Here is a 288,358-nt window from a genome sequence, read left to right on the forward strand (position 1 = left end):
GTTGGGGAAATATATCAAGCAACCAAGTGAAGGGCTTGAGGAGATTGAAGAGGAAACCATCGAAGAATTTCTTAATCATATGAAGGATTTAGAACAGCAAGGAGATATGAAGGCTAAAACATCAAGTGGGATTACAAGGTCTTATGTTTTTAAGACTGATAGTTTGTCTGTGGATGGAGAACAAATGAAGGAGAATATTAATGCAGATGGTGAGACAAGGATAGCTCTTGGAGAAGGTAAACAACAAGAGATTAAAGACAAACTTGAAGAAGAGACTATGTTAGCTGAAAACATAGTAAAGGATCATCAATTCACTATGATGATAGGCACAGTGGAAATAACCATGGAAACTATTGAGATAGTCAGTATGAAAGAAGGACATCTACTGAAAGATGTTAAGAAGGAAGAAACCTATGCAAAGGAATTAACCTTGGGAGAAATAGCACTAACAAAGGAGTCTTTTGCAGAAGATGAGCAATCTTTTGAAGCTATCAGAAGTATGGAGAAGTATCTTTCGGAAGGTAAAAACTCTGAAGTAAAGAGGGATGGAGAATGTCTCTTAAATGAGAGAAGCAGTGATTTATTACAACATAAAGAACTTAATAATGCATTGATATTTGAAACTGTGACAACACAGGAACAAGTTCTTGTGAAAGAAGGAGATGAAATTCAATCTGAAGAGCTGATATGTGAAGCAACAGTTCAGATTGTTGAACCTTATGATTTTTGAATTAATGCAGAAATCATAAGTGATGACGAAGTACTTATGAAGTATCACAGAGAAATTACATTGTTGGAATATTTGCTGGAAAATTCAGAGTATGATAGTGTGATTGCAGAAGGAGTTCACTACAGTGGACAAGAGCAAGAAGACATCATTAGAGCAGATGATGTGGGGGAGAGGCTAGTTGACAGTCTCATGAATTCTTTTGAGAATTCAAAATAGCATACTAATGTGCTGACAGAGGAGAAAGAAACAGAAAAACAAAGTGAACTGTTGCCAAAGGAAGATAAGGCATAGAAGCCTTATGTTTTTTATTTTAACAAGTGTTTTGTGAGTGCAGGTTTAGTTGCAGACGCTGGAGAAAATTTGGCACAGATGAGAAGCAAAATAAAAATGAAAGAAGAAGATTCCATGGAAGAATTTAATCCATGGAATAGAGATGTTCAATTGCTGGAGAGAATGTTGGAAAGTCAGAATTCAATGCAGAAATTAGATGTTGCAGAGGAAGATATCCTTATAGATATTCAAGAAGTTTGGGTGGAGGCAATGTCTACCATGGTACCTAAAGCAGTAACTACAACAATGTCTACAGCAATATCTAGGGTAGCAAAAGTTGGAGCAAGAGCAAGAGCAATGTCTACAATGGAAGCAAGAGCAAAAGTAGAAGGAAAAGTAAACCAACAACTACAAAGTGAAAGTAACCAACAACAGTTTGAGGAGATAGTGCACAGTAGCAACAACCTAAAACAAAGAGAAGGAAGAAGAAGTAAGTGGCAGAGTATGGACCAATCCAGGGATGTGCTGGAAACATAGATTAAAGAATTATGGCAGTTGATGATGAAACAATCCATATGGAGGGAAATGATAGCAGCAGGAAGGATGATCAATTAGAACTTGAACCTGATTGATAAAGAGAGGAAGATGAAACAGAATACAGTAGAAAAACAGCAGTAGCAAAGGTGCAAGACATTTGGGCAGCTACAAACTAAAGCTTGGGACCCTGGAGGTTTTTTTTTATCAACACATGAAGACACATGATCAGGAGATCATGAATATTTTCTACCTTGGGAGTCTGATGTAGGAGCATTCAACCCAAGAGAAAATCATTGTATTTTAGTAGACATAGGGGGTCATATGTTATAAGGAAGTTGGATTCCTAAGTCTCAAATTAATGTAATATTTAGGCTTTTAAGTGATTGGAATAGGAATTAATTAGATGTGTGAGGATGTTTGTAAATGCTCTCGAATAAAGGAGAACATGAGTGGTTAATAATGACAAGAGAGTTAGAAGTCAATTATAACTATAAAGGTAGTTTCATGATTCGAGGAACTAGAGAGAGTTCTTAGGAATTAATTGAAGTTAGAAGTGGACATAGAGGACATTTAGGAGTCAATTCAGTAGATCTAGGATTTGAACCAGAATTAGTTCAACAGAACCTTTCTGGTATAAATGTAAGCCTATGGGCAGAGTAAAAGAGAGGAAGGGCCACTGATATTGAAGATCAGGCCTGTGAGAGACATAGGATCTTGATATGTAAACAATTGTTCATAATTATATATACAGAGGTGTATTCCATAACTGTGTAAGTGTGTGGAACATATATTAAATGATTGAATTATATGTGAATTCGTAGGTTCTATAACAAGGGTTGCAGGCAGAATTCTGTAGAACACGTAGAGGAGAGAATCATTTAGAGGAATCAACACCGGTCTTTGAATCCAATTGGAAGATCAGAGTGAAGCTCTGGAGAGGTAGTGAAGTAAGAATTCACAGAGGATTTAAGATCAGAGGAAGTTGAGCAGCGGAAGTGGAAGAATGAAACCGTCAAGAAATAACCCAAAACCATAGAAACCTGAAGAAATGGCATAAAACTTATGTGAAGCGGAAGAGTAAAGAAATGAAGTATCGGCGAACCGTAGCCATTGGATCTTTATGATCAACAACCAAGATTGAATCGCATCGGTGAAACCATTTATCCGATATTGGAACCGACCTTAGAATTAGTGCGATCATGCTTGATGCGATGGAACATGTACCATCAGATTGGAAGCTAGATCGACGATCCAGAAGTGATCGGTGATCACATTTTAGAGGAGGTAAAGGGCTGGCGATAGTGGAATGCGATGGGCTGATATGTGATTAAGCGATATCACTGATCGAAGATCGGAGGTATCGGAGATCAGCATTAGCACTGCGGAAAGGTCTGAAGGAGCGGACCCGACAATAAATATGAATATAGTTTTATAAGATTTGAGATCTGGCTTTCTGTGTATTTGTGTTAATTTGTGTATTTTTAATATATGCGATAAAATATATGTGATAGCACTATTGTGATAAGAAGTGGACCTGAGAAGGTTTATAAGCATAGTTGTATAGTATTTGAAATCCGACAGTATAATCACATATCGGATGCAGATGCATATAGTGTGTAATGTGACCTGTTAGTGTCAGTCTTTCCAGCCTTCCTACAGTGATCAAATATGCTCTTACAAAGTGGTCTTAGAGTTTCCAAGTCAAATTTTGTCATTTCAAAGAGTTTTCAAGCAAAATTTGGTCACTAGGCATTAGGTCTAGGGTTTGCCCAAATGTCAGTCCATTTCGTCATTCAGCTGAGTTTATCATCATTCATAGGGTTGTCATTATCATGTCAGTGTCTAATGGGTCATTTGATACCTTGTTCATGCTTCAGTTGCGCCCAGGCAAGCTCATTTCCCTCTCCTAGGGTTTTGAAAGCTAATTTCTCTTGGGCGGCCAAATCATCGGCAAAACTTGTTTCCTGATGCTCATACACCTTCCCCTATCCTTCATGTACCTTATCAAACACTTCCCAACACTCAGATCCCCCAAATTCCTCATTTTTGCGCAAACCCTAGTTTCTAGCTACAACCTGGCAATTTTCTAGGTTGGGCCTGTGTTTCGCCCTTTTAGACCCCTTCCGCTCACTCAATCTCTGAGATTCCACTTTCCCCTGCTTCCTAACATCCCTCCCCACTCCCAAAAATTTCCCCAAGAATTTAGAAGCCCTCTGTCCCCTTCATTTCGACAAAATTCCTTGTTTCACACATCGGGACAAGTTTCACTCAAATGATGTTTCTGAGCAATCAAAGATGAATTTTGCAAACCTGAGAGAGGTTTTTGTCCAAAACATGTCAAGGAAGAAAAACCTCCTTCACTTTTTACACAGGTGTCATGGTTTGAGAAAAATGTCAAAAATACCGGCGAGAACGAAGGTGCTCCAGGGACGGTTGGCCAAAACACAAAAACGAAGGAAAACGCCCGACCCACTCCAAACTTTGGCCAAATCCTCTTTGACTAAGCATGGTACTTGATTGGGGACTCCCAGCCCAAATTTCAAGAAATTTGGAGAAAATTTTGTCATTTGTGAATTTTTTGTGCAATTTACAGGTTTTGCCCACGGTTTGGTCTCACCCCGGGTGAGACCATTTTGGAGGACTGCTCGGAATTTTGAAAACTTGGCATTTTTGGAAAGGGCATGCAAAGAGAAAAATTACCAATACTTGGGAGAAGCCTGATTTTGAGTTTTGAGCCTCCAAAAGCTCAAAATACATCAAAAAAATGACTTTCTGCCCACTTTTTGAGTTGCAGAAAGTGACCTTGGGAGAAATGGTTTTTGAGGGGTCAAATCAACACCAAATTCAGAAATTCCACTTGGGATGGAAATTAGACAGGCCAAGCTTTCCAATGAGCCATCTTGCACCTGATTTGGACCAGTGGAACCCACTCAAAAACAGCTGTGAAGGGGCGCGACCAGAACTTCCAGGGGCGCGACCAGAACTTCCAGATTTGCCAGAATTCACATTTTTGGTCAAAAAACACTGTTTTGACTATGGTTGACTATTTTTACTTGTAGATGATGGATAAATGTAATATTTTCATGGCACTTTGGTAGATTCTATCTTTCTTTACCATTCTAGAAGCTTCCATGATGTAAAAAGTGAAAAATTAATGCATGGATGAGTTAGCTAAGTAATAGAGGCAAGTTGTTTGGCTGCCTATTTTCTAGTTCTTAGTTTAGAATTTGTTCAAACTGCTCCTAGAAAGTTGAGCTCGACCCCTAGAGGTGGGGAAAGGAGTTAGATGGTCTAGATGGTCTATATTATAATCTCTCCTTCTCATTTTCATGGTTGGACTCTTGTGTAAGGAAGCTTCATTGTATATTGTGCATCTATTTCTGCAATTGAAGGCAAGGAAAGCCAGGGTTTTACAGACATCTTTGAGGATTCTTGTGGATTTATGTGTTGATGATGTGTTCTCTACATGTTCTTGTAAGTTTGTTTATGTGTTTCACATCTCTCTTATGCTTCTAAATTGGACAGATGAAGTGGTAAAGTTTGAACTCATGTTTTGACATGCTCAGCTTTTTAGTTTGTTCAATATTAATGTTTTCTACTGTCTAGAGAGGATTCGAATTGTGTGTTTGCCCTCTTTAGCTTCTCCTCTATCATCTCTGATCATCCATCTCAGATTAAGACATCAGCACTCATTCCTACCTTGCCCCTTAGATCCCCCTGTGAAAACTGTGCTCAATCCCCGCACCTTGAATTGCACTTCCACCAATTGCCACCAAAACCCCCACAAATCATCAAATCAAACCCCCTATCAATTTACTAGCCTAAAATCTTTATTTTTAATTGGTCAGCCTAAACATATTGAAAGATCTATCAAATCTGACCCGAGAGAGCCTTCTCATACCTCGTAGGGCTAGCTACGAGGTGAAATGGTTTGATGTAGCCTTGATGATTTACCTTTTCAGCCTAGGGTGAAATCTCAAGCGCTAACATGACCCGCGGAGGAGACGATACCCGATTGCAATAAAGGTAACCTCAGGATTTGTGCAGAGGCCGTACCGGGGTGAAAAAAGGTGTGTTTTGCGTATAATTCCTTTGTAAATGGGTTATAAAGGATTAAGCATAGATGGAAGGGTTTATGTGTTAAAACATATGTAACCAATGTAAAGAGGGGTTTGTTATATATATGCGGCAACAATGCTTTGAAGGCATAAAGTGCAGGTAAGGCTTAAACTAAGGTTTAAAGGGGTGATTGAGTTCCGATATAAAGGAAAAGGTGAGTTAAGGGTTAGACTTTATTAGTCTATAAAGTTTTGACTCCTTGGAGAGTTAAATTCCTGGGACTAATGTGTTTATGCATTTTACATGCATACTGTGGGTGTAAGCGGGGGTAACCCTGGCATCAAAATGCAACAAGCATATGGACTACAAGCATAGAGAACACATATGCAACCAACATGAATGCATGACCAACACATCACCCATCTAGTTTGAGGTGTGAATCATGCTCTATACCACTCTGTAACGCATTCCTCCCACATCTACCCAAGCAACTGACTAACGTGGGTAAACATGTGACAAGAGGCTAATATGATATGATTCAACCTCCTAGGTGATCTTAAGGAAGTGGAATCGATGGAAACACATCAAACATACCTTCCATATCAGTACCAACACTCCCAGGAGCCATTCCAGCCACTCAGGTTTCATGCCCTTAGTCACATTGAGTTTTTAAGCTACTAAACAGCTGGTCGAGCCGTAGGATCTTCTCTCAACATCTTTGGTGTGAAAATCCTGAAATGAAAGCTCACATAGGTAGCCAAAAATATCATGATCATGCATCATTCACTCTTCCCTTCTCTTGTTTCTCTCTTTAAACATGTCAAGAACTTAAGTCTCTTTGAGTGCATGTATCAATTGTAGGACCAAGATCTCTAGCTGGCCTTTGAATCCCTTAAAAATCTAGTTATTTTATAATTAACGAACCCCGACAAACCGCAAAATTACATTTCAAATCTAGGGTTTGTGAAAAATTGTACTTTTCTAGAGGATGTTGCCTTAACTTCCATACTCAATTTGCAGGATTCAGTTATTGAGGCCTTGACTCAGGTTTGTAAAGGAATTAGCATTATCAATCTCGTGAATTGTAGGAACTTGTCTGATAATTCCTTCGAAATACATAAAAATGGTGACAATATCTAAGAATTTGGTTTAAAGGGTCATTTTGGATTCAATCCATTTGGTTTGATAAAAATAGGTGAGAATGTTCCAATGCTTCTGAGGTTCTCACTCGAACTTCAATCATCCGTCGACATTACCCTTGCCAACCAATCTTTGGCCACTCATTATCCACTCTCCCATCCTTGCATTGTAGCAATTATTGCCCAAAAGGGGCATGACGACATGCTTATCAAGGATATCAACCAACACATGTGGGATTTTATGGAAATTTTTTATTATTTTGAGCTATGGGGTTGGTTTGTAACCCCTTATCTTGATGAACAATCAAAAGTAAACTTTTATTACGGGCTTGTAGGCTCACTTTATTTTTTTTTAAAGTGAGGGATAGAACTCAAATCCCTCACTTGCCTTTATTCATCATCACACTTGATATTTCTTCCCCTCTTCTAGGACATGACTTAGCCTTTGTATATTTTTTTATATGTGGAGATGTGACTTTTATGGAGTATTTGCTAATGGAGATTGGCTTGTGTATTGGAAATGTCTTTTTTGGATTGAAAAAGGTATTTTCATGGAAGAGTTGTAAGTTTATTGCTGATTTTCCATTGTTTTACATGTAATTGAATTAATGCTAGGGTTTTTCTATGATCCATGACTAAATGCATATTATTTATGGGAAATCTTGGTTAATTTTTGCATGTTAAATACTTCTTCCTTGAAATCCATAGGAGAACTCCTAGTGTGCATCTCCTATTTAATTTATCCCCTCATGAAAAAGATACATGGGGTTTTATAAATTGGAAAAAATATTTTTCCCGAATTACTCCAATCATTTGTCATTTACCTCTAATTTTTCCTGAAGACTTTATCACCCAATTAGGATTAGACATCGGTGATTTTTTTGTTGATTAAAAACCTGAAAAATTAAATATTTCTCTTTTGTTTATTTCTCCTAGGCCTTTAAGGCAAGATGCTGGGGAATTTGTTTCTAGAGCCGAATTGGTAGGGAATTATGGATCCATGCTTATGGAATAAAATCCTAAGAATTATCTACATAATCCTTTTGAATGCAGAATCTAGCTTTCTTGATGTTAAATATTTTCCTATGAGGGCGAATGTCATCCATCTCTAGAGAATTTTGTGCCTTGGAAACTATAACCCTAGCCTAACTTCAAATTGAGGCTTAGTTTGAGGGTTTCCTTTATCATTTTGTTGACCTAATATTTTAGCAGGCCCTTTCTTTCACTTTATGTGTCTAGGTACTCCTTTGTTGTTGCATATCATAAAACCCTAGATTATACAAGTCTCCATCTAATCTAGGTGCATGATGCATTACTCCTTTAACAAGAAGAGTTGAGCCTTTGTCCATCATAGAGTGTCTCCACCTAGCCCATATTTTCATTAGCTTAAACCCTAAAACTTATAATATCCTTATATATGAGTATTTAGAAGCCTCTTTTGTGGTGAAATTACTCTAAAGAGTAGGAGGAATATTGTTGAGGTGACAGTGGAAATATGCCTAGTTGTCACTACATGGTTTGGGCATTGTCTTGTGAGTACCCTCACAAGGCTTGTTAGATTTCGTGACATCAGGGGCCTTAAGTAAATGAAATTGATATTCAACCTTGAAAATCAAAACATTATGACCATTTTAGACTTTTGAAGAGGGGATTCCATTGCAATAAAAAAAGACCTTTTAATCGTCTACAAAATTTCAAAAAATTTAAAGAACCAACAAAATATTTCTAATGTTGATTATGTCATAGATGTCTATTGATGCATATGTAGAGTGTGTCTGTAGACTAAATATATTTTTTCCCAATGAAAAGTTAGTGGGATTCCCCCTCTTCCCTGGAATACACAGATGGAGGGTGGCTCAACCACCAGCCACAATAGTGATTAGTTTCCCTGAGGGACTTGACCATATATGAAATTGTGACCTATGGCCTCTACATCGACAACATGCCTGAGTTTGACAGATCATTTGATTGAGCTAACTCTTGTTGGTTTGAGGGGGCTTAGACCCAAGTTCAGAGTTAGCTTCGGTAACCAACAAAACCCTACACTACCGACCCTTTCGATAGCAACCCACTTGGCGCATGCTGCAGTCTCACCCAAGGCAGTATTGGGGGATGATAGAACCAGGTTTCTACATCCAGAAGTCTATGTGATATGGGGGTAATGCGTTTCTTCAATTTAAGGCTCGATCTGACCTTTGCAAACCCTTATCCTCAAAATCCCCAAACTTTAAGAAATTTCCAATTAAACAGAGTTATGAGCTTCACCTAAGGGTCTAATAATGCATCAAATAACATATAACAGTAGATGCGGATATTTGTAGAGTAATTAAGACAATATTATAGATAAATGGCCTTCGACTGAGCATAAATACAGAAAACACAAAAGTATACAACTAGGACAAAAAAATTCTTCAAATACTCTTTATTATTCCAGATCCTCAATACATGTACTTTCCAGACCCTGCACACATAGTTGCAGGGGCTCGTGCACTCAGTTGCAGACTTACCAAGGTCTCCACACTCATAGCAGCATGAGCCTTCCCCTTCACCTAAACACAGAAGATTACAAACTCTAAAGACAAGTATCAATCATAACATCACATATTATGTTTCTTAGACAAGCTAAGATACCCTTTATATATGTTTTCCTATTACAATACAATGGCCCACAAACCATGGGTGAAGCACAAAATAATACAAAAAATAAGGGGCTTTCACCTTCCTAAAACCCCTTGACTCCTAGTGACCTGTGCACTCCGCTCCTTAAAATGCGGAGGTTTTACAAAACTTAGTCAAAATTTGGACCTAGGGGACCCTGTCCCAACAACTCTTGGGGCTTATTATAGACTAAATATATATTAGTTGCCTACTCAAATAGTCTAGACATACATTGTTGAATATGTTGCAACCTACCATAAAAGGGAATTTGTTACCTCTCCATATAGGTTGCAACACTAGCTTGAGAGAAGATTTCATTGTTCTCATCAATTACAGGACATTTCTATCACTTCTTGGTTTCAACAAAATGGCCACTGTAGTAGCTGCAAAGAGAAACATTAAGTGTTCAGTGGTCTTGTTTCACGATTGTTTCATGCCTTTGTGTGGTCTTGTTTCACGATTGTTTCATGCCTTTGTGTGGTCTTGTTTCACATTGTTTTCATGCCTTCTTGTATTGGTTTAATGCCTTCCTATGGTATGTAGTCTGTCAATTATATATTTCGATGGGTTCAAGACTTAAGTCTATGGTCCCTGAGTTTTACCATTTGGCAGGTTCAAGTATGTGGTCACTAGTGGGTTGTGCCCTTGATGGTGTATATTTAGGTTTCCCTTATGAAAATCAAAGCTAAAGTTCACTTTTCTGAAGATAATCATGATTCATATTGTTAAAAAAAATAAAATGTGCCTTTTGTTCAATGTTTTCTGTCTTTGAAGCTCTCTCCCTCTCTCTCTCTGTGGACTCTTGAATCTTCCAAAGTTGGCCACACATGGTTCTTTGATCAATCATGACATGCCTAAGGATTTGTATTACTTTGATGCCATTGTTGGATTTTGGAGGCACAAAACCATAAAAGTGTTTGAGAGAGATATAGAGAATTATTTTTTCATTAATGGAAGAGTGACAAGTCATTGAATACTTCACCACTTCTTTTCATACATCAGTTAAGTTATTTAACTACCTCCTCAACTAACTTATAACTTGTTTGGTTATTAACTTTTATTGTGACCTTCAAACATTAGGACACTTAACAACACTTTATTGAGTATTGCCACTCTAACAACCAACATGAGAGGAAATCTACTGATGAGATGTTGGATCAACCTCTGTTTTTCCGGTTGGTAGGGACCACCCAATTGTTTTAACTACAGTTGATGTTGAATACTTCTAGCATTTTGATTGAAAATCCTCAAGTTCAAAATTGAGTTTCCTTAATCATGTTGGTAATTATCAATGGTCATCTATAAACCTACTTTAAATTATACTCGATCTTTTGTTTTTCCCCTTGAAATATTATGAAAACTGTGAAGCACTTCTCCTCATTCCAAGGATGGTATCGAGGGTAAACTGCTCAATTCCAGTTTTTCTAACCTAACCTGGTGGGGACAATGAGGCTCACAAAGTCTACAGAGGCAACCATCATGGGAACTTGACCCTGAGACCTCCTACTTGTAAATCATAACATTCAACCACTTAAGCTAACCCACTGGGCTACTCCCCTTTATGCATTGCTTAGTTTTTATTTCTTTGCAATAAGTTATTTTTCATCAAAAACATTGAAAATTTAAATTTTCTGAAACATGAATAGTTTCAATTTTCTATTTATTAATTGCTAAGTGTCTAACATTTCTATGTTTTACTAATTTGCTACAATAAATTTTTTATTATTTAAAGTAGTTGATTTGGATTATATTTCATTGTTATTCCTAGTTTTAGACTTTAGTGCCATCAACTAGCTTGAGTTCTCATGTTTTAGAAGGCCATGTACTTCATTGGTTTGAAATGCACTAATAGTTTTTCTATGACCTTCATTATTTTGATGAAGACAAATGTGTGGGAACTATTTTTTGTAAAATGGACCAAAATAGGAACAAATTTTGAGGTTATATAGAAATTTTGGTGGTAATCAAACCTTATAGAGGAAAAGGAGTTGGTGTGTTCTTTACTTTGTTTATTCTTCAATTCCATTATGTTTTTATTATATTTTGTAGTTAATTGTTTTTAGGTATGATGACCAACTTTCTAATCAATAGTGGACTGCATTTTCGTTCTTCATTGAAACCACTTTGAACTGTAAAGTTACTAGCTTAATATTTTGAGGATATTCAATTTTTCCAAATCTTGTATCTTCCCATTTAGATTGCCAAAAAAAATATGGTGAATGTGGATCTTGAATTTCAATGTACATTCATAAGTACAACTTACAATCATGGTAGTCAATGTTGTTCATAAATTTACAATGTGCATTCACAAGTACAACTTACAATCATTGTAGTCAATGGTGTTCATGCATGCCCCTTTCTTGCCAATAATTTACACTGGTTTTTGAGTGAAGTGAAGGAAACACTAACATTTTTGCAAGAATTTGGTAATAGTAGGCAGTTTCTTGACTTGTGAGTTTCATAATATTTTATATCTCTATTTGTTATAACTCAAGTAACTACTATCTCATGTACTTTAAAATCATAAGAAATCATGTTCATGAACATTTCTCAGTTTTTCAGTTAATTTTCTTGAATTTTCAACTTAGAATCATGGTTGTGGTTATTTGTGTCGAGGAACAATAGAAATTGTAACCAAAGCCATTCAAGTGATGCGGGAATCTGGTTGTGAGGAGGTATGATTTACGATTTTGTATGTTCATGTATTTTTCCATGTTATGTGATATCATCATTTTCTCTGATAACCGACTGCAAATTTAATATTAGTCACCAAATTTCTCATAAATAAATAGTATTTTTAATGTTTACCTTAATTCCACTCAAAAATGCTCAAACTGTTTTTATGTCGGTCTAGGGGAGGGCCACCATTACCTGTGTGCCCTCCCCGCCACGTCGCTAAATGCCATGTGAATGCTTGTGAAGGCGGTATGACACCTGTCCACTATGGAGGTCCACGTGTTGGGCATCGTGTCATGTACTTAGAACCAGTTTTTGCACCATTTCCTCCGTTTGTTTGGGGTCATTGTTGCGATGTTCCATTTTCCCTTTGTCTTTTTGCTCGGGGCCGGTTGTTGGGCGAAGCTATTGCACAAAAAATTGTCGCCATGACTTTTTGCAATCCGTGTGAGTCTATCATCATCATACTTACCTCCTTTCCAAGTCTTAAGCCTCAGTTCTTCATATCAAGCCTTGAAAATGAGAGAAAGACCTTAAAAATCTCTAAAACTCTGGTTTCACACTTTCTCTTAGCATTACCTGCGGTACCACACTCATCGTTCATGTCCCCTACACACCTGACAGCTCTGTCTCTATCTTAGAGGGTGCAAACTCCTGTAAAAGTTAAAAAGGCGCAAGTACATTCTTAAAAACTCACTTTGAGTCATTTCTGGAAGCTTCTAGACAGAATCTTGCGGTTACAAGTTCGCTCCTTAAGGGTTTATGCATCCCATTCCCTTAGGAGCTAATCCCTTGATGTGAGGAGCTTATCCCCTTGAAGGAGGAATCTATCCCTTCAATGGTGGACCTGTAACCTCCTTCCTTTGCACTATAAAATGAGGCATTAGGCTGGTTACTAGGGAGGTTGAAAGCTGAATATTTTTTAGGGTAAATGCTGCTGGAACTTAGTCTTCCTAATTGAGCTTTTGAGAGGAAATATCACATACCCTTTGATCTCATTTGGAAGAGAGTGAGGCTTGTCAAAGTAGAGGATATTCCTGTTTGGACCCTTGGGAAGAGCTTGTATAGCATCAAGGCACCAAGGTTGTAAAGTTCTTCTTTTTCAAAGTTAATACAATCAAGTTTATTTTTCTCAATAAGCTGTGTTTAATGGTTTATTTCATATATTCCTTGATCACTATGATGAACATGATTTATTATATTAGCTATGCAGGTGTTCTTTGATGTGTGCTTGTTTGTGATTGCAGGTTCTTAAAAGGAGACTCTTTGGAGCTATTGGAGCGTGGCTGCCACAAACTAGCGTTGGACTTAAGGTAGGGTCTAAAACACCTCTTTAGCTTTTATTAATGAATTGAAATATGTTTAGAGAAAGATAGATTTGCTTGTCCTACTTGTTGCTAGATATTAGTTGATACTAGGGAGATCGATCTTGTCCGCAAGAACGATTTATCCAGCCAGGCTTTTCGAGACCCTAACTGTCAGTTACCATTTATCACAACTTTGGATTTACCTGACTTGTCGCGCCTTACGAACGATCCAATTTACTATCTTCCGTATTGGCCGCCAATGCCTAATAAGTTGCCCAGTGACATTTCGAAGTTTGAGGGTAAGCCAGGAGAGGATCCGTCGAATCATGTGATGACTTATCACCTCTGGTGTGCATCGAATTCCATTATAGATGATTCAATTTGCTTACGGCTAATTCAACTCACTTTAATTGGTCTTGTAGCCAAGTGGTATATTGAGTTGCCACGAAGCTCTTTTTATAATTTTAGTCAGTTAACTACTTCATTCTTAACTCATTTTCAGTTGCCAGTCAGATATGACAATGGCACAAAATTATTAACTTCATTAAAACAGTCGACGTCTACATATATTTGAGACCATATTCATGAATGGCGACGTCGACGACGTCTAGTGAAAGTTTTTGTCCCGGATCAAATCTTAGAAGAATGGTTTGTTAAATCATTATTACCTAAAATCACTGAAGATGTAGCTAAGGCAGGAGTAGTTACTGAAGAGCAAGTAATTTCTCAAGCTTAGTACCTTGACCTAGTTTATACGCAGTCGGGTACTTTACACGAAAAAATCCCTGATCTTCCCAAACAAAATCAAATAATTGCAACTCCTTCAGGGTCTCATGCCGTTGATGGTATGATTGGTTCAGTTAGTACCAAAAGTAGGAAGAAATCTTCAAAAAATTCTTCTCCTATTATAACTTTACTAGATTCCCCGACAGGAGAATCTTCCACTGAAATTCCTGCCGATATTCATGTTGTAGAATCATCTACGACCAAATCAAAATCCGGCGGTAAAAAGAAAGGGAAGAAGAAAAATAAACAAAACAAGAAAGAGAAACCAGATAAAACAGAATGTACTGACGAGAAACGTAAACCTCGCTATCCTTGTCTCATCTGTGATGAGGAGCAGTTTACAAGAGATTGTCCACATCGAGCTGAGGTTGCGAAAATTGTCAAGGGTTCCCAAACTCCTGCTGTCTTGAAGGATCTTTTTCCAAGTCAAGATAGGAAGATGATAGGTTCTTCCTCAAATGCCTCAGAAGAACCAATTATGATGATGTCCCATGTCAGGATTGTGACTCGATCGCAAGATTATGGTCACAAGAATCCTGTTGGTGGTAAGGAAGCATAATCTTCTAATTCAAACCCATCAACTTTAACTCCTTCTGGTTCCGATCCACTACAGATCGAGAAACCTAATCCAGACTTAGTAATCAAACCACCTGCTAAAGGTATACTTTGGAAGTTAGCTTTCAATCCACATGCGAGAGTTGCTTAGAACTATAACATTGTTGAAGATTTAGCTATATCCCCTTCAGCAATGTCGGCTTTGGAGGTGCTGCAATCATGTCCAGCACAGTGTAAATTGCTTTTGTATGCTATAGGAGCTGTTGATATTCAGGATTCCAATCTTATAGTCTTCAATCTAGAAAATATTACACCTCGCTTACCTCATCAAATGGCTTTCTAGATCCTAGTGTTAGTCAAAAACAGACCTTGCTTTCGGACTATGATTGATGAGGGAGCTTCTACGTGTATTATTTCGATTCAGTGTTGGAGATCGCTTGGTTCTTCGACACTTAACCAATCCCCGATGATTCTAAAGGCTTTTGATGGCCGCGGGTTTCATCCTGATGTAATTTTGCAAGATTTACCTATAGGGGTTGAAGGAAAAACTATAAATCTAGATGTGGAAGTGGTTGATGCCCCTCTAGATTACAACCTTCTGTTGGGTCGCAGTTGGTCTTATGCGATGACTGTTGTTGTTTCATCAGTCTTTTGGCTTATTAAGTTTCCTCATAAAGGAAAGATCGTCACAATAGATCAGTTGACTTATTTTTCATCTGACCCAGCCTCTTCTGAGAGTATTCAACATGTCAATAAAACGGCTATCCCTTATAAGGATGTTGGAGTAGGTTTGGTTAAAGATTCCGGTTTACTAGGAACTTTTTCATTTCCTCCTCCTAACGTATCGCCTTCTTTTGCAACCATTCATATGATTTCATCGGACACTATTTTTCTTGATGATCCTTGGATCGTACCTTCCGAATCTGAGGTGGACTCATTTGGTGATGCAATGCCTTTGAGTCCCTTTGAAATTGCTTATCAGGCGGTACAGTCATTTTCCGACTATATTTCAACCGAAATGGATCCAATGAATGTGGTCCATGGGGAGTCACTTTCAATCTTGGCCTTAGAGTCAACTACTTTTTCTGAACCTATTCATACTGATGAGCAGATTCGTGAACTTTTGACTATTGATGATTTACCATGGGAAGATCTCCATCATCGGTCTTCATTTTTACCTGAGTTTGATCATTTTGAGAATGATTTCTCCTCTATTTTTACTACTGATTATGTTAAGGAACCGCAGAATCCACTGCAACATCCTGATTCTGAGTTAAATTTGGGAAATATTTCTCGAACGATTCCTATTGACATTTCAGTGAAACCCAGAATTATTGAAAACATTCATATAGGTGCTTCCTATACGGACGAGGAAATCCAAACTTATAAAGCCCTATTTCAAGAATTCCATGACGTGTTTGCCTGGTCATACGAAGAAATGCCAGGAATCGATCCATCAATTGCTGTCCATGAAATTAAAACTTACTCAGATGCTAAACCCATCCGGCAACGTTTGTGTCAGATACATCCAAGAAAAGCTGCTGTTATTAAAGCTGAAGTTGAGAAATTACTCCGAGCAGGTTTCATTTATCCAATTCCCTTAACAGATTGGGTATCGAATATTGTTCCTGTTGACAAAAAGCAAGCAACGATAAGAATATGTATTGATTATAGGGATATTAATCGAGCTTGTCCTAAAGACAATTATCCAACCCCCTATATCGATCAAAATATTGATGATTGTGTCGGCAATGAAATATTCTCCTTTATGGATGGTTTTTCCGGTTACAATCAAATTAACATACTCCCTGCTGATCAAACTAAAACGGCTTTCATTTGTCCATGGGGGACATTTGCTTATTGCAAATTACCTTTTGGATTGAAGAACGTTGGAGCAACTTTTCAAAGAGCTATGTCTTACGCGTTTCATGACATCAAGCACATTTTGCAGCCTTATCTCGATGATTTACCTGCTCATTCATTACGTAGAGCCGATCATCTCACTCATTTATGAGCGATCTTTATGAGATGTAGGCATTATCGAATTAGGTTGAATCCACACAAATGTGTGTTCTGTATAGAAACAGGTCGTTTACTGGGATTTGTTGTCTAAAAAGCTGGCATTCGTGTCGATCCCTCGAAGGTTGAAGTCATTGTCAAATTACCTCCACCTTCGACTCTTCGCCAACTCCAAATTTTGCAAGGGAAAGCAAATATTTTACGTCGATTCATTCCTAACTACGCCGAGATAACGAAAGGTTTTACCAGGTTGTTGAAACAGAACACTCCATTCTTTTAGGATGAGATGGCTGACAAATCTTTTGATGCACTTAAACACGCGTTGACCCATGCACCGCTATTGCATCCTCCTAACTACAACTAGGATTACTTCTTGTGCCTCGCCGCTTCTCATTCCACCATTGGAATGGTTTTACTTCAGGAAGATGAATTCAACAGTGAACATGTGATTTACTATCTTAGTCAAACTCTAAATCCGACTGAGCTTAAATATTCACATGTAGAGAAATTGGCCTTGGCAGCAGTTCAAGCTATCCAACGTTTTCGTCATTACATCTTATTACGCAAAACCACAGTAATTTCTGACTGTAACCCTATGGTGTATATTTTGACTAAACAATTGCTAGGGGGCAAGTATTCCAAATGGATAGTTGTCCTGTAGGAATTTGACTTGGAATTTGAAAAAGCCAAGGCAAAGAAATCTTTGGTTTTTGCAGAACTGATGTGTGATTTCCCGCGCACTGATACTGAAACTGTGGCGGAAGAACCCATTGCGGATGAATCCTTGTTTCTTATCAGTACTCTCAATCCATGGTATGGAGATATAATTGTCTATCTCCAAACCCAATCTTTTCAGCCTGAAATCTCACAATCTCAGCGAAGGAAAGTACATTTCCAATCCCAACAATACAATATTATTGGAGATACACTTTATCATCATGGGGCGGATTCTATTTTCCGACGTTGTCTAACTCATGAAGAAGCTGAAAAAGTTCTTAATGACTGTCACTCTGGAGCATGTGGCGGTCATATGTCTGGGCATGCCACAGCCCAAAAGATATTGCGTGCTGGTTATTTATGGCCGTCCTTATTTAAAGATTGTATCTATGCAATCCGGAAATGCCACAACTGTCAAATTTTTGATCATAAGATGCGTGCTCCACCTGCTCCTCTCCACCCTATCATTGTCGTCGGTCCATTCGCAAAATGGGGTATCTACTTTATTACATGTAACCCTCACTCGGCCAGGGGCATGCATATATCATTCTTGCGGTAGATTATTTTACTAAGTGGGCCGAGGCGATGCCTACATTTTCGGCAGACGACAAAACTGCTGCAATTTTCATTTTCAATCATATAATTGCTAGGTTCAGTGTTCCTCGAGCGATTATTACTGATCATGGGAATCATTTTCGAAACATCATGATGACTGAACTAACAGATAAACTTGGCCTGTGTCACGATAGTTCTACTCCATATTACCCACAGGCTAATGGTCTGGTTGAGGCAATCAATAAAGTTCTAGTCACCATGATCCAACGAATCATTGGGATTCATCGGTCGAATTGGCATAACATGTTATTTTCAGCGCTTTGGGCATACCGAACCTCAGTCAAAACATCAACTGGTTTCACTCCTTTTCAGCTTGTTTACGGGTTGGAAGCCATGTTACCCATTGAATGTGAAATTCCATCATTGCAAATAGCCATAGAATTACTCCCAGCCACTTCCGAAGAGGAGAAACGTTTGTTGTACTTAGCTCAATTAGATGAGAATCGACGTAATGCTGCATTAGCACTCGAGACTCATGCAAAATGGATAAAAGCTCAGTATGATTGAAATGCTACAGCTCGTAATTTTTCGGAAGGGGATCTAGTTTTATTATACGATCAAGCAAACGATAAGCTAGGGGCTGGGAAATTCGTACCCATGTGGCATGGTCCTTTTGTTGTTAAGCATAAGCTGGCCAAAGGGGCCTATGAATTAGTAGATTTTGACGGTGTCTCTTTAGGTAAACCCAGAAATGGTCTTTATCTGAAGAGATATTATGCTTAAGTTTTGGTGTGGAGATTTTTTGTTAGATTAGTTTCTTTCTAGCTGGTGTGTTTAGATTAGAAAGTGTGCCTAGTTTAGAGAGTGTTTTATCATTATTCCTGCTTATCTTGATTTTACTCTTGATATTGCAGATGTCGACGTCTTCTCAAACATATATTGGTTTTGCTGATGGTGCTTGTCGTAGTACACAGAATATTTCTTCCGCAGCTTGGGTTATCTATTCACCCTCTGACAAGTTAGTATCTATGCATGGGGTAAGCCTTGGTCAAACAACAAATAACATTGCAGAGTATAGTGCAGTGATTGAGTTATTATTTGAATCCATTTCATTTGGGATTCGGAGTTTGATTGTTAGGTTAGATTCTGAACTCATTGTATTACAGCTTAACAGGGTTTATGCCATTAGAAATCCAGTGTTATTAAGATTATTTTTGAGAGTTCATCTCTTGGAACGTGAATTTGACTACATTGAATATCAACATATTCCAAGATATTTAAATACATTAGTAGATGCAGTTGCTTCTCAAATGTTAAATAGACATTTGCAATAATCAAGATAGTAAATTTAAAAACATTCCATAAACATGTTTTACAAGATAACCAGTAATAGTGATATATATCATAGCATAAAAGTGTGTCAAATATACATCGTCTTCGATCATAGGTTGAAAAACACCTTATGATCGGCAAAAATGATAGCACAAAAAGATATAAAATGTCATATGAAGTCTACAAAGGCGATCATCCTATCCCTGATGATGATCACGATAAGAAACCACTGCTCGGGCCACCCTACAAAGGGACCTCCTAAGAGGAATATCATCTATACTAGTCTCTGGTATATCTACTGTCAAACGCTCTAGGTGATGCTCCAATTCGGTCAAGGTCTCTGCTGATTGGTCCTGTGGGGCCGGTGCCACGGCAGTAGGGTGTCTTCGCTCATAGGGCTGGAGAGCGGCTGGTCGCCGTGGACCCACATCTACATTTAAAACTTTTTACTATCAGTTTTGGATGATTTAAAAACAAAAAAATATATATAGTTAAAAAATTTAGAAAATGTTGAAAATGATTTTACCTGAATCATCCCATTGCTCTCCTGGTGGAAGAGCCATGTCTGGATCACCACGATAATCTATCCCAGCATACGTAAACTCCTGAATCATGAACAGTTAGTTCTCCAACCAACGAAAATACTCAAGTGGGAATCAAACAACCTCAGTCCCCTCCTCAGGATGATGAGCCATGACTGCAACCCAACGCATAATCCTAGGTTCTCGGGGAAGTCCATCCTCAACGGAAAGATGCTGTGGGACCAACATAGGGACCCTCTCTAGGCCAAAGCTCATGACTAAGAAACCATATCCAAAGTTCTTTAGTTGTCCGTTATTTTCCCTAGTCAGTTGGCCTTCCACATTCGCCAACACAGCTTCGCACCAGTTGAAGATGGTGCCTCGGAAGCAGTCTACTGCCATGCGCATTTGGGATCCGGTAGCTATATGCAATGTTGCGCTCCTGCATAGTCTGGTGACAGTAAATGCGATCACTTTAAGTTCAGGATGGGAGATAGTCTTAATATCTATCCGTTTGTCCGTAGTTTGGACATTGAAAAACTCTAGTCGCAGACTAGTGATAGACTGGCCACCTGGCCTAGTCCCGAATAGAGATAATCTTTCGCCTCCCTTAGGCAAACCAGTCAGGAAGTAAATGTCCTCTGGCTCGATTTTGATTCAGAGGCCACCAATTATGAAACACTGGTCCTGTGTGCTCCACCTGTTCACAAGCCATTGCAGAAAGTCTACCTGAGCCCTCATGCCAGGTATGGCCCAGAATTTCAATAAACCACATGCTCTAAATGCTTGTATTGAAGGAGGATGAATCACTGCAGCTTGATCCACATCTTCGTGTTCCCGTTCCCGCCAAACAAGCATCTTGTGTATCTGCATTGCAAAAAAGGCGGATTAGAACTTTGTAATTTCAAAACATTTCGGTGAAAATGAGAAAATATAGGGTTTCAAAATGCGTTTCGCAGGGTCCGCACCCACTAAGTTAGGGACAATGCATAGGTTCGCACTTATCCTTAAGAGCAGGTGCGGGACCCCGACTTTTTCTTTTGTGCGAAAAAGTCGGGGTTCGCAGGGCCCATATGGTACACCTGCGCAACCACCGCGAGCGATTTTTTAACCAAAATTTTCCTAAAAAATGAATTTTAAAGCCCTAAAAATGAAAATGAAATGGTTGAAATGCAAGACAGGGATGATGTGGATTACCTGGAGCAGACGGTTCTCGATTCCAACGGTCGGATTTTCTGCAATCTTCACAGGAAGTTTCTTACCAAAAGCTCTTAGTTTTCACTCTAAAGTCAAACGGTAAAAATGAATTTACAAAAGCCCTTTTTATAAGCTTTTTTGAATAAATGAATTTTTAATTTGTTTATTTTTCACTTTAAAAAGGTCACTTTTGATGCATTTTTATTAATTTTAAACAGATATGAGTAATGTTTTGAGTTTTTGTGCAGAATAATGGATTTTCAGGGAGAATTGATCATTTTCGACAAAAAGCAAAAACATAGGAGTCCTCTTTAAGCTCTTTTCTGACTCGTAAAATATGAAAAGATTGCCGAGTTTTTCTTTTTAAACTCGTTAAAATGGAATTAAAAGGACAGTCCACTTACAGCTCTTTTCTGACCGTATAAACATGAAAAGATTGCCGGACTTTTGTCGTTTCAAGTTCGATATTGGTAATAAAATGACATGTATTTGATTGCTTTTTTACTTTTTTAGATCAGGGCCACTAATTATGAAAAGTACTCCTTGATCGTAATGGTCAAGCGGTTCTCTCAAGTATTATTTTATACTTTTTCAGGCTTGGGAGACACAAATTTACAAAAAAGGACAACCATGGAGTTTCCTTAAGTTTTTCTTCTGACTCCCTAAAATTAAAAAACACCGAGTTTCCCCTATACTGGACTCGTTAAAATTTCACAGTAAAGGACCTGTTCAATTTCAAACAGGAACGGACCACTCCTTCTTAGGGTTCGAATTTTAAACTAAGTTGGACTCATCCGAAGGATGAGCTTATAATCAACCAAATGTTATCCTCCTCAAGCTTGTCAAAAATAAAGAGGTACTTGCTAGAAATGGTGGGGGAAAAGAGAGAAAAATGAACCTTTTTTTTATACTTTGTGTCTAGAAAAGCATTCAATCACTCTTGAACACGACACTTTTTGTTCACCTGGGTTGGGAAATCCTTTGCCTAACAGTTAATCAAACCATATTGAAAGTCTTTAGCCGATTTCTGGGTATTAGCTTTGGGTCAATTGTCACCAAACCATCTGCTGTGTCGTTATGTGTTCAAGAGGTCAATTTCAAATAAACCATTCATTTGCAACATATATGTCATCCATCTTGACCATCCCTGAGTTAGTCCTTTCCAAATACCTTTCTTCAAAACTTGATCTATGATTTCGTGTTGTGGGCTTGCCTATGACGGATCGCTTTCTATCGACTCCGACTCATTATCTAGAAAGATGATCTAGAAATTGTCAGTACCTTGGAATCTGCATGCCTCAATGGCGGGTTTCTCGCCTTTGACAACAGGTTGTATCATTGACCTTCGATCAAAGGATTCCGTGATGTGTTCGACATCGACTCATTTATTCACATTTCATGGATTATACTGAGTACTTTGAGGCCCATTGACATTACTGGTGATTCCTCTCACACTTGTTAACAGTTTACATCATTGACTGGTAATCAAATGGTTTCTACCATGTTCGACTTTGACACATTCATTCACATGGATAGAATCGTACTAGTTCGGGAAGCAGAAATCAAGACCCTGGATCTAGTTTCCACCATCCAGGCTGCGATGAGTTTTGTTATTCATTATACAGTGGACTATTGATAAGCAGATGGTTGCGTCCATACTGTGTCTACTTATGTCTATACTTATGATGTATTACAAAATCATTCCTGTATCAGAACAGTTTAGATAGTTTTCTAGTCAGTTTTGATCTGAGTATGGGAATGCCTACCTCAGTGATGATATATTCACATATAGATATATATATATATATATATATATATATATATATATATATATATATATATATATATATATATATATATATATATATTTTGCATTGAATGTTTTTACAGGTTCCGACCAGGGTATCCACAGGAAGATCCTTGAAATGATAAAGTACTTCACTCTTATTAGATGACAAAAAACCATCCTCATCTATTACAGACTTCGCACTTTAGGGGGCAATCTGTTGCACAAAAAATTGTCGCCATGACTTTCTGCAATCCGTGTGAGTCTATCATCACTCATACTTACCTCCTTTGCAAGTCTTAAGCCTCAGTTCTTCATATCAAGCCTTGAAAATGAGAGAAAGACCTTAAAAATATCTAAAACTCTGGTTTCGCACTTTCTCTTAGCATTACCTGCGGTACCGCACTCATTGGTCATGTCCCCTGCGCACCTGACCGCTATGTCTCTATCTTATAGGGTGCGAACCCTTGTAAAAGTTAAAAAGGCGCAAGTACACTCTTAAAAACTCACTTTGAGTCATTTCTGGAAGCTTCTAGAGGGAATCTTGCGGTTAGAAGTTCGCTCCTTAAGGGCTCATGCATCCCATACCCTTAGGAGCTAACCCCTTGATGTGAGGAGCTTATCCCCTTGAAGGAGGACTCTATCCCTTCAATGGTGGACCTGTAACCTCCTTCCTTTGCACTATAAAATGAAGCATTGGGCTGGTTACTGAGGAGGCTGAAAGCTGAATATTTTTTAGGGTAAATGCTGCTAGAACTTAGTCTTCCTAATTGAGCTTTTGAGAGGAAATATCACATACCTTTTGATCTCATTTGGAAGAGAGTGAGGCTTGTCAAAGTAGAGGAGATTCCTGTTTGGACCCCTGGGAAGAGCTTGTACAACATCAAGGCACCAAGGTTGTAAAGTTTGTCTATTTCAAAGTTAATACAATCAAGTTTATTTTTCTCAATAAGCTGTGTTTAATGGTTTATTTCATAGCTTCCTTGATCACTATGATGAACATGATTTATTATATTAGCTATCCAGGTGTTCTTTGATGTGTGCTTGTTTGTGATTGCAGGTTCTTAAAAGGAGACTCTTTGGAGCTATTGGAGCGTGGCTGCCACAAACTAGCATTGGACTTAAGGTAGGGTCTAAAACACCTCTTTAGCTTTTATTAATGAATCGAAATATGTTTAGGGAAAGATAGATTTGCTTGTCCTGCTTGTTGCTAGATATTAGTTGATACTAGGGAGATCGGTCTTGTCCGCAAGAATGGTTTATCTAGCCAACATAAGCCCTCCACTGAAGATGGCGTGGGAGGGCCCTAGAGCCTGCGCGCTTCATCTGGTATGCAGGTGCTGATGTCCATGTTTGTTCGAGGTTTAGGGTTTATGGTTGGAACATTGCTTCTGGCTTTCTTGTGGTTTTCTGCTTGGATTTGTTGGTCGTTCTGGACCGCTGGTTGTTTAGGGTTTCTTCAGTGGTGGTCTTATTTGGAGTTTTTGTTGTTTGGGGAGGAGCCGATTGCAGTTTTACCAAGTTCGAGGTCAAAGGTCTTTTTTAAGAGGTAATTGCTTAATTTGTTGTTCTGTGCTGGTTTTTTTGGTTGTTTTTTGTTGTCTAATGGCTTTTTCTTCTCGTTGCAGGTGTGGAAAAGGTCGTTGCAGGTGTGGAGAAGGTCTGGCGAGCTCCGGAGAAGGTCGGCGACCATCCATGGCCTCTATCTGGTAGGATTTTAATCCTACCAACAATTTCTTTGTGTTTTTCAACACAAACAACTCTATTTGGATTTTTTGTAAACTTTCTATGGCAGGTTTTGAGGGTTTAGGGTTACAGGGATGTCATCCCTTTTTTGTGGATATTTTGATGTTGTTTGTGGCTTTTCATGTTGGTATTTGTGAAATTTTCGCTGTTATCATGCTTATTCGTTGTTGTCTGTGTACATAGCTCTAAAATTCTGCTCCATGGTCAAGTATTTTTCACTTGGATTATGGAACTAGTCAAGTATTTTTCACTGAGCTCTTTTCACTGAGCCACACACACAAGTATTTTTCACAAGAATTTACAGCTCAGTGATCAATTAGTTATTAACGCAATCTCAGTTGTTAATGATAAAATAGTATATCACTATTAAGGTGTAAAGCTCCATGCCACACACACTTGAATCATGATAGTTACAGCTCAGTATTTTTCACTTGGAACATCCAGTTTCTTGGGCGGAGGGCTTCGCCCAACAACTGGCCCCGAGCAAAAAGACAAAGGGAAAATGGAACATCGCAGCAATGACCCCAAACAAACCCTCGAAATCCTACGTCTAGGGTCTGTACCTCAACGATAACCTTTTTACAGGGGCAGTTCCTAAAAAATTCACCAATAGGCTTGTCTCGGCAGATATTCAAGTCCTGTACCTTCAACTAAAATAGCTTACTAACAATACTCTCAAGCCCTCCACCATGTTGCCTGTCACAAGCTCTCTGTGCATTCATTACAACTACATGCTACTTCCCATTCAAACCCCCATGTCCATTCAAAACAGAAAAGCAGAAGAAGAGGCCTACATACCAATGCAACTTGATGGGCTAACTAGCCTTGCATCCAAGGAAAAATCTTATTTCAATGACCTCAACAGGCTCAAAGTCCTGCAGCGAAAGCCACAAACCCATTCATAATAGCCTGCTATTCTTTGTAAGTGCTAAAATTAGTGTATATCCAATTTGTTTTCTTTTATTATATCTTCAAATCAAATTTGTCCTCTTTTATATCTCTTTACATCTGAAATCCTTAGAGTTATAGCAAGAACAAGTCTCTGCAATGTGGGTTTTGCTGAATCTTTGCAGTGTAGAGCTGGAATTTATCCTTTTGGTGCAGAGAAGGGAAATAAAATGAGTTGTAACTGCTTGGGATTATGGATGACTATATTTCCCACTAATTGTTTGGGATAATGGACGATTGTTTTTCCTACAGCCTTAAAATCTTATAAGGGTTGTATATAACTTTTCAGGGGATAGTGAAAAACTGCTGGTTTGTGAATAAATGCAGAGTTTTGGTTTCTTGCATGCCTCTAATTTATTATTTTTATGAAAATGCTTTATTGCAATTAATAATCTAAGGTTTTAGGCCAGTTTAAATAGGATCATGAAGAATGGTTGATTTATACATAAATGCCCAACATTGGTGTCTTTCATGGTGATTGTTTTTAGGTTGTAGGTCAGTCTGAAGAAGATCATGGAGAATGGCTGATTTGTGAATAAATGTGCAACAATGATGTTCAATTTTTAGTCATTTATGCTAATTGTTTTTAGGTTGTAGGTCAAGTTGAAGAAGTTCATGAAGAATGGTTGATTTATGGATAAATGTGCAGTAATTTTTTAGTGTCTTTCATGGCGACTATTTTTAGGTTACAGGGATCATGATGAATGGTTTATTTATGGATAAATGTGTAGCTATGGTGGTTCAATTCTTAGTGTCTTTCATGGTAATGTTTTTTAGGTTGTAGGTTAGGTTGAAGAAGTTCATGAAGAATGGTTGATTTATGGATAAATGTGCAGGTAGGGTGTTCAATTTTTGGAGTCTTTCATGGTGATTGTTTTAGGTTGTACATCACGTTGATGGGGATCATGAAGAATGGTTGCTTTATGGATACATGTGTAGCAATGGTGTTTAGTTTTTAGTGATTACTGTCTCTTATACCCCTTCAATGGCAACCTTTTCTAGATTTCCTTTTTGCATGTTACACGTTCTTGATGACCATCAACTTTATGGGAATTTCCAACCAAATTATTCTCTGAACAACGCCTCCCCTGCTTCTCTGTTGAGGTCCTTAGGGTTAGATGAATGCCTCGATATGCAGGCTTGCTAGTCCTAGGATTGGATGATTACTGTGTATATTTCTAGTTACAACCTTCCTTCACAATCCATTATGTAATCACTGATAAATGGTCCAGGTAATGGGGAGTTCCTTTTAAGGGGAAAATCCCTTTTCACTGTCCCTTATTACTGTAATTTTATAAAAGAACATTCCCAACATTCTGCATTGTATTCTTTGTAGCTAAAGTAGGTTCATTTGTTGATTCTGTTATAAGACCCACCAATGGGTCATTCATATGGATCCATAATTACTTCTATGCTGCTATTATAAGTTTATTCTTGTAAAGAACTGTGTTTAGCTACTTTCTTTTATCGTATTCCTAGTGGAAAAGGTTTAGCATGAAACACTACAATTACAATCTTCCTGGACTTATGGTTGGTCTAGTATTTGAGTACTGAAGTTTAAACATCCAGAGCTAAGGTCCGAGCATACATATTTCAGGGTTACTGGATATCTATTAATGATGAATGGTTGATTTATGGATAAATGTGTAGCTATGGTGGTTCAATTTTTAGTGTCTTTCATGGTAATGTTTTTTAGGTTGTAGGTTAGGTTGAAGAAGTTCATGAAGAATGGTTGATTTATGGACAAATGTGCAGGTAGGGTGCTCAATTTTTGGAGTCTTTCATGGTGATTGTTTTAGGTTGTACATCAGGTTGAAGGGGATCATGAAGAATGGTTGCTTTATGGATACATGTGTAGCAATGGTGTTCAGTTTTTAGTGATTACTGTCTCTTATACCCCTTCAATGGCAACCTTTTCTAGATTTCCTTTTTGCATGTTACACATTCTTGATGACCATCAACTTTATGGGAATTTCCAACCAAATTATTCTCTGAACAACGCCTCCCCTGCTTCTCTGTTGAGGTCCTTAGGGTTAGATGAATGCCTCGATATGCAGGCTTGCTAGTCCTAGGATTGGATGATTACTATGTATATTTCTAGTTACAACCTTCCTTCAGAATCCATTATGTAATCACTGATAAATGGTCCAGGTAATGGGGAGTTCCTTTTAAGGGGAAAATCCCTTTTCACTGTCCCTTATTACTGTTATTTTATAAAACAAGATTCCCAACATTTTGCATTGTATTCTTTGTAGCTAAAGTAGGTTCATTTGTTGATTCTGTTATAAGACCCACCCTTAAAATCCCTCTTCACTGTCCCTTATTACTGTAATTTTATAAAAGAACATTCCTAACATTCTGCATTGTATTCTTTGTAGCTAAAGTAGGTTCATTTATTGATTCTGTTATAAGACCCACCAATGGGTCATTCGTATGGATCCATAATTACTTCTATGCTACTATTATAAGTTTATTCTTGTAAAGAACTGTGTTTAGCTACTTTCTTTTATCGTATTCCTAGTGGAAAAGGTTCAGCATGAAACACTACAATTACAATCTTCCTGGACTTATGGTTGGTCTAGTATTTGAGTACTGAAGTTTAAACATCCAGAGCTAAGGTCCGAGCATACATATTTCAGGGTTACTGGATATCTATTAATTTATGCAAGGAGTGTTGCGCCCTGTCGAACCCGACCCAATTTTTTAAATGTTAGCATTCATTTAATTCTTAAATTGTACTAGTTATTCATGTTATACATGCCTTTTTCCCAAGTCACTAAGGTTCTTCAATGATTACTTCTTCGTCTAACTATAAATATAATTTTGATTTGTAGTTAGAAAAGCCTTTGGCCATTATCTCTTGTCCAGAGTTGGAATGGAATGTTATTATTGAATTCCTTACGATATCAATAGACCAATGATTATTTTGTTATGAATCTTGGTTACTGAGACTGATGGGATTTTACCAAGGTCTATTTCAGTGTAACATGGTCTATTAGTTATCAATAATCTTGAAGTGCTTGACTGAGATTTACCCGGACAATAGTTATCCTCTTGAAGGCTCTATCCTCTTGAATGAGCCTTCAAGGAGACGAGGATCGGTTCTAACCGGTTCTAACCTATTTACCCTATCGACTTGGCTCGGAAACTAACCCCAGTTATCTCACAAAGTTACTCATGGATTCCTCTTTCATTAATTTCATTTTCTCTTTTAGCTACAACCACTGAAATAATAGTTTTCAGTTTGAGTTTAATAGAATCCATAAATAGTTTTGTTAATATGCAGTAGCTTAATTTAGTTCTAGAAACTTTATTTCAACACAACCATGGTTACACAGTTTAACCCAGCCGCTTCGAGTATAACTAATTAACCAGCAATGAAGGAAACTATTTTTCAATACTTATCTGTTTCCTTCCTTTATTCCTCTAAGCTAGCCACACAAAGTTCACAGAATAACTTATAGAAATAGTTTTATCATAATTAATATTTTACAGAAAGACATATTCCATTGAAAATTTCTTTTCAACATACACAGTTAGGTTGCCACAAGAAATCACTACTAGGTTGTAAGCCAAAATGTTTCTGTGACAAGAAAAAGATACAATCCATCCAAAATCCACATCATAATGTGGTTAGAACCAAAAACATATGACACCCCTATTCTTTATGGCCCTGAGAATCTTGAGTGCCAAAACTCCTCGAGTTACCTTCTTGAGCCAGGTAGGTTGGCCTACCAATCAAGGGTTGATTAGGAAATGGTTGATTGCTGCCATATGATTTATTCCAATTTGCAGCTTCCAACCATGGATGTACTGAGTACCCATACCTCACATTTGCATTATTGACCCCTGCATTAAGTGGAGGTGTGTAATGAGCATACAGAGAATTAACACCAACTTTGGTAGGAACAAGGCAAGTGGGTAAACCTCAGTTTGATAGTGAGGCACTTGAATGTTTATGAGATCTTGGAATAATGGTGTATTATCTGCAATGGAGTCCAATGAGTTTGAAATAATCCTGATTTCATCAGCTATTCTTGTATCGTTGATCATCCCTTGTTCCTTTTCAAGCATTTGTTGTGCCTTTCGTTTTTCCTTTTCCTGTCTTGCCATTTGATTTTGTTGGTCCTTAACTTTCCTTGCTTTATCTCTTTCAATCCTTTCATCTGCTCGACGTTGCACTGCAACAATCCTTGCTGCCTTCTTCTCCTTGACTAGATCCTTCTTTTTCTATTTTAATTCTTGCATTTCAAATTTCTTTTTTTCAGACTCAACTAATAGGTTTATATAGTCCTCTGAGGTGAGTAACTATGAGCTTTGGCCCAGATGAAGACTACCCAGTGCACCTTGCTTTTTTTCATGGATACTCTCTCTACTCGTAGTTTTAGGAACCGTCCAAGTGTCTTCTCCACCCCTCCCACCTGCATGTCATTTCTTGGTACTTCCCTTTCAGTATCTGTTGGAACTGATTGAACTATATCATTATCTTCATTTGATGCCTCATTATGTCCTTCATCTTCTTCCATTGATCTATTGTCCACAAAAAAATGAACAATTTCACTGTTCAATTCTGCTGGTTGTGAGGGCATGTTCATGCTTTCCTCATTGGTTGCTGAGACACTATGTGCATTCATATTGATCATTGCTTCTACTAGCCATGAAGGTGGGGTTACTTGGCTTGGAAATGTCAATTGGTCATTGTCAACTGCATCTTCAACAATGTCATTAACAATATCAGCAACAGGAATTTCATGTTCTTGAGTTGGTGGAACGATCTCCATGTTACTGCGAATTCGTTCATGGTTATATTGTGTTTCACATACAGTTTCATCATCTTCAGCATATAAGTGTCCTTGAGATAGGGAAATCATATTACTAGTTGCAACAACATCATCTTGGTCATCTACTTCTTGCACTTCAACACCTGTTTGGGCATTCCCTTCTTCCTGATCATCCACATGAAATGCTTGGCTACAACCAGTATCATGCATAAGAGCATCATAGTTCAGTGGCCAGATTCCTGTCCTCCTAAAGCCAGCCTTGATATTTGATGGTGTCAAAGCCCTTTTAGAAGCTCTACTTGCAAGCTCTGCTAGCTCGAACCTTTTCACCTCAACCCCTGGATTCTTTGCCATCCATGCAGCGCGCTCCGACCTGAAATAGTTCTTGAAAGGTCCAAACACACTAACATCAAGGGGTTACAGTCTGTGAGTGGTATAAGCGGGCAATGTCAACAGGTTGATGCCTAAATTGTTTGCTTCCTCAATTGTTTGTACAGCCATGTGGCTCCCATGGCCATCTAATATCAATAGGTGTCTGTTATTAGGTGAGACGTCGCCTGGTACCAATGCAACAAAGTGAAAAAGCCAACTTAGAAACAGTTCTTTAGTCATCCATGCATGGGGATGTGTAGCCATGCATGCACCTGGTTCATAGTTCTGTATATAGTTTTTCAGTTGATTTTTACCTTTGAATAGATAAAATCATGGGATTGAAGTACCAATTGCATTGACACAACATAAAACAATTATCCACTCCCTGCTCTTAGGCAAAATCTTTGGCACATTTCAGCTCCCTCTCTTGGCAATTACCCACATGCCACAATTCCTCCCTGCCTGTAAACATGTTTCATCATAGTTCCATATATGGTCTGCTCCATAATAATGTTTATCGTAAGCACTAGAAAGTGTGTCATAGAACTTTTGCACAACTGCACGGCACAAATTCAATGCTCTGTCTCTGTCAAGGCCCTCAGCAGTACACAATACAAGTTCTAGATGCCTTTTTTTAAACCCAAACCACCATGATTTACCAGGAAACCCATCTTTGAATGGGTTTGGCCTCCCTTGACAGATTTGAGCAACTGCTGATTTGAGTTGTATCAATTGTAGCCCATGTCCCAATTGGGCCATCTCTTTACACCACTCAACCACCTCGGCCTCCTCCTCCTTAGTCATAACTATAAGAGGCCCTCTATGTTTTGTATGAGTCAGACCATTTATCCAATAATGTATTGATGAGGGAGGAATACCATGTTTTTTTGCAGATGCTCGAACTGAGTATCCATTAAACTCTATGTCGTCAATTGCAACTAACATTTGTTCTTTTGTCCATCCTCTTATAGCACTGATCTTTTTAGTTGAGCTTGCTCCTTGGACTATTGTTGATGGTGGTTCTGTGGCTGGTGGTGTGTTAACATCAGTTGCTGTCACATGGTAATCCTCAACAATGTTCCCTAGTGCATTGTTGGCATCGACATTAGTTGTCCTATCCTCATCATATGATGTGCATCGTAGTTGCGCACCCCTTGTCACTCTCCTGCCACTTCTCCTTGTAGGAGCAGTATAACTTCCTTTTGCCATAGATGCAACAACCTGTAAAATTATTGCATGCATTTAGACATTAGAATATTTGTAAATTATGCTTTCATACAAGGCAAAAATACTTCTCCTTTATTACAGAAAATTATCAACATGTATGTTACAGGAAATCGAATTGCATTACTTCGTAGTCTCTCATTGCAAATTACTTCGTAGTCTCTCAATTGCCTGCCTGTTCATCAGTTTAGCAACTTTTATATGGATTCAAGTAGGATTCTATGATAGAAGTTGCAGTGCAGTTGAAGGCATTATTCAGCAATCAGTTTCCAAGGCTTTTGCTTAGAATTCCCTTATAGCAAGCTGGGCTTATAAGGATGCATTTCCATGACTGCTTCCTTAATGTAAGGATAGGAACTAGCTAAGGCATAAGCAAGTGAAATGTGCACATATATTTTGTTTCAAATATCATTTTCCATTTTTTTTGTTGTTTGGCATTGCCAAAAATGTCTCAGTACTGCAACTTCTCCATTGCAGTCCATGGCCACCATTCCAGGCATAGTAATTAGTTTGGAAACTCAAACAAAATATGGTCATATGCTCTAGAAGAGTGTTATGCCTGTCATAATCACAGTAAGGCTAGGCATAAATTCTATGTTGGGAACAACTTGCAGCTGTGATCAACCTTGGAATGGACTTATCAGTCATAAAAAGTTTTAGAAAATTGAACTGAAAAAATTAAGTATGTTGAAGGCATTTTTTTTTTATATTTTAAGGAATGGTTTCAATGGTTGTTTGTGAAACCATCCATCTATCCTTTTAGCAGTTATGGCTAGACAGATCATGTAAGAACTCTGATAAATGAAAACAATGAAAACAAAACTGTAAGAAGAATGACTTTCAATGGTTGTTTGTGAAACCATCCAAGTATCGCTCTAGCAGTTATGGCTAGACAGATCATGTAAGAAATCTGATAAATGAAAACAAAACTATAGGAAGAATGAGTTGTAATTGATATAACTAACCTGGATATATTGGCAACTATTTTGTGATGTTGTCTTCAAGTTTGCTGAATAGTCTGAAAGCATAAGATGCAACTTCAACAGTGGGTGGACTTCTTTTATAGTTTTTGGCACTTGAATTTAATTGGTGGACATGGATGCACATGGATTGCAATGGCTTCATTTTGAATGTGTGGTCTAGATTTAATTTGATGTGATCTAATGGTTGAGAATTGGTTATTCGTTGATCCATGTGCTTTGATCTATTTTAATGAGAAATAGAGTGAGTTGGGTGTCATTTATTGCAGTTATTGGGTCTGGGTGTCATTTACTGAACAAAGTGGGTTTAAATGTTATTGGGTTGGGTGTCATTTATTGAACATAGGGTGTTTAGTTGTTGAACAACACAACAATTATGGCTGACATACATTCCCTTTTGTTATGTGCAGGTAGGCATATTTATTTGGGATGCAAAGCTGCAGTTCTGATGAGTGGGGGTTGAAGTGACTGCTACTTTGTACTTCTGGAATATACCATTTTGGAAGCCTTTATGGTTTTAGCTGTTTTCTAGTTGGGTCAATATGGTTTGCAGTCTTAAGTAGTAAGATACTATTTATGGACAGTTGTGGGCCCAGTTAATGTATGGGGAAATTTTGGACGAAAATTAATACTTATTTATACTTAATGTTATTTATTTTTGTTTAAATATTGGTTTCAAAAGTCTCAATTTATGGTGGTTTGATGGGACCAGTACTATATCAATTACTGGTCCCTACACAACATTAGGAATCTCTCCCCTAAGTCAATAAAAATTTTCGGTATATGTTGGTCAAGAATGTAGAGAAGAGCACAAGTGGCATATTGAATTAATCTGAAATAAACCTCAAGGCTCAAATAAATGGGAGCATTTTATACAGCTTTCCTAGATTCATATCAAATTATGGCCCACTGTTAATGAGTTGGAATTTTTTCTCACAATTTGATATGCACCCATTAAACCTGGTTGGTTTGCTGCCAACCATATAAAATAATTGATTGATTGTAGATGTACCTATAATTATTATCACAAAGGTAATTACGACAGTGAAATAAAAGAATGGAAGAAAACATGAAACTTTTAACATAAACTTGTAAAAGTATCTATTATGGCCATTGTGGGGTACATAATCATTATGTTTGTCATGAATAGTCGTCATGTGGTGTAACCTGGAATAGTGAAATGGTACGAGTTTCAGAACATTTCTCATTTATGGAATGACATTTTGAAATTTTACGAAGCATGGAAATTTTTATATCTCTTTAATTGTTAGATATTCTTAAAATTGCGTTTCGTGTATGGAAGCAATGTTTTTTATAGGACAGAAACTGTTGATTTTGTTTTTTTAGATTTTCATTTCTTTTAGCTTCTAAATTGTAGGGTACACTACACAACCATGGTCCACTTTCTTTTGGAAAAAAAATACACTATAGAAATGACATTTTTGTATTGCAATTGGTTGGAAAACATCTAAGAAACATTTTCCATGTGTTTCCACACAGTTCCCGTACCAGAATGTTGTGTCTATAAAGAAGGGGTAGGCAAGATACTTTGGTTACATAGATGACATGTGGTAAATAAACTACATATAATGTATGCTAAAGTATTTATTAAAATGAAATTATTGAATAAAACATGATTTTGGCCATTTTCTAGGGCTAGTTTGTTTGCTTTAATTAATCAAGTTTGCTTAATATCCAAGTTAAACTTCTATTCAACCAATTCGGGCTTACCATATTCATGATTATTATTTTTCTAACCACATGGATTCTTTGATTAATACCCAATCTGCTCTAAGACATTCTTTCTTTTGATGTAGTTGTCCAAGAAAGTGTAGTTTATCATTGAGATATAGATATGCAAAAGAGCTAGTTTAAATCTTCTAATCGTTTTGGGTGTGTGGAGGTATTATTATAATTTCCATCCAATATCTTCCAATAAGGGTTTCAAGGTATTTTTCCTGTTATGAGACATTGTTAAGTTTATTGTAGATTTCAATATTATACAAATTTGATAGGTCATTCTAGAATATTCTCAAAAAAATCACCGGGAATATTGCATCCAATAGATTTGCAACCTACACATAGAGAACATAAGAAATGAAATATCCCTAATGTATTCTACTTTGATTGTTCATGATCAAGCTTTGTAGATGAATCATGGAGTTTTGTAGAATTCAACAACCCATCCCATGCCCAGATCTTGGATTTGCATTTCAAAAAAAATAAAAAATAAAACATTTATCTAGCCTACTTTAAAACATACACAGTTTTAATTATAGAATCCATCGAATACTCTTGTATTGGATAAATTGTGATATTATGTTATTTTTGACATTTTGGCTTGCTGATTTTGATGTTTTCTAATCAAGGTACCACATTTGTTTAAAGGGTGCTAGCTCAATGGAAGAGAACCTTCCTTGCAAGAAGGTGGTTGGTGGTTCAATTCCATCGTTCCCTAATATGAATTAACGATTGAAGAAACACCAAGATTCACATTCCATATTTTGTTTCTAAAAATAATGTTTTAGTGTATCTAGAGAGACAATATGTATTTAATTGTAGTTATAGTCTCTTGAGAGACAAAAATGAATTTTCTCTTAAGAGATAATAATATTTGTGTTATATATTTTCTTTATAGGTACAATTTTTGAAGACAATAGTTTGAGACACCAACTTAAAGACAATATTTATGACAATTTACAACTTTCTTTCTGTCTCGAGTTCAGACAATTTACTCAAACAATGCCTTAAATATTGTCTTATAGCCCCCTTATATATAGTCGTGTTTCCAAACAAGAAGAGAAAAGATAAGTACTCATTAAGTTATGGTATTGGAGATTTAACTCCTACTTGTTTGGTGCATATTAATTGGTATTCCTCATCAGAAAATGTAATTTGGTTAGTTGAGTTTGAGAGATTTAGTCCAATTAAAATAACTCCCATTTTAGTGTTTAGTTGAGATATTATATCAACTTGTTGATTATGTGGTTAAGATAATATTTCTATCTTATACCAATACTTGATGTATTTATATGTGATGTTTAATAGTATGCAATATAATTTGTGTGTGTAAATATTTTATTTCAAAACAACATAAGTGGCTCATTAAAGGCATTCCTCTCAAATCAATATGGAAGTAAACTTATGAATGGAATTTTCTTAGATGATTCCTTCTCATGCATTATTGAAGAAAATAATATTTTTTATAACACTTTGTGCTACCTAGAAACTTTTTGTGGGACTTAATTATGAAAGCTACAAATAGTCAAAACTTAGTGCTATAAACAAAAGACTTAGTGTTATATAAAAAGTTTTAAGGATATTGTTGATTTCTTATTGTATCAAGGGTAGGCTTGAACATAGCCTAGCTAGGTGATCAATTACTTTGGTATCTCCTCCTTTTTGAAAGCCTCCCTAAAGGAAATATGTGAAAAGTGTTTTTAGGAGTTCAAAAAGTATTGTTAAATGGATGAGGAGCCCTTATTGTTTGCAAGAAAAAATTTAAATTGTACTAAAGCATTGGTTGATACTTCTATATATCACTCATGATGATGACTTCGATTAGCTTGTGTCTTTGTTAAACTAGAAAATCTTCTCATGATTTTTGTTACTGACTCTAGTGAAGCCAAGTGTTTTCATAGATTGGTATGGATCCTCTATGATAACCCTCAAAGGAAAAGTAATTCTAGTCATTTCCTCCTAAACAAAGGACAAGCTCTTTGTGCCAAATGGATTATTAGAGTAATGGAAGGGAAGGAAGCATGAAAGAGCTTGATAAAAAGATGCATCAATTTAGAACTTTATTGTAAACATGGAGAAACCTAATTTAATATTTAAATACTACTCAAGCTCTTTGTACCAAATGGATCATTAGAGCAATGGAAGGGAAGGAAGCATGAAAGAGCTTGATAAAAAGATGCATCAATTTGAATCAGTGACCGGAGAATCCACAGTATGAACATTTTTATACCAACGTTTCAAATCCCAAATGGGATCCATCATCAGGATTAAAGAATGATGATAAAAAAAGAGCAAATTAGGCAGAATAAATACTAATGAGGATAAGATCTGTGGTTTGTAGATCTGTGGTCACTGATTCAAAAGATACAAACCATAGATCTCATCCTCATTAGTATTTATTCTGCCTAATTTGCTCTTCTTTTATCATCATTCTTTAATCCTGATGATGGATCCCATTTGGGATTTGAAACGTTGGTATAAAAATGTTCATACTGTGGATTCTCCGGTCACTGATTCAAAAGATACAAACCACAGATCTCTTAAATCCAAGATGCATCAACTTAAGACTTTATTGTAAACATGGAGAAACCTAATTTAATATTTAAACACTACTCGCCACTAAATCTCTTGTTTAAGTGAAGAGAACCTTTGTATCCAAAGTAGGAAATCCTTCGACGAAATTAAGTACAAGTTGGCATGGTAATTTGACATAGTTAGAGTTGTTCTTGCTTCCAAAAACCGATATATATGGAGAAGCCTATGCTTCTTGAATACAAAAAAAACAACTTGTTAAAATATCATACTTAAGAAAAACACTACACAAAATAATAACATTTAGGTCCTACACAACTTCTATCACAAGTATGTACCAAAAAAATAGCATTTAGGTCCTAGGCAACTTCCATCACAAGTAATGTAGAAATTGGATGAAATAAGAAGCCTTGAAAGCATAACTTGGGCTTAATCTCGTAAATATAACTATTCTAGAGAAAGGTCGAGTATGATATAAAATATTTACTTTATTAATCTTTTCCTTCTGGATCAACATGAATGTTGAAAGTATTAAAATGGGGTTACTAAAAAGGTTTTGAAATACAAGTTGATTGGTGGTTATAAATTGTTTTTTTCCTATGTAGAGGTTTAAGAGTGTGTTTTAAGAGTGTGTTTAATAAAGTATGGTTGAAACTAAAATTAAGGAGGGAAAACCCAACTCTATTTACTAAAATCCATATCGAAGTGGCACTTAGAGCCCCAAAAGGCCATTTTTTGTTCGTTCCTAAATCACCATGTTTTACGGACAAGACAGTTACTTAAAACCTCTAAGCATTTTAATTTCAATTTAAGATTATTCAAAAGAAATGTAATGTATCATATTTATTTTAATATTTAATTTATATTTCTTTATCCTTTAATATTTATATCATTTATTATTATTATAAAGAAGAACTATATAATATCTTTATTTAATTATGAATAAATGTCGTAAGACATTTTCTAAATAAATGTTTTTATTTTTATTTTTATTTTTTAAATCTGTGATTAGAAATAAATTTAAAATATAATTATATATGAAAACCATATATATTTCATTTTATAGTTTTTTTATTTTTCATCAAATTTTTGTATTTAACCATAAACAAGTTTTATCTTCTAACTTGATATAAACATCTTATAATTTAAAATATTCAATGAAGAAGATATCTTTTATGGCCTAATCTTCTACAGCCTTCGTTAATCTTTTGCATTCTTGAAAGGGAGCACACTATTGATGAATGCTAGTCGTGTTTGATTTCTGATCTTCAGGCACTCGGGAGTAAAGCTGTTCAGGGAAAGAGGGCGGCTCAGGTCCCCAGAGTGCACAAGCGAATGCCAAACCCTACCGGATCCAGATCACATACTGTTCCCTGTTGATGAATGCTAATCGTGTTTGATTTCTGATCTTCGGGCACTCGGGAGCAAAGTTGTTCGGGGAAAGAGGGCGGCTCAGGTCCCCAGAGTGCACAAGCAAATGCCAAACCCTACCGGATCCAGATCGCATACTGCTCCCTGTTGATGAATGCTAATCGTGTTTGATTTCTCATTAATCTTCTGCGGCCTTCTACGGCCTTCGTTTCTTCAGAAACATTTTATACTCAGCAGGAGAGCATTCTCCAGATGGCTCCCAGCTTCATGAAAATAGCTGCTGGCTCAGTTCTGTCTGCCTCTAGGGGGAAAGCTCCTGCCCATATCGTCAATGAAGCCCCAGCTCCCACTGTCCAGGTGGTCCAAGCCTCACTCGATGAGGCTTTGAAGTTTTCTGAAAGTGCCCTAATCTGCCGATTCAATGGCTTTTGGCCGTAGCTAACAACTCTCCATAGTTGGATCTTGGAGGTATGGAAGCCCGTCATTTCTGATGTAATTAATATCTACTTCTGTGCTAGGGGTTTCTTTATAGTAGATTTTGAAAACCCTGAAAATAGACAATGTATTCTAGATTCTGACCCTTGGTTTTGGGAAAACTTAGGCCTATTCATGAAGCCATGGAACCCATCATTCGATCCCTCAACATCAATCATAACCTTAGCACCAGTTTGGGTGAGATTGCCAAACCTACCCTTACATCTTTGGAATTTCTCCTCGCTAAAAGCCATTGGAAATGCAATTGGGAAATTTTACTGCAGGTGCCAAAAAATAGAGGAATATGCTAGAACCACCTATGCATGCATCTGTGTGGAAATGGACTTCAGCGCCGAATTCCCAGCTGAAATAAACCTAACAAGTAAAGACTATGTGTGGAACCAGAAACTTGATTATGAAAGTGTCCTCTTTAGATGTCGATCCTGCTTTGAGATAGGCCATCTAGCCAAAAATTGCCCAAAAGCCTCCCAGAAAAATTTTGCTAGAAAAAATCACCACAGATCTACATGGTGGGAAGGAGCACAAAAAGAACACTACACTGTCATCAAACAAGAATACTCACGAGAAAACTCTGAATCACAAGAAATCGGGCAAGAAAGAAACAAATCTTAAGACAAGCAGGAGGAAAGCCCCGCCCAACAACAAAAAAGTGAACTCGACAACCCCTCAAGCATCAACAGTTATGAGGATTCGAATACCGCACAAAATAAATCTTCATTTAACAGCAAAGCAGATCTCCTAGACCAAACTTCTTCTTCGACTATCTTCAAAAGGACGAACACAATAGATCGCGAAGCTAAGACACGAATGTCCCAAGAACTAGAAGAGATGAAGGAGATACAAGATAAAGGAAGTTAGAAGACCATAGAGAAAAAAAAGAAAGCTACAACACCAATCTCGCCAAGAAAGATGACGAGCAAGACAATTAAAAACTAAATTATAGGTCCAATAGACCAATTTGGTCTCAGTGGACGTTAACCACGACCATCATCATCATCATCATCATGAATTACAAAAATTCATTTTTTTTCCTATAGGTGCTTAAAAATTGTACTTAATTATAATTACAAAATGAAATAATGTCAGTATACATCTATTTTAGTCATGGATTTAGTAAAAGTATGGAGGGATAAGTCTCTTTAGGTGCAAACTCTTTTTATAGTGTAAAACTTAAAAAATTTGCATATATATATTTCTTTTTTTAAATTACATTTTTCAATGCATAAATAGATTCAACCCATTGGATATCCCTTGAATACATGAAATAAAATAGCTTAGACATGCAATTCCAACAAGTATTTTCTCCATTAATAATTAACCCTTAATAAAACATGCAACATGTAAAATAATGATACTTGAGATGCTATAATAATAATAAAATAATTTTTCAATTACTAGTTCAAGCAAGACTAGCATAAGGTCGACCAATCTTGGCTTGAGCATTGGGGGGTAAAGGAGGAGATCATTTTGGGAGGATAAGATACTATTACAAATACTATTACTTCAAAATTTAAGGATAAGTTGTGGGATGTTAAGGAATTATAGTGAAAAACAAGCTAAAGTATCATAAGGAGTTGATCAACACCATTCTTGCTAACTAGAATTATATTTTTGTCTTGATCAATGCTAAGAAGAAAAGGAATATTGTGAAGATAAGAACTAATATCTATGAGCTTTGAAGTGAAATTAGGGGTTGGTCAATTCCTAAAACACCCCGAGATGAAAAAATCTATCAGTTTTGTGATACTAAGAGAGTTGATAATGAAAAATAATTTCTCTTAGATTGTTAGAATTTTACTCACATCCGTTCTCATTCCCAAAACATTTGTCCCTCTACCAACTTTCTTGACTTGTTATGTCAGCAAAACTATAGTGATCTAGAAATGCTTCTTCAACTTCCTTTTTATAATAAAATAACATATTAAAGCGTCACAATTAATATCTTAATTATTTAAGGTATTATAATCACATTTTTCTTAGTCGTTGTCACACGCCACTACCGCCACCACCACCACCACTTTATATAATATATAGAAATTTATTATTATTATTATTATTATTTTAAACTATGTGAATTGTTGACATTGAAATAATTCAGTTAACATGAGCATTAAGATATTTTATCTATTAAGTTTTTTTTGTATTAATTATTTTTAAATACATTTCAATATTACTAAATTATATATATCAAAATATATTGTTTATGGAGCAAATTGATTTTTTAATTACTATTAATATTTTTTAAATATTATATATTAATTTTATATTAATCATTGAATTAAGTACAACTCTCTCTTATTATTGTTATAAAGAAGGAATTGAATCTCCTTACTTTGAATTACTTTTTCTCTTTGCACATTGAAATATTTTAATTTGGTTTGTTTGTTTATATATATATATATATATATATATATATATATATATCAAAAATTGTTATTAAAATAAATTAGTTAACATGGATATCAAAATTATTTATTTAAATATGAAAATGTAAATAATATAAAATTTAATTTTTATTTTTTGTTTTAATTACTTTACACAAATTTTATAAATGTATCTTATTTGATGTGGACATGGAAACATTTCCTTTATAGTAAAGAGTTCGATGAAATATTTTTACCATGTCTCCTTTGTATTTGGTTGTAATATCAGTAAGCACAGTTAGAGCGGGACTACGTTTTATAACACATTTAAGTAAAATTATCCCCATATATATATATATAGATTATAGCCAAAACTTGTCATTTTTGTTTGCCGATTTGGCTAATTCCTCGGGAGATAACTACAAGCTTAACCTTAATTACAGGCTTAGCATTTGGCTTGAGAAATTGCAACCTAGGGGCACCGTCAAAATCACCCAGGGATCACACCCGGCCTCTGCCACACCAATGTTTAACATGGCTGGATTTTTTCCCATAGAACTTTGAATTAGTGACATTCATGTGACACCTCATCATCATCGTCCTCTATTCTATGCCCTATGGGCATAACTAACATTATTTTTTATTTTTTAATTTATTTTTTATTGTATTTAAAAAGGACAAATGTCAACTCTACATTGAGCATGGACAAAATTACACATAGTCATTATAGTGATTTGTAAAATAAGCCTCTTGAATCAATGAGCTCTAACTTAATTATACTAGCTATAGAATGAGCCTCAACATATATATTTAATAATAAAAAAAATTCAACTTTAATTTAAAAATAAAACAAGCAACTCTATAAAAAAAACAAAAATATATATAACAAAATAAATTTTAATTTTTTACATAAATATTAACCAATCTTATGAAAGAAATATTCATCTTTAATTAAAAAATAAAAAAATTATACAAACAACAAAAATATTTATAATGAAATGAAATTTAATTATTTAATTAAATATTAACCAATCTTATCTTATCTTATCTTTTAACTTGGAATAAATATCTTATAATTTAAAATATTCAATAAAAAAATATAGCTTTCATTTTAATTTGAAATTTAAAAAAGAATCGTTTTTAGTTACAAAAGTCAACTTTTATATAGATGTTGAAAACTTGAGCTCAATCATAACCACAAACATAAATACTATAAATATATACCTAGGATAATAGATAATATCAACTTTGATTAAAAAAACAACTATACAAATTACAAAAATATTTATGATGAAATAAAATTGAAGTCTTTTACATTTCACATTAAAAATATTTAAATGAAATAAAAATTATTCTTTCTCATTAGAAATAAAGATTTTATAATTTAAAATATTCAACGAAAAAATACTTTCCATGAGTGGTAACCGTATATTTTTATAGATATTCAAAACTTGTACTCCATGGTAACGACAAATTTAAATAATTTGAATATATACACTTGTTATGAGAATACTTCAACTCTTATTAAAAAATAAAATAATATACACTCACAAAATTATATAATATAAAAATTAATTGATATAAAGGTAAATTAATATTATTTTAAATAAAATTGAAAAAACATAAAAATATTCTTAATGATAATAATAAATACAACGAACGTGAAATGGTCATTTGGCATCCAAATTCCATTGTTGTTCAAGCACGACAAAACTAAATCCATAGGCACGTCTAAATGCGAGATCCAATTTTCGTGGGTTTTTGCTTAGGACGTGTCAAATTGCAAACAATATTAAAATAATCGTACATATCAACTTTCGTCTCTCCCGATCTTGTCTTTTATGCAAGCAAGCTTATCAAGTTGTATTCATCCGGAGAAACTGGAGGGTGCGCGTGGCTGCCGAGCAGTGGAGTGCGGCCAACCAGAAGCGTTTTTCTGATCTCTGATGGCCTATACCCGTTTAACAGGTGCGTCCTCCTAATGATCTTTCCAAAACACGCTGCTTGCCATTGTCATGCCAAGTTTCTGAACAGGAACGCTCTACATGCATGCATTCTCGCTGACAACTGTTCCTCGAGAAAGGCTTTTGCTTGGGTTGTTTCCAATCCACTCTTAGCTGCTGTTTTAAAACAGCCTCGTTGCGAGGAGATGATTTTTTTTCTGCTCTCTCCCTTCCCCGCTGTGCGCTCCTGGCGCAGTGGTGGGTTTTTCATATCACTTCGTCTCCTCCATGAGCTTTCCATCTTATCTGTTTACGCTGCACTCTGCTCTCGGCATGCTCGCGACTCCAGGTCAGTTGAGCTCTCCTTATATTTTGAACTATATAAAATTGCTGTTGTAGAAAGGTTTTTATCTGGAACAATCATAAAATGGAGTTTTGAGCTATGTTCTTGGTTATTAGTTTGAAGCATTTCATCCAGGTTTCTCATATACATGCTTTGTTTAGACTGTTTTTATCATATAAGAAGACCTGTTTGTTTCTGTTTCCTTCTATAATTTTGAATGCAAGCGATGGTTTTAAGCTGGTTAAGGGTTACAACTTTAAAGATTCAGAATTATATAGTCATATCTAAGCCTTGTACAGATGTTCGATTCAAATTAGGTCCATGGTGGTGTATTTGTGTTTTGTTTTGTTGCTGCGTAGTTTGTCTCGAAGAAGCTACGTGAGGTTTCTTCTCCTGGTTATTGTCTGTCTTACTCATTAGTCTGGGATGCTTGTTTGCTTCCTCTTGACCCCTCCTGGGTTTCCTCGGGTCGGTCTTTGCGTGCCACCTCTCGACTATTCCTGGTTTTTTCGGGCTGGTTTTTTCTTTTTCCGACCATCGGATGTTTTCCGACCGTACCCTCTTGGTGATGTCACTTTGAAGTTTCTCCTGAATAATTATTATTCTTGAAATTCAGCCCGTCCGGAGGTATTTAGTTGGAGCCGTCAATTTTTGAAATCCTTTCCCCTTGATAGAGTCATGCTCTGGCTGAGGTCATAGTTATTAAAGACTGGTGGACAGATGGCATTCTCATATCCTTTAGGCCTTACGGGGAAGAGAGTCAAATAGTTTCTTGAAGTTTCTTTTGTCAGAACCCTGCTTTCTTTATTTCTCTCTCCAGGCATCTTATTCAGATGTGGATTGTACCTTTTTGTCCGGACCATATCGAAATTGGATTCTTGGGGTACCTATGAGGTAAGCGTTGGTGGCTCATTCAATTATGGATTTTCCCTCCGACTCATCCGCTACAAAGGCAATGATTCGAGCTGCCACCATTGCAGAATCCGCCCATGTAAAATCTCGGTTGTCATCCGACTGGCAATCCACTCTGGGGGATTTGCTGATTAGGCCATCGGTCCCACAGGTGGACGTGGGTGGTTATGTCGGGCAAAAGGGAGAACCTTCGCGATCTTCCAGACGAAAAGGAAATGATAATTTTCGGAAGGATCCGGATGAAGGTTCATTCCAGAAATTCCAGAAACCGGTCAAGACTGTTCCTCCTCCCGCTGCCATAAGAATAGACAGCTCCCACCTTACAGAACGCATAAACAGTCTCCAAGAAAAAGCCTTGATCGGGCGTTGGCACTTCCCGGAGATGAATGACTCTTTGATGAGAAGCTGGCTCGCGTCTCAGTGGAAACCGATTATAGGTTATGTCCCTATCATAGCTGGTCTTCTAAAGGACTAGTATTGTTTCCATTTTTTAAAGTCAAGTGATTTGGAATCCATTCTAAAGCATCAATGGGTTTTCAACAGGAGTTTCCTGGTTCTGCATAGATGGTATCTGGGGTTTAACCCGCTTAGGAATACTCCCTCTAACAACTTCATTTGGGTTAAGCTCCCAGGGTTGCCTTTGGAATTATGGTCAATAGAAACTTTGTTTGAGATTGGGAATGCCAATGGAAATGTGTATACGTGGATCCATGGTGTCTTGGAGAAAAAGATAAGAGAGTGGCGTGGGTATTGATTGATAAATCTTACAGGGGAGGTTTTCCGGAACATATTGACATTTCCTGGGGGGAGATGAATATCAGGCAGAGGTTGGACTTTTGGGGGATTCCTTTTAGATGTTCAGCATGTCACCACACAGGTCATTTAATAAAGAACTGTTCTCGGCATTTTCATTATAGTCGGAAATTTCAGGGAGCTCATCATATCAAATCTCATTCTGGTAAGGCATCCTCTCCCTACCCGGACTCAGAGTTTTTTCTATCTTCAAAAAGTCGATCCTCCTATGGAACGGAAGAATTACAAGCATCTTCTCCTGCTGTTCCACATTGTCTTCCTCCGCGATCTAAACCTCCCTCTCCTGTGGAGCCTATTTCCCCTTCGATGCCTCCTTTAGAAGATGCCCCTTTTTCGATCATATCCCAGCCCATTCATCCCATTGAACCGATCTCTGATCACGAGGTTCCCAATCCGCCTCCGATTCCTCCTCCCTATATTAACAGCAGCAAGGAAACACTCATCAGTCATTCTTCGCCATCTCCTTATGTGCCTTGCTCTCAGATAGGGAAAGGTAAGGAAACCATGATTTCTCCCACCCCGGTGAACTCTCCGACTTCTTCTCCCACTAATTCGATAGGCAGCGATTTGGATTTCTTGCTTTCAAAGAAGTCGTTGGAGCTTAAAGCACTCACTATCCATAAACCTGGCTCCAAGGAATCTCCCTTCATTAGCCCAAACTCTGCCAGCAATATCACAGTAAGGAGGAAAAATGGCAGGGGCAGTAGACACTTTAGAGGTAGGGGGGAGAATGCGAGCAGGGGGATCCGTACCTTATCGCTTGTTGATGTTCCTATTGTAGATATGACTGATGAGAGGCCTCTTAGAGGAAGCAGGGCCGAGAAGCTATCAAAATGAATTTTATGATTTCAATGAACATTCGGGGGCTGGGGGCGGGGAATTTTTTTTTGGAGTTAAGATATCTTTTTATCTCTGTTAATCCCAAGATTATCTTAATCCAGGAAACAATGCACGCTGCTTCTGTTGCTATATCTTATTTTAGGAAAATGTTCCCTTCATGGTATATATCGGCTGTAGAAGCAAACGGTCTCTCGGGCAGATTAGCAGTCCTATGGGATCTGGTTTGGATCATGGCAAAAACTTACAGTTGCCTGGCAGGAATTTTGATTTCGGCTCAAATTCGGGGTCAAAATTTCCCCATAAATATATTAAATGTTTATGCTCCTTACAGGAATAGAGCGCCTTTCTGGGAGAAACTTTTTGTTTCTGAATTTCTTGACATTGAAAATTTACTGATTGCAAGGGACTTAAACTTCACTCTAAATATGGATGAAATTTGGGGTCTAAACCGGAGAAAGGATCCGTTGGCCGAAAAATTAAAAAATGAGTTGCTGTGTAGAAATTTTGTGGATATCGTTCCAGCTCAGATGCATCCAACGTGGGAAAATGGCAGATTTGATAAGGCTTATGTCGCAAAGAGGCTTGATCGTTTTATTCTACATGTTAGTTTAATTGACAAGATGGGCATGTCTTTTTCATCTATAGAAAAGATGTTTATATCCGATCATAGACTGATAGTGTTGGGATGGAAGGAGAAAGGCTTCAGGAAGGGATATTCCTTCAAATTCAATAGTACTTTTCTGGAAGACCCAGCTTTCAATGATCTCATTAAAAATCTCTGGTGTGAGCGGTTGCCTTCTAATCCACACTTCATTTTTATGTCCTTCAGAGATAAAATGGACTTTTTAAGAAAAGAGGTTAAAGAGTGGCAATTTAAGAAAAGGCAATCAAACAGGTTGGACCTTCGGAAAATTCAAAAGGAGTTAGATTATGCTTCGGATGCCATGGCATCGAACAGCATATCTTTTCAAAAGAGGTGCCACATAATGGAGTTACAAAGGAAGAAATCAAAAATATTAGAACAAGAGGAATTATCTTGGAGGCTGAAGAGTAGGGCTTTGTGGCTAAGAGAAGGGGACAAAAACACAAAGTTCTTCCATAAATTTGCAAGCGCAAGAAGGGAGAAAAATACAATCTGGAAAATAAGTGATGGAAGAGGGGGTTTTTTGTATTCCCAAGAGGAAATCTCAAAGGAGGCAACGAGGTTTTTTGAAAAACAATATAAGAGAACGGAAAACAGGTCCTTTCAGGATATTCTATGGGGTATCGATGTGTTTCCTCAGATGTTCAACGAGGACACCAATAATCAAATCTTTCAACCTATTACTAAGGAGGAACTGCTGAGAACGCTAAAAGCCTTTAAAAAGGACAAATGTCCTGTCCCGGACGGGTGGTCTATAGAGTTCTTTTGTAACTTTTTTGACATCATCAAATCTGATCTGCTAAAAATGGTGGAAGGGTCCAGGATGTCGGGTAGCATTAATCAGAAAACAACGTCCAACTATATTGCGCTCATCCCAAAAAAAGAAAATGCCATCCCTTTCACGGATTTCTGTCAAATTTCTCTGTGTAATATATCTTACAAAATAATATCAAAAATTATCGCAGACAGGATCAAAGGAACTTTGTCTCAATTCTTAACAAAGAACCAACATGCCTTCTTACAGGGGAGGAACATCTTAGACGCGGTTGCTACAACTCATGAAGGTCTATTTGCCATCCGGGAAAAAAAATGCGATGCTGTCATTCTAAAAATTGACCTCTGTAAAGCCTATGATTGCATGGATTGGGCATTGATAAGATGTCTGCTAGCAAAGGTTGGTTTAAGAACAAACATGATCAACTGGATCATGGCTTGCCTTGAACATGTAAATTATGCTGTCATTGTCAATGGGATGGCAGCGGCTTTCTTCCTAGCATCTAGAGGCCTTCGTCAGGGCTGCCCTCTCTCTCCTCTTTTATTCATATTGGCCATGAATTCTCTCAGTCTTCATATAAACAAGGCTGTGGATGATAACAGGTGCTCCCCGATGAAATTGTGTAGAAACATTTCTATCTCTCACAATCTTTTCGTCGATGATGTTATTTTATTTGGCATTTTATGCAGGCTAACTTGGATGTGTTATTATGAAATTCTTCAAAATTTTCAAAAGGCATCCGGCTTGCAGATAAATGGTTCGAAGTCTATTATTTATCACAGTGATATAAACCAGGAAGAGTTGGCCAAGATATCTGAACTGTTTGGTTATGAAGTGAAATCCATCAATATGGGAATCAAGTACTTGGGTTTTATGTTAAAAGCAAATTGTTACTCAAGATCAGACTGGCTGTGGATCCCTGAGAGATACTTGAAGAAGATATCAACGTGGGAGTTCAGAAGCCTTTCTTTGGCAGGGAGAGTTGTATTGGCGCAATCGGTTCTAAATCAGTTGGCAGTTTACTGGGCACATCTGTTTTTTATTCCTGCGAGCATCATCCAATCAATGAACAGACTCACCGCTAATTTTATCTAGGGTGGACAGGTAGGGAAAAGAAATTATCACCTCTCGAAGCTCTCATATATATCCGTTCCAAAAAGCATGGGTGGCTGGGGTCTGTTAGACCTGAGGTCTTTTGGGAAGGCCCTTCTTTTCAAGACTTTATGGAGAGGGATTTATGAGAAAGGTATTTGGAGCAGTATTATTCAGGAAAAGTATCTGGGCAGAAATAACTTATCATATTGGCTCAGAAAAGGAAGCATAGGTCCCTCTCACGGATCTACGATTTGGTTGAGCCTACGTAAAATAGGAAAATTGTTCCTGAAGAATTTAATATGGCGATTTCAATCAGGGAAAAGGATTCTGATAGGTAAAGACATCTTTCTATGTGGCAAAGAGGAGATCTGCGTTCCTGAGCCCTTATTAAAGTTTCTTCACAGGAGAGGTGTCTTCTTCTAGGACAGCCTGATTGCTAGATGGCATGGCTCAATCCCAATCTGGTGTGAGGCTGAAAGTTTGCAAATGCCGGACGATATCGCCATGTCGTGGGAACAAATCAGATCAAGTCTCAGGAATGGTGGCATTTTTCGCTCATCAGAGCAGGACTGTCTCATATGGCAGAACTCAAATGGGATGGGATCCATCAGGGTAAAGGATATATATCGGAATTTGATTAGTGATAGACAGCATCAAAGTGACTCGTCCTTCCCGAGCATCTTCTGGAAATCTGGGTGTCAATTAAAAATGGTCTTCTTTTCATGGCTGTCATTCCATAATAAAAATCTTACGTGGGAGAATTTAAAAAAGCGTGGTTGGCTGGGACCAAGTTTATGTCCCATTTGCAGATCTGCCGAGGAAGACAACTTTCATTTATTTCTTAATTGCAAGGGCTCTCGTCAAATATGGCTACTCCTGGAGAATTTTTGTGGGATACAGCTTATGCCTCATTTTTCGATCATGGAAGCTTTTATATGGTGTAGTAAACAAAATGCCTCATGGAGATCAATTTTTATCATTACTTTCTGGTGTATTTGGAGGTGGCGGAATAATTTCATTTTCAATGACAAAAGAACTCCGATGTTGGAAATTTTCTCCTCCATATGTGCTCTCTATGAGGAAATTCCGCTTTCCTCTCCCAAGCAGAAGGAGCTTCATGATATAAATATCCCACTGGTGTCTACATATCTACCTAGAGCGTTTTTGGACGGTGCTGAATAGAATGGTGTTTGTGGCTGCGGGTTTCTTATATTAGCAGACGAAGACAATTTTTTCTCTATTCATTGGAATGGGGGAAGGGGTACAAATATGATGGCGGAGGCGATGGCTCTCGTAGGCCTCATGAATTTCTGTCTTTTTTTAAATATTCAAGATGTTTCTATTTATGGGGACTCAAAGGTTATGGTGGATTATGTTTCTGGAAAAAATACCATCTCCAAGCCACATCTGGTGGGGTGGCTAGAACAGATTAGGTTCTTTTGGACCTCCTTAAAAGGTGTTTCAGTAAATTTCATCCACAGGGAGCAAAATCAAATGGCTGACTTGTTATCAAAAAAATGTCTTCAAGCTGCTCCGGGTTTGTGGCATCTTCAGGTTTCCTCTGATGGAAAATGCTTTTCCATGCAAGACTTTTTCCCTCCCAATTTCTAGTTTTTTGTTTCATAGTTCTCTCTGTTTTTATTTCTGAGCTATATAAGATGCTAGTTGCTATGAACTATATGCTATGTGTTTTGGTTGAACATGCTACATCTCCACCTCTCAGCTTGCTTTGGATTGCATACAGTTTCTCTTTGTCCATACAGGCGGAGGACCTTTACTCCGATCCTTCTTTTGTATATGGTCTCATTTCGACGATTGTCTTATTTTCTATTTTGCTCAATCGTCATGGTTATGCAGGCCTGATCTAGCTATATCAGGATATGGCTTCATTGATGTTACAGTTTCATTATCTTTGGAACATATGCTTTCTCCTGGCTGAATGTACTTTTCAGACTCTTTTATATTTCTCATATAAATAATATTATGCTTTTTCTGCCCTAAAAAAAAAGCTTATCAAGTTGTGATACAAATACAGTAGAATACAAAGCACAGGGGTAGATTTGGGTGTATTATGGCACAATGATGTATGGCACTAATAATGACGACTAAAGGCCAATGTGTGTATATAGCATTCTACCAATACTTTCATTACACTCATAACTCATCTTCTTCCTTGTAATTTGCACATCGGAACGTTTCCAATTTGTATTTATATTTGCACTCTCCCATTAAATGGCATTCTCATCACTTGCATTTTTATAGCCCAAAAACACTGTGAAATTGAAAGTCAGGCTCCTCCTCCATGTCATGTTCTATTTGCTAATAATTTTGAGGCGTTGACTTTCACCGCTCAATACAGGAATGAGAACAGTAGTAAAGGCTACATGAACGATGTGTTTATAAACAATCGTTGTATTTATGTTGTATTTATGGGAGGAAGACCTTTTCCAGTTATATATGTAGAAATTTTTTATAGATTCAAATTGCAGATATAATATGCTAAAACAATTGATTTTAATCTACTCTACTTATTAGCGAAAACAATAAATGATCGACGAAATCAAGAAGAATATAAGAGAAAGAATTCAATCACACATAACACAATGATTTTCTCTGGAAAGCCACATCTAAAAACTCATGTTATCTATATATTGCATTAATCAGAAAATATGAGAAGATTACATTGCGTTGCTCAAGCCTGAACAACCTCTACACTATTTTTATCTATTCCATTGCTTCCTAGACAAGCTCAAGTCAATACTTAGCAAAATTCTTGCTTGCCCAAATCCTTATTTTATTGCGTCGTTCCCTTGGGAATTATCCCATATTTAATTGAGAAATTCCATAATTATGAATTGCACAATCTTCATAGGTTTTCCTCTCATTGCATCCACCATCTATTTAATTTAGATGATTTTATAACTGATAGTACATTGTCCCTGAACTCCAATCTCAACTAGGTTTTTCTCTAACTTGACAAGCATGAGTTAATTATGAGTTAATCTTCAGTTTATTGGTTGATCACTGCAGGTTACACCCCACTATAGTGATGTACACCCCACTATTGCAGGTTACAACCCACTACAATAAGGTACACCCCACTACTGTGGGTTACACCTCACTACTGGATTTCCCACTAATTCATCCATCACTTGGAACTAGTTTAACTCTCTTTAACTGAGTTCGCTAATTTAAATAATTACAACTCAAAATAGACTCAACTAGTGCTCCTAATTGTTGGAGGCACTCTACATGACTTTAGTTAGACCCTCAACTCATATTAACTGAGCTAACTAAGTCAAATTAACTTAGTTAACTATTACAAGTATTCATGAGATGTCGAATTACAATTTAATTCAAGGACAAACTAAATTAGGATTTTCTTATTGCATTTTAAACACTCCCTCTCAACAAGAAAGGGATTATCTGCTACCCTGATCCCGCCTCTATGAAAATCAAATTTTCATCTTAAATGTCTTTTTCAAAATATGTGCATTTTTCTCCTATGTAGGATTGTACTCCAGCAAACATGATTCTCATTTGCATGCAATATCATAGATGGTGATACCAGATGTCGATATGCTTGGACGGATCATGAAAAAGTGGATTCTCAGAGAGTTTGATACAACTATGATTGTCACAATAAATCACTATAGGATCCATGTGCTAAGCAAACAACCCAACAAGGATCTTCCTCACCCAGATATCCTCACAAGCTGCTTGACTAGTAGCCATGTACTCTTCTTCTTCTGAACTAAGTGTAACTGAACTCTGCTTCTTGCTATACCAAGAAAATGTTATTGACCAAATACTAAAGATTCCCCCTTATGTGCTCTTCCTGTCAAATGGACTCACTACCCAATCTGCATCTGTGAAGCCTTGAAGCTTCACTTCCTGTGTTCGTCTATACCAAATACGAAACTGAGTGGTGCCTCTGAGGTCTATGAACACCTATTTAGCTACCTTCCAATAGAGTTTTCTTGGCCTAACCACGGCTTGACTAAGCTGGTTAACTACATGTCTCGTCATGTGTTCACCAAATACATAAGTGAACCCACAAGTTGTTTATAAATAGTAACCTCCACTACTTCACCTGAGGTAGCATCTTCCTTCCTCCAATTACCTGCTAGAGGAGTCTCCATGGGTTTGCTTCTCTCGATGTAGAACTTCCTTAGTATCTCATTGGCATACTTTCCCTGAGAGACAAACATTTCCGCATCTCCGTACCACATTTCCATACCAAGAAAATAATGCATGAGCCCTAATTCCTTCATCTCGAATTCTCTTGCAAGATCCTCTTTGAAATATTTTATTAGATTCTCATCGCCTATTAGAGGAAAATCATCAACATATAATACTATAATCAACAATTTACCTTCAACCACAATATGGTAAAGGTTCACATCTGCTTCACTTTTGATGAAGCCCAACCCAATGAAATAACTACCGATCTTGGTGTACCAAGCATGGGGTTCTTGTTTTAGTCGATACGTTGTTTGCTTGAGTCTGCACACATGTGACTCTCTGTTGAAGGTCTCAAATCCTTCTATTTGCGCAATATACACCCCTTCCTCAATAATACCATTGATGAATGTTGCCTTCACATCCATCTGATGTATCTTCCATCCCATATGCACTGATAGTGATAGAATAGATCTGATTAAAGAGTACCTTGCTACTGGAGAAAAGGTCTCATCATAATCAATTCCATCCATCTGAGAGAATCCTATGGCCACAAATATGGCCTTCTGTGTCTCCACACTCCCATCTTATGCTTCCTTTACCTTATAAATCCATCTGGAACTCACCACTGAATTGTCTTCTAGTCTTGGGACCACTTCCCAAACACTATTTCTAATAATAGAGTCATACTCCTCAACCATGGAATCAACCCATACCGGTTGCTACACTTTTTCCTCGAATGAGTATGACTCAACCTCTACACTCTTGCTCATCAAATCCATGTAGCTAATGTACCGATCTGGTGACCTCCTCTACCTGTGCAACAAATTTAATGTAATCAACAATAGTGAGAGCGTGGGGAGCTACGATAATTCCTTCTATTAGTCCAGTTGTCAGTGATGTGGGTGCTCCCACATTTTCTCTAGCATAATGCATCAATTTTTCAACCTCTTTCATGCGCTTCATTCCATCTCTTTAAGTCTCTGCATGAGTGGGTTCTTCCACTCTATGCTCCTCTGCATGTGGCTACTCCACATCATCCTAAGGTTCCTCCCTCGAGCTAAAATCTCCTCATCTGCACGAAACTAAAGCTCCCTCTCAAAGGGAACATATCACGGCCTTCTCTTCATCAAACATTACATCTCTACGAACCACTGTCATTCTGTTGGATGACAGGTACACTTGATAGTTGTGAGGTGTATCATTATACCCCACAAATATGCCCAACTCAGTTGTTGGCTCTAGATTTTTCTGGGCATCCTTGGTAATATGATAGTAGACTCATGAACTAAAGATCCTAAAGTGTGCGACATATAGTTTCTTACCTAAAAATACTTCTTCTGATGTACTAATCCTGAGAATTTTATGAGGACTTATGTTCCTTAAATAAACATGTTTTTTGCATGCTTCATCCCACAAGTGCAATGGTAGGCCCTCATCATGTAACATTGCCCATACAACTCCCACAACACTTGTGTTCTTCCTTCCAACCACCCCATTTTGTTGTGAGTTATGAGATGCTATTAACTTCAGTCGAATGTCTTCCGATGCACAAAATTTCTTGAATTCATTCGACACAGATTCTCCATTGTTATCACTTCAAAGATCTTTAACTTTCTTGCCAATATATTTCTCGACAAGGTCTTTAAATTCACAAAATTTAGCGAATGTATGATCTTTCTTCTGCATGAAGAAAATCCAACACTTATCAGAAAAATAATCAACAAATATTACAGAATACCTGTGTTTGGATGTGGAGGCTATGGAGAACGGTCCACACATATGAGTGAGCTCTATCAAGGATCACTTTTCCTCAAATGTCTTTATCATGAAAGTAAGCTTTGGTGTAATTCCCTAATGTATACCCTTTACACATGTCTCTTTGTTCTATTGTACCCTTTGGAACTCTTGTAGAAATTTGTTGCGTGATCTTCAAAGATCCATGGTGCAAGTGACCCAATCTTCTATGCCACAACTCACTGATGTCTCGGCTCTACACCTTCTCTACTTTTGTGCTAAAATAAGTGAAGTCTTTTACATCGAATTGGTAGAGGTTCTTCACCCGAATCGTGATCCACTTCAATTGTCCTGAGGTAATATGACAAAGGATATCCTTTCCCTTACTAAATATCACATCCTAACCATGGTCCTCCAAAATGGCAACTGAAACCAAATTCTTCTTCAAGCCCTGAACATACATGACATTTTTTAATGTGAGAGAAGAAATAGACTTCCTCTAGATGCACTTGGTCATGCTATACCTCCCATCATCTCTCATCTCGATGTGCATCTATAGGTCCTTCTCCTCCAATTCACTAAAGGACTCTTCGTTGCTGGTCATATGGAATGAGGCTCCACTATCCAGGTACCACACACTACCCATTAACGATGTCACCATACAATAGATGAGGGTGAAATCAACCTCGAATTGTGAAGCAAGAGCTTCACTTGCCGCTTCTCCTAAGGAATTAGTACGGACCTTCTTGTGTGGACACTTTGTGGCATAGTGTCCCATCTCGTAAAAATGAAAAAATTTAATCTTTGCCAAGTCCTTCTTCATGCCCACGTTACTAGAATTTGATTTCGAATGGGATAACTTCCCCTTCCCTTTCTTTGCCTCTCCATCTAAGGAACAAGTCTCCTCATAATCATGCTTGGAAGAGGATCCATGTTTGGTGTTCTGCCAAATCTCTTCTTCCACCAAGTCGGACCACAACCACTCGCATGCTGGTACCTTATCCCTCCCATTAACTGAGTCCTAGTAGCTGTGTTAGCTCTTGGGAAGGCCTAGAAATGCTAAGCTCACATATTGTCTTCAACAACTGTAAAACTAACACTTCCAAGCTCATCCTAATCTTGGGTGACCTTGATCAAGTACTTAATTATAGTGTTAGTCTTCTCCATCTTGATCTTTATGAGCTTGTCATTGAGTGCCAACTTCCTGTGGTCACTATTGTTTTGAAACAAGTCTATTAAGGCCTTTCACATTGAAAATAGAGTCTCCTTACCATGGACGTTTGAGACAATATGATATAAAACTCCTTCTAGGATAATCCTTCTCACCTTTTCCACACACTTTTTCCACTTTGCCAAATCTTGAGCATCAGCTGGCTTAGGAATATCATTGTCTATGAATTCCTTAAGCATGTTTCCTTCAAACACTGCCTCCATTTTGTCCTTCCAAGAAATATAGTTTGAACTACCCTAAAGGGAATATTTGAGTCTCAATCCGTAAAACGACATCTTGTCGGCTCTGAAGTGTGATACTGCAAATTTGATTTCTCCTACAAAAGACAAACTCGTATTCTCCTCTTCTATAGTGATTTCAGCTCCGATTCCATGTAGAAATTTCTTGTAGATTCAAACTGCATATTGTAATATGATAAAACAACTGAATTGAATCTACGCTACTCATCAGCTGAAATAATAAACTATCGATGAAATCACCAAGAATATAAAAGAAATAATTCAATCACACATAATAGAATTATTTTCTAGGGAAAGCCACAGCTAAAAACCCCTGCAATCTGTATATTACATTAATAAGAAAATATGAGAAGATTACAGTGCTTTGCTCAATGATGGAGTGTATGCTGACGCCTTACAGAATTTTGAAAAGCGGACAACATATGACACTGAAACTCACGAAGATAATCCACGGTACAGCTACAATACCATCAGAAATTGGAGAAAGGCTCTTGCTCGTGTTTTAGACATAGGCGGTTTTCAGTTGGACACTTGTAATGGATGAGAACTCAATACTCTTGGTATTCTATTACTTTATGTCACTACCTAAAAAATAAATATAAGGTCGCGTGAATTGTAGGGTTAGGTGGAATAGGAAAGGAAACACTAGTGAAGAAATTTTTACTCGAAAGAGTTGCTACTAAAGTTTTTTATTTCTTTTATCCTTTTTCCCCACGAGATGATGGCTTCCTTTTAAATCTTCATTTTTCTTAGAATTTTAAAGGAGAAGACTCCCTCAAATTTGGGTTGAAGGGACACTAGACACTAGACCCATTTGATGTCTTCAAGAAGGGATGAGTCCTCCAGTTGTGGGGATTCGTTTTAAAAGATCTAGGAGGATTTTGGGAAGCCGTCTCAATATCCAAGATGATTTTCCAATGTTTTAAGTTGCCCCTACAAACACCCATTGTATTAACTTGATCCTTTGATCCAAGAAACCATTTGATATGTGAAACTAATCCAATCTCTTTGCAATATGGGCCTCTCCATACTTTTTACTATTCTAAGTTGGATCCAATGTAAAGTGTAGAATATTTGATAACCCATTTATCTCCATATTTTCAATCAAGAATTTTTATAGAGGATAAGGATGTGTAGAGGGATCCAAAGTCTCATAAACCCCAAGAGTGAAATTTAAATCCCATCTAATATGAATTTGCTAGAAGCAAAATTTGGATGGCATAGAATTGATAACCAAAACTCTTCCTGTTGGAATAAGGTCCATTTATGTTTAAACAAGTGACAATTATATTTAAATCACAAGAAATAAGTTCCAAGGAAAGTTGAGACGATATTTCCCAATGAGATAAAAACCGAAAATAATTACACTAGTACAAAATGGCTAAACAATTACTAAAAAAATGACTAAAATTTGCATATAAATGATCATTTCTCAATCGGTGACTAGTAGTAGCTAATTTAGAGTATCTTATAACGCAACCAACTTTTAGTCATTTTTAGCATAGTCATTAAATTGTTTCTCGATTTCATCATTTAGTAGTATATTTAGTCATAAATGTGGTCATTAATTTAGTCATTAATTGCCACAATTAATGACCAAATATATAACAAAATATATTATTATATGATCACCCAAGAAAACCAATTAATGACCAAAGAAATATGACCAAAAATGTTAGTCGTGTTCTAAGACATTGTAAATTAGTTACTAATAATCATATATATGCAAATTTTAGTCATTGTGTGAAACCAATTAGTGACCAAAGAAATATAACTAAATTTTGGTCATGTTATAAGATATTGTAAATTAGCTACTAATAACTATATATATACAAAATTTAGTCGTCATTTTGTAATCATAAATTTATCATTTGTAGTAATCATTTATCCTTTTTTGGTAGTTTCATATTCATTATATAAATGACAAATTTAATAGTTTATATTTATCTCATTTATTTTTATTAATAATTATTATAAACAACTAATTTAGCCATATAATCATTTTCTTTGTGCTCATCATTAGTCAATATAAACTACTAATTTAGTTTTTTTAGATTGATTTTATGTGTTCATTAATAATCAACATAAACTAATTAGTATGATTTTGCGACTAAATTAAAAATAAAATAAAATCATACAATGTGCATGTTTATGTAATATAAAAACATAAAGTTACATATGTTAATTATGATAATAAACAATATCAAGTGCAGCTAAAAATAATTTCAACCACATAAATTATATTATATGAAATGTTGAGTATTACAATATGAGTTTCCAATATAATATTGGTTAGACTGAAATTTACACATGAAATGCTGTTTCATTACTTCAAAACATTATTATTATGTTTCCAACAAATTGCAAGTGAATTCACCAACTCTGAAGACTTGACTATCAGTCTCTATGTGTGTTTTATGCGGGATATTGGCTTTAATGGTATCACTAAACCGATTCTCTTCTCACTCTCTCTTTGTGGTTGTCACTGCAGTGTTATTGTTCTTGTCTTTCTTCAATTCTTGCTTCTTACCATCAATATTGAGTTCATTTTCTGAAAATAAAAGAAGTTACAGTGCAGAGTGTAAGCCATGAAAGACGACAAACACTAGAATATAAACTAAAGTAGACTATAAAGGATTTATACAACATATACCTCAACATCAATAATGTGAAAGCCATTTTTCCCCTTAAAAGAAAGAAACTTGAACAGTTTTCTTCAGTTGGGTGATAGTGGCGACCATGTGGTGAGATGACCTATTTAAACAAAGCAAATAAAATTTCACCATAGGAAATAACACCTTAGTAACTTAGTATTCAATCTTCAGAGAAATCTATGGCACAATCATGCCAACTAAGTTATATGCTAAAAAGCTCAAGTTGTAGATAACTTGTGAAAACTAATAATCTGAGATGTCACATAGAATCCTTGTCATTTTATTCGAAACAACATTTAATTCTCTAATGCATGAGCTTGGTCAAGTATATAAACAACATGAAAGTAAACTTTTCTAATAGTCATGAAAACATTTTAACAAAAAACAACTAAAAGGATTTCAATCAATATCGTGCAATACTAATTTCATCTTCAAGATTTGGTTGTTGTTTAAATGGAAATGATACCAAGTATTTTCAATTTCATAGTTAAAAGACAAAAAAAAAAAAAAAATGTTCAACATACAATCGAACAATAAAGAGAATATATCATCGAATGGACATTGCAATTCTAAAAAAAATGTTCACGTGTCCACTGATGTCTTGTCTGGCATTCCTAAAACATTTCCTTTCCCAAAATAAAAAATGAGGTGAAATAATAATAGCATTAAAAACCATAGGAATCCCTAATAGAAACATTTTCAAAGTCGATGGCTCAGGTGCCTAAAGGATCTCCAACAACAAATGAATCATATCCAAGTCATGCTCTTCATTGTCTCCCATCCTTTTTCGAATCACATTTCCCGTAACCTAGCCACACCAGAGTTAAGTAACAATCAAATGAAGGCATTGACATTTGTTTTTATCTTTTATATCTATAAACTTTAAATCTAAAAATATTTTAACACAAAACAACACTAATATTATCTTCATGTTTTGGATGCTACTTAGAAAAGGATATGATACCAAGTATGTTAAATTTTATAGTTAAAAGACAAAACAAAAACAAAGTAAAATTTAAAAATATAATCAAACAATAAAGATAAGATATCATGGAATGGGTGTTTCAATTATAATGATATTTTTTACCTATCCACTAGTGTATGCCATTCCTAAAATTGCTTTCCAAAAATAACCACGAGGTGAAATAATCACAAAATCAAAAAACAAAGGAATCCTTCCTAGAAACATTTCCAAAGTGGGTGGATCAAGTGCATGAAGCATCGTAAACAACGAATGAATCGTATCCAAGACATTCTCTGCATTGTCCCCCCATCCTTTTTCTAATCCCATTTCGTGTAATATGCTCACACCTGAGTATCGTAACATTCAAAAAAAATCTTTTATATTTTTGTTGAAAAAATGGAGATTTGTCAATCATGCTAACTGCATGGTACATATACTCATAAATATTTGCAGAAAATAATATTTAAATATTTTATATTTTTTGTAAAAAAAATTTGGATATTTTTCAAGTAAGCTAATTTCATGGTACAAAAATAATTTCCACAAATGTATCCATAAATACAGTGGATCTTACTCATAAACATTTGTAGAATATTTGTCAAGCAAGGAACATGTACGCCTTTGGAGTCCTAATTGTGTGAAAGTTTGACATATTTGATGTCGATTCGGTTTTGTTGTTCTTTATTTGAGCTTTGAAGGCCCTTCATCTCATGGGCCTATAATAAGAGTACATCTACTACCATAACCCTTACAGGAAGTTGGTCCTTGACTGCTTCTAGTCCTTCATGTTCCTATGGATGCAAAACAAGAGAGGTCATATCTGTGGAGTATAAAATTACAGACTTTGAATGCTAACCCAACCATTGTGAGTGTGAAAGGGACTTTCACTACTTGGAGCATTTAGAGGGCCTAGAAGGTTTCTTAGAAGATCACTTATCTACTCTCTAGAGTTGACTTTCTAGGTTTTTAGATTTGATTGTGATTTTACTTCTGGTCTCTTTATTTTATATAGGAGTCACTTTGGAAGTCCCACTTTGTATGGACATCATTGTACCTAAAATAGTATCATTGACCTACTTTAGTAGTCATTTGTTGGACATTAATACATTTATCTTATATTTTCTTAGTTTATCTTATCTATCGATCTAACATATCTAGAAATTGTTTTAGTACCAAACACAGATGCTCAATAGTTACACTAATACAATCATCAATCATCCAGGTGAAGCTTAAGATGTCAATTTAGGCATAGGTAGTAAAAGAAAACAACTTTTTATTTAACAACCAGCCTTGAATAATACTTTTGAAATCTGGTATCATAAACAACTGGGAATAAGGTCAACACATCACTCTTTAAGCCCCTCGACAACTTGCATTAGCCCGATATAATAGTACAATATTATGCCCAACTAAAAAGGAATAAATTTGAAATGAAACGATGATGACCTTGGGTGAAAATAAACCCTAAATTTTTTTTCAAAATCAAGCTTCAAACTTGCAATTTTATCTTCAACCCCAAATACAAATGTCTACACAATTTATCCATAATGAATTATTTCCAATGGATAGGAGGCCTCCTTTTATAGGATTTCTTTACACTTTATATGGAATAAAATATAAATGAATAATCTAGAATTTCCTAGATGTGGGATGCTCTAGTAAACAAGCCTTCATTATGACATTGAGATAATCAAACCATCCAAGTGTCACCCTGCTATACCAAATGATCCACCAAAATATTGTTTGTCCTTAACATATGTGCCTTTATAGAGGATTCTCCATGCAACAACCCCTTAAAATAGGGTTGATTTATCATAAATAACATTATAATAATGCCAAACATATGAATACAATTTTGTAAGAAACAAAAAAATATTAAACAACAAATGTATGTGAAAAACAATTCCATCTGTACAATAAAGATTAATTAAATTAAGGACGACTTTAACTTTCTAAAAGAAAACAAAAAGTGGATATTAAAGGCTCAGATGCATTTAAATAGTAATTAGAAAATGTTATAAAGTGTTGCATGTTCTAGCCCTTACCATCCACCATGTTCAATAACATCCTCTGCAGAAGCATCCAACACGTCAACTATTGAAGAGTGCACGAAGATTGTCTTCAGGAATACACGTTTTGTATATTTTGCCTAAGATCCAAAAAAAAGAGGTGCACTATTTAGATTATTGTCTGATGATACTCTAGCTTCCTCACTAATATCTTTAAAGTAGCCAACAATTGCACTAATTGAATAAAACATATAATAAATAATTCTTACATGTCAGTATTGTTTAGGCCATGGAATTGCAAGTTTGTTGAGAACATCATAACCAATGAATGAGTTGTGCATGATAATATTAGCATGTATGAAATCTATATAAAGATGGAAGCTAAAACACACCCATGCAAAAACAGGAAAAACATAAAACAACTATGAGAAGTGGCCCTAAATATAAGAGAACCAAAAAATACCAAAATAGGAATATAGACAAAAAAATCAAGATCTTTCAAAGTTATGCGTCAGCTATAATTTCATATTTCCCAGGAAGAAACAAAACCCAAGTAATAAGATCCATCCATGTTATGATGGTTACAAGCAAATCCAACTGCAAATTCCTTCCACTAATATAGGTAGGAAAACATTGTAAGACATGGATCATAGTGGGTTACATAGCTTCTCATTATCAAGAGGGCGTAATAATATATTCTTTATATTTCCATTGTGATCAGATAGGAAACTACTTCTATTTGATTCATTTCCTGTGCTTCACCTTTGTCAGAGAAATCCAACTAGGAAGAAAGATGTGTTATGATAATAACCCTATTGCTTGTCATCCAAGCAAGGAGCTTTGACATACCAAAGTATAGTCTTGTGCACTTTTCTGTAAAGTGAAAAGGTGGAATGATATGGGAGCCAACGAGAAAGGCTTTGTCTTATGGTATTTTTGGGATATGATTGACTATATAGTGCTAACCATTAGAGGAGGGCCCAAAAGGGAGGAGGATTTGCTAGTAATACAATATTTCCTAGAAGTAGGACTACCCAATGCGTGCATAATATTGGATTCAATTATCACTTAACTTAGGTGCTTGTGTAAACTTACATCCATGCAAACTCGGGTGATCTCAATTGTACTTGTGTGATAAATGTTGGGAACTTCTCATTAACAAGAATTGTCAAGCCAGACATGGCTGAACTAAAGGAAATGATAAGATAACATAAGATAAGATAATTATGTTAATCTCAAATAAATGACCACACATGTATGTCAATGGGAATGCTAAGTATAATGAACTAAATATAAAGGAGGATTACTAAAAGGTCTCCTATATAAAGAAAAAGAAGTAATGTAGAAACATGAAATCTATAAGTGAAAACACGAGAACACACTCAGATTCAAGTGCAGGCAGCCACAAGAGGAGGGAGATGTGTAAATGGAAAGGATCTAGGGACTAGGTCAAGATACACTAGATCTAACTCTCCAAACATTAAAGGCATAATGAAGGAAACTCAAGATAGGATGATGCCCTGAAGAAGAGCTAGGGGAAGATTTGAAGCCTCTTCTATGCGGTTGTGTGAAAGCTATAACCTACTAATGATGTATATGTGATATGATTTGCATGTTGGTAAGGGATCTAGTATGATGAAATATTTTACATATCTGGGGAGGGGGAGTGGTCCCTATAGTCTGTGATGATATGGATCTAGAAGCAATGTTGTCATCATCCTATCTCTTAGTGCCCCTAACTGATGGGAGAACTGTAAGGAAGAGGTAATCCACTAAACAAGGTTTGGCTTAGGAGGAGACTGAAGAGTGTGGGTACAAAGTTTGAGGGCCTCCAGATAGTAGTGATAATGGATTAAGAAGCTTTTTCTAAAAGAAAAATGTTGGAAAATAATTGTTAAATATCAAAACACACTAATGCCCATATCCACTGATGTTGATAACCTTAAAGCTCGATTCAACCATGCAATCACAACATAAAATACTATTACAAAGCATAAAGGGATATATCATTTTTTTCAACCATTTCTGCTAAGGAGTAATGTCCAAGGAAATCGTGGGTTCCATTTCCTAAGTGTCCTGCAGGGTTTAGTAGTTTCCATTGCAGTTGGTAGTTAATACCAGCTTCCATCATGGAAACTGGAGTGGGGGGAATCTAAGGGGCATTGAAAACATACCAGCATCCTCACTCTAACTAGGCTAGGTCACTTCTACAATCACACACACACACACACATATATATATATTCTTGAGAAATAATTCCACTCTCTCAGAGCAAGGATGCTGGTATGTTTTCAATGCCCCTCAGATTCCCCCCCACTCTAGTTTCCATGATGGGAGATGGTATTAACTACCAACTGCAATGGAAACTACTAAACCATATATATATATATATATATATATATATATATATATATATATATATATGATTGTAGAAGTGACTTGACCTAGTCATTTCAGAATCAAAAAATTGAATAAAAATAATTGAACTAGAGATGAAACAAGCATAAATTTTAAAGGGGGTTGTTGATCAAAAGAAAATGGAGATACAAGAATTAAAATTTGAGAGAACAAAATCTGAGCAATTGAAACAAGGTAAAAAATCCTCACTTTTGTCTATAATAAGTCATCAAGACAACTTCAAAAAACTATTAAAAATAAACAATAGCTCAATTTTTTTGGTGAGGATTTGTGGGGCTTTCCTGAGCTCCTAAACTAAATTATCTAAAATATTGAAAGGTAGGAATATGAACCATGCAATTTTAGGAAAATTAGGGCAATCCTCGGGTTTATTTACCTAAGTTCAAGGAATCAAAACAAAAATATATATAGTATATTTTCAATGATTGTAAATAATCCGCATCAACATGACCCTAATCAACAACAATACCAATGTAGGTATCAACGTAGGAGAAATTCACTAAAGTATCAACAATAAATATTTCATGTTTCTTCTTTATTGTATCATTCCTTTTTTGCTAAATTTTTACCATCTAATAGTGCTACAGACACTCCCATAATCTATAGATAACTGGCTGAATTTTCTAGTACCATTGAACTATTTCTTATTCCTTTTTTGGATATTAAAAATATTATTTTATCTTATTTCCCATTGTTATGCAATGAGTTCCAGCCATTTATGTTTAGAATATATATGTTTGTCAAAGTCTTAGATTAAAGTTTTTTCAATGTGGTTTGTAATATGTTAGCTATCTTGTTTGCTTCGACAAGAAAGAATGTTGGAGTACAAGGAAGACAATTCGAAGATTTAGACATTCACATAGAAGTTATAAGTCAAAATTGATCAAAGTCAAAAAAAGTAGGTTATGAATAAAGGTTTATTGTTAGGAAATTTAAGGCACATCCTACAACTTCTCTTGTATAAAAGCATAAGTTGATCATAAGCAACGAGTGTCTATTTTTACCCATTATTCTATTAAATAGGCTGAGTATTCTTATTTCTCTTGTACATCTCCAGTAAGCACATTGGGATACAATTTAGTATATGTTAATATATCCTCCTCTAAGCAAAGCTTGGTGTCTTTTTCAGGCATGTTGATTGAATGGTTAAAGTAAGAAGACAAATAGAAACTAGAGGCTAGGTGGAAAATAAGAACGAAGAAGTTTGTATGGAACGAATTAGAAACCAACATTGAGCATGGAAAATTAGAATTCAATGCATCACATTTAAGATTCTCATAAAATCCAACATGACACTCCATTGATAAACAACTCATCAAAGAAAAAACCTTTCATAAAAGCATACACTCCAAAAATACAAACATGAGAAATGAAATACTCCACAATTTCACGTTGTGCAAGAGAAAATACCTGTCACATTCAAAAACTAAAAGTGCTATAGCTAAAAAGGTGAAAGACTAGGATATAAGCTAGACTGAAGTATTCCACATAGCAAGCTAGAAATATGCTCTTAGAATAAGGCTCATAATTCAATGAACTAGCCATTTTTTTATCATGCATAAATATAACTACAATGAAAAAAATACTATTTGTGTTCAAGATATTCGTGATCGAGGTGAACCAAGAACTTCCCCCTCTTTAATGAGGCTATTTAGTAAGGCCTTGAAAAAGTTTCCTTTTGTAGAACCACGAGTTGATCCATCCATTTCTTGAAGCAATTGATGTAAGGAGCTCCAAAATGAAGATAAGTTGGTCGAGAACATAATTCCTTGTGTTCCTCCACATACAATGGCCCTAATAAAAGAAACATATGAAGGAGTATAAATTTGGTCGCCTTCCAATTTCCCCTATGCCTAAATACACACATAAATTAGAAAACAAAATCACCAAAGGAATGCCCACAACACTTCCAAGATAAATTTAAAGCAGAATGAGAAAAAGTTGTAAAATCTAAATGGAAACAGTGACACCCTCTCATCTAAACACTCACACGAGGAAAAGAAATACAAAAATTGTCTAATTCTTATTTGATTACAAAGAATACAGGTAAAAAATTATTTCCCATGCAAAAATAGGGTGTGGACTTGCTGTGTTCCACACAGTGATGCTACAGTCCTTGCTTCCCATTGCTAATACATTATATGATGACGAATCCTTTGAAACTAAATTCACCACACCATTGGTACATACATCATTTGGAAAGGTAAAAAACAACATACAATATAACATCAATAAAGAATGCTTAAATACTACAATCTGAACCTACATATCACATCAGAAGTAAAATGTAGTAAACAAAAAGCACATGGAAGGGAACCCAAGTTCAAAACCATATGGAAGTTGAGTGAATTCGAATTATTGTCAAAGTCATCACAGCAAAGGTATGTGTGCCACTAGGGTTATATTCTAAATGGTCATTCTAACAAGTTTTCCACACATTTATGCAAATGCACACATTTGCAACGAGATGGTGTAGACTTGCCTATGACAACAAGCATGATTTATGTGATTTTTACCACCAAGAACTTTGGAACATTCAATAAAAGTGTGTATATTGTAGCCCTAGCCACTACTGTTAAGTTCAATTGCATTGAATCTCCTCTTAGCATGACATTGAGAAATATGAACTGAATGTTGTCTTTAGTTATCCCAGGAACTATGAAGCCACCCTCTTCCTGTATGTAGTAATATCCAACATTATAGAGCCCCTCACCTTCACATTTCCACTAGATTGCTATCTCATCAAGCCAATGTATCATGAGCCAAACATAAATGTAGTGTTTTGGAAGATTAGATCACCATAATAATGTGTGCATGTCTAGAGCACTCAACATGAATAACGAATTATCCTGCTAGATAGTCAAAAGATTAAGATAGTACACATCTTCTAACAAGAGTACATAAATAATAATCCACTGCATATAATCTCCAAAGGAACTTGCTCTAAAAGGGGTATTATACACAAACATATGCTAACAAACACTTCCACTCAAGGCACCTTGTCACCCACCCGAGCAGGTGGTTGACAGAGGAATAGGATAAGTGTTGAGTAAAGTGTGGGAACAAGTTAAATCCCCCCTCAATATATCATGATAGGCCATCAATAATATTGTTTTGTACTGGCTCATGTGAGGAAAATTACAAACTGATAGTCACTGATATCCATGCATCTGGTATCAAGATATGGCTTAAAATCATAATACTAGAAACATATCATAACTAGCAGAGTCTTCAACTGGACCGAACGTCTTGTGCTATATGAGGGGTAGTAATGATCATTCTAAAGACACAACAAGCTTATTTCTAAATTTAACAAACTTACAGGACCAAATGGCTTGATCAATATGTTGACAGTCTGTGGCTGTGTTGTTTGATATTGCAGCTCGATGTCTTGATTCTGTACAAGCTTTCATTTATAGTGACAATGTAGCTCCACATGCTTTGTACTTTCATGAAACACTAGATTTATTGCCATAATAAATCATAGTTGTGTCAACATGTTCTACTTGAAAATCTTGCACATCTTGTTCTCTTCATTATTTCCCAATGTTCGAAGTTCAAAATTTGGGATTGTTTAAGCTTTAGAGATATAACTGACTACAAAGCTCAAATCTAGCTTTCTGCTTGCAAACCATATTGGGCTCCCTGGGCTTAATTAACACTTAAGCCTCTTTCCCGACTCAAGTACTAAAAATGATACATAATATTTCCATTACTGCCATTAAATATGCATGGTTCAACTGTTATTAATGAATTGTACAAGTTCTCTTGAGTGTATGATACTGTTGCTATTTGATATATAGTTCAACAGTTAATGTGTTCTAGTCATAGTCGCATTGTTGGTGAATTTGAAGCTTGAAATTCAAAATTTGCTGAACTTCAACCCTAGCTAAACTTCAATCTGTATTTCAAGCCCAACTTTGGATATCTTACATGTTTTTAAATTTTGAACAAGATATTGTCTTTCTAAATATATATGTTTAATGTTGGCATGTAATTTTCGTTTTTTATCTTACATTTTTAATGAGCACCTAGAGTTTTATTATATGTAATTATAAAATTTCAAAATTTCGATTTATATTCATGATCTTAATGTCAATTTTTATTGCATTCTTTTTCATTCTCGAACTTAACTATTGCCAAACTTAAACATGAACTCAAACCAGGTGACTTAGGTTCTAGTAAGGTTGTCATCTAAGAAACAAGACAAATTCCAAGGCACTGCATGCCTGTATCTTGTGTGTAGGCCACATGACATGGCAGCCAAAAGTGATTTACCTCTTTTTTTCACTTTTGGCAACATGAAAGGTCTCTAACATTGAGCAGGTGCAGGAGAAAAACCATATTAGAAGGGATTCTCACTGATTTGAAGACATTCTAACTTTTTAGACACGTCATTTCTCCAACTGCAACATTTTTATTTATACCACAGAAGTGATGGCTCAATCATCGAAGGAAATGGAATAATAATTCAGTGTTGGAGTTTTCCCCCTTGTCCAAGTCCATCTATTGTTGTTACTGCACCATCTGCTGCATATAACTCTTCTATAGCAAGATGGAAACATCGATTGGTGTTCACACTTATACATTATGATTTTGATGACATAAATTACTCAATTGGAAAACAACAGTTTATGGTTCTAATTGTTGAACCTCTATTTAATGTGCATTGATTTTTGAGTACTTTAATATCTTGCATTTGATGTAGTAACTAGTTGTATTAATATTTTGTAAATGTTCGAAACTTTGGATGTGTCAATATTTTATTTTGTATTTGTCAATTTTTCTTGTTAGGGTTTTAGGGCCCCATAGTTTTGGATGATCTATGTGAGTGGCATATCCAGCATGTTGGATACATATCCTGAGTAAATCCTTGGGTGTTTCCAAACAGGAAATGCATCCTTGTTGGATTTGGATCCAGATTGATCTGAACTAGATTTGATCCATGGAAATATGAATCTTGGAATCTGGATAAGACAATAAAGAATATGATATTGGTTAAGCCTAGTTTCAATATACTGCTCACAAGTTTCAACTAACCTGCAGATGTAATGAATGGCCTCTAGGGTATCACGAGATCTAACCAAAACTTATTCTTTTTCTTGGAGGAATAAATGAGAAAACTCCTATGGGCACAAATGTTAGAGGAATATCTATAATCTTAGAAATGATGAATTTATCATGTATAGACTATTGTTGCAAGAAAATTATACTATAAATCATGGTTATCAGGACCAACTTTTTAGGATTGGAACTAGGTGGTGTGGACCCATCCATACCATCTACATTGATCATATTTAGAGAGAAAATTGAAATAGGCCCTATTTTTTGACTCTTAGACTTGGAAATTGGATATCTTAGCCATTCAACTCAGAGGATAACACTTGACAGGGGAAAAAATTTCACTATGATCATCTTGAGGGTGTATTATTTTGTTGGACAGATGAGGGTGTCCATGATAGGTTTTATGTAGTTGCTCAAAATGTGTCTTCATACAGGATATCCAGCTCTGGGCTAAGAGAGGGCCATCAAGATTTACTGTTTTCAAATTTTGTCTAAGGCGTCTGGAAGGGCAGCATGTATTGACAACATATCAAGTAAGTTAACATTTGATTTATCACACTACTTTTGCCTATATTGTTAATGGTTAGAGACATAAATGTGCATTGCATTCTAGCTGTTTTCTTATTTTTCTTCTCACGTACATTTAAATGGTTCTTTTGTATGAAAAAATTTGTTTCAGTTGAGCTCAGCTTCCAGAAGGAATATTTGGTTTTTGGAAAAACAATCGGGTGAAAGGAATTAATCTAGAACATATATTTTAATGTAGCAGAAAGGCACATGATCCTTTTGAAATACCCTCCCTTTGGATATATCTAAATATGTAAATCAACTCCATCCCATGAATGAGAAAACAATAAATATATGGAGGGACTCCATTATGGTAAATATTCCCTTAGCTCAAAGGCCTTTGCAGAAATTAACAGTTTTTAAATTATTGTTGATATCTCCATTTGAAGTGAATCTAATAAAACAATTTGGAAAGGATGGAAGTAGCCTTCAAATCTTCCCCTTTGTTTGATAAAGCACTGGAAAGAAATGACCCTAGCCCTAAAAGACTTAACTCCAATTTCTTTCAAAAAAGAGAAATACCGCTCACAAGGAAACACAAGGACAACATACTACAAAGCAAATGTACATTCCTACTTTGAAGCAATCTACTTTTGGATTCTATGTGTTTCCATCATCTGGAATAAGATCTTGCTCAAAACATAGATTTCTTATGCCTCATAGTGCATATGAAGTTGCTAAATGTTGACAACTAGTTCAAAAATTGTATACTTTGTCCACCCTAGTGGGTTTGTTGCAAATATCGTGAGGTATCCATGAGCCATAATTTCCATGACTACCCTTTAATGATCTCATCATGGAACTTTATTATCTCTAAGATAAATATCACTTTGTCTTCTATATCATCCAAATAGGATCAACCTTTTTTGTCTAGTATAAGAATCACCCTAGAGTCATGACAGGAAAGACCATAAACAAATCCCTCTTACCCCTCATCCGTAGGTTTGCTTTGTGGAAAGCCTAGTTGGGAAGAAAAAAACCCATTTAGTTGAGCACGTAAAAAGTTCCATGTGTTGGCATAATCAGAGACTCGATTATGACATATTACACAAGAATAAAGGACATAGAGAGGCTCAATGATCCGAATGGAAAATGGCATCAACCCATGGTACTCATCCACTCATATTATTCACCGATCCATGGAATTTACCCATGGTATTGTAAATGGCATCCACCCATGGTATTGTAAAACCCACCCATGGTACTCATCCACCCATATTATTCATCGACCCATGGAATTTACCCATGGTATTGTAAATGGCATCCGCCCGTCGTATTGTAAAATCCACCCATGGTATTCATTCACCCATGGAATTGGTCCGTGGTATTGTAACTGAAAAATACTATAAGTAACAAGTCACATTTTGTAAAAGGACAGATTGTCTGCCACAATGTAGCCTTTATAGTTCAGAGGCATGTAGCCACCACATCTCTTCTCAGAGATAAGCTACCATCGCCCTAGCAGTTTATTTCCATTACTGTTTATCAGTCGGTTTTAATAAAAAGTTTCTTTGTGGTTTTTGTTTATTGGGCATTCTCCTTATTTTTCTTCTGGCAATTCAAGTTTTCAGATCTTGGGGTCCTTTCCCCCAAGATCCATTGCAAGTTTTCAGATCTTGGGGGTCTCTCCTCCCAAGATCCGGATCAGTGGTATCAGAGCAGGTTATGATTCCATGGGAATGAGGGTTTGATGCATGTTTCAGTTTCAAATTTTGCAGCAATATTCAAAAAACTTAAGGCATGTGCTACAACCTCCACAGAGCACTTTCTTGGGTCAAGCAGGAAGAATTTTTCTTTTTTAATTTTTTGCAAGAATTTTTTTTGGGCGGCGACTTTGCAGATCAGATCTGAAACATTTGGTACAAAATTTACAAAAACAAATACCAGATCTGGATTCCTCTCGAAAAATCACCCAATTTCAAAAAAAAAATGGGTCGAATCGGAGTTCGGATGTGGGAGATATCACTGATTTAAAATCAGCTATTTTATCAGAATTTTTGTGACGGCGGATCTGTTGCAGCGCGAATCTGAGATCTCAGAATGTCCAGATAAGGATTTCCAACTCATGGGAAGATGCAAAAGGATCCTTCTGCTTCTAAAAACAGGTTATAATAAATATTCTGAGTTATATTGGCCGAGTTATGTCCATTTTAACTTTGGAGCAGCGTTCGGAGTGGGTTTCCATTGGAGACGTGCCCTCCCACCCCACTTTAGTAGGCACCTGCTTCACATTCATTAGTTTCAACATAGCAGCATTCGGCTTGGGTTATTTGGAGACGTGCCCTCCCACCCCAGGCTATGTAGGCACCTGTTACTTCATCAACAACCAACATCATGGTTATGGGTCATCCACAAACCCACACTTCATTGAAGTCCATTTGCTAGGCCGCACACTGTCATCATCACAGTTGGTCACAAGCATTACAGGGTATCTCTATCCTCGGATCTTCGTTTATCATGGTTATGGGTTAACCACATAAAACCCTTATCTTCAGTGGTTCTTCATATTCAACAAAGGCTTCACAGGAGGGAACTTTACGCAATGGGGACCATTGCTTCTTAAGGAGGGAGGAATGATCCGAATGGAAAATGGCATCAACCCATGGTACTCATCCACTCATATTATTCATCGACCCATGGAATTTACCCATGGTATTGTAAATGGCATCCGCCCATGGTATTGTAAAACCCACCCATGGTACTCATCCACGCATATTATTCATCGACCCATGGAATTTACCCATGGTATTGTAAATGGCATCCGCCCGTGGTATTGTAAAATCCACCCATGGTATTCATTCACCCATGGAATTGGCTCGTGGTATTGTAACTGAAAAATACTATAAGTAACAAGTCACATTTTGTAAAAGGACAGATTGTCTGCCACAGTGTAGCCTTTATAGTTTAGAGGCAAGTAGCCACCACATCTCTTCTCAGAGATAAGCTACCATCGCCCTAGCCGGTTTATTTCCATTACTGTTTATCAGTCGGTTTTAATAAAAAGTTTCTTTGTGGTTTTTGTTTATTGGGCATTCTCCTTATTTTTCTTCTGGCAATTCAAGTTTTCAGACCTTGGGGTCCTTTCCCCCAATATCCATTGCAAGTTTTCAAATCTTGGGGGTCTCTCCTCCCAAGATCCGGATCACTCAATCCCAAAGTGAAATAGTGGATCAATGATTGGCAACTTGCAGAATGGATAGTGGAAGATGTGAAGCAAGAAATAGTCAGAAAAACCTTCATTTCATCTAAATATCTTTGGCAAACACATAAGAGACACAACTAAAATCTTAGATTGAGGAACAAACACAACTAAAATCTTACATTGAGGAACAAACACAACTACAATCTTACATTGAGGAACAAACACAACTACAATCTTACATTGAGGAATGGACACAATACTAAAAGCATAAAATTAAGTAATCAACCTTCATACCTTAGACTGGCAATTATCCAAATGAAGCAAAAGAAAATGGATGGAATTCCTTACCTTCCATAATATTATTTTCAAACCAAAACTTTTAAATGTTTCACCTTCAAATAAAGAACTTTTTCAAGGCCTATACAAATAAGGGTATGATTTTTCTAGGGATCAATCAATGTAAATTCATCCCCTGCACCCTCCTGTAACATAGAACCATCATAAAACAATGTCTATAAGTTAGTTTCTAATTAGGTTAGAAGATCTAACACTATCTATATCTATTATCGTACAATTTTCATCTTCAATTCCTAAATATAGGTTAGAATATCTAGCACTATCTATATCCACTATCATACAATTTTCATCTTCAGTCCAAATGCAATGAAGGAGTTCAAACTTTGTATCTAATTCTTATGATGTATAATTCTTGAAACCAATCTCAAGAGAGTAATTCTCTAGAATTTCCTATGTGAACTCTATGGGTTCATTTTATCCCTCAAGTTCAATAAACATGTCTTTCATGTAGGCTTCCTAATCAATTCTTATTTGATTTGACCATTCCTTCCATGGTAACTGCAAATGGGAGTGATTGGTGGGGAAGTATCCCTATAGATTTTGAGAGAAATCCATTCTTAACAATGAATCATAAGCTGCATTAATGTCAACAACAATATCTATAAGCTGAAAAAAAATCATATTAGAAATCATTCTCATCAAAGCATCCTTAAATCCACCCATTAATTTTACATCTAACTTGTCTAATTTAAGAATGTGGGTATAGGATTTGGTAGGAGTAGCATTAATCATTTTACAAACAATATTGGGAATTACATTAAAATATGCTCCTTGGTCCACTGAATAGTTCCACACAATATAATTAGATATTCTTCGTGTTAGAAAAAGTAGGTATTTGTGACTTTGATTGCTTGCTTACAACAACAACATTCACAGTAGCTTTCTACTTTGCTTCAAACACTTGTTTTCTATCAAATTTCTCCTAGATTTCTGCATGTTTCTATTTTACTTTAAATTAGCAATTGTTTTCTGATGTGAGCAAGGCAATGTTTTGAAGGTCTTCTCTTTAACAAGGAATGCTAAAAATATAATGAATGGAGATCTTTTCTTTTTCTTTCATGTCCTCAATACCACTAAATTCCATGGCCACTCTATTCCACTAGATTCAATATCATGGTGACATTTTTAGCTATTGTAATTGATTCAAAGATAATAGAAATTGAATGAACATGTGTTTTTCCATAAGCCCCATTAAAAAGGTAAACAAAATATTTGTTTCAAGATTTTTTCACAGAAGTGAAGTGAATCTGAGGGGAGACACTAAGTAGTGGAGGCTGAAGAATGGGAGATGAAGGGGAGGGTAGAATACTAGAATGATTAAAGTGGGAAATAAAGCATTTGGTATATTATGAAGACAACCATTTTCACTGACAGAGGCATCACATGTAGACTCAAATGATGAAAGGGACAAACATTTTACAATTTTCTGCTATAGTTTGCATGATTCAGTGTGGTAAGGATAGACTTGAATGGTTATGTATATCCTTTTATGTGCATCAAGATACTATTGGATGTTATAGATAGAGAGTTGGAGGAAATGAGATAGAGTAGCTGATTAAATTTAATTCATGCATAAGACCTCTAATGACTTACAGTTCATGCAATGGAACATGAAGGGCAAGAGCTCTCACCACTAGCCCTCTTCCATGATGGAGGCCACAAGCTCAACAACGTTGTTGCAAAGCTTTGTTTAAATTATGGAAATCAACATAGTTTGACTTCCCTTGTTTTATTCTTCATTAACACTAAACTGGAAATTTGCGAAGAATGAAAAACTTTAAGATGATATTCACATCCAAAGTTTTTTCAATTCTTCCTAAATCAATGGTTCTGATGTTCGATGTACCTTTTTTAATTTTTGTTAGATAAGTTTGAAATATTCTTGGAGGGGAATGATATGCCAAATTTTCCTTGTACCATATGCTCTTAGAGCCTCATGGATTCAAGTGAAGACATCACTATTCTTTCTGAACAATTGCATCTAAGCTTGTGGTTTTTCTTCTTAACAACAAGTTCCAAGGTTTATGTTCTAAATATATTTTTTCTGTCCCCAAATTAATAGGCTCATAACTCATAGTAAATTTTTTTTTTTTACATTTACAAATTTTCTAGGTCTACTCCTTTGGGAATTGAATTCCACCTTAAATTTACCATACCATCTTGAATAATCTCCATAGCTTTTGAATGCTTTTCATCGTCTATTACTACATGCTTAAACATGCCCTCACTAATCAAAGAATTGGATAATCTATTGATCTCCATTGAACACCCATAATTTAGTGACATTGTTTGGGATTAAAGGCTTAAAAAGGATTTCAATAGAAATTTGTTGGTAGAATATCATCTAATGGATCTATCCTAAAAGAAAATTTACCTATAGTATTAACAACTAAAATCTTACATTAAGGAATGAACACAATAATAAAAGCATAAAATTCAGTAATCAAGCTTCGTACCTTAGATTGGGAATTCTCCAAATGAAGCAAAACAAAATGGATGGAATTCTTTACCCTCCATAATATTATTTTAAAACAATTTTTTTTAAATGTTTCGCCTTAAAATCAAGAACTTTTTCAAGGCCTATAGGAAATAAGGGTATGATTTTTCTGGGGATCAATTAATGTACAATCTTCTGCTACACCCTCCTGTAACATAGAACCATCATAAAACAATGTCTAGAAGTTAGTATCTAATTAGGTTAAAAGATATATCACTATCTATGTCCACTATCATAGAATTTTCATCTTCAATTTCTAAATATAGGTTAGAATATCTAGCACTATCTATATCCACTATCATACAATTTTCATCTTCATTCAAAATGTAATGAAGGAGTTCAAACTGTGTATCTGATTCTTCTGATGTATCATTCTTGAAACCAATCTCAAGAAAGTAATTCTCTAGAATTGCCTACGTGAACTCTTTGGGTTCATTTTATCCCTCAATTTCAATAAACATGTCTTTCATGGAGGCTTCCTAATCAATTCTTATTTGATTTGACTATTCTTTCCATGGTAACCTCAAATGAGAGTGATTGGTGGGGAAGTATCCCTGTAGCTTTTGAGAACAATCCATTCTGAGCAATAAATCATAAGACCCATGAATGTCAACAAAAATATCTATAATTTTACAAATTTTCATATTAGAAATCATTACCATCAAAACATCTTTAAATACACCAATGAATTTTACGTCTAACTTGTCTAATTGAATAATGTCGGTATAGTTTTTGGTAGGAGTAGCATTAATATTTTTGCAAATAGTATTGGGAATTACATTAGAGGATGCTCATCAGTCCACTGAATAGTTCCAAAAAATATAATTAAATATTTTCAATGCTATAAAAGGTAGGTATTTGTGACTTTGATTGTTTTCTTACAACAACAACATTCACAGTGGCTTTCTACTTTGTTTCAAACACCTGTTTTCTATAAGATTTCTCCTTGTTTTCTGCATGTTTCTATTTTACTTCAAATTAGCTACTGTTTTCTGAAGTGAGCAAGGTAATGTTTTAAATTATTCTCTCTAACAAGGAATGCTACAGATATCATTCATGGAGATGTTTTCTCTTTTTTCATGTCCTTAATACCACTAAATTCCATGTCCACTCTATTCCAATAGATTCAATATCACGATAAAATTTTTAGCTATTGTAATGGATTCAAAGATAATATAAATTGAATCAACACATGTTTTTCGATAAGCCCCATTAAAAATGAAAAAAAAAATTTGTTTCAAGATTGCAATTTGGGAGTAATTAATAAAGTGGAGCACCATAACTGTTTAATTAAGTCATGTATTTTTATGGTTACATAAAGGTGGTTGTGTAACTTATGTCTCTCTTATGAGGCATAACATTTGTAAAATATTGAGTATGATGAAATTTTTATTTTATATCAAATATGTGCTCTGTCTCTACTATTGTTCTGCAAAAGTTATCAACAAAAGCATATTGTTGAAACTAGAGTTGTTTGTATTTTACAATTACTGATTTTATCCCTTGGATTTTACATATTAATTTCAGTGGCTTTTGTATAAATGCATCATATTTTGCACCTCATAGTGTGCCATTATAGTAATGTAAAACTTAAAAAATAAAAGGTTTTAAAAAGGGAAAGAAAATGGGAGTGTCAATAGATCTAATATGGTATACCATTACAAAATTAATGTATTCAATAGGCTCCAGATTTAATGACCAATTAAAGATTAAAAAAAAAAAAAAATCAACATTAGCCTATTCAACATTATACTTACTAGAAATTAAATCCCAACCATGTAATTGTTATAAACACTCTGGAAGTCAACATAAAGAAGAACATTTCAAATTAGAGGAGAACATGCAGAACTGGAGAGCGTTACCATAACATTCTATGTCTGGTACACGGCAAAAAAATTCCCTTAAATCATTTGCAATAAACATATGTTGATTATCTTGGCCTCCTACCTCTGAATGCAAATGAGGAAGTGGGCCTTGATGACGACTGTGTAGGCAGTGCCAATCGTGGCCATAAAAATGTCTCGTCCTATGTGATCTGCTTCCTCAAGATATTCACAGCCATGGCTCGAATGTCCTCCTGCACATGTGACTGTAGGATGTCTTTAGAGCTGGAGCATTTAGGTGCTTCTCCTTGCAACAACACCTCTGCTAGGTCTCTCTACTCATTTTCGATACTCATGAGGTGTGTTATCATAGCTAAACATCAAAGGAGACAAACATTAAAAAAATGGGTTTTTATAAACCCCTCCTACAGGCTTAAATCTCTCTTAAGTGCCACCAAAATCTTGTTAACATTTTAGCGCAAACACTATTTTTTTTTTATTTGTTTTGGGTTGGGTTTGTTTAAAAGTTTCTTAGGGCTTATACGGAATTTAATTTTAATTTTTGTTTTAGAAAATTTGTATTTTCAAGAGTTAATCCATTTTTTATATTAAAAATTTTAAAATATTTAATCAATTAAAAATCATTTTAGATTATGTTTTCAAATTAAAAGTATTTTTAGTATTTATCAACAAAATCAAAGTGGCCCTTCGATGGATTATATTGCCAATATTGTTTAATGTTCATGAAATTGAAGAATATTTCCAATTGTGTTTAGTGTTCAAGTTAACATAATAGAATGAAGAATGATTAAAATCCTAGGAGCACAAGAGGCCATGATTATGTGACATAAATGATGAGTGATGTTATTATAATATGCCAAAAGAGATCAAATAATATGCAAACAAATCAAAACGTTAGTCCTCCTTACTCACCTACAATGTCATGATCCTCCTATAAAATATAATAAAGGTATCCACATCTCCACACATACATATAACAAAAGGAAATGAGAAAAATGAGGGAAAATATAAATCTAACTAAGATATAAAAGATATCTTTGGTATTCGGTAGAAGGATATAAATCTCACACCTCACAGAAATAATTGAAGACTTCATTTGAGGTGATAATTTAAGGAGAGGATTAAACAAAGTGTGAGGAAAGTATGATTCTCAACACTCAGATAAGCATGTGAGTGCAACATGTCATAGTAGGCTTGAATATAATCCTTTCATTGCTTACAGGCTTTGGAAATAGAATGCAACTCATTGTTATAAGTTGGGCATCTATGAAAACCATCATAGAGTGTCTGGCTATGATGGCATCCTTATTTCGTTTTGTCACCTTTGTTGAGGTGTTCTTGTTAGGATTGAGATGATTGAGGCCTGCAACTAGAGCTAGAAAACTTACGGCAATGTTGTTGGTGTATAATATCAATTCCTTTGAAAATGAAGCCTGCTTGCATGCCATGTTGGCGAACTAGTGATAAGAACTGGTGCGATAAAATATGAATAGACACATGACACAATCTTAAATGTAGTTTAGGCATATATTTTTCTTGGTGGAAAAGTAAATTACTATATCTTCAAAGTAGGGCATTTCTCTTTGGTTTTGTGCTTGAATAGATAAAGAATAATTTTCAAAATTTCCACACAATTAAGGAATGTAGTACTCTTGAATTGATAGTTAATTAACAACTTTGCCAGTTCACTTTTAGGGGTAGTTGAGGTAAAGGGCACTTTGGTTTGTTGCAGAAGAAGATAAAGAGTATTTTTTAAATTTTCCACACAACTAAGGTATTACTCTTGAATTGATATTTGATTAGCAACTTTACTGGTTCACTTTTAAGGTTAGTTGGGGTAAAGGCCTTTTTAGAAGACTTTTTTAATGGGCTTTTAGGAGTCAACAATGGTTATTGCAAATAATCTAGGGAATAAATTATAGATATATAAAGAAGGTATAAATATATTTGTAGGTGGTGTTGTTGTTGCTTTTTTTTTTCTTTTTCATAATTATTAAAGAGTAAAGAAGGTATAAATATATTTGTAGGTGGTGTTGTTGTTGCTTTTTTTTTTTGCAATGTTAAATTAGGTGTTAATCTAACATTGATGATGAAGGTTTGTTTTACTATTATCCATAATGTATTATGCTCTTTGTATGTATTATTCATAATGTATTTGAATTAGTTGTAAGCCTTTGAATTTAATTCCTTGTGAATGTGATCAAAGGATATAAACTTGAAGGTTCTAATCAACTCCATAACTCTAATCATCTATTGATCCAATAAAGAAATGTTCAAGGAAGTATAACCTTTCAGCCAATTTATAATAGGCTTTGAATACCCTATCACTTGTAAGTTTAGATTGTTGAAGTGACACAATTAAAATGACTAATGTAAACAACTAATTTGTATTATTGTAATACCTTTTAAGTAGTCGTATTTTTGTTCCTAAAATAAATTAGTCATGCACGTTAGTCATTATTAGTTACAATATTTATTATCTAGTTGTATATTTTAACCTGAGACTAAATTAGTAATTTATGTTAGCCATCTTTAGTTGGGTCACTTAAGATTGCTCATTTTTGGTAGTATTTCACTTGGAAAAGTTGTGGTGACTAACCCTTTTAGTCACCTGGTCACTAATTTCATCATTTTCTACTAGTGTTCCTTTCAAACACAAAGGAATCCATTTGATATAGTTTTAGCATTTGTGGACATGAACTACCAATTTAGGAGGAGTTTTTTGTAAAAAAGAATCAACATTATCTCCATCAAACATTGTTTCTTGAAGGAATATTATTTCAGCTGAGTGGTTTCAACTAACGTTCCAATGGTCAATTTTTTTAAGGATTAGAAAAATCCCTATAGTTTAATGAAAATATTTTTATTTGGGCGTCCTCTGAGGCACATTTTCTGTAAGATCCCCTATGATTGATTTTTGTCTCCCTAATCAAATTTAAAGTTTTATCTTTTCCGCACTATAGAGAGAATGGATTTTCTACCACAAACTAAGGATTTTATTAGTTTCATCATCAAGTGAACCTAGAGTCTTGGGATTATGACGTATGTGTTGTGCTTGATGGCAACTCAATTGTAACAGAACAAGTATATGGTAACTAGATGAATCCAAAACTCAGTTCAGAGGTGACATAATGATGGAACAGAATACTAGAATGCTGGGTGAAAGGTTTAGAGATCAGAATCAAAAGTTTGATACAGGTGAATGTTTCAAAATCTATACGCATGTTCATCAAGGCCAAGTCACGTATACACACAAGTTTGGTGAAGCAAAGTAGCATATGGTTTTTGCACATGGTATTCTAAATAACAGGGGCCTTGACCATGGTATTGGCCCATAGTAATGAGCACAACAATGAATATTGATCCCGTCAAAGATTACCACCAACACTAGTGTAGTTTTGACCCATGGAATTGGATAAGGGCTAAACTATATAAGGAGGTGAATATCAAAGTGCTAAGTTTACATGTGAAGGGTTTTTTTATGAATGCTTCAATTTGAAGTATATTTTCATTGTAAGGGTCGTAGTTCACACATAGATCTGAAATATTTATCCACCGATGAAGAAAATGATATATGAGGATCATGAGACCTGAAATGACTTTCCATTGTATGATCTTGGATTGACTAGGTCTAAGTAGTGACACATGTTTTATCTCTAGATCTTATGATCTGGGTCTTTCTGAAGTTCTGAAGAGCTGCATAATTTTAGGTCCAAATTTGTAGATCTATATTGTTATATAAATTTTTGGGCACTGCAACCCCAATCATAAATGTCCATAAATTGAGGGCTCCTAAGTCCCTAAAAGTGTTGCTTCACACCCTGGAGGAACAAGGTCAGCTGATTACATCATCTTCCAAAAGTTCTCCACAGAAATCTGCTTAAAACTAGTCAAAACTGGACCATACAGACTGCCCAGTGCAGAGGATGCAATGCATCTCACCTACTCAGTGTAGAAAGTGCGATGGATACTGGAAAGCCCTTCTGTAGGGTGCAATGAGCGAGAATGGAAAAATGGCAGAGACAATTTGCGAGGTGGAGGATCATGGAATCTTCCAGAAACTTCTCCTATGGCACTTGCCTCTCTGAATTCGCCCAGGGATGAGTAAGAGATCATCAATCTCCAAGTGCATTCAAGAACTATCAGAGAGAGGACACTAATCAAAATCCCAGAAGCTGACTCACCCCCCTACAATCATCTATATATGGATCCCTCATCACAGAGATCCAGAGGCTGGAATCTTGTATCTTGTAAGGAAGTGCTATTGGTTTCTTGGTGTAACATCATAGTGTTGGGTGATCTAAGCTTTTCATGAGGTGAAGAAGGGCTTTTATGCTGGGAGGATGATGTTGGGTTAGAACAATTGGTTGTAATCCTCTTTGCTATTCTTGATATTAATAAATCTATTCAAGTTTTCCTCCACATTCTTGTATGTTTGATGATATATGCATTTGTGTGGTCAATATATATCTGGTCCTATATTGTTTATGATTGTAGATCTCTGTTCTTCGATAGTATTATGCTGCTTTGATTCCATAGATGCTCTTTGAAGCTGGGTAGACGAAGGAAAAGTGGCAAGGATCTGTTAGAAGGGAGAGGAACCAAGCAAGGAACCAAGTGCAAGACTGAGGTTGGTGTCCTTCATTCCCCTCTTATCTACTGCTCATAAAGGAAAGCGAAAGTAGTTTTAGTTTGTTTGTTTCTAAGATAGCTACTAGTCTTAGTGGGACTAGCAGCTCTGAGTGGACACTAGATTTCCCGATAACAAAATGGTGACTCCGCTGGGGAGCAAATAGATTGTTTGCTTGTATATATTTGTTTTTTTTATAAACTCACAGACGAAGCTTAAAGTCAAGCCAGCTAGCCTTCGAACTACATTTGTTATGCAAGTGCAAAGTAGATCAACGTTGCTTCAGTATATCTTTGGGTTTTGTTTATAAACTGAACAATCGATTTGAAAACCTTCTGATTGCCCTAGTGGTGGCTCTAGTAACCTCATTAGATCAACCCCTGTGATTTATAATTACTGAACATCACTTGCTCGGCCTAAATCCCTGAACTGAGCTGCAAACTGTGATCAAGAACCAAGTTAAAGTCTTGTTCCTGTACCATCGCACCCTCTCTTCAAGGAAGTCTGTATGCATCACACCTCCCGTGTGTAGTAGGTGAGATGCATACTGAATTCCCTGTGTAATAGGTGCGATGGTCAGAAAAGGCTAATTTTTCCTTCAGACTTTGGTTTTTCTTCACTCTCTTCAGCTCTATTCAGGAGTTTTGCTATCTGTGATTAGTATACCACTGTGGAAACCCCCTTCCTTTCCATCATTCCACCTCCATTGTGCAAAGAACTGTGAATGTTTTTATGTATTGTGCGCCATTTTTAGTTCTCTTTTACAAAGAAGTAGCGTAATCAAATTGTCGTTTCTTGATTTGGAAGTGTCGCAAGTGTCATTTTCAGTCATAGAAAAGAATCCTATTATTCTTGATAGTCGATTATACTGTTACTCTTGTATTTGATTTGAATTAGTGGTTTTTCAAGTGTCGAAAGCAGTTTTAAATTCAAAATCGCAAAGTGTCGTCGTTATCTTCCTTTCATATTTTGAAGAAAAATTGTTAGTACTGTCGCTTTGAAAAGATAATTCAGATTTGTGCTTAGCATTCTTCTTGTCATTCGCACATTAAGAAGGCTGAAAACAAATACATGCATGTGCATTTGCATTTATACTGCTTGTTGATTTGATTTAGGATAGTGCATCTAGTGAGTGCTCTGTGCTCTATGTTGAAAGAATCTTATTTCTCTTTCCTTAGTAGCTAGGATTTTCATTGCAAAAAGAAGATTAAATGATTTTTTATTATCTTAGATTGCATTTTAGGAATTGTATATCTACATTACGTGGTGAACCTGAAAGGAAAATTTCTTAAGCAAGATCAACTGTAAAATAAATTTAATGAACCTAAAAATTCTTTGGAACCTAACACACAACATTTAGAAGTCTAGGCTAGAGACATATTCCGACGTCGTAAAGCCTGGTAACTGTCGCTTTCATTGTTGGTTGGGTGATTCCTCCTCTTTGAGACGACAAGTGCCAGTACGGACTTGTGCTCCCACATACTGTCGAGTATTTATTGGGAGACCACAATAGGCTATATCCTTTATCCTTAGGAAGCCATGTCTGCCGCCCTATCGATCGCAATGCACTGAACACAGCATTCGGGAAGATTAACTGTCGTACTGTAAAAAGTATTTTGCAGTTTTGTGATTGGTTTGGTAATCCCTTTGTCTAGATTTCCAGAGTAGTCTCTTTCATTCCTTTTCAGACTCCTTAAAGGAAAAGGTCCATTTGAGCACTTGTCACTTCAAGCTCATTAAAAATCGAAGGCAACTAGAGTCATCTTTTGTTTTTTCTCGACTCTTAAAAATTGAAAAAACAAGCTGTGTCAAAGCATCTAAAATTCATTTAATTCAGAATCATTTTCCCCATTTTATTTTGAGTTGATCAAGTAATCCACAATCATTGAAGAAAGTCAATCAAAACCTCGTCGTTCGCATAGGCTTACGAGTCAACCGTCGTTGACTCCAGAGACGAAACTATTCGGGACAAAGCGAACTCATTTGACTATATCGAAGTTCCCTAGTTTGGTTGGAACAAGTACTCCGACATCCTCGGAGACTCCGGTTACTCCAAACATTTCTGGTATCCCTGCCTCTACAGAAGAAATTCCGTAGCCACAAAAGGACATTACAACTAATCCTAGTCTGATGGTAAACGCTTCTATTCCTGAACCGGCTCCATCTATAGATGATTCGGAAGGTGTTATTCGCCAAACATCTGTCGCTGCAGAACCTATACCTTCTCCGGCACCAAAAATATTTTACAGACCTGCCAGTCTGCCTCTTCTGCCTGGATTTATTGCCATAGAAGAGATAGTGGAAGATCCTCCATCTTGCGCCGCATTGCAATTTGGAGTTGGGATCACCTTATATCCTTCTTCATCAGAAGTTAGTCTCCCACCATCGGAAGTTCCTGAAGATTCGCTAAGGAATCTTTTGGATAGACTAAATATGTCTGAATAGCTGTCGACATCTAGGACTGTGTCCTCAAACACAGCAACATCAGAACTTCCTGTTGCTACTCCGAAAATGTTCACCGGTTTACCATCTATCCCAACTAGCTCTCAATCACTGGATGGAGTCCATCCAGGGGTTGTTTTGACAGTATGGACTGTTCCCATTTGTTCGTCCAAAATAGTATCTGGAATCTCTTATGTTGAGTCTCAGCAAATTAATCCTTCACAGTGTCAATTTGGGCAATCCGGTCCCCAAAGGCAAGTCATTCCTTTGAACACTGGAGTACCACTGTATGGAGGGCCATATACCCTTTCATTGTCTTCTTCAGGAGAACAGCCATGCGGGAGTTCACAACAAAGATTCGGTTATGCTGGAATTACATCTAGCGGTTGGGTGCCAATCCTTCCTCAACAACCAAAAGTTTTATACTTAATGCAACAAAGTTTACCTATGTCAAACATCCCCACTACGCTGGCTATTGTGGCAGTGTCGTAAGTACAAGCGTTGCCTATTGTATGCCAACCTCAAGTTTCTCAGGTCGTAATGCAACAACCTCTTGTCCCTACGACGCAACCGCAATCACCGACTAGTGGAATGACCTAGGTTCAAACGGGGACCATTACCCCCCATCTTGGTCAAACAGTCAGTACTGGGCAACAGCTCATGGCTTCACAACCATGGCTGGTGCAATACCAACAACCGCAATTCCAATAGGCTTACCAAGGATCTGAGCAACAAGTCTTTGCAAGTAATGGGCAGCCGTACATTCAAAACGGTCAACATCAACCATATCATAATGGTCATGCCCATCAACCTTACCAAAGTTACCAACATCAAATGCATTATGCTGGTATGCAAAGACCAACTGCTCAGGCAATCCCATCTTATCCTGGGTATGCTTCGCCGAACCTGAATCAACAGTTGCCTTTCATGGAAACTTTAGAGTTACCGGATCTAAATCGACTAACGAACGATCCAATTTCTTATTCCCCTTGGTGGTCGGCGATTCCACATAAACTTCCATCAGATATTCCTAAATTTAATGGAAATCCGGGTGAAGACCCGTCGAATCATGTGATGACTTTTCATCTGTGGTGTTCGTCCAACACTCTCAACGATGATTCGATCAGGCTTTGCCTTTTTCAGTGAACGTTAACTGGTCCGGCAACAAAATGGTATATCGAATTGGCTAGAGCTTTCTTTGATAACTTTAGTACCCTAGCCACAACCTTTTTAACCCATTTTTAGTTACCTATAAGGTACGAAACGGGAACAGAACTGCTTACCAATTTCAAGCAAACGACGGCCACTCACATATCCGATCATATTCATGAGTGGCGGCGTCATCGTAGAATGGTAAAAACATAAGTTCCTGATCAGCTGTTGGCTGAATGGTTTATTAAGTCATTGTTACCTTCTATTACGGAAGATGTGGCAAAGGGAGGAGTCATCACTGAAGAGAAAGTTATTGCTTGTGCACAATATCTAGACTTGATCTATACTCAGTCTGGAACTCTACGATAAAATCCCTGATGCTCCTAGACCGGAATTTTCTGTTCCTCCCCCTCCTAAATCAAATAAAGACTCTCATGCTGGTAATGGCATGATAGGTACGACTAGCACGAAAACGTAAAGGCTACGTCAAAAAAGGCCCGTACAGTTTCAAGTCAAAATGCAAATGAAGAACTTCTCGCCTCAGAAGTAAATGTCGTGTCAACTAACAAAGGCAAAGAAACCAAGCAACCAGGAGGCAAGAAGAAAAAGAGAGGGAAGAAGAAGAAACAGGAGGAATCATCTCCTGAAAAATATTCTGCAAACCCTTCTAGAGTTAGGAAACCAAATCATCCATGCTTTATATGTGATGAGGATCATGGGACAAGAGAGTGTCCATATAAAGCTGAGCTTAGAAAATTCTTCAAGAGTTCAAAAACCTCGACAGTATTGACTGATCTGTTTCCGAACCCAGGAACAAATCTGGTTGCTAGCGACAATGCTTCCCCATCCCAAGTGCTAATGTTGTCTGTTTTGAAGCAGCTAAATGATTCTTTGATATCAACAAGGAATAAAGATTACGGGAATCCACAGATGTCGAACAACAAGGATAATGATCAACCTAGTAATTCGACAACAACTTCAACCAAAGTTGTGCCACCCATCACTCCTGAATTAACGATAAAACCGCCAAAGGGAGTAGTACACAAATCGATGTTTAATCCTCGTGCCAGAGTAGCACAACATTATAATATAGTGGAGGATCTAGCCCAATCGTCGTCTGCGATGTCGACACTTGAGGTACTGCAAAATTGCCCCTCCCAAAAGCAGGCTTTATTATCAGCGATAGGTGGGATTGACCCAACGGATTCCAATCTTGTGACCTTTAATCACAAAGGATATGACCCTCGGTTACTAGCTTAACTAGCTTTCCTTATTCAAGTGAAGGCCCTCAACAAAACTGTTCATCGAACAATTATTGATGAGGGGGCATCTACATGTATTATGTCGATGAGTTTCTGGAAAACTTTAGGATCTCCACCCTTGTCATGATCGTCGATGACATTAAAAGCATTTGATGGACGAACATACACCCCATATGGGATATTGAGTAACTTACAAGTCGAACTGGGGGGAAAAACAGTAGAAATTGATGTTGAAGTTATTGATGGAAACCTCGATTACAACATCCTACTGGGAAGGCCCTGGATATATGCCATGGCTGCCGTTGTGTCGACCTACTTTAGAAAGATTGCATTTCCTTTCCAAGGAGGAATTACAATCGTCGACCAACAAACATTTCTCCCCAACAATTCACAAGTTACGGGAAGCATTCTGATGATCCACGGAAGCCCTCATTTGCTTCAAAATATCGGAGTAGGCCTACTAAAAGACCCTACATTAATGGGGACTTTTTCCCTACCGCCTCCAATCAATTTGGCGGAAGTGGCCAAGGTGGGAACCTGCAATATGATATCTTCTATTCAAAAGATGTCAGAAAACGATATTAACATGGATCATCTGCAGGTATTGCCTCTAAGCCCAATGGAAATATTATAGCAATCAATGTTTTCAGCATGGGAGGAAAACCCGCATCAACGCTCATCAAGTGTTTGGATATATAGGTCTAAGGAATATGGCACGCCTTCAGATCCTTGGTTCCAAGTACACTCTACGGACGAAGGAATTGTTCAGTCAATGATGATTGACGGGGCACCATGGGAAGATTACCACCATCGTTCCCATCTTCCGAATTGTAAGGAGGATAATTCCAGTGACCTTGATCATCCCTCAGTTTTTGACTTTCTGTCAAATACTGTAAATATGGTGGATTCCGAGTGAAACCTGTCCAATATTGAAGAGACTATCGCCATAAATATCTCAACCAAAATAGACGTTTTAGAGAATATTCATGTCGGCAAATCATGTTCTCCTTCAGAACTGGAAATATATTATGCTCTTTTTCGCGAGTTTAGAGATGTCTTTGCTTGGTCATATGACAAAATGCCAGGCATTGACTCTAGCATAGTTGAACATGAAATTAAGATGTATCCAGATGTCAAACCGGTAAGACAACAGCTTTGGTAGGTGCACCCCAAGAAAGCCACTGCCATCAAGGCGGAAGTTGAAAAACTCCTCCATGCTGGTTTTATTTACCCGGTTCCTCTAACCGATTGGGTATCAAATATTGTTCCTGTAATGAAGAAACAAGGAACAATTAGAGTGTGCGTCGATTATAGGGATGTAAATCAATCTTGTCCGAAAGACAACTACCCTACACCCTTCATTGACCAGATAATTGATGAATGCGCCGGATGTGAAATCTTTTCATTTATGGATGGATTTTCCGGGTATAATCAAATAAATATCCGTGCACAGGACCAGTCAAAGACTGCATTTATTTGTCCGTGGGGCGCATTTGCATATCGCAAGCTACCCTTTGGTTTAAAGAATGCAGGGGCAACATTTCAGAGGGCGATGAATTATGCCTTCCATGGCATCAAGAACATCGTTCAACCATATCTTGACGATCTTCCAGCTCATTCGCCAAAGCAGACCGATCATCCACAACATTTCAGAGCGATATTTCTACGTTGCTAACACTACAAGATACGACTCAATCCGCACAAATGCGTGTTTTGTGTCAGTTCTGGTCGTTTACTTGGCTTTGTGGTCTCAAAGGACGGGATTCGTCTCGACCAATGTAAGGTTCAGGAAATCATCGATTTGCCTCCACCTTCAAATTTGCTTCAGATTCAGAAACTCCAAGGGAAAGCAAATTTTCTGAGAAGGTTCATTCCAAATTATGGTGAACTTGCTAAAGGTTATACTCGTCTATTGAGAAAGGAAGTACCCTTCGTCTGGGATCAGGTCGCGCAAGCTTCCTTTGATGCTTTAAAGGAATCCCTAATAAAAGCATCATTAATGTATGCTCTTGATTATCAAAAAGACTTTAACCTGTATCTGGCTGCAGCGGATACAAACATAGCGATGGTTTTAGTTCAAGAAGACAATGGAATTGAACATCCTATATATTATTTAAGCCTAAACTTAAATGATACAGAAATCAAGTACTCCTACGTTGAAAAGCTGGCTCTTGCAGCTGTTCAAGCGATACAGAGATTCCAACACTACGTCCTCTTCAGAAAAACTACCATTTTATCAGATTGCAACCCCATGACTTATATATTGTCGCGACAGTTGCTGGGGGGAAAATATTCAAAATGGATAGCGATCTTACAAGAGTTTGATCTGGAATTCAAAAAATCCAAATCAAAGAAAGCCCTGGTTTTCGCGGAGTTACTATGCGATCTCCCATCGTCATCCAACGATGCAAATTCCGAAGAAGAAATCATGGACGAATCTTTGTTTCTGATATCTTCAGGTGATCCGTGGTATGGAGATATAATAATCTATCTCCAAACCCAAACATATAGTTCTAATACCTCACGCTCCAAACAACGACGGATTCGATACCAAGTAAAAGACTACGTGATTGTCGGTGATACACTTTACCGACGTGGTATCGATATGGTTCTGCGGAGGTGCCTCACCCATGAGGAGGCCGAAAAAGTCCTAAATGATTGTCATTCAGGCGCGTGTGGGGGGCATCAATCTGGTTATGCTACGACGCAAAATATTTTACGAGCAGGATACTTCTGGCCAACAATGTTCAAAGATTGCATAACCGCAGTTAGAAGTTGCCATGCTTGTCAAATCTTCGATAGCAAAACCAGGAGACCACCCACACCTCTGCAACTAGTAGTTGCTGTTGGGCCATTCACTAAATGGGGCATAGATTTCATGACATGTAACCCCACCTCAGCCGGGGGCATGGGTATATCATAGTCGCGGTAGACTATTTTACCAAATGGGCCGAGGCGATGCCTACATTAAACAACAGCGGCGAAACAACTGCCCTCTTCTTTTTCAATCACGTAGTCTCCAGATTCGGCGTTCCATAGGCCATAGTCACAGATCATGGATCGCATTTTTGCAATCACATGATGGTTGAGTTGGCTGCCAAATTATCACTATCCCACGATGGCCCTACTCTGTATTATCCACAAGCTAACGGACAAGTTGAGGCAATCAACAAGGTCCTGAAGCGCATGCTACAAAGGATGATTGGAGTCCATAAACGGAGTTGGAACCTGATCCTATACTCATCCTTCTGGGCATACCGGACATCGGTGAGGAATGCAACTGGGTTTACACCTTTTCAACTAGTGTATGGCCTGGAAGAAATCTTTCCAGTTCAGTGTGAAATCTTGTCCCTCAAGCTTGCAATCGACCTTCTCCCCGGAACTTCAGAAGAAGAGGCTCATTTCTTGGAATTAATCCAATTGGATGAAACCCATCGTAATGCCACTTTGGCTAACGAATCCCATAAGAAATGAGTCAAAGCGCAGTTCGAAAAAAATGTCAAACCTCGTGTCTTCTCAGAAGGTGACCTGGTCTTGCTTTACGACCAAGAGTCCGATAAATTGGGAGCGGGTAAGTTTAAGTCTTTATGGATGGGTCCCTATATTGTTAAGCATGTATTAGCAAAAGGAGCCTACGAGTTGGTGGATTATGATGGGATTCCACTGGCGCAACCCCACAACGGGTTGTACCTCAAGCGTTACTATGCTTAATTCGGCGTAGTAATCCCTATGCTTTTGTTACATTTTTGTTTTCGCTAAGGGTAATTGTTTTGGTTAGGTAATCCACTTTTTGCATTTGTTGCAGATGTCAAACCTATTGGAATCATTTGTTGGATATGCCGACGGAGCGAGTCGTAGTTCGCAGAACCTATCTTCTGCGGCCTGGGCCATCTTCGATCCCAGCAGCGAGTTAGTGAGTTTTAGAGGGGTATGTATTGGTTGGTTGATGAACAATATCGCTGAATATAGTGCGTTGATAGAACTCCTCTCTGATGCCATCGCACATGGCATATGCTGACTTGTCGTCAGGCTAGACTCACAACTCGTCATTCTACAACTCACTGGTATCTACTCTGTACGGAATCCAGCTATCTATCGCATGTTCCTAAGGGTCAGGATTTTGGAAAGACAGTTCGATTTCATTCAATATCAACATATTTCCATAAATTTAAACACATTAACAGACTCATTGGCAAACTATGTGTTAGATAGACATTTGCGACATTTATAAAAGGAAGCATTTCATAATATTTGCAACAAGATCATGTAACTTAACCAAAATAAAACTCCGAAAATCAAATATATATATATATATATATATATATATATATATATATATATATATATATATATATATATATAACTGTTTATGGTTTACACGTAATGTTCTATAACCAAGACAAAATTGGTCAAATGAACCAAAACTCAAAATGCTAGGGGTCACCCTAGTCTAATGATGCTGGTGATAACAAGTCACCGCCTGTGCAATCATGCGTAAAAGTCTAGTCCATCGGCTCGGCACGCCAGTGGTATGTCGCTGCAACCGCAGAGGCAGCTCGTCGGTCCTCATGTCCGGAATACCAAGAGTGAGACCCTCAACTTGATCCTACAATGCTGAAAGAGTCTCGGCCACATCAAGGTTGCAGAGGATAGCCCTCCCCACAGCCTCTCCTGCTGGAACGGCAGCTGGTGCTCTCGGGCGTACTGCTGGTTGAACTAGTCCAATGTCTGCATGAGAACGTGAGTTTGATTAGTCGTGATCAAAGAAAGCATAAGAACATTATAAAAACAATAAACAGAGATATGGTCAGAGAATTTACCCATAGCACCCCACTACTCACCAGCCGGCAGCACCAAATCCGGGTCACCCCGGAAATCCATGCCAGCATATGGAAACTCGGCATAAACCATCTCCTGACGGTCGAACCACTCGAAGAAGGTATCAGAGAAAGAAATCTGGGGCTGGCCAGCATGTCGGGCCATGAGGTCAACCCATCTCTGCATCCGTGGTTCAGTCGGTGGAGGTAAACCAAGTGAAACGTACTGCGGCTGCATCAGTGGGATCTTTTCCAAGGCGAAAGCGGTCAAAATAGAACCATAGCCAAAATTCTTGGATCTTCCGCCTTTCACCTTGGTCAGTTTTTCTTTCATCACAGAGAGTACTACATCACACCAGTTGAACACCTTCGGTTCAAGGCATTCCAAGGCGTACTGCATATAAGACCTGTTAGCTATGTGAAGAGCCGCACTACCAGCCAGTCTAGCAAAAGTGAATAGAATGGTCCTCAAGGGCCAGTCAGTGACATCTCGGATATTGATCTTGCCATCCGTACTCGGCTGAGATCCCTCTCTGCAGTACCAGCGAATGTACTCTCTCACGGATTCGCCCCCACGGGCGGAACCTGATAATGAGAGAGGGGCGCCATGCCTCGATAAACCGGTCAAAAAATAGATGTCCATGACAGTCAAGGGGATAGATTTGCCCCTGATCTGGAACACCTGGTTGGTAGGATCCCAGGCGTCGAGGAAATATTGCAACAAGTTGATTTGTTGCCTCATGCTAGAGATGCGGAAAAACTTCAGCAGGCCACAGTTCCGCAGTGCAGTTACCATACCCAGATCATGTAAAGAAACCATGTCCTCTTCTTCATGCTCACGTTCTCACCATGTAACAACCATTTTGCTTCGATGAATCTCTGAAAAACAAACAAGAGAAGAGTCAGGGTCCTGATTTGGCAAAAAACAGGCAAAAATTCCATGAGAAAACAGTGCAAAAGTTTCCCTCCTTGCGCCCATCGCACCCCAGCAGTGTACTGGGAGCGATGCATACTGACTGGCCAGTGACAAGTCCAGTATGCATCGCACCTTTCGATATAGGAAGGGTGCGATGGGGCCAGGGCGAATTGTTCAAACCCCAGAGGCTCAGCAAAGCAGGGAAACATGCTTAGAATTCAAAAAGGAAAGAATGCAACTGAAGAGCACAGGTTTAGCTCCTACCTGGTCCAGACGGCGCCGAGAATCATCCACAGAATCTCCCGGAATTAGCTAGTGAAAATCAGGGGGGAAAGCACCTCCAGAGCTCCAACAAACCAAGTTCAAATGAAATGGTAAAATGAGAGGTAAAAGTCACTTTTAAATTACTATTCATGTAATTCGAGTAAGGTATTAGTGTTTTTAAGTCATTTTTTCAAGCATATGTTTTCATTTCTAATCGGTTTGATGAAGCAATTGAACAGGTAGTACGACCTTTGAAAGAACAAAATGCTAACGGTGAATCAAATAATCAATGACCATTATCACGAGCAGCTTTTATGTGAAGTTCAAGCTCGTTAAAAATTAAACCTAAGCAATGAGCAAATGTTTAGTTTAAGCTCATTAAAAAATAAACCAATCTCCGGTAAATAACCATTGCGAATGCATTATCATCAGCTTTTGAGCCTTGGTCGTGTTCTCAGCATCACCTCCACTCTGTTTTAGCCGATCATACGCCTCCATTTGATTTTTTACCCTTTTTGAGGAACATCTGCGATGAGTGATCTTGTTAGCCATCCTTGTGACACCGCCGTGATTGGAAAATTCCAAACCTTACCTGGAATCGGCTGCTACCTGAAATCATCACTCGTTCCTCAAAAAACGAGTCTCCTTTAAGCTCTTTTCATCTGACTCGTAAAATGTGAAAAGATTGCTGAGCGATTGGCCTCTCCGGCTCGTTAAAGTCATCGGAAGTGCTATCCCTCCTCTATATTTTAATCTTTTTGAACCTGAGGGATTATTACACAAAAAGATCAAGCGCTTGTCTAGTTTGGCTCGTTAAAACTATCGAAGATTCATCTATTTCGTATTATTTTATACTTTTTCAGACTTAAGGGATTATATGACGAAAAAGGATTACTGGATTCTCCTTTCCATCCCCTTTTAGACTCTCTAAAATTGAAAAAGGACCAAGTTATCTTTGTCATTAAACTCATTAAAATCAATAGCGACAAACTTGTCCAAATGGACGAGAACGAGTTTCACTGTCGCTAGGCTCGTTAAAACATAGCGACGGGTTCACCCGAAGGGCGGATTATAGAACAAGCATATGTTATCCTCCTCAAGCTTGATAAAAATAAAGAGGTACTGGTCAGCAATGACTGGGGAAAATTGGGAAGAAAACTTGAAGAAACTTTATTGGTAGCAAGTCGCTCTTGAACATGACACTTTCACTCCGTCCGAGTCGGGTTGGGTTATTCCGTTCACTGGTCATATCACCATTGGTCCATCACACCATCCATATTTGGGGTTAACGCTACCAATCCATGTCAGTGTTGCCGGTATGTTCAAGAGAAGTCGCTCAGAGAATTCACCTGTGTCTCATCCGCTGCAATACATTCACACTCCATTCTTTCATGACCGCCACCCTGAACCTTGTATCATCAGATCGTTTTCGCCTCCAAAATCATTTGCTCCATTCCGTGTCATAGATGTGGGATTCATTAAGGCCCTCCTACGACGGGTCACTTCTTGTCGACATCAGATCATTACCCAAGAAGTCGACCTAGGAACAACCCTTTCAGTACTTTGAAGCTTGCATGCCTCAATGGCAAGTTTCTCACTTCCGGCGATAGGTTTACATCAATGACCTTCGATCGAAAGATTTTGTGTGGTGTTTGACGCCAAGTCCCTTTTTCACACCACGTGAATTGTACTGTAGTACCTTGACGGTCATTGTCATTATTGGTGATTCCTCTTGCACCTGTTAACAGCTTACATCACTGGCTGGTAATCAGGCGATTTCTTTCCATGTTCGACTCCAGAACATCCTTCACATGGATCGACTTGTACTCCGAGTGAAGATTGAACGAGTTTGAAGACCCCGGATCTAGTTTCATCCATTCGGGCTGCGATATATTCAGGAATATAAAGACATCAGATGTACATCATTGCTGAACAGGTGATCATCCGAATCAAAGGATGATGACTACGTCCGAATCATCAGTCTGCTACACAGACGGTTGTCTGTCCTATGTACATGAAAATGAATTTATAAAGCTGAGCATGGGAATGCCCACCTTAGATAGATCATGAAAATATTATGAAGATAATGTATTGTATTATATCTTATTATAGGTCGCCTTCCAACTCGAAAGAACTTCGGATCCTCATGATAAAGCATTTCACCTGACATCAAAAGATTAACGACCTCATGCTTTAGGGGGCAACAGTTATAGACATTTTTGGGCACTGCAACCCCAATCATAAATGTCCATAAACCAATGGCTCCTAAGTCCCTAAAATTTTTGCTTCACACCCTAGACGAACAAGGTCAGCTGATTACATCATCTCCCAGAAGTTCTCCACAGAAAACTGCTCAGAACTGGTCAAAACTGGACCATACAGACTGCCCAGTGTAGAGGGTGCGATGCATCTCACCTACTCAGTGTAGAAAGTGTGATGCATACTGGAAAGCCCTTCTGTAGGGTGCGATGAGCGAGAATGGACAAATGGCAGAGACAGTTTGCGAGGTGGAGGATCATGGAATCTTCCAGAAACTTCTCCTATGACACTTGCCTCTCTGAAATCGCCCAGGGATGAGTAAGAGATCATCAATCTCCAAGTGGAATCAAGAACTATCAGAGAGAGGATACTAATCAAAATCCCAGAAGCTAACTCACCCCCTACAATCATCTATATATGGATCCCTCATCACAGAGATCCAGAGGCTGGAATCTTGTATCTTGTAAGGAAGTGTTGTTGGTTTCTTAGTGTAACATCATAATGTTGTGTGATCTAACCTTTTCATGAGGTGAAGAAGGGCTTTTATGCTGGGAGGATGACGCTGGGTCAGAACAACTGGTTGTAATCCTCTTTGCTATTTTTGATATTAATAAAGTTATTCAAGTTTTCATCCACATTCTTGTATGTTTGATGATATATTCATTTGTGTGGTCAATATATATCGGGTCCTATATTTTTTCTGATTGTAAATCTCTGTTCTTCGATAGTATTATTCTACTTTGGTTCCACAGGAGCTCTTTGAAGCTGGGTAGACGAAGGAAAAGTGGCAAGGATCTGTCAGAATGGAGAGGAACCAAGCAAGGAACCAAGAGCAAGACTGAGGTTGGTGTCCTTTGTTCCCCTCTTATCTACTGCTCATAAAGGAAAGTGAAAGTAGTTTTAGTTTGTTTGTTTCTAAGATAGCTACCAGTCTTAGTGGGACTAGTAGCTCCGAGTGGACACTAGATTTCCCGATAACATATACATAGGTTGGTCTTGGTAAAGTCATGTATACACGTGGGTTCTCTTCTTCAAAGTCGCGTATATAAAGTAAGGGTTTCTATTCATAGATGACTCATCAACCTGATCCGTGTTGTTGCTTCTCTATTGTCTGTCAATGATGTCCTCATGTTGATCTGGGTTGAGGGATAATGTCTGAAGTAGAACTGATTGAATGATGAAGTTGAATTTGTTTACATGTTGATTGATTGGAAATATTATTGATGTTGCTGATTGTATGAGGGTTCTGTAAGCTAACAAAAATTTCAAAATATGTCCAGTCAACTCTGTGTCTGATTCAGAATTAAATTTTTTTAGTGTTTAGTATTTTAAGATCTGTACGTGGTTTTTTCTACAGAAAAGCATGTATACATGTGGGTTTCCTTAAGTGAAGTATGTTATACATTTTGGCATTTGAATGATCAGGGTTGCAGCTGATTCTGTGTTGATGCAGTATTCTAAATTCAGTTTTGTGTACTAGTTACAGTGATTTGATTGTTCTAGTTGATTGGTTGAGTTTTGATTAAGTGTTAGTTGATTGGGTTTCAATGATTGGTTGATTTAGTTGTGTCAAAGATTGATGGTTATATTACAGTGATGAGTTACATTTTGATTATTGATATTGAGCTTAAGTGTTGATATTGGATCCAGTGTGAAAATTTATGAAATGTGGTCCATGGATTGTTGGCATTATGGCTAAAGTGTTGTCCTTGATGGCAACCCATTCAGGTGGTAGTTCACTATTCTTCAAGTCAGCAGCAGAAGTTGATGATCAGCTCTCATTTTATTGAAAAATTATGAAGGACGCAGGAAGCCAGTTCAGAAAGTGCGTCCCCGCAGGTATACCATGCAGAACCCGCGTCCAAAGACGCAGGCTAGCCGTTTAGGGGGTGTGTCCACCCAGTGCACACATTTCAAGGCAGAGAAAAGCACGTGGGGGTTTCTTGTGTGGTATCTAGCCGACGGTTTTATATTTCTATGGTGTCGGCTCATGGTATTGTTCCATGTTTTGAGGAGGAGCTTGCCTATATAAAGCAAAGGAGATCATTTGGATTTGGCAAGTCTTGGGTTGAATATCTTATGAGGGCTAGATCTGGTCTAGATCTAAACAAGGCGAATCTACTGATGGACTGAGATCTCTTCGGCGCATGTTCAGATCTGTGGATTTGATTGTCTGGGTTACTTCTAAAGTCTTGAAATCATCTATGCCCGGAGGGACGCAGGTGCAGTAAGGGTTCAAGTGCGTCCGGGACGCAGGAGCAAAGAGTTTCAGGTGCGCCGGACGCAGGCGCAGAAGGGTTCAGGTGCGCCGGGACGCAGGCAGTTCAGTAGACTCAGTGCGAGGGACGCAGGCTAGCAGTTGAGCAGAGTGCGTCCGGGACGCAGGCCAGCAGTTGAGCAGGGTGCGTCCAGGGACTCAGGCCAGCAGTTGAGCAGGGTGAGTCCGGGACTCAGGCTAGCAGTTGAGCAGGGTGAGTCCGGACTCAGGCTAGCAGTTGAGCAGGGTGCTTCCTTCTCTTAAAATCTTTGTTTATCATTGTTGTGTTCTGGGTTTGGTCCTATTATTGTTGATCTGGTTACTTCAGTTGATTGGGTGTTTCAGAAGGTTGTTTGAGCTTCAATGTTGTTGTTGGGTCCAGTATGAAAATTGGATGAAATGTGGCCTTTCAGTTTATGGGTTGTGCTTCAGTGTATCCAGTATGAAAATTGATGAAACGTGGTACTTGAAGGAGAGAAGATTGTAGGCCGGCGCCTACTTACTAGTATCTAAGCTAGTACAAGAGCTAAAGGAAATCTTTGGAGCATTGTAGCAGGTAGTAGCCTGCGTACTAGTAAATGGATCGGCTAGTACAAGAGCAAAGGGGGTTGTAGCTCCCGTACTGGTATAAGGCTGCACCAGTACAAATATTGTAAAAGAATTTTCTTATTAAGAAGAAGATTGAGATGACTTGCAGCAGGTGGTTTTTCTCCCGCATTGGGTTTCCACCTTACATCATTGTGTTCATGTGTGTGCCTTATGTGTGATGATCTACTTTATGTTACTGCATCTGTTAACTGATAATATGGTTGATAATGTTCTAATGCACTCATTAAAGATCGATTAACTTAATCATAAGAAGTTGTGGAAGTAGCATATATGAATCTGATTATGGAAATGAAAAAGTTTTATTAATATGATAATACTGATTCACCCCCCCCTCTCAGTATTATTTCCAACAATTGGTATCAGAGCAGGTCCTTTGATAGAAGCTTGATCGCTTGAAGGAGATCCGTGGAACAATGGGAAAGAAGCTTAAGAAGAAAGCTAATAAGAAAAAGAAGTCATCTCAGAAGAACTATGACAGTGGAAGAATCGATTGGGGATTAGGCATAAGAAGCTCTTCAGATTCAGAATCAGATTCAGAGTCATTATCAGGTATGAATGTGTTATCCTCTGATGTTCCAGCTATATTTCCTTGTGAAAGAGATGAAAGTGATAGCGAAACTACTGAATTTGCTCTTATGGGTGAACAAGAAAGATATCAAATAGAGGCCGAATTTAAAAGGCTGACAGACAAAATTAGAGATCAACAAGATCTATTAAACAAAAAGGAATGTGATTTCAAAGAAGAAGCTACCAAACTAAGGGCACAACTAGAAGAAGGAAACAAGGTAAGAAAGCTACTCAAGGACAAGGAAGACCAATGTCAAAAATTGCAGCATGAAGTGACATCATTAAGAAAAGAAGTCAACGAAAGAAGCACAACCATCAAGAAACTCAAAGATAGATCCAGCTACTATGAAAATCTTGAAGCTACAATCCTCTCACTAAAAGGAGATCTTGAAGAATCAAAGAGGCAGAATACAGATCTACTCCAAACTATTGCAAAACATGAAAACGAAGTCACCAGCTTAAAATCTCAACTGGAATGTGCCTTCCGAGTTCGTCAAATGCAGCAGGATCTGTATGAAGAACAAGAAAAAGAAATTCTTAAACTAAGGGAACAAATGGAAGAAGGAAGGAACGCTGAAGAAGTTTTGAAAGAGAAATCTCTTGAAAAGGAAGAACAACTTCAGGTTGAGGTAAATATCTTGAAAAGTAAACTAGAAGAAAAGGATAAGCTTTTACGATTTCAAGATAGCTCTAAAGTATTGGATGATATTCTTAGTAGTCAAAGGTCCCCTGCTATAAAGACTGGTCTTGGTTTCCATGAATCTGTTGAAGGTGAATCTAGTTCACAAGGTGAGGCAAGAAACTCTAAAAGGAAATCTAAAGTGATCAACGAAGAAGTGAAAGATCAATCTCATCATCAACCAAGGAAAGAGATTCCTCAAAGAAAATCCTTTACTCCTCCTATGAATAATGTTGAATGTTATGTATGTCATAATCTTGGACGTGTTGCAGCTAGATGTAGAAGAAGAAGAGTTCAAGACCATTATGCAGAAAGGTCATCTCAATCAAGGTACTTTTATGGATATTGCTTTGCTTGCAATATGTTTGGTCACAAAGCTACTGATTGTTACAGGAGGAATATGAAACATGTAAGATGTTATGCATGTAACAAGCTTGGACATATAGCCAAGGAATGCAGGAACAAAGTTTGGGCACCATATCAAAAGGAGAAAATGTCATCATCACGCTTGAAGATATGGAGGAAAAAGGAAGTACAGTCAGAAAAGGATGGCACAGTACAATGTACAGACATACCAGAATATGAGGAAGCTGAAAGTACAGGACGCAGTGCAGTAACAGGAGACCTGCGTGCGGACGCAGGCCCGAACAGGTCCAGGTGCGTCTAGGACGCACTTCAGTAACTGAAGATCTGCATGGGGATGCAGAGCGACTGAGGATCAGGTGCGTCCCTGAAGCAAAAGGACGCGGCGCAATAGTAATTTTGGGTGCGTCCCTGAGTAAAAGTATGCGGCGTGATAGTGTTTTTGGGTGCGTCCATGCAGCAACAGCACGCAGCGCAGCAGAAGATGAAGTGCGTACCTGTCTCAAAGCATTTATTGGCTGATTCTTCTTGATATGCATGATCAGATTTAACAGATGGCACTGGTTCAGGGGGAGCATATGTCCTAAATTCATTGTTGGCATTATGGTCCTTGGTGACATTGCTTATGATTCATCTTGATATTATGAGTTGGTCACATGATCAGATGTATGGTTGATTCTCTAATGATGCTTGCATGAAGTCTTTATTATCCTTGGCACATATATGGATGAGGTTGGCTGATTTCGTGGATGATTATTCAAAGTCGCATTGTTGGAGACATGATGATGATGAGTTACTCATATGCATTTCATGATGATGTTGACATGAGCAAGATGCATAATTTCTTTCTTGGCACAAATGGATGAGGATTGTTGGCTGGATACAGGGATGATTATTCATACATATGTTGATTGATTCTGATGCTTTCATTTGATGGCTCTTGATTCATGTAGATCTGGATGGTTATGAGTTGATGTTGACAGATACTATGGAGCAGATTATACAGTGCTGTTGTTTGTCATGATCTTTAGATGTTTGGAAGGTAGTAGCAAGACTCATGTTGTAATAGTCTATCTATTATCGTCATCTCTTCAGGTCATGTAACGGCCTATGTCCCCCCACTATGCATAGGATGAAGATGTAATGTATTTGGTTTTCATATTTCTAATGTATTCCCACTTGGTTGGATGGATGATCCTTATTGTGATGGGTGATGGATGTATGTATTTTATAGAGTCATGTTCTTCTTGTAGAACATCTTTTTGCAGACCTTGCTTACAGTCAGAGGGAGCTTGAGCATGAACAACACTATATAGCAGAGAAGACATCTCAGCTTGTTCTCAGAAAGACCATTATCAGATTGGAGCACCATGTTATATTCAAAGGGGGAGCTCATTCAGAGACTTCAGCAAATCTGGTTTATAGTCAAAGGGAGCATGTTCTTAGGGGGAGCATACCCCTTTGCCCTTGATGTCAAAGGGGGAGAGTGATCTGGTGTTGTTGCCATCAAGTCCAAAGGGGGAGATTGTTGGCATTATGATGCATGTGTTGTACTTGATGGCAACCCCCCTCATAGAAGACCATCTCACTTATATACATTCAGCAGAGATATCAGATGTAACATAATACATAGATGCAGGACAGCTCAAAGGAATCAAATGGCAAGTTCTTAGTAAGCTTTGCCATCAAGTCCAAAGGGGGAGATTGTTGGCATTATGGCTAAAGTGTTGTCCTTGATGGCAACCCATTCAGGTGGTAGTTCACTATTCTTCAAGTCAGCAGCAGAAGTTGATGATCAGCTCTCATTTTATTGAAAAATTATGAAGGACGCAGGAAGCCAGTTCAGAAAGTGCGTCCTCGCAGGTATACCATGCAGAACCCGCGTCCAAAGACGCAGGCCAGCCGTTCAGGGGGTGCGTCCACCCAGTGCACACATTTCAAGGCAGAGAAAAGCACGTGGGGGTTTCTTGTGTGGTATCTAGCCGACGGTTTTATATTTCTATGGTGTCGGCTCATGGTATTGTTCCATGTTTTGAGGAGGAGCTTGCCTATATAAAGCAAAGGAGATCATTTGGATTTGGCAAGTCTTGGGTTGAATATCTTATGAGGGCTAGATCTGGTCTAGATCTAAACAAGGCGAATCTACTGATGGACCGAGATCTCTTTGGCGCATGTTCAGATCTGTGGATCTGATTGTCTGGGTTACTTCTAAAGTCTTGAAATCATCTATGCCCGGAGGGACGCAGGTGCAGTAAGGGTTCAAGTGCGTCTGGGACGCAGGAGCGAAGAGTTTCAGGTGCGCCGGACGCAGGCGCAGAAGGGTTCAGGTGCGCCGGGACGCAGGTAGTTCAGTAGACTCAGTGCGAGGGACGCAGGCTAGCAGTTGAGCAGAATGCGTCCGGGACGCAGCCCAGCAGTTGAGCAGGGTGCGTCCAGGGACTCAGGCCAGCAGTTGAGCAGGGTGAGTCCGGGACTCAGGCTAGCAGTTGAGCAGGGTGAGTCCGGACTCAGGCTAGCAGTTGAGCAGGGTGCTTCCTTCTCTTAAAATCTTTGTTTATCATTGTTGTGTTCTGGGTTTGGTCCTATTATTGTTGATCTGGTTACTTCAGTTGATTGGGTGTTTCAGAAGGTTGTTTGAGCTTCAATGTTGTTGTTGGGTCCAGTATGAAAATTGGATGAAATGTGGCCTTTCAGTTTATGGGTTGTGCTTCAGTGTATCCAGTATGAAAATTGATGAAACGTGGTACTTGAAGGAGAGAAGATTGTAGGCCGGCGCCTACGTACTAGTATCTAAGCTAGTACAAGAGCTAAAGGAAATCTTTGGAGCATTGTAGCAGGTAGTAGCCTGCGTACTAGTAAATGGATCGGCTAGTACAAGAGCAAAGGGGGTTGTAGCTCCCGTACTGGTATAAGGTTGCACCAGTACAAATATTGTAAAATAATTTTCTTATTAAGAAGAAGATTGAGATGACTTGCAGCAGATGGTTTTTCTCCCGCATTGGGTTTCCACCTTACATCATTGTGTTCATGTGTGTGCCTTATGTGTGATGATCTACTTTATGTTACTGCATCTGTTAACTGATAATATGGTTGATAATGTTCTAATGCACTCATTAAAGATCGATTAACTTAATCATAAGAAGTTGTGGAAGTAGCATATATGAATCTGATTATGGAAATGAAAAAGTTTTATTAATATGATAATACTGATTCACCCCCCCCTCTCAGTATTATTTCCAACAATGGATGTTGCTAAGGGTTGATATTGGATGAGTTACATTTTGATTATTGATATTGAGCTTAAGTGTTGATATTGGATCCAGTGTGAAAATTTATGAAATGTGGTCCATGGATGTTGCTAAGGGTTGGAGCCTTCAGTGAGGAAGTCAAAGCTTCCTACCAGTAGTAGTTGGTGATCAGTTCATGGGGTTAGAGCTCCCTTCTAGTAGGATCTAGAGAAAGAGTGAAGGTTGTAGCCTTCACTAGTTCATTGCCTGCGTCCTGGTATAAGAAGTTTTTCATATTAATAAGTTTTGAAGACTGAGACGATAACAATGATGGTTTTATCCCACATTGGGTTTTCACCTTAAATCCTAGTGTTCATGTGTGTTACTTATGTATGATACTTTATTTCATTCATACTGCACTTGTTTATTGCTTATCAAATGCTTGATAAATCTCTTATATTTGGGTTCACGTTTAACAGATAAAGAATTTGTTGTTTTACAATTTTAATGAGCATACACCAGTTTCTTTTACAACAGTCGCGTATATATTCTAGTTGGGTTTATTCAAGTCACGTATACATTTCAGAAAAGAAAATTATTATTCTGAGTTTTTAAAATATTGATTAACCCCCCCCCCCCCTTGAGTATTTTTCCCAACAATTGAAATCAGAGCAAGTCCTTCAAAGTAAGCTTGATCGCTTGAAGGAAGATCTCCCAAGATGAGAAATCAAGACAGAATGACATCTATCATACCACTACTCTTCAACGGAAATAATTTTATATATTGGAAGACATGAACCAGATCATATGTTCAATCTCTTGGAGCAAATGCTTGGGAAATTTTGGAAGGAGGTTACCAATATCCAACCACAGTTCCCACTGATGCAGCAGAAAAGAAGACGTATGAAACCAATTCCAAAGTTGTCAATTCATTATTGGGAAGTGTGACAGAATCGGAATTTGTCAAACTTATGGAGTTAAACACAACGAAAGAAATATGGGACAAAATTATTCAAATCTATGAAGGTGATACCAAGGTAAAAAGTGATAAACTCCAAACTCTTAGAATTCAATATGAAACTCTCAAAATGCATAATGATGAAAGTATTGATAGTTTCTTTCTATGTATATATGAGATTGTAAATCACATGAAAAATCTGGGTGAAGAAATAAAGGACACTACTTTAGTAGAGAAAATCTTAAGATCTCTAACTCCTAAATTCGAGTCAAAAGTGTCTTTCATTGAAGAGAAGCAGGATCTACAGACTCTTACTGTTGTTCAACTTCATGGTATTTTGAATGATTTTTAAATGAGGAAAGGAGGCCCCTCAGAAGTCATAGAAGCCACATTTAAAGCATCCGCAAAAGGAAAAGAAAAAGAAGAACATAAGGAATCAGGATACATACCAGAAGAAGATGAGATGAAATTTGTAAAGAAACTTCATGATCCGGATTTAAACAAGAATGCAACAAATTACAGAGATAACCATATACACAAAGATGCAGCGGAAATAATACTTCATTTCATTAATGGTAAATACTGAAATATGCTTACAACCAGAAATGGAAATAAACCAGCTAGGGCGATGGTAGCTTATCTCTGAGAAGAGATGTGATGGCTACATGCCTCTGAACTGTGTTACAATGAGGCTCGAAGGCCTATTTATTGTTGAGAAACAATGAAAAACCCTTAACATTCCAAAACCTAACCCTAGGAGATGAAACGCCAAACTGTGGGCCCCGTTTGGGGTAAATTGGTACATCAACTTCCCGGGGTCGTAACTTTGGCATATGATCTCCGTTTGACGCATACAATAGCTTGTTAGAAAGATCTATCCGAGTACTACCATTGTTGGAACGGGCAACATTGTGTCCATTCCATGGACCCATGTTGCCCCCGGATTCCCCAAAAAACGTCGTTTAGGGCCTCAGAACGGCTCCGGAAGTTCAGGACCCGAAAAACTGCTAAAAATAGTAAGTTGTGCTACAATTAAGGAAACTGAAAATGCTGAGAAAGACAATGGTGGGGGTCCAGGTGGACTTGGCAGGTGGCCACCAAAATCCACCTGGATCATTCCTCCCCCCTTAGGAAGCAATGGTCCCCATTGCGTTGAGCTCCTCCATGAGATGAGGAAACTTTTGCTGAACCTGTTCCCTGGTAAGCCACTTGCCTTGCTGAAGGAGTTGGCCTGCTTTGACAACTCGATACAGTTGGATATTTTGTTGGCGAGTGTTCTTGATCTGTGTGTCCATGATCCGATCAGTTGCAGCTTGTTCCATGCAATCTGGATTTAATTCTGTGGGTTTGAGCTGTTCTGCAATGTCGGATGTGTCTAGCAATGGTGGGAAGTATGGCCGAAGGCGGTCCACATTGAACACTAGGTGCAGGCCAAGGAATGGGGGAATGCTGAGCTCAAATGCATTGTCTCCCATAGCCTTAGTAATGGTGTAAGGACCATATCGGAGTGGTCTCAATTTCTGATACGCTCCAGTAAGGCGTTCCTTTTGCAAATGCAACTAGACTTTGTCGCCCACCTGAAACTTGTGTGGCACCCGATGTTGATCATGTCGCTGCTTGTACTTGGCATTTGATTTCTCAAGAATATCATGGACCTGCTGGCGAATATGTTGGATGTGCTCAATGAAGCTGGTGGCCTTATCTGTTTCGGACTCGACATGAGCTGAATTCATGTGAGTAGCTGCAAGTGGCATGGCCACATCAATGGGGCATAGTGGCTGGAATCCCAAACCCACCTGAAAAGGGCTATGGTCAGTGGAGCTGTGAAGAGCTCGGTTGTAGCTGTGCTGAACATAGGGGAGGCTCTCGTCCCATGTGCGTGGATGCTTTGAGTTATACATGCGCAGAATGTGCACAATCATCCTGTTGACAACCTCTGTCTGGCCATCGGTTTGAGGATGGAAGGCTGTGGACTTCGTGAGTTTGGTGTCCAGCATTGACCAGAGACTTGACCAAAATGTGCTGAGAAACCGACTGTCCCGATCTGAGATGATAGACTGTGGGATCCCAAAGTGCACCCACACTCGTTCAAATAAGATTTTAGCAGTGGCTTCTACTGTGATATTCTTCTTGCAGGCCACCATAATGGCCATCTTCGAGAACCTGTCGACGACCACAAAAACACAGTCATTTCCATGCTTAGTGGAAGGAAGGCCTGACATGTAATCCATGGAGATGGATTCCCAAGGTCGACTAGGGGTAGGCAATGGGGTATAGAGGCCTTGCTTCTTAATGGTCGGTTTGGCAATGGCACAGGCAGTACATGATCTGATGTACTTCCCAACATCCTGCCGAAGATTCGGCCAATAGAAATAATTTTGCAGTACTGCCACTGTTTTCTCGACCCCGAAATGCCTAGCAGCCCGACTGTAGTGTGCTTCCCAAATCATCTTGGCACGCTCGCTTGAAGGAACACAAAGGTGACCGAGGTGGCATAATAGGGCATCCTGGAGGTGAAAATCTGCAACAGGCCGACCCTCCAAGAGTGTCTGGTATGTGTGGCCGAATTCTGGGTCGCTTTTGTAGAGAAGTGGCCAATCAGAAGTCTCGTTCCCACAAGAGTTGAGCACGGTGGTTAACGCCATGATCGGTGGTAGACTGAGGCAATGTGCAACATTATTGGTGCTGCCCTTCTTATACTTGATATTCAAGTGGAACTGTTGCAGGTATGTAGACCACTTCTGATGGCGATCATTCTACAATTTCCCATGGGTCTGTATGAACTACAGGGGTCGGTGGTCTGTGTGGATGACCGTTTCCTTCCCCAAAATGTAATGCTTCCATTGTCGGCAGGCCTGTACAATGGAATACATCTCTTTATCATAAGTGGGGTACTTCCGGACTGTGTCTGAAAGTGTTTCACTGTGATATGTCATTGGATGTCCATGTTGAGTAAGGACTGCCCCAATAGCATAGTTAGAGGCATCTGTCTCGACCTCAAATGCTTGTTGTAAATCTGGTAACGCGAGCACTGGTGCCGTGCAGAGGCGATTCTTCAACTCCATGAATGCCTTCTGTTGAGATTCAGAGCAAAAGAATTTTGCTTTCGCCCCTCCCTTGGTGACCCGACTCAAGGGCCAAGAGATATGAGAAAACCCCAACACAAACCTGCGGTAGAAGTTGGCAAGACCTAGAAAGCTGCGGAGCTCTGTTAGAGTGGTTGGAGAGGGCCAATCCCGAATGACTTGGATCTTGGCTAGATCGAAATGCACCCCCTGTTCATCAATGATGTATCCCAGATACTGAACCTGGGTCATGCCAAAAGTGCATTTCTCCAAATTGGCACATAGCTTGTGTTGCCGCAGTGTTTGGAGAACCTGTCGGATGTGGTGGAGGTGCTCTTCCCAAATCTGGCTGAAGATCAGAATGTCATCCAAGTATACTACTACAAAGGAGTTGGTGAATGGTCGCAAGATGTCATCCATTAGCCTCATAAAGGTTGCAGGAGCATTCGTCAATCCGAAAGGCATGACCAACGATTCGAAGAGGCCCTCCTTGGATTTGAAGGCAGTCTTCCACACATCAGAGGGTTCGATTGGTACCTGGTGATATCTTGACTTCAGATCGATCTTGCTGAAATATTTCGCCCCCTTTAGCTAGTCTAGGAGGTCATCAATCCGCGGGATCGGGTACCTATTACGGACAGTGATCTTGTTCAGCACCCGATAGTCAATACAGAGTCTCCACGTCCCATCCTTCTTCTGTACCAACATGATCGGGCTCCCACAGGGCAATGAACTCGGACGGATGTGACCTTTCTGCAGGAGCTCCTAAATCTGCCTCTTGATTTCAACGTTCTCCAGAATGGAGCGCCGATAAATTGGTCCATTGGGTAGCGGCGCACCTTGGGTCAGATCGATGGAGTGCTTGACTTGACAGTGCAGAGGAACCCCTGCCGGGGAGGTGAAGATGTCCTCGTATTCCTCCACAATCTTGTCCATCTGTAGTTGTCGTGCAGAGGGACCCTGTTTGGAGGTCGCGGCCACTGTCTTCTTCTTTCCTTAAGGGCGTATCATCAGGAAAACAAATTTCCTGGTTTTGGAAATGATCTTGCTGCATTGTTTTGCAGTAATCAAAGAGATGGCGGCAGGTGGTGCTACCTCTGGTATCCTGAACAACTTATTTCCCAATGTAATAATAATAGCACGGGGCCTTGGTTCATACACAGCATGTCACTTCCACAAGTATGGTTGTCCTAGTAATACATCACAAACTTCAAGGGGAGCAATGTCACACAATACCTCATCCGTGAAGGGCTTGATGTTGTATGGAAGGCGACACTGCTGGCTCACGCGAAGATCTCGTCCTCGGTGAAGCCACCCAATGGTGTATGGTTGTGGATGTGTTGTAGTCGGTAAGCCCAACCGCTTCACGACCTCTGCCGAAATGAGGTTCTTTTGACTCCCGCTATCAACAATGAACTGTATCGGGGAGCCCTTTACCCACATCTGAGAGTGGAAGAGACGCTCCTCCTCCTCTAGATCTTCGGGTTAATTTTTCTGGATCTTTGCGGTAGAAACAGTGGCGCTGGGATCCGCATCAATGATCTGCTTCCCTTTTTCATACCCCTTATCGGGTTCTGACTCAGAGTCGGAACATGCATCTGATTCTGAAACCTTTAGCTCAGCCACCAGTGACTGCTTGGCCTGACACTCACTTGTGTTTTGAGTGGAGCTCTTATGGAACTTGCACCATTTTTCCAGTGTCCTTTCTCGGCTTCGCGGCGCTGTTCTTTGCTTGCAGCTTCGGCTGGTTGTCTTGGGCTGTCCCGCCTTGGCTTTGTCCTTTGTTCTGTGGTTTCGGGGCACCTTTCCCCTGCTTTGGATTCGCAGATCCAAAGTCTCGCTTCTTTTGTTTAAACTTCTGCTCGACCTTGACGGCATATCGGTATGCTGCGCCGAGTGAGGGGATGTTTAGGAATTGTATTTCTTCCTGGATGTACTTGTGCAGGCAGCCACTGTATTTGAGTATCAAATGTTGCTCCGAATCCTTGATACCCAACTTTGTGCGAAGGGTATGGAAAAGATTGGTGAACTCCGGCATGTCTTGGTCCCTTCCCTACCGCAGCGTGGTCCACTTTATGTATTCATCCTCATAGCTTCCAACAGGGTAGTACTGCTCCTTGACGGCCTCCCGGAACGAATCCCAGGTCGGTGCGGCTGAAAATAGTGAGCCAGTACTTTCATCCTTCTGCTCGCAATAGGTTTCCCACCAGTCCTTGACGTGGGGGGCTGCTTTGAGGAGAGCAAAAACAATCTTTTCCCGACTCGAAAATTCATGAACAGAAAAATAACCCTCTATCAGATTTAACCATTTATCTACGGCATCTGCATCTATCTGACCCTCGAATATGGGGATTTCAAAATTAACTTGTACCTTAAAAGGTGTGGCGTTTCCAGAGTAGCTGCTAGAAGCCGATGCGTCGCTTCTAGGTAGCCGCTGAAGGATCTGGGCAAAGCTGTCCATCATCGCGTTCCGTTGTTGCTCGAGGGCTTCTTCGAGCAAGATTTTGATGGGATCTCCTGCCCCCTCGTCTTTCTTCTCGTCCGCCATGGGAGGCCGTCAGGATTTGCGAGGTTGGTCTTGCAAAGGTTCAACCAGTTCGAGCCCTAACTCCTTATATCCCAACCTTGTTGGGGACATGCAAAGAAAAACAGAGAAAAAGCAGACCGCTCTGATACCACTGATCCGGATTTAAACAGGAACGCAACAAATTACAGAGATAACCATATACACAAAGATGCAGCGGAAATAATACTTCATTTCATTAATGGTAAATACTGAAATATGCTTACAACCAGAAATGGAAATAAACCAGCTAGGGCGATGGTAGCTTATCTCTGAGAAGAGATGTGATGGCTACATGCCTCTGAACTGTGTTACAATGAGGCTCGAAGGCCTATTTATTGTTGAGAAACAATGAAAAACCATTAACATTCCAAAACCTAACCCTAGGAGATGAAACGCCAAACTGTGGGCCCCATTTGGGGTAAATTGGTACATCAACTTCCCGGGGTCGTAACTTTGGCATATGATCTCCGTTTGACGCATACAATAGCTCGTTAGAAAGATCTATCCGAGTACTACCGTTGTTGGAACGAGCAACATTGGGTCCATTCCATGGACCCATGTTGCCCTCGGATTCCCCAAAAAACGTCGTTTAGGGCCTCAGAACGGCTCCAGAAGTTCAGGACCCGAAAAACTGCTAAAAATAGTAAGTTGTGCTACAATTAAGGAAATTGAAAATGCTGAGAAAGACAATGGTGGGGGTCCAGGTGGACTTGGCAGGGTGGCCACCAAAATCCACCTGGATCACTTCAATTGGGCACTGGAAGGTTCATATGTAAGCTTTCCTTTGAATGTTTTTCTTGTGGTAGAGTTGGTCATTATGCTACCAAATGTCCTCATAAATACAAACATGACAAAGGGAAGGATACTGCTAAATGTAATAGGAGACGGTTTGGCAATAGAATAAGTTATTACTCATGAAGATAGTGATGGCTTGTCAAATAGTGAAGAAGGATAATCTAATCAAGATCTTAAATTACTCATGGATTTTGAGAAAATACTAATGAGTCTAATGATAAATTTGTGGGTGCTTTAGAGGAAAAATATCTCTTTGAAGTAATTACTCAACTCAAAATTTGATTGGAAGAAAACAAAGTAGCCATAGATACATTGAAGCACCAACTCATAGGAAAAGAAAAACATAATGAGAAGTTAGAATGTGAAGTATTAAGTCTAAGAAAGGAACTTGAGAAAATAAAAACTATGAATCTTAGATTTTCTAAAGTATATGAAACCTTAGATGAAATTATCAAGGTGCAACACTCTCCTTTTATGAAGACAGGTCTTGGATACACTCGAGAAACATCTCAAACAGAAAATTCTTTAGCCACCACTGGAAGCTATCTAAATGCATAAAAAACTAATCATCTAAGCTTCAATACTGCAGCAAAACACGATCAACAAAGCTTTAGTCCTCAACCAAAGAATAAAGGAATTACACAGGTAAATCATGTTCACTCCAATCCAAGGATGAACAACAATAGAAGGACCAGTCAAAAGGTAAACAACACCAAAAGATCATATGATCACACAAATTTCTTCTTTAATGGATAATGTTTCTCATGTCATAATTTTGGTCATAACGCTGCTCAATGTGTTGCATACAAAATCATCATGACTAGAGAAGAAAGAAAACAAAGGAATGAGATAGGATTCGAGAAGAACACTTATAATAACTTATCACCTCTTATAGATGAAATCAAATGCTCATTTTGCAATAAATTTGGACATGAAGAATCTCAAAGTAGGAGAAAATTACAACCAACATCTCAAAAGGAGCAAATATCAACAAATTCTAAGGTATGGAAAAGGAAGGAGTTATAGTCGGAAAGTTGTGGCAAAGAATTATTTCTAGAAGGACAAGAAAATCCATGGTACATTGATAACGGATGCTCAAAACACATGACAGGTGATAAAGATAAACTTAATTCATACAATTCTTTAGAGAAGGAAAATAATGTCACTTTTGGAAATGACTCATTGTCATTAAGGGTAAAGGTTTTGTTTTTCTAAAAAAAAAAGTTAAAGCTAGTAATCTTATAAATGTTGATGGATTAAAACATAACTTTTTGAGTGTTAGCCAAATGTGTGACCAAGGAAATGAGGTGGTATTCTGATCACAAGAATGTGTGGTTCGTGAACTTGACACAGGAAATACAATAAAAAAAGGGATAAGAGCCCCGAGAAATCTGTATATATTGAAATGTGGCCAACACCAATGTTACCTAGGCAAGGCAGACGAAAATTGGTTATGGCACAAAAGGTTGGGACATCTCAGCTTCTCTCAAATTAGAAAATCAAGCAAGCTCAAAGTTGTTCTTGATATAACCTACATCGCCATACCAGAAAGCATGATATGTAAGTCATGTCAATTCAGTAAGCAACCCAAAGTTAAATTCAATGCCAAAGAAGGATCAACAAGTAAGCCTCTTGAACTTATACACACTGATTTGGGTGGACCAATAAGGAAAAAGTCACCTTGTGGAGAACAATATTATATCTTATTCATTGATGACTTTTCTAGAATTAGCTGGATCGGTTTATTAAAACACAATGATGAATCATTTGATAAATATAAAGTTTTCAAGGCTAGTTGAAAATGAATTAGATCTAAAAATCGAATGTCTCAGATCTGACCAAGGAGGAGAATACATATCAGATGAATTATTTGATTTCTATGAACAACATGGCATAAAGAGACAATTTTCTGTAGCTAAAACTCCTCAACAAAAGGGCATGACAGAAAAAACGAATAGAACTGTTTAAGAAATGGATCATGCTATACTTTATGAGTCTCAAACTTCTGACTCTTTCTGCGGGTGAAGTTTCACATACCGCAGTAAATATTCTCAACAAGGCTCATGTTCATGTGAATAGTGATAAAACTTTGTATCAACTTTTATATGGTAAGTCTCCCACTGTAAAGCATTTTAGAGTTTTTGGAAGCAAATGTTTCATAAAAAATAATGATGAAAAACTTGGTAAGTTTGAAGCTAGAGAAGATGAAGGAATACTTCTTGGTTACTCATATAAAAGTAAAGGATACAAAAGCTACAATAAGAGACTTCGGGAAATTTTTGAATACATTGATGTTATGATTGATGAAGCATGCACGGGTCCCAAAAAGGTAACATCAGCAAAAGAGGATGATGATGATGAATGTTTTCCCACATCAAATCACAATGATATAGAAGAAGAAACTAATGAAGCAACATAATAAGACACATCCGACAAAGAAAAGGCTCCACCCAAGTATGTTCAAAAGAATCATCCATAAACTCAAATTCTAGGAGAAAAGGAATCTGGGGTACAAACAAGAAGAATCCTTGTAGGATATTCTAGTTATCTAGCTTTATTATCCACCACTGAACCACAAAATGTAAATCAAGATAGTAAAGATGAATGTTGGGTTAAGGCCATGAATGAAGAACTTGATCAAATTGAAAAGAATGATACTTGGGAATTGGCTCCAAGGCCTCATGATAAAAATGTTATTGGGACAAAATGTATATTAAAAAATAAGTTGAATGAAAATGGAGAGGTCATTATGAACAAAGAGAGACTTGTTTCTAAAGTTTATGCTCAACAGGAACGTACAGAATTTGAAGAAAAATTTGCACCTGTAGACAGATTTGAAGCCATAAGAATGTTTATTGCATTTTCAAGTTTTCGAAATTTCAAAGTTTATCAAATGGATGTAAAATATGCTTTCCTTAATGGAGATCTAGAAGAAGAAGTATATATTGAACAACCAGAAGGATTCATTTTTGGGAATGATATTATCGTCTTGACAAATATCTTCAACAACAAGGTCTCACAAAAGGATCCACACACATCAACTTGTACACAAAAATTGAGGGTGATAAATTGCTAATTATTGTTCTTTATGTTGATGATATCATCTTTGGTGGTAATGAAGAATCTATGAGACAAGACGTTTCTTCTATTATGTAACAAGAATATGAAATTTATTTACTTGGGGAACTAACCTGTTTTCTTCCTCAACAAGTGCAACAAGCAAAAGATGGCATCTTTCTCTCACAAAAAAAATATCTCAAGCAAATTCTGAAGAAGTATGGGATGGAAGATTGCAAACATGTATGTACTGCCATGATGACAGGATGTAGCCTCAGTTCTAATGATGATTCTTCCATAGTAAACCAACCAGAGTATAGGTCTATGATTGGAAGTTTTCTTTATCTAATAGGTACTAGACTAGATATCATGCATGCAGTTGGGATTGTTGGACGTTTCCAACTCAATCTAAAGGAATCACATCTTCATGCAGTAAAGATAATATTCAAATATCTCCAAGGAACCCAATACCTTGGTCTATGGTATCCTAAAGATGCAAATCTTTCCCTTCGTTCATACACAGATGAGGATTGGGATGGAAATGTTGGTGACCGAAAAAGCACTAGTGGAGGTGCATTTTATATGGGGCCCTGATTGGTATCTTGGTTCAGCATGAAACAAAGTTCCATTGCCTTATCTACAACGGAAGAAGATAATGTAGTTGTTGCATCTTATTTCACACTTCTCTGGATGATGCAAACATTACAAGATATGCAAATCAAATGTTCTCCACCCATCTCCATCCTATGTGATAATACAAGTGATATTAATATTTCAAAAAATCCTGTTATGCACTCCAAGACCAATCATATTCCTATTAAGCATCACTTTATACGAGAACAAGTGCTTGAGAAAAACATTAAATTGGAGCATGTTCCCTCCAAAGAACAAGTTGCTGATATATTTACTAAAACCCTTCCATGAGAAGTATTTGAATATCTCATATAGAAACTGGGAGTTGTCTCTGCCTCATTTTATTGTTAATCCAGTCTGCTCAGTCTACAAGTGAAAATTCAAAAGGGTGTTGTCTATATGAGGGTTTCATGAAGTATAGTCGTGCATATACGTGAGTTTATTTGTAGGCAGTGATGTATGTTTTTATTTGATAGAAGAATAGTGGGGCAGAATCAATATCAGCCTCTGACATGCTTCTGAGAGCTATGATTTGATTTTTCTTGGTCTGGTGTTGATGGGTACAGTCTGCCGATATGGTATTGAGTTATATTTTTCTCATTGATATTTATCTGATTGATGAATATGCTCTGATGAATGATTTGTTGAAAATGAACATGTAGCACAAGTTCAGGGGGAGCATTAGCCTTACAGAATATAATACATTGTTGGCATTTTGGTTGCTGAAATAGGCTACTATTAAGATCTTTTCGTCTCAGTTATTAATGTCATATTTGTCATTTGATGTAAAGTATTGTGGAGACCTATGATGTAATAATTGTCATATTTAGTCATGTATGGAATTTTGAGGTCATGTCAAATATGTAATCCCACTTGGTTGGGTGGTAGTGTCAAAAATCTAATCCCACTTGGTTGGGTAGTTGAGTCAAATCTGCATCCCCACTTGGTTGGGTGATTGATGTAAGTATGGGTCCTTGGTGATAAAAAGGTCATACTCAGGTGAGTTATAGGGTCATGTTCTTCATTTGAAAATCTTTCTGAAGATTAATCATTTGCTCAAGGGGAGCATGGATAGTATTTGATCTGCCCTTTTCCCTTGATGTCAAAGGGGGAGAATATCTTGGTGTTTCGATAACAATTATTTGATGTATCTAACAGGTTTATACAGGTTGAGGTGATCAACACCAACATGGTTTCCATTAGTTCTAAAGGGGCGATTGTTGGAATTATGATGCATGTGTTTTCCTTGATGGAAACTCACTTGTAACAGAACAATTATATGGTAATTAGATGAATCCACAAGTCAGTTCAAAGGTGATAGAATGATGGAAAAGAATACCAAAATGATGGGTCAAAGGTTTACGGATTAGAATCAAAATTTTGATACAGGTGAATATTTGAAAATCTATACAACAATTCGTCAAGGCCAAGACGTGTATACACATTATTTTGGTGAAGAAAAGTAGCATATGGTTTTTGCACCATGGTATTCTAAATACGACAGATCTTTACCATGGTAATGTCCCATAGTAATGAGCATGACAACAGATATTGATCTCGTCAAAGATTACCACTGGCACTAGTGTAGTTTTGACTCGTGGCATTGGATAAGGGATAAACTATATAAGGAGGTGAAGATCAAAGTGCTAAGTGTGAATGTGAGAGGGTTTTTGAGGAATACTTCAATATGAAGTATATTTGCATTGTACGGGCCATAGTTGACACATAGATTTGAAATATTTATGCAACGATGAATACAATGATGGATCAGGATCATGAGACCTGAAATGAATTTCCATTGTATGATCTGCTCATGGATTGACTAGATCTAAGTACTGACAAATCTTTAATCTATAAATATTATGACCTGGGTCTTTCTGAAGTTCTGAAGAGTTGTGCAATTTAAAGTCAAAATTTGTAGATATACACGTAGGTTGGTCTTTCTAAAGTCACATATACACACAGGTTTGCTTCTTCAAAGTCGCGTATATAAAGGTAGGGTTTATGTTCATAAATCACTGATCAACCTGATCTGTGTTGCTACTTTTCTATTGTATGTCAATGATGTCCTCATGCTGATCTAGGTTGAGTGATAATGTTTGAAGTAACACTAATTGAATGATGAAGTTGAATTTGTTTACATTTGATTGCTTGGAAAGATTATTGATGTTGTTGATTGTATGAGGGTTTTGTAAGCTAACAGAATATTTCAAAATATCTCTGGTCAACTCTGTGTCTAATTCAGAATTACAAGTTTTCAGTTTTCAGTATATTAAGATCTGTACATGAGTTTCTCTACAGAAAAGCGCGTATACATGCGGGTTGCCTTAAGTGAAGTAGCGTATACATTTTGGCATTTGAATGATTAGGGTTGCAGTTGATTTTGTGTGTTGATGCAATATTTTGAATTCAGTTCTATGTACTAGTTATAGTGATCTGGTTGTTCTATTTGATTGGTTGAGTTTTGATTAAGTGTCAGTTGATTGGGTTTCAGTGATTGGTTGATTAAGTTGTGTCAAAGATTGATGATTGTATTACAGTGATGAGTTATAGTTTGATTATTGAGATTAAGTGTTGATATTGGATCCAGTGTGAAAATTTATGAAACTTGGTGCATAGATGTTGCTGAGGGTTGGAGCCTTCAATGAGGAAGTCAAAGCTTCCTGACAGTAGTAACTGGTGATCAGATCAAGGGGTTGGATCTCCCTTACAGTAGGAGATGGAGAATGAGTGAATGTTTTAGCCTTCAGTAGATTGGTGACTGCGTACTGGTATGAGTCTGCACCAGTACAAGAATGTAATAAGTTTTTCATATTAATAAGTTTTGAAGACTGAAACAACAACAACGGTGGTTTTCTCCCACATTGGGTTTCCAACTTAAATCCTGGTGTTTGTGTGTGCTACTTGTGTGTGATACTTTATTATGTTCTTACTGAACCTCTTTAATGCTTATCAAATGCCTGATAAATCTCTAAATTCTAGCTCAAGTTTAACAGATAAAGAATTAGTTGTTTTATAAGTTTATTGAACATACGTTAGTTTCTTTTACAACAGTTGTGTATATATGATAGTTGGGTTCAGTCAAGTCATGTATACATTTTAGAAATGAAAATTATTATTGTGATTTTACTGATTCACCCAATCTCTTAGTATTTTTCCCAACATAGACCACCCCCTTCGTCAAGTATGAGATTTTTTTAGGCTTCCAAAACAATGTGTTCAAGAAGGGAAGTGATTGGGCAAAGGTTGTAGTGAGCTGGGGGTAGAGGGGTGTGGGAGGTGGGAGGAGGGGAAGTGAAGAATTTCAAAAGTTTTCAAACTACATACCTTTGAGAAAAATGTGAGGGTGTCTAAGGGGAAAGTGGAGGGAAAGGAAAGGGATGTGTCTTTAAAAGCTAGGAACAGTGAGGAGATAGAAAGGAAGAGCCTTGTAAGAGTGTCCAAAGGATTTTTGGTGGTTAGAGGGTGGGATAGGGAGAAGTGATTAATCAAAATATTATAAAATCTAGTGACATGGGGAGAGGGGAGGGAAATTGACCATACCTCTTGAGGAAGGATCAACCAAGAAAAAAATGTAGCCTCTAGAGTTCAAGCTAGCTTTGAGACAAGCCTTGGGGCTGGGGTCGGTGTATGATCAATGATTGGCACTGACTTAGAAATATTTTGTACAAAATGGGGGGGGGGGGGGGGACCACCCATTCCTATATATCGAGCTCCTTTGTTGTATAAGGGACCACCAAATATTGAACTCTTCTAACCCATTTTTGCTTGGGCTTTCATATGAGACAATCCTTCAGAAGGTTTCCATATGCATGGTAGTGCCCATATTTAAAAGGGATACCTTCACAGTCCAAATCTTGTCAATGTGTCAACTGACATGCTCTAATAGAGATAATGTTGGAGGTCATATGGAAAATTTTTGCCCCACAAGTATTTTAGCCATACCCATGTAACTTAGTTGCTAGAAGGTCAGGTCCATCTTGTAGAAAAAAACCCATAATATTTCCCATCTCCCTAAAAAAATCCACCGACCAGAATATAAGGAGAAGACTAGGAAAATGGTATCCAATTTTTTAGCCTAGGCATCAAAATCAAGTAACGACTTTTTTCCAAAGAGGGCTTGTGAACCCAAATTTCATATTTCCTCTAGAAGTTTGTGAGAATCATTTCAAGAGTTCATTGTCCACTTTGTCCAACACTTTGCTATTGTTAAACAATAAGCGGAGTAGCTTAGGAGTTTGGAAATGTTTTTCATTTTCAAGGCATGCTGGACTACCATGGATATCATGTTGCTTGCAAACCTTCCAACTATGGTTGACTTTTCCATCTAGGCAATGTCATTTAGCCACATGTTCTTTCCGAACACTAGAATAGGCTCCTCCACCTTACTCTTTTTTCCTTTTTTATTTTGGTTGGAGGGTTCCTTGGCAAGTAGAAATGGTGAGCTACTATGTGAGTGCACAACCACTAGATTTCTTAAGACTAAGAAACTTGCTTAGAAAATTGCACTACATAGGGAGAGACAACAAATCGATGAAAACACTAGGGTTTGAGACATGAGCCCATTCGGGATAGTGATCTCCAATAGAGAATAAGGGGAGTGAGGGTTATTAGAAATAGAGACACTAGAGTAAAAAAAGGAGATCAAGGGGAAGATTTAGAAATTAAGGGATTGGACTTAGCGATTGTACCTACCTTAGTGGATTTAACAACTACACTTGACTACAAAATTTTGGTGACTGCATGTGTTGAAGGAGTTGCGATGGAGAGGTGTACTCTCAAATGAGATGAATGCAGGTCCATGTGTATCAAGGGGGTCATTTTTGTGGGGAGTGTTATCACTCAGGTTGTTCCCTTTGACTCCTAAGGGAATACGGCCGAGGTAACCACAAACCAATCTTTGGACTGTAGGTCCTAGCATACCTGCAGTCAGAGAGGGCTCTCTATTTATGCTTTAGCTTTGTTTAGGGGTGATTTTAGGCTAGATATGAGTGCATGAGTTTGATTTAAGTTTGGTGGGATGGTTGATGCTTCAGACAGAGTTGGCATGCAAAGGATGAGAAATTCAGACCATTGGGCATGGAGTCAATGAATGTGAACTGAAGGGTGTGTTCTCTTTGGCAGAAGAGGGGAATACATAGCAGGATAGCTACACATGGCACAATTTTAAACGCTGGAACAAGGATGAAATGGAGGTTAGGGGATGAGAGGCAACTAAGGATCTCTCATCCAGCCAAAGAGGGAAGGTGGATGAAGGCTAAATAGGAGCAATGAAGAATTCCTAGACAACATTCAGAAATGAGAGAAATAGCTTAAACATGATCAATTAAGTATGCATATTCATCACTAATTCAGAGGAAAACATAAATAAATGACATGAATTGAGCATAGAGTGCTGCTAAGCAAATTCTAAGATATTCTTCTTTCCTGCTATTTAGATCATGATACATAGATGATATAGACACATAGAAACTAAAAACAGAGGTAAGAAAGACTTATTGAACCATGAGGAAGCACGAGAATTCCATATTAAGCTCTTCAGCCATTAAAACCACAACCAGCCAGTTCAGAAGCAAATATTCCAGCAATCTTTGATTATAGAAACTCTCAGGCTTACAGCGCAAGTCTCGAATGAGAAAAACAACCAACCAACCAACCCTTAATACATTGCTCAGGGTGGTATTTATAGGAAAAATATCTACAAAACAGATCTGAGGGAAGATCTAAGGAAATAACTATGATTAACCTAACTTATCCTGAAATAAATGCAAAAATATCTATCTAATGCTGCGCTGGAGGCAACTACATCAAAAATGAGGCTTGACGGTGTCCTTTAGCTGTGTGCTGGCCATTTTACAATAACTGCACTTTTAATCTCTTATCTACACTTCTTAGTCGGTTCTGCTGCTCTTGGTGGGTTTTAATGTGCATTAAACTGATCTGATGTAGCTTTAAAGTATTCATTGATCTGAGGGAGCAATGCGACACAATGTGGACCGTTGATCTGAGGGCCCGAATGGGTAGCTGCGATTAACTCGGCATTTTGCTATCGGTGGGGACATGGGGGCAGGACTTTATATATGTGCGATCACCGAAATGATCTGAGCCGTTGATGGGGGGGGGGGGGGGGTAGATCGGATGGCAGCGAAATAGCAATGCGATAAGGCTTGCGATAAAAGATAGGTTTTGCGAAAAACCTAAGCTTTGCGTTAAAACTGAAATATGCGGAGATATATGAAAAAGGGAGCTTGCGATAAGGAAGCTTTTGCGATGCGATATGCTTTCGGGTGTGATAGCGATATCGCATCGGAGGAATGGGCCTGTGACATGAATGGGGGCATATAAACCATTGCGACTGCTGATTGCGAAATCGCATCGGCGAAATGATATCGGGGAGTTATAAAAGGGGGCCGATGAATGAACGCTGTGACCTCCGACAGCAATATTGCGTCGGAGGGGAGGAAAGCTCATCGCAGGAGGAACACTCAATCGGAAGAGGGTTAATGTGATCGGAGGAGGATTCCTTTGATCAGAGGAAGGCTTTATAGATTAGAGGATGATTTTTGTGCACTAAGAAGGGTTATTAATGCATCGGAAGGGGTCTGATAGCATTGAAATATGGCTTGATGAGGAAAATGAGGGTTCTTACTAAGTTTCAAGTAAACTTAGTAATTCCCAAGGGAATATTTATGGTTATATTTCAACCAGGGGAGGTGATATGTATATAAGGGGGATTTACAACATATTCTAATAGGGGAAGGGGAAATAACAAGGGATTTATATAATAAGTTAGGAATTAATATGAAATTGGTGAAGAAAGCACTAAGTATAGAAATCTTAGGCTTTTAAAAGGAAGAAAGGAGCTTAATGGAGAAATCTAGGAGTATTGAGCATATCTCAATATCCTTTGGCGAAATCAGTGAATGATTTAGGGAAAAGGAAGAAGGGGAAGTTAGACATGCCTCGCTTGAGCTGCTCCAAAGGAAAACTGCCTTGCAATTGTGATTTGAGTAGATATAACACTTGAAAACATAAAATGGATCACAATTCATCATTCTGCCACCACAAAACTATCTGCCCAGCCTACTTACCTAACCTTTTCACTTGTTTTTGTTTGGGTGCACTTGAAATAGCAAACCTAGCTTTCCTTCTTTTCTTTTAACTATTTTCCTATCTAAATCTAGCCTTATATCTTCCAGGGGCTCAGATTAAACAGTTGAGCGCCCTTGCTTCTCTACCTATCTACAAATCTGCCAAGATTAAACAGTTTGGTCAGATCTTTATTCTCTATCTCTAAAAACAAGAAATTTAAACCTAGGGAAGCCAAGATTAAGCTGTTTGGCCTTCCCTTAACTGAGAAATCTTTCAAAAATGGAACTTTTGCAGCATGGAAAAGATGAACATTTTTGGCACTTCCACTGTCAATCATGAAATATGAAACCTATTGCAATAGGAGGCTAACAGTGGCTCCACTTGGGGATGGCTTTTCCTTGTGAAAAGTCAAGAACAGTAGGTTAGATTGCCTTGATCTTCAATTGTTTCTGTAATCTGAAAACTTCCCTTTGCTGGCTGCTTTATTTATATATATGACAGCAGAATTGAAGAGCTTAGGGCCTTCACTTCGGGCTTCAACTGCAATAAGCTGCTATCCAAACAGAAAACTGAAATCCTACCTACCTACTCTAATCAGCACTTACTTTGCTGGTTAGGTGAAATGAAACAACCAATGCAGCCACTTAAGTATTAAAAACATCAATGAGCTTTGCTGCTTGTGCTTAAAATGGAGATCTTGCCATCAGATATAGCTTTGTTAATCTTTGAGAAGATCAAGAAACTACTGACCTCCTTTGCTGAATCTAAACACTGTACAAAAGGGTTCTGCAACATATATACATTATTGCTGAGCTGAAATAAACAACTGTACAAAAGTTTAGGATCGCTATCATGCCTTGGAATCTGGAAACCATCAACATTTTGATACTGAGGTACACAGCCCACTAATGGAGAAGAGCACTGATTTATTTCATCACTCAGCCTGCCATCTAATGGATTGCACAAAACTTGGAGCGATACTTACAACTCTTTATAAACAGGCTCGAATGGGACTTGACTGATCTGCGCTTGCTGTTCCTCTTTTTCTTTAAATAACTCAGAAGACTGAAAACAAAGAGGCAGGAGGTCCACTTGGACCATTTGATCATAAGCAGCTGCTTCCGAGTCTTTTTCTTCAATCTGACATTCAATGGATCCTTGGGGCTGCAAATCTAGAGGTAATGCATTAGGAGCAAGGATTTGACTCTCCTCTAGACGATCAGTATCAAAGCATGCTGACACTTGATTATTAACTGCATGATAATTCTCCCTAATAAACTGAAAAGATTCAAAACAAAATGGCGAAGTTCCTGCGCTGGTTTCAAAATTTTCTATGCTTTCCTCCTCCTCTTCATAGCTGAAATGAGCAAGCTGATCACTGGGTTCAGGCTGCTGAACTTGAACTCTGCCTTCTCCCAAAATAGCTTCTGATTCCTGTGCAAGGTTAATTTGGATTTGAGGCGCAAAATATTCATCATATTGATGATATTTGGGCAAACAACTGAAAGAAGAAAAGCAATTATATTCATACAATAGATTGGGAGATTCATCCATATATTGCTCAGAAACTGAAGTTTCATCTTTGAAAGTAGTTCTTCTCTCAGCTCTTGCTCTGTTTCGTTTGGCAATCAGGTTTGCCTCCACACTAACAGCTATATTCTGCATGTCTGCTAAGGTTTGAGGGGCTCTTTCCCTCAATTGATATGCCATGTCAGAATCAAATCCATCAGGGAATTTGTATAAAGCTAGATCAGGTGGAGGTCTAAGGTTTTGTGGAATAGCATTGTAAACATTGTTGAATCTAGCACAATAGTCTAAGACAGCTTCTTGTGGGCCTCTTTTGATAGTGTCATACTCAGATAGAATGTGCAGCGGATCTTTCTTCTTCTCCCATCTATTAAGAAATGTTTGGTAAAGGGCCTCTAGGTCCGCTATGGAACTTGCAGGAAGAGCTCTAAACCACGGCCTTACATCTCCATTTAAACTTTGGAAAAAAATCTTCATTCTTATAGCATCATCATCTATTTCATAAATCTCAAAATAGTCCTGCATTTTTTTGGTATGTTGCAGGGCTGTGCAAGAACCAGTACCATCAAAATATGTGATTTTGGTTTGATAATCCTGAGGCATAGCCCCTAGATTTGCAGGTAACTGTAAAGGTGCATAATGATTCGGCATATTTGCCGGGATAAATGGAACAGCAGGAAGAAATAGAACAGCTGGAACAGCTGGGATGGAAGAGGAAATAATAGAAGGAGTTGGAATATAGCTTTGCTGAACTGTTTCAGAGGAAACTTAAAGATTTTCTCTTTCAGGTCCGTTCCTCCAGTGGAGTCTTGATTTTAAAAAAATGTGGAGTCGCCAGGTGGATGATTTAACCTTGGTGTTTCTGATCCCTATCCACCATCACAGATCAGATCTAAACGTGAAAATGACTCAGAAGAAAGGGGCACTTTCTCCAGGAAACGAGATTTTTGAGATTTTTCTAATTATTTTGATTTTTTTGGGATTTTTTCAAAAACGATTGTATTTGAGTCAAGGAACTGATCAAGTATTTGGATTTGAAGTAATAAAAAAATGATTCAGGTCCCCAGTGGAGTCGCCAATGATGTTATCGCTCAGGTTGTTCCCTTTGATTCCTAAGGGAATACGGTCGAGGTAACCACAAACCAATCTTTGGACTGCAGGTCCTAGCCTACCTGCAGCCAGAGAGGGCTCTCTCTTTATGATTTAGCTTTGTTTAGGGGTGATTTTAGGCTAGATATGAGTGCATGAGTTTGATTTAAGTTTGGTGGGATAGTTGATGCTTCAGACAGAGTTGGCATGCAAAGGATGAGAAATTCAGACCATTGGGCATGGAGTAAATGAATGTGAACTGAAGGGTGTGTTCTCTTTGGCAGAAGAGGGGAATACAGAGCAGGATAGCTACACATGGCACAATGTGAAACGCTGGAACAAGGATGAAATGGAGGTTAGGGGATGAGAGGAAATTAAGGATCTATCATCCAGCCAAAGAGGGAAGGTGGATGAAGGCTAAATAGGAGCAATGAAGAATTCCTAGACAACATTCAGAAATGAGAGAAATAGCTTAAACATGATCAATTAAGTATGCATATTCATCACTAATTCAGAGGAAAACATAAAGAAATGATAGGAATTGAGCATAGAGTGTTGCTAAGCAAATTCTAAGATACTCTTCTTTCCTGCTATTTAGATCATGATACATAGATGATATAGACACATAGAAACTGAAAACAGAGGTAAGAAAGACTTATTGAACCATGAGGAAGCACGAGAATTCCATATTAAGCTCTTCAGCCATTAAAACCACAACCAGCCAGTTCAGAAGCAAATATTCCAGCAATCTTTGATTATAGAAACTCTCAGGCTTACAGCGCAAGTATCAAATGAGAAAAACAACCAACCAACCAACCCTTAATACATTGCTCAGGGTGATATTTATAGGGAAAATATCTACAAAACAGATCTGAGGGAAGATCTGAGGAAATAACTGTGATTAACCTATCTTATCCTGAAATAAATGCAATAATATCTATCTAATGTTGCGCTGGAGGCAGCTGCATCAAAATTGAGGCTTGAAGGTGTCCTTTAGCTGTGTGCTGGCCATTTTACAATAACTGCACTTTTAATCTCTTATCTGCACTTCTTAGTCGGTTCTGCTGCTCTTGGTGGGTTTTAATGTGCATTAAACTGATCTGATGTAGCTTTAAAGTATTCACTGATACTCTTTGACCTGCGGGGATCCTCTTTAATGCTCTGCTTTGGCTTTTACGCTCACTGATACACTTTTCACTTAATCGGGACTCTTTTGCCCTGCTGATACTCTTTGACGCTACTCTGATACTGTTTAACTGCAAAATCGCCCTTGCCTACCACTTTATGGCGAGATTTGACTGCTGTTGTGCTTTCCGTGGCCTTTAGAACTGTATCGGCGCTTGGCCGATCAAAAATCATCAAAAAGGAGAAGAAACTGCATAATGGTGGAGGATCTGCTTCGTGCTGGGGCCGTGCTCGCTGTCCGGAGCAAATCTGGGATTTGGATTGATAAAAAATGGCTGCAGAATTCATGTTTTCCCTTGACTCGAGCGCGCATAGGCGCAGGCATGAAATAATGAAGAAATGGGCCTTTTTACCTTTTAAAAGGCAAAAAACTTCTTTACACAAGAAATTGGATGAAAAACAGGGCAAGAGCGATCACTGTAGTAGAGAATTAACTTGGGCCGTTGGATCGCGCGAAGGTAGATCCAACAGTTGGTGCGCAATCGGCGATCGGCGATCGGCGGACCACCAAACCACAATGCCTCCGAAAAGCGATGAATCCGCGGACCCGATATACTATAGGCTCATTCTTTTATGGATTTCGAGTCCGGCCCATAGGCGGTCCCTTATCGGCGGATTTTAATGAAACGGGTCTGCGGACCCGAAATGCCCTTTGAACTGCTGTTTATAACTTTTCGGCTCCGGAATATCGGAGCGAACGGTGCCAATCCCTGCGGACCCGACACACAATTAAGCTCCATTCTATAACATTTCGGCTCCGGCCAGTCGGAGCTTTATATGGGAGCGATGCGACACAATGTGGCCCGTTGATCTGAGGGCCCGAATGGGCGGCCGCGATTAACTCGGCATTTTGCTATCGGCGAGGACATGGGGGCAGGACTTTATATATGTGTGATCTCCGAAATGGGGTGATCACCAAAACGATCTGAGCCGTTGATGAGGGGGGGTAGATCGGATGGCAGCGAAATAGCGATGCCATAAGGCTTGCGATAAAACATAGGTTTTGCGAAAAACCTAAGCTTTGCGTTAAAATTGAAATATGCGGAGATATATGAAAAAGGGAGCTTGCGATAAGGAAGCTTTTGCGATGCGATATGCTTTTGGGTGCGATAGCGATATCACATCGGAGGAATGGGCCTGTGACATGAATGGGGGCATATAAACCATTGCGACTGCCGATTGCAAAATCGCATTGGCGAAATGATATCGGGGAGTTATAAAAGGGGGCCGATGAATGAACGCTGCAACCTCCGACAACGATATCGCGTCGGAGGGGAGGAAAGCTCATCGCAGGAGGAAACACTTAATCAGAAGAGGGTTAATGCGATCGGAGGAGGATTCCTTTGATCGGAGGAATGCTTTATAGATTGGAGGATGATTTTTGTGCACTAAGAAGGGTTATTAATGCATCGGAAGGGATCCAATAGCATTGAAAGATGGCTTGATGAGGAAAATGAGGGTTCTTACTAAGTTTCAAGTAAACTTAGTAATTCCCAAGGGAATATTTATGGTTATATTTCAACCAGGGAGGGGATATGTATATAAGGGGGATTTACAACATATTCTAATAGGGGAAGGGGAAATAACAAGGGATTTATATAATAAGTTAGAAATTAATATGAAATTGGTGAAGAAAGCGCTAAGTATAGAAATCTTAGGCTTTTAAAAGGAAGAAAGGAGCTTAATGGAGAAATCTAGGAGTATTGAGAAGATCTCAATATCCTTTGGGGAAATTAGTGAATGATTTAGGGAAAAGGAAGAATGGGAAGTTAGACATGCCTCGCTTGAGCTGCTCCAAAGGAAAACTGCCTTGCAATTGTGATTTGAGTAGATATAACACTTGAAAACATAAAATGGATCACAATTCATCATTCTGCCACCACAAAACTATCTGCCCAGCCTACTTACCTAACATTTTCACTTCTTTTTGTTTGGGTGCACTTGAACTAGCAAACCCAGCTTTTTTTCTTTTCTTTTAACTATTTTCCTATCTAAATCTAGCCTTATATCTTCCAGGGGCTCATATTAAACAGTTGAGCACCCTTGCTTCTCTACCTATCTACAAATCTGCCAAGATTAAACAGTTTGGTCAGATCTTTATTCTCTATCTCTAAAAACAAGAAATTTAAACCTAGGGAAGCCAAGATTAAGCTATTTTTCCTTCCCTTAACTGAGAAATCTTTCAAAAATGGATTTTTTGCAGCATGGAAAAGATGAACATTTTTGGCACTTCCACTATCAATCATGAAATATGAAACCTATTGCAATAGGAGGCTAACAGGGAGTACCGAATTGGAATGCCTTCAAGTGGGTCCTTGTTTTGGGTAATTTGGTATCTACGGATAAATACTAATTCCCTATATAGGTAGTTGTATCTAGAACAATAGTTTAAAGTGTTTTAGTCTTCTCCTATAAGCAATAGATAAGATGAGAATATGAGAAGACATACTTGTAGTTCTTCTTTCCTCTCGTCTCCCTTGTATCGATCATGTCGCTCCTTCCCATACTTAATACACTTGAGAAGTACCTGTAAACACAACAGAAAACAAAGAATCGATCAAAGCACACGATCAAAGCACACGATCTATTGAATATAAGTGAAAGGAATCAGATACAATTCACACATATAAGCATTATGAAACAATACAAACATATGGGAGAAAGGTTCAAACACTTTATTAAATAGAAGAAGGAATTACAACCATTGGTGTCTAATTCAAAGCCATTCCTCCAGCTTGGATCCTATCCACATCACATCAAAAGCATGACAAACTTGTAGCATTACAATACTTGCTTCAAAGCCAAATCTCATAGCAACATTATCTCCTTACAATTCAACATAATCCAACCCCTGATCACTTAGATGAGTGGTCAATTTATAGGAAGATGAAGGAGGTTTTGTCATAAATGGTGGCATTGAATGGCCTTCCATTCTTAGAATTAGTTCCATGGAGGAAGGGATGAGAGGATAGGATGCATCTTTATCCATTTTCGAGCTCATAGGAGTTGATAAGTGAGGGAACCTTCTAGATGACTCCAAAAGATAAGAATATTCCACAAACCATATGTGAATTTCGCTCAATATTGCCTAGTGCAGGTGAAAGGAAGCCTAAGTTCTCTGTAGAGCACCCTTGCAGTGGACTCAACTGCTCTGCAGCGCACCCTTACAAGGGCTTACCTGCACTGATCCCTCTAGAGGCTATTTCGGGATGTCTTCAAGTCATGACACTGTCTTGGAAGGAGGTACTCAAAGGGGTGACTTGTTTAGGATATGAAGTAACAGAAATTAGGGTTTGATGAGCCCTAAAACACTAATCTAGATGATGGGATTGATGTGCCCAAATGGATCTGTAACAGCTGCCCCCTAAAGCATGAATTCAAAAAAAATCCAATGTCAAATGAAATGCTTTATGATGTGATGTCGAGGTATCGAAGTGGAAGGTGACCTGCATCAATTACAATACATATATCATGATATTTGATTTTACATGAATTTCTGAGGGAAGGCATACCCATGCTCAGCTTATAAACTTTCATTACATGTACATAAATAGTTGTCTATAGATATAGACCCATGACCAGAATGACTATCAATGTAAAGCCATTGTACATATGATTTAGTACTCCTAAAATCGCAACCCGTATGGATGAAACTAGATCCGAGGTCTTCTATATCGTTCAATCATTCGCCCAAGTATGAGTCTAACAATGTGAATATGTGATATGATGTCGAACATGGGAAGACACCATCTGATTACCAGCCAATGATGTGAGTTGTTAATAGATGCGAGAGAAATCACTGATAATGATAATGATCCTCAAGGTACTACAGTACATCCTGCATGGTGTGAATGGATGATTTGATGTCGAACACCATACAAAGTCTTTCGGTCGAAGGCCATTGATGTTAACCTATCGTTGGAAGCGAGAAACATGTCATTGATGCATGCAAGCTTCAAGGTACTGGAAGGGTGTTTTTAAGTCAACTTGTTGGACAATGTGTTGATGTCGACAAGAAGTGACTCGTCACAAGAGGGCCTTGATGTATCCCACATCAAAGACACGAAATGAGTGTAATTACTTTAGAGATGGAATTTGATTAACGACACAAGGTTCAGGAATGGAGGTCATGAAACTGAAGGTTTATAGTATTGCAAAGGATGAATTTTGATTGAATGACTTCTCTTGAACATGTCGCTGACACTGAAATGAATTGGTAGCATTGACCCAAACAAAGTGATGGATGGTATGATAGACCAACGGTGTGATAACCATCAAGCTAATAACCCAACCCAGATAGTCACGGTGATGGAGTGAAAGTGTCATGTTCAAGAGCGACCTGCTACCATAAAGTGGTTTTCCCCTTTTTCCCATTTTCCCCAGTCATTGCTGACCAGTACCTCTTTATTTTTATCAAGCTTGAGGAGGATAACATATGCTTGTTGCATAATTTCACCCTTCGGGAAAATCCATCACTATTTGATGTTTTAACAAGTCTAGCGAAGGTGAAACTCGGTCTTGTCTAGATGGACAAGTTTGTCGCTATTTGATGTTTTAATGAGTTTAACGACAAAGATAACTCAGCCATTTTCATGTTTAGAGAGTTTGAAAAGGGACAAAAAGAAAACTCTACAATTTTTTTTTCGTAAATTAATCTCTCAAGCCTGAAAAAGAGTAAAATAATACAAGAGAGATATCGTTTCCAATCCGTTAATGAGCTGGAAAGGACAAGCACTCGGCAATCTTTTCATGTTTAGAGAGTCTGAACAGAGCTTAAAGAGGACTCCACTTTGAGGAATGAGTGGTGTCTAGGATAGCAACTAGTTCTGGTGATGTTGGAACTGCTCAAAACATGCTGATTTATGTGAAGAGGCTGGCTAATAAGACCACTCATTACAACTGTTCCTCAAAAAGGGTAAAACAACCAAGTGAAAGCGTATGATTTGCCAAAGAGATGGTGGCGATGGGATGAAAATAGCCAAGGCTCATATGATGAAAGAGGCTAATAGAATGGCAATCATGAGGGTTAAAATAGAAATGGGTTCATTTTTACACAAGCTTGAACCATATGGCACTATGCTTGGATTCCGTTTCATGTTTACACAAGCTTGAAATGAACAACTATGCTTGGATTCAATTTCATTTTTACACAAGCTTAAAATGAAAAAAAAAAAAAAAAAAACTATGCTTGAGATTGGTTTACATGCCCCCAGCATGATGAAAGGGAGAGTCTCCTGTAACTAGATGGAAGTTGCTGCAGTGAAGAAGGATAGTTATCCAACACCATTTTGGCTTCGTCCAAATAGGGACAAAGGTGAATAGGGTGATTCCCTTCACATAACCTACAAGGAAACTTATCTTTACCATTAGGTGCACACCCCCCAAGCTTCATTACATTCACCTAAGTATACTACTCATGGTTATCTGGTGGATGGAATGAAGGTTCGTTTACGAGATCAAGTGAATGACTCGATTGGGATTTTACGAGATCTAGTCAAAGACTCAACTTGGAACTTGGGACCTTGTCTCATTTTTTAATGAGCTTGACATAAGACAAGGAACGCTGCTCAGATTCCTTGTTTAATTTTTTAACGAGCTTGACACAAGACAAGGAACTATGCTCATACTCCTTTGTTTCATTTTTTAATGAGCTTGACACAACACAAGGAACTATGCTCTAGGGGACCTTGTTTCATTTTTTAACGAGGTTGACACAGTAAAAGAACTATCCTCATATTCCCTGTTTCATTTTTTAACAAGGTTGACACAAGACAAGGAACTGTCCTCATGCCCTTTGTTTCATTTTTTAACGAGGTTGACACAAGACCGGGAACTATCCTCATATTCCTTGTTTCAATTTTGAATGAGGTTGACACAAGACAAGGAACTATCCTCATGGGAGTTGTTTCATTTTTTAATGAGGTTGACACACTAAAAGAACTATCCTCAAAATTCCTAGTTAACAACTCATAAGAGGTCATGAAGGAGAGATTTGGTTCCAATGCCCCTAGTACATGATGTACAACATCACTGAATTGATCGTCAGTTGATCTAGGTATGGAACAGGTTGCCACATAATTAACCCATGGCGGGGATGATACCATTGGTACAAAAGGACCACTTAGGGAAGATGGTTGACTGGAAGCCATATTTGGATCGGGAAATGAAAGCTGGTCAACGATGACAATTTTTCCTTCATGCAAGAAACAAATCACTTGAAATAGTTTTGAAACAATAGCTCCCATGTCATAAACATAGTCGCGCCCTAGAAGTAAATTGTAATCTAAAGGGCCTCGGACTACCGTCACATTCAGATAAATAATTTTTCCTCCCAAAGTAATAGGCAACTGAGGAAGGATACCTAATGGTTGATTGGTTCCTCTGTTAAAAGCCAATAGATTCTGGGTAACTGGAACAAATGGCAGCGAACCGAGTGCTTGCTAAGCAGTAGAGGAAAGGATACTCACTCATGTACCTTCATCTATAATAGTGCCAGATACAATCATATTACAAACTTGTACTGTGATCTGGAAAGGCACATAAGAAGGAAATCGGAATCCTGCCAGTCGATTCCAATCAAAGGAAGTGTCTAGACTACTTGGAGGGGGTAACATAAAAACAAGAAAATTAAACCCTTGAGTTACCAAAGCAGGAGGATTTTCCTCATGTCTTCATGGAACAGGAGGGTTTCCCCAATCTCATTGGAATCTGAAGAAACAAAAAGAACCTGAGTGGTATCATATTCACTCTCTACAGGAAAGGTACGATTAGTAGAAGGTGAAACTGGGTCAATTGTTTCCTCGACCTATTGATTTGGGTTGGGTATAGGCTCATAGGATTCACTTTCAGAGAGAGTGGGTTTGACCAACGGTTGATTTTGGTCAGTCAATTTATCAACTAGTGAAGGATTAAGGGAGAGTCTCCTGTAACCAGATGGATGTTGCTGTGGAGAAGTAGGAGTTATTCAACACTTTTTTGGCTTCATCCAGATAGGGACAAAGGTGAATGGGGTGATTCCCTTCACATAACCTACAGGGAAACTTAAATTTACCCTTCTTTCCATGAACTTTAGTACCACTAGTTGATGGTGTGTCACAAGCATGATCTCCAAATGTTGATGACATAGGATGATGTGAACGAGAAGACCATTCTTTTAAGATCTAAGGAATATCAGGACAATTTCGAAGGAGATGGTCTCCCACACAAAGTTTGCATGGATATCAAACTTTGTGAGGCTTGACAGATGGTTTCTCATTAGATGTTGCATTCAAAGCAATGGTTGCTTGGTTGCCCCTCTGCTGAATTTGCTTCTTCTTCTTCTTATTCCATTTCCTATTCTTCTTAGCCACCTCGTTACCAGTAGCAATACTTTCACCAAACAAAAATGAAGAATGGGAGGAAGAAACAACCGAGGAAGAAGGCAAAGGGTCAACTTTAGGATCAACTGGAGGTTGATTTTGTCTAGTTGGAGGAGTACTCAATTGCGGAGAAATCATGACATTTTGAACCAAGGAGGTTGAAAACAACCATACTGGCAAGCCAATGGTAAATCCCGGAAGGGACAATGTAGCCATATAAGGAGCACCAATATTTCCGAAAGGAGGAAAAGGACTAGGATTCCCATATAAAGGAATTCCTTGATCGATGGACTCCAGATTTGTCGCAAAATGTCTCAACCTAAGATCAACTAAGGAGTGAGTGTGGAGGATGTTATCCACGGTCAATTAATTTTACCTTAATCAAGGTAACATAACAAAATAAAAGAGGGATAATCTAGGAAAAAGGTTTACTAAGCAACTTTGAACTACAGAATACCTCCTTGCGAACCAAGAAGTACAGGTAGGCAATCTCTCCGAATGCTGTGTTCTGTGTATCACAGTGTACAAGGCAGTTTAATCGGTTACCTAAGGATGGATAGCAACCTAGTTTTGTCCTCCCATATATACCCGAAAGTACATGGAGGCCCAATCCCTATAAGTGTTGTCTAATGCAAAACTGCATAGTGAGAGCATTCCCATATACTTTACGTACTGTAACACCGCCCTATATACCGAAAGGTATGTGGACAAGCTATGATATACTCACGTATGCAGAATGAGGTATCACACTCCAGATGTATTACAGACAAGTTAGCGATAGCTGCTTTGTTTTATAACGCCGAAACACGTCTCTAGCCTAGAACCACTAAATGTTTTCGTTAATGACAATGCTCCATTAGGTAAATTGATGTTAATTTTAAGTTGATCTTATCTAGAATTTGCCTTTCAAGATTCACCACATCATGTATGTTTGTAATTCCTAAAATGCAACTAATATGTTAAACATTATTTCCATTCAATTTAACGATGAAAATCCTAGCTACTTAGGGATAGAGCAATCAAATTTCTTTTAATCAAAGAGCAAAGAGCACAATCTAATGCAATTTCCCTACACTCTTCCTATGAGCACACACAAACATTTTCAATGCAAAAATGCATGTATTTCTTTTCGATTTCCTTAATGTGGATATGAAAAAAAGGAAATATGCACATACAATCAATCAATCTTTCATAGGAACGAAAACTTTTATGATAGTTCTATATGGAAGGAAAAGAAAACTTGACAACACTTTCTTTCGAACAAAGATTAATCAACTATATTCTAACCTTGACTATAGATCGATAATGACAAAGAAAACATTAAAGAAACATTAATCAATCAAATCAAAGTAGGGCTAGACAAGGAGATAAAAACTTTTTCTCTGAGACAAACATTCATTGATCAATCAGCTAACAAACAAACAGTGAAAAGTTGGCAAAAACACTTTCCAAATGTGGGAAACTGGCCCTAGGAGGATCAGCGCAGCCCTGAATGGGAGATAGTGTGCTTCAGAGAACCGTCCCTAAGCCAGGGGTGCTCTGCAGTGCATTGTGTCCCTCACAAGCCTGTGATGGTGACAGTGAGCCATTTCAAAAGGCAATTTGACATAGTTTTAACCAAATTTTCAATGCAAAAGAGCTGAATTACAATCTATGAACACAAGTAAGGCCTGCAAGGATGTCCTAAGAGGTGGATAAGCTACTAGAAAAGAGGATCATTCCCCAGCGGAGTCGCCAATTTGTTTTGGAGAATTTGGTATCTACAGATAAATACTAATTCCCTAGATAAGTAGCTGTATCTAGAACAACAATTTAAAGTGTTTTAGTCTTTTTCTATAAGAAATAGATAAGATGAGAAGACCTACTTGTAGTTCCACTTTCCTCTCAGCTCCCTTGTATCGATCTTGTCGCTCCTTCCCGTACTTAATACGCTTGAGAAGTACCTGTAAACACCACAAAAAAGAAAGAATCGATCAAAGCACACGATCTATTGAATATAAGTGAAAGGAATCAAATACAATTCACACATATAAGCATTATGAAAAAATACAAACATATGGGAGAAAGGTTCAAACACTTTATTAAATAGAAGAAGGAATTACAACCATTGGTGTTTGATTCAAAGCCATTCCTCTAGCTTGGATCCCATCCACATCACATCAAAAGCATGACAAACTTGTAGCATTACAATACTTGCTTCAAAGCCCAAATCTCATAGCAACATTATCTCCCTACAATTCAACATAATCTAGCCCCTGATCACTTAGATGAGTGGTCAATTTATAGGAAGATGAAAGAGGTTTTGTCATAAATGGTGGCATTGGATGGCCTTCTATACTTAGAATTGGTTCCATGGAGGAAGGGATGAGAGGATAGGATGCATGTTTATCCATTTTTGAGCTCATAGGAGTTGATAAGTGAGGGAACCTTCAAGATGACTCGAAAAGATAAGAATATTCCCCAAACCCTATGTGAATTTCCTTCAATCTCGCCCAGTGCGGGTGAAAGGAAGCCTAAGTGCTCCATAGAGCACCTTGGCAGTGGACTCAACTCCTCTGTAGCGCACCCTTAGAAGGGCTTACCTGCGCTGGTCCCTCTAGAGGCTATTTCTAGATGTCTTCAAGTCATGAAACTGTCTGGGAAGGAGGCATTCAAAGGGGTGACTTGTTTAGGGCATGAAGCAACTAAAATTAGGGTTTGATGAGCCCTAAAACATTGATATGGATGATGGGATTGATGTGCCCAAATGGATCTGTAATAGTCCTCCAAGTAATCTAGAGTATCAATAATCATAAGGTGAAGAAGGGTGATAGAGAGAAGTTGTGAGTTCGCCAAACAAATAAGGATTTGAGATTTCTTGTGGTCACAAGAGTTGATCTGTAGCCGAAATATGTGAATATATGGAAACCCAAATCGAGACCTAGACCCCATCCCTTATTAATATATAAACATCAATTAAAAACATTTTTATGTAATTTTATTTATAAATTTATAATTTCTATATAATTTATCAATTCATAATTCTTTTTTAATTAAATGGTTTCACTTAATATTAACAAACTTTACTAAATTAAAATAAAATATTCACTTGTAATCATAATAATTACAAACATAAATAACATTAATAAATAATATAATTAGGAATACTTATTTTAGAGACACTTAAACTTTGATACAAGCTAAACAACACTACACTTCAATGTTTAAAATTTTTAAAACAAAATAGAAGTAAATAATGTTTTATCTTTTTATATTATTTAATTAATGTTAAAAATATGTACTTGTTTCAATTTGTAGATGTGGTTTTCTAGAATTTTTATTTTATGAGTCGAATATTCGTATAACCTGGTCGATTGTTGATGGTTGTCATTTCGTGGGGAGTTGTCGAAAGGTTGTGTCTTGCATGTTACAATGTCTGAAAATTAATTTTAATTTGTAAAACAGTGTTTCAAGCATCCATACATAACTAAAGCATGTTCGGAGGTAGGCAAATTGTTTGGGTTTCATCGTCATATGGTTCACCTAAATCTATTTCAATACATCAGATGTGTGATGCCTATAAATGGTGTTGGAAAAATTTATCCCAACCACCGCATTAAATACACTGATGTCAACTATACTTGCCAAAGATATTTTTGCAGGTTGCAGATTTTGTTTTCAGGCTGAAGGATTGAAGTTCTGAGCAAAAGTACATCAGACCATCCTGCAACACACATCAAAGTACTTAAGAAGGAATCTGTATTTAATGAAGGGTTGGTAAATATGTAATTTTAAATGTTTACTGTGCAACTCTTACTTACAGTTCACAACCTCTGCAAGTTCACAAAATCATTTTGTAAACCGCCCATACTATCCTAATGTTTTTCTATGTCATGTATAAATAGTCAAAGTTGTATGTTTTGATAAATATGAATGTAAAACTCATTTTCATAGTCAAGAGAGTTGAGAGGGTCTAAGTTTGAGAGGTAGAGAGGAGAAAATTGTGAAGAAAATATTGGTGGGCACGTGAAAACAATTACTCCGCAACACCTGGTGAAGCGTAAATCACAGTAAGAATTTTTTTTTACTTGGAGTTGCAGCCTCCCTTTATCATGTGAATGTATTTTCCTATGTTTTGATAGCATAATCTAAAGTTTGGTTTGTTGCGATATGGCTATATGATTTCACTTCTAGTTTTACTGCAGCCACTCTGTTTTACTCTGTTCTACCGTGAGTCATTTTATGTGTTTTTCAAGCTCCTGTCTAGTTGTGATTTGCTTGTTGCAACTAAAATTGTTGGGTGAAAGACTTCTCTACTCTACCCTGTAAAATATTTCACGTGGTATTGAAGCTTCTGCAAACATGGTATCAATGCTAGTTAAACTCTATTAGTGTAAAAACAAGTGCTTTTTACTAGAAGCTAAAAATTGTTTTAAATCACAATTTTTTGGAGCGTATTTACAAGCAGGGAGAAAGTTTTCTTAATAGCTAGAAATAGCAACATCAAGAAAAATCTTGACTAATCCTCAAATACTTCAATTTAGTGGCGAAAAATATGACTACTGGGCTATAACAATGAAGTCTCTGTATTCTTCTCAAGACATTTGGGATTTGGTGGAGAATGGTTTTCAAGAACCAACAAATGTGGTAGCATACAATATCTTGTCTCACGGATAAAGGGATTTGTTGAGGGAAAACATGAATAAGGATTCAAAATCCCTCTTCTACATTTTTCAAACAGTTCATGAAAGTATTTTCCCAAGGATTACAGCAGCGGCAAATTCCAAGAAAGCATGGAACACCCTCCAAACAACCTACCAAGGCATGGAAAAAGTGACAACAACAAAGCTACAAATGCTAAGGAGAGACTTTGAGACAATTTGTATGAAAGCTTCTGAGAGCGTAGACTTATTTTTTACACATGTAATTGGATTGGCTACTCAAATCAGGTCTCATGGTAAGACACTTGAGGAAAGGATAATATTTGACAAAGTATTGAGAAGTCTGCCAACAAGGTTTGATGCCATTGTTGTGGCCATATAATAGACAAAGGATCTCTCACAATTTTCAATGGATGAACTTCATGCATCATTGGTTTCTCATGAACATAGACTGAATAGAGCAACAAGATTCTCATTGGAGCATGCCTTCAAGACACAAGTTTCATTTGGTCAAGGTAAAGGAAGAGGAAGATCAAATACTAGAGGAAGAGGAAGAAGCCCACATAGAGGTGGAAGAAGCAGCCCTTCAAACTCAAGTGGAAGGGGCAGTAATAAAAATACAAGTAAAGGCCTAAGAAAAATTCAAGCACAAGGTTAGAGCTATTATAAATCTCAAGTCCAATGTCACTAATGTAAGAAGTACGATCATTATGCAAATGAATGTAGAAAGAAACAACATGATATAGGTAACAAACCAAGTGTAAATTTCAGAAAGGGAAATCATAACCATGATACCATGTTTTTAGCTTGTAATATAGCACAAGAAAAAAAAAGTAATGTATGGTTTCTAGATTTAGGATGTAGCAACCACATGATAGGTAACATAGAAATGTTTTCCAATCTAGATTAAAGTGTGAAGTCTAAGGTGACATTAGGGACTGATAAAAAAGCCTTTGTCATGGGAAAAGGAAGAATCAATATTCTAACAAAGAAGGGGGAGAATAATTATATTTCAAATGTTTATTTTGTCTCTCCTTTGAATCATAACCTCATAAGCATTGGAAAACTCATGCAAAAGGGCTACAATGTATTTTTCAAAAATGATGAGTGCACAATTTTGGATAAGTCACCAAGTAGACAACTGATTGCAAAATTTCAGATGACAAATGTTTCCTCTAAAGATAAAATTAGACTTGAAGGAAGAAGGTGCACAAGCACAACTATCAATGAACTCACAAGAGGATGGAAGAAAAGATGGAGTTGTCACACAAGTAAACTTTCAAGCAGAGGTCAAAGATGAATATTGGTTATGACATTTGAGATTTGGTCATCTCAAGTTTGGAGGTTTGAATTTGTTGCATGGGAAACACATGGTGAAGGGGTTGCCACTCATAGAAAAATCGGACAGCCTATGTGAAGGATGCATCTTGGGAAAACAACATAGAGAGACATTTCCAGCAGGAAAGTCAATAAGGGAAAAAGCACCTTTGGAGATGGTCCATTCAGATTTATGTGGACCAATGCAAACACCTTCAATTGCTGGAAACTACTATGTATTGACGTTCATAGATGACTACACAAGAAAGACATGGGTCTACTTCCTAAAACATAAAATTGAAGTGTTTGAGTGCTTTCATCAATGCAAAGCTCTTGTTGAGAAGAAAAGTGGACACTACATCAAAGTATTGAAGACTGATAGAGGTGGCGAATATATCTCAAATGACTTCTTTCTTTTTTATAGGGAGCATGGAATTCACAAGAAATTTATGACAAGGTATACACCTCAGCAAAATGGTGTCGTGGGAAGGAAGAATAGGACCATTATGGAAATGGAAAGGAGTATGTTGAAAGCAAAGCATTTGCCAAATGATTATTGGGTTGAATTTGTTGCTTGTGCAACATATATCATGAATAGGTGTCCAACCAAAAGTGTCAAGAACATCGTTCCTGAAGAGGCATGGAGTGGAAGAAAGCATGGTGTCACTCACATGAGAGTGTTTGGATGTGTGGCATATGCATAGGTCTTGGATGAGTTGAGGAAGAAGTTGGACAATAAGGGGAAGAAATGCATATTTGTTGGTTATAGTGATGAATCCAAGGCATACAATCTCTAGAATCCATCAACCAGGGAGGTCATAATCAACAGAGTATGCATTTCATAGAAGAGGAAGCATGGGATGGAAGTTTAGATAAGACAACCAATGTGAAAACATGTGTACCAAATGTGGACAAAGAGGAATTGACAACAACAAGTAATTCCTCAACAGTGACTCCCTCTACTCCTATTCAAGCGCAACAAAGTAGGCAAGAAGTAACACCATCAACAAATAATAGGACAACATCACGCAGTTAAGAAAGTGCTTCTCCAAGAACGCCACAAAGCACAACACCAAGTGACATGTCAAGCCCATCTTCCACAAGCATAAGAAGACAAAAATCCAGAAATTTAAATGAAATTTATGAGCAAGATGAAGTTGATAGTAGCGTTGGTTTGAATTCCTTTATTTGCATTCTTTTGTCCTGTAGATGGCCGAATCCATTTTAAGGATGCAGTCAAAGAAGAAAAATGGGTTGCGGCAATGGAGTAAGAAATAGAAGCAATAGAAAAGAATGACATATGGGAGTTAGTGGAACTTCCACAAGGAAAATAAGTCATTGGAGTGAAGTGGGTTTATAATACCAAGAGAAATGTTGAGGGGAAGATTGAAAGGCATAAAGCATGGCTAGTTGTCAAAGGATGCAAGCAAGAACATGGAAGAGATCATGCAGAGACATTTGTGCCAGTAGTGAGGATGGAGATAGCGCGTACAATGGTGGCAATTACCGTGCAACATAAATGGAAAGTGTATCAAATGGACGTAAAATTGATGTTCTTGAATGGAGTGCTGAAAGATGAAGTATATGTTGCGCAACAACCTGGTTATGAGGTATAAGGTTAAGAAGGATAGGCGTATATGTTGAGGAAAGCTCTTTAAGGGCTAAAGCAAGCACCGCGTGCATGGTATAGAGGGGTAGATACTTACTTGTTGGAAAATGGCTTCGACAAATGTGATAGTGAGCCAACTCTCTACATCAAAGAGAGTGATGGTAAGATTCTTATTTTTGTCTTATATTTAGATGATTGTATTTTTACAAGAAGTGATGATTTCCTCATCGTTGATTTCAAAGAAGTCATGAAAAGTGAGTTTGAAATGACTAACTTAAGGTTGTTAAAGTATTTTTTGGGCATAGAAATGAAGCAAACAGAAAATGGTATTTTTATTTTCGAGCCAAAGTATGTAGCATACAATTTGGATAGGTTTAATATGCAGAACAACAAGCCCACACCAAATGCAACTGTAATGGGGTTGAAGTTGAGAAAAGAAGATTGCAACAGCAATGTCAATCTGACATTATACAGAAGTATAGTGGGCATCTTGATGTATTTGATGGAAACTAGGCTAGACATAATGTCTGTAGTAAGCTTGGTGTCGATGTTCATTAGAAAGCAGCCAAAAGAATTCTAAGGTATGTCAATGGGAGAAAGGAGTATGGTAATCTATATATTGCAACAAATAATTTTAGGTTGGTTGGTTACACTAACAGGGACTGGGCAGGAAGTGTCGATGATAGAAAGAGCATGTCAGGATATGTTTTTCATTTGGTTTGTGGAGCCATTTCATGGGCCTCCAACAAGCAACCAATAGTGTCATTGTCAACAATAGAAGTTTAATATGTCGTCGCAACAACAACAGCCTATCAAGAAGTGTGGATGAGAAGGATGTTGAGGGATCTATGCCACGAATAAGAGGGAACAACAACTATTTTCTGCGACAACACTTCCACAATTGCATTGACAAAGATTTTTTTTTCATAAGAGGACCAAGCATATCAATGCTAAATATCATTTTATTAGAGAGTTTATTAATAATGGTGAATTTGTGTTGCAGCGCTGCAGGTCATAGGAATAGTTTTTTGATATTTTCATAAATCTGTTGGCACATGAAAATTTTGTTTATCTTAGAGATTGTTTGGGAATTGTCAATGGTGACAGTTGTGATTAAGGGGGAGAGTTGGAAAAATTAATCCCAACCATCGCTTTAAATACACTGAAATCAACCATACTTTCCAAATAGATTCTTTCAAGTTGGAGATTTTGTTTGCAGGCTGAAGGACTGAAGTTCTAAGCAGAGCTACTTCAGACCATTCCGCAACACACATCAAGCACTTAAGAAGGAATGTGTATTTAATGAAGGGTTGGTAAATATGTAAGGTCAAAAAGTTACTACACAAATCTTACTTGTAGTCCGCAATCTCTGCAAGTTCACAAAATCATTTTGTAAAATTTCCCATATTGTCTTAATGTTTTCCTCTTTCATGTATTAATGAATCAAAGTTGTATGTTTTGATAAATATGCATGTAAAATTCATTTTCATAGTCGAGGAAATTGAGAGGGTGTAAGTCTGAGAGGTAGAGAGGAGAAAATCATGGAGCAAATATTGGTGGGTTTGTGAAAACAACAATTACTGGTTTTTACTGTGTGTTACTCCGCAACCCCTGGTGAAGCGTAAATCACAGTAAGGATTTTGTTTTACTGCTACAACCTCCATTTATCATGCAAATGTATTTTCCTATGTTTTGATATCATAATCTAAAGTTTGGTTTCTTGTGATATGGCTTTAAACTTTCACTTCTAGTTTTACTACAACCACTCTGTTTTACTCTCTTCTACCGTGAGTCATTTTATGTGTTTTTCAAGCTCAAGCTCCTGTCTAGTTGCGATTTTCTTTCCACAATTGAATTGTTGAGGGATAGACTCCTCTCCTCTGCCCTATAAAATATTTCATGTGGTTTCATAGTTCCTACAAATTTTTAAACAAATGGATCTTTTTATTCATGGGTGATAGATCATTTTTATACCCAAGACACATTCATTTTGAGTTACAATTTGATGGCGATCAGAACATTAATCGATTTTGATTTATTGGCATGCAGTGGGAGCGTTGGCTAGCGAGCGAAATGGAGGTCGCTTAATTTGAGCTCATGTGTCCATTTGAGTAGTGAGGGTGTGCCAACTATCCCTCCATATATAAGCGATGCCCTTGAAAGGTAATATTGTAGTAATTAAGCAGGCTACATTTAGACCTAGGTTTTTACTTCTAATTCAATGTTTTTCTTTTTTGATTTTGACCTAGGTTTTTACTTCTGAAACAACATTTTTCTTTTCTAATTTTCGTTTTGATCTGGTTTTATTTTGGTGGAATCAGCTACATACTCTTGTCACTATTTGTGTGCGTCAGTGTATATCTGAAATTTGTGGAGGTAGTTGTATTAGGGAAAAAGAATTGACAATAGAACCGAAGGAATGGAGTGAGAAAATGTTAAAAGATTTACCTTTTGCAAATATTGTTGTAACGTTGTGATTCAATCGAAAGTTGGAAAAATGTTCTTCGAATGCTTCTGGGACAATAACTACTTGCTGCAGTGGATGGTGTTGGCTTGTGAATGTGAATGTTCACCATAATTAAGCTATTTTCAATTTATTAATGTTTATGACTGAAATTTTCAAGCATCTTATATAGTCATTGCACATTTATGTTTATGAATTGAATGAGCCCTTGAAGATTTAGGCAAGGATGTTTTCTATTCAACTTCAGTGGCAACAAATGATATTGCTACCAATATATTCACATTTGAATTTATGTAGTGTCGAATCCTTCGAATTAGACATGGTTAAATTTCTTACATGTTACACATACCTTGCTCCATCTTTACTTCATGAAATAGATACTATTTAGAAATGGAATAGAGATATAGCACCTTGAAATGGAGTAGATATTACCAGCAATGATTCCACCTTTACTCATTGTTTTCACTATAGATATATTCCCCAAGACAGGAGGGTGGTTGTAGATCCAGTCGATCTTTCTCCTAGTAAAGCTTAGATGAATACTATTTAGTATATAAACAACACATTAAAGTGCATTCATTAGAGTGTGATTGACACATTTCAAGGATGAAGTAGGCCAAAGATAGTTAGGTGGGGAGCATCTACATTTACTACATAACTTATCTATTTTTAAACATTAAGTAACATTAACCGAGTTTTCAAATAAAATTAATGATTTAGGTGACAATATCAACTATATCTACAAGTAGATGTATAATTTTCATTATATTTCACAATATCTGTCATCATATCATTTAAAAATGGTCTCCCAATATGAATGAACCATTGTACATTAACCCATAATAAATTTTAACCAATCTACATCAGACAATTGTACTTTGAACCATTCGACATTTAATCACAAAGTATTGTATTAAACCATTGATTAAAACCACAAATGTGTTGTATTAAAATGATTTTGCACCTCAATCGGCTTAGCACTGTCACCATAAAATAAATCAAACTTCTCACCAATACAACAATTTGATGATCAATATAATACAACAGGTCAACAACGTATCAACTCGGCAATGCACCAATACTTTTAATGTAAAACATAGTTTTTTACCGAAACCATAAACATTATTAATAATTATATTTTAAAATATAATTACGCTGTAAGGTGTTCCTTTCGAGAAAGACTCCCCTAAGTGCCACCTTGGACAATTCTTCACCTTCATATTTAATGTTAGATGATTGAAAAATAAACAACCGTGAGATTAATAATCAGTTAATAGTTTTAGGTTAATAATGAGTTAATAGCTAATAATAATTAAAAACAAAAAATTAGAAATTGAAAACTGGAGGTTGGATTGAACCAGAAGGGAAACAGGGCATCAATTCATGTTGAAGCAGTGCCGCGAAGAGAGAAGCAGACTAAATTGATAAGAAACGTCGCGAAGAGAGAAGCAAACCATAGCAAACCATAGATATGAAGGTATGCTAATATGAGATAGCTTTGGCAATTCATTTATTTTATTTTATTGTATTTAAAACCACATTATGAGCCTTGCAATGTTGAAAAAATGATCTCTACAATATAAACCAAAGCAATACATCATAGGACTTTGTATGGGCCAATTTAGCAGATTCTACTTCAACCCAATTTCTGGAGGACGACCATTCTCATTGCTACTCTAGAAAAAAATATCTCATGAGGCTTAAATGGGTCAAGTACTTAGGATTTGATCATATAATCGAGAGGGATGTTGATTTGAAGGTTGTTTGCATGCTCAAAGACATTGTCAAAAACACCCACACAAGTCATTGCCAACAACTACGGTTTCTAGGAGGTAGAAGGAGTTGGGTCTGACCTTCTAGGTGTGGAGGTTTATGGGAAGATACTGTAGGATTTTTAGGGAATTTTTTCGCCCTAAATATGATGTCCCAATGGTTTGGAATGACCAAAGAGGCCCTTGAATTTGATGAAGAAGAGAAGAGAATCCATGAACAGAATGAAAGAGACTATGTGAAGAGATTGTGAAAGCTGCTTATGATGACCCGTAGCAAGAAACTTCCCTTGAAGAGGAGAGAGCCATTGAAGTGGGACTTGGGTCTACCATAGGATTATGTAAATACCTTGATCACAAAGCATAGTGATTATTTCAGCATTGTAGAGATGTAAGATGGGGACCCAGGGTTAAAGAATTTGAGATTGAGTGATAAGCCTGTTATATCTGCCCTGCAAAAGTAGGTTGATGATGATGTCATAGGTGGAAAACAATTGACTTACAAGAACCTCAGATCCCATGCGCACTTGACTTATGCTACGAGTATATGTCAATTTTCCAAAGGGGTATATATGCCTAAACAAGATGATTTCATGGATGGAGGAATGGTAGAGGCTCCCATGTGTCTCTACTTATGAGGATCCTTCCAATATTGATCCTGAGGGTCTTGTAATGGAGAAGCATGTTCTAGGTGTCTATCACAAACTGTTGAGCCTTACTATTCATAAGAAACTTAAGAGAAACAACCTAAATTTATTTTTTGAGGAGATGAGTTTCCCTGAGAGGTTTACGAAGATTTTCACGCTGTATATGGGAATCTTTTATTATTCTCTAAAATGTTCTACCTCAACACTGTTACTCAAAGAGGGATACCAAAAGAATCAAGTAGTGGAGCAACATCCTCTTCTGAGGTTGAGAAAGAGGTATCCCGCTTGATGAGGAAGGGGATATTACCCAATAAGAAGGACTCAGACAAGAGAGCAGTGGATGTTTTGGAGCCCAAGCCTGACAAACTCCCATACAGGGATGGTGGAGTCAGTGGTCATCGATATGAGGAAGAAGGATTTTCTGATAGGAGTTTCTGAGTAGGCTATGATAATTTTGATGACTGTGAGTGTAATGACAGAGGTTACTGAGAGTGTAGAGGATGATATATTGGCCATTTTGCAAGTAGATGCCAATGGGAACATAGTTGTTAAGAGATGGATTAAGGAATATTAATTCAAGCCCATAGAAAATGTTTTAGAGACATGGCTTATGCATGTGTTTCAAGCACAATATGTCGATATGTTTGCTTCTTCTAGACTATATGAGCCATGTTCTTGACTTAGCCAAAATGCCTCTGTTGATTTTGGATGATTGCTAGTTTAGTTAGAATCTAGCAGAGCTATATTTACTGATCTGCTATTTTCCACAGATAGAAAAATACAAGCGTCAATTTTGTCCTAGCATCGCCCCATATGTTCTTGTGACTAGTTCAGGGTGTCTGCATTTTTCTTTTCATTCATGGTATGGTGACAATATTAATTTATAATGGGAATGTATCAAGTATAGTGGCCTTGTGGTAAAAACATAGAAAATGTGTCAATAAAGGATAAATTTTTTCAATGTAGAGAATACAAAATAATACTGAAAATTTCTTTGAGAACTATATTAGAAGCTTCAAATATTGATGAATTTGTCATGGAATCATTTCTCATGCTTATAAGATGTGGTTCAGAGGGAAATCACTAGTTAATGTGGCTAACATGCATTAGTTGTGTTGTTTGAGAAGAACAAGAGTACTAAGCATTGGGCTATATTACCGATCATGCACCAAAAATAAAGGAGCACCTGCAATTCTACATGGAGCTCAATGGTCTCAACATGTAGGTTATAAAGTACCTAGATGATATTAAGAAGGATGTGGAATACAAAGCCTAGGTGGCCATTGATGTAAGGAAGGTTTTAAATACGATCCTGACTCGAGAGCTTGACCTTAGGGGGATCAAAGAGAGAACTTGGTTAACGAGGTGGCATTTTTTCCGCGGAAAATGCACCATCGAGGTTGTAGAAATGATCTAGTTGGATATTGGTGGTCACCTGCCAGGTCCACTAGGACCCCCACCAGTATTTCTTTCAACTTTTCATTTGCCTTAATTGTAGCATAGTTTACTATTTTTAACAATTTTTCGGATCCTGAACTTCCTGATCCGTTTTGAGGCCCCAAACAACGTTTTTTGGGAAAACTGGGAGCAACATGGGCCCATGGTGTTGTGGGGAAAAATGCCTATGCAGGACGATCCTATCCACCTAAGGTGTGACAGTGCCTTAGCAACAAACAAAGACAGCTATTCTAGTATTCTTCCTTTATGAAATGAGAATGAAGAGAAATAGATGGACTAACCGGTGTCTTCCGTTTGTCCCTCGATCCGGTTTCTCTTCTCTTTGGGAGTTCCCAGCTACTTGCCTTCTCGCTCGCCCAGCTTCAACAGGTTCCTGCAAGATCACAAGAGAAGAACACTACACAAAGACATAGATTCATATTCATAACTAGTTCAGGATTAGAAATAAACCAAATACACTAATGCAATCATACATCAAAGACACATCAGCATATAGGAGAAACCAAGATAGCTTTATTGATGAATAACAAGGTTCAGGAGGAGATACAACCAAGAGAGGTCCAATCCAGCATCTCCTTCCCAGCAAATGAAATTCCTATCTTCACCTCCCTTCAAAGCATTAAGCACCCAATGATTCCAATCTCAAACCAACAGCAATTCTTTGCAATAACAAAATTCCAGCCTCTAGATCTCATGGAGAAGATATCTATATATAGATGTTTGGAGTGAAGATGAGTCAGCTTGTGATCTGACTAGTGTCCTCTCTCTCTGTCAGTTCTTACTTCCACTTGGAGGCTAAGAGCCTCTTACTCATCACTTAGTCGAACTCATCAAGGCAAGTGTCATGGAGGAAGATTCTGGAAGCTTCCACAGTCTTGACACCTCTCACAAGAGACCCTGACATTTGTCACTTCCCGCTTAGCGCACCCTGGTAGTGCTTCTACCTGCGTTGCAATGCAACTAGCCAGTGTAACCTCTGCATTTCAACGCAGGCAGCTAGTGGAACTTCTGAATTGATCCTGAATTGACTTGTTTTTGAGCAGTTTCTGGTGGAGAACTTCTGTGAATTGTTGTGGTTTGTTGGCCTTGTTCCTCTAGGGGTAGGAACAACATGTTTAGGGACTTTGGATCCCTTGGATTATGGAAATTTCATGCTTAGGCACAAAAATTTCTATAACAGTTGCCCCCTAAAGTATGAGGCCGTTTATCGGGTGAAATGCGTTATTAGGAGGATCCGAAGTTCTTTCAATGCTGGGAGGAGACCTGTAATACAATACAATACAATACATTATTTTCATACTTTTTCCATGATCTAGTTGAGGCGGGCATTCCCATGCTCAGCTTTATAAATTTATTTTCATGTACATATAACAGACAATCGTCTGATGATAGACTGATGATTCTGAAAGAGCCATCATCCTTTTGGTAGGATGATTATCTGTGCTGCAAAGCTGTACATTTCCATGTCTTTATTTCCTAAATATATATCGCAGCCCGGATGGATGAAACTAGATCCGGGGTCTTCAATCTCATTCGATCTTCACTCTAAGTACAAGTCGATCCATGTGAGAATTGCTCTGAAGTCGAACATGGAAAGACATCGCTTGATTACGAGTCAATGATGTAAACTGTTAACAAGCGCGAGAGGAATCACCGATAATGATGATGACCCTCAAGGTACTGCAATACAATTCACATGGTGTGAATAGAGGACTTGGCGTCGAACACCACGCAAAATCTTTCGGTCGAAGGTCATTGATGTATACCTGTCGCCGGAAGTGAGAAACTTGCCATTAAGGCATGCAAGCTTCAAAGTACTGAAGGGGGTGTTCTTAGATCAACTTCTTGGATAATGAGCTGATGTCGACAAGAAGCGATCTGTCAAAGGAGGGCCTTAATGAATCCCACATCAATGACACGGAACGGAGCTAATGATTTTGATGGAGGTGAAAACGATCTGATGACATATGATTCAGGGTGGCGGTCATGAAAGAGTATAATGTATGGTAGTGGATGGGACACAGGTGACTTCTCTGAACAACTTCTCTTGAACATATGGCGACACTGATGCGATGGATCAGTAGCATTACCCCAAATATGGATGGTATGGCGAGACCTTGGTGATGTGACCGGTGAATGAAACAACCCAACCCGATTGTGGTACGGAGGAAAAGTGTCATGTTCAAGAGCGACTTGCTACCATCAAAGTTTTCTTGAGTTTCTCCCAATTTTTCCCCAGTCATTGCTGACCAGTACCTCTTTATTTTTGTCAAGCTTGAGGAGGATAACATATGCTTGTTCTATAACCTGCCCTTCGGGCAAGCCCATCGCTATGTTTTAACGAGCCTAGCGATAGGGAAACTCGTTCTCATCTAAAGACAAGTTTGTCGCTATTTAATGCATTTAACGAGTCTAACGACAAGGATAACTCGGTCCTTTTCATTTTTAGAGAGTCTAAAAAGGTACATAAAGTTAACTCCAAAGGTCCTTTTTCGTCATCTAATCCCTTGAGTCCAAAAAAGTATAAAACAATACAGAAGGGATGAATTTTCGATCTTTTTAACGAGCCAAATAAAACAAGCGCTCGATCTTTTTGTGCAATAATCCCTCAGGTCCAAAAAGATTAAAATCTCGAGGAGGGATAGCTCTTCTGGTCACTTTAACGAGCTGGAAGGCCAAAACTCGGCAATCTTTTCATATTTTACGAGTCAAATGAAAAGATCTTAAAGAAGACTCGTCTTTTGAGGAACGAGTGATAAAAAAGGTAGCAGCTGATTCCAGGGAAGGATTGGAATTTCCAAATCACGGCAGTGTCACAAGGATGGCTAGTGAAATCACTCTTCGCAGCTGTTCCTCAAAATGGGTAAACAATCATATGGAGGTGAATGATCGGCCAATGGAAAAGTGGAGGTGGTGGGCAAACACGACGAAGGCTTTAATGGCTAATGTCGCTACATTCACGGTGGTTATTTACCAGAATAGTTCATTTTTTAACGAGCTTAAACGCGGGTGGAAACATTTGCTCGATCTTATGTTTATTTTTTAACGAGCATGAACTATGTGCTAAAACTACTCGATGATAAGTTTGCATGCCCCCAGCATAATAACGCAAATCGAGGTGCATGCCCCCCAAGCTTCATTACATTCAACTCGGTGGTTGGAATGAAGGTTTACCTTTGAGCTTTGAAAAGGGGATTTGTTTCATTTTTTAATGAGGTTGACACAGTAAAAGAACTATCCTCATGACTCCTTGTTTCATTTTTTAACGAGGTTGACACGAGATAAGAACCGTCCTCGGTGTCCAAATCCATTAGATATAGAAGGTTTCATATTCCACTGTGGCCACTTCTGCCGGATTACTCGGAGGCGGTAGGGCAAAAGTACCCATTAAGGCAGGGTCTTTTAGGAGACCTACTCCGATATTTTGGAGTGAATGATTGCTTCCATGGATCATTGGAATGCTTCCACAGTCTTGACACCTCTCACAAGAGACCCTGAAATTTGTCACTTCCCACTCAGCGCACCCTGGTAGTGCTTCTACCTGCGTTGCAATGCAACTAGCCAATGTAACCTCTGCATTTCAACGCAGGCAGCTAGTGGAGCTTCTGAATTGATCCTGAATTGACTTGTTTTTGAGCAGTTTCTGGTGGAGAACTTCTGTGAATTGCTGTGGTTTGTTGGCCTTGTTCCTCTAGGGGTAGGAACAACATGTTTAGGGACTTTGGATCCCTTGGATTATGGACATTTCATGCTTAGGCACAGGTGACCTAAGGTGTGACAGTGCCTTAGCAACAAACAAAGACAGCTATTCTAGTATTCTTCCTTTATGACATAAGAATGAAGAGAGATAGATGGACTAACTGGTGTCTTCCGTTTGTCCCTCGATCCGGTTTCTCTTCTCTTTGGGAGTTCCCAGCTACTTGCCTTCTCGCTCGCCCAGCTTCAACAGGTTCCAACAAGATCACAAGAGAAGAACACTACACAAAGACATAGATTCATATTCATAACTAGTTCAGGATTAGAAATAAACCAAATACACTAATGCAATCATACATCAAAGACACATCAGCATATAGGAGAAACCAAGATAGATTTATTGATGAATAACAAGGTTCAGGAGGAGATACAACCAAGAGAGGTCCAATCCAGCATCCCCTTCCCAACAAATGAAATTCCTATCTTCACCTCCCTTCAAAGAATTAAGCACCCAATGATTCCAATCTCAAACCAACAGCAATTCTTTGCAATAACAAAATTCCAGCCTCTAGATCTCATGGAGAAGAGATCTATATATAGATGTTTGGAGTGAAGATGAGTCAGCTTGTGATCTGACTAGTGTCCTCTCTCTCTGTCAGTTCTTACTTCCACTTGGAGGCTAAGAGCCTCTTACTCATCACTTAGTCGAACTCATCAAGGCAAGTGTCATGGAGGAAGATTCTGGAAGCTTCCACAGTCTTGACACCTCTCACAAGAGACCCTGACATTTGTCACTTCCCGCTCAGCGCACCCTGGTAGTGCTTCTACCTACGTTGCAATGCAACTAGCCAGTGTAACCTCTGCATTTCAACGCAGGCAGCTAGTGGAGCTTCTGAATTGATCCTAAATTGACTTGTTTTTGAGCAGTTTCTGGTGGAGAACTTCTGTGAATTGTTGTGGTTTGTTGGCCTTGTTCCTCTAGGGGTAGGAACAACATGTTTAGGGACTTTGGATCCCTTGGATTATGGACATTTAATGCTTAGGCACAAAAATGTCTATAACACATGGGCTAATGTTTCTCTTCCCAAAGTTGTAGTTCTCGAATAGATCTTTCTAACAAGATATTGTGCGCATCAAACAGAGATCGTATGCCAAAGCTACGACCCCGGGAAGTTGATGTACCAATTTACCCAAACGGGGCCCACAGTTTGGGGTTTCATCTTCTAGGGTTATGTTTTCGGATGTTTAGGGTTTTCCATTATTTCTAAACGATAAATAGGCCTTCAAGCCTCATTTTAACATAGTTTAGAGGCATGTAGCCACCACATCTCTTCTCAGAGATAAGCTACCATCGCCCTAGCTGGTTTATTTATGTTTATGTTTGTAAGCATATTTCATTATTTTACATTAATGAAATGAAGTATTATTTCCGTTGCATCTTTGTGTATATGGCTATCTTTTTATTTTGCTGCAGTCTTGTTTAAATTGAATCAGTGGTATTAGAGCAGTCTACGTTTTCTCTGTTTTTCTTTGCATGTCCCCAATGAGGTCGGATATAAGGAGTTAAGGCTTGAACTAGTCGAACCTTTGCAAGACCAGCGTCGCAAATCCTGAGCACCTCCCATGGCGGATGAAAAGAAAGATGAGGGGGCAGGATTTCCTATCAAAATCTTGCTTGAAGAAGCCCCCGAGCGACAAAGGAACGCGATGATGGACAAGTTTGCCCAGATCCTTCAGCGGCTACCCAGGGGCAACACATTAGCTTCCAACAACTACTCTTGAAATGCCACACAGTTTAAGGTACAAGTTAATTATTAAATCCCCATATTCGAGGGTCAGATAGATGTAGATGCTGTCGACAAATGGTTAAATCTGCTAGAGGGTTATTTTTCTATTCATGATTTTTCGAGTCTGGAAAAGATTATTTTTGGTCTTCTCAAAGCAGCCCCCCACGCCAAGGACTGGTGGAAAACCTAGTGTGAGAAGAAGGATGAAAGTACAGGCTCACTATTTTCAGCCGCACCCACTTGGAACTCATTCTGGGATGCCATCAAGAAGCAGTACTACCCTGTCGGAAGCTATGAGGATCAATACATAAAGTGGACCACACTGCGGCAGGGAAGGGACCAAGACATGCCAGAGTTTACCAATATTTTCCATACCCTTCGTACAAAGTTGGGTATCAAGGATTTAGAGCAGCATTTCATACTCAAATACCACGGCTGCCTGCACAAGTACATCCAGGAAGAAATAGAATTCCTGGACATCTCCTCGCTCAGCGTGGCATACCGATATGCCGTCAAGGTCGAGAAAAAGTTTAAACAAAAGAAGCAAGACTTTGGATCTGTGAATCCGAAGCAAGGGAAAGATGCCCCCAAACCGTAGAACAAAGGACAAAGCCAAGGTGGGGCGGCCCAAGACAACCCGCCAAAGCTGCAAGCAAAGAACAGTGCCGTGAAGCCGAAAAAGGACACGGGAAAGTGGTGTGAGTTCAATAAGAGCTCCACTCACAACACAAGTGAGCGTTGGGCCAAGCAGTCACTAGTGGCTGAGTTAAAGGTTTCAGAATCAAATGCATGTTCCGACTCCAAGTCAGAACCCAACAAGGGGAATGACAAAGGGAGGCAGATTATCGATGTAGAGCCTAATGTCACTGTTTCCAACATGAAGATCCAGAAGGAGGAACCCAAAGATCTAGAGGAGGAGGAGTGTCTCTTCCACTCCCCGATGTGGGTAAAGGGCTCCCCACTACAATTCATTGTCGACAGCGGGAGCCAAAAGAACCTCATTTCGGCAGAGGTCATGAAGCGGTTGGGCTTACTGACCACAACACATCCACAACCATACACCATAGGGTGGCTACACCAAGGACAGGATCTTCGTGTGACCTAGCAGTGTCACCTTCCATACAACATCAAGCCCTTCATGGATGAGGTATTGTGTGACATTGCTTCCCTTGAAGTTTGTGATGTATTATTAGGATAACCGTACTTGTGGAAGCGACATATTGTATATGAATCAAGGCCCTGTGCTATTTTTGGGAAATAAGTTGTACAGGATACTGGAGGTAGCACCGCCTACCGCCATCTCTTTGGTTACTACAAAACAATGTAGTAAGTTCATTTCCAAAACCGGGAAATTTGTTTTCCTGATGATACGCCCTCAAGGAAAGAAGAAGACAGTGGCCATGACCTCCAGACAGGGTCCCTCCGCATGAGAACTACAGATGACAAGGTCATGAAGGAGTACGAGGACATCTTCACCTCCCTCGGAAGGGTTCATATGCACTCTCAGGTCAAGCACTCCATCGATTTGACCCCAGGGGCGCCACTGCCCAACGGACCAATCTATCGGTGCTCCGTTCTGGAGAAGGATGAAATCAAGAGGCAGATTCAGGAGTTACTGCACAAAGGTCACATCCATCCAAGTTCATCGCCCCGTGGGAGCCTGATCGTGTTGGTACAGAAGAAGGATGGGACTTGGAGACTCTGTATTGACTATCGGGTGCTGAACAAGATCACTATCCATAACAGGTACCTGATCCCACGGATTGATGACCTCCTGGACCAACTGAAGGGGACAAAATATTTCAGCAAGATCGATTTGAAGTCAAGATATCACCAAGTACCAATCGAACCCTCCGATGTGTGGAAGTTCTCCTTCAAAGCCAAGGAGGGCCTTTTCATATGGTTGGTTATGCCTTTCGGATTGACAAATGCTCCTGCAACCTTCATGAGGCTAATGGATGATGTCTTGTGGCCATTCACCACCTCATTTGTAGTGGTATACTTGGATGACAACCTAATCTTCAGCCAGAGTTGGGAAGAGCACCTCCACCACATCCGAAAGGTTCTCCAAACACTGCATCCACACAAGTTATGTGCCAATTTGGAGAAATGCACTTTTGGCATGACCCAGGTTCAGTATTTGGGATACATTATTGATGAACAGGGGGTGCATGTGGATCCATCCAAGATCCAAGTCATTCGGGATTGGCCATCTCCAACCACTCTGATAGAGCTCCGCAGCTTTCTAGGTCTTGCCAACTTCTACCACAGGTTCGTGTTGGGATTTTCTAATATCACTTGGCCATTGAGTCAAGTCACCAAGGGAGGAGCGAAAGAAAATTTCTTTTGGTATGAATCTCAACAGAAGGCATTCACAGAGTTGAAAGATTGCCTCTGCTTGGCACCAGTGCTCGCATTACCAGACTTGCAACAACCATTTGAGGTCGAGACAGATGCCTCTGACTATGCTATTGGGGCAGTCCTTACTCAACACGGGCATCCAGTGGCATATCATAGTGAGACACTTTCAGACATAGTCTGAAAGTATCCCTCTTTTGACAAAGAGATGTACTCCATTGTGCAAGCCTGCCGACAATGGAAGCATTACATTTTGGGGAAGGAAACGGTCAACCACAAAGACCACTGACCCCTACAGTTCATACAGACCCAAGGGAAATTGCAGAATGATTGCCATCAGAAGTGGTCCACATACTTACAACAATTTCATTTGAATATCAAGTATAAGAAGGGCAATGCCAATAATGTTGCAGATTGCCTCAGTCGACCACCGATCATGGAATTAACCACTGCGCTCAATTCCTGTAGGCATGAGACTTTTGATTGGCCACTTCTCTACAAAAGCGACCCAGAATTCGATGACACATATGAGACACTCTTGGAGGGTCAACATGTTCTGGATTTTCACCTCCAGGATGCTTTGTTATGCCACCTGGTTCACCTTTGTGTTCCTTCAAGTGAGCGTGCCAAGATGATTTGGGAAGTACACTACAGTCGAGATGCTGGGCAATTCGGGGTCGAGAAAATGGTGGTAGTATTGAAGAATTATTTCTATTGGCCGAATCTTCGACAGGATGTCGGGAAGTACATCAGATCATGCACTGCCTACGCCATTGCCAAACTGACCATTAAGAAGCAAGGACTATATGCCCCGCTACCTAACCCGAGTCAACATTGGGAATCCATCTCCATGGATTACATGTCAGACCTTCCTTTCACTAAGCATGGAAATGACTGTGTTTTTGTGGTCTTCGACATGTTCTCGAAGATGGCCATTATGGCGGCCTGCAAGAAGAATATCACAGCAGAAGCCATTGCTAAACTCGTATTTGAATGAGTGTGGGTACACTTTGGGATCCCACAATCTATTATCTCAGGTTGGGAGAGCAGGTTCCTCAGTGCATTTTGGTCCAGTCTTTGGTCAATGCTAGACACCAAACTCACTAAGTCCACAAACTTCCACGCACATGTGATGAGGTTGTCAATAGGATGATCGTACACATTCTGCGCCTGTACAACTCAAAGCATCCACGCACATGGGATGAGAGCCTCCCCTATGTTTAGCACAGCTGCAACTGGGCTCTCCACAGCTCGATTGGACACAACCCTTTTAAGGTGGGCTTGGGATTCCAGCCACTATGTCCCATTGATGTGGCCATGCCATTTGCAGCTACTCACGCAGATTCGACTCATGTCCGGTCTGAAACAGATAAGGAAAACAACTTCATTGAGCACATCCAACATATTCGCCAGCAGGTCCATGACATTCTGGAGAAATGAAATGCCTAGTACAAACAGTGACATGATCAACATCGGGTGCCACACAAGTTTCAGGTGGGCAGCAAAGTCTAGTTGCATTTGCAAAAGGAGCACCTTACCGGAGCCTATCGAAAACTAAGACCACTCCGATATGGTTCTTACACCATTACCAAGGCTATGGGAGACTGAATTTGAGCTCAGGATTCCCCCATTCCTTGGCCTGCACCTAGTGTTCAATGTGGACCTCTTTCGGCCATACTTTCCACCATTATTAGACACATCCGACATTGCAGAATAGCACACACCCACAGAGTTAAATCTAGATTGCATGGAACAAGCAGCAACTGATCGGATCATGGACACACAGATCCAACACACTTGCCAGCATAATATCCAATTGTATTAAGTTTTCAAAGTTAGCCAACTCCTTCACCAGGGCATGTGGCTCACCAGGGACCAAGTCCAATGGAAGTTTCCTCATCTCATGGAGGAACTCAATGCAATGGGGACTACTACTTCCTAAGGGGAGAGGAATGATCCTGGTGGATATTGGTGGCCACCGGACAAGTCCACTTGGACCCCCACCATTGTTTCTTTCAACTTTTCAGCTTCCTTAATTGTAGCACAGTTTACTTTTTTTAGCAGTTTTTTGGGTCCTAAACTTCTGGAGCCGTTTTGAGGTCCTAAATGATGTTTTTTGGGAAGTCTAGGAGCAACATGGGTCCATGGACCAATTTTGTTCTTCCCAAAGTTGTAGTTCTCGGATAGATCTTTCTAACGAGATATTGTGCGCATCAAATGGAGATCGTATGCCAAAGTTACGACCTTGGGAAGTTGATGTACCAATTTACCCAAGTGGGGCCCACAGTTTGGCGTTTCATCTTCTAGGGTTAGGTTTTTGGATGTCTAGGGTTTTCCATTGTTTCTCAACAATAAATAGGCCTTCGAGCCTCATTGTAACACAGTTCAAAGGCATGTAGTCGCCACATCTCTTCTGAGAGATAAGCTACCATCACCCTAGTTGGTTTATTTCCATTTCTATTTGTAACCTTATTTCAGTATTTTACATTAATGAAATGAAGTATTATTTCCGCTGCATCTTTGTGTATATGGTTATCTTTGTATTTTGTTGCGTTCTTGTTTAAATCCGGATCAAGAAATATATAGATAACGTGAAATTCAATGACAAATCAATTAGTTAACGGTGTGACAAAATAATTGAAGTCACTCAAGAGGAAGTCTGGTTCCCTCGACATATCATCAACCATTATAAGAAGTAGCTCCAATTCGAGGTGACAAGATATAGTTGCTATATCCGGCCTATCATGGAAGGCCGAAACCAGATAGAGGTTAGCCCTCTGCCCTTCATACTAAATGAGAAGGTAGTGAAGGAAGAAGTCAAAAGATGGATTCGTATTAAAACCATGGCTATAGCATAAGGACTCATGTTCTTGTTCCCAAAGAAGACATTGCAACTGACATATGAGGATGAGGTTTATGAGGTACTCATAGCAAGAGCCCAACTCTTCGCCATAGCAGACAAAGGGGGCATACCATCATCTACAGATACTATAAACCAACTCCAACCACATTTTGAATATTGTTGCAGGGGCTTATGCTTGTGCGCAGGATGCTAGATAATAAAGAATTATACACAAGTGAATTCTTATTTGTCGTCATCAAGTTGTAAAAATAAGGTGGTATCTATTTCCTTCCAATATAAACCTGAAATTTAAATTTTTTTCTATATGCATGATTGAGGCCTCTAACTATTGAGAAAATCTTGTAGGTGCTTAGTTAAGAATATTTTGCAAAGGAATACATCTTCAATACCTCCATCTCTCTCAGTCCCACTAATTAGTTTGAAACCTGTAATCAAAAGCGATAGGGTTGAAGCATCCTCTTTCTCTATATAAAGTTGATTCCCTTATAGGATGAACTGTTTTGTCAAAAGGAGAATTCAATCTTGGTAGCCTGAATGTCTGTCTCACATTTAGAATTATGTTAATTTCAACCCAAATTGCTGAAAAACCACAATAAATAGCTTTGTTGGCACCTAAAGGCACAGATGGAGACTTTGGACTCTTTATTGAGAAGAGTTATATTTCATCTTTGTAATGACTAGACGTGTTTCAAAAGAACAAATATATCAAGTGTCTAGCTTTTGATTTATGTCTAAATGTCTCTCCTGAGGCTTAAATGGGTCAAGCACTCAAACTTTAATCATATAATCGAGAAGGATGTTGATTTGAAGGTGGTTTTCATGCTCAAAGACATTGTCAAAAAACACCCACACAAGTCATTGCCAACAACTGTGGTTTCCAAGAGGTAGAAGGAGTTGGCTCTGACCTTCCAAGTGCTAAGGCTTATGGGAAGATACCATAGGATTTTTAGGGAATTTTCTGGCCCTAAATATGATGTTCCAATGGTTTTCATTAACCAAAGAGGCCCTTGAATTTGAGGAAGAAGAGAGAGAATCCATGAACAAAATGCAGGAGACTCTGTGAAGAGATTATGCAAGATGCTTATGATGACCCACAGCAAGAAACTTCTGTTGAAGAGCATAGAGCCATTGAAGTGGGATTTGGGTCTACCACAAGATTATGGAAAGACCTTGATCCAAAAGTATAGTGATTATTTCAGCATTTTAAAGATTCAAGATGGGGATCTAGGGTTGAAGCATTTGAGATGGAATGATGAGCTTCTTATATCTGCCCTCGAGAACGAGGTTGATGATGATGCCATAGGTGGAAACCAATTGGCTTATAGGAACTTCAAAGCCAATGTGCACTTTACTTATGAGATGAATATAAGTCAATTTTCCAAAGGGGTATAGATGTCTAAACAAGGTGATTTCATGGATGGAGGAATGGAAGAGGCTCCCATATGTGTCTCCTTGCGAGGATCATTCCAATCTTGATCCTAAGGGTCCTGTAATGGAGAAGCATGTTTTCGGTGTCTATCACGAGCTGTTGAGCCTTAATATTCATAAAAAACTTTAAAGAAACAATCTAAATTACTTTTTTGAGGAGATGAGTTTCCCTGAGTGGTTTACGAAGCTTTTCACGTGGTATTCGAGAATCTTTTATTATTCTTGAAAGTGTTCTACCTCAACAGTGGTGCTCAAAGAGGGATACCAAAATGGTCAAGCAGTGGATCAACAACCTCTTTTGAGGTTGAGAAAGAAGACATATCACTTGATGAGGAAGGGGATATTTCTCAATAAGAAGAACTTAGAGAAGAGAGTAGTGGGTTTTTTGAATACTAATCCTAACAAAATTCCATATTGGGATGGTGGAGTAAGCGGTCATCGACATGAGGAAGAAGGACTTTCTGACAGGAGTCTATGAGTAGGCTATGATAATTTTGATGACTGTGTGTGTAATGGCAGAGATTACTGAGAGCCTAGAGGATGATATATTGGCCATTTTTCAAGTAGATGCTAATGGAAACTTAGATGTTGAGAGATGGATCAAGGAATCTAAATTCAAGCCCATAGAAAATGTTTTAGAGACATGTATTATGCATGTGTTTAAAGCATGATATGTCGATACATTTCTTTCTTCCAGAATATATGAGCCATGTTATTGACTCGGCAAAAATGTCTCTGCCAATTTTGGATGATTGCTTGTTTAACTAGAATCTACCATGGCTATATTTACTGGTCTGCTATTTTCCATACACAGAAAAATAGAGGCACCATTTATGTCCCAACATTGCCCCATATGTTCTTGTCACTGGCCCAAGGTGTCTTCATTTTTCTTTGCATTCATTGTATGGTGACAATATAGCTTTATAATGAGAATGTATTAAGTATTGTGGCCTTGTTTTAAAAACAGGGAAAATGGGTCAATAAAGGATAATTTTTTTCAATGTAGAAAATACAAAATAATACTGAAAATTTCTTTGAGAACTGTATTATAAGCTTCAAATTTTGATGAATTTGTCATGGAATCATTTCTCATGCTTATAAGATGTGGTTCGCAGGGAAATCACTAGCTAATGTGGTTAACATGCGTTAGTTGTGTTGTTTGAGAAGCACAAGAGTACTAAACATGGGGATATATTACCGATGATGCACAAAAAATCAGGGAGTACTTGCAATTCTACATGGAGCTCAATGGTCTCCACGAGTAGGTTATAATGTATCTATATGTTATTAAGAAGGATGTGGAGTACAAAGCCCAAGTGGCCATTGAGGTAAGGAGGGTTTTAAATAAGATCCTGACTCGAGAGGTTGACCTTATGGGGATCAAAGAGAGAACCTGGTTAACGAGGTGGCGTTGTTTCCGCGGCATATGCACCTTGAAGGTTGCAATAAAATAGAGATAACATGGAATTCAATGACAAATGAGTTAGTTATTTGTATGACAGAATAAACGAAGTCACTCAAGTGCAAGTTCAGGTCCCCCGACATATCATAAACCATTATAAGTAGTGGCTCCATTTTGAGGTGATAAGAGATAGCTACTATATCCGACCTATCATGGAAGGCGAAAACCAGATAGAAGTTAGCCCTCTACCCTTCGTACTAAATGACAAGGCCTTGAAGGAAGAAGTCAAAAGATGGATTGGTATTAAAACCATGGCCGCAGCACAAGAACCCGTGTTCTTGTCCCCAAAGAAGACGGTGTAGCCGACATGTGAGGATGAGTTTTATGAGGTAAGCATAGCAAGAGTCGAGCTCTTCGCCATAGCAGAAAAACATGGAATACCCTCATCTATAGATACTGTAAAGCAACTCCAGCCACATTTTGAATATTTCTACAAGGCTTATGCTTCTGCTCAGGATGATAGCTAATAAAGAATTATACACAAGTGAATTATTTTTTGTTAATCAAATTGTACAAAAAAATGTGGTATCTGTCTCTTTCTAATTTCTAACCTGAAATTTAATTTTTTTGTTATATCCATGATTGAGGCCTCTAACTATGGAGAAAATTTGATATATCCATGATTGAGGCCTCTAACTATGGAGAAAATTTGATATATCCATGATTGAGGCCTCTAACTATTGAGAAAATCTTGCAGGTGGTTAGTTAAAAAATTTCTGCAAAGGAATACACCTTCAATACCTCCAGCTCTCTGAGTGCCATTAAGTAGTTTGAAACCTGTAATTAAAAGCTATAGGGTTGAAGCATACCCTTTTGCTATATAAAGTTGATGCCCTTAATAGGAAAAATTGTTCTGTCAAAAGGAGAAATCAATCCTGGTAGCCTGAATGTTTGTCTCACATTTAGAATTCTGGTTATTTTCAACCCAAATTGCTGAAATACCATAGTAAGTGGCTTTGTTGGCACCTAAAGACATGGATGGAGACTTTGGACTCTTTGTTGAGAAGAGTTATATTTCATCTTTGTAATGACTAGACATGTTTCAAAAGAACAAATATATCAAGTGTCTCGCTTTTGATTTATGTTACATTTAGACATATGGTTATATTTTTTCAACTTTTGTAGGTTATTATTTGGTTTCTTCTTCACCATAAAATGGTTTATTATATGTTAATATTTGAATCAAAAGCTAATCAAATGTATATCTGAATTTGTAAACGAATATGCAACTTTTCAGAATTCTTATGTAACACACCAAAACAAGAAAGGACATGTATGGAAACATAATTGTTTGAATGCTTTTTCATGTTTCTAAGGACATGTATAAGCCAGATTTGATTGAATGTTTTTAATAACATGTAAATACATATTTGTTTCATCACAAGGATTTTTAGTGAATCATTCAATGTACAAGGCCTGACCCTTTACCAGGTGAAGACTCTCTTGTAATCATTGTTACAAGATTCACTGAATCTTTAGAGTACTCAGCAAAGTTTACTTGCCTATATTCTTAGTGAGAAAATTTTACATGGGTACCAAATACTTGATCAATCTTGGTCAAGGTCATTAGAGAATATGGTATGGTATGGGCCTAAGAAGTATGGTATGGTATGGGCCTAAGAAGTATGTAATCTTTCTAACGGTGAATATAAGGTAAAAACATTGTTATTATATAAGATATAGCCTAACACTAGCTTCAGGCTTGGTCACGACTTCGTTATCATTATACTTGGCTGGATAACGGTAGACCTCAATCATGCTTGGTAGTGGGAGCATTCACTTAACGGGTTTGAATGAATGCGGAAATGTAATGATTTTCCCATTATATACACCCAATCTATAGAGAATTGATTGATCGGCTTAGCTCAAATATTTCCTTCAGCATAGGCTTGCAAAGATAAGATCTTGCTAGCATTTTCTGTCAGTCAGTTTAATGTGCATAGCAAAGCAAGAATTCATTACTATATGAGTTTAATATGCATACTTGAGCAAGAATTCAGCGCTAGATTGGTAAGTAGCTAATTTTTCTCCATTCATTGTATTTGTATTCACATTGTTTAACTACTATACATTTTGGAATTACATTCTTTCTGCCCTGCAATGTTCACATCTTACTACCATTTTCTGTCAGTCAGTTTAATGTGTAGACCTGAGCAAGAATTTATTGCTATATCATTTTAATGTGCAGACTTGAGCAAGAATTCAGTGTTATACTGGTAACTAAGTAGCTATTTTTTCCGTTCATTGTATTGTTATTGGAGTTGTCTGACTATTATATGTTTTGGAATGACATTCTTTCATTGCAAGTGTATAGGGTTGTGGACACCAAGACATCTTTAATTCTTGTTTCTTGCCAAATTTATTCCCAATAGAGTATATGCATTTCAATTATTTGAAATTTAATAGGGCACTGTTGGCGATGGACTAACCCAATGTATAAGAGGCTAAATTATCTTGTAAGACTCTGCAGGGCGGAACATGTCACCTAACTAGTGCATAGATTTTATGAATTTACTACAAATGTCATTGAGATCCAAGATGCTCACAACAATACATATTTATCTATATTGGAAATCCAAGAAGTTGACTTCCATTGTACCAAAATTCACATGGACAGTGGCCTTGCCAAGGCTATCCTTAGATTGTGTACTGTCTGACTTTCATATGTTTGAAAATTGCACACCAAATGCTTCCATGCATTTTATTTTGGGTTGGATTCTGTAAATGGATCAGAGACATCTAGAGATTTGGTTTTACATAATAGGATTCGTTAATGAGACTTAAATTTGCCTACATCGACTTCGGAGAAGTTAATTAGCCCGTGGAACACTGCAACAAGTAGATAAATATCCAACATCAAATCAATTCTTACTAAATTAATAGATGCTATTCAACATCAAAACAATTCTTACTAAATTTTTAGATGTTATTCAACATCATGGAACCCTTTGATATTACAGCATTAAAGATTTTAATTAGATACACAGAAGCATAGGGTTTAGGCTATGAAACTTACGGAAGCTTTGGAACAATGTATTTACATCTTCAACTTCAGGAGTTTATTTTAGAACAACAATTCGTTTGTGACTCGTCTCTTTCAACAATCACAAGAGCTTATAACAACCCTTTTCCAACTTAGCTTGTTTCCAACCAGTCTCCATTCTCTTGTCTCTATGAGAGCCTTCCCTTGGTGTCTCAATCATTTCCTTTGTGCCTCCCTATGAAGGTCGTCATGGAAATTTTTCTTGACATAAATAACTGATTACAGAAGATGAAACTGGTTACTAATGTTTCAAATTGCCTCTTTTGCAGAGTTATAGGTCATCACCCTACCAGTTATCCCTTGCTGCATCTCACAATTTGTGCTCTCTTCTTCGCCTTCTTCCCAATCCCATAGAAAGTGGACATAAGAGCCAAGAACAAAGCTGCCAAATAAGCAACCCCAACTGGTTACCCAAATTATCAAATTCCAGATTATTATGCGTAATCATCCCCTAATATAATTAAAATCCATATGTGGCATAACAAAGGACAAGCAAGGGAGAGAACTTGCTCACCAGTCTGGTTTATATTTTTTCTGGCCGTCGAGAATTCCCCTAGGCTTTTTTTAAGATAGAACCCAGTTTTAGTATGTTGCCATTGGTTTGTACATATAATCCAGAGTGGAACATTATAACATGAATTTTGAATTTTGTATGTTTCTACACTTCATATTCCATGTGCAATGCAAGCTTTGGAGAAGGAACAGACTTCCATCTAATTATTTTAATTCCAGTATCTGATAGATCTTGATGACATTTTTTTCTGCATGCAATTGTATCTACTAAGAAACAATTAAAGCATGGCATGGTGACTAGTTACTGTGAAATGGGGAATATATGAATTAAGTAGATGAATATGCAACTTTTCAGAATTATTCATGTAACACAACAAAACAAGAAAGGACATGGATGGAAACAGAATTGTTTGAATTCTTTTTCATCTTTCTAAGGAAATGTATAAGACATATTTGATTTAATGTTTTTAATAACATGTAAATACATATTTGTTTCATCACAACGATTTCTGACCAGTCATTACAAGGCCCGACACTTCACCAGTTGAAGATGCTCTTGTCATCATTGTTACAAGATTTAGTGAGCGAAGTTTACTTCGGTACGAAATACTTGATCAATGTTGGTCAAGGTCATTAGAGAATATGGTATGGTATGGCTCTAAGAAGTACGTAATGTTGTTAACGGTGAATAGAGGGGAATACGTTGCTATTATGTAAGATATAGCCTAACACTAGCTTCAGGCTTTGTCACGACTTCGTTATCGTTATACTTGGTTGGAGAACAGTAGATCTCAATCATGCTTCGTAGTGGGAGCATTCACTTAACGAGTTTCAATTAATGGGGAAATGCAAAGGTTTTCCCATTCTATATACCCAATCTATAGAATATTGATGGATAATCTTAGTTCAAATATAGCGTTGCAATGATCACATCTTGCTACCATTTTTTGTCATTCACTTTAATGTGCAGACCTGAACAAGAATTCATTGATATATTAGTTTAATGTGCAAACTTGAGCAAGAATTCAGTGCTATATTGGTAAGTAAGTAGCTAATTTTTTCCATTCATTGTATTGGTATTGATGTTTTCTAACTATTATATGTTTTGGAATTACATTACTTCCTCCCACAATAATCACATCTTACTACCATTTCCTGCCTCAATTTAATGTACAAACCTGAGCAAGAATTCATTGCTATATCAATTTAATGTGCAGACTTGAGCAAGAATTCATTGCTATATTAGTTTAATGTGAGGACTTGAGCAAGAATTCAGTGCTATATCAATTTGATGTGCAGACTTGAGCAAGAATTCATTGCTATATTAGTTTAATGTGAGGACTTGAGCAAGAATTCAGTGCTATATTTGTAAGCAAGTAACTAATTTTTTCAATTCATTGTTTTGGTATTGACATTGTCTAACTATTATAAGTTTTAGAATTACATTATTTCATTGCAAGTGTCTTGGGTTGTGGACACCAAGACACCTTTAATTCTTGTTGCTTGCCAAGTTTATTCCCAAGAGAGTATATGCATTTGAATGATTTGAAACTTAATAGAGCAGGTAGGACAATCCCAATGTCCAATAGGCTAAATTATCTTGTGAGACTCCATAGGGCCACTAGCTATTAAACTATCAACTTCTTGTAAAGTTAAATTTATATATTACATATTGTTAGATACAATAATTTATATAAATGGCACAACATATCACATTTTTCTCATCTATATTATTTTTCTCTATACTACTACCTTACTGCTTTTCTTTTGCATCATATAACGAAATTATATATCTAATAATATAATCAATCACATTAACCATATTTACAATCTATAATTTAACCTATATTTCACACTATACAGGATCATATTGTACATTAAATAGCAATATTCACAAATTAATTGAATTCACCATGTTCATAGAATTTGTTTTCCCTGTTCTGTGCAGAAAATGTTGGACGAATAGAATGAGTTGTGCTACTCATAAAATTTAAAAAATGACTAAACGATATGAATGTTAGGCTTCTACCATAAAGTCACTGGAGTTTGTGCAGTAACCACATTTCTTTAGTATGAATGAGAAAGCCAAAGGAAATATATTATCCCATACGAAAATTCATTTATCTATATTAATAACACAATTTTTAGAGAAATATTATTGTCATTGAAAATATTATTTTCAATATTAATAATAAAACACAAATTTCAAATCCATCAATAAAGTCCAGGATGTCTGGAAAAGGGTCATGAAAATTAAGTTTATTCGTATTATAAAAATATAGCCCTGGGTAAATAGATAGTTTAAATATTTTTGAGGGATTATTAATAAAGCTAATAAAAGAAAGTTGAAACCATATCGATGAGATAATTAGGTTTCAAATCAAAAATAGGAAGAGCGAAAAGAGACTCGGCTTTCAATTAAATTATGGAAATTTGCTCTTAAAAAACAAATGGAGATGATGGCTATCGATTCGTGTACCAGTTACAACCTTACAATAAATAAATTGTACAGGTTCGTTCAAAATAACATGTTGTGTTTCCCTTTGAACGGACTTGAGGAGCTCCACATACATTTTAGATTTGCATATTTGAGTGATTATTAAAATATAGTTGATATTTAGAATTTTTTTTTTCAATTTTGTTAGTAAATATTCATTTATAATTTTTATGCCTTCACGGATAGTTGTAAAATATAATTTAAGGTTTTGCTTTGAACATTGTATACATCATTGACATGGTTATTTTTAGTGTTTTTTTAAGTGAAGAGCTTGATTAGTCAGGTAAGATTTTAAATATGGTTATTAATATCTAGCTTAGCTTACGGTTTGTGTTACTAATTTTTTTTAATAGGAATTGGTGAATTATATAAAATTTTGATGATGAAGAGAGGTTTTTTAGTTTTTGTTTTGTAAGTTAAGAGTAGTTTTTTTTATTCATTCATTTCAAAAAAATCAAGTAGCTTATAATTATAAGAATTTTTTTGTGGCTTCTATCTATCTAGTGGGATTTTAGGTTTGTTGGCTACCGAAATCACATTGTAAGTCATCCAAAACATAAATAGTCTCATTATTTCTATCTAATTCTGATAAGACTTATAGTGTGTAAACCATCTAGTAGACATAAAACTATAAACATAAATACTACCCTAGATATACATCAAAATATAAACCAAAAATAATCACACATGAAGTTCGAGAAATTAGTCATCTCACGATTCACCTTAGCTTGGAAGTTCATATTGAGGCAAACATGAAATATGGCACCCAGTGCGGCCAAGCCATGTATTCTAGTGCTATAGCTGGAGTTTGGAGTTCTTTCTGCAACCAAGGCGGGCATTCTAGTGCTATAGCTTGAGTTCAATTAGCTGGAGTTCTTTATGTATGTCGTTGAAACTCACATTACGATGTGCCTTTTCATTCATGTTAATAGAGGAAGTCATTTCTTTAAGCACAATACCTTTCATTAGATAAAAAATATGAACAAACTGCTTATACAAAATGAGGCTGTGGTGTGTGTGAACCAGGATCAGGGATAAAATCACTCCAATCTTTTGGTAGTCTAGTCTCAAGTGTGGTTAGGTGTGAGAAAGCCGACCAAGGGTGGTCTAGTTTAGTTCATTATGGTGAAGACTCCTCTGGTGGTGGTGGCTCTTGACGCACAAGGTTAGGTGTGAGAAAGCCGACGAAGGGTGGTATAGTTTAGTTCATTATGAAGACTCCTCCTAGTGGTGGTGGCTCTGGATGCACAAGTTGTGATAGCAAGATTCAAGGTGGTAAGGGAAAGGAAACATGCTTGACCTCTGATAAGCCTCCATGCGAGAGATTTTGCAAAACATTGTCGAGGCTTATTGTTTTGGGACCCCAAGATAGGTGAAGAATTAGATTTCAACCTCGCTAGGTGGAAATTAGATTCTTCACCTCACTTGGAGTCCCAACACAATAAGCCTCAACAATGTTTTGCAAAATCTCATCCGTTTTAGCACGGAGGCTTGTAGAACGTCAAGCATGTTCCCTTTCCCTTTGCCACCTTGAATCTTGCGACCACGTTCCCTTTCCCTTTGCCACCTTGAATCTTGCGACCACGACCTGTGCGTCAAGAGGCACCACCAAAGGGAGGAGTCTTTGCCATAATGAACTAAACTAGACCACCCTTCATAAGCTTTCTCACACCTAACCACACTTAAGACCCAACCCACTATGTAGAGGTCGGAGGGAGAAGCGACTTAAGTGGACCTCGAATAACAACAATACATAAAACCACCTAGAAATTAAACTTAAACTTAATGGGAGTGAAAATGAAGAGAGGTAGCATCGAACCACACTGCACTACATCATGAAATGCACCCTATGAATGAGAACTACAACCCCCTTGCATCCCTGAGACCATCTCTTAGACCAGAGCCCATAGGCTCAGCCCCATCTAGATATCCAAAACCTTTGCTGGCCACAGGGTTTTCTAATGTAGTTCTAACTTGGAATGGTAAGACTCTGACTTGGAATGGCAAGACCCACATTCAGCATAGTAAACATACAAGATAGAAAATTACCAAAAAAAGACGAATATCCACATAACATAGTCTAGAAATCTAGAGCTTGTAATCACATAAACTTTCCAATTAACCATAGCTTCTTTTCCCCTCCAAAAGCAAAGCGAATCACAAATTCCAGCCCCAACCCGTGGAATATGACAAGCATAGAAGCATACCAGATAGCCAACGGCGAGCAGAGACAGACCGATATCGAGTTTTCTCCCTGTGTTCCACGTGCCAGGAACAAGAAAACAATTGTTACAGGCCCCCTCTACCAGTTTGATGATCAGACAAATGTTTGCAAATAATCTTCCGCTCCCACCACCTCTAATTTTAATAGACTGCCCAACTGCATGTAGTGGATCAGATGTGATCTACCACCCTTCATATCATAAAGGAAGAGGAGCGTGTGAGGTTGTGGGAAACGCCGACCCGAACCATTAAATGATCATTCATGACGATGATCTCTAGGCGGATCTCTAGCTAGGTCGCACCGGGATCGGAGGAAAATGGAGAGAGTTAAAATATACAGTGAAATGTATTAATATAAAGGACAACCGAGGATACAATTAAATGGTTCTATTCCTCCTAGCTTTTGGTTTTTATATTTGTGTTGTCATTTTCATTCTGCAGCTATTGAGTGATACATAGCATTTGGCTAGTCAATATTTGATCTTATGATCAAATCTTTTTTGTGTTAGTTTTATCTTTTAATTTAAAAAACTATTTTAGGGATTCATTAAGTAAAAAAATATAATGGTTTATTTATGGATAATTTAAATGAAGGGTAAACTGCTCATCACAATCAAATTAACTTTTTAATACGGTCACCACTGTTAGATACTCGTCATAGTTCACACACTCAATACTTCTGAAAATATGTTTTTAGCCATCAAATTTGACGTGTAGGTCTGATTTCAAATTCCAACATTGCCTACAATATTTCCAAATTCAAAGCTTGCCAGCGATCAAAACTTTCAAATTCCAAAGCCTACCAATGATCAAAACTATAGGATAGGATTGGAAAATTTATAATGAAATACTCGTGGGATTGCTTCTAACTACAAAGATTTTGTGCCGTTGGTTTACAAAATACTTTCTTTAAGGAAAATATCATATTCCAATACTTTCTTTCATAAGGGAAATGTCATATTCTAATAAAATTAGGGGCAGAATTTCTTAAGGAAAAAATTATAGCCCAACGAAATTAGGGACACACTATCTCGCTTTTACGAAAAGATATCACAACCATATCTCAATTAAAGCTATGTTTTTCTCATTGCACCACAAATCGAGTGATTTAATATTGCATGTACAATGCTTTTCCATGACAACAAAATATCAAAGTTCCAATGGCACTTAGTTAAGAATATATATGCATGCACATGTACTTGTCCACTCGCGGATGAATGAAAAAGATATTTATGTCAGATGAATGAAAAAGATATTTATGTTAGATGATTAAAAATAAATATTATCTTTAGAATAAAATAATTATTAATTTAAGATATTAAATTAATAATTATTAATCTAGAATATTTAATGGAGATATTTAGAATTAGTATATTGTTGTAAAAGATATGACTTTACAAATGTGTCGTATTTTATGTTTTATTTTAGGAGAATTATTAGTAAGATTGTTTGAATAGTTTTTATTGTAAGTGGACACTTGTTATTGCATAAATGATCCATAATTAGAGGTAGTTAGGACATTGAGCTTATAAATAGCTCATTGCAAGAGTGTTTGGTTGTTCAGGGGTAAACTCTTGAAAAATTCCAGATGTAATTGTTTTTTTCTCTGATTAATAAAATTACATGTCTGAGGACACTTCTATTATTATTGTGGTATTAGAGCTCCAGTAATGTTGTAGCTGATGTGAGGAGGAGATTCCAACTCTACAAGTTCCTGGAAAACTCCATTGAATTGATCAACAAATGATTGGTATGGAAATTGTCTAGTTTTTTTGAAGGAAAAGAAATTTTATTATTGATTTTAGATTTTTAAATCTGAAAATCTTTTTTGTTATTATTAAAAAAATCTGCCTCTGTTGATGCCTTCGAAGTAGCGTTCTAAACTATCAGAACCCAACACATTAGAAGCAATGTATCCTGACCCAACAGGCGAAATGAAGTTGATAGCGAATAAATCTAGCTAACTGAGAAATTATCTCAGCACTAGTGTCGATATGCCAATCTGGTTCCAGCTGCGGAACAAAGGATGATCTCCCAGTCTCTGTACTGCAAAAGAGAACCTTGTTTCTATTCATGCCACCAACTGTAAATACTCCAACAACATCCAACGTTGAAATAACCTTTTCCTCACTATCATCATCAAGAACCCTTGCAATTAGATAGAGATCACAACCTTTTGCAATCTCCAACAGAACATCCACAACCATGGGCCTCACAACAGCATGCTTCAACAACTCTTCTGGAGTAGACTCCTCAAGTACCACGCCAAGCAACTGGCATGTAATCTTTCGACCACCATTCAGTTGCTACTTCACAACTTGTGCCAAACTTAGCTGCATCGTACTAAATTCCTGGGGTGAAACGGCTGTTTCATTCAAACTTGAACTGGGCTGGCAAACAATAGAAGACAAGACTGTTTCTCTAGTTGATTGGGAGTTGTCATCAGAGTTTGTTGTTGGTGAATTTCTTTGTTTTTCTAGTCTTCTATGCTGTCCTCCAGGAGATTTCAGGTACTTCCATGTAAAAACTATTGCAAGAGCAAATCCTGCAAGGGCGCCAATCGAGCCAGCATTCTTGTGATTAATCAAGAGGGCGATGATATTCGACATCTTGGCTTCTGAATCAACATAGAAACCTGCACTCAGTTTGGTTTCTCGCTTCTATCTGACGAGATCTCACCCTTGTCCCTGTACTCTTTGATATATTTCTTAGCCCTCTTGAATATGAGTTTACGGTTTTGAGTTTTCTTTTTAATTTGGCAGCATCTCACTGCAGAAAAGAAGGACAAATCTACAGAGTCACCACCCCCATGGAATAATGGTAATTTTTTAATGGAGAGATAAGTATTATTGACGTTGATTTTGTTGTAATGGAGTAATAAGGTGGGTGGAGTATTTTTTCCTTGGAGTGATTATTTTTTTTGTATTTGGGGAATTATTATTTGTAAATGCTTAGGGCAGTAAATTTTTTGGAGTAATAAGGTGATTTTATTTGTAATTATTTTTATATATGGAGAGATAAGTGTGACATTGTAACTCAAAGCAATTTTACTTTGAGGGGGGTAACAATTTTTTACTAGGTTTGGCAAGGGCATCATTGTAAAAGTCAAATTTTGAAAGTTACCTTGTAAATTTTTTAGAATTGACTAGAGCCAAGTGCAAAGCTCAGTCATTTTTCTTCTGTTTCAACGACTATATGAGGGTCAAGGCCAAGCCCTAATAGATCATTTTTGTGTAGTGTGTTGCGTGTTGTGTTGCCCATCTTGATATTTTTTTCTGAGCTTGATTCTTGGTGCGAAGCTTCAACACTACAATGTCAAAGTTGATTAATTTGTTTTCTAATTCCAACAAACTTGAAGGTACAAAATCTTATAAAACATGGAAACGCCTCATCGAAAGCACTCTCATTTATAATGAATTGTGGCAGGGTATGTGTGATGGTGATATTAAGTCAAATAAAACCCACAAATGCAGCTGCACTAGAAAAATGGGAAGTTAAGAATGCCAAAGCATTAGCTCTCATTAAATCTTCTGTCAATGATGAAATGCATTTCCATATAGAAAATGCTATAGATGCATGGTCTGCTTTGAGAAATTTTAAAGAATTATTTGATACTCAGTCTGAATCAAAGAAAGTTGATCTACAATTAAAATTGTTGCAACAAAAATTCACTGAAGGAGGTGATGTTCTTGCATATATCTCAAGACTTAAGAATATTAGGTAGGAAATCATTAATGTTGGGTTTCTAGCTGTAGATGATAGTTTTATTGTCACGATTTTAATTGTTGGACTTCCTTCTTCTTACACACATTTTTTGGAGACTTTACAATTAACTGGAAAGTTAGAGAAGCTAAAGTTTGAGGAGCTCTACAAAATGTTGACCCAACATGATAAAACCTTTGGGAAGAAAAAGAAAGTTGGTGAAGATGTTTTTTTCACAGAGGCTAACACTAGTAAATCATCAACTGACAGTTCTTGAAGCAGAGGCAGAGGGAATTTCAATCAGAATCAAGCAGTACATGATGTACAAAGTAGAGGTAGAAGCCAAAGTCGAGGAAAAACTTTAATAGTGGAAACAGTTCAAGCGGGAGTAATTTTCAAGGCAGAGGAAACAATCGAGGAAGAGGCTATAATAATCAAGGTAGAGGACAACCTCAAAACAGAAGTCAAAGCAGAGGCAGAGGACAATATCCAGGAAGAGGAAGAGACTTAAGTCAAATTGTATGGTGAAGATATAACAAAGTTGGACATTATGCTGAAGATTGTTGAACTTCTCTTAATAAAATTCCCAAGTTTCATCAGCACTCAACACAATCTACAAATGATCAAGATGATGATAACTCAAAATATGCTTTTACTTCTTCATTGGCATTACAAATTTCATCCCATCTTAGAAGTGATTATGAAGATGCTTGGATCTTGGATTCACGAGCAACTCAGCACATGACTTGCCGACTTGAATTTTTTTGGAATTTTCAAGATTTCCAACTTAATTCCATTTTTCTTGCAAATGATACAAAACATGCTCCTTATGGAAAAGGAACAGTTAAAGTTTTTTTCCCTGGAATTGGAGAAAAAATGATTTCAAATGTATGGTATGTGCTAACCTTTAAGAAAAAATTATTATCTTTAGTCACGATTCGACAAGAAGGACAACAGGTAATTATGGAAGATGGCCTAGTTAAGATTAATTCAGTCAAATAGAGCTTGAAAACTGTGATGACAGGTTATGAAGATAGAAAATTGTTAAGGATGAAAGGGACAATTATTCCAAGGCATTCTGATTTTGCAAGGGTAGTGACTACATAAATTTCACCTATAATATTATGGCATGTAAGATATGGCCATTTAAACTTTGATAGTCTTTCTCAATTGCAGAAACAAGGGATGGTTAAAGGACTTCCCACTTTCAAAAAGGAAAATGCAAAATGTGAAGCTTGCATTTATGGAAAATAATGTCGAGAAAGCTTTCCAACAAGTTCATGGTGCGCAAACAGGCTGCTGCAACTAGTTCACAATGATGTTTGTGGACCACTATAGACTTCATTTGGTGGTTGCAAATATTTCTTACTATTCATTAATGATTTCAGTAGAATGACTTGGGTTTATTTCTTACAGCAAAAGTCAGAAGCATTTGAAAAGTTCAAAACTTTTTGCCAACTTGTTGAAAATGAAGTCAAAGCAAATATAGGTACTCTCAGGATAGATAATGGGGGAGAATTCACTTCAAATGAATTCAAAACTTATTGCAATGATAATGGCATAAAAAGACATATTACAAATGTCTACACTCCATAACAAAATGGGGTAGTAGAAAGAATGAATCGCACCTTGTTAGGAATGGCAAGATCTATGTTAAATTTTAAAAGGTTAAGTCCAAGATATTGGGCAGAAGCAATTCATAGAGTTGTCTACTTAAAAAATAGATCTACAACTGCTTATTTAGACAGAATCACACCATGTGAGGCTTGGTTTGGTTTCAAACCTCGAGTTAAACATCTTAGGGTTTTTGGATCAGTATGTTATGCCTTAGTTCCGAAATAAAAACGAACTAAGCTTGACTCAAGAAGTTTGAAATGCACAATGATTGGCTATTCTGATGAGAAGAAAGGGTACCGTATTTTGACCAATGGAAAATTTATTGTGAGCAGAGATGTAATTTTTGATGAAACAGGGATGTAAGTAGGTGGACAACACTACTTACAGACAGTTGATTGATAGCTTGAGTTATTTAACAAACAGTCGTCTTGATCTATCTTATGCAGTTAGTATTCTTTCACGTTTATGCAGGAACCACGAGACAACCATTGGAATGCAGCCAAAAGATTTTTTCGATATATCCAAGGAACAAAAGATTTTGGTCTTCTTTACACAAAGACTGAAAACTTTGTACTAGGTGGATATTTAGATGTCGACTTTGCTGGAAGTATTGATGATCAAGCATCAACATCAGGTTATTTAATGAACATGGGGTCAACAGCAGTGTCTTGGAGTTGTAAGAAACAAGCTATAGTGGCCACTTCTTCAGCAGAAGTAGAGTACATTTCAGCATGGGAAGCAACATGTGAAATTGTTTGGTTGCATAGAATTTTGCAGGACTTGGGCATTTCTCAGGCAAAAGCTACATCATTATTCATTGACAGCCAATCAGCCATCAAACTTGCCAAGAACCCAGTTTTTCATTCAAAGAAAAAGCATGTGGACACCAAGTATCATCATATCAGATCTCTCATTGCCAAAGATGTCCTCAAGCCAATTTATTGTCCTTCAGAAGATTAGATCTCCGACATTTTCATGAAACTGCTTGAGAGAATAAAATTTACTAAGTTCAGGGATGAACTTGGTATCTGTTGTAATGTATCTTTGGATCATAGGGGGGGATGTTAGATGATCCAAAAATAGATATTATCATAGGTTATTAAGTTAGAATAAAATAATTATTAATTTAAGATATTAAATTAATAATTATTAATGTAGAATATTTAATTATTTAATGGAGACATTTAGAATTAGTATATTGTTGTAAAAGATATCTCTACAGATGTGTCATATCTTAGGCTCTATTTTAGGAAAATTGTTAGTAAGATTGTTTGAATAGCTTTTATTGTAAGTGGACACTTGTTATTGCATAAGTGATCCATAATTAGAGGTAGTTAGGACATTGAGCTTATAAATAGCTCATTGCAAGAGTGTTTGGTTTTTCGGGTGTAAACTCTTGCAAAATTCTAAATGTAATTGTTTTTTTCTGATTAATAAAATTACGTGTCTAAGGACACTTCTACAATTAATTTAACCATTGATTCGTCATTCAAAGTATAGTCAAATTTTAATTTTGTAAAGCAAAGACAATTGAGTTATATTTTAACATTCCACGATGAAACATATATTTATATTTTTTTCATTGCAAAAATATTTAAAATTTTAATCATGATAACTTTAAGAATTAGTTAATAAAAATTTAATAAAGTTAAAAGTAATTTTGGGTTTTAATTAATAAAAAAAGATAAAGCAGTTCATAAGGTTAAAAAGATTTGAAAGATGAATTTTAAAATAATATTTTTAATTAAAATTAAAATGTAATTTTAAATGAAATGTTTAATTAGATATATGTATTACTATAACTTAATAATATATTAACAACTATAGGTTAATAAATTAATCTATAAACTAGTATTACGACATCTTAATATGTTTTATTATTATGTTACCTTTATATTATTACGGTTTATAATATTACGTAGTAATACAATATTTACTTAATAGATCATTAATATTAAATATGTTATTAATATTTAATTTTGATATTAATATAATATTAAGATATACTCATAAAAGTAATAAAATTATTAAAAAATTTAAATAAGATTGATAAAAGTGTACTATGATATTAATGATATATTAGTGATATATTAAAATCTACATGTTTGTAATGTCTTAACTATAAATAATATATACATTAAGACATGTTGACAATTATTGACATGGTCAACTATAGTAAACATGAGAATCATAGTCAATTGTAGTCAACATCATTACCATTCTCAATCACATAGTCAAACATAGCCAACCATACTAGATAAATAGAGCTAAACCCCTATAGTTAGCATCATATTGAAAGTTTAAATAGTTTACTATGATCAAACTCAGTTAACTCTATGTTTACCATATATCAAGTATATAATAGTAATCTCATGGTTGACTTCTGTTATATCAACTATATATCAACAGTATAATATCAATCCTTTGGGTTTATATTATTCTCATGGTTGACTTCTGTTATATCAACTATATATCAACCGTATAATATCAATCCTTTGGGTTTATATTATTAACAATACCTTGAGATTATAATAGTGAAAATCCTTTATGTGTGTAATAATAATCCTTTTGATTTATTGATCCCTTGGGTTTGTAAACCCTTGGGTTTATGTTATTAATCCTTGGGTTTAATATTAATCCTCAGGTTTATAATATAATTTTGTTGCGTTTAGTATTAATATTTGTGTTTTTAATATTGATCCCTTGGGTTTATAATTCTTAGGATTTTTAAATAGCTATTTGTGGGCACCATGGTCAACCCTTGTCCACCATAGTTGACACTATTTAGCATGGTTGACTTTTGTCAACCATTGACAGTCATGTTCAACCACAAGTAACCTAGGTCAACCATGGTCAACAATTATTAAGTTTAATATTATGGTTTATAATATTAGGTTTAATATTATAGATTATAATATAGGGTGTTTAATATATAGTGTTTAGTATAAGGGTTTTTGTGTAGGAGATAATGATTATCCTTGTTGGAATGTTACATTGCATTCCAATATATTCAGAGGCACATTGTCACACTACAAAATTAGGATTTAATATTAGGGTTTGTAATCTTGGGTTTAATATTAGGGTTATAATATTGAGTTTTAATGTTAGGGTTCATATCTTTTGTTTTATAATGTTATGATTATAATATTTGGTTTAACATTAGGGTTTAATGTTGTGATGTTTGAGATAAAGAATTTTAGTGTAGATGGTAAAGACAATCATTGTTAGAACATTACATTGAATTAAAATTTATTCAAAGTCACATTACCACATTACAAAATTAGGGTTATAATATTTTCTTTGATGTTAGGGTTGATATTTTTGGTTTTATAATGTTATGGTTTATAATATTTGATTTAACATTAGGGTTTACTATTGTGACGTTTGAATGGTGCAGAAATCTATCCAATGTCGCATTTTGACATCCAAATCTAACATTCATTATCACAATGTTTTACATTACATTGCAATTTTTTCAATGTCACATTATAACACTATATTATGGTTTGAGTTTGTGAAGTTGGGTTGATACAAAAAACAATCCAAAGACCCGTTATGACAAACATTATTGCAATGTGATACTAAAATTGCTAATCATTGTCACAATGTTATATTTCATTGCAATTTATTCAATGTCACACCACAACATTACAAAATTATGTTTTAAAATTACGCATTATACTATTGGGCTTCATATTAGGTTTAATATATTAAAGTTTTAGATTACAGTTTGTTATATTATCTATAATATTATGATTTCTAATATTGGGATTAATTTTAGGGTTTAATGTTGAAAACTTGGGTTTATATCCCTTGTGTTTATAATATTAGTCCATAATATGTATAATACTATATTAGGGTTTCTCATCTTAGGGTTTATATTATTATTCTTAGATTTGTTATATTAATTTTAGGATTTATCATAATAATTTTAGGGTTTAATATTAATCATAAGCTTACAAATATTAATTCCTTGGGTTTATAATATTAATCTCTTGGGTTTCTTAATGTCTTTTGCTTAAAATATAAATAATCGTATGGGTTTATTAATCCCAACAACTTATAATACGAATCCTTAGGCTTTTTATATTTATCCTTTGGGTTTATTAGTCCTTAGGGTTTGTAGTATTAATTACTAATGTGTATAATAATATATTATGGTTTATAATCTTAGGGTTTATAGATTAATATTTGCTTTGATTTATAAATATTAGGGTTTTAATATTGATTTTATAGTTTAATAATAATCCCTTTCATTTAATATTGATCACTTAGGTTTAAAATTTATCTTTTGAGTTTAGTATTAATCCCTTTGGTTTATAATATTAATAATCCCTTGGGTTTATAATATTGAAAATCCATTTTGGTCAAGGGTGATACATCAATTTGAAATTATTTAGTGAGGTTAAGTTATAGTAAGGCCAAGCGCTTCCGATGTGTGATGCTTCCCCTGCTAGGGTTACTGAATAATCCCGATGTCCCTCTCCTTTGTGCCCTTGGCTTCTCTGGCCTTCGACGCCGCTGATCTCCTCTCCATGGCCCTGTCGTCCAGAGGGGTGGGCTCCGCCCCCCCTCCCTCATCAGATCCCTCTCCTGACAAGCGAGTAAATGTAGAAGTTCCAGTCGATCAAGGCCCTGACCCAACTGATGGCCCTCATTCAGGTCCTGTTACAGACAACAATGGAAGTGTTGTTGTAGGTCAGACGGCAACCATAGAAAAAGGAATAGACCAGAACAACTCAACGTCATGGCCAAAAGCGTTCTCTGCAACATGCATTCCCAAGCCTGCAGAGAGAATAAAAATAGATCTTCCCAGTGATCGAATCAACGCCCAAATCCAATACATGTGTGATCATGCACTCATAGGTAAGTTCCTCGGATTCTGGCCAACTGAAAAGGCCTTGTATGGATGGATAACCTCCAAATGGAAGCCTAAGGGTCAAGTCACCCTGCAACTAGGCCCCAAAGGTTTTTTCACTGCTATCTTCAACTGCCTAGAAGACAAAACCTACATTTTCGAAGGAGGTCCATATTTCATCAACTTTGCAGGCCTATATCTCCGAGAATGGAAAGCGAGGTTTGATCCAGACAAAGAGGAATTCACCTGGGCTCTGGTATGGATACGCTTGTATTCTCTTCCCTTGCAATATTGGAACGAGGAGACTTTAAAGGACATTGGCAATAGCCTAGGAGTCTTCATCAAAGTCACTGAGGAAACCAAATACCGAAGATACACCTCCTATGCCAGGATCTGTGTACACATGCATCTAACCAAAGAACTCACGGATTCGGTAAGTTTATTTCATGATGATTATGAATGGGTACAAACAATAGACTACGAGCACATTCCTTTTCGCTGCAGAAAGTGCCATGAGCATGGCCATCTTTTCAGGGATTGCCCTCTGAATCTTCAGTCGAAAGCATCCGCATTAGAGACAAGTAAAGACGTTGAAGGATTCACGAGAGTTCCTAGCCATAGAAAGCAAACCAAGAAACCTCCAGTTGCTCCAGAAGATCCCAAGAAACCTAAAACTCAGAATAGCTTTGGAATCTTGTCCTCTCCAATCTTCATGGAGGATCAAACAATCATCCCGCCTTTAGATCCTTCCTCTTCCACCCCTGTGCCTCCCCCAAATCCCTCAGCTCCGCCCTCTAAGTCTGCTCCAATCAGCACTCCCGCCTCAACCTCTACTGACAAAAATCTCGCTTCAGAAACAGCCATACCATCTTTCGCCATGGAGATTGACGCTTCTCTAGCCCACAATATTAATCAAAGGTCAGATGAGGAGGAACAGGACAAACCATCACTCATGGAGGAGGGACCAGAAAGTGAAGATCTAGGAGGTCTGGACCTACTCAAACTGGAAGCAGCGTGTCGACAGAAAGATTTCAGTGATATTCCCCCAAGGGAGATCGACAGACTTGAAGGAGTTCTGATCAGAGCACAGCAAAACAAATATCTTGGCATTCAGGTAGGTAGTCCTTGGGATGGTAAATTTTTTTTGAAAGACACGAAAAAAATAGGGTGCAAAATAGATTTGTAAAGGACTATCATTATTGGAGAAACGCTGGTTGATTTTGGAGAATTCCCCAAGCTGACCAAGTTCTTTAAAGCTCTTCCCCACGGTTCCTCATGAAGCTAATCTCATGGAATGTGCGAGGGCTTAACAACCCTGCAAAACATAGAATGTAAAAAACATGACTCAACAAGAAAGGCCTACATTAGTCTTTCTACAAGAAACCAAAGGCAATATCACTGTATTGGAGAAAATTCTAAACAAAGTTTGGACAGGTTGTCACTCAGTCTTTGTGGATGCATCGGGCGCTTTTGGAGGGCTTGCAATCTTATGGAACCCTCAAATTCTCTCCCTTCAAGATTTCCATGCCTCTCACTTCTTCATTCAAACCACTTTCCACCTCATTGGTACCAATATCCATGGTCTTCTCACTAATGTTTATTTTCCTCAAGATCTTCAAAAAAAGCTAGATTTGCTTAACACTCTCACAGCTCTCAGCTTTGGCAGAAGCCATCCCTTATGGATAAGTGGTGGTGACTTCCACATCATTATAGCACTGGACGAAAAATATGGAGGTCGAGCAAGACTGGAAGGGGACATCATTGGCTTTAAAGACTTCATATCTAGAAATCAGCTCATGGATATTCAGACCTTGAACAGTATGTTTACATGGACCAACAAACGAAGAGGATCTCAGCACATAGCTTCAAGTCTTGATCGTTTCGTCCTGTCGGATAACGCCATTCATCTGGGCAGAGATTTCCATGCTTCCATTTTGCCTCAAGCAGGCTCAGATCACTGGCCTATAATGCTTCAGTGGTCGCATCCAGAGTCAAAGAGCAATTGCTTCGAATCCTTCTGGTTCTCTCATCCCAATTTCAAAGATGTGGTAATAGCTGCCTAGAAATCCTTCACTCCCCCAGCAGGAGCCAAGATGTTTCAATTTCAACAAAAGCTAAAATACCTTAAGCAAGTGCTGAAAACTTGGAATCACACTCAGTTTGGCAACATAGTCGATCAAAGGAAAGCGTTGGAGCAGAAAATGAACACGCTGCAACAATGTACCATGTCAGAGGGTCGAACGGAGGATTATGCACTACAAGGGTAGGTACTCCTAAATCAGATTGAAATGTGCAGGCAGCAAGAGGAGACTCTCTGGCGACAAAAATCTAGGATCAGATGGCACAAGGATGGGGAAAAAATACTAAGTTCTTTCATAGGTCAACCATTCAAAGGAGAATACACAACAACATTGCATTCATCAACAATCAACAAGGGGAGCACCTGGAGGTGCATGAAGACATAGTACAGGAATTCCAAGAATACTTTCAGGACACTCTTAGAGAACCGCCGGGTAGGAGAAATCAAGCCATACAAAATATAGTGCAGCACATCCCTAAAATCATTAATGAGGATCACAACAATAGGCTTCTCCAGCCTATCTCCATGCAGGAAGTGGAGGAAGCAATGGCCCAGCTAAGGATGGTAAGGCGCCTCACCCTGACGGATTCACTGCCAACTTCTTTCATGCTTTCTGGGAGCATATCAAAGTATAGGTCTAGGAGCTCGTGGATGAATCATGATCGATGCACTCTGTTCTACCTTCCCTAAATACGAACTTCATAGTGCTCGTTCCTAAAGTGGAAGATTCCAAGACTCCTGATAAATTTAGGTCGATCGCATTATGCAATGTCATCTACAAGCTTATATCTAAAGTAGTGGCGAATAGACTCAAACCTCTTCTCCCTCTCCTTATCTCGCCAGAGCAGACAGGATATGTAGAAGGGCGCCAGATTCTGGATGGTATCATTCTCTCCCACGAAGTGATCCACTCACTCAAGATATTGAAAAAACCAAGTATGATTCTCAAACTAGATCTCTCCAAAGCTTTCGACAAACTCAACTGGACCTATATTAAACACATCTTATTAGCATTCGGCTTCAATGCCACCTGGACACGATGGATCATGAATCTCATTTCCTCCCCCTGCTTCTCCATCCTTCTCAATGGATCCCCCTCCCCTCCTTTTCATCCTTCTCGGGGTATTCGTCAAGGAGATCCTCTTTCCCCATTCATTTTTGTTCTCATGGCTGAAGGGTTAAGCCGCCTTCTTCACTCTGCTACTACTTCACACTCTTTAAAGGGCATTTCACTGCATGGCCAATCCCCCATTACTCACCAACAGTTTGTTGACGATAATATGCTTTTTGGCTATCCTTCAGTACAAGAAGCCTCTGCCTTCAAACACCTGCTCAATCTTTTCTCAGATGCCTCTGGCACATCCATCAATGCCTCCAAATCTCAACTCTTTTTCTTCCATACTCCCATTCTCACTCAAAGGAATATAGCCCGGATTTTGGGCTTTTCGATAGCCAAGCTTCCTTCGAAATATTTGGGGGCTCCCCTGTTTGACTCTGCCATCAAACATGCCGCCTGGAGGACCCTCCTTGACAACTTAGAAACCAGGCTTTCCTCTTGGACCTACCGCTTTCTCAACATTACAAGCAGAATCATCCTCATCAAATTTGTCCTCCAAGCCATGCCTCTGTACCTGTTCTCAATCTTGGCTGCTCCGAAATGGGTTCTCAAGAACATTTGCAATCTTAAAAGAAGTTTTCTTTGGGGCTCCTTAGGCCACAATAGAAAATGGGCCCTGGTTAAATGGTCGGAGGTTTGTGTCCCGAAATCAGCTGGGAGATTAGGCCTGAGGGACCCCCTCCACAGCAACAATATCATGGGGGCATGTATATGGTGGAATTGGCTCTCCAAACAGCTTACTCCCTGGGGTCGTCTATGGCAAGCCAAATACGCTCCAGGAAGTCCTGTGGAGGAGCTAATCCGATTCTCCTCTACCACTCCTGGCTCACTAATCTGGAACGTTGCCAAAATTCATAGCGCCTTCATTCAAGTGCACAGCTTTTGGGAAATCCACTCAGGCAACACTGCAAGATTCTGGGAAGATTCCTGGCAACAACTTCCCAAACTTGCCTCTCTTTTTCACAAACCCAAGTGGCAAATAACCATGCAGCAAAATGAGCAAATCTATGTACATCAATTTTGGCAACAACATTCTTCCCACGAATTTTAGTTTTGGAGATCGGCGAATACATGGCAAGCCAACTGGCAGGAGGAAACCTACGATGAGATTGACAACGAGCTCAAACTCAAGAAAATCAAACTATCAGATGAGAAAGATCAATTGAGATGGGGATACACTACCAAGGTCCTGTTCACTACCAACGAGGCTTATCAAATCCTTTATCAACCTCTGCAGATTATAAAAGACCCACTTTGGGACCAAGTCTGGCAACCAAGCATTTGGCCTAAGGTTTCTAGCTTCCCTTGGCTTCTAAGTAAACAAAGGATCCTCACTTGGGATAACCTGCAAAAGCATGGATTTATCGGGCCATCCAGATGCTCCAACTAAAATCTACATTCAGAGAACATTAATCATCTCTTGGACACTTTCCCATTAGTAGCTCAAATGTGGGAAAGAGCAGCTCAGTGCAATAGAAGATCAGGTAGAAAAGAGGGAGACACAGTAAACACCATCAGAAATTGGCCTCGGAACCCTTTCCAAAGTCCTCTTCTTAATGCCCTCTGGCACCTCCTTCCAGGCTTCATCTATTGGATCATCTGGAAGGAAAGAAACAACAGGATCTTCAAAAATCATAATTCGCCTCTTGATACTGTTTGGTCTCTTCTCAAGTAGAATCTTCAAGAAACTTTGGCTCTTAAATGATGGCAAGATTCAGATATGCCAGTCCTACCCCAGGAGCATCTCATTCTTGCCAATTGGAACCTTGATCTCACCTCTATAGATCATATCAAACCCAGCACCTCCATTCACTCTGAGTCAGCTCATTTTTGGTCACCTCTTGCCATCCACCCTTACAATCTAAACTTTTATGGTGTGGCTAAGGGAAATCCTGGGCCGGCTGGCTATGGAGGCATCTTTAGAAACACGGCAGGCTCAGTTTTACATATCGATCATGGAACATTAGGCAAAGACACCAACAATGCTGCCGAGCTGGAAAGCTTAAGGCAGGGTCTATGCATAGCAGAAACCAAAAATTTGCTCCCTCTAGAGGTTGAAGGCGATTCTCAAATCCTTATAGAGGCTGCAATCAGGCTACGGTCAGGATCCTTAGCTGCAAAAATAGCTTCGAGTTGGAGGCTTCTAAGCAGATTGGAACAAATTGAAGAATGGCTCAAAATTCCTCGCAGCATATCCTTCAAGCACATCCGACGTACAACAAGTAAGGCAACAGATAGACTGGCTAATCAAGGGGCCGATCAACAGCTCCCATTTTTCTCTGGCCCGTTTAACAATTCCAATGATTCACAACTCAAGTGTGACTGCACTCTTCTGGCGCAACAAGATCTATCCCACTTGGATGTGGGTGTATAATATGGCGTACAGCTCGACAACGACGTGGAAGGGAGGCGCATGGCCCATCACTAGCACCAGCCGGCCTCACATGAGGATTGAATTAATGAATCAGGACTACAAATTAATTGCTGGATTAATGCAGCACCCCACCACCCTTCAGTTCAATAGTATAATTGTAATGGCGCTTTGTTTGTTCTTCATTCTGGCTCCTCCCTTGTGCTTAAGCTGTTCCAGTGAGAATGTCACTCCTGGCTCTCGAGAAAGATTAGTCCACTGTCTAGCTCAGGATCATAACGCTGCCATTCATCAGTGCATCCATCTTCCTTTTAATCAGTCCTGCCCCTTCCTCTGCAGCCCTCGTTCTGTCTCCTCCGTTGTTGTTTGTTCCGCTCCTCCTGCCATCCTCAAAATGCCCAGAACTCGCTCTAGGATGAGCTACAGGAGAGGCAACTCCCGTGGTCATGTCTCCCGCCAGCCATCCTCCACGACCTCTAAACCTTCATCTGATGCTTTGGAATTCAAATTTAATAGATCCCCTACAACCAGAAGTGGTCGTGGCAGAGGAAGAGGGAAAATTATCACCGAAGCTTGCTCTTACCACTCCCAATCCCACACGGCTCGCTTCCGCTTCCCCTGCTCCCTAGGCAACTCTTCCTTCATTGCGTCAGTCACCATTGAGCTGTGTGAAGACACTGTTGGTTTAGGAGCTATTGGTTCGGGGGCTGTTGGTCCAGGCGCTCCCTTGGAGCCGACGACAGCAGACAAGAACGATTCCACGCAGACTGAGACTACTCAGCGAAAGGATCCAGGCAGCCCAGCAAATCAGGAAACTACCATTCACGCCGGTCCTAGCGCTCCTGCAGAGGGTGGTTCTTCAGGTAAAAAAGGCCAACCCTCTGAGTCTGAAGATTCTGACCAATTCGGCTGCCGCATTATTGAGGAATCGCCTCCTACCTCGCTTAATGATTGAACAGGTCCGCACCTTCTGTTTTTGCTCCGCAGTGGTAAGAAGACGTCTTATCCTCTCAGAATCCAAAGTCATTTCTTGTCTCACAATTATCAGTATCAGGTCTTTTGCTAATATTGACTCGTCAATTTCCCCTGCGTGGGCGGCCCTCTCCAGTTTTTTGGTTACTGTCATAACCACTGTCTTACGGTCTCTGTCCTCTTGGATTTTGTATTGGGTCAATAGGTTTATAGGTCCTCATTCGGTCATGGAAAGGCCGCGCAGTTTTGAGCTTTTGTCTGGTTCCAAACACTCTGTCCCAGTTTTCAGTTACAGTTTCAAGACACATCAAGTCTCAAAGCAAGTCACTATGAAGGATTTCTGGTCAGGTTTTCAAGTGATTTTTTGTAAGCATGCCTTCTTTGAGGCTAGAACTCTCGAGGCCTCTGCCTCTCTGTAATTATATTATGTATCAATATAGGAGTAGCCAAATTCAAATAGATATATATATATATATATATATATATTGAAAATCCATTTTGTGTATGATATTAATCCCTTGGGTTTATTAATCCCTAGGGTTTATAACATTAATCCCTTGAGTTTATAATATTAATTCCTTGATTTTATAATATTAATAGTTCCTTAGGTTTATTTATCCCTTGAGTTTGTAATATTTATGCTTTTGGGTTATTAATCCCCTAGGTTTTTAATCCATTGGATTTACAAAAGTAAAAAACCTTCATTTTATTAATCCCTTACGTACATAATATTGATACCTTGAGTTTATTATAAATATATAGTATCCAACATCGCAAAAATCTATCTTGAAACCTATCCAACATCACATTGTGGAAAACATTGTCGTAATGTGACAACCACAATATCAAAATCATTATTGTAATGTTACATTACATTGCAATTTTTCAACATCACATTGCAACATTATATTAGGGTTTGATATTATGACGTTGGATTGGTACAAAAAACAATCCTACGTCGCATTATGACAAACATTGTCACAATCTTATAATAAATATGCTAATCACTGTCACAATGTTACATTTCATTGCAATTCTTCAACGTAACATCACAACATTGCAAAATTTTGGTTTAAAATTACAAGCTATATTATTGAGTCTTTGATCCGAATAAATAGTGGCATCCACCCATGGTATTCATTCACCCATAATATTTATTCACCCATAGTTTTTATCCATGGTATTGTGGCATCTACCCATGGTATTCATTCACCTATGGTATTTATCCACCAATGGTATTCATCAACCCATGGAATTTACCCATGGTATTGTAAGAGGCATCCACCCATGGTACTTGTCCACCCATGGTATTTATCCACCTATGGTACTTGTCCACCCATGGTATTTATCCATGCATGGTATTGTAAGTGGAACCTATCCATTATATTCATTCACCCATGGTATTTACCCATCCATGGAATTTACTTATGGTATTGTAATTAAAAAAGGTTACAAGTAGCAAGTCACATTTTGTAAAAGGAAAAATTGTCCACCACAATGTAGCTTTTACAATTATTCTCTCTTTTAATAAAAAAAAGTTTCTTTGTGGTTTTTTTCACTATGTATTCTCCTCTTTTCATTTGGAATTTCAAGTTTCTTTAGATAATGGGGGCCACGGAAAATTTTAAGAACCCCCACTAAATTTATAAATATAATAAATGGGCGAATCTCCATGGTATATAGGAAAAATGGAAGGCGATTTTATCAATAATATAATATGTATATATAATTTTTTGGCGAATCTCTCACCAGGCATGGCGAATATCTTACTCAATTATAAAATCTTGTAAGATCTTGGCGAGTCTTTCACTAAATAATAAAACTTTGTAAAGTCCTAGTGAATCTTAGCATAGGCTACATGCTGGTTTAATTCCCCCATTTAAATAGGCTACATTTAGGTGAATACCATGGGTCAATACCATGTGCCATTTTTATTTTTATTAATTCTAATATTAGAGTTAATAATGGTTTTTTGCATGGTATTAATAACAATCTAGTCCATGGTATTTGTCCCATAGTATTTTGGCCATAGGTTTCACCTAAATATAATCCATTTTTTGAGTGTTGGTAAATATAAGGTGACTTATGGAGTAAATATAAAAAAATGTTTTATTTGTTTACCATACCTCTCATTTATTTATATTTTTATTGATTTACCATACCTCTTTTACAAATATGGTATTTGGCCCATAGGATTCACTTAAATAAAACCTCTTTCTTCAGCTTTTATAAATAGAACGAAGGTTATGGACTAACTATAAAAATAGGTTTTATTTATTTACGATACGTCTAGTTTATTTATATTTTTATTTATTTACCATACCTTTTGAGTAAGTATAAAAAGACGTTTTATTTATTTACCATACCTCCACTTTACTTATATTTTTATTTTTTTACACCCTTGCATGTATATAAGGTGACTTATGGAGTAAATATAAAAAATGTTTTATTTATTTACCATACCTCTCATTTATTTATATTTTTATTATTTTACCATACATCTTTTATAAATATGGTATTTGGCCCATAAGATTCACTTAAATAAAACCTATTCTTGAAAATGGGCGAATGGATTCACTTAAATAAAACCTATTCTTTAGAATGGGCGAATGGAAGGTTGTAAGTCCTAATTTCAAGGGCTAAATTTACCTCTTTTACCCTCTCCCTTAAAATAAGGTGGGCTATTTGAGGTGATTTGTAAAAATGTATTATGATACAAAATATTCGCCCACTAAAAATTTAAAACCCCTTAATTTCGCCAAAGGGCGAACATTCGCCCCTAAAATTATCCTTGATGGGGGCCTCCCCCGAATATCCAAATCAGTGGTATCAGATTCAGGTTACGACAACATGGGAATGAGGGTTAAAGCATATTTCAGTTTCAAATATTTACATCAATTTTCAACAAACTTCATGCAAGTTCTACAACCTCCAAAAATAATTTTATAAGGTGCAAAATAGCTCATTTGAAATTATTTTTTGTGAGCTCAAATGAGTTTTTTATGGAATTCGATTTTGTAACCCAGTTTGAGAAATATGAGCAATTGAAGTTACATATGTCTGGACCGTTGTGCAACTATGCATACCATGAATTTAAAGTGAAATAATATTCCAAAGCCTTCGTATGTTCCCATTACTTGTATGCACAAGACCTATATTATATAGTATATAACTTCGATCATAAGGATCAGTTTTTGATATCAATATAAATATCTCTTCAATATCTCAAAAGGGTCTTTGAGGAACTTGATTCCATCACTTGTAGAGGAATTTATCAACAAAGTTGCAGTAAGAGGTTTATAATGTGAAAGAAGCCCTTAGAACATCTCATTAGATAGCAGAATTCATACTTCTACCAAGTAGAATAACAAGCATCATGGCTATGGGTCACCCACAAACCAAGGTTATGGGTCCACCACACAAAACCCTTGTCATTGAAGTCCATTTGTTAGGCTACACATTATTGGTATCATACTGGGTCACAACCATTACAGGGTACTCTATCCTCGGATCTTCATTTTTCATGGTTATGGGTCATCTACAAACTCACACTTTATCAAATTCCATTTGCTAGGTTGTAGATTGTGAGTGTCATAGTTGGTCACAAGCATTACAAGGTATCTTTATCCTCAGATCTTTGTTCATCACAATTATGGGTTAATCGCAAAAGACCCTTCTCTTCAACTGCTCTTCATATTAAACAAAGGCTTCTCAAGAGGGAACTTCACACAATGGGGACCACTTATTCTTAACAGGGGGAATGGTTCAAAAGGAAAGCGACATCCACCCATGGTATTCATCCACTCATGGTATTCATCCACTCATGGTGTTTATCCACCCATGTTATTGTAAGTGGAATCTACCCATGGTATTTATCCACCGATGGTATTTACCCACCCATGTTATTTACTCATGGTATTTTAATTAAAAAATGTTATAAGTAACAAGTCGCATTTTGTAAAAGAATAAATCGTCCAACACAATCTAGCTTTTAACTTTATTCTATGTTTCAATTAAAAAATGTTTCTTTGTGGTTTTGTTTACGGTGTATTCTCCTCTTTTCTTCTTGCATTTCATTTTTTTTAGATCTTGGGGGCCTCCCTAGATCAGTCTCATGTTGGGATTAAAATATAAATATTTTATATTAGGATTTCTTATATTAGTTTTAATATTAGGATATCTAATATTTGGATTAATATTGATGCCTTGGGTTTAATATTAATCCTATGGTTTATATTCTAAATATGTTGGATTTAATATTGATCCCTATGTTTTAATATTAATCATTTGAGTTTAATGTGTTTGGGTTTAATATTGATCCATTGGGTTTATAATTCATTGGATTTATTAGTCCCTTTGGTTTATATTATTAATCCATTGAGCCTACGAATCCCTTCATTTATAATAATAATAATCCCTTCGATTAATAATATTAATCCCTAACATGTATAATAATATATTAGAGTTTATAATATTAACCTTAGGGTTTGATATTAATATTGGGGTTTAAATATATCCTTTGCTTTTAATATAAATCCCTTGTGTTTTCAATATTAATATATCGTGTTTAATCTCTTGGGTTTGTAAGAGTATAATATTAATCTGTGGGTTTATATTATTGATATTTATCATATTGTTTAATATTAATCCTTTGGTTTATAATATTAATCCCTTGGGTTTATAGTATTGAAAACCCATTTCGTGCATGATATTAATCTTAGGGCCTATAACATTAATAACTTTGGTTTCTATTAGATCTAAGACGTTTGTGATCCATAATTTAGAAAAAGAGTCTTTCAGATTAATCACATTGTAAGTATTGGGTCAACATTTCGAACCAACTAATGTGGTTCATCCTCACGACAAGGTGAGAAATAAACCAATCTGCGAGAATAAATAGCATGGATGCATCATTGTTTAGTGTTAGCCATTTGGAGTTAGTTGTTGGTCAAATAAAATTATTTAGGAGCAATTAACTAATATTCAGTTAGAAACTAGCCGTTATGTAATAATTAATTATTTAATATTGAAATTGTCAAAATTTATTAATTTAAATAATAATATAATCTAAGAAAAAATATTTACATAATATTATAAGTTAGGGTTGACCCAGTCCATGTGAATTAGGAGGAAAACTAGCCATTATCATGATATAATAAATAATAATAATAGTTTATTTATACAATATAATTGGTAAGGGTTGACATATTAATGTGAATTAGGTAGAAAACATGCAGTTATGATATAATAAATGGTTGCTAAAATTATTGAAAGTAAATAATTTATAATATTAATAATTCGTTGGGTGTATAATATTAGTCCATTGGGTTTATATATTAATAATCTTTTGCTTTATAATATTAATCCCTTAGGTTTATAATATTAATAATTCTTTGGGCTTATTAATCCCTTGGGTTTGTAATAACTATCCCTTGGGGTTATTAATTTCTTGGGTTTGTAATATTAATCCCTGTCACTCGTTCAATTCTCTGTCTTGATCCAATGATATATTGGACATGATAAAGATATAATCCTACCAAGCTTACAAAAAAAAAATATTAATCCCGTAGTTTTTTTATCCCTCTGGTTTATAATATTAATAATCCTTTGGGTTTATTAATCCCTTAGGTTTACAATATTTATCCCTTGAGTTTATTTTAAGCCTATAATATCCAACATCACATAAATCTATATAACGTTGCATTGTAGAAAACATTGTCACAATTTGAGAACCACATTCTCACAATCATTGTCACATTGTTACATTACATTGCAAATTTTTCAACATCATACTTGGGTTTATCAATCCTATGATATTGTAAGAGTATAATATTAATCCTTGCATTTATAATATAGCTCCCCTCGAATTAATATTGATCCCTTGGGTTTATAATATTCATAAACCCTTGGGTTTATAATATTAATAAACCCTTGGGTTTATTAATCCCTACGCTTTATAACATTAATCCCTTCAGTTTATAATATTGAAAATCTATTGGTTGTATAATCTTAATCCCTTTGGTTTATAATATTAATCCCTTAAATTTATAATATTAGTAATTCATTGGGTTTATTAATCCCTTGGTTTTGCAATATTTATCCTTTGGGGTTATTAATTCCATTGGTTTGTAATATTAATCCCTCGAGTTTTTAATCCCTTAGGTTTAAAATATTAATAATCCCTTGGGTTTATTAATGCCTTATGATTATAATATTGATCCCTTGGGTTTATTATAAACCTATTATATCCAACGTAAAAAAAATTATCCATAAATTTATCCAACATTTCATTGTGACAAACTTTGTTGCAATGTGACAATAACTGTCGCAATGTTAGATTAAATTGCAGTTTTTTCAACATTACATTGCAACACTATATTACGGTTTGATATTGTGACATTAGGTTGGTGCAAAAATCAAACCAACATTGCATTGTAACAAATATTTTCACAATGTGATAATCAATCTCCTAATCATTTTTGCGATTCTACATTTCATTGCAGTTTATTCAATTTCGCATCACAACATTACAAAATTAAGGTTTTAGGTTACAGGTTATACTATTGGGTTTCATATTGGACTTAATATATTAAGGTTCTATAATAGGGTTTATTATATTGGTTTTAATATTAAGATTTCTAATATTGAGATTAATATTAGGTTTTAATATTGATGCCTTGGGTTTATAATCACTTGGGTTTAATATTAATCCTAAGGCTTATAATATAAATCATTTGGGTTTAATATTGATCCCTATGTTTTTAATATTAATTCTTTGGGTTTATTGATCCCTTGGGTTTAATTTGTGTTAAACTTTAATATTGATCCATTGTGTTTATAATTCCTTGGATTTATGGTATAAATTCATTAGGTTTATAATGCTAACTTGTTGGGTTTATTAATCACCTCGTTTATAATATTGATAATCCCTTGTGTTTATAATATTAATCCCTAATATGTATACTAATATATTAGGGTTTATAAAATTAATCATAGGGTTTAAAATATTAATCCCTTGGGTTTAATATAAATCTTTGGGTTTTTAATATTAATCCTTTGCATTTAATCCCTTGGGTTTATTAAACCTTCAAGTTTATAATAATAATTCCTAATATGTATAATAATATATTGTGGTTTATAATCTTAGGTTTTGTAATATTAATCTTTGGTTCGATACGTTAATCTTAGAATTTATAATATTGATCTTAGGGTTTAATATTAATCATTGTGTTTTTAATGTTAATTCCTTGGGTTTATTAATCATTTGGTTTCTAATATTAATGCCTAATATGTATAATAATATATGATGGTTTATAATAATAGGATTTATAATATTAATTTTTGGGTTGATATATTAATCCTAGGGTTTACAATATTGATCCTATGGTTTAATATTAATCCCAAGGTTTAGAATATTAACCCCCTGGGTATAAAATTGATCCCTTGAGTTTAATATTAATCCCTTAGGTTTATAATATTAATAATCCCTTGGGTTTATTAATCCATAGGGTTTATAACATTAATCCCTTCGATTTATAATATTAGAAATATGTTGGGTGTGTAATATTAATCCCTTGGGTTTGTAATTTTAATAATAACTTGGGTTTATTAATCCCTTGGGTTTAAAATATTAATAATTCATTGGTTTTGTAATATTTATCCCTGATTTTAATAATCCATTCGGTTTTTAACATTAATCCCTTGGGTTTACAATATTAATAATATCGCAGGTTTATTAATCCCTTAGGTTTATTAATTTATCACGTTTATTTATCCCTCACATTTATAATATTTTTTTTTGTAAATCGAAGATTTTCTATTAATACAAGAAGAGAGTGCATCAAGAGTAGAGTAGCTGGTAGTAAATTAAGGCCTCGCTCCTACCGCATTTGTTGGCCAAAAAATACAGACAATAGAAACTGATAATAACTGAACAAAACTAGATGACTTCATGTCAAGGGCCTGACACGCATAGACTTGAGAAAAATAATAAAATGTATCCAACTCATTTCATTACACATTATCATCATTGGGTCCCTGAGAAGCATTACCTCCTTTGCTGGACGATGAAAGGTATCATGAACATGTGAATCCATATGGGCCATCCGCACTTCAAAAGTGTCCATCTGATCTTGCAATTGCTTATGGCTATGACACAATATTGTTTTGAATCCAAAACGTGTCCTTGTTTGTGCAAAATGTCATTAAGAAAAATAGTAACTTCATTGCGATCATTTTGGTGGTCTTGAGCTTTTTGGTCCATCAAAGCTTGGACAAGGCATAATTGGCATTCTATGGAGTTGAAAGAGGGTGGAAATTCAACTCTCCCAAGATAGCCACCAAGAGGCATATATAACTCACCTTCTTCTTCCAGAGGATTCTATCTCCTACGATCCACTTGCCTCCCCCACGATGAGGATGACTACGTTGTCGCAACATATGTGGCTCACTAATTAACCTACACATGCATGTAACAAATGACCTCTCTAAATGTGAAAAGGCAGTGTCTCTCACCTGAACCACTTAGGCCTGACAATTGAAGAGGGAACCACCACCATAGGCCGCATATAACTGGGAAGTTGTAGCTACCCTAGGGAACACACATCAACCACTGAGTAATCACTACAAATTGAATACAATTAACACCCATCGAGGATCATGTTCACCTAGATAAAAAAGAAAGAATTTAAAGGGGTGTTCCTAACCTCTATGTTCCAAGAACTACAATGGCCCAACTCCTAAGAAAAACGTTTTCTCCAAAAAATCATCCCTAATGAGTGAAGGATTAGAAGTTCTAAGCACGACTCTAGATCACACATTTCATAACCAATAAGGATAAAACTATGCTCTTAGAATAACCATAGAGAAGGGAAAGCTACCCGTTGGAACCTTTTACACCATGAACATAATACCAATTCAAGAAACCTTGTGAGAAAAATGGGCCCAAAGAATAATTGGAGACAAATTACTTGAGAGAATCCTTTGAAGTCAAAACCGACCTTGCTAATGTTACACATTGTAAGATCCTGTTGTGGTAAAAATACAACACCCCCCATTATTGATGCGTCCGCTTCGAATAATGGGGACCCTTTCTATAAAATTTTTGGCTAAGCACCTTTTTGATTTTTATTTTAATTGATTGCCCTACGCTTTCGTTAATTTTTAGTTTTCTTTGGATTCTTGTTTTGATTGCTTTGTTAGAATAGATTTTTTATAAGCTTCACATTGACACTTGTTTCACCTCATTTGGTCAACTGGTTTGAAAATGGCACTCCTTTGACATCTCATCATTTATCTAGCCTGGGTTAAAAATGCATAAAATGTACAATATCGCATTTAGTTTAAATATTAACTCGTAGAGGGTTTTACTAACATTTTTCATTATGCAGCCAAATAATTAAGCATCGGGACTTAAGAAATTCACTCCAATTTCCAAATTAAATCTTAATCTCGAAAAACCAAACATTCAAGTGGCTGTAGTTTTATTTTTAACTGTAGTTTAAAAACTTAAATTCATAAAAATAAAACCAAAATAAAAATTGATTTTTAATATTAAATATTAAATATTAAATTAATTATTATAATTAATTAAATTAAATTAATATTTAATATATAAAAATTATATCGCATCGGAGCTTTTTCATTATACATATTTTAAAAGCCCCCGAAATACCCATTAAGTCATCCCCCGATGCGATATCGGGTCGGGAGTTCATTTCGCAACAAATTATAAAGAAACCCGATGCGCCCATTAGCCATATCGCATCGGGATTTCGCATGGTATTAAAAAGCCCAACACCGAACTCTAAGTTTTGCCGATGCGATAGCAAATGATGGTTTATCCTAAGTCTAATGGAAAGGCTCGATATTTGTTTTTAACATACGTTTTCATATTTGTTTTAATATCACTCACGTATGAGTGAAGTGAGGAAGGGTAATATAATTAGTTTTAATGTTTTATATATTAGATATGGTAATATTAATTAGTTTATATATTAATATATAATATGTAATATATTATATTATTTAAATTAACATGTAATGTATTATTTAATTAATAAATTTTAAATTAATTATATTAATTAATTTATAACAGTTAATTAATTGGATTAATTTAAATTTAATTATCATTTAGATTAATATTGATTAAAATAGATTTGTTTATAAATAGTTAATTAGATATTAGTTAGTTAGATTAATGATTAACAATTAAATTAGAAACTAATTTAGGATTAGATTTTTAATTCAAATTTTGATTTTTAGCCCAGCAACAGAATTTCCAGATTCATGCCAGATTTGACTCCTCAACTTTGGAAGCCCATAGATTGAGTTATACTTGGCCAAATAAGGCCCAAGACGGCTCATTGGAAAGATAAAATCAAGGAGAACATTTTGGAGGAGGTTTCACCAACAGATTTACTCATTTATTGGGTCAAAAATCAGGCAGAAGATCAGGCTCCGAATTTTGAAAAACAAAATCAATTTTCTGAGTTATTTTCTTCAATTTCATTTATCCAAAGCCTCTTCTAATTGCAGATCCATTAGCCAATGATATCCTTTGCCAATCAAATCATTCCAAGCATCAATACAGAGCTTATATTTTATTTTCAATTATTTATTTAAATAGAATTTGATTGGGTTTGATTTAATTGCCAGAAATGATATTTTGATTGCATTTTAATTTATTTTGATTTCTTTTGCAGGAAAACAGTGGAAAAGATATGGAGAAAAGGATTTCAAGCAATGAGAATGCTCCAGCAATTGAAGATCAGAATTAGGAGCAATTAAAATTATATTTGGCAGATTTCTCTTCAACAAACTCTCCTCTCCAAAATTCCTTCACAAATATTATAAATAACAGATTGCAGAATGTAAAAGGGGCTGCTCTCCTCTGCAATTTTAGAGCTTCTAAAAGCACTATTGTAATTGGAATTTAGAGTTGTAGGAGGGAGGAGTGAAAAATCTCAGATCTGGGGATTATTGAGGATTTTCCCTTTGTATATTGAATTATGCATGAGGAATAAAGCTTGCACTATTGTGGCTCTAGTTTTGAAGGCAGAAGTTCAAGCAATGTAAAGGGCGGTTGGAGACCAAGAACTGAGAAATGGATGCAATAAATTGGTATTTCTAATACTACTGTTTCAAATATCAGTTTTAATTTTATGGTGATATGAATGTGTCATTTTATTCATGTTTGTGCATTATTGTCAATATGGGTAATTTGTCTCAATCTTGTTATTATGTATCTCTGTTTTTATGGATTAATTTCTCATTTTGGAGTAACTACTTACTCTGAAATCTGTCTTATGAAACTTAATTATTGAATAATAATGTGTGTGAACTATTTCTACATATCATTATTCAATTATTGGATTTATTGATTTGATAATCAATATCATTTTGAGAACTACTTCCTGAATGTTGTTGATTTATTATTTCGGTTTTAAAGTCTCAATAGAATGTGTTTTGGTAACCATAATATCAGTTAATTGAACTACTTCATTAACTTGATATTCATTATAAACAAGACATATTTAAATCCCAATATTTTAATTATCTTGCTCTTAGTTGGGTTAGATCTATATCTACCTAATTAAGATAGGATTTAGATTAGTTTCTTTTGCTTGCATCATAGAATAGTATTGCATTTAGAGTAAATTATACACTCTGTTAAGTCCTCTCTTCAAAGAGACAAAACTTTAGTTGTGGCTTGGCTGAGCCCAAATCAGCTTAAGGGTCATTCTCTTACCTGATCAGCAAGAAGAAGTGATCTGATGTCCCTGTCTATTGGTAGTTAAAGATACATTATAAACCAATAGTAATAGGGAGAAGGTAACTGGACCTAGATGAACAGTCGGAGCCACCACACCAAACGGAAAAGGAGCTGCTTTTAAGGTCCGGACCGGGTGGTTATCCCACAATGTTGTTGCAACGATTTTCGAGGCATCAACATTTTTGGCGCTAGAAGGAGGGCATGAGATTTTGTCTATTGGAGTCTGTTCAAATTTTAATATTTTATTTATTGTGATGACTCCTCTTAAACTTCCAATTTGGAGTTGTATCCATGGACGTGCATCTTCCAATACTCCACCCGAAGTGGTAAGACTCTTGTCTCAGGAAAAGTTTAATGGTAAGAGAAATTCTTCTGCTTTTAACCATGTCTTTCAATTTATTCAAAATGTGTCAAATTACGATTTTCAAGGAATTGAAGAAGGCATTTTATGCAGAATTTTTACTCTCACATTTGCGGCAAAAGCCAGAAACTGGTGCAAAACTCTTCCAGTTGCCTCAATCCATAGCTGGGATCAATTTGTTACAATTTTCATTGGTAAATTTGACGGCTACGATTATGAACAGGTATGTCAAGAAATTGAATATCTACGAAGGTTTAAAAATGAATATGTTAATGATTTTCATATTCGATTTCACTTGAATTGTTTAAGATTTAGCGACGAAGATAAACCTACGGAAGAAGAATCATTAGATTGGTTTAAATATATTAGTTCTCTTCCAACCATTCCCAATCCATATGAAATTGATTCAAGCTTTGTTCCATCCCCTTCCAATACAAATGAGAATCCCAATTCGGATGTGCAAATAAATGGTGACGAAGTGGTTTTACAAAGCTTGGAAAATATTTCCATTCAAATGCAAGAAGACAACAACAGCAATTTTGAAAAAAAAGCCGCCTTGAAATCTGAAAGCTACTTTGAAGTAAATTCGGAAAATCAAATCGCAAATCAGCAAGTACAAGCAGCAATCAAAGCAAATAAAATGCAAACTGCTGTACAAATTTCTGAATTTCTCCATGATGAACAAATGCCGAAATCAGAGCAGCAAAGCAGCGTTCTTCAAGAAAGCATATGCATGCAAAGGAATGATCTGCAGTCTGAAATTTACAATGAGCATAATGCACAAGAGCTCTCAAACAGAGACAGTTTTAAATGCATTGTTTCAGGTTCACACTTTTCCCTTTATCCTGATATTTTCAATAATGGTAATATTTTTCCTCTTGATGTTAATGATATTCCAGAAATTAAAGAGGCTGATCTAAATGAATTACCATTAAGTTTTTATCAAGATAAAGAAACAATAATTGATCATTCTTTTGCCACTGATGAACATGAAATTCTTGTCCCTCCTTGTTTTGATATATTGGATGAGATTGAAGGAAATTCTAGAGAATCTTGTGAAGTCATTTATGATAATTACTCTGACATTGAGGATGTTGATTTCTATTCCTCTCAAGAGAATCCTCATGAGAAAATTCAAATAACATCTGAAAATGAGGAACGCTTCAATTTAGGAATCACCCCAACTAATCCTCATTTTAGAGTAGCTAGTTATCTTCATGATTTCACCATTCAAGAAAACATTCCAATTTATGATTCATATGAGGATCAAACTCCCATTCCTACTCATAATCATAATTCGTTTTCTAATTCACAAGTTGGAATTCAAAATTATTCAAATTCCATAATTCTGGCCATTCCTTGTGAAAATGAAATCATTTCAAAACGATCCCAAATGTGCTGTAACATTAGTTGTACAAATAGTGACTTTATTTTAGTTTTTCTTTCACAGCTATTTTGTTTAAACTTAGATTTATTTTCTGATTTTATTTTGCAAAATTTTCACACTCTTCGCTGGCATATTGAGCGCCTTACTATCAAACACTCAATTGATGCATTGCCCAATTGGGAAATTCAAGTTTCATATTATAATCATCAGCATCAAAAGATATTAATATTCCAATTTAAATCAATGCTAATGTTTCATCAGAAGCTTCTATTTTTTCAAAGGCAATATCAACAAGAGAGTGTATTTTTGCAATCTGGCCAGCTATTCAATTTAATTAATAATTTTCCATGTCATTTGACAAACTTCCATTCATTTTTCATTGACTCATTTGAAGATTATTTGGAAGTTTTTCCTTCAAGGAAAATTGTCAATGGTTTAACATTTGTACATAATACTAACAATTCTTTCTAGGCCTTTGAATTTCAAAACTCATATCCACAATTCGGCCTGTTATCTCTTTCCTTGAACATTTCCTCATCCTTAATGGAAATCCATCCAGATTTTTGCGATCCAATTGGTATCGAATTGGAAAGGAAATTTCATGAGAAAGAGATTTTAATTAAGTTGCTAACAATAACTGTACATTCTTATTTCAGATTTATTTTCCTTAGTTTAGTTAGATTTTTATTCTTATTACTAACATTTGAACTGTACATAAACGCGGGAATAAAAATGAGAGAATGGTTACACTGGAAATATGACTATACCTAGTCATTTTCATGTATATGGTTAGAATAGGAGTAGAATTAATTTAGTTAGCTTGTTTTATGAAGTTAATTTATTTGCATTAGTTCTGTAGATTAAAAAATAAAACAAAGCAATCAGCATTCTCATACATGTTCAGTGGAAACATTTTTCCTTATCAGAAAATTTTAATTCTTGCTTTCCTTTTTGAAATTTCTTATAGCGATATTTCTACTCTGCCTATTTTGAATAATGTCTTGATTAAATTCAATTAAAGTTGCACTTGGTATCAATTGCCTCAAAGCCACTTTTCTTCATTTCGGGATTTCCTTCTAAGATTTTCTCTTGAAATTTATATGGTAAGGATTTGAGGATAAAAAAGCTTCATGACCCCATTATCCCATGAGATGTGTGATTGACTATGATAAGCCTAATTCTAATTCAATCATTATTAGTCAGTCTAACCTGTCACGGTAATCATATGAAGTTCTTATTATCTTCCTCGGAATTGGCCAAAAGCTGATCTTAAGAATGCCCATTTTGCCAAGTGCACACATTCAAATCTGTTTTGATATTTTTCTACAATTAGTGGCTTAATCTCATTCTAATCTTTAGTTTATTATGTGATGCTGTAAAATGCATCATCTTTATTTTACTAAAGGCATTATTGAACAGTCACTATAAAAATACAGATTTTTTTTTCTCAAAATTAATTCGGAATGAGCAGAGGTAATAAATTGTTGTTTCACTTCAAAAGGGAAGCATAGCTTAATATTTGTTTCTGGTAAATTTTACATTTCCTGAACATGAATAAAAAGATTTTATTCAGGCTGATTGCACACTTAGATTTAGAATAAATAATGAGATGATTTTGAACAAAGTCAAAATTTTAATAAATCAAAGGAAGAATTTGAAGATTCATAAGCTAAAATTTACAGACAAGTTCCTTCCAGGTATGCATTTGCAAGTTCGTTCTCATCTCTTATTAGTTTCTCTTTTCCTTAGTTTATTTTTGATTTGTGTTATGTTTTATTTGTAGGTTTTTATTTCTTTTCAAAACATAAAATAAGCAGTAAACCCACTTCAAATCTGCAATAGGCTCAGGGAAATTTTATTTGTGATGCATTAGAATTTAAGCATTTTTTTTTTTAGCTTTGCTTTCATTCATTAGAAAACCCAATTGAAATTTCAAGAAATATCATAAGACCATTCGCATCACAAGATTTCATCGGAAGTAGTTCTTAGCATTTCTTTTGATCACAAATTGTTCATCAAAGACCTCCGATGTATTATCTTACTCATATGTCATATTGCATTTCGCATATCGGAGCTTTCCAAGTGAAGTATTCTTCCATGAACATGAATCGCCTATCTCCGATAATCGACTTTACCGATATTGCGATAAACACATAATTCCGGACCCGATATGAAATTCAAATCAAATTCATAAAATATCGCGTCCGTTCAATCGCAATAATGGTAGGAGTATAACTTTAAAGGAGGCCGATGTTTCGGATCCGATATGTTATCAAATTTTCAACATAAAATTATCGGGTTCACTCTTTATCACATATCGGCATATTGAGAATTGTTAAATCGTGCGCATAACATTGCCGATCGCGATCGCCGATTAGCCACGTCATTCATCGCATATCGGCATCGCAACAATCATATTGTGTTACATCGGGTGCTTAAGATTGCCGATCACCGATTTACGTCATCCATCGCATCGCCGATATCGCAATCGCTTCCTTGCAGTGTTATTTATGGCCGATATCTCGGATCCGATATGTTATTAAAATCCCATCATAAAAAGTTATCGGGTCCGCTCTTCATCGCATATCGGCATCGCAAAAAATATATTGTGTTACATCGGGTACCCAAAGTTTGCCGATTTCCGATTAGCTACGACTTCCATCGCATCGCCGATATTGCAATCATTTCATCACATTCTTATGCTCATGTCACTTCTCTGAATCTACGATGTGCATTTTGCGATACGGGAAGCACAATGTAAATATTTTCTGATCTCCGATATAATGTTTCTTTAATGATGCGATCGCTTCATTTCATTGCACATGTTCTTATCAGCAATTTGCCATTGCAATCTCTGATGCGATAGCTTCCAATGCATGCCTCTGAGCCATTAACATTTAATCGATATATGGCATAGCAATAAAGGTGAAGTTCTGCAGATTAAATTTGAAGCATGGTGAAGAAACATGTTATGTGAATCATCCGATACGGTAATGTGTTATTTTAAAAGCGAGCTTGGGTAACCACTATGGTAAGAAAGCAGTTAATGACCAATTTGCAGCATATTCAAATTATTTCAATTTCTCATACATTTTAGTTTAAATATATAATTCCATAATTAAAAATGGAATTCAAGACCTCTCTATCTTCATATTTAAATTTTATTATCGTAGATTTGGCCTTGATTCCAAACTATTTATAAAATCATGGAATTTATATGAAACTTATGATATTTTGAGAAACAGTCATTGCTGCAAATTCTCATTCTCATTTTTGATGCATTTGCTTTAATTTCAACTCCCTTGAACACTAGGCATTTCATTTTTTTTTACGTTTTACTGCTTGCTTTAGTGTAAATAAAATAAATAATGATTTTGGGTTATATGATTTTGGTTAGTTTGACTTCTTCATGTTTTTAATATTAATTAAAATAAGAAGTCAGCCCCTTTGGAGAAATTGACACCTTTCAGGTAAGATCAAAAACAATTATCCAATGGTAAGATTCATGTGCCCACTTTCATTAATTCCCATTTCATCACTCTAGTTTCAATTTTTGTTTTTAAATTATGCTGATATAAAACTCTGTTTTGTAGCTCTTCACAAAATTTTTCAATCTTCTGCCGAATCACATTTTCAAAGTCCATACTCTTCTCCTGGCTTTATTTCAATAAGCAGTGATAATCTTCATCGAAACAGCTACACCAGGAAGTTTCTGAACCTTTAATCTGTTTCTTTAAGCATTCCTTTTCTTTTAGAAAATGATTATGATGCTTGGGAAACAAGAAAATTAATATCAGACAGAAAGTTTTCATGATCGCTGAATTTTATCATCACTGCTATCCAAAAAAGCCTAAAGCATTCACAACTCTGCAAGGTATGTTTTTCTAAATCTCAACATAAGAAGGAATGATTACATGCTTATTTTCTTTTTCTTCATATTGTTGGAGACATTGGTATAAACATTCTTGTTTGAGTTTATCTTGCGAAACATGGATTTTCCTTTCCATTTTTAGAAATTTTTTTGTTTTTATTTGTTGATTTCTTTTCTCATTTTAGTATAAGAATTCTTTTCCTTTGGTTTTCAGTTTTGATTTTGGTGACTTTGTCGTGATTTATATGGAAAGCCTTCTTGTTACCTAACTATGGTCAGCATTCATGGAGAAAAAATTGTTAATAGTTACCTATTGGCGTTTTCTTAAATCTCTTTGTAAAGTTTGATTTTCTTATTATAAAAGTAGACATACTTAAGGAAGAGATTACCAATCAAGAGAAGTTGGCAAAGTATCATAAAATCTGAAAATTTCTTTTTCATCAAATTGTAATCATTTTGAGATTTCAAAATTTTATTAAGATCCTTCAAAATTTTATTATCAGTCAAGAAAAGTTATTTTTAACCAAGTAAAGACACTTTACAGCAAAGCACCTTCAACTTTGAAATTGTCATTCTTAACTCTTAAGGAGTCAATGATTCTCCCTGTCCCAAAGAGTTTTATTTTTCTATAGTGTAATCCAGAAATATATTTAAACTTAAAAGATAAGAGGTCTCATCGTGAGCCTGCTTACCATGATCATAGGGGAAAAATAGGCTGACATTACCAACACTGCTAAACAAACCAGGGTAATGGCTTATGATTGCAAACAATTATAAGACAAGGGGTCTCATCACGAGCCAGCTTGTTCAGTCCAATTTTAACTAGTGAATGGCATTGTCAACTATCTGGCTACCATACTAGGACAATGGCTTTTAAGATTTAATAAAAAAAAATAAAAATAATAATAATAAAAAGTAATACATATATAAATGGATTTATCTCTAGGTCAATAATTCTTCTAAAGATGGGATTCTGAATCATTGATGATTGAAAAAGTAACCCTGCCGAGACTATAGATGTTTGCTGGCAGCAGTGGCTCTACTTGTGACAAATGAGTATATTCTAAAAGCTAAGCTGTAAAGTGACCCCTGCTTTATCCCTTCAAGCTAATTAATGACTGATATAGAGTTTCGAAATATTTTAATTTATGAGGAATTTTAAGAAAAATTACAGTTAGATGATTTTGGTTTTTATTCAGACTAATGAACTAAGTCAAGCATTTCAAGCATAATCTTCTCTTCTTTAATTATTTTTGCTTTAATTTTAGGAAAATCTCATTCATAACAGAGATAACTGGTTCTTCTCCCGTGTGTCGCCAATTGTTGTGGTAAAAATACAACACCCCCCATTATTGATGCGTCCGCTTCGAATAATGGGGACCCTTTCTATAAAAATTTTGGCTAAGCACCTTTTTTATTTTTATTTTAATTGATTTCCCTACGCTTTCGTTAATTTTTAGTTTTCTTTGGATTCTTGTTTTGATTGCTTTGTTAGAATCGATTTTTTATAAGCTTCACATTGACGCTTGTTTCACCTCATTTGGTCAACTGGTTTGAAAATGGCACTCCTTTGACATCTCATCATTTATCTAGCCTGGGTTAAAAATGCATAAAATGTACAATATCGCATTTAGTTTAAATATTAACTCGTAGAGGGTTTTACTAACATTTTTCATTATGCAGTCAAATAATTAAGCATCGGGACTTAAGAAATTCACTCCAATTTCCAAATTAAATCTTAATCTCGAAAAACCAAACATTCAAGTGGCTGTAGTTTTATTTTTAACTGTAGTTTAAAAACTTAAATTCATAAAAATAAAACCAAAATAAAAATTGATTTTTAATATTAAATATTAAATATTAAATTAATTATTATAATTAATTAAATTAAATTAATATTTAATATATAAAAATTATATCGCATCGGAGCTTTTTCATTATACATATTTTAAAAGCCCCCGAAATACCCATTAAGTCATCCCCCGATGCGATATCGGGTCGGGAGTTCATTTCGCAACAAATTATAAAGAAACCCGATGCGCCCATTAGCCATATCGCATCGGGATTTCGCATGGTATTAAAAAGCCCAACATCGAACTCTAAGTTTTGCCGATGCGATAGCAAATGATGGTTTATCCTAAGTCTAATGGAAAGGCTCGATATTTGTTTTTAACATACGTTTTCATATTTGTTTTAATATCACTCACGTATGAGTGAAGTGAGGAAGGGTAATATAATTAGTTTTAATGTTTTATATATTAGATATGGTAATATTAATTAGTTTATATATTAATATATAATATGTAATATATTATATTATTTAAATTAACATGTAATGTATTATTTAATTAATAAATTTTAAATTAATTATATTAATTAATTTATAACAGTTAATTAATTGGATTAATTTAAATTTAATTATCATTTAGATTAATATTGATTAAAATAGATTTGTTTATAAATAGTTAATTAGATATTAGTTAGTTAGATTAATGATTAACAATTAAATTAGAAACTAATTTAGGATTAGATTTTTAATTCAAATTCTGATTTTTAGCCCAGCAACAGAATTTCCAGATTCATGCCAGATTTGACTCCTCAACTTTGGAAGCCCATAGATTGAGTTATACTTGGCCAAATAAGGCCCATGACGGCTCATTGGAAAGATAAAATCAAGGAGAACATTTTGGAGGAGGTTTCACCAACAGATTTACTCATTTATTGGGTCAAAAATCAGGCAGAAGATCAGGCTCCGAATTTTGAAAAACAAAATCAATTTTCTGAGTTATTTTCTTCAATTTCATTTATCCAAAGCCTCTTCTAATTGCAGATCCATTAGCCAATGATATCCTTTGCCAATCAAATCATTCCAAGCATCAATACAGAGCTTATATTTTATTTTCAATTATTTATTTAAATAGAATTTGATTGGGTTTGATTTAATTGCCAGAAATGATATTTTGATTGCATTTTAATTTATTTTGATTTCTTTTGCAGGAAAATAGTGGAAAAGATATGGAGAAAAGGATTTCAAGCAATGAGAATGCTCCAGCAATTGAAGATCAGAATTAGGAGCAATTAAAATTATATTTGGCAGATTTCTCTTCAACAAACTCTCCTCTCCAAAATTCCTTCACAAATATTATAAATAACAGATTGCAGAATGTAAAAGGGGCTGATCTCCTCTGCAATTTTAGAGCTTCTAAAAGCACTATTGTAATTGGAATTTAGAGTTGTAGGAGGGAGGAGTGAAAAATCTCAGATCTGGGGATTATTGAGGATTTTCCCTTTGTATATTGAATTATGCATGAGGAACAAAGCTTGCACTATTGTGGCTCTAGTTTTGAAGGCAGAAGTTCAAGCAATGTAAAGGGCTGTTGGAGACCAAAAACAGAGAAATGGATGCAATAAATTGGTATTTCTAATACTACTATTTCAAATATCAGTTTTAATTTTATGGTGATATGAATGTGTCATTTTATTCATGTTTGTGCATTATTGTCAATATGGGTAATTTGTCTCAATCTTGTTATTATGTATCTCTGTTTTTATGGATTAATTTCTCATTTTGGAGTAACTACTTACTCTGAAATCTGTCTTATGAAACTGATTTATTGAATAATAATGTGTGTGAACTATTTCTACATATCATTATTCAATTATTGGATTTATTGATTTGATAATCAATATCATTTTGAGAACTACTTCCTGAATGTTGTTGATTTATTATTTCAGTTTTAAGGTCTCAATAGAATGTGTTTTGGTAACCATAATATCAGTTAATTGAACTACTTCATTAACTTGATATTCATTATAAACAAGACATATTTAAATCCCAATATTTTAATTATCTTGCTCTTAGTTGGGTTAGATCTATATCTACCTAATTAAGATAGGATTTAGATTAGTTTCTTTTGCTTGCATCATAGAATAATCTTGCATTTAGAGTAAATTATACACTCTGTTAAGTCCTCTCCTCAAAGAGGCAAAACTTTAGTTGTGGCTTGGCTGAGCCCAAATCAGCTTAAGGGTCATTCTCTTGCCTGATCAGCAAGAAGAAGTGATCTGATGTCCCTGTCTATTGGTAGTTAAAGATACATTATAAACCAATAGTAATAGGGAGAAGGTAACTGGACCTAGATGAACAGTCGGAGCCACCACACCAAACGGAAAAGGAGCTGCTTTTAAGGTCCGGACCGGGTGGTTATCCCCCAATGTTGTTGCAACGATTTTCGAGGCATCAACATTTTTGGCGCTAGAAGGAGGGCATGAGATTTTGTCTATTGGAGTCTGTTCAAATTTTAATATTTTATTTATTGTGATGACTCCTCTTAAACTTCCAATTTGGAGTTGTATCCATGGACGTGCATCTTCCAATACTCCACCCGAAGTGGTAAGACTCTTGTCTCAGGAAAAGTTTAATGGTAAGAGAAATTCTTCTGCTTTTAACCATGTCTTTCAATTTATTCAAAATGTGTCAAATTACGATTTTCAAGGAATTGAAGAAGGCATTTTATGCAGAATTTTTACTCTCACATTTGCGGCAAAAGCTAGAAACTGGTGCAAAACTCTTCCAGTTGCCTCAATCCATAGCTGGGATCAATTTGTTACAATTTTCATTGGTAAATTTGACGGCTACGATTATGGACAGGTATGTCAAGAAATTGAATATCTACGAAGGTTTAAAAATGAATCTGTTAATGATTTTCATATTCGATTTCACTTGAATTGTTTAAGATTTAGCGACGAAGATAAACCTACGAAAGAAGAATCATTAGATTGGTTTAAATATATTAGTTCTCTTCCAACCATTCCCAATCCATATGAAATTGATTCAAGCTTTGTTCCATCCCCTTCCAATACAAATGAGAATCCCAATTCGGATGTGCAAATAAATGGTGACGAAGTGGTTTTACAAAGCTTGGAAAATATTTCCATTCAAATGCAAGAAGACAACAGCAGCAATTTTGAAAAAAAAGCTGCCTTGAAATCTGAAAGCTACTTTGAAGTAAATTCGGAAAATCAAATCGCAAATCAGCAAGTACAAGCAGCAATCAAAGCAAATAAAATGCAAACTGCTGTACAAATTTCTAAATTTCTCCATGATGAACAAATGCCGAAATCAGAGCAGGTTTATAATACTAATCCATTATGTTTTTAATATTAATAATTTATTGTGATTATTAATGTCTTGGGTTTATAATAGTGATCACTTGGGTTTATTATTTCCATTTTTCTTAATATTAATCTATTGGGTTAATTACTAACTTGGTTTATAATGATTATTTCTTGGGTTTATAGTATTCATCCCTTTTGTTTATAATATGAATAATTCCTTGGGGCTATTAATGCCTTGGGTTTATCATATTAATGCATCGTTTATCATATTAATACTATATTATAATAACATGATAGGATTATATATATATATATATATATATATATATATATTTCCTCGATGGGGTGGTAATTCCTTCGATAACGGGGCCTTGTGGCCACCTCCCCTCTCCATGTGTCAAATATGAATGATGCTATAAATAACACATATTTGTAGCTAGTTTGGATGAAGAAGCCTCTATCGGTTTTGTGACTTGGGAGATGAGTAAGGGAAGCAGGGAGGGGAGCCACTATTTTGGTTGCTAAGAAGGCTAGCCAAGAAAGTCGAACAAACAAGGGAATTCTGGGAAAGGAAAACAAGCTACCTTTTCAACCTTCGGCTCTGGAGGTGTCCCTTAGCATGGTTGGTCTCTAACCTGTGAAAAGAGCTACAAATTCTAGTTTGGGTTTTCGAGAAATTTCTTGTGAGTGAGGTATCCCTCAGTGAGGCAAATGCTCGGGTGAATTGTATAGAACAAGAGTTTTCTATAATTCTTTGTGGTTCTCGAGTCTTCAGTAAGTTGTGCTTCAGTGGAGAAATGGGTTTTGTGACCCCCTGTAGCTTCTAGACTCTTCGAGTGTCTAGGGCCTCCTTATTCCTTGCAGGGTTGGCCCCTCATGATCTAGTCTAGTCTTTGTTGGTGTTGTGTTGTAGGAGTCTAGTGGAAATAGTTTAGTGTACATTTGATAATGTTCTTATTCAATCATGGGTTATTTTATTGCATGCAGGGATGCCTCACTAGTGCGGAAAACCTCAAAGATAGGGTGGGAAACAAAGGCATCCAAAGGCACAAGCAAGCAGGGAGACCACCTCTAGTGAGGAAGATTCAAAAAACATGGATAGAAAAGGAAAAATTTCCCAAGACACGGCTCGCTCACTTGACCGTATCGACCATCCGCCCACCTTGGACACATTGGACTCGATAGTTGCTCAATTGAGTGGAATACAGTAAACTCTAGATATCCTCCATGAGCACAAATATGAGGACAAGAGTGAGCTAGTGGATTATATGAATGATATTCAATATAGCCAGTGAGAGATCCTGGAACAACTAGCTAATGTGGGTAGAATTGGATGATGGACTAATGTTCACCTGCATGAGCTTGAGGCTAGAATGGAGGAAATTGATTTTCATATGCATGAACGACAGGGTCCACTTGTAGTTCAGCCCATTCATCCTCCCCACCTGCCACCTTGATATGTAGTCTTTTGATTGTTTACTCATTTTTCTTCTTTTTTGGTATGTATGGTTGTTTAACCCACCACAAATAAAAGTTCAATAGCAAGATCTTATATATTACATTTCGGTTCTCTTAACTAACCAATTCAAAGTTAAATAAGAAAATTTGTTGAAAATCATCGTGTATTTTGTATTTTCATAATAATATAATAGAAACTTCCTTATATATATAAATATTAAATAATATAATATATTATAACATTGATAAATATATTATATCATTATAATATTAAATATAAAAATATTAATTATATAATAATTATAATATATATATATATATATATATATATATATATATATATATATATATATATATTTTGTAGGCTGGGGTGGGACTCTCCGATTTACATGTCCATTATGTACCCCTCTACGGGGGAAGGGTAGCCCAAGATTTCAACCCAAGATCTTCAGTTCGGTGAGACTTCATTTCCACGGCCCTTGCCGCTTGAGCTACCCCATGTGGACAATTATAATAATTATATTAATCTAAATACTAATATTAATATTAATAATAAATATCAATATCAATTTTATTTTTATTTTTAATATTAATATTAAATTTAATATTATAAATTTTTTGGTGTTTCAATCACATTTACTATTATACTTGTGCATGTGATTGATATTTTAGACATTTAAATCACAATTATAATTATGATTGTACTTACTTTATAAAGGAATTGAAAGAGTTGAAAGCTTATTATGAAATAGACCTGATAAATAGACATAAAAATTGTGAATTTTAAATATTTAGATTCAGTGTCGTAAAACATTTGAATTTTATAAATTATAGAGGGGAAATTTGAAATTCCTACCAAAAAATTCAGTCAAAAACATAAAAACAACATTTATGCGACACTAGAGGAACATGATGTACTTTGAAGAACAATTCACCAGCGTTGGACGATTAAAAACACGGAAGCCCCGATCATCACAGATTGTCTTTTCTTGTTTTCAACTACTAGGAGCATGGTATTGGTAGGAAATTACCTATCCTTTTGAGGACTGGCATTTAAATGCCTAAGCTTCGGTCACTCAATTTGACTTTATTTATCACTTACTATTACGAGGATAAGGTGTTGTCACCGATCAATCAAAATTTATTGGCCACACAAATCCAACATCCAATAATGGTTGCTAAATCACCCGCTAAAATGATTTTTTACGATGCCACGACGTTAGTAAGTATATCAAATCCATAAGAACTCTGCAGGGATGTATGAAAATCAATTTCAGTATATTATTGCAAAATTGAAACACCATAAAGAGGTTTGATAAGCTATTTTTAAATTCACAATGTGGTATGAAAATCACTCATGAGTGATCTTAGTTAAATAATTAATGAATGAAGGTATTACAGACTCATGTGTTGGTGTGTGTCTATGTTATTTTAGGCAAAGGATCGATCAAATTGAAAAATACACAGACATTGGAAAATGGAAAACAGTAAGAGAAACACAGTAAACAATTACAAGAACACAACAAATTAATAAGGAGTTCACCCTATCCTCCAGGGCTACGTCTCCAGTCCAGCTTTCAGTGGTGGCCTTATTTTATTGTGTCTTTAAAGTAGAGTTTTTATAGTGAGGAGCTCAATTTGAGTCTTCTGAAACAGATAATGCTTAGTAGGGTGGTTCTTGGATTCTCCAAGCCACTAGAGTGCACAGACTCTTTCTTTACCAAGCCCTAACCTCTCTAGTCTTTAAGGGGATGAGTCCAATATGGTACTCAGTTCCTGATAGATATCTTCACAGGGATCACTTGAACCTCTCAAACCTTCTGTCTGCTCGATGCTGCCTTATGATGCAAGTCAGCTCGGCCCTCTGTTTTTCTACCTCTTGCTTCACTGTTTCTTTCATCTTTTTTTATTGTTCCCTTCTCTGTTTTTTCCTCTTCTATTCTTTGTCTATTCATGGCTTAAAGCCAATCTGTCCTTGAATGTTCGCTTCCTCTTCCGCCACTTCGGATCGTCTGCTACTATTCGCTTGGAGTTCCCTACCTCTGCATCATTGCTAACGTCTCATAGGGAAGTGGCCGCTTGTCCTCTCGCGAACTGCGCCAGCTCTTCCTCAACGGTTCGGTATTTTAGTTACATTGTGGAATGACTCATTCACCAACTCAGCAGTTAAATTGGACTTCAGACTTTTATATGCCATGACTTAATTCCCCTGTCAAATCCGGTTTCCCATCGGGCGTAATCTCCACCATTAGATCTAGAGCCCCCAGATCCTACGGTGTTCTCTCTTTTCACGCGATTGACTTGCTTAACTGTTAGCCCATGATGAGAGGCAGTTTTATCTCTCATCTGCTGGACACACGTCATGCATTCTATGGAATTGCCTGTCCTCCTGCCAAATCCGCTTACTACCCAATATGCCTCCATATTCCGTCGATTTTGGAGCGTGGGACCTGCCTTTTGCCTTAGTGCTTTCCCTACGGTTTCCCGGCTTCCCATGCGACCAGCGCTTCGGGATTTTCCTTCTCGAGGGGTTTTTCCTAGCAATGCGCAATTAGAAATAGCCTCAGAAATGGCCTCTGTTTCCCGATCCGAGCTTCCCAACTGCCAGTTTTCCTCCTACGCAGTCTCCATGGGCCTCGGTCAGCACGCTTTGACCGAGGTCCTCCTCGTTCCTTGCTAGCTACAAAATGCCACTATCCGGAGGTCTTCCTGATAGCTCTTTTTTCATAAATTCAAACTCTCTCCTGATTTTATACAGTCATAGCACTTTGCTAATTTTCATGGATCCAATTCGGATCATGGCCTTCCCACTGAAAAAGCTTTTCGACCACCAAAAGTTGGTTTTCAGGCATCGACTAAGTGAGGGTACAATTGTCTCACTTATCCAATCTCTATCCACTTTTCACTGCTCGGTTTTGAACCCTTGAGCCCAATTCTGAGGTACTCAACATCTCCCCTACACGTCGTCCGCACCTTCCTGTCTAGAATTGTATCTTCCTACAATTCATTAAGATATTCAGGTAGCAGGTCATCAATAGAAGATAATTGACTCTGCTCTTCGGGATCCTCAATTAGTGAAGGTTCAAATAATCTCAAGCAATTTGCATTTACGACTGAGTAGATGTGCAAGTAAGCTGATAGATCAAGGCGAAAAACATTCTCACCAATCTTCTCAAGTATCTTGAAGGGTCCATACCTGATAGGCTTTAGCTTTTTACCTTCACCTTGCATCCTATCCTTGTTGATATACAGCTAGACTTGGTCACCAACTTGGAAACTATGCTCCATCTTATGCTTATCATGCCTTGCCTTATATTTGACTTGGCTCTTTTCCAGCTGTTCTTGTACTGCATGGTGGATCTCTTGGATTTGTTCAATGAACCTAGTTTCCCTGTCTACATCACTGTGTCCCTCAACTGTGGTGTCTTTACCAAAGACAAAATCCAAAGGAGACCTTGGTGTGAAACCAAAACAAGTCTCGAAAGGAGATATCTGTGTAGAAGAATGTTTTTCTCTATTGTAAGCATGCTGCACATAACATAAATGTTCATCCCAAAGCTTTGGATGCTTGCTGCAATACCCCCTGAGAAACTGGATCACTGTCATGTTGACTACTTTTGTCTGGCCATCATTTTGTGGATGAAAAACTGTGCTTCTCTTCGGTTTGGTTTCCATCAGTTCCCAAAGACTTGACCAAAACTTCCCCACAAATCGGGTGTCTTGATCAAATACAATGGAAGTGGGTAATCCAAAATGAACCCATACATGTTCAAAAAATAGTTTTTCAGTTTGTTCAGTTGTAATCTGTTTATTACAAGGTATCAAAATACACATTTTGTTGAACCTATCCACAACAACATATAGATAATCATGACCTTTCCTAGATTTAGGTAGTCGTCCAACAAAATCCATGGAAACACTTTCCCAAGGGTGAGAAGGAACTGGTAATGGAGTGTACAAGCCTAGTTTTCTATTGTTGGGCTTGCTTTTAGCACCCATAGTACACCCTCTCACATGTCTAGAAACAGTCTCGTTCATTTTTGGCCAATAACAAAATCTTTGTAGTTGTGCAACTGTTTTACTTACCCCAAAGTGACCTGATATTAGAGAAGTGTGTGCTTCTCGAATTATCTTTACTCTTTCAGTTTGTGGAATGCATAAATTCCCAAAATGGTATAAGAGTTGGTCCTTTACATGATAATCCAATTCTTCTACTCGTTTTCCTTGACTTAAAGTTGCATATACATCTTTATAGTCTATATCTTGAGCATTTTGTTCAATGTAGCTCTCATGTAACACAGAATTATGCTTAAGTATAGTAGATGCATTTATAATGGGTCTAGATAACATATCTGCAACTGTATTGTGTATGCCCTTTTTATATCTGACGACTAAATGAAATTTTTGTAGAAAACCCATCCATCTATAGTGCCTTGATTGCTGAAACTTAGCATGGGATTGTAGATATTGAAGTGGTTGATGATTAGTATGTATTACTGTCTCTTTGCCCATTAAGTAATGTTTCCACTTTTTCACACTCTGTATTAATGCATACAATTCTTTATCATATGTAGGATAGTTAACTACTGCAGAATTAAATGTCTTAGAATGATAACATATGGTTTTACCATGCTGTGTCAACACTGCTCCCATGGCATAGTTATTGGAATATGTTTGGATCTCAAATAGTCTTTGAAGATTAGACAATGCTAGTACAGGTGTTGTACTAATATTTTCTTTCAAGGTGTCGAAGGCTTTCTGCTGTTTGCATCCCCACTGAAACACCTTGTTCAATCCTGTTAAAGCATGTAAGGGAGCTGCAATTAAGGAAAAGTTACAAATGAACTTTCTCCAATATTGTGCTGCTCCTAAGAATCTTCTAACTTCTGTAGCAGATTTGGGTTTAGGCCAGTTTACAATGACTACCACCTTAGAGGGATCTATCTTCAATTCACCACCCCCTACTATATGACCCAAATAATTCAGAAATGTTTTGCCAAATTCACATTTTAAGAGTTTAACATAAAGTTTATCCCTTTTCAAAACATCTATTATCTGATTAACATGCTTTAAGTGTTCTTCCCGTGTTTTGCTAAATATCAGAATGTCATCCAGATAAACAATAACAAAATCATGAATAAAAGGTCTGAGTACATCATTCATTAATCTCATGAAAGTAGCAGGAGTATTAGTTAAACCAAAAGGCATAAACAACCACCCATACAATCCCTGCTTTGTTTTAAAAGTAGTTTTCCATGCATCTTGTTCTACAACTCTAACCTAATGGTATCCACTATGCAAGTCTAGCTTGGAGAAATAAACAACGTCTTTCAATTGATCTAAAACATCATCTATGTGAGGAAGGGCATAACGATTTCTTATTGTTATCTTATTCAGTGCTCGGTAACCAATGCACATTCTCCACCAGCCATCTTTCTTTCTCACCAAAATGATTAGTGACCCACATGGTGATGTGCTAGGTTTGATGAGCCCCTTCTCGAGCAACTCTTGCACCTGCTTCCTGATTTCAGCATTCTCTAAAGCAGACAACCTGTACATTCCAATGTTAGGCAATGGAGCATCTTGTTGCAAAATAATATCATGCACAATTTCTTTTTTGGGTGGTAGACCTTTAGGTTCTTGAAACAAAATATCATACTCTGAAACAACCTTTTCTAAATCAGCTTGTCGTTTAGCATCACAGCCTTCAAATACATTGGTTTTATCATGTTTCTTTTCCTTTACAACCATCAGTAAGAATTGTTTGCATGAATTTATTATTCTTTTCATCTGCCCTGATTTTATGAGAGTATAATTATTCTTGAGCTTATGAGCTCTTACAAAGTATTCTATTCCATATTTAACAAATAGATACTTGTTCTCATCTCTCTAGAAAATAGCTTTTCTGTCATACAAGTAAGGACTTCCTAAAACAATTCCACATATATCCAAAGGAATTATGTCTAGTTCAACCTTATTTACAAATGTTGACCCAAAAGAAAACTTGAGTTTGCATTGTCTAGTCTAACTATCCTAATGCGTATGGTTTCTTGTGAGGTGTAGTTACTAATCCCAACTTCTTTATAATTGCTTCCGAAATTAAATTTACTTGTGAGCTACTATCGAACAAAGTATCAATCTTTTGATGTTTGGAAATAACTCGAATATGGAAAATCTCATGTCTTTTTCTCTCATTTTCTTCATCAATAGTAGATTGTGCAGAATTACTAGCAGATGCTTCAGAATTCTTACCTTTTATACCTGTGGCTGTAATGGTTGTTTCATATCTTGAGTCTGACCCCAAATGTTTCTAAATAGCTGCAGCAGTCTTCTTCTTCTTGCCCTCAAACTTCTTAGGTCTTAGCTCTAGATGCAAAATCCAAGAATGCTTATCATCATACCCATCCTTTTTACAATGAGTGCATGAAGCCTTGCTTTTCTGTGTAGTGTTAACCTTCCTTTCTTTCCATTTCTGCTTTCTTTTCTCCTTATTCTGGCTTGCAGTGGGTTGGGATGATCGCCCAACTTCTGGACTTCCATTTTTTCCTCTGGCTTCTAGATGAGTAGCTTGTACAGATACTTCATCAATACTAGTGGGATTAAACATGAGGATAGTGTGCCTCATGTAGTTGTGTAGAACACCAATGTACTTCAACAGAGTCTCATGTGAGTCTAATGAGATTCCTAGAATCATTGCTCTCTTTCTAAATTCTTGAGTGTACCATTGCACACTTTGCTCTTTCAACTGTCAGAGAGTTTGCCAGCTCATCATGGCTTGCTGCATGTAGGCCAATGGATAGAACTGTTTTTTTATTGCACAAACAAATTCACTCTAGATATAGTCTTACCATGTCTTTTCATGTCAGCTTGGGTCCTACCTTCCCACCAAACCAAGGTAGTGCCTCCAAGACGTAGGCTTGCTAGCTGAATCTTGCTCTTGTCTGAATTGATATTCTGCACTCTGCAATAAACATTAATTTTTCTAATCCAATTATTCAGCTTTTCTGCATTCAACTCTTCACATATATAGGTAAATCAAATTTAACATCTAGTTTGATCAAAGATGCTTTCTTTTTGTGTTTAGGGCTAACAAGAGTTGTGAGAAAGATTTCCTCTTTCCCTTTTCTTTTTGAGTGGTCATGGAAATATGACTCATCTTCTCCTTTGTCTTGTTTAGAGCCTCATGAATCTTCGTCCTTATGTTTTCTAAAGTCCCTATACATTTCTTCTACCATGGACTTTATGGCTAGGAAACTATCTACGAATTGAGGGTCTGGCCCCATAGAACCTTCTTCTGACATTGTCTTCCGAGGATAGACTCTCCCAATTTCAGGATTAGATTCGACCAACTCTCCTCCTCCTAATTTGAGCTTTGATCTAGTTAGCATTCAACAGCTAAACCAACACAAGCTTGTCTAACCTTAACAGCCTAGAGCTCTGATACCACTTGATCTGAAAATCACTTGTGAGTGATCTTAGTTAAATAATTAATGAATGAAGGTATTACAGACTCATGTGCTGGTGTGTATCTATGTAATTTTAGGCAACAGATCAATCAGATTGCAAAATACACAGACACTAGAAAATGGAAAAAAGTAAGAGAAACACAGTAAGCAATGACAAGAACACAACAAATTAATAAGGAGTTCACCCTATCCTCCAGGGCTACATTTCCGATCCAACTTTTAGTGGTGGCCTTATTTATTATGTCTTTAAAGTAGAGTTTTTACAATGAGGAGCTCAATTTGAGTCTCCTGAAATAGATAGTGCTTAGTAGGGTGGTTCCTGGATTCCCCAAGCCACTAGAGTGCACAGACTCTTTCCTTACCAAGTCCTGACTTCTCTGGCTTTTAAGGGGATAAGTCTAATCTAGTACTCAATTCCCGACAAATATCCTCACAAAGATCGCTTGAACCTCTCAAGCCTCTTGTCTGCTCGATGATGCCTTACGCTGTAGGTCAGCTCAACCCTCTATTTTTCTGCCTATTACTTCATTGTCTCTTTCGTTTTTTTTCACTGTTTCCTTCTCTGGTTTTTCCTCTCCTATTCTCTGCCTGTTCATGGCTTAAAGCCAATCTGTCCTTGACTGTTCGCTTCTTCTTCCGCCCCTTCGAATCACATGCTGTTGTTCGCTTGGAGTTCCTTGCCTCTACGTCATCGCTAATGTCTCACAGGGAAGTGGCCACTTGTCCTCTTACGAACTGCGCCAGCTCTTCCTCAATGGTTCGGTATTTCAATTACACTGTGGAATGACTCATCTGCCAACTCAACGCTCAAATGGGACTTTAGACTTTATATGCCACGACGTAATTCCCCCGTCAAATCCGGTTTCCCATCGGGTGCAATCTCCGCCATCAGATCTGGAGCCCCCAGATCCTACGATGTTCGCTCTTTTCACGCAGTTGACTTGCTCGACCGTTAGCCCGATATGAGAGGCGGGTTTCTCTCTCATCCACTGGACACGCGTCGTGCAGCATATGGAATCACTTGCCGTCCTGCCAGATCTGCTTACTGCCCAATATGCCTCAGATATTCCGCCGGTTTTGGAGCGTGGGACCCGCCTTTAGCCTTAGCTCTTTCCCTACGGTTTCTCAGCTTTCCATGCGACCGAGCGCTTTGGCTTTTCCTTCTCGAAGGGTTTTGCCTAGCGAATCGCGCATCAGAAATGGTCTTTGTTTCCTTATCCGGGATTCCTAACTGCCAATTTGACTCCTGCGCGGTCTCCATGGGCCTCAGTCAGCGTGCTTTGACTGAGGTCTTCGTCATTCCTTGCTGGCTATAAACTGCCACTGTCTAGAGGTCTTCCTGATAGCTCTTTGTTCATAAATTCAAAGTGTGTTCTGATTTGATAGCACTTTGCTAATTTTCATGGATCCAATTCAGATCACAATGCCCTACCATGTATTAAAGGGAATGAAGTGGAATATACTAGAACGAATTTCAGAATTTAAAGTGCAACGAATTTCCTTTGGGATTTATATAAGTTGGCTTTGCTGGAATTCAACAACTTATTCATTGATTTTGATTTCAATTATACATATGGATTCTGTAGTGTCAAATATTAGAAAAAGAAAAATGTACAAGAATGAAATCAAATATTATTTATTAAATTGTTTGGAGAACACGTACGTTATATAGGCACATAGACAGTTTCTAGGATAATCTAGATCCAAATAATTTGAAACATCAAATTATAACACATATTAAGAAGACACAACTCATGACAGAGAGACTCAAACACTAATTATTAAAATACAACTCATCAACTCTATGTAGACATATCATTTCTACATTATTCCCACATCAAACTCTTACCATTACAAGACTGGACACTTAGTTGCAATTCCATTAATAAAAATATTATTTTGATGTGTATCAAACTCTTACCATTACAAGACTGGACACTTAGTTGCAATTCCATTAATAAAAATATTATTTTGATGTGTTCCCGTGAAAAACTTTAGATTTGGTCGCCAGTAAAGAGTTCTAAATCGTTCTTTACTGCGTTGTGCCTTAACTGGTACTCACAAAGGCTAATTTCGTAGAGTTTGAATTTTAACAGTAATATAAAAACATAAAAATAAAACTCCAATTTTCAGAACAATGGCGGAGAGTGACATTAGATCTGAATGTAAAAACCCGTTGTTCGTGGATGGTCTAGTGATCATGGATGGATACAATTAAAAAAGTTTCTTTGTTCCTCAACGTTTCTTTTAATATCAAAATAGACCTTACAGGGGCAGACATCATCAAATGTAATGAGTGTTTTAAATTTGAAATTCGTACCTCAGCAGTGATGACCTGTCATGTGCTTTTTATGTCAGGCGTGGCATAGACCTATGGTGCCGCAGGGAATACAAACTTTGGTTTGGATTACATTCTCTCCATTTTTTTAATGTCCTTTCCTTTGTTGGTGATTGGTAATTTTTTTTTATTGGTGAGTGATAATTTTTTTTGAAAAGAGAACTAGTAACTTTTTTTTATATAATTTATAGTCTGGTTTATGATCAAGACTTATAGAGATCATTGAAAAACTTGAGCCTGGATTATAGATTCTAATAGGACATCTATTCTTCCAACTTTACTAAAGCTATATTACCGGAAACAACTACTCAATCTACAAGCATTGACTGGTGATATATAACCAAAAACAAATCAATCAAAACCAGGGATGGATAGTTCCACCAAGTGTTTCAGAGAATATAATATGTAAGGTTAAAGGTTAATGACAGTATATATTAAGGAGATAGTGGAATTTTCTTTCTTAGATTTAGTTTCATATCCGAATATATACATTTTATGGTTTATAATAATGGAGAATTTTAAGAAAAAAAGAGTTCATTAATCAAATAATTCGTTATCATCTTAAACTTGTATTAAATCCATTTTCAAAACTCGTTAAAATTGCATACACCCATCAGACATATCATCAATCTTGAACAAATATAACAAAAGCCTGTTTAATAATAATTTCCACAAAACACATTATCCAACATAAATACAATAAGCTTTAGTGGTATATGAAATAACTTAATGCTCTGAAATTAAAGTAAGCCAGTGGAGTTCTATGTAGAGTTTGTTTTGTTTGTTTGTTTAATGCTTGGGCTGTGTAGCAAAGATCTTTAGAATGAAATAAAATTGTGAAAAGTTAAATTCATCACCATTTAACTAAAATCATGCATTAAAACTCGTTCATGTTTTATAACATACTAAAATTAAAAATATTTAATTCTTTTATAAAAGAATATAAAAAATTAGAATTTAAAAAAGGAAGAGGAAGATACATATTAATTTTTAATTTTAATAAATATTTATATCACATATATATGTATAATTGGAAAAATAGTATAGTCATTTATCAGAAATTTCATTTTAGATTAGGTTTGATTATTAATAAAAATCAGTTTTAAAATAAAAAAATGGAGTAGGTTAGGATTGATAAGTGTGTTATGCATTGTACTAATATAGTTTAGAAGAATAAAGAATATATTTTTACTTATATTATTTAATTTCTCTTGAAGTATTTTTTGGTTCACAATTATGTAAGTTAACATGTGTTGGTTTGAGAGCTCTTCAATAGTCATGATCCCGTAAAGCGTCATCAAGGACCTAAGGCTCTTAGTTTCATTCCTTAATATCATGAAGGCATCAACCCCTCTTCGTGGCGTACAATAGCTCTTAATGACGCTCATTATTTTCATTCAAAATCAAAATACATCCTACAAATGTTATGCATTGTGATTTGAGACCTTATTCATGATCTTTCAACCAGATAGGCCTAAGTTAGGTACTAAGTCAATTTTTTTCATACCATTCCTATAGTTAAGGCCCAAAGATTGGTCCTTCACATACAGTAACTCATAAGGATGCCCATATTCTCAATGGGAGGCTAAGGATGTCCTGCAAAGGTTATATGTAGTGGTTTAAGACCACATACATGGCCCTTAACCAATGTCAAGGCCCTAAAATTGATTTATGGTTGGATTTTCCTTTAAACAATGCTTATGATTTGAGGAAACCAAACACCCCTTGTTTAGGTCAACTATGGTGGTTTGGAGCCTTATTCAGGGCCCTTGATTTCATCCCTAAACCAATATCAAGGTCTTGAGATCAATCTTTGCTCGGAAATTCCTTTTAATAACTATCTCATTCCTAGGAAAAGTATAAACATACCCTACATATGTAATGTGTGATGGTTTCAAATCAATTCCACAACCATCAAGTTTTATAACTATCATTTAAGGGACAATGCCAATGATTTCATTTCCCAACATTATGAAGACCAAAACTTATCTATTGTGAACAATACATCTTAATGATGCTCATTTACTTTCATTCAAATGTTAAATATTTCCTATGGATTTCAATTGTGGTTGTCTAAGGTCTTGTTCATTTCCATATAGCTAGAGAAACCTTATTTAGGTACTTTTTCACTTGTTTTAATCCCCCATCATTATCAAGAACAAAATATTTTTTCATGGTGCATAATATCTCCTAACAACGATCATTTTCGTAGTGGGAGATTTGAGGTTGTTTTCATGTACATCAAGCTCGGGAAGCTACATTGAAGGCCTAAGGCATTTGATTTCATCCCTAAAAATGCTTCCATCACCCTAATATGTGTTTGTACCATCCACAATACCTCTTAAAGGTGCTAAGATTATCACATATAGATGAGCGAACCCATACAAAGGTTATGAGTGGTGGTTGGATGCCTTGTTCATATGTCTTAAACACAAGAGACCCATCTACATCTTGAGTTAATTTTTTCCATCTACTCACAATTATGAATACTTTGAGGTTAATGTGTTGCACAATACTTCTTAACTAAGCTCAAAGTCTTAGTCTAAGTCCAACTATCCACTTTATGGGTTTTAGTATTTAGAGATCTCTTCTGTATACATATATTTTAAGAAGCATCAATTAGGGCCTAAGGCCCTTGATTTCATCCCCAACCATTATGAAATCCTTTATAATTTTTTTTGGTGTATAATAACTCCTAATTATGATCATGTATTTTTAGTTGGAGGTGAAATATCCCCTATGTATTTCATGTTTGGTGATTTAATGCCTTATTCGTGGCCATGAAGGGCTTGAGACACGTATATGATGCACATTAGAACCTATAAATGGTCATATTCCTCATGGGATGCTAAATATCATCTATCATGGTCAGTTTTGGTCGTTTGAGGCTTGATACATAACTGTTTAACACGAGTCACATCATTCAAGACCTAAGGCCATTAATTTTACTCCATCCCTTCACCTTCTTCCTCACAACATTGGAAAGGCCCTAATTCCCATTCATGGTGTTGCCTAAAGACAACACTCAAATTCATATGTAATCTTTTAAGGTATTGTTTATGGCCTTTGAGCACGAGAAGCTTAAAGAGGTCATGTATCATAGTTCAAGGCAAATGTCATGTTGCATGTGAATCAAATACTTCATTTATCACTATTTAATTATAGGATTATAGCATCACATTTGACAATTCTTTATAGTGTAATTCTCTAAAAAGAGATATGAATTTACATGAAAGAAAACATGATGCAATAGATTGCATCATATTTTGCATCAAATTTGTGTTATATTTGCATCATTGTTATGAATGTGCATGTTGGACATAATATTATGGGAATTTTTGGTTGTAAATAAAATTATAAAGAAATAAAATTAGGAGAATGTGATGATCAAGCAACCCTTAGAAAATGAAACAAAGAATCATCTCTTTGTATAAATTTAGTTACATGTTAATGAACATTATAGTATGGAGTTGGTCATTCCTAGCTTAACATGGTATTAGAGACCAATTTAGGTGTTATTTCCCCCAATTAGTGTAAATCCTTTCTTCCATCCTTTTAGGTGTACAAATTTGTTATCCCTATCCCTTTACCTACTTCTACTATGTATAAATGCTAGAAATAGTCTTTTCATCCATGTTTTCTAAGTAGAAAGTTGTATGATTATGTTCTAAGTGTGGGTGACTATTGTGAGTGTATTTGCAGTGTATAATGTGACTTTGATTTCAAGCACACACTCTACCTATAATTTTTCTTCTATTGTTTCCTTCAATATGTTTGGATCTATCTCACTTAACGTTTCTCTCAATCCACCTCACATGTCTTTTGTCCATTCGAGACCCAGAAATTTGCCTTTTCATCTTTGAATTCATCAAGTTGTTCATGCTTTGTTTTTTCCAAGATTCATTGTTTCTCTAAAGGAAGGTATACCATCCACACGTAAAATAAATATTACATCATCTAACTAGGTAGTTTTCGTTGCTGAAAATATGCTTTCTCATGGGATAATAAAAAGATCTCTCATCTTGGAGGGAAAAATATTACAGGGTTTTGGTTAAATAATATTCTTTATGATTTATTTAAATTGTATCACATTTCCTCATTAATCATGATTGGTCAAATATTGGTGGATATGTGCTTTAAGTATTCAATATGACGAATTGTAGGGAGTTACACCCAATTTCTCTCGTGGTATGATTGGCTAGCAATGGGGCAAGTCATATAAGTTTGTCTATATAGTACCAATAGCTTTTTATGACTTTCCTATGAACTTGTGCATCTAGAGCTAATATGGAGTTAATAGTTTCAAGGTAATTTGCTCAAAGTCCGATTTCAATTCTTGTAATAATGTGTTAAACTAGCACTACTATGGTGAACTACTAGAGACTCTTTCATTCATACATAAATTATAGAGTTACCTTTTATGTCACCTAATTAAATTTATCCTCGGGATTTCTTAACATCTCTACTAACCCACGAAATCAATGTCTTATTCTTGAGCTTATCCAAACCTAGCTCAATACTTTGTTAGAGTTGCATTCTCTTATCTCCATTTTCGATGTAGTGCTAACTACAAGGAGAAATATAGAGAGTGATCTAGAAAAATCAAGAACTCCCTCCATTCTCATGACTTGCAGAAAGGAATTTATGGAGGAGAGGAGGAAAGCCGCACCTAGCCTACTTACAACAGGCAAGGAGTTAGCCATTTTGGATAATACAAAGAATGAATCATATGCCCTAATTGCTGCATATGCAAGTGAGGAGGTGAGTTATCATATAGTTTCCATTACAGAATCTTATGGTGCAATCAATGTAAACTTTGAAACGGGAACTGATACTATTACCCGTTTCATAGAGATAGCAAAAAAATGACCTGATTTTGAAAAGGGGTAATGCAGAACACACATGTTTTTATTAGAGGATAGTTTTTGTCACTTTAATTTTTTTATGTACATTATGTTTTAGAATGGTAGTGATTTTCATGTTGATTTAAAAAAGTGGGTATTCTGCATCAGACCCTTTTTTTAAAAGACCTATTTTTTGGCTTTAAATTTTCTAATGTATGAAATGTAACTAATTGTTTTGTAAATTTGATAATTTTTGAAGTGGTCGTTTTCTTCATATTTTCTTGCTTTTTATTTTAATTTTAATTTTTTTCTAGTGAGGTTTTTATTGTTTTGCATTTTTAAATTAGAAGGTCGATATTGTGAATTTTCGATATTCTACATATTTATACATCCTTAATTAATTTTTCAATCCACATGAAATAATTGTTTCTAAAAAACAATATTTTTTAACAATGGACATAAAAATAACCATTTTTAACATAAATATAACTAAAAAACTACACATTTTGATCATTTTTTGCTAGAATTGACATGTCAAAATCACAATTTTTATACGAAAATTTTAACTAAAAATGGTTAAATAATAGTTTGTTTAATGAATTTCATGTCAAAAAAATAATAATAATCATTTTTTTTTTTCAAAAAATAATGATTAACTTAAAAACCAATGTGAAAATCACATATTACGAATATTGAACCCATACCAACCTTAATTGAGTGTTTATTCTTCTCATAAAATGTCAAAGTCAAAACATTGCAAAGCTTGATTTCCAAGCATAACTTAAATTTAATCAACAATGTCATGTAATTCAAGCTCTTCATCATCTAGAGTTTCATCATTGTCTCCTTCTACAATATTTTTTCTTCCTTTTGCTCATTTTCCTCTTCTAATGGATCTTTGAATCGGGCGTGAGTGGGTGGGCACGTGGGTAGGTGGGCTGGGAAGGCTAGCCCTGGATGCTCCACCCTGGTGGCCTGCCCGCCTGCCCGACTGGTGGCTGGGCGGGCCGCAAGGGTGGCTCGGCATAGCCCGCCTACCCGGCTGGTCGCTGGACGACTCCCGGAATCGCCCAGCCACCAGGCGGGTGGGCGTGCGAGCCGCAGGGGTGGCGCGGCACAGGCCGGCGCCACCCCAGCGACCCGCCCGCTCGCCCTGCTGGTGGCCCGCTCGCCTGCCTTGCTAGTGGTTGGGCGATTCCCGGAATCGCCCAGCCACTAGCAAGGTGGGCAGGGGGGTCGCCTGGGTGGCACCGGCCTAGGCTGCGCCACCCCTGCGGTACGCATGCCCGCCCGCCTGGTGGCTGGGCGATTGCGGGACATCGGGGTGGCGCCAACCCTAGCCGTGCCACCCCGACGGCACGTCCGCCTGCCCAGATGGTGGCTGTATGATTCCCGGAATCACCCAACGACCAGCCGGGCAGGTGGGCAGGCCTCCGGGGTGGCGCCAACACAGGCCGCGCCACCCAGGTTACCCGCCTTCCCGCCAGCTGGTGGCTGGGCGATTTCGGGAATCGCCGAGCCACCAGCTGGGCGGGCAGGTGGGCACTGGGGTGGCGCGGCCCGTCCAACCAGTGGCTGGGTGATTTCAGCCGCTCGGGTGGCGCCAACCCAGGCTGTGGCACCTCGGTGACCAGCGCGCCCGCCCGGTGGGTGACTGGGTGATTCCCGAAATATCCCAGCCACCAGTCAGGCGGGCGAGCGGGCCATCGGGCTGGCGTCAACCCAGGCTGCACCACCTCGGTGCCCCACCCACCCGCCCGGCTGGTGGCTAGGCAATTCTGGGAATCGCCCAGCCATCAGCCGGGGGGGCGGGCGAGCTGCTGGGGTGGCACCAGCCCAGGCCACGCCACCCTGACGGCCTATTAGGCCGCGTGGCTGGTGCCTCGGTGATTCCGGGAATTGCCCAGCAACCAGCCGGGCGGGCAAGCGGGCCACCGGGGTGGTGCGGTATAGGTTGCCGCCACCCCGGCAGCAAAAATCACCCAACTTGGCTGGAGGAATCACCCAGCCACCAGTCGCGCGGGTGGGCGGGCTGCCGGGTTGGCGCGACCTAGGCTGGTGCCACCCCGACGACCTGCCCACTTGCCCAGTTGGTGGCTGGCAGCACCCCAGCAGCTTGCCCGCCCGGCTGGTGGCTGGGTAATTCCCGGAATCGCCCAGCCACTGGTAGGGTGGGCAAGCGGGCCACCGTAGTGCCGCGGCCTGGGCTAGCGCCACCTCGGCGGCGTGCCTGCACGCCCAGCTCGTGGCTGGGCAATTCCCGGAATCGCCCATCCACAAGGAGCACTGGGAAAGTAAAAGGCAAGGGAGAGAAGGCTGGTCTTCTCGAGAAGGAGGCAGCAGCTGCGTTGGCCGCCCTCAGCACACCTGCAAAGCAAAAAGGAAAGAGGGAGAGGGAGATGCCTCTACCTTCCGAAGCCAGGAGAAGTCAGAGAATGAAAACGGACAAGTCGCAGCCTCCTCCCAGCAGCCAAACGACTCTAGGGAATGTTCCTACTTCACCCAGTGAGAAATCTCCCTCTAAAACACCGGCCACCCATGAGAAGGGAAGCCCGAAAGTCACCTCCTAGACACGAAAGATAGGCCAATCGCCTTCTGAAGCACGGCTCAAAGAAACAGGAAAAAGGGAAGAAGCTCCACCCTCGTCACCACCAGGGGCAGAAAAGGCAGGGCCATCAAAAGCGGGAAAGAAAGAGCCTATTCCGATCCCTAGTCCTCGGCCAAGGACAAGGAGCAGGAGCAAGGTTGCTCAAGGATGAGCAAATGGTTTAGCTGGGGGGTGATGATGAGCCCCAATTTTTGGTACAATTTGGGCTCATTTTGGCCTATTCTACTTGCTCAAACCATTCATCTTTTATTGCTTATGCATGCATTTCTTAGTTTATTCGTGTTGTTTGTAGGAAGAAGGGTAGACATATTATCTACGTGACTAATGCATGATGCTTTCAGGTTTTTGGCATTAAAAGGGAGAAAAGACCACGAGAAAGGAGACAAGGAGACAATGAGGTGGCACTGCTGGTTTTTAGGAGAGGATGTCCACAGTCTTGGGGACCTTCCTCGTGATTCCCACCGTAGCTCCGAGCTCCAACCAATCTCCCCACCGAGCATAGAGGCAGCCAACTGTTCTACAGGAACAGCAGTTATAACTGTTCTACAGGATCACCAGTTTAACCTTCAGTTGGACAGCCGAGTTCCTAAAATCAAGGAAACCTGTTGGATTATCATTTTGCATAAATACTGAGGCCGTAGCCTTGAATAGGAGCTTTTTGAACTTTTGCATTACTCTTGTAATTTTGAAGTACGAGCTACAGATCGGTGCTAGTTCTTGTTGTAAGCCAGTTTTGGCATGACATCAGATTTTTGGTTATGAATAAAGAAGGCAGATTTTGATCTCATTCTGAATTTCTAAGGGAGCTATAGCTCTCAGGTTAAGGGCCCAACCTGAGAGCAATAGATCCCCTCTGTTGTAGCGTTATTTACTTTTCGTTTTAGCACTTTAGTTCATTGCTTTACCATGCAATTCGAAATTACAGGTTCGCTGAGTTAGTTTTATGAGATTGAATGAGTTTAGCTTATGGTGGAATTGCTTTCGGTTGTTTAGTTAGACTAGCAGGTTGATAATACATCGGAGCTCCAAGGAAAACGGTTGAGAAAGCCTCCACTGCCATCTCTGTTTGGAGATTGGAGTGCAACCTATACCAACCACAAAAATACGCATTTCTTTCCTTTATGCTTGCTGCAACACAGTCACGGTTATGTTAGATTCTTTCATGTACTTCACACCTGCACCACACACCTTCATCACAGCTTCATGCACATTTCTCTTCACGCTTTGGATTGTTGTTCATTGAATTCATAGCACAGATAGCCTAGATTAATGAATCTTTGTCTTGGTGACAGTCATAAGCCATTTGTTTCATTTACACTGCTCTCCCACGTTCCATTACCTTCTCCTTCGTCTTGATCATGCATGCAACCACATCTTTGACCTCTGCTCCGCTCTGTTATCTCCCAAATTCCTCCACTCCTCACGTAACTTCATTCTCTAGACCTTTCGTTGATATAGCCCTCTATCTTCCAACCTACTCCCTACACTCGTTCCCCATCCTACTCCTCCACTCCTGAGCCAACACCAGCCTTATCCCTACCTTACATATCTCCCCCTACCCTTCCATCACTCCACCATCACTTCAAACACCCACGGTAGGTCATCCTGTAGCAATTTGTAGACTTCCTGTAGAAACCCCTGAGTTTCCTGTAGGATCCCCTGCAGACATCCTGTAGGAGGCCACTCACTCGGTTGCATAGCCTCTGAGCGTGAGGAACCTCTGTGGACAGATGCTAAGGATCCCTGGGGACCTCTCCTAGCCTCCCCAACCTTTCCCACGCTTTCCTTCCTTCTACATCACATCTGCACAACCAAACCCTAATAAGCACAAAATCACAATCACTCCATCCACTTAAAGAAAAAATACAAAAACATGTCTTTTAAGATGCAAGCAGCTTAGATTTATGCATTTTCACTTATTAGAGGTAATGGCAGCATTGGTAGAAGTTTCATTCACATTCTTTGCATTATAGAGGTTAGACTAGTCAAATTAGGGTTTCCTAGGTTTCTATGCTTTGATTTGCTTTCAGTTCATTTTTGTCAAGTAAATTAGCTTTCCTTTGAGAATAGCTTTCGTCCATCATTTAGCAAGCTTCTTCTGAGAGCCTATAGAAGTTGGCTTGAGCCCTAGCGGACTTGTGCCAGCTGACCAAGTGACAGCTGCGACAAGAGCTAGTACTTGTGCATATAGCACCGTCGCTTCCAAGTTTGTACGAACTACCGGGTTGATAAAATTAAGAGACGGGAAGCCCCAGGAGTTGTAGCATTATTGCTACAATACTGGAGCTCACCATCTTTTTGGCGCCGTTGCCGGGGAAGCGTCAGAGTATTAGTAATTGTTGCTTTTCTTCTACTTTCGTACTCTTACTTCTGCTCAGTAGATTATTTCATTTCCATTCTGCAAAAGTAGCATAGACATTTCCTGCTTTCATAGATTAGCATTTCTTGCTTTCATAGATTAGCATTTCCTGCTTTCATAGATTAGTATTTCTTGCTTTCCTAGATTAGCTTTACAATTCCGCAACTTCATTTGAGCAAGATAGTTAGTTGTAGATCACTCTGTTTTAGTTTTGCAGGTACCAAAGAAAAAGCAAAAGCAATCAAAAAGAAAAGTCCTTTCCATTTCATGCCTCGTAGGAACCGAGATAAATCAGGCAAATTCCTACCCAACACCCCCACCACATCACTAAGTCACCCTTCTCTCTTCTTTGGTGACAGTGACCCAGAGGAACCTATAGGTGAACATCCTGAGATATACCAAGACCCTATAGAAGAAGAAGAGTTAGAGACCACTCCATCTGAAGCCATGGCTGATAATAGAAGAGAAGATGAGAGAATAGAAGGTGCCTTCCCCATCCGAGAGACCAATGGAGAGATGAAAATGAAGAACATTAGCCCCTCCGCTTTGCCTCACTTCCATGGACTGACCACTGAGGATCCTGATACCTTCTTGTTTGAGTTTGTTGTCCTTTGTAGAACCTATGACTATACTGAAGATGAGCAAAAGCTGAAGCTTTTCCCTTCAACTCTTAAGGATGCAGCATTACGCTGGTTCATGGGATTACCTAGGAATAGTATCACTACTTGGACTCAGATGCAGCAAGCCTTCAATACCAAGTATAGGGATTACTGTAGGTCTAAGGAAACCAAGGGAGAAATCTTTCGGATGACCATGGGAAATGATGAGTCCTTAGAGGATTATGAGGAGAGGTTCCAACTTAGCTATAAGTGGGCCAGGTGCACACTTGACCCTGAATCCCTCAAGTTGGTTCTACTCCGAGGAGTCCCTGAAGATCTCTTAGACACCCTTCACATGTTAGCTGGGGGGGACATTTACCAACTGCCTTATGAGGACATCAAGACTGTGTTTAGAAATCATTCCAGGGCAGCTAGGAAACGAGGTAGAGGAAATCTCCTCTCCACTGGTGTCCCTTTCTCCAAACATGAGTTTACAAACCAATTAGAAGATCTTAAGAGTGAGGTGAGATAGACCATTTCCATGCAGCTGGACACATTCAGGATCCAGCAAAAGAAAGAAGAAGCTGAGAGAGCCTTGGCTGTCTTCTGCCCTAGGTGCACCAGAAGACACCCTAAGAACGAATGCCCATTGCATTCGGTTGAAGTGTGTTTCGTTTGTGAGGAGGACCATCCAACAAATCAGTGTCCAACCTTACCTGGGTTTAAAGCCATGTACCAAGGAACCGAAGCCCCCACTGAACCTCTCTACTTCATCAACCAAAGGAGGCCACAAGGATCTAGACCTTATCAGCAGGGAATGCAAGGGGCACCACAAGCTTATTATAACCCCAACCAATCGACTCCCATGCCTTCTTGGGGTCCCTCTGCTCATCCTTCTTGGTCCATGCCTCCTCCATGGTCTTATCCACCTCAGTACCCTACTCAACCTACTTCTCATTCATATCATCCACATGCCTAGTCACAGCCTCAGTGGAGTGCACCTCAGTCGGGGTGGAGGCCCCAATACAACACTCCTCCTGCCATTTTGCCTCCACCGCCAGTTCAACCTCAGCCTTTACCTCCTGCTCCTCCAAGGCAACCTCAAATGCCTGCTCAACCGAACCCGAACCCCAACAATAGACAGGCTCAGCAGGTATACACTGGGGAAACATCATGTCCTACCTATGCTGTGGAGATCCAGGAGATCAACCTTCGATCTGGGAAGATCCTTCCAGATCGCCAACCTCTTCCCCCAGAGGAGGAGGAAGATCAACAGGAAAGTGAACCAAAAGCTATTCCCCCCTTTCCTGAGAGACTAACAGCCACCACACAACCCAACCCAGAGGAAGATGAGCTTCTGGGTGAGCTCAAACAGTTGTGTGTAAAAATACCACTTCTCCAAGCCATCAAGGATGTGCCCATATACAACAAACTGGTTAAGGAAAAGTGCTTTAAACACCCAGGCATGAGAAAGAAAGATGCCTCAACCATCAATGTCATAGGACAACTGTCTAACCTTATGTTAGGACAAGTCATCTGCCACAAGTATCTAGATCCTGGAAGTCCTGTAGTAGATGTTCACATCAATGGCACCATCATACCTCACACCTTGATTGATCTGGGGGCTGCCATTAATGTGATGACCAGGGATACCATGCTCAAACTCAATCTTCAGGATTCCTTGACGAAGACCTCGACAGTACTGCAACTAGCAGATCGCTCCACCGTGACTCCCGAAGGGATTGTGGAGGATGTCTTAGTCTCTGTTGACTCTTGGGAATACCCTGCAGACTTCCTGGTTCTGCAACCAAAGGCAAAGCTTACTGGATACCCTCTCATTTTGGGAAGGCCTTGGTTAGCTACTGCAGATGCTTACATAAGTTGTCATGCAGGAAATATGACTATCAAAAATGGTCCCATGTCCAAGCAGCTAGTCCTATACCCTCCTGCCCAACCCTCCTTAGAGCATGACTTACCACTTTGGCTAGAAGAAGGAGAGGAAGACGAGGTGTACTCAGCACCTCTGTGCACCCTAGATACCACTAGAAGAGACCCTCCAACCGAGGATGACTTGATTGAGACTCTGATCCAGAATCCACCTTCCAGTGCACTATCCTTAGAGAAGTTGGTGGAGGATGCCCAAGCTAGCACCTTAGTGGACCTTTGTACAACCAACCCTGTCACTCCCAGAGTCAAAAACGTGGAGTTCGGCCCTGAGAGAGCATTAAAGATCAGCTCCTCCCTATCTCCTTCCCAGGAGAAGGAGTTGTGTAGCCTGTTGGCCAGCCACCTAGATGCTTTTGCTTGGAGCTATAAGGAGATGAAAGGAGTCCATCCCTCGGTCTGTACCCATCATATATACATCAAAGAGGATTGTAAACCGGTTAGGCAACCCCAGAGGAGAATGAATCCAGCCCTTAAGGATATTGTCAAGGAAGAATTGCAGAAACTGTTGGATGCCGGATTCATCTACCCCATCTCAGATAGTGAATGGGTGTCCCCTCTGGTCTTGGTTCCCAAGAAAAATGGGAAATGGAGAATCTGTGTGGACTACCGAGAGCTGAACAAAGCTACCAAGAAAGACCATTTCCCTCTGCCTTTCATAGATCAAGTGTTGGATGGACTGGCAGGAAATAAGTTCTTCTCTTTCCTGGATGGGTTTAGCGGGTACAACCAGATTCAAATCAGCCCGGAAGACCAAGATAAGACCACCTTCACTTGTCCTTGGGGTACCTTTGCCTACCGTGTCCTTCCCTTTGGGCTATGCAATGCTCCTGCTACCTTCCAGAGAGCTGTCTTGAGCATCTTCTCAGAGTTGGTCCATGATGCAGTAGAAATCTATATGGATGACTTTACTCCTTACGGGGCTAACTTCCAGGAAGCATTGTCCAACTTGGGAAAAGTCCTAACCAAGTGCATCGAGATGAACTTGTCCCTTAGCCCTGAAAAATGTGAATTCCTAATGACTGAAGGGACCGTGCTAGGCCATACCATCTCTCGCCAAGGGTTACAGGTGGATCCTAACAAAATCGCTCTAATCAAGAAGGTTCCACCTCCACAAAAGGTAAGGGATGTTAGGAGTTTCTTGGGATTAGCAGGATATTACCGAAGATTCATTAAAGATTTCAGCAAGCTAGCCTCGCCATTGTTCGGCCTATTGGCAAAAGATGTGGAGTTTAATTGGACTGACGATTGTCAGAAGAGTTTGAATGAATTAAAAGACAAGTTAGTGTGAGCCCCAATCCTGAGAGGTCCAAACTGGGCCCTACCTTTCCACATCCACACTGATGCCTCGAACAAAGCCATAGGTGCAGCCTTAGGACAAGTTGAGCAAAAGCTTCCATATGCCATTTACTTCGTTAGCAAAAACTTGTCCAAAGCTGAGCTAAATTACACTGTAACCAAGAAAGAATTCTTAGCTGTGGTCCATGCGCTGAACAAGTTCCGACATTACATCACTGGCTATCAAACATTTGTACATACTGACCATGTTGCAATCCGATATTTGATGAATAAACCAGATGTGAATGCTCGTATTATTAGATGGTTACTTTTATTGCAGCAGTTTGATTTAACCATTGTTGACAAACCAGGTAGAGAAAATGTTGTTGCTGACCTTTTATCTAGATTGGATTTATCTGCAGGTGAGGATGGAACAGTGGATGACCAGATGCCCGATGAACATCTGTTTGCTATCTCAGTACTCTCTCCATGGTTTGCTGATATAGCAAACTACCTTGTTTCAGCACAGTTCCCTCTGCATCTCTCTTCGAGAGAAAAGAGCAGAATCATCAGAAAAAGTGCCTCATTTACCTGGATCGGGGGCAATCTGTTCAAGCTTGGCCCCGATCAGATCTTAAGGCGTTGTGTAAGGGAGGAGGAAGTCTTTGACATCCTCCTCACCTGTCATGATGGGCCTTGTGGAGGACATTTTGCAGCAAAGAGAACTGCCTTCAAAATCCTGCAGGCAGGCTACTATTGGCCCACACTTCATCAAGATGTCAGAAGATATGTCAGCCAGTGTGACCAATGCCAAAGAATGGGGAAACCGACCCAAAGGGATGAGATGCCTCTCCAACCTCAAGTGACTCTTGAGCCATTTGAGAAGTGGGGTATGGACTTTGTGGGCCCAATCAACCCTCCTTCAAGGCAAAGGTCTTACATCATTGTGTGCACTGACTACCTGACGAAGTGGGCAGAGACCAAAGCCATCAAAGCAGCAACAGAAGAAAAAGTGGCCGAGTTCCTAAGAGAAAACATCTTCTATAAGTTTGGCTATCCAAGAGAGCTGGTCACCGATCAAGGGAGCCAGTTCACCTCCAACATGGTCGAAGATCTACTAGCTCATCACAAGATCAAGCATAGGACTTCCACCCCCTATCATCCTCAAGCAAATGGGCAGGTGGAAGTCACCAATAGAGCATTAGAAGGGATCTTGACCAAGGTGGTGAGCAACAGCAGAAAGGACTGGCCAGATCGCCTAGTTGAAGCCACATGGGCTTACAACACCACTTGGAAGACCACCACCGGCTTCACACCTTATGAGCTGGTCTATGGGAAGAAGGCTTTGCTGTCCATTGAGTTCGAATACAACACTTTGAGGATGGCAGCTCAGCTGGATCTAGATCTCAGCCATGCACAACAAGAAGGGCTATTACAGCTGAATGGACTGGATGAGCACCGCATGCAGGCCCTCCTTCACTCAGAAGTGGTTCAACTTCAGAGAAAGGTATGGCATGACAAGCAATTTCAGCTAGGAGATTGGGCTTTGTTGTATGATTCCAGATACAAAGATTTCAAGGGGAAGCTGAGAACCAGATGGCTAGGGCCATATTCAGTGGAAAAATGTCATGACAATGGATCAGTTCTTATTCGGACCATTGATGAGGAAGCCATCCCCATGCTTGTCAATGGGCATCGATTGAAGATCTACAGGAAGCCTCCCTCAAGACAAGAGTTCATAAAAAATATGGAGAAGGCAGTATTGGTCATAGAGAAGGGTTCTGCCCTTGCTTTGGGCACACCCTGAAGAATCTAAAAAAAAATAATAAATAAATAATAAAGATCCTTGGGTGAAAACCTTTCTGAGGCGCCCAAGGCAGGTGGTAGGGGTGAAAACCTCATTGAGGCGCCCCTGCTATCTTTCAAAAAAAAAGAAAAAAAAGAAAAAAGAGATAAAGATCCTTAAGTGAAAACCTCTCTGAGGCGCTTAAGGCAGGTGGTAGGGGTGAAAACCTCATTGAGGCGCCCCTGCTATCTTTCAAAAAAAAAAAAAAAAAAAGGAAAAAATACAAGATCAACAAGTTTATTATGTGAAAGTTGCATGCAGATTGCAGATGTTCTATGGAGGAGAGGAAGCCTCTCAACTCAAGGCCAAAGGTCCTTATCATGCAGCCAAGACACCTCACCAGCACCTCCAAGAATGCTTATTTTCTTCAAGGTATGTGCACTTTCATTATAGATTGAGTCTCCTACAGGAAGACGCAGATTTTCTACAGGAAGGTGCGAATTTCTACAGGAAGGTGCAAATTTCTACAGGAAGAGCTGCCTGTCTACAGGAAGCTCTGTATTTCTACAGGAAACTTCCTGTAGAAGCTCCGAACGGCCCAGAATGCATTTCATGAACAGATCTGATGACTACGGGTTGGTTTGGACGCATGCAAGCCTCTTTTGGCACCCATGCACGACGCTGTTACCTTGCTCCACCATCCTCGTCGACATGCACCCCAGTCCCCTGCACCAACAAAGCAGATCAATGAGCTCTCGTGGGAAAAGCCATTTTCAAAGATAAACATATGCTGAGATCTTATACCACAGGCATCAGAAGCTCCGGAAGCGTGATTGAAAGGCCAGATCCTCCGTCGTGCAGCATGCACCCAAGGAGGAAGAACTGTTACGAGACACCCGCGGGAATCCTGTAACAGTTCAACCTGCTGGAGTGGACACCGTTCACAACACCGCCATCTCCAATGTAACGCGGGCGCATGCGACCACAACATCCCCTCCATCGTCAGCAGCCTGTAACCATGAGCCTCCGGGTCTGTGTAAGTTCGCATGCAGCATGTAGATCCACTCACCATCGTCCAAACTGGAAAAATCGTGTGCAGCCACGCAGGTAAGCATCTCAACCCTTCCTTCCATCAAATCGCATGAATTTTACTTTGATTTGTTTGCACAGCGTAAAAGTGAATGGTTGAGCAGCCGTATGGCCAGTAGACTGGCCACGTCGGCTAGTTATGGTATAGTTGGATGTTTGGGTGGCAGCCACGATGAAAAGAATAAGCAGCACGCACGTGGGAACACTCCCGTCGGAAGCAATGAGTTTAACAGAAAAAGGCGGCGGCAGATCTGTGGGAATGCATGCGGCAGCAAGTGAATACGCAGGCGAATGATTGATGACGTCGCCCAACGGTCCGGCGGGGGACAGCTCATCCCCCACGCCACGGATCGCGCCGATTCAAAATCTAATCGGCTAGATTTTGCACATGCATTTATCAACCACCACTTCAAACTCGAGTGGTTATTCTGATCTCCTCTGCACCTTGATATGCCAAGCTTTTGGCTACCAGAACACCGGTGAAGCACACCTCAACCGCAGTCCAATTACAGTCCTCCCGGAAATTTGTGCACTGCTCCTAAAGGAACACAGTTCTACAGGAACGCAGTTCTACAGGAACGCAGTTCTATAGGAACGCAGTTCTACAGGAACGCAGTCTTCTACAGGAACGCGGGTGCTCACGAAAAAAAAGTGGCCGAGTAACGAGGTAACCCTGGACTTCTCATGCAACTGGTCACTAAAGGTGGTAGGACTGTCAGTCACTGTCTGGGTATAGAGAAAGTGGTGAAATTGCTGTCTGTGTGCCTATATTGTCATTCTACAGGATTGTTGAGTAATTAGATTGTGTCGTAAAATTTTGTGGGTTATGCGCATTGTTCTACACTCTGTCACCGAAACTAAACTCTCTTCCACCATCACCACCTCCGTTTAAGAAAATTGTGCCATCATGCCGGGTGGGTTTATCAGGCGAGAACCCACTGATTCAGATAAATTGAGGAGAAATCAGGAAGTGGTAGAGCTCTTTACACGAGCACAGTGGATGTCTTTTTGTGATAAGTTGCAGGGGTACGATGATGAAGTGGCCGAGGAATTCTTGCAGGCCCTGAGGCCAAAATCCAAGGTGCTGGCCACAGTAAATTTCAAAGGCCTAAGCCTCAAGCTCACCCCGCAGTCTATCAGTAGAATCACTGAACTGCCTATGGGTCTGCCGTGGGATAAAGAAGAACGAAAGCTAAGCCAGCAAGCTAAGAAAGAGTTCTTCCCACCGGAAGAAGCATTCACGGAGGACAAAAATGGGGTGAGAAGGACAAGCTTGTCGCCACCATGGAACGAAGTCAGCTTGCAAATCATGAAATATATCACCTGTGAGGGTCGTTATAGCATCGTGTATGCATATCACTTTCGGCTGCTCAATGAACTAAGACACCGGATTGATCTTCCTGCAGAGCAGAGACTGAGCATTCCTTACTTTTTGCTACAGTCCTTGATGGAGTGCGCTACAAAGCTCAAGGACGGCATACCGGATCAGGTAGCCCACCATGGGTTAATCAAGCTTCTTGTGGAGGATGCTCTCCACTCATATAAGGTTCCCCTCTCATGGGAATCATTTAGAAATTTAACGAGAGAGGGGGACATAAAGATGTTGATTGAAGAAACGGGTTCCTCTAGCAGTGAGGAAGAAGAGCCAGTAGCCGAGAATAAGAAAGGAAAAGGCCAAAAGATCCCGACTCCAACACAGAAGAAAGAACGAAAGGAGAAGGAGGAGGGAAAGGATGACAGAGCAAAAGAGGACACCCCCATCCTGCCAGCAAGAGAAAAGAGGTTGAAGAGTAGGACGGTCAAAGCTGAGGTGGTTCCCGTCAGCCCAAGCACCTCGTCAGCTCCTGCAGCCAAAGCCAAAAGCAAAATCCATGCAGCAAAGCAAGAAAAGGTGGTGACATTTGCATCTACAGGAACACAGAAACAGGCTTCTACAGGAAGCCCGGAAGCAGTCCCTACAGAAAAACAAAAGCAGGCTTCTACAGGAAGCCCAAGAACAACGCCTACAGGAAAGCAGACAAAGGCTTCTACAGGAAGCCCAAAAGCAGAGAAGGGGTCTTCCACAGGAAGCCCGACAATGGTCAAAACCGGGTCTTCTACAGGGAGCCCACAGCTCGTAAAGAAAGGGTCTTCTACAGGAGGGCCGAAAATGGATAAAGCAGGGTCTTCTACAGGAAGCCCGAAAATAGAAAGGGAAGGGCCCTCCACAAGGAGCACTGGGAAAGTAAAAAGCAAGGGAGAGAAGGCTGGTCTTCTCGAGAAGGAGGCGGCAGCTGCGTTGGCCGCCCTCAGCACACCTGCAAAGCAAAAAGGAAAGAGGGAGAGGGAGATCCCTCTACCTTCCGAAGCCAGGAGAAGTCAGAGAATGAAAATGGACAAGTCGTAGCCTCCTCCCAGCAGCCAAACCACTCTAGGGAATGTTCCTACTTCACCCAGTGAGAAACCTCCCTCTAAAACACTGGCCACCCCCGAGAAGGGAAGCCCGAAAGTCACCTCCTGGACACGAAAGATAGGCCAATCGCCTTCTGAAGCCCGGCTCAAAGAAACAGGAAAAAGGGAAGAAGCTCCACCCTCATCACCACCAGGGGCAGAAAAGGCAGGGCCATCAAAAGCGGGAAAGAAAGAGCCTGTTCCGATCCCTAGTCCTCGGCCAAGGACAAGGAGCAGGAGCAAGGTTGCTCAAGGATGAGCAAATGGTTTAGCTGGGGGGTGATGATGAGCCCCAATTTTTGGTACAATTTGGGCTCATTTTGGCCTATTCTACTTGCTCAAACCATTCATCTTTTATTGCTTATGCATGCATTTCTTAGTTTATTCGTGTTGTTTGTAGGAAGAAGGGTAGACATATTATCTACGTGACTAATGCATGATGCTTTCAGGTTTTTGGCATTAAAAGGGAGAAAAGACCACGAGAAAGGAGACAAGGAGACAATGAGGTGGCACTGCTGGTTTTTAGGAGAGGATGTCCACAGTCTTGGGGACCTTCCTCGTGATTCCCACCGTAGCTCCGAGCTCCAACCAATCTCCCCACCGAGCATAGAGGCAGCCAACTGTTCTAGAGGAACAGCAGTTATAACTGTTCTACAGGATCACCAATTTAACCTTCAGTTGGACAGTCGAGTTCTTAAAATCAAGGAAACCTGTTGGATTATCATTTTGCGTAAATACTGAGGCCGTAGCCTTGAATAGGAGCTTTTTGAACTTTTGCATTACTCTTGTAATTTTGAAGTACGAGCTACAACTCGGTGCTAGTTCTTGTTGTAAGCCAGTTTTGGCATGACATCAGATTTTTGGTTATGAATAAAGAAGGCAGATTTTGATCTCATTCTGAATTTCTAAGGGAGCTATAGCTCTCAGGTTAAGGGCCCAACCTGAGAGCAATAGATCCCCTCTGTTGTAGCGTTATTTACTTTTCGTTTCAGCACTTTAGTTCATTGCTTTACCATGCAATTCGAAATTACAGGTTCGTTGAGTTAGTTTTATGAGATTGAATGAGTTTAGCTTATGGTGGAATTGCTTTCGGTTGTTTAGTTAGACTAGCAGGTTGATAATACATCGGAGCTCCAAGGAAAACGGTTGAGAAAGCCTCCAATGCCATCTCTGTTTGGAGATTGGAGTGCAGCCTATACCAACCACAAAAATACGCATTTCTTTCCTTTATGCTTGCTGCAACACAGTCACGGTTATGTTAGATTCTTTCATGTACTTCACACCTGCACCACACACCTTCATCACAGCTTCATGCACATTTCTCTTCACGCTTTGGATTGCTGTTCATTGAATTCATAGCACAGATAGCCTAGGTTAATGAATCTTTGTCTTGGTGACAATCATAAGCCATTTGTTTCATTTACACTGCTCTCCCACGCTCCATTACCTTCTCCTTCATCTTGATCACGCATGCAACCACATCTTTGACCTCTGCTCCGCTCTGTTATCTCCCAAATTCCTCCACTCCTCACGTAACTTCATTCTCTAGACCTTTCGTTGATATAGCCCTCTATCTTCCAACCTACTCCCTACACTCGTTCCCCATCCTACTCCTCCAGTCCTGAGCCAGCACCAGCCTTATCCCTACCTTACATATCTCCCCCTACCCTTCCATCACTCCACCATCACTTCAAACACCCACGGTAGGTCATCCTGTAGCAATTTGTAGACTTCCTGTAGAAACCTCTGAGTTTCCTATAGGATCCCCTGCAGACATCCTATAGGAGGCCACTCACTTGGTTGTTGAGCCTCTGAGCATGAGGAACCTCTGTGGATGGATGCTAAGGATCCCTGGGGACCTCTCCTAGCCTCCCCAACCTTTCCCACACTTTCCTTCCTTCTACATCACATCTGCACAACCAAACCCTAATAAGCACAAAATCACAATCACTCCATCCACTTAAAGAAAAAAATACAAAAACATGTCTTTTAAGATGCAAGCAGCTTAGATTTATGCATTTTCACTTATTAGAGGTAATGGCAGCATTGGTAGAAGTTTCATTCACATTCTTTGCATTATAGAGGTTAGACTAGTCAAATTAGGGTTTCCTAGGTTTCTATGCTTTGATTTGCTTTCAGTTCATTTTTGTCAAAGTAAACTAGCTTTCCTTTGAGAATAGCTTTCGTCCATCATTTAGCAAGCTTCTTCTGAGAGCATATAGAAGTTGGCTTGAGCCCTAGCGGACTTGTGCCAGTTGACCAAGTGACAGCTGCGACAAGAGCTAGTACTTGTGCATATAGCACCGTCGCTTCCAAGTTTGTACGAACTACCGGGTTGATAAAATTAAGAGACAGGAAGCCCCAGGAGTTGTAGCATTATTGCTACAATACTGGAGCTCACCACATATGTTGTAGAGATGGTTGCAGTATGTGGAGGAGTTGACATCATGGATGATCTTGGTGGATGGCTACCAGGATGATATGTTGTCGAGGACGACAACAATTTCAGGTGGAGGAGGATGTAAGGTCCTCGAATATGCGGTGTGGTTGGGTGCCGGGTGACCATGTGCGCGGGCGCGGCGGGCATGCGATGGTGCGACGGGCAGGTGTGACCAACCGGGCGTGCGGAAGAAATGCGACGTTCCTGCGAGCTATGTGCGATGAACATATGCGACATAATGAACCTGAGATGGAGTGTTTATATGCGTGGGAGCCTTGGTTAAACATATGAAGGCCTACGTGGTGAATGTAGGGGCTTATGCGATGAAGTGTGGGTGTAGGAAGGTCAGATGGGCAAGCCACCACCGCACCCTATGATTGGTATAAGTGTTGTTGCGTTGGCTCATTCAAACATCGTCCAACTTCGCACTTCTATCTTCGCTCTTGGAAGAGTATCTTTTGTGCAGTTTTGAGCGAGATGAGCACATAGCTCATGCGCTCCCTTTGGTAGTCCGCACTTGGTGAGAGCACTCTTGGTGAGAGGTGGATGCATTGGGCAAGGCATGCCCGAGGTGATCGTTCGGAGGTGTTTGTGTGACGACTTGCCGTGGGTGTCTTGGTGACTCGGGTGAGTGCCTACCCACCCTGCAAGTGTGCACAAAGTTGAAACGGAGGTTGGAACCGGAGGTCGTAGAGTTGGGCAGGTGGTACTACGTGTTGTGCACACGATTTGGGCGTTTGTCGAGAGTTGGCAAGCGGGACTGTGTGTGGACGAGGATACACGGTTTGGGTGTTTGCGAGCAAACGAAGAGCGAACCAACGAAGACGTGCGACGAGGTGAACAACGGGTTGGAGAGTCGTGCGGTGACCATGCGGAGGTGCCGACGAGCTGGGCAACCGAGTTTATCGAAGTTGTCAAAATTTGCCTGTGTAAATTTGGGGTTTCCCAAGGACTTAGTTTGTACATTGTAAAAGTAAATATTGTATAATATATTGATTCGGGTAGACTCATATTATAGGGAGTTGCCCCTCCCTTTATACTGTTGCAATTGTTGTCTTTTATAATTGCTATGGGTAATGAATGAGTATGGGCTTCATTGGTATAAAGGATAAATGCATTTTTACTTGGTTGCAAAACACAAACTAAGTAATGTTAAAGTGAAGTAGGCGTAGTCCATGAATGTTAGTATTGGTAAAAAGAAAACATTCGGTGGTGTCGTACCTTGCTACAAGTGGTTGGAAGACTACTTCAGGTGTAGGGGCGTGACAGGTGGTATCAGAGCTCGGTTGGAGCTGGTGAGCAGGGTTGCTCGTGACGAATGACAAGGCATGGCAAGTTTGGAAGAATGTGAAGGGAAGCTCTTGCTTACCTTATACAGGTTGAATAGGTTGAAAGAAGAGAATCCTCGAATTCGAAAGGAACTTGAAGTCTTGGAAAAGAATGTTGAAGACAAACTTCTTCAACTTGGTTGGACAATGGAGCAAGGTGAAGTTGCAGATTGTGCTATCGAGGAAGAGGAAGCCGTAATATTTTAAGATGTTGCAGACATGACAACGATGGAGGACGAACTTGAGGTTGATCAAGTTGGACCAGGATCATGCAATTTGCATACATGGATGGATGAGGGTACTCATTTGGAAGAACCTCATGATGATGATGATGAAGAGCAAGGATTGTTGATTGTTGCAGGACTTGTTGGGGTTGTTTGTGACCTTATGGTAGAAGGTTCAAAAGCCCTTGACAAGGGAGGAACATGATGATCGTTGTGGAGGAATGGGTCATGCTTTAGCCATATGGAAGATTGGCTAAGTGCCCGGCATGAATCATGGACATATTGAGGAGGGCACACACTTGAGGTATGATGATGATGCTTGGGTGGACTTCTCATGGCCGATACCAAGAGATAGTCTTGGTGGAACCTTTGGTGGAGGAGCCATGATGGAAGGGACTTGTGATGATGATGATATGGTTGAGTGACCGAGTTCACTAGACTGAAGATTGTAGACTTGGATGGGATGATCGATTGTTGTGATGGGTCTACTTGGTTGGACTAGATGGACAACATAGTCATGGACATCAGGTTGGAGACATGGAGCATGGCAGTCTTATGCAGGGACATTATGTGGGAGAACTTATAGAGGTGACACTTATGGGCATCCAATGAGGAGTGCTAAAGCAGGGATGTTGTGCAGGTGGATTTGCTAGTGTGACAAGGAGACTTATTACTTATGAGCCGATGGAGAGGTTGTGCACTCTTGTACAACAAGGCCATGGACTTGGATGGAGTTGTGAGCAGACTATGGAACATTCCTACTACATGGAGAGCTGAGGCATCTTGCAGAGACCTTTGGGCCAAGACTTGTATACTTGCTGAGATGTTGGTTGGGGATGAATTATGGAGCTCATGATGACATGAGATTGTTGTGACTTTTAGGGACTTCATATATGGTGGACTTAGAGGATCTGATGCATTGAGGAGCTGAGGTCAAAGACTTTGATGTAGTATGGGATGCATACTTTCAAAATACATGTATGGGCATGGCTTGGAAGAGTGACTTGATGTAGAGGATCGATATGAGACACATTCGAGTGATGGAGTTACAACGATGATGATGCCTTGGTGGCAACGCTTGGGCATGGGTTGAGCCGAGACTCAACTACTTTGACAACATGTTGCAGATGAGATGGAGACTACTTCATGGACCTGAGCATGGCTAACTTATATGGAGATGGATTCTTGATCGAGTTGAGGATGTGATAGGATTTTTAGAGAAACAACTGATTGTGGCATGAGGATGTTCACTCTCATGGTTTGAGCGTGACAGTTGGACTGGCCATCCGACTAGTTCAGACATGGGGACTAGTAGTGTACAGAGATGTGCTAGCACTATATTGGAGTACCATGGCAGCAGTTCACATGATGACACATGATGAGGTCGACATGAGATGTTGCAGTGGACATGTAGCTTGGATGGAGGGACCAGCCTTCCATGATGGAGAGCAGCATGTGGAGATTGTGACAAGGTGGTCGATGATCATGGATTGAGATGATCTGTGATGTATGACATACCGATGAGGTGTATACCTTGGTATGGTTATCTTGGTGACAGATGGTTTCCGGGGCGACACATGGTGGAGATGGTGGTTCTACATATGTTGTAGAGATGGTTGCAGTATGTGGAGGAGTTGACATCATGGATGATCTTGGTGGATGGCTACCAGGATGATATGTTGTTGAGGACAAAAACGATTTCAGGTGGAGGAGGATGTACGGTCCTCGAATGTGCGGTGCGGTTGGGTGCCGGGTGACAGTGCGCACGGGCGCGGCGGGCGTGCGATGGTGCGACGGGCGGGTGCGACCAACCGGGCGTGCGGAAGAAATGCGACGTTCCTGCGAGCTATGTGCGATGAACATATGCGACATAATGAACCTGCGATGGAGTGTTTATATGCGTGGGAGCCTTGGTTAAACATATGGAGGCCGACGTGGTGAATGTAGGGGCTTATGCGATGAAGTGTGGGCGTAGGAAGGTCGGTTGGGCAAGCCACCACCACGCCCTACGATTGGTATAAGTGTTGTTGCGTTGGCTCATTCAAACATCATCCAACTTCGCACTTCTATCTTCGCTCTTGGAAGAGTCTCTTGTGCGCAGTTTTGAGGGAGATGAGCGCATAGCTCATGCGCTCCCTTTGGTAGTTCGCACTTGGTGAGAGCGCTCTTGGTGAGAGGTGGATGCATTAGGCAAGGCATGCCCGAGGTGATTGTGCGGAGGTGTTTGTGCGACGACTTGGCATGGGTGTCTTGGTGACTTGGGTGAGCGCCCGCCCACCGTGCAAGTGTGCACGAAGGTGAAATGGAGGTTGGAACCAGAGGTCGTAGAGTTGGGCAGGCGGTACTACATGCTGTGCACACGATTTGGGCGTTTGTCGAGAGTTGGCAAGCGGGACTGCGTGTGGACGGGGATACACGGTTTGGGCATTTGCGACCAAACGAAGAGCGAACCACCGAAGATGTGTGACGAGGTGAATGACGGGTTGGAGAGTCGTGCGGTGACCGTGCGGAGGTGCCGACGAGCTGGGCAACCGAGTTTGTCGAAGTTGTGAAAATTTGGCTAGGTGTAAATTTGGGGTTTCCCAAGGACTTAGTCTGTACATTGTAAAAGTAAAGATTGTATAATATATTGATTCGGGCAGACTCATATTACAGGGAGTTGCCCCTCCCTTTATACTGTTGCAATTGTTGTCTCTTTTATAATTGCAATGGGTAATGAATGAGTATGGGCTTCATTGGTATAAAGGATAAATGCATTTTTACTTCGTTGCGAAACACAAACTAAGTAATGTTAAAGTGAAGTAGGCGTAGTCCATGAATGTTAGTATTGGTAAAAAGAAAACATTCGGTGGTGCCGCACCTTGCTATGAGGGGTTGTAAGACTACTACAGGTGTAGGGGCGTGACAGTGGGTGACGGGGTGGGTGGTTGTGTGAGGGGGTGGGCGAGAGGGTGAGTGGGTGTGTGAGGCGGCGGGCGAGAAGGGGGGGGAGGGTCTGTGTGAGGGGGTGGGAGGGCGGGTGCTTATGAGGGGGGGAAGGGCGAGGGCGGGTGAGGGGCTGGGTGGGTGTGTGAGGGGGTGGGTGAGAGGGGAGGGTGGATGTGTGAGGGGGTGGGCGAGAGGGGAGGGTGCTTGTGAGGTGGGGGGGGAGGATAGTTGTGAGGGGGGCTACGTGTGAGGGGGGTGGGCGAGAGGGGGGGGAAGGTGCGTGTGAGGGGTGGGGTGGGGGAGGGTAGGGGTTACGGGTGGGCCAAGTGAGGGGTGGGGTGGGGTGTGAGGCGGGGGCGGGTCAGGGGGTGGGGGGGGAGGTTGGGTGTGAGGGGGGGCCGAGTGGGAGGGGGAGCGAGTTGGTGGCGTGGGGGCGGGAGCGAGTGGGTGGGCTAGAGTGGGGGGGGTGGGGGAGGGTGGGCATGCGGGGGGGGTAGGGTGCATGTGGGGTGGGGGTCGGAGATGGGTGTGAGGGGGGTGCATGTGAGGGGGGAGATGGGTGTGAAGGGGGAGGGGGTTGGGGTCAGGGTGTGGGGGTGGGGCCGGTGGCCCCCCGCGCTCGCCGCGGGGGTTGGGCGATTTTGAGAATCGCCCAAGCCCACTCGCCCACCCGGAAAACATGTTGAGTTTATACTTAGGAAAGAAAAGTGATATTCTACCAAAAACATTAATGTGTTTTTTCCTCATAATCAACTTTGCTTGGAACATAAAAATTTGGTTTACTAGAATTTTTTAAAAAGTTTGAAAATTGACCCTAAAAAGAAAATCATTGCTCCAGTATCATCACTTTCGTTTTGAAGCTATATTTTGCACGAAAATTTCGTAATAAATTTCATAGTCACTGCCATTTTTAAAACATGTTCAAAATTAACCCCTAAAAAATAAAATCATCGTTCCAGTATACACACTTTTCGTTTTTAGCACTGTTTTTGATTTTTTTTTAGGTTTTTTTGTGAGAGTTCCTGTCTTGAGTTTATAGTTCCCATTTCAAATTTTACATTGTTTGCATTAGAGGTGTCAAATGATCTATATGAATCACATTAAGAATAGGATCTTATTCAATTGATGGTCAAACTCTTCAACCTTGAATTGAAAGATAACGGTCCCTTGGATCTATCCTCTTAATGTACAACCATCATGCATGATATATGTTTGTCATTTTAATTTTATTAAATTGTTACATAAATTATCGACTTGGGTTGGTAAACTTGTGAAGTGCAAGTGCATTATCTATGCTAGAAGTCCTTTTTATTAAATCAGATTATTAATGTGCATGATTGAGTTATTGAAAATTACTTCTAAGCATGTTTTTCATTCCTATATTACTCTTCAAAGGAAATGGATTTAACACATTAAATATTCCTAAAATTTCCTCACTCCTTTCTAATGAAATAAAAAATGCTCTTCACACTTGAAAAATGAAACTTAAAGAAAACTCACACTATCTCATTAAGAAAACTTAACTGATCTATTGCAACACAAATTTAATCTTTAAAAGTAGAATTATTCATCTAACATTCTAGCAATCCTTTGCATAAAAAACAAAATGAAATTGACTTCTATTCAAAATGAAAACCACACATTTACTCATTATCAATCACTCATGTTTTTGAAATGAAAACCATAAAGAAATCACTCATGCTTTGAAATGAAATACTATAAAATGAAACTATAATGAAATCACTCAAGCTCTGAAATGAAACTCTGAAATTATAATTAAGTCTATGAAAATCGATTACACTACCATTAGAATCATTATAAATCAACTTGAAAAAGGAATGATTAGTGAAATATTTCTATCGCTATCTGATTGAAATCAAGATTGTGGAATGATTCTAAACATATGAGAAACTAGAAAAATAATAAAGAAAAGATATAAAAAATGTAAAACCTTCATTGTTTGCAGGGGCCCTCCACAAACAGGCATTCACAGAACTTTAATCGAACAATCAAATACACATTAAAGCTTCATTCTTCATTAACAGGTAAAACAGAGTTTGGAACAATATTGTTGCATATATAAAAATTAACCTCCTGTTCATGTTTGGTGCATGGTATTTATAAAATCCCATGTCAATAACTGTTTGAGGCTTTTATGCCTACCCTAGCTAATAGAGTTCTAAATTAATATTCTAAAAAATATCAATATATCCTTGCTCACAATTTTCTATTTGGTGAAGCAAATCGTGAATCACGGGAATTTCAAACTCCCGATCGCTTATTCAACAACAAGTTGACTTTACCCTTTGAACACGCAATTGAATAATCCATTGACAATCTAGTTTAGATAAATGGGAGGAAATCGTTAAAGGGATCAATGTCCACCTATCCATATCTTTCTCCTCTTTGCTAGCACCTTCAATCCTGGTAAACCTTGGAATCGGCTACAAAAATATAGATTAGTTGCAGAATAGTGTGAATTCGGTAGCTAATAGAAATATTAACTCATTAATAAGGAACATTATTAAATATGAAAGATAAGATGATTAAATACCTTAACATGTCAAAAACCTTGTAGTTTGATGCATATTGAGTTGATGATGAGGGTCAAGGAAAGGAAAAATAGGTAAGGGAGAGTGTCAAAATGAAGGAATCATGAGGCTCAACATTCCCCCACACAGAGGCCATTTCATGTCCTCATGCAAAAATTCAAAACTAGAAGGCTTTCTCTATCACTTCTCTCTCTCAGAAACTTGGGCCAGAACATCCAAGTCTGTCTTTCTTATCTTCCTTCTTGCAGCTATCATTTTGGGCATCTTCATCAAAATCTTGCATTTTAGAATCATGACCTTCCTTTTTAGAGATTCATTCTTTTTCTTTAACTTCTTTTTCTTTTCATACCATAAGCCCATATGTAAAATAATGTAATCATTCTCAATCCTTTGTATCTCATTCTACATCTTTAATGTCTCATGTTCCTTCTTCAGATGTCTATTCATTGTCTCCAACTCAAAGACTTCTTGTTTCAAATTTTTCATGAGTCGAGGTTCTTGTGGACTCTTAGTCTAGATTTATTTTTCATGGACTGTATAGTAAGATTCATTTTCTACAGATCTCTTCTCGAGAGATTCAATGTAGCCATAGATTCCTTGTTGTACTGGATCTATTTTTGGTGTTTTTCGGCCTGGGCTCCATATATGCCTCCTTTTGGGTCATAATATAGTAATCTATTTTAAAATAATTATTTTCAAACCTTGTCATTAAATGTTTTACATGTGATGAAACCAGGTAATGTGATATCTACTTTCCTGGCTTCTTTTTTTTATTGATGATGATCCATCCATTGAAATTCAATTTGTTTTTAGTCTCAATCCTTGATGAGTGGTTGTTGCATTCTTTTCTTTCCTTTGGTTCCATGTATTGTTGGTGCAATTCTCCAATTTTTAGTAGGTCTTAGTCTCTAATAATACTGTACTGAGTAATGGATTTATGATTCCCCATTCCATGAATATTGATGAGTATTTCATCTTCATCCATAATAATGTTGATATCTATCTTCTTCTCTTCTGGAAATCTTTCCTAGTAATGAGAATGTCGTTTTGGTTCCAAATTTGATGGTTTTCATCTACTTATCACACCCATTTAACCTATATTCTTTTTATAGGCAATTACATCCTCTATTCTCTTTTATTCATCATTGGGGATAATACTATCATATTTGATATGTACCCTCTAGATGGAGTTCAACTTCTTGAGGTATATTTTGGTGACCTTATTGAATATTGTCTTCATTTTCCTTTGGAATATACAATGTGTAACCATTTATCAAATTATATTGTCCTTCTTGAATTATGGATTTCATTTCTTTTATTTTCCCACATTAGTATTTATGAATTCCTCAACCTTTCTATAAATTTCCTCTTCGAGTTGTTTGGTAGTTCTTCATCAAAGATTCATTTCTACTTGATTAAATATGGTGTTCTCTTATTTCAATCTCTTGACCTCATTTAATTGTTTTTAACTATGGTTTGATAATTTTATACATATTTTTCAATTTTTCCCTTCATTCATCCTTTATAGAAATATGTTTACTAAACTTTCCCTATTTTAGTTTTTGAGCCTCCTTAACGAGTGCTTCATTAAGCTCTTGCATTTTAGATAGCTCACCACCCTTCTTATTAATCTATTATTTTTCTTAAATTTATATGAAGTTAAATGCATATGATATTACCCCAAGAGAGACATATATGGGGTAAAATGATAATAGTAGTTGGTCTAATAATAAAGAGATCATTTGTGAAATTTGTGAATAGGTAATACATATAGATCATATAGTTATTATTAAGGATAGATGAATTGGATGTATGAACATATTGGGGCATTTGGAAGGCGTTTCTTATTCTTTAATGAGCTAGTGTATAACTTATCTCCCTTATCTATCTTGGATTTGTGCTCCATGCTTACATTGGTGTACATGTATGTACTTATGGATTATTATGATATTTAAGTATTTGATGTATAACAATTATAATGGTACAACAATAGAACTCCTTATCCTCTTAACATCCTAGTATTTAACATAATTGTTAGTTACCGAGGGTAATAGTTTTGCATTACTTAATTCTCAATTATTGTCAGTATTTTGGACCTTCCAGAATCTACATGAAAGTTCAGAAGTGGCTAGCCTCACAATGAGAAATGGCAACTAACATGACATCCACTTAGTACCACAATGCTCAAAATGGTAGGTCAACTTGGTAGAGACATAACTTCTACATACAAATTCTATCTAAGGTGATCTTCACATGGTTGAGAAGATCTTAGTGTTTAGAAAATAATCAAAGGAATATAGTCTATTATTTCAATGTTTTAACACCAAAAAGTACCATTTCATACCTCAAAATGGATTTGGAATATTTTGGACCCTAAATCTTCAAACCAAAATTTGCCACTAAAATAGACCATATAATCCAACTCCATGTTTTCACACCAAAAAGTATCAAAGTAATAACACATTGTAATAAACCATTCTACATTATTGGTCCATATTGGATTATTATATCGTTTTTCATCCATCTTTATGTTTTCTGAGTGGAAAAAGTGGAGGAATCAACTCTTAGGAACATTTTTAGCGATGGGACCTAGTTTGGAAAATTAAGGTTTGAAACCTCCCGGGAGTGTTTGGAGGCATCGAACAACATTTTTTGGGGGTAAAAATATGTTTCCTTAATGTAGCACCATCGTTCCCTATTCTACACACAGAGACCCTTCCAATGGCACAAGAATCTATCAATCTAATTTTGTGTATGAAAATTATGCCACTCAATGACCATCTATTTTTACCACAATATTTAGAGAAGATGTCATGTCAACCCCATTATTGATGTAAAAGGGGGTAGCCATGTGATTATGATGGATATTACTCTAGAAGAGTCTTATTGTAGCTCTAGTTAAGATTTGAGGTAGTCAAAGTTAACCACTAGTAGTTTATCAAGTTGTGTTATAACCAGGCCACTAGGAGGAAAAGGGGTTCCATTCTTTCGAGTGTATTTGTTCCATAACTGATAAAAATTAGTTGAGATGGATACGAGATAGAGCAGATAGAGAAGATTTGTGAATTATGGTATCCCACAAGCCATGGACCATACTTCTTTGTAGTGGTAGACATTTTTTATTTAGAAAAAGAAAGTAGAGCAACCTCACCTTCTAGTTGGGTTTTTATCCCAATACATGTTCCCGGGTCATATCTTATGTCAAATGTGTGTGTGAGATTTTATTTCATTGTTATATATTTTATGCATAATTTTTAATTTTCATGCATGCATTAATAACAATATTCTACAAATCCAAAAATCTAAAAAGAAGTAAAACTATAATAATGTAGAATTTCGTATTTTATACACAATTTTATTGGATATGTTATGACAAATTATTCAGTGGAATATTCATAGCAATTTATACATCATGTTAGCATCAAATTAGGTTTCTTTGGGTATATTATGGATATTTGCAAGGGATCTAGATTGGTTGGGCCAAAAGTCACAAAGCATTAATCATGGTCGATGAATATATGAATGACACTCTTAATAATGTATAAGATATTTTTTCATGGCTACAAAAATAATTATCAAAGTATAAATCATAATTTAAATATCTTCATGGCATCCTTGAGAAATAGGCTTGGGATATTTAGAGAAGATGGGGTTCTAATGCAGAGGAAAAATCATAGGGATGCTCTGGAGAATGGGAACGAAGAGAAAACCAACTAAAGAAAGGAACTAAATAATATCAACCCATTTCGAGTGTCGTGAATCTATTCAAAATGGATGCAAATTTCAATAGTAAGTAATAACATGACAATATTGACTCTCTGACGCTAAATCATTGGTTACAACAACTCGAAGTGTATTTTGGTGCCCATCAAATTGAAGTAGAATAGAATATGTCATTTGTGTGGCTAAAATTATAGGGTCATACCTTGACTTAGAGGGAAAGCCACACAGAAACAGTAAGGTCGTAGGGGGATCCCCTAGTGACTAAGAGGGGGACACTAAAATTTTAATTAATTCGAATTTAAATGCCCTATTGTGTATGTAGAGGACCAGTGGATCTAGTATCACTACTTCAAGAAAAGTCTAGGGCAATGCATGTAAGAGTACACCAAAAATATTAGAAAGATTGCGTTAATGTTGGGTATCTCCCCAATGAACCTAGATGTACTCATCAAGTATTTTGGGGGTATAATCCACCATTTGCAAGAGAACATGATGTTATTCAAGCCCAAATTAATAGATGAGACATGTATACAAGCATAGTGCCTAGAGAACATAGGCTTGAAGAAATCACAATCAAGTGGATCATAGCATAAGGAGAAATAGGGCTATTCTAGAAAGAAGAATAAAAAAGGTAGAAAGAATAAAATTATGATAGCCATGACACATCAGTGCAAAAATCCCAGCAGCCTGTAGAATTTCTCATTGTAGATCAACAGATTATGCAACATACTAAAGAAAAATACAAGATCTACTTCTACAACAAACTTTGCGGAAGCTTAATCAAATATGAGCAAGATCAAATAGAACACATATAACTGAGGATGAGAAATCAATCACACATGAACACAAAATAATACTCTGGGGAAATCCTCAGCCTAAAACCCCAATCTTTGTATTATCATACAAGTGGAAATATGTTCAGATTACAAAAATAATTAGCTCACAAGATATCCTGCTCTCTCTGCAATCCCTCTGTTGTTAATAGACAATCAAATGCTTCTCACAAACCTTCTCCTCTGCCCTCCAAGCCTCCTATTTCATTGCACAATTTCTCCTAGGGTCTAGTGCTTCCATTTGTGTGAATTCCCACCTCACACCACTCACTTGGCTCGGTAGTAACTATGCAACCCTAAAGGAGATAATTCCTTTTGCATGGATGAGTTTCCTATATAGGAAAAACCCTCCAACTCATAGTGCATTGTCCCTTCCTCTCATGTCAACTAGGTCTCTGACTGAACTAACATGCATGAGTTATTTATGAGAAAATATTCAGTTATTTGAAGTGCAACAGTTACATCCATGCATGCATTAACTAACTGAACTCACAATTAATTCCACAAACTGTTGGAACTAATCTAACTGGACTTAACTCAGTTAACTAAGCTAACTAATTACAACTCAATACTACAACTCATCCTTATCTCTTTAACTAATGGATAAATTCCTCAATTAATGGAGAAACTATTTGCATGTCTTCAAATAGAATTCATGTTTGATTTTCTCCAACTAATTAACTCAAGATGAATTAATTAATTATTTTACAAATAGTTGCGAAGATCAAATTTGAATTTTAATTGTCAATTTTAGTTTAGGGACTAACTAAAATTGGAATGTATCTCGAAATTCTATTTATACAAATGTTATTTTTAGGATTTCTATTTTATCATTCCTTGTTGCTATATCCAACACTGATACTTGAAATGCTATTTATAGAAATGATATTTATAGCATTTCTATTTTTATCATTTCTTGTTGCCATTTTCAACACTCCCTCTCAATAACAAAGGCATTCAACTCAAACCCAATCCTAAACTTTTAGAATGTTCTGCATACAACACTTCTCCCTAGTGTTGTTGCTCCAACAACTCTAGAAACAAAAAAATATCCAAACTGAATCTGAATGATGCCTCTGTCATCAAAGTATCTAATTTCTATTTCCTCTGTCGACTGAAACATTCTGTACCATTGTGCTCTTTAGTATTTGACTTCTCTAGCCTCTATCACTTTGATCTTTGACTACTTCAATCCCACTAATTCCTCATGTTGCATTTATGATGCTACTAGTCCTCTCTCCCAGCAAGCATCCGCATTGCACCTCCTCTCATCATGTTGCATCGTGATGCCCACTGCTGCACTACAACTCAAATACTGAGAAGTAAGTAACTGATCTGCCAACTGACCTCCTTGTTGGGCAAGAAACATCCTCTGATGCTGAAGCTTCCTCTGTCGCTACATCCACATCTGTCTCTATCCACTCATCCAATCCTGCTACTCCTCGTTGGGGCTCCTGTAGCAAGGTCTAATCAAAGCGGCTGGGTACCTCAAGGATCCTAACCCTATTTCAGCCTTCTTGGGACTATCACTCCACATTGCCCCACCTCCCACCTCAAGGTATGGATGCATGTCATCCCTCTGCCCACTTGGCTCAAAATTTCCCCCCAATGGAGGTCTCTGCATGAGTGGATGCCTCCACTCGATCTCCTCTCATCTTCTCCAGTTGTGGCTACTCCACAACCTCCTGAAGTTGCTTCACCAGTTGTGGCTCCTCCACAATTGTCTGAGACCTCTTCTGGTGCTGCATGTTGAGAGGTAATGCACTCTCCCTCTCAACCACCATGTCTCCATCATATTCTTGCTCCTCAAGGCTTTGCATGCATCTTGAACCTCAAGAGCATACAGGTGTTATAGACATTTTTGTGCCTTACAGCATTGAGCATGAAATGTCCATAATCTAAGGGATCCAAAGTTCCTAAACATGTTGTTCCTACCCCTAGAGGAACAAGGCCAATAAACCACAGCAATTCACAGAAGTTCTCCACCAGAAACTGCTCAAAAACAAGTCAATTCAGGATCATTTCAATGGATACACTAGCTGTCTGCGCTGAATGTCAAAGCCAACACTGGCTACCTACGCTGAATGTCAAAGGCAACACTGGCTACCTGCGCTAAGCGAGAAGGGACATGTGGGAAGTTCATTTCTCAAGGTGTCAGAACCCAGGAAGCTTCCAAAATGACACTTGCCTCAGGGAATTCGACTGGTGATGAGTAAGAGGTTCCAAATCTCTAAGTGGAAGCAAGAACCTCCAAGTGGAATCAAGAACTCACAGAGGGAGAGGACACTAGTCAGATCTCAAGCTGACTCATCCTCTCTCCAAACATCTATATATGGATCTCTCTCCCATGAGATCTAGAGGCTGGAATTTTGTTATTGCAAAGAATTGTTGTTGGTTTGAGACTAGAACTATTGGGTGATTTGCTTTGAAGGAGGTGAAGAGGAGATTTCTTTCTGCTGGGAAGGTGATGCTGGATTGGGCCTCATTTGGTTGTATCACTTCCTGAACTTTACTTCTTCATCAATAAAGCCATTTGAGTTTCTTCTATATGCATGCATCTCAATGATGTTTTGTTGTATTTGCATATTTAGTTTATTCTAATCCTTAAACTAGTTATGAATGTATGCTTCTTGTAGTTTCCCTCTCTTGCCATTTTGCAGGAACTTGGTGTAGCTGGGCCAGTGAAGGAGAAAGCAGCTGGGAGCAAGCAGAAGGAGTGAGATTGGATCAACAAACTAGCGGAAGACATCGGTTAGTTACATCCTTCTCCTCTATTTACATTTCATAAAGAAGAATACTTAGATAGCTTTGTCTTGTTTGTTGCTGAGGTACTATCACTCCTTAGAGTGGGATAGGGGCATTCCGTATTGGATACTTTTCCCAACAACAAATTGGCGACTCCGCTGGGGATCGTATCTTGTTGGTTTATTTGTGTTTTTGCTATTCATTTCATAAACTCAAAGAGTACCGAATCGAACTGCATTTGTTTTTCAAATGCAAAGTAGAGGACAGCTACTCTAGTCCAATCACTGGGCCTGTTTATGATCTGAAGAGCTGATCCACAAGTGCTCTAACAGCTCTTAGTGATAGATCTTCATCCTCCTTTGAATCATCCCTTAGATTGTACCTGGTTGATAGCTTTTATTTGGCCAAAAACTGTGAATTTAACTGCAAACCGTAGCTCAGAACCCAGAAACAACTCTCGTTTCTGCTTCAGCGCAGAGCGAGTGAAGAGGTTTTGCATTTCAACACAGGTCCCGTGAAGGCTACCTGCGCTGAATGTCAAAACCTCTGTGTTAGACCTGCGCTGAACAATCCTTGCCTTGTGCAGCTGTGGTTCCCTGTGTCCTTTTGCTCAATTTTTATCCCTGTTTTTGCAGCCTGTTATCAGTGAGTGTTCCTATCTGAAACCACCTTTCTTTGCCTCAATTCCGCCTCAGTTGTATAAAGAAACTGTATTTGTTCTTTGTGTATTTCTTACATCATTTGCAGTTTCCCATTACGAAAGTAAACTAGTCTTACTGTGACCCTTAGATCTAGACCTGTCATAAGTGTCGCTTTGATCTTAGGAGTGATTTTGTTTGTTGTTCGCAGCTGATTTAGCTTTTTACTTTCGTCATATGGTTTGAATTTATGCATTTCTAGTGTTGAAACAAGTAAATCATAAGGTGTCTTTTGATTTTGAAAAAAGAACTTGTTTGTGTTTTCACTTGAAATCGAATTCAAAGTTATACAACATCTTTCTTTGTATAAACATCAATATTAAGAAAGAGAAAAGAAATACATGCATTCGTGCATTTGCATTTTGACAGCTTGCATGTTGATTTAGGAAAAAGTGAATTACTGTGTGCTCTATGCTCTGTGAGAAAAGATGATGTCTTTCTTTTCCCCTTGTAGCTAGGATTTTCATATGTTGAAAAGATATAAAAGCTTGCTTATCATCTTTAGACTGCATTTAGGAGTTGTATCATACATCTCGTGGTGATCCAAAAAGGCAAACTTCTAAATAAGATCAACCTAAAATAAATTGAATGAACATAACAACGCTTTGTAACATAACACACAACATAGAGGTCTAGGCTAGAGACGTGTTCCGGCGTCGTTAAGCCTGATATCTTACCGTCGAGTGGTTGGGTGATTCCTCCACGGTGAAGCGATAAGTATCAGTACGGATTGTGCTCCCACGTACCTTCGCGTATATATTGGGAGACCCCTATAGGAATAAAGCCATTATCCATAGGAAGTCGTGTCGGCCGCCCTACTGATCGCAATGCACTGAACACAGCATTCAGGAAGATCGACCGCCCGTACCTTAAAAAGTATTCTGCGGTTTTGCGAAAAGTTTGGCACACCCTCTACCTAGAACTCCAGAGCAGTTCCTTTTGGCCTTTTTCAGACTCTATAACAGAAAAAGTCCATCCGAGCATTTGTCACTTCGGGCTCGTTAAAACATCGAAGGAGACTAGAGTCATCTTTAGCTTTTTCTCGACTCTTTAAAAGTGAAAAAGCAAGTTGTGTCTAAAGCATCTTTAAAATTTATTTTAAACGGAACAAAATCACCTCCTATTCCTGTGTTGATCTTTAGGTTGAGAAAATGGAACACACCAACCAAGGAATTCCCCTTGATGGAAATCCTAGTCCTTTCTCCTCTTGGGGAGATGTTGGTGCGCCCCATATGGCCACATTGTCGCTTCCAGGACTGACAATTGGCCTGCCAATCTGGCTATTCTCAACCAATGGAGTTCAGAACACCACGGTTCCTGAACAGTCGAGTCAGCAGTTAGATCAGTCTAGAGTTGCCACCCAGCCTTCTACTTCTTATAACTCTTCCTCTCCTCCTTCCTCCTCGCAAGGTAGAGCCGGCAAAAGCCAAGCTCCCAAAGAGAAGAAGGAGAAGAAGAAGAGAGAGAAGAAGAAGAAGGAGCCAAAGGCGACTGGGGGCAAGCAAAAGACATCTAACAAAAATCCACACACAGCACTGACCGGGCCTAAATCGCCATGTGTCATATGTAGAGGAGACCACTTCCATAGAGATTGTCCCTGTATTCCCCGGATACTGAGGGACTGGTCTCCTCGTTTGCACAATCCGGTGGCATCAACCTCTGATAGCCATGTTGAATGCTTACCGTCAACTAGCGAAAGTGAAGGTCCAAGACAAAGAGGGAGAGCTAGATCTCCCTGCAGACTGTGTGAAGGCAATCACGCCATCCACCGTTGTCCCTTCTTAGACGAGGCGAAGAGAGTTTTGGAAGATCGTCCGGTTTCACCGTTACGACTTCCTCCTGGATATAAAAAACTCGTGCCAAGTCCTTCGTTAGTTGAGAACCCAGCTGGCCCACTCAAGTGGTCGGCTGAAGCGTCAGTCATTGAAAATGAACCTACTGAATCCAGACCTGACGAAAGTCCAAAGGTCGAGGCGGCAGTTGACCCGGTCTTGCCTTCAGAGGATTCATCTTCGAATGACACTGTCACTGAAGAGAATAAGGATGACACCATCCAGATTCTTTTCATCAACACAGACTCCGACGAGCATGGGGGCAATGTGCCCATTCCTTTATCGCAGGAAGGAACTTCGTCAGGGTCATATCCGGCCGTATATTCGGTCCCACCACCAAGCAACCTGGTTGTGTCCTTTGACTGGAACCAACTAGGCAGACCCCGGTTACCAGCCAGTATACCATTCAGAATTATCGTCCAAATATACAGAATGGTAATGGCTGGCACAATCATTGATGAAGGGGCATCTGTGAGTATCCTTTCCTCTATTGCTTGGAAAGCACTGGGTTCCCCAGTGCTTTTGCCTGAGATGAGAAATCTATCAGGCTTTGATAAAGGAACCAGTCGACCTTTAGGGATCCTCCCCAATGTGCCCATAACATTGAAAGGGAAGGCCGTTCAAATGAACGTGATGGTCGTTCAAGGACCCTTGGATTATAACCTACTCCTTGGACGAGACTATATATATTGCATGGGAGCCATCGTCTCCTCACTCTTTAGAGTAATGTGTTTTCCACACGAAGGAAGAATGGTCAAGCTCGTAGACCAACTTTCATTTCCGGGATCACGCATCGCAAATAGTCACATACCAACCCTAAATGGTCTGTTCACTCAAGAAATGTCTCCACCCCCAGTCCTTCTTCCCGATGAGTGCGAGTGATTCGGAAAGATGGGACTGGAACCCAGGGGGCATGCATCCTGGTCTGCTTCGGGCAGAGAAAACTTTGGGTATAGAGTAGGTTTCCGCGGGAGAATATGACCAGTCCATACCCCGTCCGTCTAGGAAGTGGGGTTGTTCTAGAATAGGGTTCTTTTGTCAAAGTTATGTGTTTGACGGAACAGGGTCACTCACCTTTGTCTATTTCGGTAGACATCGCCGAAGAAATGTTTTGTTTGAAAGATTAACGAGACAATCTTTGGGTAACCTGAAAGAGGTAGGCCTCTCTCGGTAAAACAAATGTTTTGGCGGAAAAGAAGTAGAGGTAACCTTGAAACTCTGTTTTATACCTGGGGGCATGCAAACCTTTTGGAGTGCAAGCAAAGAGCATTTATTTATCTGTTTTTTGGGTTAGCCGTTTCCTAACTTGCATAAAGAAAGGATATGGAGCAAAGCTTTAAAGATGAAGCTCCAGTAAAAAATAGAATCTTAAGGGGACATTCTTATCATATGACTGGTATAATCGAGCAGTTTTAGCACACAGTTCATGCTCGTTAAAAAATAAACACAAGATCCGAGCAGTTTTAGCGCATAGTTCATGCTCGTTAAAAAATAAACATAAGATCGAGCAAGTGTTTCCTCTAGTGTTTAAGCTCGTTAAAAAATGGACCACCCGGTAAATAACCAATGTGATCGTAAATTCATCAGCCATAAAAGCCTTGGTCGTGTTTGCACCGTCACGTCCACTTTTCATTTGGCCGATCATTCACCTCCATTTGATTGTTTACCCATTTTGAGGAACAGCTACGAAGAGTGATTTCACCTAGCCATCCTTGTGACACTGCCGTGATTGGAAAATTCCAACCTGTACCTGGAATCAGCTGCTATCCCTGTTTATCACTCGTTCCTCAAAAGACGAGTCTTCTTTGAGCTCTTTTCAACTGACTCGTAAAATATGAAAAGTTTGCCGAGTTTTGGCCTTCCAGCTCGTTAAAGCAACCGGAAGAGCTATCCCTCCTCTAGATTTTAATCTTTTTGGACCTGAGGGATTATTGCACAAAAAGATCGAGCGCTTGTTTAGTTCGGCTCATTAAAACTATCGAAAATTCATCCCTTCTGTATTGTTTTATACTTTTTCGGACTTAAGGAATTAGATGACGAAAAAGGAACTTTGGAGTTAACTTTACGTACCTTTTCAGACTCTCTAAAAATGAAAAGGACCAAGTTGTCTTTGTCGCTAGACTCGTTAAATGCATTAAATAGCGACAAACTTGTCTTTAGACGAGAACGAGTTTCCCTATCGCTAGGCTCGTTAAAACATAGCGATGGGCTTGCCCGAAGGGTAGGTTATAGAACAAGCATATGTTATCCTCGTCAAGCTTGACAAAAATAAAGAGGTACTGGTCAGCAATGACTCGGGAAAAATTGGGAGAAACTCAAAGAAACTTTGATGGTAGCAAGTCGCTCTTGAACATGACACTTTTCCTCCATACCACAATCGGGTTGGGTTGTTTCATTCACCAGTCACATCACCATGGTCTCGCCATACCATCCATATTTGGGGTAATGCTACCGATCCATCGCATCAGTGTTGCCATATGTTCAAGAGAAGTCGTTTAGAGAAGTCAACCGTGTCCCATCCACTGCCATACGTTATCCTTCATCCTTTCATGACTGCCACCCTGAATCATATGTCACAGATCGTTTTCACCTCCATCAAAATCATTAGCTCCGTTCCGTGTCACTGATGTGGGATTCATCAAGGCCCTCCTTTGACAGATCACTTCTTGTCGACCTCAGCTCATTATCCAAGAAGTTGATCTAGGAACACCCCCTTCAGTACTTTGAAGCTTGCATGCCTCAATGGCAAGTTTCTCACTTCCGGTGATAGGTATACATCAATGACCTTCGACCGAAAGATTTTGCGTGGTGTTCGACGCCAAATCCTTTATTCACACCACGTGAATTGTACTGCAGTACCTTGAGGGTCATTATCATTATCGGTGATTCCTCTCGCGCTTGTTAACGGTTTACCTCATTGACCGGTAATCAAGCGATGTCTTTCCATGTTCGACTTCAGAACATTTCTCACATGGATCGACTTGTACTTAGAGTGAAGATCGAACGAGTTTGAAGACCCCGGATCTAGTTTCATCCATCCGGGCTGCGATATATATTCAGGAGATAAAGACATTGCCATGTACATCATTGCAACAGATAATCATCCTATCCAAAGGATGATAATTTCATCAAAAATTATCAGTCTACCATCAGACGATTGTCTGTTCTATGTACAGAAAAATGAATTTATAAAGCTGAGCATGGGAATGCCCGCCTTAGCTAGATCATGAAAGCAGTATGAAAAATAATGTATTGTATTGTATCTTATTACAGGTCACCTCCCAGCACTGGATGAACTTCGGATCCTCCTGATAAAGCATTTCACCCGATAAACGGCCTCATACTTTAGGGGGCAACTGTTATAGAAATTTTTGTGCCTTACAGCATTGAGCATGAAATGTCCATAATCTAAGGGATCCAAAGTCCCTAAACATGTTGTTCCTACCCCTAGAGGAACAAGGCCAATAAACCACAGCAATTCACAGAAGTTCTCCACCAAAAACTGCTCAAAAACAAGTCAATTCAGGATCATTTCAGTGGATACACTAGCTGTCTGCGCTGAATGTCAAAGCCAACACTGGCTACCTGCACTGAATGTCAAAGGCAACACTGGCTACCTGCGCTGAGTGAGAAGGGACATGTGGCAAGTTCATTTCTTAAGGTGTCAGAACCCAGGAAGCTTCCAAAATGACACTTGCCTCAGGGAATTCGACTGGTGATGAGTAAGAGGTTCCAAATCTCCAAGTGGAAGCAAGAACCTCCAAGTGGAATCAAGAACACACAAAGGGAGAGGACACTAGTCAGATCTCAAGATGACTCATCCTCTCTCTAAACATCTATATATGGATCTCTCTCCCATGAGATCTAGAGGCTGGAATTTTGTTATTGCAAAGAATTGATGTTGGTTTGAGACCAGAACTATTGGGTGATTTGCTTTGAAGGAGGTGAAGAGGAGATTTCTTTCTGCTGGGAAGGTGATGTTGGATTGGGCCTCATTTGGTTGTATCACTTCCTGAACTTTACTTCTTCATCAATAAAGCCATTTGAGTTTCTTCTATATGCATGTATCTCAATGATGTTTTGTTGTATTTGCATATTTAGTTTATTCTAATCCTTAAACTAGTTATGAATGTATGCTTCTTGTAGTTTCCCTCTCTTGCCATTTTGCAGAACTTGGTGTAGCTGGGCCAGTGAAGGAGCAAGCAGCTGGGAGCAAGCGGAAGGAGTGAGATTGGATCAACAAACTAGCGGAAGACATCGGTTAGTTACATCCTTCTCCTCTATTTACATTTCATAAAGAAGAATACTTAGATAGCTTTGTCTTGTTTGTTGCTGAGGTACTATCACTCCTTAGAGTGGGATAGGGGCATTCCGTATTGGATACTTTTCCCAACAACAACAGGTTCGTGACTCGTGAACCAATCTGCTTCACATGTCTCGTGGTGATGTGTCAAAGGAAAACCTTTCCCTTAATGAAGACTACATCATAGCCTTTTTCTTCCAGCATTGCGATCGACACCAAATTTTTCTTCAGTCCTGGTGCATACTAGACATCGGTCAAGGTAATGTGAGCTCCATGCTCCCTCTGAAAAACAACTGTGCCTACACCTAAGACACTATAATTTTCATCATTACCCATCGCCATGAGTATTTGGAGATCTTTAACCTCCAAGGTACTAAACAAACTCTTGTCGCTGGTCATGTGGAAAGAAGCTCCATTGTCAAGAAACCAACCACATCCCACCATGGATGAAACCATCAATGCGAAGAGGGTGAAATCCAACTCAGACAGTGAGGCCAATGCCTCACCTTCATCTCCTTCCTTGGATCCCATATTGGATTTCTTTAGTGGACAATTTGTAGCAAAATCTCCCACCTCAAGACAACGAAAGCATCGCACTTTTGATTTCTCAAACTTCTTCCCACCATAGGAAGAACTAGATATGGAATGAGAATACTTCTCCTTCCCTTTCTTTGCCTTACTCGCTAAGGTGAAACTTTATTCATCCTCCTTGGATGAAGAACCATCTCTGGTGCTCCTCCTAATCTCCTCCTGCATTAGATCTGACCACAGTCATTCCCAATCTGGCAGTTTCTCTCGTCTTTTCACTAAGTCCTAGTAGCTATGCCAACTCTTAGGAAGACTGAGGAGAGCAAGACTCACCATGTCATCATCGACTGTCATGATTACTACACTTCCAAGCTCATCCTTGCAGGTGGTGAGCTTGTTCAAATATGTAGAAATCGTGTTGCCCTTTTCACACTTGATTTTTCGAAGCTTGTCTTTCAGCGCCAGCTTCCTTTGATCGATGTTATTATGATATAGATCTTTCAATGTTTTCCACATCAAAAATGATGTCTCCTTCCCATGGAGGCTCGAGACAATGTGGTCTCAAACTCCCTGCAGGAGGATTCTCCTTGCTCTAGGCACACATTTCTTACATTCCGCTAATTTTGTAGCATTAGCTGCTGCCGGCTTGGGGACTTCTTGATCAATGAAGTCCTTTAGACTGTTATCCTCTAATATTTCTTCCATGTGATCCTTCTAGGCTACATAATTCCAGTTTCCATCAAGGGCATACTCAAGTCTTAAACTGTTGAATGCCATTGGTGAAACTGAGATGTGATAAGAACTTGATTTCTATATTCAGGAACCTCAAACTTCGAACTTTGAACTTCCTGTATACTCTTATTTGCTTTGATCACCTTTTCTCCGTCACCATGCAGAACACTGTAGATCAACAGATTATGCAATATGCTAAATCAAAATACAAGATCTACTTCTACAACAAACTTTGCAGAAGCTTAATTAAATATGAGCAACATCAAATAGAAAACATATAACTGAGAATGAGAAATCAATCACACATGAACACAGAAGAATACTCTAGGGAAAGCCTCAGCCTAAAACCCCAATCTTTGTATTATCATACAAGTGGAAATATGTTCGTATTACAAAAAGAATCAACTCACAAGATATCCTTCTCTCTCTGCAATCCCTCTGCTGCTCATAGACAGTCAAAGGCTTCTCACAAACCTTCTCCTCTACCCTCCAAGCCTCCTATTTCCTTGCACAGTTTTTCCTGAGGTCCAGTGCTTCCACTTGTGTGAATTCCCACCTCACATTGCTCACTTGGCTCAGCAGTAACTACGCAATCCTAAAGGAGATAATTCCTTCTGCATGGATGAGTTTCCTATATAGGAAAAATCCTCCAACTGATAGCACACTGTCCCTTCCTCTGATATCAACTGGGTCTTTGACTGAACTAACATGCATGAGTTATTTATGAGAGAATATTCAGTTATCTGAAGTGCAACAGTTACATGCATGCATGCATTAACTAATTGAACTCAAAATTAATTCCACAAACTGTTGGAACTAATCTAACTAGACTTAACTCAGTTAACTGAGCTAACTAATTACAACTCAATATTACAACTATTCCTTATCTCTTTAACTAAGGGATAAATTCCTGAATCAATGGAGAAATCGTTGCATGTCTTCATGTTTGATTTTCTCCAACTAATTAACTCAAGATGAATTAATTAATTACTTTATGAACGTCTTCTAAGATCAAATTCGAATTTTAATTCGAAATTTTAGTTCAGGGAGTAACTAAATTTGGAATGTATCCTGAAATGATATTTATAGCAATGCTATTTTTAGCATTTATATTTTATCATTCCTTGTTGCTATATCCAACACTGATACCTAAAATGCTATTTATAGAAATGATATTTATAGCATTTCCTTTTTTAGCATTTCTTGTTGCCATTTTCAACAAAACCATTACAACATTGATGGACATATAAAGGAGAAGTGTTGGAAGTTGCATCCAGAGCCAAACCTAAAGAACAAAAGGAAAGAAAATAAGAAGAAGAATTGCATGGCCACTGATTCGAGCAACCAAGTTGAAAATATCTTGGATGTGGATGAGAAGATCACTTGTACATCCTTGAAGAAAGAGGTGAATCGAAGTATCCTTCAATAGTAAGAAGAGAAATAAATGACCAAACTCTTCCAAGTAAAGATATAGGTTGAGCATACAAAGATTGATGCTCTATTTGACTTAGGATCACAAAATCTAGATGTAGCAGAGTTGTTCAATAACCTGGGATTAGAAGTTCATTGGCATCCAAGCCCATATCCACTGGGATGTGTAAATGAGGATGCAAATTTTGAAGGCAATAAAATAGTACACACTTAGATTCTCCATCAGTGTTGATTTTATTGATGAAGTAGAACTAGATGTGGTTCCCCTTCATGTATGTGGAGCCATGTTTGGGAGTCCCTATATGTACATGAAAGATGAAATATTCGTTTGGAGAGTTGACCAATATCGTCTCGTCAAGTATAAAAAGTTTCTTTAAGCATACAAGGATGTGTTACGAGTGCCTAAATGGTTAATACCTAAGAAGGAAGTGTAGTACAAGATCCAACTATTGCCAAAGCGCCCATTGCCAAAAATTAGGTTGTACAAGTAGTCTATTATAGAAACAAGTGAGGCGAAGAAATATTTTTAGCGGCTATCGGAAGAGGGTCTCATTTGACCGAGTACAAAAACATGTGGGTCACCCATCATCGTTGTTCCAAAGGACAAGACTTGGTGGATGTGTATAGATTATAGGGCATCGAAAAAAATCACACTTAAGAAAAAGTACCCCCTTCCCATGATAAATAATTTTTTGGATCATTTACGGCAAGAAAAATTACTTCATCAAGTTGGACTTAAAGTTTGGATATTACTAATTTCGAGTTAGAGAGGAAGATACCTAGAATATCACCTTCAAAATTAGGAAAGGTTTGTATGAGTCGTTAGTCATACCATTTGGCCTATGTAAAGCACCAACTATGTTTATCAAATTAATGAATGATGTATTGCACCTTTTTATAGATTTATTTGATATTTCTATTTGAATGACATATTGGTATATAGCGCTACCTAGGAGGAGCACATGTCACATTTGACGTAGTTGCTAGATAAATTAAAGAAGCACCAACTATTAGCAAATCTCAAGAAGTATGATTTTTCACAATAGTCTTTGGTGTATTTGGGCTATGTGATAGTTGGAGGAAACTTTAAGATAGATCATTTCCAATATAGATATCATCATGAAATGTCCAATGCCTACTAATGTTTCTGAGGTCAGTAGTTTCATTGGGGAAACACAATACCTAAGTGATGCGGGAGCATCCAACTCAAAAGGGAATTATTGTAAATAATGGACATAGGGGTCATGCATTAGTTTCCTAAATTCCAAGTTAATTAGATATTCTCAAAATAAATAAAACTAGGAGAGCTTTTAGGCATAAAGGAGTGGATGTGGACCTTTAAGTGATAAGGATAGCTTTTCTATTTTAGAATAGGAAAAAGACAGAATAAATCTAAAAAGATGCTTTTGCCATATGTATGCATTGCATGAGCTTTAGTTGAGTGATTTTAGGATTTTCTTATCATGCTGAGTTTAATAAATTAAGGAGCCTCAAAGGCATTGAAGGCAGAGAAGTGTGAGGAGTGAGTGTGAGAAGGAGGAAGATTTCTCCTTGGGAGCCTTTGGGCAGTTTGTAAAAGGGCCATGGATTTGCATATCTGGCCATGAAGAAAACTCTTTGTGAATGTCTGTTTTATTGTAAATATGAATATGTTGGATTTAATAAATATGAATATGTTGGATTTAATAAAATTCTGAGATGGTTCTGTGCTTGATGGCAGAAATTGATGTCATATAATGTTAAGATTGCGTGGGCGCAATTGGTTCTTATTTGTTTACTCATGCGCAATCGTTGTGTGTGTTAATTATTGAATACGCCTTAGCCTTTTGTTTCTCAATACGCTATTGCTGTGTGTGTTGATCATTAATCCACTTACCTTTCGTGTGATGATATATCGCCTTGGGTATACAGTTACGAAGGTTTATCATTCCTGATTGAGATTACAACTGGCGTCGAAGATCTCTGGAGCTGTCCGTTGTGTGACAAGCTTCAACCTTTCAATTGTGAATGGCGCACACATATTCTGGTTATAACAAGGATGTTTACAATTTTCGTTAAGTAGTTGTAGTGTATTTTGGGACTGTATAACTGTATGTCCTTAATCACTGTAGTTCTGAGATGATATTGACGTCGAGAGGATCTTAGGAACGTCAGTTGTGTGCTCGGTTCGCGAAGCCGGCGGTTCGAAGGGAGCCATATTGCAACAGGGCGAGTTCTGGAATTTGGAAACGAGCTCCGTCATTCGGAGGTGGAGCAATTGCTAGTTATGTCAATCGACAAATAGTGGAACCACGGAAATATTAAACAGTGCATATGAGAGCATCGGTTCTGGAGGAACGAAAATCATTGTTTGAGCTATCCGAACAGAGGAACTGGCGACATATCAAAGACCACATATAATTGTATCAGCCCGTTGGTTATTTGAGAAATCGTAATTATATATACAGTGACCGAAAGCAACATAGAGGCAGAGATATGTAGCTGTTAATCAGTAATACTCGAGCCTTTGCCATGATAAGGCTCCGCCTGTAATCATAGCCGACTGATTTATATATATATACGAGCCTGTCCACGGTAAGTCGGTACCACAAGTGAGTGCATATATATTTTGGATGCGCATGACCATTCTCAGTATGTTTCTTTTAAGAATTCAAGAAGAGCACGTGGGTTAAACAAGTATGGTTTTTATAGCACTGTGTGATAAACGCGTTATGAGGTTGAACAAGCATGGTTTATAAGATTACAACGCCGATGAACAAGCTTTCATATGCATAGCGGGAGAAAGATCCTGGTAGTTGTGGCTTGGGAGAGGCCTGGGCTGCATCAGGTGGTATCAGAGCTAGAGTAGTTCTGGTTGAAGATTCAAGTTTTTTAAGTTCAGTTAATTGCATGTGATCAATGAATGTTGGATTTTGGAACTGATGAATATTGCAGCACAGAGATGCAGTGCGGATGAGGAAGTGAAACAAGATCAACAGGATCTTGAAAGGTGAGCTGACAGGTATTATTTATCTCTGGTTTAAAGGTTATGCTTGATAAATTGATTTACAGGCATAGGGAAGAAATCTCAACAGGAAGAAGCAGATCATAGCTAGAGTGCAGTGATAAAGGAGTCCAGCAAGGGATTCTAAGTGAATGTGGCAGAACCTAAAGATTCAACAGAGGTTGAATAAAGTTGCAGATGAGAGAAGCTTACAGGAGCAGTAGAGGATGCTCGAAAGGTTCCAGCAGAGGACCAATGATTACCAAAAGACCAGATCCGGAGGGAAGGATTGGTGAGGTAAGTGGCAGCAAGAGAGTTTGCTGTGGTAGAAGCTTCATGCAACTCATAGGTGAGGAACTTATGGCGAAGGAGATGACTACTGAAGGTCATAAAGGAGAGAGCAGAGGTTCAGAAAGAGGCCACAGTAAAAAAGAGAAGAAATATGCCAAGGCGAATGGCATAAGACAGCAGTTGACTCAAGAAGAGTATGAGAAAGAGAAAGTTGAGATAGCAGTTCATCTTGAGCTGTTGATGGAGTTGTTACGGGAAAATGTGAAAGACCAGAGACATGGATTATTGATGAGGAAGAGAGTGAAGTGGCAGAGGCTACAGCAGAGAAGAGATTTACAGATAAGCATGCAGTTAACAGAGGAGAAGATCATTGATGATTTCTTGAGTTATTGGGAAAATCCAGATCAGATGGATAATGTAAAACCATGTATTTTTGTAGCTGACAATTGTGATGTGATTACAGGTTTTACTGAGGAGGATGTGCAACCTTGTGCAACTGTTACAGCAGAAGAGGAAGTTCGTGTGGATGCAGAAGAAGTGGATCAGTTTGTAGCACGGATAAGTGAAGCAACAGTTGAGACTGTTGAACTCTGTGATTTTCAAACTGATAGCTTGTGTGTGAATGCAGGGACTGTAAGTGATGATGAGATGCTGCAACAATGCCATAGAGAAATTGCATTGTTAGAGTACTGGTTGGAAAATCCAAGATATGACAGGGAGATTGCAGAAGAAAGAGTTCAGTACAGTGCACGAGAGCAGAAAGATATCCTGGAGGTAGATGGTAAGAAGGCGAGAGTAGCTGACGGTCTGATGGTAAATGCGAATCAGCATACTGAGGTACTGACAGAGAAGTTGGGAGGAAATTCAGAGTAACATACTGAAGTGTTGCCAGAGGAAGCTGAGGAAAAAGTTGCAGATGAAATTGCAGATGAAAGTGCAGGTGCTGAGCAAAGGAATGTTGCAGAGGGACAGGAAGTTTGGGAGGCAGCAACATTCATAGTGACAGCTAGAGCAACATGTAGAGCGACACTAGCAGCAGAAGAGGCACTGATGCCTTATATTTTTTATTCTAACAATTGTTTTGTGAGTACAGGTCTTACTGAAGAAGCTGGAGAAAATCTGCTAGACAAAGAAATTGAAATGATGAGGCGGATGATGATGAAGGAATTCCGGAAGAGACCAGCAGCAGTGAAACAAAAGAGAAGCAGCAAGAGGAAGACAGTAGAAGATTGCAAGAGTACAGCTAGTGGAGCAAAGCAGCATAAAATATGGAGACCTGGAGAAGAACAGACAGAAGCAGCGGCAAGTGCAAAGTTACAACACAAGATATGGGATCCATGCAAACATAGAGCTGAACACATGATCAGGAGATCATGAAAAATTTCTACCTTGGGAGTATGATGCGGGAGCATCCAACTCAAAAGGGAATTATTGTAAATAATAGACATAGGGGTCATGCATTAGTTTCCTAAATTCCAAGTTAATTAGATATTCTCAAAATAAATAAAACTAGGAGAGCTTTTAGGCATAAAGGAGTGGATGTGGACCTTTAAGTGATAAGGATAGCTTTTCTATTTTAGAATAGGAAAAAGACAGAATAAAGCTAAAAAGATGCTTTTGCCATATGTATGCATTGCATGAGCTTTAGTTGAGTGATTTTAGGATTTTCTTATCATGCTGAGTTTAATAAATTAGGGAGCCTCAAAGGCATTGAAGGCAGAGAAGTGTGAGTGAGTGTGAGAAGGAGGAAGATTTCTCCTTGGGAGCCTTTGGGCAGTTTGTAAAAGGGCCATGGATTTTCATATCTGGCCATGAAGAAAACTCTTTGTGAATATCTGTTTTATTGTAAATATGAATATGTTGGATTTAATAAATATGAATATGTTGGATTTAATAAAATTCTGAGATGGTTCTGTTCTTGATGGCAGAAATTGATGTCATATAATGTTAAGATTGCGTGGGCGCAATTGGTTCTTATTTGTTTACTCATGCGCAATCGCTGTGTGTGTTAATTATTGAATACGCCTTAGCCTTTTGTTTCTCAATACACTATTGCTGTGTGTGTTGATCATTAAATCCGCTTACCTTTCGTGTGATGATATATCGCCTTGGGTATACAGTTACGAAGGTTTATCATTCCTGATTGAGATTACAACCGGCGTCGAAGATCTCTGGAGCTGTCCGTTGTGTGACAAGCTTCAACCTTTCAATTGTGAATGGCGCACACATATTCTGGTTATAACAAGGATGTTTACAATTTTCGTTAAGTAGCTGTAGTGTATTTGGGGACTGTATAACTGTATGTCCTTAATCACTGTAGTTCTGAGATTATATTGACGTCGAGAGGATCTTAGGAACGTCAGTTGTGTGCTCAGTTCGCGAAGCCGGCGGTTCGAAGGGAGCCATATTGCAACAGGGCGAGTTCTGGAATTTGGAAACGAGCTCCGTCATTCGGAGGTGGAGCAATTGCTAGTTATGTCAACCGACGAATAGCGGAACCACGGAAATATTAAACAGTGCATATGAGAGCATCGGTTCTGGAGGAACGAAAGTCATTGTTTGAGCTATCCGAACAGAGGAACTGGCGACATATCAAAGACCACATATAAGTGTATCGGCCCGTTGGTTATTTAAGAAATCGTAATTATATATACAGCGACCGAAAGCAACATAGAGGCAGAGATATGTAGCTGTCAATTAGTAATACTCGAGCCTTTGCCATGATAAGGCTCCGCCTGTAATCATAGCCGACCGATTTATATATATATACGAGCCTGTCCACGGTAAGTCGGTACCACAAGTGAGTGCATATATATTTTGGATGCGCATGACCATTCTCAGTATGTTTCTTTTAAGAATTCAAGAAGAGCACGTGGGTTAAACAAGTATGGTTTTTATAGCACTGTGTGATAAACGCGTTATGAGGTTGAACAAGCATGGTTTATAAGATTACAATGCCGATGAACAAGCTTTCATATGCATAGCAGGAGAAAGATCCTGGTAGTTGTGGCTTGGGAGAGGCCTGGGCTGCATCACTAAGGAAAATCATAGCCTTATTTTTTGTGGTAGCAGCACCACTCAACGCCACAACAACAAGTGGCAAGAGTTTCCATTAGGGAAAGGGTCAACATAGGGATTTCAAGGAGCTAAAGAAGAAGATCAAACAAGCACCAGTTTTAGCTTTACGAAAATTGCAACAACCCTTTGAAGTGAAGAGAGGTGTGAGTGGGTATGTTATACGAATGCTTTTGATGAAGAGATGAAGTCTTGTCTGCTACCATTTTGAATTATTTCATTGGGTAGAACTTAACTACCCTACCTATGACAAGGAGCTCTATGCCCTGGTGTAAGTTGTGAAGAAGAAGCATTATTTGATGGGAAAGGAGATAGTAATTCACACAAATCACCAACAACTACATTACCTACAAGCCCAGAGTAAGCTACAACAGACTAGACATGAAAAGTGGATTGGGTTTCTACAACAATTTCATTTGGTGATTAAGTACAAGAATGGTAACACAAACAAGTTGGTCGACATGCTTTGAAGGCGATCCACACCAAATATCATGGCTTTAGGAATTTTTATGTGCATGGATCCATTCACACATGATGCATACAGAGAGGCATATTTAGAAGATGATGAGTTCAAGGAGGTGATTTAATAGTTGCATAGTAAATTTCATGTGCATGATGGCGATAACACCATTGACTACCATATCAAGGATGGGTTACTCTAAAAGTTGCATAAATTATGTGTTCCTAAGATGAGCGATTGTAGCTTATTAGAGAGGCTTGCACCTCCATGGTTGTAGAGCACTTTGGTGCAGGGAAGATTGTGGTCGAATTGTAGAGGTATGTGTATTTTCCCAATACACAAGACCAGGTAGCTAGGCTCATAAGAGGATGCATGATTTGTTGTACCAACAAGCCTAGCAACATCAAATAGGATCTATATCATTCCTTATTTGTACCTATTCATCCTTGGGAAAGAATTTCCATGGACTTTGCAGGAGGTTTACCAACAGCTAGAAAGGGACATGACTACCTATTTGTGGTAGTTGACAGGTTCAACAAGAAGTGTATTTTAATGCCCTGTAAAAAAGAGCATTAACAGACAAAAAACATCAAACTTGTTCTTTGGACGGGTCTAACTGTACTTTGGGATTCTAAGGAGTTGTTGGACCCAAATTTAACCCTCTTTAAGACTAAGATACCTATGTGGGTCTTGCCTTATGTTTATGTCGTCATATGACTCCCTTGCATATTCCTATAAACAAAATTGCATGCTCGAATCTTTGTAAATAAAATATCGATATTCACCCGACATTATGTTTATTATTATAATTATCATTATAATTTACAAAAATAATTATTATATAAAAAAAAAAATCTTTATCTTAAATTAATAATCGCAAAAACTTTATAAATAAAAGTTATTATTAATATTATAATAACTTAAAAATAAAAAATCTAAATTATAAAATTAATTATAAAAAATTACAAATTATTATCATTATTATAATAATTAAAAGTTATATATATATATATATATATATATAATAATTAAAAGTTTATATATATATGTATATGATCAAACTTAACAAATTAAAATAAATATAAATTAAATAAACTAAATAAAAATAATTTAAATAAAATAATAGAAATAAATATAAAACAAAATTAAAGAAAACTCATTCTCTCACCTCACCCACCTATCATCCAAGAAATGAAAATTATTAAAATGTTCCTTTTATTATGGAAATTTGGATATAAATTATGGAGTTGTCTATAATGCGACTTTTTGGAGATTCCGTTGACGGAATCCGGCGGAAGAAATTGAGGTTAAATCTTGATTTGTTGCAGTTAAAATGGTTTTTTAACTGCATATTTGGATTCAGCACCCTGGAAAACCCCTGAGACGCTTTCATTGTGCAAAAACTAGCTATCAAACTTGGGATTCCAATAAATTCCTGCCGGATTTCGACCGGAAAAACCTGCCGAAAAAACTTTCAAAAAATCGCTTTATAAACAACTGCATAAATTATGAGAGCCGACTAATTTTAACGCCCTTTCAAACTTAAACTCAGCCAACGAAATTAAGCTCATAATTTATACTTCGATTCATGTCGATGACTCATCGGGTCCAACAAAGAAGCATGACTACTACCAATTCCAACTCAATGGCCAAGATTTTATCGCGCCTAAATTCCTTACTCCGTTTTAATATATTAAAGTGATATATCTGTATTATGGTTTAAAATTTTTCAATATAATATAATTCTTTTTAAAATTTATATATATATGTTTGGCAAAATTATATTTTCAATACGTTTAATATTGATTTTTATTACGACTGGAAATTGATGGGGTAACTTCACTTCAAAAAGTATTTTAATAGAGCGCCCGATTTTATTTATCCAAAACAAATATAAACATATTAAAAATTTATATTATTTAACTTATATAAAATGTATATAATTGTAATTTAAAAATTTATTTACAACTTATATAAGTCAACTTTCATTTCATTTTAAACTTAGAATTTTCCGAAGTAATAGCTGAATTGACAGGTTATGTAAGTATAAATTTACTTGTGGCATGAAAGAGCGTCACAGGGAACTACTATATAGTTTAAAAATTTGAAACAAAATCGAGCACATTAGCAAGTCAAATAAAAATCAGTTTTACATATTCAAAAATATAATTGCTCATTTGAATGGTTGCAGATGTGTTAGGAAGGAAAGAAATTAACCTTTTAAAAAAAAAAAAAAAAATTAATGCACATTCAATATTCACAATTTTATCTAATGCTAAAAGTTATGGAAATAAATACATTTTATAATCTAATGTTTTCATATAGTTTGAAAAATTTCACCTGGAGTTAAGTAATTTTATAAAAGTATGTGGAAGATTTGGGTGAAATCAATTAAATAAAAAGATTATGAATGAAGTTAATACTACAAAAGAAGACTTTACAAAATCATCTTCATAAGTAGTTTTTACTTTATAAGAAAAAAATAGGTAATAATCCCATCAAGGAATATTTATCCATGTGTTTCGAACCAACCAGTGTGGTTCATCGTCATGAAAGGATTAAGAATCAGATCATGGTAGTGGATTAAATAGATAGACAGATCATTCCAACGACTCTAAAGAAATGGTTACTTTTGACTAAGTCAAAAAATAGGTGAAAAATTAATTTATTCATAATTTAAATAACTAAGTGAGATATATATAAATAAATATTAATATTATTTTTTCCCATTTTACATAATTTTGAAAACATTTTTAGCTAAACTAAGAAAAAAAAAAAAAAAAATATATATATATATATATATATGTATGTATATGAGAAAAATAATTTTCCTTGGTAATTTTATATATATATGAAATATTATAACACACTCCACAAAATGAGGCCAAGGATTCATTATGGGAAATATTATTCTTATTACAAATTTTAATAAGAAGGAAATTCAACTAAATTCTAAATTTCCAAAGTCAAATGTAGAATTTAAAAATAAATTAACATCAATAACAAAAATATAATATACAAAAATATAAAATATAAAAAGGGAAAATAAATCGACAAAGGAAAACAAAGAGGAATCAATAAATCCAAGAGGGAGAAATCAGAAGAAACCAAAATCTAGGAGATAAAAAGGGGGAAACAAGGAAATTGACACAACAACTACACCATGAAGGAGAAAAATATAAGAGGAAAGGGCAAGGATCCAATAGCTGCTAATGTTCTATCCATCATCCTTGTTTAGAATACTCAATCTCCTTTCAATTTCAATGGCTTCCCTAAACATACGGTGATGAAATTGAGAAATCTCGAAATAATCTTAGCCTCCTCACTGCATATATGATGCTTTGTCTTCTCATCATGTTCAACCAAAGTAGAAGAGTGGGTCATCCCATGCTTGATGTCAGTTGCGTGTCCCTTAATCCTCTGATTTATAGACCGACCAATTTCACTAATGTATGAGGTTCCACAAGAACACGAGATAACATAAACACCTTTCATATCCATGGGGACAACTAGATATTTAACATATTTTAAGGAACTTCTAATGGTGTTAAGGGGTCTAAAGGTTGCGGAAAAATTATGCTCGTAGGATCCTCGCAATCTTGTATGTGGTCCCTTCGATGAAAGGGAGATGCACCCTTGAATTATGATCACTAGGGTCTTTCTTAATCTTAGGACCTTTGGTAGCTTTGAGGAACGATTTAAGACCTTGTTGCCTACTATATCCATTAATAACAAAAACATTAAGAAGATGGGTTTTCTTTTTGGGAAGGTGGTTTTCGTCAAAAATCCTAGTGTGCGAGTAGCTAATGTGTTGAGAACACCTATCTTTTGAGTAGGGAAATGATGATACTTGGCATGAAGATACTACTTAGTATGAGTTTTATTTTGAAACACCTAGTGGGAGAAAGAGCCATCATCCTTCCTGGAAATGAGGACATCAAGGAAAGGTAGGAAACCATTAACTTCCTGCTCCATGGTAAACTTTATGGAGGTAGACTGATTATTAAGATGCTGGAAAAAGGGATCTAACGTTTCTGGACCGTGTGGCCATATGGTGCAGGTGTCATCCACAAATATTTTCCAATGCCTGGGCATAAATCGAGCTGATGCCAAAGATTTTATTTTAAATTCTTCCATAAAAAATTTAGCAACAATAGGGGATACGGGGAGCCCATGGCCGCACCACAAGTATGTTCTTAGAATTCCCCTTCAAAATAAAGAAAATTAAGGCAGATCTTGACTAATTTAGCAAAGTCAAGAGTATGCAATTACACTTTAGTTATTGAATATTTTTGTATATAAACCCTTATTACTCATTTGAGAGGTGGATGGAGAGGCTTTTGGGAGAAAATGATTGTTGGCTTGTGGTGGCCTGACCCAGGTTCAACGTTAGTTAGCCAAACAAATCCCTACACTACTGGCCCTTTCGGCATCAGCACATGGAGTGCAAACTAAAGTCTCACCCGAAGCAGTATGGGAGGATGCTGAAACCAAGTTTGCACACCCTTAAGATGGTTGTGATGTCAGTTTATCTCAGCTATACATGCCTGCGCGCAGGTTGCTTAGCCCTCTATTCCACCCTTCAGCACCTTCGCAAAAGGATACAATCGGCTTTCGTACAACCCTAACCTGGGGCTGATATACTTTCGCGCTGCTAGGGCAGTGAACTGTGATATTTCGCAAACCACACTAAGTATCTTACTTGTCTTATTGCAGATCTTAGTTAGCTTTGCGTAAACATATGTTCTTACTTGCGTTCATGTAACCAACACAATTACATATATTCACACATCATATAAGCATTATAAGTGAAATTCATACCCAAACATAACTAGATGCATAAACAGGAAATAAAGACACATAAATTGTAGAATACTTCTCTTTATTGATACTTTTGGACAATTATAGACTCGACCTGCCCTGCGCACTCAGCTATAGGGGTCCGCGCACTTAGCTAAGGACTTCTAGGCCTCTGCACACTCAGTTGTAGAGCCTCTACCTATGTTATGACCACAACTTAGACTTCTACTTCAGAGCTATCTCTCATACATGTTCGATCTTCATTGCTTTTATTCCATAATGCCTCTAAGTACTTAAATCTTAGCTCTATTTATGCAATCCCATGGTCTATGGACCATGGGTATATCGTTTACCACTGACATTACATTTCCAAAATAAGGGCAGAAAACCCTATGACTCTTTAACATCTACGCACTTTGTGACCATAAAATGCGGAGTATTTACATTTAGATTACAAAATTGGACCAAAATATGGGCTTTAAGCCCCAAAACTACCCTTGGGGGATCCCGTGCCCAACAATTCCCCAACACAAACATCGTGATTCGCCCTGGAGTGACTCTGCATGTGCGGAGAGCTTAGCATGAAGACCTCCCAGCTCCGTTTGGATCACCACAACTTTGGCAGCGCACTGAGTGGCCGCCTGCTAGACTTCTTCCACGCGCTGCTTAGTGACTGCTGCCCTGGATCTTCAATGGAGGCTGTGATCACATAAGCCTCATCTATCCATGGTTGTAGGCGCTCTTTTAAGACCGCTCCTTTTATTCCGAGTGACATCCACCTATTCCTTGACTGCCTTAGCCTCTTGCGTCCGCGTGAGCCTTTCTGTAAGGGAAACTGCCTGCGTGGTCCCTTTGACCACATCATATTTTTGTCGTAACTCGCATGCCTCTATCTCCAAGCAATCCATATTTGGGTCCTCCTGCAGGGTGGTTAGGACCACGAATGACTGTTCAAAAAGCTGCATGCAGTATGCCACTGCACTGTCAACCACCGTTATTGTTGTTGTAACAGCGGTGGTACAATGTTCCCTGACTTCTGGTAAAGTTGAAGGCTGAGTCCTCAACTACAATTGTGTGATCTATAGGTTTCACTCCAGCTAAACCATGGTCATATCTGCTCGAGCTTCATGCACCCTTGTGGCTAACTTGCGGACACATGCCTCCACCAGTTCTTCTTCTTGAATGTCCAACTCCGGGACCATCTAGAAGGCTTCCTCCACTACCTGCTTTATTTGCTTGTTCTGCTCCACTGCCTCGTTGCACTACAGACCCAACTACTCAATGTTGATGCGCTACTCGTTCATCACCTATAGAGCGCGACTCTCCCGGGCCCTAAGTTCAGGGGTGACTCCATCCTGTAGGAGGTAAAGCGTCTCTTGAGGGAGCACAGCCATGTTCAATCCTACCCCTTTCAAATTGCTAATCATGGGCATGTCAGCCTCCTTCTCTGTAGTAAGTGCCCCATTTGGTAGCAGTATCATGTTGGTCACCATTGTGTGCAACATCTCCTCGACAGGTGAAGTGTCGATTGCGAGGCTGGTGGACACTATGCCAGTCTGTGGAGTGCGTACCTGCAACTCCTGTAGCTCTATCCGAAGAGCCACTAATACCAATTGTTGATGTTCTTCGAATTGTTGGAGGGCCTTCGTGGCGACATCCCTCACCGTTTCTCGATATCATGTAAATCCCCCTCAGTGAGGGTGATTGGGTCGAAGGATGTCTTTGATGCATTGGTTTTCTTTCGTGGCACTACCTGCTCTCGTGGTCACGGACACTTGAGTTGGGTGGACATCATCTATGGGTCCACGCCACCTTGTTCTGTCTTTGTTTCTGCCTCAGTCCCAGGCAAAGGTGACTTCTATCCTTCGCGCTCTTCTCCTCCTATTTTCTGCTATTTCGCGACATCACATGCTACTTGGGCCTTAGCATCTACTGCCTCCTTTCTACACTTTTTTGCCAGTTGTGCCATTCAGAGCTTTGTTTCTTCCTTTTTGTGCTACAGTGGACTTGTTTGTTTCCACCGCGGAGCCTGCTGGAGCACGACACTCTAGTGGCCAAGACTCAAGGACTGTGAAAATTACATCATCAGTCGCCAGGTACGGTAGGTTATGCCATGTCTTCGTAGGGTCCTTCCGGGCCTTCATAAAGACATGGTGGAAATCTGCTTTGAACTCTGCAAAGCTCTGTAAGCTAGTGCATACTGTGGATGACAACCGCGGCTTGTGATTGATCCCCATTCGGATATTCATCTCCATCAAGATCAAAAATATCTTTCTTTCTTTGATGCGATGTGTGTCCTTGGTCACCCACAATGAATCATACTTCGTTGACTTTGGAAGGTCCAGTGCGACTGAAGGGAATTAGCTGTCTTCTGGAAACTCCCATGCCACCAGTACGATCGACAACAGGAGCCATGCATAGTGAAATGTTTTTCCCTGCTCCTATGCCTCACAATAGTTGGCAAGGAACTCGCTCCATAAATAGTTCACCCAGTTGAACTAGACTCCTTCCGCGCATTGGGTCACTAGTGCAATCAAAGATGCGGGCACCTCATCTGTACAGCACCTCAACATTACTTTCCCTACTAGTATTTGTGTCGCTACCTTGACTGCAAGGTTGTTAATAATGGAGATGGCATATCCTTGCTTCTTCTTCTCCAACTTGAACCTCTTCTTCATTGCTTCTGCAAGGGCCAACTTGCCTATTTTCCTTCTGATATATTGGTTGGATCCTCCCCTGAGTAAGGCAGTCGTGTGATTTCATCAATCAAGTGGTCTATAATGGGAATGGGCTCCTCCAGCCACAAACACCCATCATGCACCAAGTCGAATAACTGCCTGATGATGAAGATGGTGATTGGGGTGTGGTGGTAATGCGACACCCAGAGCAGGTTTAGCAACCTGGCTTTCTCTACACCCTTGAGCCATTTGCATGGCTCCATTTCAATCATTCTAGCCGTCGCATCAATCTGCCAACAATTTATATCCTCAGTCGCTAAATGCGGGAATTTCTCATGATCCACGAGGTCCCAATATTGAAACTTCAGTACAAGAACTCGCCCTAAGTGTGTATTCTCAAAAATAATATCATCTGGGAGCAATAGGGTTTGTAGGGAGCTCTTGCTCTTGTCTATGTCCTTCAACAACTTGGCTTTACCCTTGCACTGAGGAACATATTCTGGTAACCCTGGTTTTCGACTTCCATTTCCATGTCCTCCTCATCCACCAAGATTTCTTCAAATTCTTCCTCGTTGGCCTCCAGATTAATGGCCTTCCCCTTTTCCTACAAGGTGAGCTTGGTCCTTTATGGGTTTCTTGGTGAGACTTGCACCGAGATAATAACTTGCTTATCCTTTCTAAGTCTTGGTCTTCTGGGTGATTCAAGGACCTCAACAATTACTCTAGCACTCTCTGGGGCTTCTACTACTACAATTTCCTGCGCAGCTTCCTCGGGTGTCGACATAATTCTAGTTAGGAGGTCGTGTGTCTCCTTCGGCAATGTCTCAAACACTGAACTTGCTCTCAAAACCTCAAAGTTCAAAAGGTCCATACACACCTGATAGCGCAACAACTGAACTTTCAAAATGCCAACTGTTTTTTGCTGAACAACCACTTATAATTTATAGGGCCTTTTGAATTCAAAATTCGATCCTTCCCACCATATTCAGCTCATTAATGCTAGATTGGCGGCAGATTTCCAAGAACCTAATCCATAAAGTTTTCCTTAACTGCTTGTTGCCTGCTCCATTTGGCCTCAAACCGACCATCAAATCGTGAATAGTGACTTTAACGGTCACTTTCTGGTGGTCCTGTGCACTTTTGCACTGTCGTGGACCCTATGACACTTCGTTACTTCGCGCTAACCTGAAATCGCATAGCTCTCCAACTTGGGTAGTGTAGTTTATAGTCCCACACCTCATTTCAGCTGCCTGGAGCACGAAGACTGTTCTTCTATCATCTAGTCAAATGGCGGGGCCATCTTGTATGGCTTCAATCGACTGTTATTAACCTTTTCGAGGAAGGGATCTCCATTCAACTTAACCAACTAGACCACACCACCGTCGGTAATCTCCTTAATAACATATAGCCCTAGCCAGTGCATCGTCAATTTTTAGGGAATTTATCAAGATTACTATCATACAACAAAATTAGATCATTTACCTTGAATGTGCGTAGCTTGATGCGTCGATCATGCCATGCCTTTTCACACTGATTTTGGACTTGTTGATGAAATCCAACCAAAAATATCTCTTCTTCTAGCTCATGCAACTGCGTGAGCCTTTCTTCCAAGGCTCTGCGATCCATCATACCTGTGACCACTACTATGCGCATACTAGGCATGATGTATTCCATAGGCATCACCACATTATCCCCGTATACCAGCCTAAAGGGTGTCTGTCCCATTAACTTCTTGCACATTTTTCGATAAGCCCACAATATTGCAGATATGTGTAGGCCTCAATCACTTCGTTGAGCATTGCAAAGCTTTGTCAGCACAGTCTCCAGTGCTTTGTTGGACGCCTCCACTATTCCATTAGCTTATGGGTGACAAGGTGTGCTCTTTTGGTGATACAACTAAAATTCCTCTATTAGTGTGTTGATCGTCTCATTCAGGAAGCGCGTACCTCGATTCCTCATCAAGATCTTTGGACAACCAAATCGCGTCAATACATGCTCAAATAGAAAATTCACGGTAGTCGAACTTGTGCAATCCTTCAATGGCTACGCTTTTTCCCAACGTGTCAAGTACTCTGTCACAGTGATAATGTACCTTGCGCCTGTCTTTCCTTGAGGCTAAATAGGTCCTACAAAATCTATTGCCCACTTATCGTAAGGTTGCAATGCCATTTGTGGATTTAAAGGCATTTCATCCCTCCACGATGGCCTACCTGTTCTTTGACATACATCATGCACCTTGCAATATGCTTTTGAATCCTAACGAAGGGTTGGCCACCATAACCCCGCATGTAGAATCTTCTACGCGAATGCTGTCCCTGCATAATGTCCTCCCATGGTGCCCCCGTGAGTGCCTGCGAGGATGCTACTTCATTCAAACTTAGGTACATACCTTCGCAGTATCTCATCAGTCCCCATCTTGTATAGATGCCCAACAATGACAGAGAAATCTGTTGCGCGCACCACTAATTCCTTCTTTTGCTGGATAGAGTATCCTTCTGGCATAGTTCTAGGTGTTAGGAAGTGTATTATATCCTCGAAATGTCCATCTATGATGTGCACAACAAAAATTTGTGCGTCAGGTAATCCTTCCTCCAAATTAGTGGGTTCCTCCCTTGTCTCAATGCAAAGCAGGTAGTCAGGTCCTACGTTCAATTGTCTAGGCTTTACAGCAACTTAAAATTCGTATTCTTGGAACAATAAGAGCCATCTACAGATGCGCCCCCCAACACAACCTTATTGACCAGGTACTTAAGCATGGAGTGATCTGTATACATCTTAAAGTGACCCCTTAGCAAGTAGTGTCGATACTTCTGGAGCTCATACACCATAGCTAGCCCATCGCATTCAGTGGTGGAATAGTTCTTCTCTTCTTTGGATAATCTGCTACTTGCGAATGTGATAGGGTGGTCCAAACCTTCTTCGCCATCTTGTGTTAGAGTTGCTCCCAGCACTATACATAACGCGTCAACATTTACATTAAACTCTTTCTTCTAGTTCGGGAAGACTAGAATTGGTGTGATGACCATATTTTATTTCAATATATCCAAGATTTTCTTATAGTCATCATTCTAGCAAAACAAGACATCCTTCTTCAATAATTTTTCCATCGGCGTGGTGATCTAGGCATAGTCTTCAATAAAATTTATGTAATATCTTATATGTCCTAGAGTAGTGTGCAACTGTTTCCCACTTCTCGGTGTTTCTAAGTTTAGAATCACTGCGATCATCGTGGGGTCTACCATCATCCCTTATCTGCAAACCACATGGCCCAGTAGGTTCCCAAAAGGAACGCAACACATACACTTCTTGAGGTTGAGCATGATATGGTATCTTCGACAGGTATCCAGCATCAAGCGGAAGCTCGCTACATGGTTCTTAACCAGTCTAAACACAGCCCAGTCATCAAAATATACTTCTAGGAACTTATGAATAAATTCCTTGAATGCCGCAACAACCACACACAAAAAAATAGCAAGCGCATTCTTCAACCAAAACGCCATTACAGTATATTGAAAACAACCCCACTTAGTCGCAAAGGTGGTCTTGCTCCTATCTTTCGGCACGATTTTGATTTGGTGGTACCAAAAGAACCCATCTGTGAAAGGGTATGCTTCCTGACCACCAACATTTTCCAACACTTGATTTGTGATTGGAGTTGGGAAAGGATCATGCACACAAGCGTCATTCAGTTTTCTAAGATCCATGCTTATCCTTATCTCATCCTTCTACTTCTTCTCTTGCACCACCATTGGGCTTACCCAATCAGACTCTTCCACAGGCTCAATGATGGCTGCTGATAGCATTTTGTCTAGCTCTAAGCGGACCTTCTCCTTGTATTTTGGATTTAGGTGGTAGGGCCTCTACTTAACTGGCTTCACATGGGGTTTTAACGTGATCTTCATCACTCCTAGACCTCTGTTTATTCCTTTCAAATCCATAAACTTGGTAGGGAATAAGTCCTGGTATTCATAGAGTAATTCAACGACCTTATCCACCATCGTGTCATCCTAGTAGTCTCCAATCTTCGTGAATTTGGGTTCTACCTCCGTACCAATGTTCACTTGTTTAGTTCTCACTGGCGCAGTTATCTCAGGGTTCTCAATCTAGGGTCCTTGAACCTTGCAATGGCCTTCTGTTTCTAGAATTTTAATCTTCTGTAGATCTTCATCCTCTTCTTTAGCAGTTACATTATAGCATTCCATTACATGACTCAGCTGAGTAGCTCATTCAGGCTGCATCAAGTCTAAATGATCCTGCAGTATCCTGAAGATGGCTGCTTTCACCTCTAGTAGTGCTTCATCAATTTTGTCAAATCCATCCTCAAAACTAAAGGTCAACATGAATCCTTCGTGTAGGATATCCCATTCACCTATCCCATGGTGGAGCTCTATTTCTATATACCAATTCATTGGGATAACATCTAGGGTATGACAGAATAGGTGAACCCACTCAGGTTATGGCTTTTCTCCATTGGCCTGCATCCATTTGGCCTGATGCACACACGGATCATTTTGTCCATCGTACTTGTCTATCAGTCGCATCTTAGGCTTCCAAAATTATGCTCACATCATCCTCCTACATTTGCACTAGTCATTAAAACTTCCCTTTTGCGTACCCCACCATATTGTGGGCATAGCACGCACTAGATAGTCCAATGCCGAGAAGCGTTGCTTTTCTGGCACCTCCCTTTCAAATGCATCCAAAACAATATCTACCTCATTCAGTCCGTCATAAGTAGGCAGATTCCTTACCTCTAATGACACACAATATAGTAACCAGGTCATCATGTTGCAATTCAGCGTAGTTACTTCATGTAACCGATTCTGCCAACGTTTTATTTCTTCGTTGAATCCGAAGTGCAGGAACTCTTGTGCTCCCATGTAATCTGTCCATCTGCGATGGGGTTCACCTAGTCTTGGTCTCGCGCTATTATCTTATAGATGTAGTCTAGATCATCATCACTCTCATAATCGCAAACTGGTTTCGTATAACGCGATCCTTTAGCAGGATCCAGGGGTATTATTACACACTGTGACTTCTTCTCAAAGATCATCTTTCGCTGCTTCAAATTGATTACCCCATTCATATCAATAGCCTAGTCAATTCCCAAGAGCGCAGGGTAGGATTGTTGTCATCAACAATCTCAATGACTTCAAAATCTACCAGTGCTGGCTCCCTCAATATCCATGGTCACTCCCTGCAGCTACCCCATGGGTATGATTTTCTATTGATTCGCCATCCTCAGTTGAATGGAAGACCATTGCAGCGCAGGTCTCCCCATTCGTTCCCATGTCTATTTTGGTAGAACATTCGCATCTGATCCCAAATCCAGAATGACTTGATCCATTTTATATTCTCTGATCTGCATAGTGAGTCTCATTTCACGCCCCGACCTTGTCTTATGCTTTCCAATCTTGTAGACTACACACGGTTCACCTGGTGTGGTGCCAGAACATCTATTGATGTGTTCTTGTAACCCTTTCACATCCTTACTGTCGTGCAATAACTTCATACAAGTTCCTAGGAAAGTTGTGAGCATAGAGGGGTCCATCTCTAGCTTCAGTTTATCCTTGGTTCCTGAAGTGGAGGCCTCAGCGAAGCTCTTCTTAGCTTCCATGAATGCTACATGAGTGCGCTCCAAATCAAACTCAGCCTCTTTTGCTAGAGCTTTGTGAACCTAGGTACTATCTTCTGGCTATTTCCCCTTGTCATCTTCTATAGTGATTCCACTGCAGAGCACTATATTTATGTTTGGATCTTCCTCACGCAGCTCAGACCTCGTCATCTACAGGTTCTGAGTTGGGGGAGGTGGTAGCGCTCCTTTGTCACGTATCCTAGGTATCAGCATAGTACAGTCTTCTGTTTCATGATCAAACATCGTGCAATACTTGCACGAAGGGCGCGTTGGATTAGTGCAATTGCAGGCATGGTGTCTTGATACAATGAAATCATAGCAAATCAACTATCCGCAACCTCTACCAGGTCCTCCTTCACCTCGGCCTTGTCCGCGCCATCCCTACATTATGGTCATGGGGCCACGTTTCGGCCTAAACCCTGTAGGTGGGAGTTCTATCCATCATCAATTCATAGTTCCTGCAAGTACGCTCATCACGTCCTATCGACCTACAAAAGTTGCAGAACAACTATTGTGGTGTTTGCAGATACTTCTGAAGCAAGTCATAGTTATCTGTGGCATGTTTTCCAGCTACCCAACAGATAGTGCACCATAAAGCAGGGGCTGCGCTAGGTCCTTCTTGAGCTTCCGGCCTTAAAGGCATTGTTCCTCCTCTTTCAAGGTATTGGTCTTTGTCATGACCCTGACTCTTGAATTTCAAACACCATACCTCTTCGTGTACCTCTGGCAAAACCGTCCTATCCCGCTTAAAGATTTGCATCTCAAGGCACAAATTCCTCAGTTGCGCATGGATATGCTATACTCCTAGATTAGGATCTTGCATCAGAGTCTCATGGAAATCTCCAAGGCCTTTTCCTGAGTTGTTAACTTCTGTTGTGACAACGCAGTCTTTAAGTGTGGTAGTAGCGAAGCCACAAACCACTCGCGATGCTGTCCATCTGTCAAGTTCATGTTGGCTTCTCAAATTGTACATTTAAGCCTCTGATCTAGTTCCCAAGGCATCTCGCCTGGTAGCATCATGATCTCTTTGAATCCCACAATCAACTGCACTTGAGATTTAGGACTTCTAAATTCCTTATTCAATGCTACTTGGATGTCTGCTACTCTAGAATTCGGGTTATCATTGGAGTACTTAATATACCAGGTTAGTGCGTGATCTTGTAGAGCACTAACCAGTGTCGCCTTATTTATATGGTCATCTGTAACACCTTGAGCTTCCCATACAGCCCTCACAATGAACCAGAATTGGTTCGGGTCCTCATTTCCCAAGCCTTTGAGCAAAGGAAACTTCACTGTGTTTGCCATACTGAATTGCAGTGGAGGTGGAGGTGGTATGGGTGAAGTTGGAGGTGATGGTGGTGAAGATGAAGGTGGTGTGGGTAGAGGTGGTATTCACAGAAATCCTTGTCTTATCAACTGAATAGCACTTCGCGGAGTGCCCTTCGCTATCCATTCTTTGTCCCCTCGCGGAGGTGAAATCAAGGGGCTATACTCTGGACCCTTATTCCCTTCATTTCTATAACTTTTTCCACTTCATGTAGTCCCAAACATCAACGTACCTGCATAACCCACTTTTCGCACAACAACATTTTAATCCAAGTGTTCAAAGATTTTATGTACTTACCTCACGGTCCCTTGAAAAAGCGTTGCTCTGCCTTGCTATAGCTGACTGAGGTGTCAACTGTGAGCTCAGTAAAAAATCCTCCTATGATTCAATCGAGCCAATGATCGATAGCGTGCATGATCTTATCCTCCGATGCTTCCACCCTTCGCACTAGATTTGGGTCCACACAACAGGGCCATCATGTTTCCACTTTCCTTGGCTATCTACTAGCTCCGCGATCCACTCCTATAGCTTAGTAGGGAAAGAGGCAAAAAAGATTTTGTGGATCTCCGTATATAGGTATGAGTCCAACCAATGATCTTTTGACAGTTGTGGGTTTTTGTTTTCTTTTTCCGTGAACTCATGAATCCTTCTGTCCAACCAGCCTTCGATTTCTTTCTTATTTGGATTCCAGTGATACAACATCACACATCTCTTATGTAGATTCCGGTCCCAGCAATGGAACCATTTGTTGGCTTGTGGGGGCCTGACCTAGGTTCAACGTTAGTTAGCCAAACAAATCCCTACACTACTGGACCTTTTGACATCATCCCGCGAAGCACGGACTAAAGTCTCACTTGAAGCAGTATGGGGGGATGCTGGAACCAAGTTTCTGCACCCTTGAGATGGTTGTGATGTCGGTTTATCCTGACTATACCTTCCTATGTGCAGGTTGCTTAGCCCTCTGTCCCACCCTTCAGTACCTTCGCAAAAGGATATGATCGGTGTTTGCGCAGCCCTAACCTAGGGTTGATATACTTTCGTGATGCTAGGGTAGCGAACTGTGATATTTCCCAAACTACGTTAAGTATCTTACGTGTCTTATTACAAATCTTAGTTAGCTTCGCGTAAACAAATGTTCTTACTTGCGTTCATGTAACCAACACAATTACATATATTCGCGCATCATATAAGAATTATAAGTGAAATTGATACCCAAACATAACCAGATGCATAAACAGGAAATAAAGACACATAAATTGTAGAATAATTCTCTTTATTGATACTTTCGGACAATTACAGACTCGACTCGTCTTGCACACTCAGCTGCAGGGGTCCACACACTCAGCCACGGATTTCTAGGCCTCTGCGCACTTAGTTGTAGAGCCTCTACCTATGTTATGATCCACAACTTAGACTTCTACTTCAGAGTTATCTCTCATACATGTTCAATCTTCATTTCTTTTATTCCATAATGCCTCTAACTACTTAGAGCTTAGCTCTATTTATACAATCCGATGGTCCGTGAACCATGGGTATATCTTTTACAACTGACGTTACATTTCCAAAATAAGGGCAGACAACCCTATGACTCTTTAACATCTCCGCACTCCGTGACCACAAAATGCGGAATTTTTACAGTTGGATTACAAAATTGGACCAAAATATGCGCTTTAAGCCCCAAAACTACCCTTGGGGATCCGTGCCCAACAATGATTCATGCTTTAGAGAATTTTGGCTGCACATGCTGTATAGACCATATTCATGAGGAACTTATGATTTAAAGATATGCAATTTTAATAAACAATTATTTTGATTTTAGTTATATATGTGCATTCTCTTTATTTATGTTTATTATTTTTATTTTTTTGTAAAATTGACAGGACTATATCTTTATCGTGTCTAATATATCACCTTGATCGAGATGGGGAACTGAACCGATGACATTAGATCAAGGAGCTCGTTAAGAGAGCACAAAATCACCGTTTATCCAAGACCCCATGGACATTTTTATTTAATTTTGAATATTATGATATAACCTGGTGATTTATGATTTTGACGTGATAAATTTGTATTTCCCTTAGCCATTACTTGACTAGGTGTTCTTCAATATATGCATACTATCTAGAGTGCTCAAGTTGAGAGATTTTTTATTTATTTATTGTTAATTAAATATATTAATGCATGACATTAATTAATTATTTGCAATAATTCATAAACAAATTCACATAAATCAAAATATTTATCTTATTTCTCTCTCTATGTGTTCTTTTTATTTTATTTTATTTAGGCTTACTGGTAAAATATGCAATATTATTGATTTAACTTGATTATAGACTGAATCTTGCATCAAATAGTTGATTTAATCATTTTAAATACCTGTTATTTAAAAAGGTTTGGATCATATTACAAGTATATGTTGTAGGTTGAAATTTAAGATGACATGTGCTATCCATACTTTGCTTGCACATTTAATTTAAATATCAAACATACCCATTCTTTTATTTTATTTTCTTTATTTTATTGTGGTTTATCTCTATCTGCTAACAAGTTAATTATTGACAATATCTTCATTATCATGTTATAATATTTATTGAACTCATTTATTTTCAAATATATATTATTAGTGAGATAAATATGTTAGTTATTTATTTTAAGTATTTTTTTTAATTCAATACATGATATTGAGTTAATTTATATTTGTATTTAAATAAATAAAATTATACTCTATATATATATCTATATATATATATATATATATATATATATATATATATATATATCTATATATATATATATATATTATAATTTTTATTTTATTTTATTTTTCTATTTTCCTCATATGTGTTTTTCCTTTAATGTAAGTTTAAGTTATTTATCTTAATTGTGTACTTTAATTATTCATTCAAAACCATGGATCCTATACTAACATATAAGTTCCTTTCCCCAAGCTTAACCATTAAAATTTTCACTCTTTCATACCATTAACCTAACCTAATTTATTTGTTGAAATAGAAAATATTTATTATTATACTAAGTACATGTAATACTCGTGAGGTGAAGGAAGGTCGGCCCTTCAAACATGAAGTAAGATGATCTTTGATCCTTAGTGAATGTATTCTTAGATTGCTCCTGGTTAGCGGAAAATTCTTGGAACCAACATTCTTCTAGAGCCATTGTT

The 288,358-nt window shown here is 38.1% G+C and overlaps 1 protein-coding gene and 1 pseudogene across 1 annotated transcript; one reads left to right on the forward strand and one right to left on the reverse strand.

The window, feature by feature from the left end:
* The first annotated feature begins 48,826 nt into the window (after positions 1 to 48,826).
* On the forward strand, positions 48,827 to 158,600 carry LOC149212835 (protein WHAT'S THIS FACTOR 1 homolog, chloroplastic-like). The gene is made up of 3 exons (XM_089388841.1): positions 48,827 to 48,911; positions 158,094 to 158,326; positions 158,427 to 158,600. Exons 1-3 carry the CDS (start codon positions 48,827 to 48,829, stop codon positions 158,598 to 158,600), a joined length of 492 nt encoding a protein of 163 aa, XP_089244967.1.
* Positions 158,601 to 170,045: 11,445 nt separating this feature from the next.
* Positions 170,046 to 170,817, reverse strand: LOC149212836 (ubiquitin-conjugating enzyme E2 enzyme activator PEX22 pseudogene; annotated as a pseudogene).
* Positions 170,818 to 288,358: the final 117,541 nt, after the last annotated feature.

The sequence above is a fragment of the Pinus tabuliformis genome, chromosome 1_1, assembly GCF_031772625.1.
Source record: "Pinus tabuliformis cultivar Carrire ecotype Pingquan chromosome 1_1, CPIR1, whole genome shotgun sequence".
NCBI lineage: Eukaryota > Viridiplantae > Streptophyta > Pinopsida > Pinales > Pinaceae > Pinus > Pinus tabuliformis.

Bases quoted from the DNA above. Each gene is read 5' to 3' on its own strand.
- LOC149212835 (XM_089388841.1), top strand. From the start codon at position 48,827: ATGGGTGGCTGGGGTCTGTTAGACCTGAGGTCTTTTGGGAAGGCCCTT. The intron at 48,912-158,093 runs GTATTTGGAGCA...AACAAAATGCAG, and splicing joins GAGAGGGATTTATGAGAAAG to GAGACTCTGTGAAGAGATTA. The intron at 158,327-158,426 runs GTTGATGATGAT...AATTTTCCAAAG, and splicing joins TATCTGCCCTCGAGAACGAG to GGGTATAGATGTCTAAACAA.